Source organism: Staurois parvus, unplaced genomic scaffold, assembly GCF_062004578.1.
Source record: "Staurois parvus isolate SC_StPar_1 unplaced genomic scaffold, SC_StPar_1.0 ptg000412l, whole genome shotgun sequence".
In the NCBI taxonomy this organism is placed as follows: domain Eukaryota; kingdom Metazoa; phylum Chordata; class Amphibia; order Anura; family Ranidae; genus Staurois; species Staurois parvus.
In genome coordinates, this window is record NW_028318208.1 from 144,681 (window position 1) to 433,038 (window position 288,358).

The 288,358-nt window shown below is 44.4% G+C and overlaps 2 protein-coding genes and 1 pseudogene across 3 annotated transcripts; 1 reads left to right on the top strand and 2 right to left on the bottom strand.

Moving 5' to 3' along the window:
• The first annotated feature begins 27,746 nt into the window (after positions 1-27,746).
• On the top strand, positions 27,747-187,062 carry CACNG3 (calcium voltage-gated channel auxiliary subunit gamma 3). Its single transcript, XM_089686777.1, has 4 exons — positions 27,747-30,702; positions 173,562-173,645; positions 182,059-182,199; positions 185,110-187,062. Exons 1-4 carry the CDS (start codon positions 30,492-30,494, stop codon positions 185,625-185,627), a joined length of 954 nt encoding a protein of 317 aa, XP_089542903.1. The 5' UTR covers positions 27,747-30,491; the 3' UTR covers positions 185,628-187,062.
• A 41,423-nt stretch (positions 187,063-228,485) lies between these two features.
• LOC149454981 (galectin-1 pseudogene) lies at positions 228,486-228,821 on the bottom strand (annotated as a pseudogene).
• Positions 228,822-239,182: 10,361 nt separating this feature from the next.
• On the bottom strand, positions 239,183-282,154 carry SLC5A11 (solute carrier family 5 member 11). 2 transcript variants are annotated; one of them, XM_089686779.1, is made up of 16 exons: positions 281,928-282,154; positions 275,748-275,886; positions 269,372-269,443; positions 267,652-267,756; positions 263,205-263,264; positions 263,024-263,128; positions 260,098-260,203; positions 256,688-256,768; positions 253,774-253,979; positions 251,269-251,404; positions 249,964-250,071; positions 244,886-245,036; positions 243,416-243,584; positions 242,922-243,137; positions 241,839-241,998; positions 239,183-239,700 (listed from the first exon to the last, which is right to left on the bottom strand). In XM_089686779.1, the coding sequence occupies exons 2-16, from the start codon at positions 275,844-275,846 to the stop codon at positions 239,489-239,491; spliced, it is 1,986 nt and encodes a 661-aa protein (XP_089542905.1). In that variant the 5' UTR covers positions 275,847-275,886; positions 281,928-282,154; the 3' UTR covers positions 239,183-239,488. The 2 variants fall into 2 exon arrangements, with proteins under 2 accessions (XP_089542905.1, XP_089542904.1); XM_089686778.1 differs by lacking the exon at positions 281,928-282,154 and having other exon boundaries at positions 275,748-275,897.
• Positions 282,155-288,358: the final 6,204 nt, after the last annotated feature.

Genomic DNA, 288,358 nt, shown 5'->3' on the forward strand with positions numbered 1-288,358 from the left:
TAGGAAGCTCATCCTTGTACATAACATGCTTGTTCTTCTCCCGAGGATTCACTCCATCTGCTGTGACTTCCAGGCTGGGTCCCTAGGACACCCTTTGCTGTGATGTCAGTCCTATATTGGGGAACTGATCCCTAGGGAAAGGGCCTAAGCATACAAGCTCCTTCACTACTGGGGCCCTCCATCTTCTTTGCCAAGTCGCACCACTTCCCAACTAGCTGTCTGCCTATGCACTCGGCACTAGTAGTAAAGTCATTTGCAACACAATATAGCCTTCTCCTAAGATCTTCACTGCATGTTAGATATTGGTACTCCATCTTCTCCATCTCAACTCGTCCCTAGATAACCCTGTTCTGTGATACGCCATGCATGCACCCACCCCTTTAAGATTGTCCCCAAGCAAGACCAGGCCATGTTAAATAACAACAAAAATTATTTTACTGAAGTTAAGCATAAAGCATGAACAGTTCAACCCAATCCTGTACATAATCTTCTAAGTACCCCTTAGTTATTCTCCTGGTTCCCCCTGCCCATGTGGTAGTCATACTTTGAATAGGTGTGAAAAAGTCCTTGAGTGGAAAGCATGAAATATACCCATGGAACCCAGCTGTGCCCCTAGAGGGGGTGGGTAGGTGCATATAGTGGATCACACCCTTAGCAGCATACTTGCTATTTGGATGGGGAGACCTGGAACTGAATCTTGTTGTGCAATGTAATAGTTACATAGTTAATCTGGCTGAAAAAAAGACAAAAGTACATCCAGTTCAACCATTAAAAAAAAAGTTGTAATCCTACACCCACAGTTGATCCAGAGGAAGGTAAAAAAAACCCCAGCAAAGCACGATCCAATGTGCTCCTGCAGGGAACAAAATTCCTTTCTGATCCCCAGAGAGGCAATCGGATATTCCCTGGATCAACTTTATCTATAAATGTTAGTATCCAGTCAGGGGCGGACTGACCATTTGGAAACTCAGGCACTGCCCAAGGGCCCTGGGTAGTAGGGGGCCCCATGAGATGCCCCTGGTACCTTTTTCATAGGCTTTTTTGAGTTTGTCCATATCCATATCAGTATAGATATCCAGCAGGAGATTTTTCCCCATTGAGATCTGATGTGTTTTCAAAGTGTTCTTTTAATTTCTTTGAGCCGTGTAGTATAAATGAATAAAGGTGTTTTAATCCTGCGGTTCTAATCGATTCAGTGAGAGTGTCTCTGGGGTTGTCAGTATCACAGGATGAAAAAAAAAACATTTAAGCTTTTCACCATTCGCCATGGCATGCAAAGCACACCGCATCATGCTCTACTTGCAGTACCCCGGGTCTTTCATAATCCTAGCAACGGCCCCTCTGCCATGATGAACCTTGCTCAGGAATTTCCTGTTATGGGGTGACAACGCTCTTACCTCACATCTTTCCTGTGTTAAGATACTCTCCCAATGAGAACTATTAGAATCTCTGCTGACTTGTCCACTGTTATCACCAGGGGCGGACTGACCATTTGGAAACTCGACACTGCCCGAGGGCCCGGGGTCAGTAGGGGGCCCCATGAGATGCCCCTGGTATCTTTTTCATAGGTTTTTTTTTAGTTTGGGCAAGGACACAGGGGCCCCATGATCCCCTATTGCCCGGGGCCCCATGAGTTGTCAGTCCGCCCCTGTATCCAGTTATTTTCTGTATATTTAAGAAAGAATCCAAGGCCTTCTTACTAACAGTGGTGGTTCCCTCCTTTTTATGTGTTTTCCCCAGCAGAGGGCAGTACTTCCTCAAAAAGCCCAGGAAAACCATGCTGTAAGAGTTAACCCTTACCTGTACCTCAGCAAGCCAAACATAACTAAACAGTGCAGCATACTTACACTTCCATACAGAAATCTAACCATGTACCTCAACTGGGAAACAGATAAAAACATCTTCAACATATCATAAAACATTTGACATCCATTTGACACATGACATACTATTTCCATATAGCAGGGCTTGAAATTTCCACTCGCCTGCTCGCATTTGGCAAGTGAAAATAACATGGAGGTGAGTGTGTCCCAGGCGTCACATTGGAGGGTGGGGGGCGGGTGCTACCAGCAGCACCAACCTGCCCTGAGCACTGTGTTGAGGGGAGTGCACTGCTGGTGCCGCTCCTCAGTACCCGGAGTGATCGCAGTTTCACTCCTGTCACAGGGAGCTGCTGCTGACACTTGCTGGAGGGAGGACTAGGCTTTCTCCTCCCTCCTGCCTGCAGGGGGCAATAGACAGCCGGCACTAAGGAGTGAAGGCAGAGTGTCCTGCCTCTCTCCCCTTGTCATGTGACTTATCACATGACCGGAGGAGGGAAAGAAGGAGAAGCTGCATTCACAAGAAGATCTATGAGTACAAGGGGGAAGGGCGAGGTTATGCTTATGGGAACACCTGATGTAAAGGAGGGCTCTGATGAGAACTCCTTATATAAAGGGGGAGTCTGATGGGGACACCTGATGTAAAGGGGAACTCTGATGGGAACACCTTATATAAAGGGGGACTCTGATGTGGACACCTGATGTAAAGGGGGACTCTGATGGGAACACCTTATATAAAGGGGGAATCTGATGGGGACACCTGATGTAAAGGGGGACTCTGATGGGGACACCTGATGTAAAGGGGGACTCTGATGGGAACACATTATATAAAGAGGGACTCTGATGGGGACACCTGATGTAAAGGGGGACTCTGATGGGAACATCTGATGTAAAGGGGGACTCTGATGGGAACACCTTATATAAAGGGGGACTCTGATGGGGACACCTGATGTAAAGGGGGACTCTGATGGGGACATATGATGTAAAGGGGGACTCTGATGGGGACAACTGATGTAAAGGGGGACTCTGATGGGAACACCTTATAAAAAGGGGGACTATGATGGGGACAGCTGATGTAAAGGGGGACTCTGATGGGGACACTTATTTTCATTTTATGTTTACATTGTTTTAAGTTAACCACTTGACCTCTAGACTCTATTAAGCTATTGCTGTTATGTTTAAATTGACATAATAAAGCTATGTTATAATTGCTGTTTTTTATATTTTGGACTCTTTATTGTAAAGAAAAATGTAATTTCATAAGCTTTAAGGGGGCATGGTAGGGTTGGGGGCGTAGTTGTGGGGGGGTCAGGGCTTGGGGTGGGGTTGTGGTTTGGTCCTGGGGTGGGGTTGGAGGCGGACCTGGGCAAGGTTTGGTGGTGCAACTGGTGGAGGGTACGGTTTTTGCCTGGCTAGTAGGTCTAGACTTGAAATTTATAGGACAACATGGTGGCTTTTTGGTAAAGGCGAACTTACACTTCATCCATGAGGTTGGTTCAGTGCATCTAATATCACACCAAAGTTAGGGCCAAAGGATAACTGAGACTTTATATCTAGACATTCCTCATTATACCTGCATGACTCAACGCCTTTCATTTTTTTTCTGGAGTGCCCCTTTTAACTGTTACCCAATTATTTCAGCATTTTCCTGTATAGAGATAAAGCCGGCTCTGTTTACGGACTCAAATATATCATCGGCTATAGATGTAGTGCAGCTCATAAAGTGCAGTCACTTTCATGGTCCATCCACTTTTACAAGGAACTTATTATAACTGTCTGTTATACAGATACTGATTGCTTTGTTCAGGTACAAAACTCAAATCTTGGATGGACAATAGAGCTGAGGATTTGTTTCAATACTCACCAGCTGAAGGTCATAGTGAAATGCTGTGATGGAAGGAGCCGACAGAAGGAGAGAGAACTAGACTTCAGCTCTCCAGCCTTGCGGAACTGCAGCACATTTCCCTATGATGCTTCACAAAGGGCGTCCGGCGCTGTAGATAATCAGGAGAAACTGACTTTTTTAGAAGAACCACCTGTCTAGTGCATCAGTGTTCAATGAGTCCATATTGAAGAGGTATAAAAGATACCAGCATTTCAACAAAAATGATGCTGGGCTGTGATAGGCAGTTAATATGCTGCCAAACTGTAATGTGAATTTATACCAGTTATGAAAATAGAAAATTCTTGCAGTTTTCTGTCCTATACAAGGCAGAGCAGTATAGACAATTCAAATAGCACTTTATGCATTGACACACCTCCTTGGACCTTGTGTGTCTGGACAATATGGTCACCTGCTGACCTGGCACTATCCACAGGCAGTTTAACTCTTCACAGAAAAGTTAAGAGGCATAGAAGTTAACTCCAACACAATCTTAGTTCAGCTAATTGCAGTACGTGGCCTTCACAAGAAAATAGAGGGAAATAATCACATTATGATTTCAGTTCTACTCATTGGAATTTACAAGGGAACATGTTTTCTGATAGGACTACCAGATATTTTTCTGTACTTGCAGAAAATGTACATAGACTGAAAAAAAAATCGAATGAAGCCACCACATCTAAGGACTTGTAAACTGCAGTATATTCAATTGTTGTTCTTGGGTTTAGATATACTACAAAAGGTAATGCCACTTTTGTGGGAAGAAATAGCAAATAAAAAAAAATAAAACATCAACAGAAGTTATATTGTAATTGAATGTTATAAAAAAAATGACCTTTCCTTTTCAATCTGCAGTTCTGTAATTTTTTGTAGGAAGGGGAGGTTGTTAGACACAAAGCGTGGTATTCCCTTTGATGAAATGTCGGCTAACTTATATACTAAAAATATATACTTAAAATATATACGATTTTTTAAAAAAAGTCTATAAAAGTCCATCACTTGGGCAGGCTGATTCAGGAACTGAAGCAAGCTCTATGGCACAAAGGAAATACAGAGAAAAGGAAAAGCCCCTCTAGGTGTATACTGATGAGCCTGTCTTTTTACTGTAAAAATGTGATTGGCCTTATATTGGGTTTAATAAAAGTATCAGTCCTACTACACTTACCCTTTCTTTGTATTTCATGTGTACTTTTCTGTAAAATTCAATTTGACAACCTGGAGGTGTTCTGTACTCAGATGCTGTACAGAAGGACCCACTTATAAAACAGGGGAAAAAGGGATTTATATATATATATATATATATATATATATATGGCTGTCCACAAGGTTTAGGAGGGTGTCTGTGGGAAGGTTTGACCATTCTTCCAGAAGCACATTTGTGAGGTCAGGCACTGATGTCGGATGAGAAGGCCTGGCTCACAGTCTCCGCTCTAATTCATCCCAAAGGTGTTCTATGGGGTTGAGGTCAGGACTCTGTGCAGGCCAGTCAAGTTCCTCCACCCCAAACTGGCTCATCCATGTCTTTATGGACCTTGCTTTGTGCACTGGTGTGCAGTCATGTTGGAACAGGAAGGGGCCATCCCCAAACTGTTCCCACAAAGTTGGGAGCATGAAATTGTCCAAAATGTCTTGGGATGCTGACGCCTTAAGTGTTCCTTTCACTGGAACTAGGGGGCCAAGCCCAACCCCTGAAAAACAACCCCACACTATAATCCCCCCTCCACTAAACTTTACACTTGGTACAATGCAGTCAGGCAAGTACCGTTCTCCTGGCAACCGCCAAACCCAGACACGTCTATCGGATTGCCAGACAGAGAAGTGTGATTGGTCACTCCAGAGAACACGTCTCTACTACTCTAGAGTCCAGTGGTGGTGTGCTTTACACCACTGCATCCGACACTTTGCATTGCACTTGGTGATGTAAGGCTTGGATGCAGCTGCTCAGCCATGGAAACCCATTCTCTGAAGCTTTCTATGCACATGCGCTGACCCCGCTCTGTCATTTTACGTGGCCTACCACTTGGTGGCTGAGTTGCTGTTCCCAGTTGCTTCCACTTTGTTATAATCCCACTAACAGTTGACTGTGGAATATTTAGTAACAAGGATGGACTTATGGCACAGGTGACAACCTATTACAGTACCACGCTTGGAGTCACTGAGCTCCTGAGAGCGACTTATTCTTTCACAAATGTTTGTAGAAGCAGTCTGCATGCCAAAGGGCTTGATTGATTTTATACACCTGTGGCTGTGGAGGTGATTGGAGCACCTGAATCCAGTGATTTGTAGGGGTGTCCCAATACTTATGGCAATATAGTGTGTATATATATATATATATATATACATATATATATATATATATATATATATATATATATATATATATGCATTTCAAAGATCACACAGCTTGTATGGTACCTTAATGTACTTTTTAGACCAATCTGCATATTGCAATCTTTTTATTATTATATTTAGATATGCTATATGAATAGGAACACACAACAAGTATAAAGTGTTTGCGTTTCTCAAATTGACCTCAAAGGAGGAAATACCATTTAAGTGTATTCCTCCCCCGTAGGGTTGCTTGATAATGCTTTTCCCCAGTGGTTGTACTGACCTTGCAGGTCTCCCGACACCGCTGACATTCCGGGTTCAGACATATTTCAACAGTGTAGAATAATAATACAAACGCCACAATTCTTTAGTAACAACTCTATATTAGGCTTGTTTAAAAGGGTAGACCACAGAAATAATAGGTTTAGGATATACAACCCCAGTTAACACATAAAAATAGCACACTAGTAAAATCTGAATATTTGGCTAGCAACGTTTAACAAACTAAACAGTCATGAGTAGTAAACTGCAACAGCAGCAATGAGAGGGGAAGAAAACACTTATCAGCTCCCTCTAGGCCACCGGGTGCCGCAATGGTGGATGCAGAGAATTATGTAAATGTATACTCTGACATAAATAGATATAAGTATCCTAATGTGGATAATAGTGACCTTATAAGAGAAGAGGTGCCTTTAACTAGAGATGGCAACTTGAGTCCTGTGATGTTTATGACATGATGGTATCTGATGTCTTCTGCTAGCAATGGTGGGGCCCATGATCAGGAGTGAATACTGGTAATTCATTGAAGTTAAACAGATAGGATGTGATACTGCTCAAAGCAAAGATCTCCTGGTACTGGGGTGTAAAGGTGTCTGCGTGCAGTGTCTCTAGAATGATGACAAAAAGAGGTTGGGCATCCGCCCGCTCACCAATCCCATAAACAGCATGGCCTCCTAGGAACAAGTTCTTGCACAGGCTCTTGGCTGATTGCAGGGATGTTCAGAGTTGCCGCCTGATAACCTATCAGCGCAGTGTGCAGAGATGTCTGTGTGAAGACCGGATAGTGACAGTCCCGATGCAGAGAAGCTGATGCGATTCCAGTGTGGTGATCAACATCACTGCTTTGCTGAACTGATGTGCAGAGATGTACAGAGTCCCGCAGCAGTAAGCAAACAATTTATCTCTGGAGGAGACCAGCAGCCCCCTTGTGTTCAGCTCTGAATCCCACACCAGGAGAGCCAGCCAGTTACTTGCTGTTGAATACATCTGCTCTCCCAGCTACCTTCTGGTTCCCCAGCTATCTGGTAGTTGTAGGTCAATAGGAACTCAAAAATACAGTATGTGTTGGCTATAGGACTACAGGTCCTAAGATCTTCTGCTGTCAGAAGAACTGGATCCACTCAGCTAACAGGAGCAGTCCCAGTATTGGGCACTAGGGGGAAAAGGATAATTCATAGTCTCATTTGTAAATGTATTTGAAAGACATAATGTTATATCCAGCACCAGGGGCAGACTGACCATTTGGAAACTCGGGCACTGGGTCAGTAGGGGGCCCCATGAGATGCCCCTGGTACCTTTTTCATAGGCTTTTTTGAGTTTGGGCAAGGACACAGGGGCCCCATGATCCCCTATTGCCCGGGGGCCCCATGAGTTGTCAGTCCGCCTCTGTCCAGCACCTGGCTACATTGGATTAGGAGAGGTTGAGTGGAAACAGGGTTAGGACACGGAGGGGCAGCTGCCCCGGATGCAGCACTGTAAGTCAATTCTACTGCAAGCATTAGCAGCAGGGAAGGGCAAGCAGTTTGGCATTTGACAGTTTGGCCTCCTTGCCCCGGATGATAGATGACCCCGAAATGGAAGAGTGCTTGATGGAAGGTTGTCCTATATTCAGTCTTTTGTTGTTTTTTTTTTAATACAGCTCAGATAACACAGTGTAAATAATAAATCTGTGAAAATGGGAAGATAAGTCAGCCAGTTATTAAACCTCTCAGGTTTGTGGAAAGATGATGACGATTTCTTGGTGCGTGGCCTTTGTGTTTTACGGTAGAGATACTTCAGAAAATCAAATGTGAACTCTACGCGCTTTACAGCGCAGCTTTATAACACAAATTATCACAGTTCAAAGTAACACTTCTCATATCTCCGGGGATGGAGAAGCTGAGAATGCAGTGTTGCTTCTGGACAGTCAGATAAAGAGGATCTGTCAAAAAGCAAAAGGCCTGAGCCAAACACCTTTGATGGAAGCTGAAAATAAAGTGCAACTAAAGTAAAAAAAAAAAGAAAACAGAAAATAAAAAGGACATAAATGTCTAAACTTCCAGTCCTCAATTATTTCATCCAGTTTCTTTTGAATTCTCTGTGCATTTAATTTCCACAGATACCTTAGGTACTGGTTCCCTAGATCCCCAGCTGCATTCATTTCCTTTTTCCCTTTGTCTACAGTTAATTATGCTTTCTCATTGTCTCCCTTTGTGGCATCCAATCCAGATGTACTGAGAGCAGAGAGTGTAAGTGATAGCAAGTGATGAGCCCAAGTGAAAGAACACATCCATGGTATCCATTTAGATAAGCATGCTCCTCCCTTCTGGCCATTGGATGGTGCACACTTTAGCTGCGCTGATCAGTTGCTTGATTCCTGTTCCAGTAGCAGATCTGGTCGGATGTTATCAAGCAACTGATTGGGCAGACTGCATAGCTACACATGTGGCATGTGTATAGTCCTGAGGAGCTGCATACTGTTGTTCAGGTGCATAGTCAGGAGGGTGGTAAAACCGCAACTCAACCACCTGCTTTTACCATCCTCTCCCTGGCCTCACATCTGAACGCCCCCCCTAATGATCACACTGCAACTCTCAAAAGACAGCAAGAGAAAGAAAAAAGGCAATGTGCTTGATTTGCATTCATATAGTAAAGGAACTAAGGTTTTATTTTACTTTACAAAGAAGGCAAAGCCCACTAGAGAAATCTTGTACCCTCAAGTCTTAAAGCAGCCATTCTCAAACAGGGTTCAGTGGAACCCTAAGGTTCCTCCATGGGTTTCTGTGGGTTCCTTGAACTATGGAAGCTTCCCATTTGATGATGCCAGCTTAGTTCTGGGGTCGATACCACTTGACAGAGCCAGCTGCATGCAGTGGTGTATTTAGATTTCGTGCTGCCCTAGGCAACACAAAAATTGGCTCCCCTCCCCCACTCACACACGGAGAGACCCTGATACTGACCAACACCCCCCTTGCCCATGAACAGAGCCTGACATTGACCAACAACACCACAGTCCCCCACCCCCCTCCCCACCCAAGAGAGCCTTCTACTACCACCACCCCCCACCCCACCCGATATAGCCTTCTACTACCACCACCCCACCCGATAGAGCCTTCTACTACCACCACCCCCCACCCCACCCGATATAGCCTTCTACAACCACCACCCCCCACCCCACCCGAGAAAGCCTTCTACTACCACCACCCACCATACATTAGCCACCCCCCCACCCCAGCGAGAGAGAAGACACTCACCTTCACAGCTCCAGACATACCAGGAACAAGGGTCGGGCTCCACATACACCATCAAGTAGCCCCAGCCTCTCTTGGATCCCACCTTGTCCCCATGCTGCACATTTCCCTTCTTCCTTCCCTTCTTCCAGGAGGCGGTGCTGCCCCCCTGAAAAATGCTGCTGCCCCCATGAAAATTGCCGCCCTAGGCAAATGCCTTGTTTGCCTTGTGGTAAATACGCCCCTGGCTGCATGACACCAATGATCTTTTCAGCTGTCTGTGGCATTCTGATCACCATTGTAGAAAGCACTGTGTAAATTGATGGTGCTGTATAAGTACCTGAAATATATAAATCTCTATGATGGCTGGGATGACATTCCTGACAATTGGATTTCAGCACGGGTTCCCTGAGACCTAAACATTATTTTACGGGTTCCTCTGGCGTAGAAAGGTTGAGAAAGTCTGTCTTAAAGTGTCCATGCAATGGTGACTGAAGATACAGGTGTATTAACCTTGATCTCAATCCCGGCAACAGAAGTAGAAGATCTTTCATGGTAAAGAATTCCACTAGGTAGAAAAAATAGGTTAATGTGGCACGCTTCCACATGCGATCACATGTTTAATATTCATTAAGTTAAAGTGCCGCAAACACGTCTTGTTTGTTTTTCATTATAACGCTCGGTTTCATTCCTAATTATAGGACGGCTTTTAAAACCTATTGATGTTTAATTCATTATCATTGGTAAACAATATACAGTACACTGCCAGTAATGGAAGGGAACAGTGGTCTGGTCACAGTACGCCTTGTGTAATGTATGAGTGCTAATAAATACAATGACTTTAGATGTGAAGTACCATCTTCCCTACAAAGGTAACCTAAACACAATTAACAGAAGAAAACATTCCCCGAGATTTCCCAGGAGCTCAACCCTTCCAGCAGATAACATCAAGACATTTGGAGTAAGCTGGCTATACACTAGCAGATTTTCGAAAATGTTTTGTACATTCAACGAGCGGGTGAATGTCATCCAAAAAGTATTTTAATCGCTTCAATTCAGGGCACTTTCACCCCCTTCCTGCCCAGGCCAATTTTCAGCTTTTTGAGCTGATGCACGTTGAATAACAGAGCATTGTGAGCACAAATGGGGTGAGATTCCTGACAATCGGATTTCCCCAAACCATCTGCTAACAGCACAGAGCTTTGGGGGCAAGCTGCACATGCTCAGTTTGCTGTGTATTACTAGAGAGGTTTTTTTTTCTTCGGAGAGTGCATGTGATCAGCACAGGGCCAATCAGCACTGTCCAGACAGAGGGTCAGGGGTTATGGAGCCTTATTGGACAATCAGGGGAGAATGAAAACTCCTCCTACAAGCTTTAACCAGTGCTCTGCTGGACACTGATAGAAGTCACAAGACTGTTCTAACCAGGGGCGGACTGACAACTCATGGGGCCCCCGGGCAATAGGGGATCATGGGGCCCCTGTGTCCTTGCTCAAACTCAAAAAAGTCTATGAAAAAGGTACCAGGGGCATCTCATGGGGCCCTCTACTGACCCCGGGCCCTCGGGCAGTGCCCGAGTTTCTGAATGGTCAGTCTGCCCCTGGATCTAACTGCTAATGAGAAAAGGTATTTAGCAGTTTATATTTATAAAAATAATTGCATTTCCATGTTCTGTGTACTGTGGAGGATCAGATATTGTGAATGCAGGGTCCGGGGAGACCAGATATAGTGAATGCAGCATCCGGGGAGACCAGATATAGTGAATGCGGGGTCCGGGGAGACCAGATATACTGAATGCAGGGTGCGGGGAGATCAGATATAGTGAATGCAGGGTCCGGGGAGAGCAGGTATAGTGAATGCAGGGTCCGGGGAGAGCAGGTATAGTGAATGCAGGGTCCGGGGAGATCAGATATTGTGAATGCAGGGTCCGGGGAGACCAGATATTGTGAATGCAGGGTCCGGGGAGATCAGATATAGTGAATGAGAGGTCTGAGGAGACCAGATATAGTGAATGCAGGGTGCGGGGAGATCAGATATAGTGAATGCAGGGTCCGGGGAGATCAGATTTTGTAAATGCAGGGTCATGGGTTTAGCAACACTAAGTTTGTGGAGCAAGGGTTCCCTGAGACCTAAAAACACTGTACCCAAATTAAGTTTGTATTTTTTTTTCACACAAATAGAGTTTTCTTTTGGTGGTATTTAATCACCACTGGATTTTCAATTTTTTGCTAAAAAAACAAAAAAAGCCTAAACATTGGAAAATAAACCCTGCTTTTTTCTTTGTTTCTGTTATAAAATTTTGCAAATAAATAATTGTTCTTTATAAATTTAGGCGAAAATGTATTTATTCGGTGAAAAACACCAAATCAATGTTTGTTATTTAGTCTGTAGGAAAGTTATAGAGTCCACAAACTATGGGATATATCTGAAAATGTATCAATCCTGATATGTTGATGGTCTTAAGGTCTAAAAATGCCAGCACAGTACAAATATCCCCAAAATTAAATTTTTATCTTTTTTTTCACACAAATAAAGCTTTCTTTTGGTGGTATTTAATCACCGCTGGATTTTCTATTTTTTGCTAAATACACAAAAAAAGCCAGAAAATAAAAAAAAAAACCCTGCATTATTCTTTGTTTCTGCAAATAAATAATTGTGTTTTAAATAAATTTAGGGCAAAATGTATTCTGCTACATTTCTTTGGTGAAAATAACCCAAATCAATGTTTGTTATTTAGTTTGTAGGAAAGTTATAGAGTCCACAAACTATGGGATATATCTGAAAATTGATCAATCCTGATGTGTTGACGGTCTTAAGGTCTAAAAATGCCAGCACAGTACAAATATCCCCCAAATGACCCCTTTTTGGAAAGTAGGCAGTCCAAGGTATTTAATAAGAGACGTGGTGAGTTTTTTGAAGTTGTAATTTTGTGTCATAATTTTTTGGAAAATGAACAAATAAGAATAAATAAATAACAATTTTATTTATTTTTTAACGTACTGTCACCAGAGTCATCAAATAACTGGTGTGGCGAAGATCAGAGACACTGACTGGTGACATAATTATAATTATTATTATTATTCAGGATTTATATAGCGGCAACAGTTTGTTTTCAGGTTTTTTTTATTACATTTTTTTTAAAGATTCTTTTTATTTAACAAACTGTGACTAGAACCAACCAATGTTACCATAGTAACATTGTACTTCTCTAGCGAAGTGATCAGGATTTTTTTATTTTTTTTACACATTATGGTTGCTCTTAGCAGTAAATTTCATTGCTATAAGCAAGCATTTTACTGAATGAAATTAGTTCATTCAGTAAGTATTGTTATGATTAGCTGTGATTGGCCACAGCTAATCACATGGTACAGATGGGCTTTGATTGGGCCTGTTTGTACTATGTGATCACTGTGACCAATCACACCTGGCAACACAATTGTACACAATGAATGGCATGAAAGGAACCCATTCACCGTTTACAATTGTCCTGTGATCTGATGTGATTGGTCGCAGCGATCACATGGTGCCAGCATCGGGTCAGCACAGTGATCTGCCATTGGCTGTGTCCGGTGTACACATATCGCGCCCATGCAAGGTGTGTTCCGGGAAGGAGTCATATGACATCCACCCGTAACCAGGAAATTGGTTAAAACTTTGTTTGCCTCAAACAAAAGCCACATTCACTGTTAGAAATCAGCCAGCACATCTAAAGACTGGAATATATTGCATTTTTGTTCTTCGATATAGTTATCCTTTAATGTCTTAATAAGGGCAACCTACCTTTGTCATATTTACCTGAAGCCTCAGATTAGATTAGCATTTTCCTTCACTGGAAGTATGTATCCAGGGCAAGAAGAAGGTTGTCTTCTACTGGAAGCTTGAGATGATGGATCCATATTTAGGTTAGGCTATGGCCATTCTATTTTATTATTCGATTGATGGTCAAAATTTTATACAGAACCATGAAAATCCTAGAAAGGCTTTCACAATCTTCAGTGCAGGTGCTGCTGTAGCTTTCAAAGAAGAAAAAACTGCAGGTGCATGTAGCGCTCCATTACTGGCGATTTTTATCCTGACTCTCTCTAGGTAATCTATAATATATTTTGGGGAGCACATATTTTGAATTCATTTTTATGTAAACTCAATAGTGACCCACATCACTCCAAGCACTCTCTACTCCAGGAGCTTGGGATAGCAGTAAAAACCCAACAAAGGTTCTAACCCTTCCCCCCTCCCTCTATTCAATGCTAAGGAAACAAGTTTTGACTTGACATTACACTTTAAAACGGTAAAGTTAACTCTAATTAATAGGCTTACTGAAAATGCACTATATTTTCCTTTCTATTAACATATAAAAGACAAAGGGATTAAAAAATGAGAAGAGAGGAATAGGTAATACAAATGTCAGAGATAAGTAGAAGCAGATAATGATGAGGGAAATAAAGATGGAGATGGTGGCCAGGATGATGTGTTAGACTATAACAAGGAGGACGATGCTAATGAAGGTAAAACTGGATGTGAGAGGAGGACGGGGGCAATCGAGATGTGAATTAAAATGTCAAATCGTCCAGATGTATGAACCCATACAGAGACTCCAGTGTTGTCTCCACTGTTACCTTAAAAGTAGTTTGGTGGTCTTCAAGTAGTGCTAAATATACGCTCAATATTGTACCCCTCACTCACCACCAATCGGTCTCTTAAAGTGATATCAAAGGCACAGAGCAACCTCGGTCCTCCTCTTCTTGGGTTCCCCACTGGTGCTCCTGGCTGCTCCCTCCTGCCTAGTGCCATCATAGCAAGTGGTGTGCTATGGGGGCACCCGAGCAGGCTTCCTCCTGAGCCACTGCTCTGTGTGTCCATGCATCAATGCATGAAGGTAAAAAACCTTGAGCCTCTACAACCACTTTAACCGGTAATATTTAAAGCTGAATTCCAGGTATGGATTTTTTTTTTTTTTGCATGGTCACATTCTCCACTTCCACAGGGGATCCCACAGGTCTGGCATGCTGTACTTACATTGGACAGCTGGACCAATGTGACTATGCAAAAAAAATCCATACTTGGAGTTCTGCTTTAATATCAGCTGCAGTGGGGGGTCATATGGATTATTGTAACCCCTTCCCGCTCAGCTCTGCCATGCCTTTAACCGGGATATTAAACCTGGGGAGGTGGGAAGGTCTGCCCGATCATGTAAACCACTGTGATTGGCTGTCACAGTGATCACATGATTCGGAGCCTGTCCTGCCAGATCCTGATTGTTGCTAGAGACAGTTCAGTCACTGTGCTGGGACGGCACACTGAGCACACTCGGTACACCCATGGACTCGTGGGTGTTAAAGTCCACCTTTTTTTGTGGCCACAATTAGGGGTGGACTGATCATTCCGGTGCTTGGGCACTGCCCGAGGGCCTGGGGTCAGTAGGGGGCGCCATGAGATGCCCCTGGTACCTTTCATAGGCTGTTTTGGGTGTGGTTTGAGTGTGGGCAAGAACACAGGGGCCCTATGATCCCCTATTGCACACTCAGTACTCAGTACAGAAATCTCTGCCACCCATGGACGTATGGTTGTTAAAGTCCACCTTTTTTTGTGGCTGCAAGCAGGGGCAGACTGACCATTCCGGCGCTCGGGCACTGCCTGGGGTCAGTAGGGGGCGCCATGAGATGCCCCTGGTACATTTCATAGGCTGTTTTGGGTATGGTTTGAGTGTGGGCGAGGACACAGGGACCCCATGATCCCATATTGCACACTCAGTACTCAGTACAGAAATCTCTGCCACCCATGGACGTGTGGGTGTTAAAGTCCACCTTTTTTTTCGTGGCCGCAAGCAGGGGCGGACTGACCATTCCGGCATTCGGGCACTGCCCGAGGGCCCAGGGTCAGTAGGGCCCCTATGAGATGCCCCTAGTACCTTTCATAGGCTGTTTTGGGTGTGGTTTGAGTGTGGGCAGAGATACAGGGGCCCCACGATCCCCTATTGCATGGGGGGACCATGAGTTGCCAGTCCGCTCCTGGCCGCAAATGTGTTATGTGGTCGGGAAGAGGCTAAACAGTGACATCCAGGTACAACCAACCAAACAGTGACTAGTCCCCAATATGGGAGCTGTCAATGCAGGCACCCACACGGTGCTGAACATAACTTCTTACCCTCATTACTACAGTTTACAATAATAGATCTAATAGGGAGCTTACTTGTATCCATCATCACTCTGTATTGTACAGACACCAGCATATATACCCTCAAAAAATGGGACTTTAGGGCAACAAAAAACAGAAATGTGAACAATATCATAAAAAAAATACAATCTTAGTACAGAAAACATATAAACATAGTAATAAGCAATGTAAATGATACATTTAGAAATTACATGACCAGTGTGAATTACATCACATTATTCCTACATTTGTTGTCAGCGATTAGATGTATGCCATGGCAGAAACACCCAATAGGCCATTTATCATTTACATTGCTTTTAAATATGTTTTCATTTTTCTGTACTAATAGAGATTGTAATAGTTTTTTATGATATTGCTTGAATTTCTCTTTTTGTTGCCCTTAAAGTCACATTTTTTGAGGGTATACCAGGGGCGGACTGACCATTCGAGCACTCGGGCACTGCCCGAGGGCCTGGGGTCAGTAGGGGGCCCCATAAAATGCTCCTGGTACCTTTTATAGGCTTTTGTTGGGTGTGCTTTGAGTGTGGTCAAGGACATGATCCCCTATTGCTCGGGGGCCACATGAGTTGTTAGTCCGCCCCTGGGGTATACTGTATATGCTTGTGATTATGACCAGTTTCCACTGATCCACCATCAGTTTTCCATCCCTGATGAAAGGGGAGTGTTTAAGCCTCCAAAATGTACTGGATATCTATGTGGAACAATCTTTGAAAAATGATAGACTACTGATATTGATGCAATACTCTGTTGTAGTATTCCCAAATACAGATCCCACTCATTCATTTGCATGTACTGTACATTACACACTCCTGACCCCTGCACTGTTACTTAGCTACATAGTTAGTCTGGCTGGAAAAAGACAAAAGTCCATCCAGTTCAACCATAGAAAAAAAGAAAGTTAGAATCCTACACCCACAGTTGATCCAGAGGAAGGCAAAAAAAACCCAGCAAAGCATGATCCAATTTGCTCCTGCTGGGAAAAAAATTCCTTCCTGATCCCCCGAGAGGCATGACATATCACTGGCTGCCAGCAACTGAAGGGAGACCAGAGCAGTAGGTAGGTGAGTATCGCCTAATGTTTAAATAAAGTATATCCTCAAGTGCTACCATACCCTAACCAAGAAATGTGAGTTGCTGCAGACACCTAATTGTCTTCCCACAAACCAAATAAATAAACTCAGAGTTGATGCTGCACTACTCCCTTAATGGTAAATGATGGTAATAAAAAAATATTGATAAGTAAACACCCGGCTGAGGACCTAAATAATAATACTGAAAAATGTGCCTCCAATATCTATTACACACTCAGCTAAATACCCTACACATAATAATCATAAAGGTAAAAAAGTAAACCCCAGCTGAGCACCGCGGTGTAAATGATGAAGTGCAGATAATGGCAAAAAATTATTTATAAATGTATAGTGACAACAAACACATAAAAGTGATATTGATAGTAGACACCCGGCTCAGCGCTTCACTAATAACACATAAAAACTAATAACAAAGGTGCAAAAAAAAATTTTTTTATATATATATATACATTTTGTACAGTCTCGTTGAAAAACACTCTTCAAACTCAATTCTGTCCACCAGTGATCTTCAACTTTAAGATAAACAGCAATTGTGCTCCTCCACCAGCTGGCGTGCACACTCACCTCAAGATTAGCAAGAAAAAAGAGAAAAACAATCAGTGCAAAAACTACCACCATTGCAAATTAGTTAAAAAAGTCCATGAAGTCCAATGAATAGGGCTGCAGAAAGGTCCATGGGGCACTAGGGCAAGCTTCCTATAGTATTATAGCAGAACTCTGTGAAAATCGAAAAGAAAAGAAGCGCCTCTAAGTGCAGTAGAACCATTGTGGTTCTGCTGCACTTAGAGGCGCTTCTTTTCTTTTTCACATTACACATTACATTACATAGGTCTCATGTGCTTTTAAATAAATGAATCTCCAAAGAGATCTCTAAAGTATCACCTCATCTGTGGCTCCCCTAAATCTCCTTCCAGTCAGCTCAACACTCAAGACATAAGCAACAAGGGACTTCCCATAGTGTAATACATTCATATTTATTAAATAAAAGCAGATTGAAACCTACTCACATCTTCAAATCGGGTCTGCAGACCCATGCAAACATGTACAATGGTAAGTATAGGGCAGGGTGTAACAAGATGGCCTCTGCCAATAGTAACCGGAAATGACGTCACTGCCAGGGGCGGACTGACAACTCATGGGACCCCGGGCAATAGGGGATCATGGGGCCCCTGTGTCCTTGCCCAAACTCAAAAAAGCCTATGAAAAAGGTACCAGGGGCATCTCATGGGGCCCCCTACTGACCCCGGGCCCTCGGGCAATGACCAAGTTTCCAAATGGTCAGTCCGCCCCTGGTCACTGCGCTTCTGTCTGACACGTTGCGTCACGAATCACATATGTCACGTACCTGACCCGAGGCTGGAATAGAGAGGGCTCCCCTTATGGCTAAGTGCAGTGCACCCCTGGAGGTGGTAACAGGAGGTGCAGTTCCCAAAGAAGCACGGGTTGCAGGGGTGTTGCTGCTTGGTGATGCCTGATGAGACGGAACCCATGGGTGCTCCAGATGCAGGAGGAGTTTTCCCAGAGGTCACGTGGATCCTGGAGGATGAGTAGAGTAGTCAGTAGCCACAGCCAGGGTCAATACGGAACAGCAGACAGGAGCAAGGTCAAGATCAAGCCGGGATAATTCACAGGGCAGCAGACAGGAGCAAGGTCAGGATCAAGCCAGGGTAGAGAGCCAGGAAGAGAGCCAAAGCAAGGTCAGGGTCAAGCCGGGTCGGTAACGGGTAATCAGCAGTATACACAGGAACGAGGGGCTGACGATAATCCAGCAATTATTGAGCAGAGCTGCAGTCCTTATAAAGGCCACTGAGCATCAGTACTTATAGTGCACTGCGTGTGCCAGTGGGCTTTCGCGCACAGGAATGCGCAATTATGTGCCACCCGCCTATGTGTGAATTGGCGTGGCCATATTGAGCATTGGCGCATTTGCCAGTGCTTCCTCATCTTTTCTTCTGACAACGTGACTTCCTCAGGGATTTATTCTCAGATTGGGTATTAAGCCATGAAGTTGGGTTGAGTCACTCGCCAACTGCTAATATAGCATGATACACCACTGGCTCTTATCCTTACTCAGGGGATGTTTCAAAGCCAAACATGGAAGTCCTAATGTAGATGTAAACCCTAATTGGATATTTGGTTTGCCAAAGCAATGTGTATCCTAAATAATGGCAATTTTATTTAGAAAATACTGTTTTTGCCTTTTCTTTTTACTGCTATATCCCAATGCTTCTCACCTGCAGCCTTGTTGCAGCGATTTCATGTGTTCATTCACTCCAGCGTTGGCTGCATGGCATTTCTCAGGGCAGCTTCCTTGATGGTGACAACAGTGGACAATGTTGGGGTAATGAGTGTTGAAATGGGCACATGTAGTCTCCACTGGATACCCATGTGATAGGGTGACAACAGAAGAACACAGTCGGGAGCGCAGAGATAGAGCGTCATGTCTTGATGAGGGGTCCTGAATGGCCTTGAAATGTTGCACCTTATGGAGGGGGACCCTGAAGGTGGAAGTGCCTTAAAAGAGATGTAGGGCCAAAACTCTTTTGTTCCTACCTCTCCTTGTGGGTCACACAGTGCATAGCTGAGTTGCTTAGACTTATATCCATGTCCTATGAACACATAGGAACTGGGGTGCAGAAAAATGTCAGCAGGTGCTCTGGACTGATGAGTCAAAATCTGAAATATCATGAGACAAAGGGCTGGAGAGCGGTCTGAATAGAATGTCTGCAGAGAACAGTGAAGCATGGTGGAGGTTTCCTACAAAGTTTGGGGCTTCATTTCTGCAAAGTTGGAGAGTTGGTCAGGATCAATGGCGTCCTTAATGCTGAGAGATACAGGCAGATACTTATCCATCATGTCATACCATCAGGGAGGCGTGTGATTGGCTCCAAATTTATTCCCCAAAAGGTCAACAACCCCAAATATACAGCCAATGTCTTTAAGAACTATCTTCAGAAGTGATGGTTTGGCCCCCACAGAGCCTTGATCTCATCATCATGGAGTCTATCTGGGATTACATAAAGAGACAGAATTATCTGGGGCACCCTACAGAGACAGAATATCTGTGGTTAGTTTTCCAAGATGTTTGGAACAACCTGCCTGCCTTCAAAAACTGTGTGCAAGCGTAACTACAAAAAATGAAGAATTGATGCTGTTTTAATGGAAAGGCTGGTCACACCAAATATTTGTTTGATATAGATTTCTCTTCTGTTCATTTCCATTTTGTGAATTGATAAAAATAAACTATTAACATTTCTATTTCTGAAATCATTCTCCATTCACAGAATTTTTTTCACCCCTGCCTAAAACTTTTGCACAGTACTGTACGTACGTGTAATATTCAGTAGTGGTGTCATCTCCATCTAGAGCAGTGGTTCTCAACCTGTGGGTCGCGACCCCTTTGGGGGTCGAACGACCCTTTCACAGGGGTTGCCTAAGACCATCGGAAAACACATATTTCTGATGCGTAAAGAGCAGCTACTGTGTAGAAAGCAGCTGCTGTGTTGAAAGCAGCTACTCTGTTAAAAGCAGCTACTGTGTTGAAAGCAGCAGTATTGGAGGTAAAACGACACTTCATGAATTATAATTACTGGGTAAATAATGTTATGGTTGGGGGTCACCACAACATGAGGAACTATATTAAAGGGTCACGGCATTAGGAAGGTTGAGAATCACTGATCTAGAGCAAGGGTGTCAAACTGGTGGCCCTCCAGCTGTTCTGAAACTAGTCCCATCATGCCTCTGCCTTTGGGAGTCATGCTTGTCAATCTTGCAATGCTTCATGGGACTTGTAGTTTGGCAACAGCTGGAGGGCCGCCATTTTGGCACCTGTGATCTAGAGGATGCCTTGCACACTACTTGGTTCAATGTTATCCCACTGGAGTGTGTGCTGGAGAAACCTCCAGAAACCTGCAATGGGGCCCCCAAGGTTTCCAATGCCTAGGGAGTTTCTTTTGGCACTGTGCACACAGATGTACAGTATATAGACATCAACTATACCTAGCATAAAAAACTCAGAATTTTCCCGTGAGCTGCTGGGATGTACATCCTGTTGCTGAATGAACTGTGTTGCATTCAGGAAAATACACCATATGCTCCTGCAAGGGTTGATGCCGATGCAATGAAACATAGCGTTTATACGGGTACAGGGGCGTCCATCCATTCATTTCTGAGATATGCCGCACCTGCAGCTCTCCAGGCGCAAAAAAACTGAGTTTTAATGCCTAAATACTGTATGGCCGTGTGCTAAATCTGAGGACTTGGAATGACTTGACTTCTTTGTGGCATGGTTTAAGCCAGTTTCTGGAACTGTTTCTTGGGAATTGGCTAAATTTGTAACATGACACAGTTCCTGCAAATTTGTTGGCCACATTCATACCGTGAACCACCAGTTCCAACTCATCCCCAAGGACTCAAGCTGTGTATGCCAAATCCTGACCCTACCATCTGCAGGACATAGCAGAAAGTTGTATTTATAACTGATAAGTGTTTTCCTAATTTTTAAAACCCATCTTGTTTGAACCCACTCTTCCTCAGTGCCCCCAAAATGAAACAAAAAAAAACCCCATGTTATATCCATGGATGTGGTCATGTGAAGTCCTCTTCCACTTCCTTCTGCAGTGGGCGCTCCGGAGTAGTAGTGACCTAACTATTCACCCTATCTCTGGGGCTGTCCCCAGGAGACTCACGCCTCTTCCTATGTGAGCCCAGGGTGTCAAGGACCCACCCATCATCAAGTCGTCCTAGGCTCACAGAAGAATACTGCAAGCAACAATAGTTAGGTCATGAAAAAAAATCTTACTCAAGCTCAACTGCTGTATTCACCACATGGAGACAGGACTGAGGCGTCCACTCCATACAGCAAATATCCACATTACAAGAAGCCTGCAACTCAGAAAGCTTCTTAATGGAAATCTTTATTGGTTACATAAATACAGGATCCATAAAGCTGACGCGTTTCGGCTTCACAAAGGTATGCTATGAAGAAGGCTTTGTGAAGCCGAAACACGTCAGCTTTATGGATCCTGTATTTATGTAACCAATAAAGATTTCTATTAAGAAGCTTTCCGTAATGTGGATATTTGCTGTATGGAGTGGATGCCTCAGCCCTGTCTCTATGTGGTGAACAGAGCAGGTGAGCTTGGGTAAGATTTTTTGACCTAACTATTGTTCCTTGCAGCATTCTTCTGTGAGCCTAGGATGACTTGATGATGCATGCCTCCAGTGGGCGGGTCCTTGACACCCTGGGCTCACACAGGAAGAGGCGTGAGCCTCCTGGGGACAGCCCCAGAGATAGGATGAGTATTCCAGTGTATGTCTTCACAGAGCTGGGCAATGGATTTTATAATAAATATAAAGCAGGAACTGAATTTTAATTGACTATTTTTGGTCATTGTGACCCTTTTGCCTAATTTTTCCAATCTTAGCTGACAGAAGTGGATCCCTGCACGGATCTCTGATGCCATAGCCGCCACACTTCCAGGTTCAACACGTGCATTTGCAGATGCCATACTGCTTTACAGCAATATTAAACCCAAAAACAAAAATGTAATATACTGCAGCTTACTATTAAGTGTGGTGGTTGCATTAGTTTTTTTTCTCTTTCTCTTTTCACCTAGTGATCTGAGCAGTAACACACTTTTTGTATTAGAGTGCCCCTGGATGAAGGAGCCGAGGGGGTACCCTTGGATAGCAGCATTGTTAATCTGGTGGGTGGGGAGTTTTAGATGTACTAGCAGATTTAGATACACTAACAAATTGATGCCAAATTCCAGCTCATACTTTATACATAGTAACAGCAAACAGTTTTTTTTTCCTTTTAGGATAAACGTTTTGCATACAAAACTAAAAGCTGATCATTGTAAGTTCCCCTATCAATGGTAAATGGTTAGTCTCATCTCTGTAACTGCTACATCTGCAAGAGAGCTTGTTCTATTGAAAAAAAACAGACTTACTGGCCAGATCACCGGATGAACGTAAGGGAAATAAAACCTAAAAAAGAAAACTAATGCAGCCGACACATTTAAGAACTGGTAAGCGGCAACATAGTAAATGTTTGCTTTTAGGTATCTTTACCGGTGAGCAATGACAGATTGATCTCTGCTTACAATGACTACCAATGTAAGGGGGTATTTTCCCGATCACACGCAATGTAAGGGGTCACGTTTACACTTATCATCTGAGCAAGGGGGCATCTCTCCACTAACCACCAATGAAAAGAGGCCTTTCTTCACTGACCACTAATGTAGAAGGACACTACATTTGACATAGTTTTTGACTCATTTCTGGCCATTATTACTCACTTTCATGATTATTATTGATATATAAAGCAAAGGAGTGTTGCAAAATAGTCAGCCCTGGGTGTCAAATGTTCTAGGTAATCTATATTCCACTTACTGATCATGTTATTTACCAATAAATTGCAGACATTATCATTTCTAGCAGAGGTTCCCTGGGACCTGAAAGCTATTTTAACAGCTTCCTGACTTCCCTATAGCAGAACTACTGCTACAGGGTGGCAGGACTGTGCAAAATCACGTATGTATGTGTATATATATATATATACAGTATATATGTGTGATTTTGTATTTCTGGGTAGGGGGCACGCATGCACTGCCCTAACCTTGCTACCATTGGTGACTTCCGCTGTCGATCACTGGGTCCCGGCCGGAGATTCCCCGCCAGCACTCAGCGACCGCCGATGAACAGTAACAGAGGAGAGGTCTGTATGTAAACAATACAGATCTCTCCCCTGTCAGCTCCAGCATGCTGCTTTGTATTGCTCTGCATAGCAGAGAAATATAAAGCAGAGTATTTACACAGTGAAACACACACAGACTACACAGTAAAACAGCACACAGTTAACCCTTTGATCGCCCCAGATGTTAACCCCTTCCTGCTCAGTGCCATTAGTACAGTTAGAGAAACAGAAAAAAGGCGCACCGACCTAGTGCATTATCGTTTAAAATAATTTATTAAAGAAACAAAAATAGGTATCATACTCACAATGGACATAATAACACAGGCATGTCAAACTGAACAAGATGTATGATCCAAACAACATCTGAGTCCATACGATGGAACCCTGGATGACCAGCTGGCTAATGCGTTTCGAGGACACAACCTCTTCCTCAGAGCCTAGCGCAGGAGTAAAGTGTTTGTTGTGTTGGATTTGCCATTAGTACAGTGTCATTGCTTTTTCTCAGTATCAGTGCCGGTGGGGAATCTCCGGCCAGGACCCAGCGATCGACAGTTGAAGCCACCAACGGCAGCAAGGGTAGAGCAGTGTGCCCCTACCCAGAAATACAAAATCACGTATATATATATATGCGTGATTTTGCGCAGCCCTGCCGCGATCAAAGGGTTAACTGTGTGCTGTGTGTGCGCTGCACACTGCTTTGTATGGCTCTGCTATGCAGAGCCATACAGAGCAGTGTGCAGGGGCTGACAGGGAAGAGATCTGTGTTGTTTATACACAGGTCTCTCCGCTGTTCGAGATACTCGGCAATCATTGGGTGCTGGTGATTGAAAGCCAAGGCAAAATCACATACAGTATATATTCATGATTTCGCGCACCCGTGCCACCCTGTAGCAATATTTCTGCTATAGGGCGTCGCGGAAGTTGCGGAAGCGGTTGAAGTCATGGATATCGCATACCTTTCACAAATTATTGTTTGTTTAAAACAAATGAAAATCTTTCTGTGTCTGCATGCTCTCAAGATTCATTGCTTGGCTTTTTGCATGGACATGGAGGCATGCCTAATAAACTACTTAAAGTATGAACCCTTCCGTGCTGATGAATATAATAAATTGTGAGAAAATTATATTGCAAAACTGTGAACCAAATAACGCATTCTTCTACTAATAACCAGCAGCTATAAATATATATAAACCACTAAGTGCTATCACAAAATAATAATTACAGCGCTGATTCTGCACTGTGAGCTGGGGAGGATTGGAGTGGCTGGCGGTTCCTTTGTATATCTTTGCCAACACATCTACAATATATGATTGATTTTACCTCTTCATGCCTACGGGTAAAAGGAGGTGCCAATAATGATAACAGACTTCAATGCAAAATCATGTCCCATTTACTTCAATGCACAATCGCATCCCATTGCCTGCAATGCAAAATGCCCCCCCTATTGACTTCAATTCAAAATCACGTCCCATTTACTTCAATGCAAAATTGCGTCCCATTGCCTGCAATGCAAAATGCCCCCCCCCCCCCATTGACTTCAATTCAAAATCACATCCCATTTACTTCAATGCAAAATTGTGTCCCATTGCCTGCAATGCAAAATGCCCCCCCTATTGACTTCAATTCAAAATCACGTCTCATTTACTTCAATGCAAAATCGCACCCCGTTAACTGCAATGCAAAATCGCGTCCCATTGACTTCAGTGTAAAATTGTGTCCCATTGACTTCAGTGCAAAAACGTCCTGTATTGATTTCAATGCAAAAACACCTCTAGTTAAATTGTTACTAAACCCACAACAGTACAATCAGTCTGTATACGCAGTAAAGCATGCTTGTTATACTCACTGTGGAACCTCAGGGGTTAATCCTCTGCATTGTGTAAAAAGGCTGTTTGATCCTGTCTTCTCTGCCCCTCCTCTTGTTGAAATGACCACCTGATACAAACTAAAATCGTAGTCACATGCACATGCTCAGTTTAGTGTGTATTGCTAGAGAGGTTTTCTTTTTTTCTTATCTTTGGAGAGTGCATGTGGACAGCACAGGGCCAATCAGCACTGTCCAGAGGGTCAGGGGGTTTCACATCCTCCTAGAACAGAAAGAAAACTCCTCCTACAAGTTTTAACCAGTGCTCTGCTGAAGTCACAAGACTGTTATATATTGCTGATGGTGGATGCAGGGTCCCGGGTTTATATAGCAAATGCAGGCTCCTGGGTTACATAGCGAATGCAGAGTCCTGGGTTACGTAGCGAATGCAGGGTCCTGGGTTTATATAGTGAATGCAAGGTCCTGGGTTTATATAGCAAATGCAGGGTCCTGGGTTTATATAGTGAATGCAGGGTCCCGGGTTTATATAGTGAATGCAGGTTCCTGGGCTTATATAGTGAATGCAGGGTCCTGGGTTTATATAGTGAATGCAGGGTCTCGGGTTTATATAGTGAATGCAAGGTTTTCAGTTTATATAGTGAATGCAGGGTCCAGGGTTTATATAGTGAATGCAGGGTCCCAGGTTTATATAGTGAATGCAGGGTCCTGAGTTTATATAATGAATGCAGGGTCCTGGGTTTATATAATGAATGCAGGATCCTGGGTTTATATAGTGAATGCAGGGTCTTGGTTTTATATAGTGAATGCAGGGTCCTGGGTTTATATAGTGAATGCAGGGTCTTGGTTTTATATAGTGAATGCAGGGTCCAGGGTTTATATAGTGAATGCAGGGTCCCAGGTTTATATAGTGAATGCAGGGTCCCGGGTATATATAGTGAATGCAGGGTCCGGGGTTTATATAGTGAATGCAGGGTCCTGAGTTTATATAATGAATGCAGGGTCCTGGGTTTATATAATGAATGCAGGATCCTGGGTTTATATAGTGAATGCAGGGTCTTGGTTTTATATAGTGAATGCAGGGTCCTGGGTTTATATAGTGAATCCAGGATCCTGGGTTTACATAGTGAATGTAGGGTCCTGGGTTTATATAGTGAATCCAGGATCCTGGGTTTATATAGTGAATGCAGGGTCCTGGGTTTAGGTGTAAATAGCGAATCCAGGGTCCTGGGTTTATATAGTGAATGCAGGATCCGGGGTTTATATAGTGAATGCAGGATCCGGGGTTTATATAGTGAATGCAGGGGCCCGGGTTTATATAGTGAATGCAGGATCCGGGGTTTATATAGTGAATGCAGGATCCCGGGTTTATATAGTGAATGCAGGGGCCCGGGTTTATATAATGAATGCAGGGTCCTGGGTTTATATAGTGAATGCAGGGTCCTGGGTTTATATAGTGAATCCAGGGTCCCGGGTTTATATAGTGAATGCAGGGGCCCGGGTTTATATAATGAATGCAGGGTCCTGGGTTTATATAGTGAATGCAGGGTCCTGGGTTTATATAGTGAATGCAGGGTCCTGGGTTTATATAGTGAATGCAGGGTCCCGGGTTTATATAGTGAATGCAGGGTCCTGGGTTTAGTAACACTTTAATTTTTAAATTTATATACATATATCATTTTATTTTCTTTCCAATTTTTGTGTGATACATTCAATCAAAGTTATTTTACGTTACTGGATTGTATTTTTTAAATTCATATTTATTTAAATGCATTATATTAATTAAAAAGTCAAATATAATGCAATTATATATTTTTAAAAAACTGTCCATTCCGGCTTCGGATTTCAGCCAAGTACATCCTAAATGTTTGGTTTCGTTCCATAATTTTCATTTTTTGGTGCACCATTAACACTTAGTGCTCTGGACTAAGACCAGTACGCTCTATAGAGGGATATGCTTTGTTCCTATTTCATGTCTAAAGTTTACAACCACTTTAGATCTAGAACCTGTGAGAAGCACTGTCAGATCATACAGAAGGATGGACAGACATGACAATTTCATTTGCATTCAATCATCCTCGCTATTTGCAAACACTTTGTGGCATAATCTCTGTTATTTGGACATCATCTTCGCTTAGTGACACACACTCAGCCAGCTGAAGATTCTCTGACATTATGCAACAGCCAAGCTCTACAACTGACATTTCAGCAGTCGTCACAGGCGAGGAGAAGGCAGGCACTGCTCTGGAATGTGATGAGGGCAATTCTTATTATACATTGGATGGGTGTGTGCTGCTCCTCTGATCACTGAGCTGCCCAATCAGAAGGGGCATGCTGGCCCTTTAAGAAAGATTAAAAAAAAAAATATTTGTGTGTGCCTTCTCTCGGGTCTCATTCTCTCTGCATCAGTAGACTTCAGTTTTTTTTTTTTTTTGCATAATGAAAGTCTGAGTGGCATAGGAAGGAGCTGGAGGAGAGGAGTGCAATACCAAATGATAGAGGGAGGTGAGGACAGACAGGGTCAGGGGATGGGAGGCTGAGAGAGAACAGGGGGTGAAAGGCAGACAGGAGGCTGAGATTGGAGAAACTGTATGCAGGATGAACACAGAAGGATGCCTGCACATCAGGAGAGGCAATGGCAGAGAACTGGAGGAATAGGCAATAGACTTTTAGGACAGTGAGAAGCTCTAGGAGGTCTACAGTGACGTTTGGAGGTCAGGAGAAGCTTGCCCAAGAGGAACAAGGTGTCCTCCAGAAACATCTAAACTTTCCTGCTGATATGGGCGCTGGGACTCAGCCTGATTTCGGATTTCACCGGGAGCTCTTGACACCTGTCTTTGTCACGTCTGCCTAGGAGCATCCACCAGTCTAGACTGAAGCGTGCTCCGGAGGATGAGGTTGCCTCCTGCCTCTCAGTTTGGGATGATGCCCCTGAATGGATGGATGGATGGCTTCTGCACGGATTGAACTTGGAGGTAATTAGAAGGTGCCACCTGTCAGTGTCATTTTCATCTTTTACCTGGCTGAAGGACCTCACCTTGAGCTTGCCGTCCCATCCATCCACTTGGTGCCTACACGATGACCCAGGAACATGTGTTCAGCGGCAGTTGGGAACTTATTGCAGTGAAGGTCGTTTTATAGGGACTGTTGGTTGTGTTGGATCCGCACAAGGACACAGCGATCAGAAGAGGTTTGTGTAGCCTGAGATCCAGACCTTCATCCTGTCCATGCTTTTTTGAGGGGAGCACTGAGGCTGTTCCCTCACCTAGAATCTAGAGTTTGGGAGGCAGCTGACCACTCTAGGTACTCACTTAGATTTTAGAGGTTGGGAAGGAGCTGACCCTTCAGGACCACTCTAGATACTCACTTAGATTCTAGAGGTTGGGCAGGAGCTGGCCCTTCAGGACCACTCCAGGTCGTCACTTAGATTCTAGAGGTTGGGAAGGAGCTTCCCTTCAGGACCACTCTAGGTACTCACTTAGATTCTAGAGGTTGGGCAGGAGCTGGCCCTTCAGGACCACTCCAGGTCGTCACTTAGATTCTAGAGGTTGGGAAGGAGCTTGCCCTTCAGGACCACTCTAGGTACTCACTTAGATTCTAGAGGTTGGGAAGGAGCTGGCCCTTCAGGACCACTCTAGGTACTCACTTAGATTCTAGAGGTTGGGAAGGAGCTGGCCCTTCAGTACCACACTTAGATTCGAGAGGTTGAGAAGGAACTGGCCCTTCAGGAACACTCCAGGTCCTCATCTAGATTCTAGAGTTTGGGAGGCAGCTGACCACAGTAGGTACTCAGATTCTAGAGGTTGGGAAGGAGCTGGCCCTTCAGGACCACTCTAGGTCGTCACTTAGATTCTAGAGGTTGGGAAGGAGCTGGCCCTTCAGGCTCACTCTAGGTACTCACTTAGATTCTAGAGGTTGGGAAGGAGCTGGCCCTTCAGGACCACTGTAGGTCGTCACTTAGATTCTAGAGGCTGGGATGGAGCTGGCCCTTCAGGACCACTCCAGGTCATCACCTAGATTCTAGAGGTTAGGAAATAGCTGGCCCCTCAGGACCACTCCGGGTCTTCACATAGATTCCAGAGGTTGGGAAGGAGCTGTCCCTTCACAACTGGGTCCTGGTCTGATTCTAGGATCTAGGACGGACCTGTCCCTTAAGTATCACTCTTGGTCCTGGTCTGATTCTAGGATCAAGTTAGGAGCTGTTCCTTCAAAGCTACTGCGGGTCCTGATCGGATTCCCAGGATCTGGAAAGAAGCTGTCCCCTCAGCACCACTCCAGGTCCTCATCGGATTCCTAGGATCTAGGAAGGAGTTGTCCCTTCAGCACCACTCGGGGGTCCTGGTCGTATTCCTGGGATAAATAGCTGTCCCTTCAGCACCACTCCGGGGTCCTGGTCTCATTCCTGGGATAAATAGCTGTCCCTTCAGCACCACTCCGGGTCCTGATCGGATTCCTTCTATCTGCAAAGGAGCTGTCCCTTCAGCACCACTCCAGGTCTTGGTCTGATTGCCAGGAGCTGTCCGTTCAGCATCTCTCGGAGTCCTTCCTTAGTCCCAGTCCCCAGGTCAGAGCTGTTCCTTCAGCACCGCGCTGGGTTCCTTGGCTGTCCTCAGATGCAGAGGGGTAGCTGTCCCTCCAGCACACGTTGGGTCGTTAGGCAGGGCTCATAGACTGGATGGGGGCTGTACCAGGCTGGATTCTCAGCTGAGAACAAGAGCTGACCCTTCAGAGCAACACTGGGTGTTTAGCTGAGCTCAGTGGCTGGATATGATCTGCTCCTTCAGGACCACATTCTCACCCCCAGCAAGGAGAAGGCAAGCAGAATCTCTGCACGCAGCAATGTGGCATCTACTTTTAAGCACAAAAGGAATTTAAAGTCTGCTGACTTATATTGGCTGATTAGAAAGTGTATCAATTTGGATTCACTCCTTTTTTTTGTTTTTTTCAAGGCTTTCAAGCACTAGCCTGGAAAATTAAACAGACTTTGTCAAGGTCATGGAAAGTTTGGTTCAGGATACAATTTGGGAGAATCTTCATGTCTATCAAAACACCATATTGATCTGATACAGAAACATCCTAGACTAGGACTTTTTCCATTCTATACCTGTAGTATCTGTTGAGTCTTCTGCCATATTGTCAGTTACCAATCTAAAGAAAAAGAGGCCCAACTATCATGACCAAGTATGAGGATGTGTGACAGAGGTGTTCAGATGCTCATTACCACAGTGGGGGCCTTCGCAGCTTTCAGTCTGATGACCATCGCGGTGGGCACGGATTACTGGCTTTATTCCAGAGGGGTCTGCAAGGCTAAATCCACCAATGACAATGAAACCAGTAAGAAGAACGAAGAGGTGATGACCCATTCAGGATTATGGAGAACCTGCTGCCTTGAAGGTATGCTACCTGCTCTACAAACATCTGGCATCCTTGACCTATGAACCCTATAGGTTGATGCATAATTTGATGTATTGTTAAGTTTTCTTACAGAAAAACCTGGATTCATAGTATTCTTTTATGGTTAGGGCATGCTGTTACTTGTAGTCCTGCTGCAGGTTGTCTTTGTATGGCCAAATGTGTATCTCAGATGACAGCAAAAAAAAATAAGATTTAGAACATCTAATTTCAGTGTTCAGGCTTATTTAAGCAACCAGAATCCAATTTCCACTGGTGTGAGCTAAACCAGAATCTTATCAGTTGATTTGGTTACTGCTCATTTTACATTCCCATTCATTGCCTCGATTTAACCCTTGAGTGTTTATTGAGAACCAAGCCTGTTTGAGACATCTTCTGGCAGCTGTTGTGGGACTACAAGCACATAGAGAATCATCTAACAGGGCAGATCTAAATCAAAGGCTTCCTACCTATCCTTGTTAATGGAAAAGAAAAAAATCAGCCTTCAGACACCTTGTTTGTCTCTAACTGCAGAAGGACTACAAGTCCCAGCATATTCATACACACCATGTATGGTTTTTCTCTGGTTCCACTGTTGCTGGCTTGCAACCTAAGCCTGTTATAAAGGTTAATTTAGCTGGATTAGTAAACCCGTAGGTCTCCAGCTGTTGTGGAAGCCTAAGTATCAGCTTGTAATGCCAGTCCCAGGCTGGCAGTGGAAGTCCTGAGTCCTGACTTCTATTTCCACAAGAGTCGAATACCTACAGTTGCTTAATTTGTATTTCCATACTCCATTTCCTAAGTTCCACATATGTTTTAAAATACTCAAAATATGTATAATTCTTAGTGGAGGACTGCAGCTGTGGAAACTCAGTATCAGAGTTCTTGGATCTTGGACATGGAGTATCAATCATCTTGTTGCAGTAGGCTGACACTCAATGCCCCTGGTGCATTGTACATCATTTAAATATTTAAAAATCCGTTTAAAAATGGAGTGAGACTCCATTCAAAATAATCCCAGATGGCGAGAGATGCTGAGCTTGAATTATATTTGAATTATTTTATTCTTGCCATTTGAGTGTTTAGAGTAAATTAGAAGCAAGTGGATGACTGAACAGCGGACATTTAGATGAAATTTCACTTTTGGATAGAGAAGCCCTTCATGCTCCTGTCTGTTTTTTTTCATCCATTTAGTGCTGCAATATTATTCCTCTCATTGCTTCTTACCATTCCTTATCTCCAGATCTCATCTAGTTGTAGCTGAAGTCTGAGTTACACAATAACTAACTCTTGTTTCTATGTTGATTTTTTTTTTTCAATATGGGATACTTTCTAATATTAACTTGTGTGTGGGAGATACCTAGCAGAAAATTGCCAAGAAGTTCTGTCTAACTAAAAGGGTTACTGCTTCAGTATCAGCGTGTCCAGCTAGGCAGTGGTCAGTTGTGACATTTGTATTTCTTATGGAGGTTTTGTGCCTATATTAGATTTTTGAAATGACAACTGATAACTGTGATTAGATACTTCATATTACTCTTTTGTAGGGTGGTGCAGCCTAGGTTCTTTAAAAGTAGAGAAATGTCAAGTCCCAGGATACCCTGAGAGTCATTCTCCATCTGTGATGGAAACCAAAAGCCCGTCATAATCCAAACTATCCTAAATGTTATCCACTAGCTGTGGAGGAGGTACCAGCATTCTCTTTGAGACTATTCTTTATATCATTGCAGCAGCAACTTGTTACAGTGTACACAGCAAGCTGTATCTCCACCTGTGGAAAGGCTAAAAATCACAGAACAACCTGTGAACCTGGCACCTTACTTTGTTGCTGCATAGCTGGAAAGCTCTTTTTTCAGCTGTGGAGGGATGAGGGCCAGGCTTCCAAAACCACAGGAACCTTTAGCTCAAAATAGACCATGAAAGCCTGTCCTCCAGCTTTGGAGGAACTTCAATAAACAACATCCTCTATGAGCCTGTCTTATAGCCTTGTAGGAACTTCATTACCCTACATACCCTCTGAATCTGTCCTCCAGCTTTGGAGGAACTTCACTACCCCACTTGCCCTACAGACCTGTGATATGGCTTTGGAGGAACTTCATTACTGTACATACCCTATGATCCTGGCTTCCAGCTTTGGAGGAACCCCACTTACACTACAGACCTGTGCTATAGCTTTGGAGGAACTTCATTACTGTACATACCCTATGATCCTGGCTTCCAGCTTTGGAGGAACCCCACTTACACTACAGACCTGTGCTATAGCTTTGGAGGAACTTCATTTCCCAACATATCCTATGAACCTGTCCTCCAGCTTTGGAGGAACTTCTCTACCCCACTTTCCCTTTGGACCTGTGCTATAGCTTTGGAGGACCTTCATTATCCAACATACCCTATGAGCTTGGGCTCCATCTTTGGAGTAGCTACGTGTCCCTGCAGACCCTGGGAGCTTCTTCCCACCTGCAGAGGACCTTTAGGTCCCGGACCCAGAAAAGGGTGATCATGCAAGATACTATAGTCACAAATGATGGAATCAAAATAGCCATCACTACCAATGGCAAAGTTATTATTGAACTGTTCAGGGAGTTTACTAGACAGCAATAACAATCATTTCTGAACATCAGATGTGCTGGTTATTGCTAATACAGATTTTCCAAGATGCAGAAAATTTACTGTGTGAGCTGAAGCCAAAAGTTAATTTTTTTCTGCATGGAGTAGGGAATGAATCTTTTACCATTTATGTGCAGCATCTACGTGTCTACTTAACAACCCCTAGCTGTGATAAACTCTGGTGAAATACCTGCCCATCCAACCCTAGACATAGTATAGCAACAAGTCTACTGCTTTGGTGAAATTATGATTCCTAGCACTGTGCCCCGCAAAATGTCATAAACTGCAAGTCCTCTGATTTCCAAGCTGCTAGGATTCGAGCTGTGGAGAAACGTGTTCTGCTAGTCAGGCCACTAGATCCACAATCCGACAAGAAATACAAGCATCTCAAGATTTTTTTAGATTCTTGATCAATACTGACAGTAAAATGTCCTGGTAACATTCTAGCTGTTAGCTTTGTGACTTCAGTTTTCACTATGTCGGAATTCACTAGATTGATCATTTAGGTGCATGCCTAGGGGGCATATATTTGATGAACATTCTTGATATTTGATGATTCCCTTATAGCCACCAATTGTACCTTAGTATTATTTTCTAAATATTCCTTCCCTAAAATGGTTGACTCCTTAAGAAAATTCATCAGGTCCATTCACTGACTGGTAAACTGTAGATCCAAGGTGAACATCCACTTCTCACACATCACTGCACTCATCTATATTCATAATGGTATTTCCTAAACACATCTGTACACTAGAAAGTGCAATCAGCCCCCTAATAAATACCCGATGCAAGAAAATCAAATACAGGATAAGCCACGTATAAGACATATAGTTTTCACTAAAAGTCCATTAACCTAGCTCTGGCCCCAGATTTTTCACTGACATTGGGGTAAGCTGATTAAAGTCATCTACAGTATATAAAACACTATGGGGGTGACTTTTAATGGGTGGCCAGCTGGAAGGGTAGTATGTACATATGTGTGTATACAGCACCAAATTTCATCAAACAATGCAAAACGATATGAAGTCAAATATGATGAACGATAATGGAACTAAACAAACCCATTGCAACTGAATATATAATGGGTGCCCTACCCACATTCAGCTCTGAGTCAGGCAGGGCTGGGAAGGGTTAACAGGACGCTAAAACTACTTGTGTTGCTTAAGTCACAGATTCCCCTGTATTTAATCTTCTTTTCAGTGCACAGATTAATCAAGCTTTCTCCAATCTCCCTGTGTTTTGACTTCTGGATCCGTTCACCTTATACATACCAAATGAGATACAATGTAACTACAAAAGAGATATTGCTTTTCCATGTTCAGGACACAGTGCAGGATGTTTAATAGCAGAATTTAATGCTCACATGGGGAATAAATTGCAAGTAATACAGTTATACCGCCAAAATGAAAAAAAAATGACTGTTTTCATTTTTTTTACTTTTTTTGCGCAATAATCTTTTTTTTTTTGTACCGTTATTATCCCATCTACATTGGGAGAAAAAAGCTGCAACAGAATCACTTATCAAATTTTCAAAGATCCCAAAGACAAAAATGTATTTAAATTTTTGTAGACAGTAGATTGTGTTGTGAAAGTAGATTATTTTTTACATGCTACCTTTATTGTTACACTATAACATTTTAAAGGGTAGAAGTTTTTCATGTTGCAAAAGCAAATTTGTTGCAATCATAAAAAGTAAAAGAACTGCACATGTGTATCTAGCATAGAAACCTGGTCACATGATAATGTTTTCCATTTAAAAGTAAGTTATAATGCCCGCATGCCTGTCTAGATGCATGGGTGCATATGCATACGTCTGGATTCAGGACCCTGTGAATGATCACCCAGAAATATAAAACAGTGATACAATAGGACTTTCCCCTGCTCTGATCTTGCATGTGCTCATGTTGTCAATGTAGTGATGTGTGTGGACAGGTACTTTGTTTTCATGTTAGCTACCCCATCATTTCAAGAAAAGAAAGTCAGCTGTTCTTTCCATGTTGTTGATGATTAAACAGCTCTTCCTTGGCTTGCATACTAGCTCACCATAAATATCTGTTTCAATAGTTTTTATTGAAGAAGTCTGCAGGCAGGGCTGGTGCCAGCATAAGGCTGCTTAGGCAGCCACCTTAGGGCATCAGGATGGGGCGGTAAAACCCAAATCCCCAGCCAGTCTTCCGTTCCCTAATGCTGCGCCCTCTCTTCCACAGCATGGAAGTTTTAGTTTGTCTCACCTGCCAGCTGCCCACAGCAAGTAAGTAGGATGCCATCGGCTCCTCATCAAAAAAGTGTATGCCACATGAGGGTGGGGGACTGTATTGTGGAAGGGAGGGGAGGGGGTGATGGGAGGGGCAGTAAAATGCACCTTCACTCGTGTAGACAAAAATCCTTGCACCATCCACATCTACAAGCCTAAATAACAAACATTGAAGTTTGGAGGTTTAGTACAGTATAGAATGGAAGTTATTGGTGTATGCTGCACACATGTTGTCCAGTAGTACACTGGTGGCAATGGCACAAAGATAGTCATGAGAAATGAAACTTCTTCCTCCGAACTCACTCTGGTGTCTACATACCGATGATGACACTGTAATACAAGTTTATTATACAGGCAGCCACAGTATTGACCCTTGCCTAAGGACCACCCGTTCTAACATGTTTCACTCAATAAGGCTTAGTTATTCTCTACGATTAATTAATCCTTATTGGGCAAAATGCGTTAGCTGGTGGTCCTTAGGTGTGGACGTCTACTATGGCTGTCTGTGCAATAAACTTGACATTGATGTGCAGCAGCCTTTTTTTCTCTTCAGGAAATGGAAGTTTTATGGCCCCATCCACTCGTCCATGAGTACAAAGTGGAGTGGAAGGGTAAGGAGAATTGGTAGGTACCCCATTCTTGGAATATTTAGCCTAGAACAGTCTTTCTCAACCAAAGCTCAGTGGAACCCTAGCCACGGTATCTGTCCCCGCCTAAGGACCACCCCCTCTAATATGTTTTATCCAGTAGGGCTTAGTTATAAATTATCTACGACTAATCCTTATTGGGTAAAATGCATTAGAGGGTTGTCCTTAGGCAGGGACTACTACTATGGCTATTCATACAATAAACTTGGATTATAGTGATGTCATCGGTATGCAGCGACCTTTCTTTCTCTCCAGGGAATGGAAATTGTACGGTCCCATCTATTTGTCCATTAATACAAAGTGGAGTGAAAGGGAAAGGGCAATTGGTAGGTACCCCATTCTTGGGATATATAGCCTAGAGCAGCCTTTCTCAACCAAGGCTTCTTGGAACCCGAGGGTTATTTCAGGGGTTGCTAGGGGTTATTTGAGCAATGAACAATTTCAGCCTCTCAAATGAGTAATCACTATCAACAATGTTCTTTTTTAGCTATCTGTAAGAGGATGATTCTTCCCAATGACCACCAATGTAAGGAACATTCTTCCTACTGATCCTCACACTAATGTACAATGAGATGTACACTCACCGGCCACTTTATTAGGTAGACCTGTTCAATTTCTTGGTAACACAAATTGCCAAGAATCACATGGCAGCAACTCAATGCATTTAGGCATCTAGACATGGTGAAAACGACTTGCTGATGTTCAAACTGAGTATCAGAATGGGGAAGAAAGATGATTTAAGTGACTTGGCATGGTTGTTGGTGGCAGACGGGCTGGTCTGAGTATTTCAAAAACTGCTGATCAACTGGGATTTCACGCACAACCTTCTCCAGGGCAATTGAGACTCATCAGACCAGGCAACGTTTTTCCAATCTTCTAGTATCCAATTTTGGTCTGGCTGTGCGAATTGTAGCCTCCTTTTCCTGTTCTTAACTGACAGGAGCGGCACCCGGTGTGGTTTTCTGCTGCTGTAGCCCATCTGCTTCAAGGTTGGATGTGTTGTGTGTACAGAGATGGTATTCTGCATACCTTAGTTGTAATGAGTGGTTATTTGAGTTACTGCTGCCTTTTTATCATCTCTAACCAGCCTTCCCATTCTCCTCTGACCTCTGGCATCAACAAGGCATTTTCCTCCACACAACTGCAGCTCATTGGATATTTTCTCTTTTTTGGACCATTCTCTGTAAACCCTAGAGATGGTTGTACATGGAAATCCCAGTAGATCAGCAGTGTTTGAAATACTCAGACCAACCCGTCTGGCACCAACAACCATGCCACGTTAAAAGTCACTTAACCTCCCTAGCGTTATGATTATTTCAGATTTTTGGTGCAGAAAGCGGTACCATTTTTTTGCATTGAAATATGTATTTTTTGTATTGTAGGCCTGTAATTTAGGAATAACTCACTGAAATCTGTACGAACAAGAGTCTAGTAAACATCCCGGATATGATAAAACTTGAAACGCAAAATCATAAATTATAATTTAATAAATAATTATAAAAAATAATAATATAATTATAATACATTTAAATAAATAATATAATCAAACAAAAAACACTGAAATTTGAAATATAGCGCCAAGTTCGCACATCGCTGAGCAAAGTCGCAGAATCGTTTTCAGTGCTGATGACGAATTTCCCCCACGAATCATTATCACTCAATTCTGCAAGTGGTTCTGATTTACTATCGCTGTTCTCTAGCTGGTCTAAAACCGCTTTTGAAATAAAGGGACGCTTTTTGGACGCCATGGACTTTTCTAAGTTTCCAGGCAGAAAGAACAGTAAAAATGCAGACACCGGTTCTGGCGCCCATACGTCCCGACATCACAGAGACCGGAACACGGAAGCCGGATGCCGGCATCAGCCGGAGGAGATGGCCGGGGACACTGCAGGGGGGACATCGCAGGAGTGAAGGACAAGGTAAGCGCTGCAGGGACTCCCTATGCATGGTAAGCCCGAGTGTAGCTCGGGGTTACCGCTTTTGGAACTGAAACTTTACCCCGAGCTACACTCAGGAATACCGCCAGGGAGGTTAAATCCCCTTTCCTCCCCATTCTGGTGCTAGGTTTAAACTTCAGCAAGTCGTCTTCATCACATAAATGCATTGAGATGCTGCCTTGTGATTGGCTGTTTAGCAATTTGTGTTACCAAGCAACTGAACAGGTGTACCTAATAAAGTGGCCAGTGAGTGTAGATATAGTAATTATTAGCAGTGGTTACCTGAGCCCAGAGAGTTGTTTCAAGGGTTCCTCCATGTTAAAAGGTCCAGGAAGGCTTGTCTAAACAATGATATAAGATAGGGCATGCTCAAAAAAATACCTTGGCAATGTTATTCAAACCAGGGCAAATCTTGGAGTTGGAACCCCCTGTAATACCACCAATGGCATGGATAGATATTAAAACTGATTGAAGAGAAGTACATTTCAATGCTAGAATATAAACTGTTCTTTCAGTATCTTTATTGATTGAGCAAGCTCCTCGCTTTTAAATAATCCCCTGCTTTGTCATTTGACCATACATCTGTGCTTCCCAGATTGCATGGGCCTCTTTATCACAGATAAAAATGGCAGTGGTATAGATATTGGATTAAAGCCACTTTATCTTTCAGGCCTGTCAGGCAGAAGCTTGACAGATCAATACGACACACAACAATGTGGCATCTAGTGCAGATGACAGGGATATTGCAAGTCACCCCAGCCTTCCATGTCCTGAATTAAATGGTGGTTGGTGGTGTCTCATCTTTACATGGTCGAACAACTCCTTAGTGGCTTGTTATTCCTTCGTTACACTCATCAGAGGATATAGCACACAATGCAATGTTTGATACAGTACATAAAATCCTGCGTGTTATATAAGCAAAATACATCAGTATAGCAAGGAATCATCGTTACTGACAGCCTCCCTAGATCCTACTATATAACAGGTTTTAAACTGTATTTAATTTTTACGCTTATTACAGGGCCACTAAACATAAATTACAAGCTGCTTTATAGAGCAACTGAGAAATTCAATCTGTAGGCTGCCAAGGCAATCCTGGAAATTTGACCTGATTTACTAAAGTCCTAATCTTATTCAACAATGCAGCAAGGCTCCCTTGGGGCTATTGTATGTGGACATTGAACATACAATTGAAAGTGCATTTAATATTATTATTATACAGGATTTATATAGCATCAACAGTTTGCGCAGCACTTTACAATATAAGGGAGACAGTACAATTACAATACATTTCAGTACAGAAGGAATAGGAGGGCCCGGCTCGTGGAGCTTACAATCTAAAGGAAGGGGGAGGTGATACAAAAGGTGATAGCTGCGGGGGATGATCTGGCGGAGGTGATTCAAGTACAGTTCTTAGGTGGAGGTGGGGTAGGCTTCCCTGAAGAAGTGAGTTTTCAAAGATCGCCTAAAGACAGACAGGGTGGGGGCTGACCGGACATGCTGTGGTAGGGAATTCCAGAGGATGGGAGAGGCTCTGAAGAAGTCCTGGAGGCGAGCGTGGGAGGAGATGATGAGGGAGCTAGAGAGGAGGATATCATGGGAGGAGCGGAGTGGGCGATTTGGGCGGTATCTGTGGATGAGGTTGGTGATGTCGCTGGGGGCAGTGTTGTGGATGGCTTTTTAAGCTGTGGTTAGTATTTTGAATTTTTTTACGTTGGGTTAGTGGAAGTCAGTGGAGGGATTGGCAGAGAGGGGCAGCAGTCGCTGATCGGTTGGTAAGGTGTATGAGTCTAGCAGCAGCATTCATAATAGACTGAAGGGGGGATAGCCTGTGTAACAGTAGATCAGTGAGGAGGTAATTGCAGTAATCATGGCGGGATATAACCAAGGCGTGGATGAGTTGTTTTGTGGTGTCATTGGTCAGGAAGGGGCGGATTTTGGAAATGTTCCGGAGGTTGAGGCGGCAGGATTTAGCGTTTGCCATGTTTTTGTCTTGTCATTGCCATATGTCTTATTGACTTATATGGGGGGGGTTAAAAAAGAAACATAGTTACACAGTTAGTCTGGCTGAAAAAAGACAAAAGTCCATCCAGTTCAACCATTAAAAAAAAAAAAAAAGTTATCATCTTACTGTATACCCACAGAGGAAGGCAAAAAAAACCAGCAAAGCACGATCCAATTTGCTCCTGCTGGGAAAAAAATTCCTTCCTGATCCCCCGAGAGGCAATCAGATATTCCCTGGATCAACTTTACCTATAAATGTTATATCCAGTTATATTCTGTGTATCTATTGTTCACATTTTACTTGATGGACAATATTTTCATGACCATGAGAGCAGGGGGCATCCCTAGGGTTGGTGTCACCCGGTCCGATCCATTATGCTCCCCAATCCGCAGATCCGATTCATCTGGCGGGGATCATCGGCTTACAACCTGTACGGGATTAACTGATCTTGCAACACCGGTCTGGGGGGTGCAACGGGGACACACAGGGAGGGGAAGAGCCAGGCAGTGTGTGCACGACAGGGACAGCCCACCATCCTATACCCACAGTTGATCCAGAGGAAGTAAAAAAACCCCAGCAAACCATGATACAATTTGCTCCTGCATGGGGAAAAAATTCCTTCCTGATCCCCCGAGAGGCAATCGGATATTCCCTGGATCAACTTTACCTATAAATGTTATATCCAGTTATATTCTGTATCCAGACCTATTTTGAAGCAATCCACTGAGCTGGCCAGAACCAACTCTTGAGGGACTCTATTCCACATTTTCACAGCTCTCACTGACTTATCTCAAACTGACTGTAAAGGGATACTTGTATCTGCCCATTCGGTGTCTTCTGATAGCCCGCCATCTTCAGCAAGGTATACTTACTGATCCATGCTCCCTTGCCACCTCCCTGCTGCAGGAGTTCATCCCCCATGTCAAATGGTGTTAACACTTTCCAAGATTGATGGTGTCACTCCCCATTCACATGACGATTGGCTGCTCAGGCTTATGCACTTAGAGATAAAAAAGTTAATACGAGCGCTATCTGAGAAATGAGGTATAGCTGCTAGGACACCAAAAAGGCAACCAAATCGAACCTTCCAAATAACATACAAATATAAGGTGCAGCGCTAAGTGAAAGACATATAAATAATATACAATAAAAACCATAACTTATACGATAAAAACCATAAATTAAATAGTGGTAGATAAATCCGTATAAAGTGCAATGTCACATGTCCTCAATGGTGACTAGTAATGGATAAATTGTCCCAAGATGTATAGAGCCCACGTGAGGATCTAATGTGATCCTTGAATAGGTTGCTGGAGGACTTGAAGGTGGCAGATGATAAGAGGTGAAATAAATAGATTGCGCACTCACCAGAAGTGTGTAAATAATACGCCTTTGAGATATGCCTGTCTCACCAGGTATAAATCAGGTCATCTGCATCCTCGTAACGGTCAGGATCCTGTACACCTTCTGGTCACGTCTAGGATAGGGTGCTCAGATACGTATCACCTTCAGGGGTTCCCTATGGTGCAGGCTCTGCGGATGAAGGCTCTCAATAAAGAGAGCCCAATAAGGGACACCACATAGTGTGATACCGTAGGCTAGTTTATTGTCAAAACAGGTGTAAACAGGTACAAGCAATAGAAAAGATATCACTGACCACATAAGATTCAGGATGGCCACCAGCAGTGGTTAAACGTCCAGTAACTGTAACTCACTGACGCGTTTCGTGCTATGCACATCATCATAGGGTGCTGGGCTAAGTATTCCAGGCTATCCATATGTACTCTGCTAAACAAAAAAAAGTGCTTGCTGTCTACAAAGCTCAATAGCTCAGACTAAAATTTACACACTCTCTCTCCCCTCCCTGCCTGCCTACAGAAAGCTTGGTACTGAGCTCCAATCAAACAAAGAGAGTCTAAAAGCAAGCAGGTTCTGCTGTACTCTTATTATAGAAAATGCAACGTGATTCCAGAATTATGAGTGCACCCTGCATTAATTGTTTGTTTGCAAAACAAAGATTTTATATAAATAGTAACAATTATATTAATTTATAACATTTTAACATAAATAAGATAAAGCCTGCTTTCCCTTTAATTATCCTCAGGCACCCATGTATACTAGCTCTAGTTCTGTTTTTCTAAAATGAAATGTAGTGCACACACATGAGCGCACAAATTTACTATGCCCTAGTACACATGTCAGTATTTGGGTGAGAAGGGATTTTAGAATTGAATACAATTATTTTTATACTGTTTTTAACATTGCAGTTTTAATGTTTGGCATTCATTTTAATTAAAACATTAGCATTGACATCTCATGTGTCATTTATCAATCTACTATATTAAAAAATTACATTTATGATAATTACTGCAGCACTTAATGATGCTCAAAACCTGTTTTTAATTGTACACTTCTGAAACCTGCCAATTGTGTCATGTCACTTAAAGAGGACCTGTACTATAAAGGTCTGCCCAAAAAAAGGCAAGCAGAAAGCCAAAAAGACTAGTTTCTGTAGTTCCTGCTGGTAAGTAGTTACCAATATTGCCCATATGCTTTCTGCAGATTATTTTTTCCCCATTATCATGTTTTGTACTGTTTTCTGGGCAGAGTAGCCCATCTTGGTAGAGCCAGGGCTTGGTTCCTCATGTCAGAGCTGCTCCTGATGCCTGGTGAGGGAACAATCAAGAAGCAGCAGGTGAGCTGGAGGAAGCACAGATCCTAAGAATTAATGAATCAGAAGCAAGGGAATCAATGCACTGTAGGTCCTCAGGTACAGCTTGCTCTCCAGCAATCAGAACAATGAGCAGCACAGAAGTGATATCACCAAATTTGTCAGGAGTAGCAGTCAGGGGCAGAATTGCCTCAGATGATCTTGCGCTGCAGATATACAGAGACTCAAGGTACAGGAAGTTAACTGCTGCTTTTCAGGTGGAAATCAAGATGAAAGGTTGATTTTTTTTCAGGGCACTGCTTAGGTACAATCAAGGCTTTTTTCTCAGAGAATAAGTGCAGGTACCCCCCCCCCTTCCCCGTCACCCCTTGTCTACCTCTGAGCACCATCTTTGGTTCCACTCAGGGGCGTAAAGGCAAAAAAGGCATTTGCCTAGGGTGGCATTTTTCAGGGAGGCAGCACTGCCCCCCCTGGAAGAAGGGACACATGTGTTTTGGGGTTCAGGTGGGATCTGAGAGAGTCTGCAGGCTGTTTGACTCTTGTTCCTGGGGATGTCCAGAGCTGTGAAGGTGAGTGTCTCTCTCTCTCTCGCTGGGAGGGGAGTGGCCAGTGCATGGGGTGATGGCAATGGAAGGCTCTCTTCAGGGGTGTTGTTGGTCAATGTCAGGATCTCTCTGGGGGGGGGGGGGGTGAATTTTGTGTTGCCTAGGGCAGCACAAAGCCTAAATACTCCACTGGTTCCACTGTCTACCCACCTACCAGTAAGGCCCCTTTTAGAGAAAACAGAACCAAAAATCATTGTGTGGTGCTTAGTAATTTGTATGGAATTTGTTAATTATAACAAGAAAATCATTAAAATAGATCACAGGGACACAGATGACAAATAAAAACTGCAAGGAGATTTAACTATTTCCTATTCTATCCAAAATGGCAGGAAAACATTCTAGTTCAGATACACTATTCTAGATACAGCTCTTCAAAAACTGAGATGCAAGCTCATTGCTTCTTCCAGTCTCCGCAATAGAAGTCTATGTCAGCCTTTCTCAACCAGGGTGCCCAGGCACCCTGGGGTGCCCTGAGGTTTCTTCAGGGGTGCCTTGGCAAAATGTCTAAAATTTGCGTGGATACAAGCCAGCGGGTGGAACAAGTCTGCCTTTTAGTTACACAAAGCCACAGGTTTTCATTGTGCGCCATTACAACCTCCTAACCGCCGGCATCCTGACAACCAATGACATCACCAGTTGATAAGAAGGATGTCAGCTGCCTGCACACCATCCTTGTTTGACCCTCCCCCACCCCTCTCCATCAGTGCCGGGGTCACATTAGCTCAGTGATGGAGAAAAACTGAGGGAGAAGAGAAACATTGGAATACTAGTCAGTACCAGTGTGCAAAAGTGTATTTGCTTTGCAAGAATAAATCACCTCTAATGTTGGGTGTCCTACATGTGTGTTGCGTTATATGAGACTAGTAGAATCATTTTTCACAATTTAGAATGGGGTGCCCTTTTAAAATTATGGACAGTCTAGAAGCACCCTATTTTAGAATGGGGTGCCTCAAGACTGTCCATAATTTTAAAGGGTGTCTCGGGACTGTCCATAATTTTAAAGGGTGCCTCGGGACTATCCTTAATTTTAAAGGGTGCCTCTGGACTATCCTAAATTTTAAAGGGTGCCTTGACTGAAAAAAGGTTGAAAACACTGATCTATGTATCCATCATCGCGGCTACTAATTCTATTCAAATAAGTAGAATAATTATACTAGAACTCAGGGGCGGACTGACCATTTGGAAACTCGGGCACTGCCCGAGGGCCCAGGGTCAGTAGGGGGCCCCATGAGATGCCCCTGGTACCTTTTTCATAGGCTTTTGTGAGTTTGAGCAAGGACACAGGGGCCCCATGATCCCCTATTGCCCCGGAGGCCCCATGAGTTGTCAGTCCACCCCTGCTAGAACTATAAGTGATTCCCTTCTTCTGCACATTATCTGAAATTTCATATTAGGCAAATTTTGTCCTCAGCATTTGGCTGCAATAAGGAACCGGCGGGTACGATTAGCACAATACTATTTCTTCAGTCTCTCCGTTCTGCAGCTCTGGCAGTGTCATGTTGCACTCCATAATGAATAAACCATCATGAGAAAAAGTTTTATTGTTTTAGACCAGAAACCTCTGTAAATTATAACAAGCAAATCTTTTTTTTTTGTCTTTTGGACAGAGTGGAGAAGGATTAGATAAAAAACACAAACGTGGGAAAACTCCACTAATCGCAGCAAAACGGCGCTAAAGTCTAATGCAAAAAATGCTAAAAAAAGCTGAAAAACAAATATACGGAATATACCCAAGTGCGGTCGTGTACCGGTTCCGTTACAGTATGGCCAGCCTTAGGCACCCGCCAGCATCTGATCCAATCCTGTACGCTAAAAACAGATGGATTGGGATCCATCCCCCATCCGTCCGGCAGATCGGATGAAAGTCTGGCGGAAATGGACAGATGGTCCGTTTTCATCCAACCGCCCCATAGAAAACAGTGGGCTGTATCTGCAGCAGCAGAGCGGACACAGACCTGACATCCACTTGCTCAGCGGGGATCAGTGGTGGGATCCACTGACTGGTCCGCAACGTCTGAAAGGGGACTTACTCTGTCCAAAATGAAAAAGAAACACAAGTTATGCCTTTAGTCCTACTTTAATGCCAAACCATTTTTCTGGTGTAATAACAGTGATAAAATATTTATTTATTTCAGGTACTTATATAGCGCCATCAATTTACGTAGCGCTTTACATATATATTGTACATTCACATCAGTCCCTAACCCTCAAGGGGCGTACAATCTAAAATATAGGGTCAGTCCATGCCAGGATCACATTGGAAACATTCCCATGTGATTCCTGCATGGTGCGATTTTGCAGCCCATTCATTTGAATGGGCTGCAAATCACAATGGAATGCAGACAAGTAGCGCATGCCCTACTTTTAAAGACGTGCTGGGGTGCCATGCGGTTTGGTGCCCACAAACGCACTGCATTTGGGATCTGCTTTTGGGGTGCTGTTAACAACACATTGGCACCCGTATGCAGATCGCAAGGGCAGTGCATCTGAGCATGGTTGCGAGAAACACGCACAGAAGGCGTATTTCCTGCATTGTGTTCTGGTGTGAACCAGCCCTTAGGCACACTGAATATAAAATACATCTCAAAATACTTCAATTTTTCTTTTCTTTACAAAGTAGGGTGAACAAACACATTTTTTATTCGAATATTTTCAACACTCTTGAATATTTCTATAACAAGATACATGCCTAAAGGAAAGAAAGAAAAATGTCTATATTGTTGCCTATTGGAGAAAAACTGATAAAAGCTGTAGAGAGACAAACAGGATTGATGGATATCATACGCAAATTATATGGCAGATTAAAAATGAAAAAAAAAATCCTCAGTGAAGCCTTGATAAAGAATCCGCTGTGAAAAATGATGTTTGTGTCTACAGGGCAGAACAAAAAGTCTCGGGATGCCAGCCATCGTCTTTGGTGTTTAGATATGACATTATCAGTAAACTGGAGCAAAGAAAATATAATGACAGTGCTCTGTGCTCGCTTTTACTGTGCGGCAGAAAATCATCTATGAACAATTACGGAATTGCTTGTGATATTGCTTGTGATAACCAAGGAGTATATAGGCACAGGAAATACGGTGCCTTAAAGTGACCCTGTTGTTAGTGCTTTATTGCATAAAACTTGAAGACCGCCCTATAGCAGTTTTACTGCTACAGGGTGGTACTTCTGTGCAAAATCATGTATATAAAGGTGATTTTGCACTTCCGCCATAGGGGGCGCACACTGGCGGTGGCTCACTTCTGCTGTGAAAACTGACAGCGGAAACCAATCCACGAGTCCCGGTGAACCGATGTTCAACAAACAAGGCAGAGCTCTGTTCTGACAGGTGGGGAAGTAAAGGATTGTGTGTCCCTGCAAAGCTGGGAACATGATCCTTCACTTCCCCTAGTACAAGCACCACCTAGTGTACACCAAATAGTTAAAGCGGAGTTCCACTCACGCTGTCAAAAAATAAAAGTCAGGAGCTACAAAAACTGTAGCTGCTGACTTTTAAAAAATAGCCACTTACCTGTTCCTCGGTCCCGTGGTGTGTCCTCCATGAAACACGTTTCACTGGCCGTCCTGTATTCCAGGAGGCCAGCATCTTCAGTGTGGGCACCTGGCTGTGACTGCTTGCGGCTTCACAGCCGGGTACCCCCTGCACATGTGCGAGTAGCGCTGCGCTTCATGAATGGTCATATAGTCTTCTGGGACCTGTCACGTGTCCCAAAAGACTACAGGGAGGGAGGGGGTGGACACCTTCTGCTTCCGATCGTCTAAGCGATCGGACCAGAAGTGGAAGCGGGTACCTGTCACATTTGGGTACCTGCTCCCCCCCGCCCCCCAAAGGTGCCAATCCTTAATGGGGAGCGGGGGAGCAGTCCTTAAAGCGGAACTTCCCCTTTTGGGTGGGGCTCCACTTTAAGCACACATTTAACCCTTTGATAGCCCTAGATGTTAACCCCTTCCTAACCAGTGTCATTAGAACAGTGATCAGTGCATATTTTTAGCTCTGATCACTGTATTAGTGTCACTGGTTCCCACAAAGTGTTAGTTAGTGCAGTCCTGCTAAACGTCGGTGATCGTCGCCATTACTTGTATAAAAAAAAAGTTTTTAAATTCCACTATATGTCCCAAAGATATTAAGCAGAATACATTTTGACTTAAATTTATGAAGAAATTTGATTTTTATATTTTTTATTGGCCATGTTTTATAGTAGAAATTAAATATGCGGGGTCCGGTCTCCCCGGACCCCGCATTTACTATATCTGCTCTCCCCGGACCCTGCATTCACTATATCTGGTCTCCCCGTACCCCGCATTCACTATATCTGGTCTCCCCGGACCCTGCATTCACTATATCTGGTCTCCCCGGACCCTGCATTCACTATATCCGGTCTCCCCGGACCCTGCATTCACTATATCCGGTCTCCCCGGACCCTGCATTCACTATATCTGGTCTCCCCGGACCCTGCATTCAGTATATCCAGTCTCCCTGGACCCTGCATTCAGTATATCTGTTATATATCCTACACCCACAGTTGATCCAGAGGAAGGCAAAAAAAACCAGCAAAGCATGATCCAATTTGCTTCTGCAGGGAAAAAAATTCCTTCCTGATCCCCCGAGAGGTAATCGGATATTCCCTGGATCAACTTTACCTATAAATATTAGTATCCAGTTATATTCTGTGTGTGTAAGGCTACGTTCTACGTTCACACTAGCTTTGTCAGCAGGCATCAGACAGGCATTTAGGAAGCTTTTTTAACACGTCTCAAGCTGTTCACACTGAAGCGATAGCATTGCGTTGCGTCGTGGCAAAACTGGTGCCTCATGTCGAGTCAGGAGGAGTTGAAGTCTCCCATTCAAGGCTATGGTGCCGCTCCTCAAATGCCTAGCAGGCGTTTTTAATGCAAATGTTCACACTGAAGCGTTAGCGTTGCGTTGCGTCGCGGCAAAACTGATGCCTCATGTCAAGTCAGGAGGGGTTGAAGCCTCCCATTCAAGTCTATGGTGCAGTTGTGATGCGGTTGCGAGGCGTTTTTTGGAGCGTTAATACCATTAAACTTCATTATAGGCGCTTGTGGTGCGGTTTTAACGCTTGGCAAACGCCTATCAACTGCCTTAAAACTGCGTGTGTAAGGCTACGTTCTACGTTCACACTAGCTTTGTCAGCAGGCATCAGACAGGCATTTAGGAAGCTTTTTTAACACGTCTCAAGCTGTTCACACTGAAGCGATAGCATTGCGTTGCGTCGCGGCAAAACTGGTGCCTCATGTCGAGTCAGGAGGAGTTGAAGTCTCCCATTCAAGGCTATGGTGCCGCTCCTCAAATGCCTAGCAGGCGTTTTTAATGCAAATGTTCACACTGAAGCGTTAGCGTTGCGTTGCGTCGCGGCAAAACTGATGCCTCATGTCAAGTCAGGAGGGGTTGAAGCCTCCCATTCAAGTCTATGGTGCAGTTGTGATGCGGTTGCGAGGCGTTTTTTGGAGCGTTAATACCATTAAACTTCATTATAGGCGCTTGTGGTGCGGTTTTAACGCTTGGCAAACGCCTATCAACTGCCTTAAAACTGCGCATAGGGCGTTTGGGGAGCATTTGGGGAGCGTTTGGGGAGCGTTAAAAACGCTTCCCAAATGCCTGTCTAATGCCTGTCAAATGCTATAGGGGTGTTTGGCAAGAGTTAGAAATAAAGGCAAGTGTGAACGAGCCCCTATGCCCCATACACACTATAAGAAAATCGTACGAAAATTTTCGTACGAGGACCGATCGTCCGATAATCAGATCGTTAGTACACAGCTTTCGAGAGCCAATCGCGACAATTCGTACGACAATATCCGAAGGGACAAGCACAAAAATGTTTCTCGTACGATACCAGATCGGACGATTTTCGTTTAATCAGTACAGTAGTCGTCTGAAAATACAATACAAATACAACGCAATATATGACATCACTTTTGAAATTCTTTTCTTTCATAGCAGAATTTTCATATCTTTAGCAACCTTTTCACTTTCAATGTGAGACTAGCAGGTGAAAAAAAACAGCCGATCGTTCGTCCGATATTCTCATTGTGTGTACGGGGCATTAATGTGCTTCACTTCATACAGCTTCAGACAGCTTCTGTTTAAATGAGTTCTTGATTGAACAGGTCTGGCAGTAATCAGACCAGGGTGTGGCATGTTCCTTCCTGATTTACCCTAGGTTAACATCTGTGAGGGTGGTGCCGCCGCGGATCCGCACAAAAATCCGTGCAGTCACACCACCCGCACAGAGAAATGCAGACCCGTGAGTGGGTGCCATTAGTTCTAATGGCACGCCGCCCACACTAGAGAACGCAACCGTACTGGGGACCGAGCTTTTCGTGCGGGCTGCGTTTTCCAAAGAAGTCCAAAAGAGATCAAATCACAGAAATCTGTAGATTCTCATTCTCTGACTTTACAGTTAAAGTCCATGCAGATATAAAAGATATAATTTATTGTATTAAAACATCATTACAAATATTTATAAACGCAAGCAGTGAAAGCACCTGAATATTACTTGGTATCGCTCTCTGGCAATCCTCATAAGGCAGATCTCAGACTCAGTGGGAGAAGCAACCAATCACTAGTGCTGCGGTGCTCATATCTTAACAAGGAGCATGCCGATAAGAATATACAATAGAACAGAGGTCTCCAAACTATGGCCCAGGGGCCGGATATGGCCCTTTGCCTGCTTTTATCCAGGACTTGGGGCACTATTTCATTCACTGACACCAATAATGGGGCAGAGTTCCTCCCAATTAAACCAATAATGGGCCATAGTTCCCCCCTATGACACCAACAATGGGACACAGTTCCTGCCAATGACACCAACGATGGGGCACAGTTCCTCCTAATGATACCAACAAGGAGGCCCAATGACACTAATGATGGGGCACAATTCCTACAAATGACACCAATGACTGGGCACAATTCCTCCAAATGACACCAGTGATGGGGCACAATTCCTCATGACGACACCAATGATGGGGCACAATTCCCCCCAATGAAGCTAGTGATGGGGCACAGTTCCTTCCAATTACATCAGTGATGGGGCACAACTCCTCCCAATTACATCAACGATGGGGCACTATTCCTCCTAATTACACCAATGATGGAACACTATTCCTACCAATGACACCAGTAATGGGGCACAACTCCTCCCAATGACAGCAAAGATGGGACATTGTTTACTCCAACTGATGCTGGGACATTTTTTTACTCTCAATGGTCACAGTGCGGCCCCTCTAAAGTCTTAAGGACAGTAAACTGGCCTTTTGTTTAAGAAGTTTGGAGAGCCCTGCAATAGAATGACAGATGAGCTCATCAGTCTGCCACTTCTCCTTTCACTGTCCAGTCTCAGGCTGGGAGAGGGACCACACCTGTAAGTATTACTTAACCTCCCTAGCGGTATTCCCGAGTGTAGCTCGGGGTAAAATGTCAGTACCAAAAGCGGTAACCCCGAGCTACACTCGGGCTTACCATGCGGCGCTGCATAGGGATTCCCTGCAGAGCTTACCTTGCCCTGCGCTCCCGCGATGTGTCCCCTGCAGCGTCCCCAGCCATCTCCTCCGGCCGATGCTGGCATCCGGCTTCTGTGTTCCGGTCCCTGTGACATCGGGACGTACGGGCGCCGTGGCCGCCGCCGCCGGCGGCGGGAAATATGAAAATTTTAAAAAATTTTATTTTTTTCCAAACAAATATTACATAGTAAAACATTGCTGTTTCAACCCATTTCACATACATTTTGTCCCGAGTGCTTTGTCCTGTGCCCTGCCTGCATTTTGTCTGTTCTTTCTGCCTGTCCATGGCGTCCAAAAAGCGTCCCTTTAGGTCAAAAGCGGGTTTAGACCGGCTAGAGAACAGCGATAGTAAATCAGAACCACTTGCAGAATTGAGTGATAATGATTCGTGGGGGAAATTCATCATCAGACACTGAAAACAATTTTGCGACTTTGCTCAGCGATGTACGAACTTGGCGCTATATTTCAAATTTCAGTGTTTTTGGTTTGATTATATTATTGAATTAAATTTATTATTATTATATTATTATTTTTTTGATTATTTATTAAATTATAATTTATGATTTTGTGTTTCAAATTTTATCATACCCGGGATGTTCACTAGACTCTTGTTCGGACAGATTTCAATGAGTTATTCCTAAAATTACAGGCCTACAATAAAAAAAATACATATTTCCATGCAAAATAATGGTACCGCTTTCAGCACCAAAAATCTGAAATAATCATACGGCCAGGGAGGTTAAAAGTAGAACTTCACTCTCTCACCCTAGGTTCACATCTGTGTGGGTGGTGCCGCTGCGGATCCACACGAAAATCAGTGTACCCGCACAGAGGAATGCAGACCCACGGGCGGGTGCTATTAGTTCTAATGACACGCCGCCTGCACTGGAAAACGCAACCATACTGCGAATCGAAATTTCCGTGCGGGATGCGTTTTCCAAAGAAGTTCAGGGACTTCTTCCCTGCGTGTCACGGGCACGGGAGTCCATTCAAATGAATGAGTTCTCCTGCCCGTGCAAAACGCGGCCGCATATATGTGAACCGGGGGTTAGCAAGGTGGAAGGGGGGGGAGATTACTTTTTCACATAGCACCAGGCAGGGTTGAACATCTTTTTTCCCATAATAAATGAAATCATCATTTAAAAACTGCATTTTGTATTTACTCGGGTTATCTTTTTGTAATATTAAAATTTGTTGGAATCAGTTAGGTGTGACAAATACACAAAAAAAATTAGAAATACTTATTCACAGCACTGTAGATGAAGGTGTAAACAGGTCCTTGCTGTGTAGAACCGCTTCCTCGGGATATACTCATCACTGGATGTGGTTGAACTATAAATCAAAGATTTCAATAATTGGTGGTCATAAAAGCATGGCATAACCTACAATAAATCACATACATAGGTACTTATGCATGTGATTTATTGTAGGTTATGCCAAGCGTTTACAACCACCAATTATTGAAATCGTTTCTATAACATTCAGCTAGGTTCAGCGAAGAGTGGATCCTACATCAAGAAACATTTAGACCCCTGGACATACACTGTTCTATTGCTGTAATGTACATGGACTAGGCATATTCTTTGGTGGTTGCCTTATAATATACACAAATAAAAGATTGTAGTTTTATTCTTACGTGTAAGATAAATGATGACATTTTATATTTAAAATTCATGTGATGTTGTAAGACACTTTCCTTGTGAGTGCTGGAAGTCCAATTTCTTTGAACATCTTTAGTGTCCGCATATTTGGGGACGCTGGCACATACAAAATAGCAAAATCAAAAGAGAATCCACCGATTCTCAGTGAGCAAATTGTAGTTACATATGACGTTATTTCAAAAACATAATTTCATTTAATAAGCAGTTTAAAAAAAAAGAGAGATTAGACTTACCTGGATGGTACCCCATTTCTCTCCATGTTATATATAAAAGGGAAATCCAGTTTAAAAAAGGAAGCAGAAGATTTCTAATGTGTTTGCTTCAAAGACAACAGCAACAAAAAATTGTAAGTGGAAACCTGAATTACTGACATTTAAAGATCTATTTATCAATTATTTCACCCAAGATTCTCACAAGTTTTACACAATTTCCCTATAAGATTTCATTAGAAAAACATTTGATAAATAAATATTTTAAAAATGGACCGCACTAAGGTCACAAATTGCCTAAATAAACTGTGCAATCTTTAACCTCCCTGGCGGTATTCCCGAGTGTAGCTCGGGGTAAAGTTTCAGCACCACAAGCGGTAACCCCGAACTACACTCTGGAATACCTTGCAGTGTTGCTCCGGGATCCCTTCTGCACTTACCTTGTCCTGCGCCCCCGCGATGTCCCTCCTGCAGTGTCCCCGGCAATGTCCTCCGGCCGATGCCGGCATCTGTCTTCTGGGTTCCGTTCCCTGCGAGCATCGAGACGTACGGGAGAAGGAACCGGCGGGAAATTTGAAAATGACAAAAAGTGACATTCACTAAATACACTAATTATAACATTACTGTATCAAACCATTTCACATACATTTTGTCCCGAGTGCTTTGTCCCGCTTAGGAAAAAAAATTAATTTATAGTGGAAATAAACTCCCACTGGACACTTGTACCTACAGGTAAGCATATAATAAAACTTACGTGTAGGTACAGGGATATCTCCTAACCATGCACCGTTTAGGAGATATTCAGTGTCTCTGCAGCCGGTAACATTGGCGGCGCATGTGCTCTGAAGGAACGGCATACCGGCATGCCGTTCCTTCAGAGCCCTGTGCCATGGTCGAGATTCCCGTGCGCATGTATGTGACGTTATTGTAGCATGTTCAATCAAGCGGGATACCAGAAGGAAGGCCAGCTGACGATGGAAGCGCTATCAGTGGTGGCAGGGTTTCGTTGTAAGGTAAGTATTTCATAATGTGCTTGTATGCATCGCATAGTAGCACAGTATGCTGTTATTTTGCATGGCACATTTTTTTGGGGGCGGTTTACTACCCCTTTAAAGTTGGTGGATGACAGGAGACAAGTTCCTTTGTGGATATGTGTTGCCAGAACAAAGCTCTTTAACTACTGTGACATTATTGGTTGTGTAGCCCTTAACTTCCATCCAGCTGCTTTGCTGAAGAACATGGATCTGCTCTGGGGGGGCAACTAATGCAGACAGGATAACCGAACAGGGTGTCTGAATCAAAATAAACCTCTTAGTTTGTTAAAGCATTGTGCATCATAAACAATTGCCAAATACTGTTTTACACTCATATCCTCTGTTGCATCCTTGTTGAACTTCCTGTCAGGGGCGGACTGACAACTCATGGGGCCCCCAGGAAATAGGGGATCATGGGGCCCCTGTGTCCTTGCCCAAACTAAAAAAAAACTATGAAAAAGGTACCAGGGGCATCTCATGGGGCCCCCGACTGACCCCGGGCCCTCGGGCAGTTCCTGAGTTTCCAAATGGTCAGTCCACCCCTGGTGATAACAGTGGACAAGTCAGCAGAGATTCTAATAGTTCTCATTGGGAGAGTATCTTAACACAGGAAAGATGTGAGGTAAGAGCGTTGTCACCCCATAACAGGAAACTCCTGAGCAAGGTTGGTCATGGCAGAGGGGCCGTTGCTAGGATTATGAAAGACTCGGGGTACTGCAAGTAGAGCATGATGCGGTGTGCTTTGCATGCCATGGAGAATGGTGCATGAGGCAGAACGGTGAAAAACTTAAATGTTTTTTTTTCATCCTGCGATCCCGACAACCCCAGAGACACTCTCACTGAATCAATTAGAACCGCAGGATTAAAACACCTTTATTCATTTATACTACACTGCTCAAAGAAATTAAAGGAACACTTTGAGAACACATCAGATCTCAATGGGGAAAAATCTCCTGCTGGATATCTATACTGATATGGACTGGGTAATGTGTTAGGAACGTAAGGATGCCCCAGGGGCGGACTGACAACTCCTGGGGCCCCCGGGCAGTAGGGGATCATGGGGCCCCTGTGTCCTTGCCCAAACTCAAAAAAGCCTATGAAAAAGGTACCAGGGGCATCTCATGGGGCCCCCTACTGACCCCGGGCCCTCGGGCAGTGCCTGAATTTCCAAATGGTCAGTCCGCCACTGGGATGCCCCATCGTTTGATGGAAATGAAAGTGATGGACCTACAGAGGACTGATTTCAAAGACATCCCAAAAATCAAAGTGAAAAAATCATGCAGCAGGCTAGTCCATTTAACTGAAATTTCATTGCAGCAAATCAAAGTGGTCCTCAGTAGTTTGTATGGCCCCCATGTGCTTGTATGCATGCCTGACAATGGCCATAAGTATGTAACATTCCACATTAAGAGGTGTGTGTACTGCAAATCACAGTCTACAGAGTATGGCAATCAGCAAAATGTAATGTACACAGTATGGTACAAAATCCTGACTACTGCATTCTGTATGCTGTGCCATTTGTTGCACACTTCTGACTGCTACACCCCCAGCATACAGAGTGCAGGGGTCAGCAGTACTTAATACAGCACAAAGTACTGGTACTCAGGAAAAGCTAAATTCCCATCAAGCTAAAATCTTTCCCCAATAAAGCCCCAACCTCAAGCCAACCTCACCAGCAAAAACTCCCCTCTGAAGTAAAGTCTCCACAGCATGCGAAAATTGCCCACCCGCAGCATAGTTCATTTGTAAATCAACCTCACCTAAAGACATAACGCAATAGCATGCACACATGTATGACACCCAACATTAGAGAGCATTTATTCTAATCATTTTACATAATGCTTTAACATCCACACACATAGTACACCCAATGTTTAAGGTGATTTATTCTTCCAAATCAAATACACTTTTTGCACACTCGTACTGACTAGTATTCCAGTGTTTCTCTTCTCCCTAAGTTTCTCTCTATCACTTCTCTATGACCCCAGCACTGACAGAGAGAGGCAGAGGAGGGTATTGCAGGTGCCCTCTGTCCTCTTTATCAACTGATGATGTCATTGGCTTTTGGGATACCGGCGACTAGAAGGTCGTAATGGTGCAAAATGAAAACCTGTGGCTTTGTGTAACTAAAAGGAAGGGTTGATTCGCCTCTGGCTTGTATACAATTTTTGGGCAAATTTTAGGCATTTTGTCAAGGCACCACTGAAAAAACCTCAAGGCACGCCAAAGTGCCTAGGCACCCTGGTTACAAAAGGCTGCCATAGACAACTACTTGCCTCTGTACCTCTTTATCCGCTATTGACCTCTGCACTTCCTCTTCCACTGATTGCCTCTGTATCCAATTGTCCACTGCTCACCTCTGTACCTCCTCTACCAACGCTCACCTCTAGACTTCCTCTTTCACTGATTGTCTCTGCATCCAATCGTCCACTGCTCACCTCTGCACCTCCTCTACCAGCGCTCACCTCTGCACTTCCTCTTCCACTGATTGCCTCTGCATTCCCTTGTCCACGGCTCACCTCTGTACCTCCTCTACCAACGCTTACCTCTAGACTTCCTCTTCCACTGATTGCCTCTGCATCCAATTGTCCAGTGCTCACCTCTGTACCTCCTCTACCAACGCTCACCTCTAGACTTCCTCTTTCAGTGATTGTCTCTGCATCCAATTGTCCACGGCTCACCTCTGCACCTCCTTTACCAACGCTCACTTCTAGACTTCCTCTTTCACTGATTGTCTCTGCATCCAATTGTCCACTGCTCACCTCTGCACCTCCTCTACCAGCGCTCACCTCTGAAAAAACCTCAAGGCATTCCAAAGTGCCTGGGCACCCTGGTTGAAAAAGGCTGCCATAGACAACTACTTGCCTCTGTACCTCTTCATCCGCTATTCACCTCTGCACTTCCTCTTCCACTGATTGCCTCTGTATCCAATTGTCCACGGCTCACCTCTGCACCTCCTCTACCAACCCTCACCTCTAGACTTCTTCTTCGACTGATTGCCTCTGCATCCCCTTGTCCAGTGCTCACCTCTGTACCTCCTCTACCAACGCTCACCTCTAGACTTCCTCTTCCACTGATTGCCTCTGCATCCAATTGTCCACTGCTCACCTCTGCACCTCCTCTACCACTGCTCACCTCTGCACTTCCTCTTCCACTGATTGCCTCTGCATCCCCTTGTCCACGGCTCACCTCTCTGCCTCCTCTACCACCACTCACCTCTGCACTTCCTCTACCACTGATTGCCTCTGCATTCCCTTGTCCATTGCTCACCTATATAACTCCTTGTGCTCCATTCACCGCTCACCTCTGCACCCCTTAATCCACCACTCTGCACCTCCGTGTCCACCGCTCATTTCTGCATTTCCTTATCCACCACTCAACCTCTGCATCTTGTCAACTTGCAACTTCCACTCCCCGTGCAATGATACAATGCAATCCCCCAATGCACATAATGCAGCCACCTGCAACCCTTCCCCACACACACACCTCCTTCCACACGCATCTAAGCAATATGCAGCCCCCCTCCCTCATTACACCTATACAATGAAGGTGCAGTCGCAGGTGGTTGAGGCCACATGGTGAGCATGAACAGTATAGTTCTCCAGCCAGAAGGGAAGGACAGCTGTGGGCAAAATAACATGATTGGCCGGGGAGGGGCTGTCATTACGGTGGCAGTTGAGCTTAGTTTCTTTTAAAAAAGAGGGCAGTCATTGTGTTGGGATCAGGGGCACCCAGCAAGAGATGTAGGACATGTCCTTGGTTCACATTTCAAGTGTACAATCCCAACGCACGCGTTCCTGTCCCGTTCATGCCCGATGAAGGGGTCCTACGAGACTCTGAAACGTTGCCTTGCTGTAACAATGTGATCGTTCATTAAAACTTTTGGACCCATATTAGTGATCCTCGGTGTGCTGGTGACATTCTCCCTTGCTGGTTCACATCCCTAGCGACTCCCATGCATAGCTTAACCACTTCCCATCCTGCCCATGTATATAAACGGCTGCACGGGAGCAGTGCAGGAGCAGGTGGCCGTTTATAAACGTTCTCCCCGCTTCCTGCTTGTTCGAGGTCCCGATCATGTGATCCCTGATTGGCCAATCAGTGATCACATGAAGAGTAGTAAGGAAGATGTCCCTTCTGACAGCATTGCTTACTACGTGTGAAATCTGTGAATGATCACAGAGATCACATGGTACAAGGTTATTCACAACAGCCTTGTACCATGTGACAAGCTGTGACCAATCAAAGCTCACACAGTATTTCTCAATGACTGCAAGAATGCAGCCAGAGAGAAGGAAAAATTATTGCATTTACAGCCTTTATGAGTGTAAAAGCAATCAGTGTAAAAAAAAATAAAAAATCGTCATCACCCCCCACACGTAGTACAGTGTCCCTATGGGGACACTGTACTGCTAGGGTGACAGTATGTTTTAAAAAAAACCTAAATAATAATATTAAAAAAAAATAGAAATGAAAAAAAAATGTTTTTAAAATTATAATTTTTGGTTATAAACTAATGTGGGTTATGTTTTTTTTTTACTAAAAAGATAACTGAATACATTTTGGCCAAGATTTATGAAGACAGATTATTTATTTGAAAAATTTTATAAGAAAAACACTTTTTTCAAAACTTTTGAACTTTTTCATTTATATAGCAAAAAAAATAAAAATGACAGTGATGAATAAATACCACCCAAATAATGTTTTATCTGTCTCAAAAAAAAGCTAAAAAATTCATATGGGTACAGTGTTGCATGACCGCGCAATTGTCCTTCAAAGTGTAATAGCACTGAAAGCTGAAAATTGGCCTGGACTAGAAGGGGGTAAAAGTGTCTGGACTAGAAGTGGTTAATCACGAGAAAATATTTTAATGAAGGCTGCGGATAAACCACCTGCCTGGAGTTTGCATGTTCTCCCTGTGCCTGCGTGGGTTTCCTCTGGGTACTCCGGTTTCCTCCCACACTACAAAGACATGCTGGTAGGTGAATTGGCTCCTGTCTAAATTGTCCCTAGTATATGTATGTATGAATGTAAGTTAGGGACCTTGGATTGTACACCCCTTGAGGGTTAGGGACCTTAGATTGTACGCCCCTTGAGGGTTAGGGACCTTAGATTGTACGCCCCTTGAGGGTTAGGGACCTTAGATTGTACACCCCTTGAGGGTTAGGGACCTTAGATTGTATGCCCCTTGAGGGTTAGGGACCTTAGATTGTACTCCCCTTGACGGTCAGGGACTGATGTGAATGTACAATATATATGTAAAGTGCTGCGTAAAATTGACAGTGCTATATAAGTACCTGAAATAATAATAAAGCATTTAAAATGACTTTTGAAATGAAATTTCCAGTCTAAATCTCATAGTAAAGTTTATTTATTGGGGTTACCTACACTTTAAACTGGAATGGGTGGTGGTGCACATGGGGAGGGGTAATTTATTAAATGGACAATGCAATACAAAACGTCCCAGAAATACCTTTCAAATTATTTTTTATATGTTAACATCAACTATCACAAACTCTCCTGATGAAATGTTTTTTTTTTTAAATATCTTTTTTATTGGCCTGTACTAAACAAAACATACAACCCTATAAAACAAACCAAAAACAAAGCACCTATTATAATTCAACCAAGATAAATATACTTGTACAGCTGATCTTGACAAATAAAGACATTGCGATATAAATACAATATAAAACAACACAAATGTAAATGTCCCGGGAACTTAGTTATACTTGCACCTAGAGATGAGCGAATCGAACTTGGCGAAGTGGAATTCGTTTCGAATATTAGAAAAAAATCGATTTTTTTTTCCAAAAATGGCGGCGACATGTGTGGCGACGGAGCGGGGATCTCTGGGAAGGCGCGCAGACAAGGCGCGCTGACCCATAATGCATTCATTCATGACATGTGATCGCATTAGCCAATCAGCAGCCAGCCAGCCAGCACTGTGTAATGGTGGAGCTATAAATTGCGGCCATCTTACAATTCTCCATTTGCCTCCGGTCATTCAAGAGAGACAGACCTCTCTGTATTAGGGACAGAGTTAGGGCCACAGATACTTTAGGGACACAGAATCGTTACTTAGGGACACAGAATTGTTACTCAGGGACACAGGACTGTTACTCAGGGACACAGAACTGTTACTCAGGGACAGACACAGAATTGTTACTGAGGGACACAGAATTGTTACTGAGGGACACAGAATTGTTACTGAGGGACACAGAATTGTTACTCAGGGACAGACACAGAATTGTTACTGAGGGACACAGAACTGTTACTGAGGGACACAGAATTGATACTCAGGGACACAGAACTGTTACTCAGGGACACAGAACTGTTACTCAGGGACAGACACAGAATTGTTACTGAGGGACACAGAATTGTTACTGAGGGACACAGAATTGTTACTGAGGGACACAGAACTGTTACTCAGGGACACAGAACTGTTACTCAGGGACACAGAACTGTTACTGAGGGACACAGAATTGATACTCAGGGACACAGAACTGTTACTCAGGGACACAGAACTGTTACTCAGGGACAGACACAGAATTGTTACTGAGGGACACAGAATTGTTACTGAGGGACACAGAATTGTTACTCAGGGACAGACACAGAATTGTTACTGAGGGACACAGAACTGTTACTCAGGGACACAGAACTGTTACTCAGGGACACAGAACTGTTACTCAGGGACACAGAATTGTTACTCAGGGACAGACACAGAATTGTTACTGAGGGACACAGAATTGTTACTGAGGGACACAGAATTGTTACTGAGGGACACAGAATTGTTACTGAGGGACACAGAATTGTTACTCAGGGACACAGAATTGTTACTCAGGGACACAGAACTGTTACTCAGGGACACAGAATTGTTACTCAGGGACACAGAACTGTTACTCAGGGACACAGAATTGTTACTCAGGGACAGACACAGAATTGTTACTGAGGGACACAGAATTGTTACTGAGGGACACAGAATTGTTACTCAGGGACACAAAATTGTTACTCAGGGACACAGAACTGTTACTCAGGGACACAGAATTGTTACTCAGGGACACAGAACTGTTACTCAGGGACACAGAATTGTTACTCAGGGACAGACACAGAATTGTTACTGAGGGACACAGAATTGTTACTGAGGGACACAGAATTGTTACTGAGGGACACAGAATTGTTACTCAGGGACAGACACAGAATTGTTACTGAGGGACACAGAATTGTTACTGAGAGACACAGAATTGTTACTGAGGGACACAGAAATGTTACTCAGGGACACAGAATTGTTACTCAGGGACACAGAACTGTTACTCAGGGACACAGAATTGTTACTCAGGGACACAGAACTGTTACTCAGGGACACAGAATTGTTACTCAGGGACAGACACAGAATTGTTACTGAGGGACACAGAATTGTTACTGAGGGACACAGAATTGTTACTGAGGGACACAGAATTGTTACTCAGGGACAGACACAGAATTGTTACTGAGGGACACAGAATTGTTACTGAGGGACACAGAATTGTTACTGAGGGACAGACACAGAATTGTTACTGAGGGACACAGAATTGTTACTGAGGGACACAGAATTGTTACTGAGGGACACAGAATTGTTACTGAGGGACACAGAATTGTTACTCAGGGACACAGAATTGTTACTCAGGGACACAGAACTGTTACTCAGGGACAGACACAGAATTGTTACTCAGGGACAGACACAGAATTGTTACTGAGGGACACAGAATTGTTACTGAGGGACACAGAATTGTTACTCAGGGACACAGAATTGTTACTCAGGGACACAGAACTGTTACTCAGGGACACAGAATTGTTACTGAGGGACACAGAATTGTTACTGAGGGACACAGAATTGTTACTCAGGGACAGACACAGAATTGTTACTCAGGGACAGACACAGAATTGTTACTGAGGGACACAGAATTGTTACTGAGGGACACAGAATTGTTACTGAGGGACACAGAATTGTTACTCAGGGACACAGAATTGTTACTCAGGGACACAGAACTGTTACTCAGGGACACAGAATTGTTACTCAGGGACACAAAATTGTTACTCAGGGACAGACACAGAATTGTTACTGAGGGACACAGAATTGTTACTGAGGGACACAGAATTGTTACTCAGGGACAGACACAGAATTGTTACTGAGGGACACAGAATTGTTACTGAGGGACACAGAATTGTTACTCAGGGACACAGAATTGTTACTCAGGGACACAGAATTGTTACTCAGGGACAGACACAGAATTGTTACTCAGGGACACAGAATTGTTACTCAGGGACACAGAATTCTTACTGAGGGAAACAGAATCGTTACTGAGGGACACAGAATTGTTACTCAGGGTCACATAATTGTTACTCAGGGACACAGAATTGTTACTCAGGGACAGACACAGAATTGTTACTCAGGGACACAGAATTGTTACTGAGGGACACAGAATTGTTACTGAGGGACACAGAATCGTTACTCAGGGACACAGAATTGTTACTCAGGGACACAGAATTGTTACTGAGGGACACAGAATCGTTACTGAGGGACACAGAATTGTTACTCAGGGACAGACACAGAATTGTTACTGAGGGACACAGAATTGTTACTGAGGGACACAGAATTGTTTTTCAGGGACACAGAACTGTTACTCAGGGACACAGAACTGTTACTCAGGGACACAGAATTGTTACTCAGGGACACAGAACTGTTACTCAGGGACACAGAATTGTTACTCAGGGACAGACACAGAATTGTTACTGAGGGACACAGAATTGTTACTGAGGGACACAGAATTGTTACTCAGGGACAGACACAGAATTGTTACTGAGGGACACAGAATTGTTACTCAGGGACACAGAATTGTTACTCAGGGACACAGAATCGTTACTGAGGGACACAGAATCGTTACTCAGGGACACAGAATTGTTACTCAGGGACACAGAATCATTACTCAGGGACACAGAATTGTTACTCAGGGACACAGAATTGTTACTCAGGGACACAGAATCGTTACTCAGGGACACAGAATCGTTGAATTAAAGAGTATGTCAGACAACACGCAGAGGAGTGGCAGAGGAGGCAATGTTTCAGGAGCGAGCAGACGTGGCAGCAGAGGAAGGGGTCGAGGCAGCACTAGTTGCAGCCAGAGGCCAGTGCTCCCGGTGTCATCCAGCGGTCGTGTCTCCACCGACAACCCTGCCGTCATCGATTGGTTGGCTCGGTCGTCTTCCTCTTCCCAGGTCACCTCTGACACCTACAGCCAACGGTCGGTGGGTACATCAGACACAACCGTTAGTTGGCATGGCCCGGGAGCAAGCCCACTGAAATCACGTGTCCTCTACCTGCCCCTGTCCTTTGGTGTTCCCTCACCAAGCGAAGTATCGCATGCTGTGGGCTCAGCCCCACTGTACAGTGAGGAAGAGCTAACAGAGGGCGGTCAGGAACGGGGGGAGACATCCGCCTCTTCAGCAGCCAGGCGAAGAAGTACTGGCGAGGAGAGTGGCTCGGTAGCCGGTCTAGAGACAGGTCTGTCTCCTGACCCACACGCAGCCGAGGGGGCTAGTAGTGAGGCGGAGACCCTAATTGATGATGATGAGGCTGATCGCACTTGGCAGCCTCGTCGTCATCAGGCTATTGCTTCCGCATCATCAGGAGAAGAGGGTGCCAGCTTGGCAGCGAGCAAAACAGTCGGTGGGTTGCCCAGGAGGCAGTAGGGTCGCAGCAGTGTCAGTGGAGGCAAATGGCCACGGAGTAGAGCACCAGCTCCACTGCAGCCTACCACCACGGCCAGTAGTGGTGCCGGTGTGCACGGAGGAAGTAGCAGTCAGCCAGTGAGGAGTAGCGGGGGCAAAGTTTCCTACTCGGCGGTGTGGCAATTTTTCGTCAAGCCGCCCGAGGAAGTAAACGTAGCCGTATGTCGACTATGTGGCCAGAAAGTCAAGCGTGGCCAGGGGGCCCATGTCTCCATCGCCACACTCTGCCATGTGCCACTTTCAGGTATCCTCACACTGCTGGTGGGTTCCATTTTGTCATAGGGTGCTGGCAGATTACGGGCCTCCCATTGCTGCTGCCAGGCCCGTAATCTGTCATGGGCCCCTGTACCGCCTCCTCATGCTGCTGCCAGGCCCGTAATCTGTCATGAGTCCCTGTACGGCCTCCCATTGCTGCTGTCTCCATCGCCACACTCTGCCATGTGCCACTTTCAGGTCTCCTCACACTGCTGGTGGGTTCCATTTTGTCATAGGGTGCTGGCAGATTACGGGCCTCCCATTGCTGCTGCCAGGCCCGTAATCTGCCATGGGCCCCTGTACCGCCTCTTCATGCTGCTGCCAGGTCCAGAGTCTCTCATGGGTCCCTGTACGGCCTCCCATTGCTGCTGTCTCCATCGCCACACTCTGCCATGTGCCACTTTCAGGTCTCCTCACACTGCTGGTGGGTTCCATTTTGTCATAGGGTGCTGGCAGATTACGGGCCTCCCATTGCTGCTGCCAGGCCCGTAATCTGTCATGGGCCCCTGTACCGCCTCCTCATGCTGCTGCCAGGCCCGTAATCTGTCATGGGTCCCTGTACGGCCTCCCATTGCTGCTGTCTCCATCGCCACACTCTGCCATGTGCCACTTTCAGGTCTCCTCACACTGCTGGTGGGTTCCATTTTGTCATAGGGTGCTGGCAGATTACGGGCCTCCCATTGCTGCTGCCAGGCCCGTAATCTGCCATGGGCCCCTGTACCGCCTCCTCATGCTGCTGCCAGGTCCAGAGTCTCTCATGGGTCCCTGTACGGCCTCCCATTGCTGCTGTCTCTATCGCCACACTCTGCCATGTGCCACTTTCAGGTCTCCTCACACTGCTGGTGGGTTCCATTTTGTCATAGGGTGCTGGCAGATTACGGGCCTCCCATTGCTGCTGCCAGGCCCGTAATCTGTCATGGGCCACTGTACCGCCTCCTCATGCTGCTGCCAGGCCCGTAATCTGTCATGGGTCCCTGTACGGCCTCCCATTGCTGCTGTGTCCATCGCCACACTCTGCCATGTGCCACTTTCAGGTCTCCTCACACTGCTGGTGGGTTCCATTTTGTCATAGGGTGCTGGCAGATTACGGGCCTCCCATTGCTGCTGCCAGGCCCGTAATCTGCCATGGGCCCCTGTACCGCCTCCTCATGCTGCTGCCAGGTCCAGAGTGTCTCATGGGTCCCTGTACGGCCTCCCATTGCTGCTGTTTTCATCGCCACACTCTGCCATGTGCCACTTTCAGGTCTCCTCACACTGCTGGTGGGTTCCATTTTGTCATAGGGTGCTGGCAGATTATGGGCCTCCCATTGCTGCTGCCAGGCCCGTAATCTGCCATGGGCCCCTGTACCGCCTCCTCATGCTGCTGCCAGGTCCAGAGTGTCTCATGGGTCCCTGTACGGCCTCCCATTGCTGCTGTCTCCATCGCCACACTCTGCCATGTGCCACTTTCAGGTCTCCTCACACTGCTGTTGGTTTCCATTTTGTCATAGGGTGCTGGCAGATTACGGGCCTCCCATTGCTGCTGCCAGGCCCGTAATCTGCCATGGGCCCCCGTACCGCCTCCTCATGCTGCTGCCAGGTCCAGAGTCTCTCATGGGTCCCTGTACGGCCTCCCATTGCTGCTGTCTCCATCGCCACACTCTGCCATGTGCCACTTTCAGGTCTCCTCACACTGCTGGTGGGTTCCATTTTGTCATAGGGTGCTGGCAGATTACGGGCCTCCCATTGCTGCTGCCAGGCCCGTAATCTGCCATGGGCCCCCGTACCGCCTCCTCATGCTGCTGCCAGGTCCAGAGTGTCTCATGGGTCCCTGTACGGCCTCCCATTGCTGCTGTCTCCATCGCCACACTCTGCCATGTGCCACTTTCAGGTCTCCTCACACTGCTGTTGGTTTTCATTTTGTCATAGGGTGCTGGCAGATTACGGGCCTCCCATTGCTGCTGCCAGGCCCGTAATCTGCCATGGGCCCCTGTACCGCCTCCTCATGCTGCTGCCAGGTCCAGAGTGTCTCATGGGTCCCTGTACGGCCTCCCATTGCTGCTGTCTCCATCGCCACACTCTGCCATGTGCCACTTTCAGGTCTCCTCACACTGCTGTTGGTTTCCATTTTGTCATAGGTTGCTGGCAGATTACGGGCCTCCCATTGCTGCTGCCAGGCCCGTAATCTGCCATGGGCCCCCATACCGCCTCCTCATGCTGCTGCCAGGCCCGTAATCTGTCATGGGTCCCTGTACGGCCTCCCATTGCAGCTGTCTCCATCGCCACACTCTGTCATGTGCCACTTTCAGGTTTCCTCACACTGCTGGTGGGTTCCATTTTGTCATAGGGTGCTGGCAGATTACGGGCCTCCCATTGCTGCTGCCAGGCCCGTAATCTGCCATGGGCCCCCGTACCGCCTCCTCATGCTGCTGCCAGGCTCGTAATCTGTCATGGGTCCCTGTACGGCCTCCCATTGCTGCTGTCTCCATCGCCACACTCTGCCATGTGCCACTTTCAGGTCTCCTCACACTGCTGGTGGGTTCCATTTTGTCATAGGGTGCTGGCAGATTACGGGCCTCCCATTGCTGCTGCCAGGCCCGTAATCTGCCATGGGCCCTCGTACCGCCTCCTCACGCTGCTGCCAGGTCCAGAGTGTCTCATGGGTCCCTGTATGGCCTCCCATTGCTGCTGTCTCCATCGCCACACTCTGCCATGTGCCACTTTCAGGTCTCCTCACACTGCTGGTGGGTTCCATTTTGTCATAGGGTGCTGGCAGATTACGGGCCTCCCATTGCTGCTGCCAGGCCTGTAATCTGCCATGGGCCCCCGTACCGCCTCCTCATGCTGCTGCCAGGCCCGTAATCTGTCATGGGTCCCTGTACGGCCTCCCATTGCTGCTGTCTCCATCGCCACACTCTGCCATGTGCCACTTTCAGGTCTCCTCACACTGCTGGTGGGTTCCATTTTGTCATAGGGTGCTGGCAGATTACGGACCTCCCATTGCTGCTGCCAGGCCCGTAATCTGCCATGGGCCCCCGTACCGCCTCCTCATGCTGCTGCCAGGCCCGTAATCTGTCATGGGTCCCTGTACGGCCTCCCATTGCTGCTGTGTCCATCGCCACACTCTGCCATGTGCCACTTTCAGGTCTCCTCACACTGCTGTTGGTTTCCATTTTGTCATAGGGTGCTGGCAGATTACGAGCCTCCCATTGCTGCTGCCAGGCCCGTAATCTGCCATGGGCCCCCGTACCGCCTCCTCATGCTGCTGCCAGGCCCGTAATCTGTCATGGGTCCCTGTACGGCCTCCCATTGCTGCTGTCTCCATCGCCACACTCTGCCATGTGCCACTTTCAGGTCTCCTCACACTGCTGGTGGGTTCCATTTTGTCATAGGGTGCTGGCAGATTACGGGCCTCCCATTGCTGCTGCCAGGCCCGTAATCTGCCATGGGCCCCCGTACCGCCTCCTCATGCTGCTGCCAGGTCCAGAATGTCTCATGGGTCCCTGTACGGCCTCTCATTGCTGCTGTCTCCATCGCCACACTCTGCCATGTGCCACTTTCAGGTCTCCTCACACTGCTGTTGGTTTCCATTTTGTCATAGGGTGCTGGCAGATTACGGGCCTCCCATTGCTGCTGCCAGGCCCGTAATCTGCCATGGGCCCCTGTACCGCCTCCTCATGCTGCTGCCAGGCCCGTAATCTGTCATGGGTCCCTGTATGGCCTCCCATTGCTGCTGTCTCCATCGCCACACTCTGCCATGTGCCACTTTCAGGTCTCCTCACACTGCTGGTGGGTTACATTTTGTCATAGGGTGCTGGCAGATTACGGGCCTCCCATTGCTGCTGCCAGGCCCGTAATCTGCCATGGGCCCCCGTACCGCCTCCTCATGCTGCTGCCAGGCCCGTAATCTGTCATGGGTCCCTGTACGGCCTCCCATTGCTGCTGTCTCCATCGCCACACTCTGCCATGTGCCACTTTCAGGTCTCCTCACACTGCTGGTGGGTTCCATTTTGTCATAGGGTGCTGGCAGATTATGGGCCTCCCATTACTGCTGCCAGGCCCGTAATCTGCCATGGGCCCCCGTACCGACTCCTCATGCTGTGACGTTGCAACAAGGTGGAATTCAACCCTACATATGTTAACCGCCTTTACGAACAGCGAAAGGCCATCACCGATTTCCTGATGTTACAAGCGGATAAAGGTACTCCCCTGTGTAACTTAGATGTCAGCCATTGGCAGCTCATGCGTGACACCTGCCGCTTGCTCAGGCCCTTTGAGGATGCCACGCTATTCGTGAGTCGGCAGGACTATGGGATGAACAACGTCATTCCTCTGTTGCACGTCCTGGAACAAATGCTGTTAACAATGGCTGGTCAGGGTGCGGTAGACGTGGCGCACAGATCTCAACGCCACATGACCCCTGTGGGGGCAGGACAGGAAGAAGAGGAGGAGGTAGAGGAGGACATTGGTGCTCAGGAATTATTGAGTGAAATGGGTGGTTTTTCCACTCAGCGGACAGGAGTGGAGGAGCAGGAGCATCTGGTAGAGGAGGAGGAGGAGGAGACAGAGGACCCAGGCGCACCGTGGCAGTATGCTGTGGAGATGGAGGCAGGGAGTCCCTCGCATTCCTTGGCACAAATGGCCCATAGCATGCTCGGTTGCTTGCGTAGCGACAGCCGAATAATAACCATCAGACAGAGGGATGACTTTTGGCTGTCCACCTTGTTGGACCCTCGCTACCGTTCAAAAATGGTGGCCTTTTTCACACCTGCTGAGAGGGAGGCCAAAATAACGTACTATAAAAATCACCTATGTAGTCAGTTGGTCTCTGCCTTTCTGCGCCAACGTCCATCCTCAGACACTGTGGGCCCTGTGCGCTCGCGTTCCGTTGCCATGGCAGCAGGGGAGGGGTGCGGTGGTAGGAGCAGTGGCAGCTCCACCAGCAGCGGCAGCCTCAGTCTGCAGTCGATGATGAGTAGCTTTCTTCACCAGCGCAGTGAGGAAACTACTAACCAGCCGCAGCAGCAGCAGCATCAGGTGGACCTGGAGCAGGACCTCAAACAACAGGCTTGGGCCTACTTGGACAGCACCCTGCCAACCGAGGTAGACAATCCCCTTGACTACTGGGCAACGAAACTTGACCTTTGGCCCCAACTAGCTGAATTTGCCCTTGAAAGGCTGTCATGCCCGGCCAGTAGCGTGGCATCGGAGCACGTGTTTAGTGCGGCAGGAGGTATTGTAACTCCGCGGAGGACACGACTGTCCACCCAAAGTGTGGAGAGACTCACGTTTGTGAAAATGAATCAGGCGTGGATTAGTCTGGATTTCAAACCACCAGTTCCTGACACAACTGACTAAATCCGCCATGAATCATGCCCCAAACATGTTATTATTTTTAACATAGGCCTCTGTATGGCCTTCAATTTAAGCTGCTTACGCTTCGCCACTCTGCCATGGGCCCCTGTACCGCCTCCTCTTGCTGCTGCCAGGTCCAGAGTGTGTCATGGGTCCCTGTACGGCCTCCCATTGCTGCTGTCTCCATCGCCACACTCTGCCATGTGCCACTTTCAGGTCTCCTCACACTGCTGGTGGGTTCCATTTTGTCATAGGGTGCTGGCAGATTACGGGCCTCCCATTGCTGCTGCCAGGCCCGTAATCTGCCATGGGCCCCTGTACCGCCTCCTCATGCTGCTGCCAGGTCCAGAGTGTGTCATGGGTCCCTGTACGGCCTCCCATTGCTGCTGTCTCCATCGCCACACTCTGCCATGTGCCACTTTCAGGTCTCCTCACACTGCTGGTGGGTTCCATTTTGTCATAGGGTGCTGGCAGATTACGGGCCTCCCATTGCTGCTGCCAGGCCCGTAATCTGCCATGGGCCCCCGTACCGACTCCTCATGCTGCTGCCAGGCCCGTAATCTGTCATGGGCCCCTGTACCGCCTCCTCATGCTACTGCCAGGTCCAGAGTGTCTCATGGGTCCCTGTACGGCCTCCCATTGCTGCTGTCTCCATCGCCACACTCTGCCATGTGCCACTTTCAGGTCTCCTCACACTGCTGGTGGGTTCCATTTTGTCATAGGGTGCTGGCAGATTACGGGCCTCCCATTGCTGCTGCCAGGCCCGTAATCTGCCATGGGCCCCCGTACCGACTCCTCATGCTGCTGCCAGGCCCGTAATCTGTCATGGGCCCCTGTACCGCCTCCTCATGCTGCTCCCAGGTCCAGAGTGTCTCATGGGTCCCTGTACGGCCTCCCATTGCTGCTGTCTCCATCACCACACTCTGCCATGTGCCACTTTCAGGTCTCCTCACACTGCTGGTGGGTTCCATTTTGTCATAGGGTGCTGGCAGATTACGGGCCTCCCATTGCTGCTGCCAGGCCCGTAATCTGCCATGGGCCCCCGTACCGACTCCTCATGCTGCTGCCAGGCCCGTAATCTGTCATGGGCCCCTGTACCGCCTCCTCATGCTGCTCCCAGGTCCAGAGTGTCTCATGGGTCCCTGTACGGCCTCCCATTGCTGCTGTCTCCATCGCCACACTCTGCCATGTGCCACATTCAGGTCTCCTCACACTGCTGGTGGGTTCCATTTTGTCATAAGGTGCTGGCAGATTACGGGCCTCCCATTGCTGCTGCCAGGCCCGTAATCTGCCATGGGCCCCCGTACCGACTCCTCATGCTGCTGCCAGGCCCGTAATCTGTCATGGGCCCCTGTACCGCCTCCTCATGCTGCTGCCAGGTCCAGAGTGTCTCATGGGTCCCTGTACGGCCTCCCATTGCTGCTGTCTCCATCGCCACACTCTGCCATGTGCCACTTTCAGGTCTCCTCACACTGCTGTTGGTTTCCATTTTGTCATAGGGTGCTGGCAGATTACGGGCCTCCCATTGCTGCTGCCAGGCCCATAATCTGCCATGGGATCTCGTACCGACTCCTCATGCTGCTGCCAGGCCCGTAATCTGTCATGGGCCCCTGTACCGCCTCCTCATGCTGCTGCCAGGTCCAGAGTGTCTCATGGGTCCCTGTACGGCCTCCCATTGCTGCTGTCTCCATCGCCACACTCTGCCATGTGCCACTTTCAGGTCTCCTCACACTGCTGGTGGGTTCCATTTTGTCATAGGGTGCTGTATGGCCTCCCATTGCTGCTGCCTCCACCGCCACACTGTGGCTCCACACTCTGGTTTTGGCCTCGTGACTGCCCAAATGAGTGAAGTGTGCGGTGATTCTAAGATCGACGGCACTTATCTGCATGTCATACTGACTGACAGTATTATTTCTCTTCCCCAGCAGACTCCAAGGGCATTTAAATTAAAGGTACAGTGTTCTGCACTAGTATAAAGGCTCTCTGAAGCCTAGAAACACCCTTTTTAAAGTTAAATTCGCAGCGAATATATTCGCCTCGAATCGAATTTATTCCTCGAATTCGCCAAATCAGCCGAATCGAATTTTTGAATACTTCGCTCATCTCTACTTGCACCCTATCATTTTCCAGCCAAGTGGTAATCTATGATATTTTATGACCGTTGTTGTGAATCATTTCTTTTTAGAAACAAGTGCCAAAGGTTTTAAAACTGCTGTGTGTACAAACAAACATAAATAAAATGGGATACAGAATTTCCGGGCATAAAGTATTCAATATATTTACGTGAATATTTAACCACTTGCCGTCTGCCTGCTGTTTATAAACGGCCGGACGGTGGCACTCCAGGGGCGGGTTGCCGTTCATAAACGGCACCTGCCTTTTCTAGCTGTGCGCACTCCCTGGGAGCGCGCAGCACCGCGATCCGGTGCCCGCTGTGTCCTCCGGACACAGTGAAACACCGATCGTCGGACGGGACCTCTGTACGAGGTCCCGATCATGTGATCTCTGATTGGCCAATCAGTGATCACATGCAAAGTAGTAAGCAAGATGTCACTTGTGACATCATTGCTTACTACGTGTGAAATCTGTGAATGATCACAGAGGTCACATGGTACAAGGCTATTCACAACAGCCTTGTAGCATGTGACAAGCTGTGACCAATCACAGCTCACTCAGTACTTCTCAATGACTGCAAGAATGCAGACAGAGAGAAAGAGAAATTATTGCTTTTACATCCTATATGGGTGTATGGGTCTTCATCACCCCCCACAAGTAGTACAGTGTCACCATGGTGACACTGTACTGCTAGGGTGACAGTTTGTAAAAAAAAAACTAAATAAATAAAAAATAATAATATAAAAAAAAAAATAAAAATGTAAAAAAAAATGTTTAAAAATTATAATTTTTGGTTATAAACTAATTTGGATTTTTTTTTTTTTACTAAAAAAATAACGGAATACATTTTGGCCAAGATTTATGATGAAATATTATTTATTTGCAAAATTTTATAAAAAAAACACTTTTTTCAAAATGTTTAGACATTTTCATTTACATAGTAAAAAAAATAAAAATCCCAGCGGTGAATAAATACCACCAAAATAAAGCTTTATCTGTCTCAAAAAAATGGTAAAAAATTCATATGGGTACAGTATTGCATGACCGCGCAATTGTCATTCAAAGTGTGATAGCGCTGAAAGCTGAAAATTGCCCTGGACAGGAAGGGGGTAAAAGTGTCCGGTCTGGAAGTGGTTAAGTGGATTTAGGGCTAGATATCCTTAAAGAGTAGGAATATTGAAGTTGCCATTGCTGACCTTTCATTCTGAACATACAGGTTGCTGGGCTGTCATGCTGATCCAATGCCCTCACTCAATTCAATAGGCATAATCAATCTTCGTTTGCAAACAAATGTTTAATACATGACAAATGATTCCCAAAGCACTAGGGGTTTTCTAAAGGAAGAGAAGAGTAGCACTTGCTTGCTTTCTCTGATGAAAATCTGCAGTGTACATAAGCTGGTGATCCTGTCATGAAGGTAATTGTTCAGTCGCTTCCTGCTATAGGGTGACAACCAGGGGCGGACTGAGGAGGGCACAGCCTGTGATTGACAGCCTCAGCTTTGTTCCTGTGAGCTGTGTGAAGGGGGGCTGTGTCTCTTCCCTCCAAGCAGCTCCTAGAGCTCTCCTCACTGATGTAACTTCAGTTTCCTACCCCCTGCTTTTCAGAGCTGAGAGATCCTGTGTAAATTCTGCACTTTGATCCCTGGTTCAGAGCAGGGGTGCCTGACCATTTGGAAACTCGGGCACTGCCCGAGGGCCCGGGGTCAGTAGGGGGCCCCATGAGATGCCCCTGGTACCTTTTTCATAGGCTTTTTTGAGTTTGGGCAAGGACACAGGGGCCCCATGATCCCCTATTGCCCGGGTGACCCATGAGTTGTCAGTCCGCCCCTGGTGACAACACTCTATCCCTTTCTCCCAATTATGCTCCTGAGTGGTTACCTTGTCACATGTACCCCTGGTGGAGACTACAATATAGTGCATCGCTAAGAAGTAGAATCAAAATGCAGCAAAAGACAGAGAAGGATGCCTACCACCTGGTCTTTGACGGATCTAACATCTAGGAAGATTATTCCTACATGCGCATAATCCATGCGTTTCTGGTGAGTGCGCATTTCTATCATTTGAGGCAGAAAAGCTCTGGATATTTTCACCATTCTAGAGAGCACCGTGGATACTTAATTGACTTTTATTTGCTGCTTTTTGCTGTCTATATATATATTTATTGAAATATATTTTGAAATATATTGAATAAGGCCAAAATTGTAGTATTTCAAATATACGTCAATATATTTGGGAAGAATATTTTTAAAATATATTTCAAAAATATGCTCCAGCCTGGGTTCTAGTAGGTAAATGTTGGTATATATCTTTTACACTATCTTGTTTATTTCTATGCTGTACATTCCTTTTCTCTTTTTTAGCTTTTTTTTTCCTTTGATCTTTTACGTTGGATCTTACAGAGAGAAATATCTAATGTGACACAATTCATTTTTAAGGGGTCTGTGGGGAGCACAATTGTGAAAACTTTATATGGCAAAGGGGCTGTACTAGCAATAATCTGTAGCACTCAGATGTAGGGCCCATGCACATGGGGTGTATGATTTTACATAGGATCTTGCTTGCAAAAATATTGTTCATACTCTGTCTGCATAATGTGTGATAAAGTTTACATGGATATAGTGCAAATGCACCCTATCGACCCTGTCGGATGCTAGGACGCGGGCGGCTCTTGCCGCCTAGTGTGCCACCTGGACACAAGTAGATATTATCTCTAAGCATCAATCATTGCTGGGATTCAGTCAGCTTTGGTCACCTAGTGTTCTTAGTTGCCTGGACACAGGAGGCACTTCCAGCCTAATGCCCTTCATCACTAGGATGCAGGCAACTCATCCTGCCTAATGTCCTTTGTTGCTAGGATGCAGGTGGCTTTTTCAGCCTAATGTCTTTCATCGGTAGGATGTAGGCGATTCTTCCTTCCTAGCATCCTTTGTCATTGCTAGGACACAGGCAGCTCTTCCAGCCAAACATCCTTCATTGATAGGACGAGGGTGGCTCTTCTAGCCTAACATACTTCATTGCTAGGATGCAGGTGACTCTTTTTGCCTAGCATTCTTTGTTGCTAGGACGCAGTCTGCTCCAACACACCATTTCTTGTAGTTTAAAGTCCCTGACCATTTCTTGTATCCTGGAATCTCTTACCATCTCTTGTAGTTTATAGTCTTTGATCATCTCTTGTAGCCTATAATCTCTGGACTTTTTTTGTAGCCTGTAGTCTCTGTCCATTTCTCTGTCTCTGACAGAGGTGACTCTTTTTGCCTAGCATTCTTCGTTGCTAGGATGCAGTCTGCTCCAACACACCATTTCTTGTAGTTTAAATTCCCTGACCATTTCTTGTATCCTGGAATCTCTTACCATCTCTCGTAGTTTATAGTCTCTGATCATCTCTTGTAGCCTATAATCTCTGGACTTTTTTTGTAGCCTGTAGTCTCTGTCCATTTCTCTGTCTCTGACAGAGGTGACTCTTTTTGCCTAGCATTCTTCGTTGCTAGGATGCAGTCTGCTTCAACACACCATTTCTTGTAGTTTAAAGTCCCTGACCATTTCTTGTATCCTGGAATCTCTTACCATCTCTTGTAGTTTATAGTCTCTGATCATCTCTTGTAGCCTATAATCTCTGGACTTTTTTCGTAGCCTGTAGTCTCTGTCCATTTATTGGTCTCTGACATCACTACAGAATGTACGCCCCCCTACATTGATGTCATGCGCCATATTGTATTAATTACAATATTCTGAAAACAAATATAATCTGATTCCCTGACTATGGATCTTCCAACGGGTCATTGTCAGAGAAGGATACCAGGAAGTGAAGGGACAGATACTTATCTGCTCCTACTACAAATGGCAACCAGGACATGACCAGGGAATATGAAAAGTACAAAAGTACGCGTGAAAACGACAGCTTGCATCTAACAGGAGCCGTATGTTCGGCAAAATGCCGTATTTACCTGTAACTACCTATTTTTACATTTGGCATTTTACGGCATTTTTAATGGTGTCTTTATTTGAATTCTCACAATTCTGTGATATTCGTCATTTGAAGACGCAGGTAAGGTACATATAGGCGCTATTCTTTCACAGGCTGAGCTTCTTTTACAAGTGCAGACTTTGACATTCTCCATGAAAATACATTTATCTGATCAGCAAAATGTCGCTTGTTACGGCGCCCTTCTCCTGTATTCCCTTTCAACGATCGTGTTGTCACCCGAGCTTCCAATATTTCTTTTTGTTTGTAATTCGCGAAAGGAGGACAGATCTTCCGCCGCCGACTTCTGTCTATATCCTGGCAGCTGGTCTATTACACTTAGCTAATCCCGCTGAAGACTCATTTCATCTGCGCAGTTCCAGAGATTAATACAAATCTTATTTGAGGTGTATTTGCTGCGGCATTATGTCATATCGCGGGGGAAAAATATTCAGGTGGCTTCGAGTGTTTGACGGAGGCTCTGTCTGCATCAGTCTTCTCTGGATGTGTTCAAGAAGGTGAAGAGCTGGAGACGAATGATTCCTCCCCTGGCGTCTTATGTGAATGACGAAGGGTAATCTATGCCTGATGCCAGGACGGCACCCCCCCACATCGAAGGACAACCCCAGACAAATGGACAAACACTGGAGGATCCCTTCAATAGCTAAACGTAAACTTCAACTGAATTCCATTAAAGCTGAACACTGGGCAGTGAAATGTTCATTGAAATATATTCCTCAATAGCCACAAGGGTATAAATCCACCATGCCTTTGCAAACCCACATATTACCTTGTAAAAGTGGCCATGACTTCATCACTGTGCTGTATGTAGCCTGAGCAGAGCTGTGTGAGGGACTGAGTAGGCACCACTCACTACAGGCTGCCTGCAGAAAACTACAGGAGGGGGTGGAGACAAGACCAGTCACCCTGCACAAGGAGAGAGAGCAGAGCTGTAGGAGGTTTCACAGCAAGCTCCACCCACTACAGGCTGCCTGCAGAAAATTACAGGAGGTGCGGAGACAAGACCAGTCACCCTGCACAAGGAGAGAGAGCCAGAGCCAAGGGAGGGGCCCAGCAGGCTCCACCCACTACAGGCTGCCTGCAGAAAATTACAGGAGGGGGCGGAGACAAGACCAGTCAGCTTGCACCAGGAGAGAGAGCCAGAGCCAAGGGAGGGGCCCAGCAGGCTCCACCTACTACAGGCTGCCTACAGAAAACTACAGGAGGGGGCGGAGACAAGACCAGTCAGCCTGCACCAGGAGAGAGAGCAGAGCCGAGAGAGGGGCTCAGCAGGCTCCACCCACTACATGCTGCCTACAGAAAACTACAGGAGGGGGCGGAGACAAGACCAGTCAGCCTGCACCAGGAGAGAGAGCAGAGCCGAGGGAGGGGCCCAGCAGGCTCCACCCACTACGGGCTGCCTGCAGGAAGGGGCAGAGACAAGACCAGTCAACATGCACAAGGAGAGAGAGCAGCAGGGACCGGTCTTTATTACAGGAAAAGTGTTGCAGTGGATTACTGCACAGATCTGGAAGAAATACACAAAGCACACCAACAAGTCATGTTACATATGCCTCTTGAATTTATGTATTTCCTATACATATTTCCTCACCCTGGAGTTTAGCTTGAGGTTTGCTAAAGCAGTGTATCATAAACAACTGCCATTTGTTCTCAGTAAAATCCTTTGTTGCTTCTCAGTGCTGCTGATCTCTTTCAGCCTCTTTGCAGCCACGTCCCATCTATATGCGGTCTACTACCGACTGCATGGTATTTTTCCAGGGTGGGTTATCTAATGATGAACTCAGGCTGGAGAATATTTTTCCTTCCCATATGGAAGAAAAATATATTTGGAATATATTTTAAAAATATTCTTTCCAAATATAATGACATATATTTGAAATGCTACTATTTTGGCCACATTCAATATATTTCAATATATAAAAGTAAAATGTTGTAGCGAGCACTAAATATATATATTATTATTATACAGTATTTATATAGCGCCAAAGGTTTGCTCAGCGCTGTACAATAGCGAGGGGGACAGAACATGAGACAAGACAGTAACAATACAATACACGAGGGGTTCAAGGGCCCTACTCTTTCGAGCTTACAATCTAGGAATATATATATATCTATATATATATATATATATATATATATATAGATATATATCTATATATATAAAAAAGCAGCTGAAAACTACTATTTTGGTCATATTCAATATATTTCAATATATATATATATATATATATATATTTATATATACACTGCATGTTGAAATGCGTTTTTATTACAAAATATATGAAAAATATTTTTAAAAATACGTTTCAAATGTACTGTATGTCTTTAAATATACAAATCTACATTTTTGGAATGCATTTACAAATATATGTAAAAATATGTGTGAAAATGACTTTTTGATATGTTAAAAAAAAATCTGAAGAATACATTTAAAAAATATATATTTAAAAAATATATTTTTTAAATACATTCTTCAGAACCTGGCACCAAAAAATTCACATAGAGGACTTTTAAAAGGGGGGATCGGGGACCTTTAAAAAAAGAGTAAAAATTTTAAGTTACTCCCAAGCTCTTAAAATCCTCCCCCTCGCCCCAAAGAAATGTTAAGCTTCACTCGCCCCCACATATATGCACATACGAATGCAACTGCATGCGTCGGGGGCGTCTATGCCTGAACACATGAATTGCACTGCACACGTTACATATCATGGCACTTGCACAATAATTCTAGGCCCATTATTCATGGTTAAATCTAAACTGCTGACCTGTAGAAGCTTTTAAAAAGTCGCCTATGGAAAATATAGGGTACTGGGATTTGTTGCCATTTCACAGACACACAGGTTTGACATGTTGGGTATCGATTTATGCAGCGTATCCTCACCTTTTATACTGTACCAATAATGTGATCATTTATTGCTTTTTCTGCTCTAAAATTATTGTTAGTGTGTTTTTTTTAACTATAATTTTGTGCTTCCTAAACCACTACGCTAATATTGTACGACAGAAAAAATTGGAACTACCACAATTTTATTTTCTAATTTTGCTTTCAGAAAATATCATATTTGGGGGTTTATGTCATCTTCAGGACTAAAGTGATTTTTTTAAACCATGTGCGCAAAAAAATTAGCAAAATGTCTCTGGTGGCGAAAGGGTTAATATATCCCCAAGGTACTTTCTTTTCACCACTAGATGTCCTCGGTCTTGCAGGTTGAATAGTAGCCAGCATCATTCCACCCACTTCTTCTGTCCAGGCTGGCATTACCTTGCCCAAGGCTGAAGTATAAAAGCAGCTGGGAGGTCATCACTCTGTCACTTTGCCTTTTTCTCCTATCAGCATGCTTTTTGTCGGTACATGGACTGCTTGGCTCTCCCTCTCCCTTTCTGAGCTCTGCTGTATAGTAGTGGTGCACAGAAATGAAAATTTTGGTGCTGAAACCGAAAATTCAGGATGCACTTGGCTGAAAACTGAAACGGACAGTTTTTAAAAAATGTGTATATTTTTCAATTGCTATTTTTTTTGGAAAAAAATACACTTTTATGATTAAAAACCGCATCCAATCTGCATATATGTGAATGGGCGCTTAAAGTGTGACTAAACTCAGGCACCTGCATTCACTATATCTGGTCTCTCAGGACCCTGCATTCACTATATCCAGTCTCCCTGGACCCTGCATTCACTATATCCGGTCTCTCAGGACCCTGCATTCACTATATCCAGTCTCCCCGGACCCCGCATTCACTGTATCCGGTCTCCCCGGACCCCGCATTCACTATATCCTGTCTCCCCGGACCCCGCATTCACTATATCCGGTCTCCCCGGACCCCGCATTCACTATATCCGGTCTCCCCGGACCCCGCATTCATTATATCCGCTCTCCCCGGACCCCGCATTCACTATATCCGCTCTCCCCGGACCCCGCATTCACTGTATCCGGTCTCCCCGGACCCTGCATTCACTGTATCCGGTCTCCCAGGACCCTGCATTCACTATATCCGGTCTCCCTGGACCCTGCATTCACTATATCCGGTCTCCCTGGACCCTGCATTCAGCACATCCGGTCTCCCCGGACCCTGCATTCACTATATCCGCTCTCCCCGGACCCTGCATTCACTATATCCGCTCTCCCCGGACCCTGCATTCACTATATCCGCTCTCCCCGGACCCTGCATTCACTATATCTGGTCTCCCCAGACCCTGCATTCACTATATCTGAAATTGAAGAAAAAGAGAGAGAAAAAAATGAACTGGAATGCATAAAAAACTCACTGGAACGGGTCAAAAATTAATCAGAAATGCACTGGAACACTTCCAAAACGTGCACGCGGAAACACGTCTGGAGCGCATTTGGACTGTATTTCTATAGAGTTTCTATAGCGTTCCGGTTGAAGAAAAATAAGTAGAACAGGCTGCATTTTTCCTGCACAGAACTGTACTGGAATGTACCAAAACCCACCAAAAATGCATTGGTATGCACATGTCCCTATTGAAATTGAAGAAAAAGAGACAGGAAAAATTAACTTGAATGCATAAAAAACGTACTGGAACACGTCAAAAACACACCTGAATGCTTCCAAAACACACATACGGAAACATGTTTTGGAAGCGTTTCCATATAGTGTGAACCAGCCCTCACTGTTGCGGGTTTAGTAACACTTTAACCCCCCGGTTCACATCTGTGCGGATGGTGCCACTGCGGATCTGCACGAAAATCTGTGCAGTCGCACCACCCGCACAGAGGAATGTGGACCCTCGGATGGGTGCCATTACTTCTAATGGCACGCCACCCACACTGGAAAACGCAACCATACTGGGAACCAAGGTTCCCGTGTGGGCTGCGTTTTCCAAAGAAGAGCAGGGACTTCTTCCCTGCGTGTCACGGGCACGGGAGTCCATTCAAACAAATGGGCTCTCATGCCTGTGCAAAACGTGGCCCGCACGGCCATAGAGATGTGAACCGGGGGTAATTATACATGCTGTGCAATCAATGAGGCTGCAGGTGGTCCTGATTAGACTGACCTCTCCAAACTGCACAATGGAACAGAGAAGGGGTAACTGACACGAATGGCTCCAACCTGCAGCTCTGGTAGTGGCGTATTGCAGGCACTGGAGCAGGGGCGGACTGACCATTTGGAAACTCAGGCACTGCCCGAGGGCTGGGGTCAGTAGGGGGCCCCATGAGATGCCCCTGGTACCTTTTTCATAGGCTTTTTTGAGTTTGGGCAAGGACACAGGGGCCCCATGATCCCCTATTTTCCGGGGGCCCCATGAGTTGTCAGTCCACACCTGCACTGGTGCTACCTGGGAATAATGTTTAGAGAGCAAAAGTTAAAGAGTTCAGAGATGATGGGTAATAAAGCAGAGCTAAATTTAGTGTGTAATACAAACCTTCTTCTGAATGGATGTATGAATCCAGGAAAGGATCCCGGAGCAGACAGATCGGTGACATGGTCACACGTTACATCTCACCACCTTATGCTCATTTTGTTATTTTAGCAAACTGTACATTACACCTTGTGGATGCCACTGTTGTCTCATGGCTTTAATAACGAGAATATGAAGTACGGAGCAGACAGCAAGATGAAAGGAAAGAGGATTTTCACAAGTGGCTTTAAAGTGGAACTTCACCCTCTCAATCAACATTTGTAATCTTTATGCTGCTAGCATTAATAAAAAGATAGGAAAGTAGATCATATTTACTAGTGTTAAACTTTTTTTGTACATTTCTTCAATGACTTCCTGGTTTCCTGCCTAGGCCAATGATGTCATACAGTTGCAAGCAAAAGTATGTGAACCCCTTGGGATTACGTGGAGTTTTGCATGAATTGGGCATAAAATGTGCTCTGAACGTCATCTAAGTCACAACAATAGAACACAGTCTGCTGAACATAATACTACACAAACATTAGATGTTGCCATGGTTTAATTGCACTTAACATGTAAACATTCACAGTGCAGGGAGGAAAAAGTATGTGAACATTTAGACTTAATAACTGGTTGACCCTCCTTTGGCAGCAATAACCTCAACCAAACGTTTCCTGTAGTTGCAGATCAGACCTGCACAACGATCTGGAGTCATTTTGGACCACTCCTCTTCACAAAACTGTTTCAGTGTAGCAATATTCTTGGAATGTCTGGTGTGAATCGCTCTCATAATGTCATGCAACAGCATTTCAATCGGGTTGAGGTCAGGACTCTGACTGGGCCACTCCAGAAGGCGTATTCTGTGCTGTTGCAGCCATTGTTTTGTTGAATTACTTGTATGCTTTGGGTCATTGTCCTGTTGCATCACCCATCCTCTGCGGAGCTTCAGTTGGCGGACAGATGGTCGTACGTTTTCCTGCAAAATGTCTTGATAAACTCTGGAATTCATTTTCCCATCAATGACAACAATCCGTCTAGGCCCTGAGGCGGCAAAGCAGCCCCAAACCATGATGCTCCCTCCGCCATGTTTTACAGTGGGGATGAGGTTTTGATGTTGGTGTGCTGTGACTTTTTTTCTCCACACATAGTGTTGTGTGTTCTTCCCAAACAACTCAATTGTCAGGAATGGTGCGGACTGACACAGGGAAACGCAGGTTTCAGGTATAGTATAATACAGGTTATTAGCCACCCAGATATATATATATATATAAACGCACAGTGAGCAAACTAACCTTCCACTAATCTTAGGAGGTGCAGGAACACAGGCGTAGTCAGGGCTGGAGAGGTGGAATGGTCAGGCCGGCCGTAGGGTTCTGTAACGACTGCCTGGTGGTACCTCTAGCGGTCCTCAGGGCAGGATTCCCCAGGGCGCGGAGTCTAAGTCCCAGTCTGCTATTCACCAGGGCCCCTGATGGTGGGGATGGACTTGGAGCAGACAGGAACCAGGTCGCGGCCCCTGAGTACACCTGCTAGTGATAGAGGGATCCGCCAGAGGTATGTGCAGGTACGGCTGGATCCGTGCAGGATGGATGGATGGCAGAGTAGTTAGCGTGGTCAGACGGGCCAAGTCAGCAACGTGCGGGCAGCAAGGTATCAAAGGAGCAGGCAGAGAATGGTCAAGGTCACAAGCTGGGTTCAGTAACTCACGGACAGCGCAGTACAGAGGATCAGGCAGAAGAATAGTCAGGGATGAGCCAGTAGTCAGAGCAGGAGACGGTCAACAGGAATCAGGATCAGACAGGGTCGGCAACAAGGTATCTTCTCACAGGAAATAGGAACAGGATACAGGGGCACATGGGGAGACATACACCAAGGCACAGAGCACAGGCCCGGTCATGCCTTATATACACCTTTCTGTAATCAGCCCCAGGTTTGGCTGATTGTGAGCTTCTGGCTGCTAAGAGCACCCGCTGGTCAGCTCTGGTACTGCAGCCCACACGGCAGGAGAGTCCCACCACCAGTGCTAAGAGCACCCGCTGGTCAGCTCTGGTACTGCAGCCCACACGGCAGGAGAGTCCCACCACCAGTGCTGAGAGCACCCGCTGGTCAGCTCTGGTACTGCAGCCCACACGGCAGGAGAGTCCCACCACCAGTGCTGAATCCATTCCTGACAGAACCCCCCCCTCAAGGAGCGGCCTCAGGACGCTCCAAACAGTCCTTAGTGGGCGAAATGTTCCACCGCCCGGGTCCGGTAACTGGCTGAATATCCTACTGCCGGAGTAAACCGGCTGGCTTGGTTTCCTGCTGGTAGACTTCTCTTTGTGTAGGAGAATCAAGGAAGGCAGATCACTGGGCCCAGGATTTCCAGGAGCAGGCTGGGTATCAGTTATCGGCCAGTTTAACTGGACGTCAGGGGCTGGCATGTCGGGCTGTGTAGCGGGCAGAGGCACGTCAGCGGGCACCGAGTCATCTGGCACGACAGCGGGCACAGAGTCACCGGGCACGTCAGCGGGCACCAAGCCTTCTAGCAGAACCGCGGGTACCGGGTCACCAAGCTCGACAGCAGGCACCAAATTAACTGGCACGACAGCGGGCACTGAGTCAACTGGCATCGAGTCATCTGGCTCGACAGCGGGCACCAAGTCATCAAGCATCAAGTCATCCGGCTCAACAGCGGGCACTGCGTCAACTGGCACCGAGTCAACTGGTACGACAGCGGGCATCAAGTCAACTGGCACCGAATCATCAGGCATCAAGTCATCTGGCTCGACAGCGGGCACCGAGTCAACTGGCACCGAGTCAACTGGTACGACAGCGGGCACCGAGTCAACTGGCACCGAGTCAACTGGTACGACAGCGGGCACCGAGTCAACTGGCACCGAGTCAACTGGTACGACAGCGGGCACCGAGTCAACTGGCACCGAGTCAACTGGTATGACAGCGGGCACCGAGTCAACTGGCACCGAGTCAACTGGTATGACAGCGGGCACCGAGTCAACTGGCACCGAGTCATCCGGCTCAACAGCGGGCACTGAGTCATCAAGCATCAAGTCATCCGGCTCAACAGCGGGCACTGAGTCAACTGGCACCGAGTCAACTGGTACGACAGCGGGCACCAAGTCAACTGGCACCGAATCATCAGGCATCAAGTCATCTGGCTCGACAGCGGGCACCGAGTCAACTGGTACGACAGCGGGCACCGAGTCAACTGGCACGACAGCAGGCACCGAGTCAACCGGCATCAAGTCATCCAGCTCAACAGCGGGCACTGAGTCAACTGGCACCAAGTCAACCTGTACGACAGCAGGCACCAAGTCAACTGGCACCGAATCATCAGGCACCAAGTCAACTGGCTCGACAGCGGGTACCGAGTCAACTGGCACCAAGTCAACTGGTACGACAACGGGCACCGAGTCATCAGGCATCAAGTCATCTGGCTCAACAGCGGGCACTGAGTCAACTGGCACCGAGTCAACTGGTACAACAGCGGGCACCAAGTCAACTGGCACCGAATCATCAGGCATCAAGTCATCTGGCTCGACAGCGGGCACCAAGTCAACTGGTAGGATGGTACAGTGAGTGGGAGCAGGGTACCGACATGTGGCAGATTGCTCGGTATACTGGGCTGTCACTGGGGGGGCTGTCACTGGGGGTGCTGTCGGGAATGCAGGAAAAGAGCTTTGAGCAGAGGAATGATGAGAAACAGGACTGGTTCGTTGCAAGCTGACTGAGGCTGGGTGTAACAAGTCTGTCCATGTCTGCAGTAAGGGTTGGACAACGCTCAGCTTACACAAGGCCTGTCTGGTCAAAGTTTGCACTGCGTTTATACACTTCTTTAGCACCTGTGGTGAATATGCTGAATAATGCTCCAAGAAGCAATCCGGATCATCCTCCAACAACCATACCAGTGATATTATTTGACTCGCCCTGAATGGAGGAAGAAATTCATCCCTGCTTTCAGGGGTACTAGATGAAGCCAACTCAATACAAGCCTGAATCAATGGCTGCACCTCAGAGAGCTCTAGGTCCTGACCTACTAGGGAATGAGCGACCCGTATGCACTCTAGCAGCTGATACCGGGTATACTCCCGCAGAGTCTTATAGGCATATTCCCTGTCATCAAAGACTAGCATAGACAAATATACAACCTCATCAGGATGCATCCTTCACGACAAGTCAAGATGGCTTCCCTGTGCAGCCACTTCTGGTCAGGAAAGGGCCTTGGTGTGATGTCAGGAATCAAGGAATGACCAGAAAGGTGCGGACTGACACAGGGAAACGCAGGTTTCAGGTATAGTATAATACAGGTTATTAGCCACCCAGATATATATATAAACGCACAGTGAGCAAACTAACCTTCCACTAATCTTAGGAGGTGCAGGAACACAGGCGTAGTCAGGGCTGGAGAGGTGGAATGGTCAGGCCGGCCGTAGGGTTCTGTAACGACTGCCTGGTGGTACCTCTAGCGGTCCTCAGGGCAGGATTCCCCAGGGCGCGGAGTCTAAGTCCCAGTCTGCTATTCACCAGGGCCCCTGATGGTGGGGATGGACTTGGAGCAGACAGGAACCAGGTCGCGGCCCCTGAGTACACCTGCTAGTGATAGAGGGATCCGCCAGAGGTATGTGCAGGTACGGCTGGATCCGTGCAGGATGGATGGATGGCAGAGTAGTTAGCGTGGTCAGACGGGCCAAGTCAGCAACGTGCGGGCAGCAAGGTATCAAAGGAGCAGGCAGAGAATGGTCAAGGTCACAAGCTGGGTTCAGTAACTCACGGACAGCGCAGTACAGAGGATCAGGCAGAAGAATAGTCAGGGATGAGCCAGTAGTCAGAGCAGGAGACGGTCAACAGGAATCAGGATCAGACAGGGTCGGCAACAAGGTATCTTCTCACAGGAAATAGGAACAGGATACAGGGGCACATGGGGAGACATACACCAAGGCACAGAGCACAGGCCCGGTCATGCCTTATATACACCTTTCTGTAATCAGCCCCAGGTTTGGCTGATTGTGAGCTTCTGGCTGCTAAGAGCACCCGCTGGTCAGCTCTGGTACTGCAGCCCACACGGCAGGAGAGTCCCACCACCAGTGCTAAGAGCACCCGCTGGTCAGCTCTGGTACTGCAGCCCACACGGCAGGAGAGTCCCACCACCAGTGCTGAGAGCACCCGCTGGTCAGCTCTGGTACTGCAGCCCACACGGCAGGAGAGTCCCACCACCAGTGCTGAATCCATTCCTGACATCAATCTTGGTTTCATCTGTCCACAGTATATTTTGCCAGTAGTGCTGTGGAACATCCAGGTGCTCTTTTGCAAACTTCAAACGTGCTGCAATATTCTTTTTGGACAGCAATGGCTTCCTCCGTGGTGTCCTCCCATGTACTCCATTCTTGTTTAATGTTTTCCTTATTGTAGATGTGTCAACAAAAATGTTAGCATGTGCCAGAGATTTCTGTAGGTCTTTAGCTGACACTCTGGGATTCTTCTTTACCTCATGCAGCATTCTGCGCTGTGCTCTTGCAGTCATTTTTACAGGACGACCATGCCTAGGGAGAGTAGCAACAGTGCTAAACTTTCTCCATTTGTAGACAGTCTGTCTTACCGTGGACACATGAACATCAAGACTTTTGGAGATACTTTTGTAACCCTTTCCAGCTTCATGCAAGTAAACAATTCTTGATCGTAGGTCTTCTGAGAGCTCTTTTCTGCGAGGCATGGTTCACATCAGACAGTGCTTCTTGAAACCAGTAAACCCAAAACAGGTGTGTATTTTTTAAGGGCAGGACAGCTGTCAGCAACACATCCAATATCATCACACTGATTGGAGTCAAGGTTGGCTCACTCCTGGCTCCAATTAGCTCTGGGAGAAGTCATTAAGCTAGGGCCTCACATACTTTTTCCTCCCTGCACTGTGAATGTTTACATGTTATGTGCAATTAAACCATGGCAACATCTAATGTTTGTGTAGTATTATGTTCAGCAGACTGTGTTCTTCTATTGTTGTGACTTAGATGACGTTCAGAGCACATTTTATGCCCAATTCATGCAAAACTCCACGTAATCCCAAGGGGTTCACATACTTTTTCTTGCAACTGTACATCCCAGCATTGAATATAAATGGCCCAAAACGGTGCCACATCCCTATTAAGCCCAGGTTCACAGTGATGCGGTGCAGAATTCGTAGCATTTTCTGTGCAAATTCCGCACCGCATCAGAATCGCACCCCGCTTATGCAAACTGCTGTGGGTGTGTATGTTAAGTTAATAACACCCCCAAATCGGTCCGCAAAATGCGGTGTGATGTGCAGAATTGGATCGCATAGGTGTGAATACCCATGTGATCTGATTCTAGTGCGGACCAAAAAAAGGGTCCTGCATCTGTTTGGTTTGGGTGCAGTGTGATTAGAGCCATACAAAATGTATGGGTCCAATGGCACTGCATACAAATCGTATGTGATTTGCACAGGGGCGGACTGACAACTCATGGGGCCCCCAGGCAATAGAGGGTCATGGGGCCCCTATGTCCTTGCCCAAACTCAAAAAAGCCTATGAAAAAGGTACCAGGGGCATCTCATGGGGCCCCCCTACTGACTCTGGGCCCTCGGGCAGTGCCGTCCCTGGATTTTTTCAGGAATGAGGTGCGGTTCCTGTGCGATTCACATGCGATGTACCGAGCCGCATATATGTGAACCTGGGCTCAAGCACAACCAGGGGCGTCCTTAGGGTTGGTGTCACCAGGAGCGATAACACTTGGTGGCACCCCCTCCGGCGATCCCCGCAGAACAGATCGGATTGGATTAGACTCCGATCCATTATGCTCCCCAATCCGCAGATCCTATCCATCCTGCGGGGACCGTCGGCATGCAACCTATACGGGGTGACACCGGATCCGCTCCACGAAAAGGTAAGTTTTAAAGAAAGCCGATGATCCCAGCAGGATGGATCGGATCCATCCTGCGGGGATCGTCGGTTTGCTTTACAGCTTACCTTTTCGTGGAGCGGGTCCGGTGTCACCCTGTGCGGTAGGTGTCACCAAGTGCGGACCTCACCCCCCGCACCTGCCACGGGGGCACAACTCAATTCAACATTTGACATGATGGGGGGTTTTTTAGGCACAAAATATCTATTTTTGTCTTTTTTAAAACAACACAGTTTATTCATGCAACATTCAATTAACCACTTGCCCTCCAGAGGAGTTACCTCCCTTCCTGACCAGGCCGTTTTTCACCATACGGCGCTGTGTTACTTTAACTGACAATTGCGCAGTCATGCAACGCTGCACCCAAAAGAAATTACTGTCCTTTTTTCCCCACAAATAGAGCTTTCTTTTGGTGGTATTTGATCGCCTGTGCATTTTTAACTTTTTGCACTATAAACAAAAAAGTTCGACAATTGAGAAAAAAATATTTTGGACTTTTTGCTATTAAACATGTCCAGTAAAAAAAATTTAAAATCAAATTTAGCCATAAATTTAGGCCAAAATGTATTCTGCTCCATGTTTTTGCTAATAAAAATCCCAATACGTGTAAATTTATTGGTTTGCGTGAAAGTTATAGTGTTTACAAATGGCGGTGTATATACTGGGATTTTTTTTATAGTATTGGCGGTGATCAGTGATTTATTTCAGGACTACAGTATTGCGGTGGGCATTCTGACACCGGGGGGAACTAACTGTCACTGACAACCCCAGTGATCAGTGCTAATAAAAAGCACTGACACTGTACTAATGACAATGGGCAGGAAGGGGTTAACATGGGACGATCAAAGGGTTAACTGTTTGCAGGGGCAGACTGACAACTCATGGGGCCCCCGGGCAATAGGGGATCATGGGGCCCCTGTGTCCTTGCCCAAACTCAAAAAAGCCTATGAAAAAGGTACCAGGGGCATCTCATGGGGCCCCCTACTGACCCCGGGCCCTCGGGCAGTGCCCGCGTTTCCAAATGGTCAGTCCGCCCCTGACTGTGTGCTGTTTTACTAGGGGGCGGTGTGCTTTATTGTACTGTACTGCTATGCAGAGCCATGCAAAGCAGTGTCCAGGACAGGGGAGAGATCTGTATTGTTTTTGTTTACAAATGTTTTTATTTTTTAAGAAATAGGCAACAGGTAGAATATATAAACCAAAACAAGGCACATCTGTAATATACATTCCAAAAGGTACAATCACGTAAGGTAAAAAAAAACAGAGAAAAGAAATTAAGTACATGAGCGAGATGTGTATAGTTTACATACAGGTCTCTCCCCCCCATCAGCGATACTCGGCGATCGCCGGGTGCCGGCGGGAAATCACCGGCCGGGACCCAGTGATCGACAGCTGAGGCCGCTCATGGCGGTGCTGGTAGGCGCACACGCCCCCTACCTGGAAATGCAAAATCACATATATATATACGTGGTTTTGCACAGCCCTGCCGCCCTGTAGCAGTATTTCTACTATAAGGCGGCAGGGAAGCGGATAAAACATAACATATTCATCGACCTAATGTTTAAAATCACAGTCAATTACATTCTGTCTCAAACTGAATTCTGCAAAGCTCCTAAATTCTGCAAAGCTCGACGTGTTTCTTGGAAAATATGACCAATTTCTGAGGATTAAAAGAAATTGCTCTAATGATGAAGAATTACGTAAAGAGGCCGTAGCATTTAGAGATAGACTTCTATAGTCGTAAAATGCCTGAAAAAAGCTTATCAAAAAACAATTGGACCATCTACATCGGATATTCTTTACAATTACAAGCAAAAAAAAAAATCATTCTGATGCAGTGACGTTTATAACTAGGTATACCTATCATCATAAACAGATGCGGTCAGTTTTGGATCAGTTTTGGTACCTTTTGAGTAATGACGAGATAGTGGGTCTGGATCAGGGGCGGACTGACCATTTGGAAACCGCCCGAGGGCCCGGGGTCAGTAGGGGGCCCCGTGAGATGCCCCTGGTACCTTTTTGCATAGGCTTTTTTGAGTTTGGGCAAGGACACAGGGGTCCCATGATCCCCTATTGCCCGGGGACCCCATGAGTTGTCAAGTCTGCCCCTGTTTATACTGTATATATTCCTCAATAGCCGCATAGGTAATAAATCCAACTGGTACGCACTAGATATGTACAGTTCGTTTTGTTCCAAATCAAAATGTTGATAAAATTTTCAATATTCTGAGATTCGGATGTATCTGAATTTCCGAATTACAATAGTGATGATTTTAAATCTGAAATAATGAAACGAAATTTAATCTGAAATAACAACTGAATTCGAATCGAAAACAAATTCAATTCAAGTGATATTTAATTAATGTATAATATTCAAAGCAAACTCACCCACCCATCCATGTCTTCAAGCTTTATTTTGCTGAGAAATCACTTTGAAAACACCCCCCACCCAGCATTTCTGGTTCATGTAGCATTGACTTCCTGGAATCCATCTGCCCTTAGCTCAGACATGCAGGCAGGATGGTGTTCTTAGCTGAGAAAACCCCTCCTCCCTTCCTGAAGACTCCTGGGATTTATGACATCATTTGCCTAGGCATGGAAACCAGGGAGTAATTGGAAAAAATGTAAAAAAAAGTTTAAAACAAGTAAATATAACATACTTTTTTTTATCTATTTACTGATGCTGGTAGTATTAGTCAATGTTGACTAAGGGTCAATTCACACCAGTGCGCTTTAGCGCAGCTGTAAAATGCAGATCAGCGGAAGGACATCTGAAAAAAAAATATTTGCAATGTGTCCTATTCACACCACAACATTGCATGGCGTTGCCTAAAATGCAAAATGTATGTTGAAGGATGCCAGCGCGCGCTAAAACGCGATGGAAGAATACATGTATTTTAAGGCAAGTCACTGTGAATTTAGATAAAAATTATCCTGCTATGGGACTTTAATGCAGCAAACATATCATTACACAGGTACCAGGGGCGGACTGACCATTTGGAAACTCGGGCGCTGCCCGAAGGCCCGGGGTCAGTAGGGGGCCCCATGAGATGCCCCTGGTGCCTTTTTCATAGGCTTTTTTGAGTTTGGGCAAGGACACAGGGGCCCCATGATCCCCTATTGCCCGGGGGCCCCATGAGTTGTCAGACCGCCCCTGTGCAAATCACATGCGATTTGTATGCGGTGCCATTGGAGCCATACATTTTGTATGGCTCTAATCACACCGCACCCAAACCAAACAGATGCAGGATCTTTTTTTTGGTCCGCTACTAGAATCGGATCGCATGGGTGTTCACACCTATGCGATCCAATTCTGCACATCGCACCGCGTTTTGCAGACCGATTTCGGGGTGTTATTAACTTAACATACACACCCGCAGCGGTTCGCATAAGTGGGTGCGATTCTGATGCGGTGCGGAATTTGCACAGAAAATGCTACGAATTCTGCACCGCATCACTGTGAACCAGGGCTTAATAGGGATGTGGCACCGTTTTGGGCCATTTATATTCAATGCTGGGATGTATGACATCATTGGCCTAGGCAGGAAAAAAGGAAGTCATTGAAGAAATGTACAAAAAAAGTTTAAAACTAGTAAATATGATCTACTTTCCTATCTATTTATTAATGCTAGCAGCATAAAGATTACAAATGTTGATTGAGAGAGTGAAGTTCCACTTTAAAGCCACTTGTGAAAATCCTCTTTCCTTTCATCTTGCTGTCTGCTCCGTACTTCATATTCTCATTATTAAAGCCATGAGACAACAGTGGCATCCACAAGGTGTAATGTACAGTTTGCTAAAATAACAAAATGAGCATAAGGTGGTGAGATGTAACGTGTGACCATGTCACCGATCCGTCTGCTGCGGGATCCTTTCCTGGATTCATACATCCATTCAGAAGAAGGTTTGTATGACACACTAAATTTAGCTCTGCTTTATTACCCATCATCTCTGAACTCTTTAACTTTTGCCCTCTAAACATTATTCCCAGGTAGCACCAGTGCAGGTGCGGACTGACAATTCATGGGGCCCCCAGGCAATAGGAGATCATGGGGCCCCTGAGTCCAGGCACTGGTGCAGGGGCGGACTGACCATTTGGAAACTCGGGCGCTGCCTGAAGGCCCGGGGTCAGTAGGGGGCCCCATGAGATGCCCCTGGTACCTTTTTCATAGGCTTTTTTGAGTTTGGGCAAGGACACAGGGGTCACATGATCCCCTATTGCCCGGGGGCCCCATGAGTTGTCAGTCCGCCCCTGACAGGTACTCAAAAGGAATTCTTTAAATCATATACTTTGTTACATAGAATTGTCAAGAAGTGGCGAGTGAGTGACAAAATATATAAATCACACCTCATCCCTGGAAATTGAAAATGTTGAACTAGATAGTGTGGGATTTTCTGGGTGCAAATTTACAATGATAAACAGATTTAAAAAACACAATATATATATTTTTTTTTTTCTTATTCTTTTTGTTCCCCTTTTTTTTGTAAGATTAAATAAAATTTATTGTGTTTTTTAAATCTGTTTATCATTGTAAATTTTGCACCCTGAAAATCCCACACTTTTAGTTCAACTTTTTATTACGTAAAAGTATTGGTGAGAAATACATTATCTTTAAAAACATTAGCGCTGATAACTATTGAGAGGATATTTTACTTCAGATTATAACAAGACAACATTCCCAACAATTATCCGACGCGTTTCGATCATTTTACTTTCTGATCTTTCTGATCTTTCTGATCTTTTTCAGGGGGAATAAATACAAGAAGAATTTAAAGCGGAGTTCCACTCAACCTGTCAAAAAAAAAAGCCAGCAGCTCCAAAAACTGTAGCTGCTGACTTTTAAAAAAGAGCCACTTACCTGTCCCTCAGTCCCGTGGTGTGTCCCCCGCAGCCCGTTTCACCGGCCGTCCTGTATTCCACTGCATCTTCAGTGTGGGCACCTGGCTGTGATAACTTGCGGCTTCAGAGCCGGGTACCCCTGCGCATGCGCGAGTAGCGCTGCGCTTTCGTGAATGGTCCTGTAGTCTTCTGGGACCTGTCACGTGTCCCAAAAGACTACAGGAAGGGAGGGGGGAGGACACCTTCCGTTTCCGATCGCCTAGGCCAGGTGTATGTAACCTGTGGCTCTCTAGCTGTTGTGGAACTACATTTCCCATGAGGCATTGCAACATTACAAAACTGACAGTTACAGCTATGACTTGCAGAGGCGTAATGGAACTTGTAGTCCTGCAACAGCTGGAGAGCCGCAGGTTGCCTACCCCTGGCCTAGGTGCCAATCCTTAATAGGGAGAGGGGGAGCAGTCCTTAACCACCTCCCGTCCGGCCGTTGTATATAAACGGCCGGACGGTGGCACTGCAGGGTCGGGTGGCCGTCTATAAACGGCCTCCCCGCACCCTGCTTGTGCGTGCTCCCTGGGAGTGCGCAGCACCGCAATCCGGTGCCCGCTGTGTCCTCCGGACACAGTGAAACACCGATCGTCGGACTGGACCTCTGTACGAGGTCCCGATCATGTGATCACTGATTGGCCAATCAGTGATCACATGCAAAGTAGTAAGCAAGATGTCACTTCTGACATCATTGCTTACTACGTGTGAAATCTGTGAATGATCACAGAGGTCACATGGTACAAGGCTATTCACAAAAGCCTTGTACCATGTGACAAGCTGTGACCAATCACAGCTCACTCAGTACTTCTCAATGAGTGCAAGAATGCACACAGAGAGAAAGAGAAATGATTGCTTTTACATCCTATATGGGTGTAGAAGCAATCAGTGTAAGAAAAAAAAAAAAATCTTTATCACCCCCCACAAGTAGTACAGTGTCACCATGGTGACACTGTACTGCTAGGGTGACAGTATGTAAAAAAAAAAAAAATAATAATAATATAAAAAAATAAAATAAAAATGTAAAAAAAAATGTTTAAAAATTATAATTTTTGCTTATAAACTTATTTGGATTTTTTTTTTTTACTAAAAAGATAACGGAATAAATTTTGGCTAAGATTTATGATGAAATATTATTTATTTGCAAAATTTTATAAAAAAAACACTTTTTTTCAAAATTTTTGGACATTTCATTTACATAGCAAAAAAAAATATAAATCCCAGTGGTGAATAAATACCACCAAAATAAAGCTTTATCTGTCTCAAAAAAATGGTAAAAAATTCATTTGGGTACAGTGTTGCATGACTGCGCAATTGTCATTCAAAGTGTGATAGCGCTAAAAGCTGAAAATTGATCTGGTCAGGAAGGGGGTAAAAGTGTCCGGACTGGAAGTGGTTAAAGCGGAACTTCCCCTTTTAGGTGGAGCTCTGCTTTAAGGGAATTAAGCAATCAATATTAATCAGAGCAATCATAAAATACTGATATCCAAGATGAGGCTGCATGGTCCAAGATTAAACGGTGTGAACCATTGGAAGGGAAATGGTGGTCAAAAATCCATCTCATAGTGCTGACGGCAAAAGGAGAACACCGAATCACCCTCCATATTCCTCGTATATAGGGCAAAGCCAATGAACAAAGTAAACTGAGATATTCCTCATTCTATGGTGAAGATGTCACAAGTCTCAATAGACCAAAGGTTATGTCCAATTGTTTTGTCAAACTATAAAGATGTAAGGATGTCATAGACCCCAATGGACCAAAAGCACCTCCAAGCAAGAAAGCCAACCTTTGGTCCATTGGGACTTGTGACATCTTCACCATAGAACGAGGAGTATCTGAGTTTACTGTGTTCATTGGCGTTGCCCTATATACGAGGAATATGAAGGGTGATTCGGTGATCTCCTTTTGCCGTCAGCACTATGAGATGGATATTTGACTACCCTTGCCTTTCCAATGGTTCACACCTTTAATCTTGAATCATGCAGCCTCATTTTGGATATGAGTATTTTATAATTGCTCTGATTAATATTGATTGCTTAATTCCCTCAAATTCTTCTTGTATTTATGCCCCTGAAGATCAAAAAGTTAAATGATTCGAAACGCGTTGGGGTAATTGTTGGGAATGTTGTCTTGTTGTAATGTGAAGGAAAATATCCTCTCAATAGTTGCCAGAGCTAATATTTTTAAAGATAATGTACTTCTCACCAATACTTGTATGTAATAAAGTATATGATTTAAAGAGTTCCTTTTGAGTACCTGTGTAATGATATATTTGCTGCATTAAAGTCCCATAGCGGGATATTTTTTATCTATATTCATGTTGGGGACAAGCAGCTAAATACTCAACCTTTTGTTATGGGTCAGTGTGAATCGACCCTAAAACAGGCCATACATGGGTCGAATTCCGAACGATTTTTCGATCGAGAATCAAAAACATTGTTCGTTCTGTAATCCAATGGTGCCACCAATGATTTGGAAAATTAGCCGCTTTTCACGAATTATGCAACATGCCCGATAAACGAAATGGGGAGGAACCACGAAAATAGGCCGGTGCCATTGCCCCACTAACAGAGGGAAAATTGGCCAATTATTCTTAGGTCCAATTTTCGAACGAAAAATCGTTTGAAAATCGACCCATGTATGGCCGGCCTATGAGAGTGAAGTTCCGCTTTAACACTGGCTACTCTATGTTCCGCAATGGAAGTTTCCTACCGCAGCCGTACCTCCAATCAGGCACTAATATCCTTTCCTTGTCAGTGTTGCAGACTGGGCTACATACAGTATATACCAGGGGCGGACTGACCATTCGGGCATTTGGGCACTGCCTGAGGGCCCGGGGTTAGTAGGGGGCCCCATAAAATGCCCCTGGTACCTTTTTTATAGGCTTTTTTGGGTGTGCTTTGAGTGTGGGCAAGGACACAAGAGCCCCATGATCCCTTATTGTCCAGGGGCCCCATGAGCTGTCAGTCCACCCCTGGTACAGGGGCAGACTGACAACTCATGGGGCCCCCGGGCAATAGGGGATCATGGGGCCCCTGTGTCCTTGCCCAAACTCAAAAAAGCCTATGAAAAAGGTACCAGGGGCATCTCATGGGGCCCCCTACTGACCCCGGGCCCTCGGGCAGTGCCCGAGTTTCCAAATGGTCAGTCCGCCCCTGCCCTGGTATATACTGTATATGTTTGTACGTGAATAGGGGGCTAGGGTGAATTCATAGCTTTATATAAGTGATGCAGAAATGACACCGGAAGGCCAGACATCTCCACCATACCCAGATGGAAGACTTGAACAAAAAGATGACTCTGAGTTTTGTCTAGGAGTTAAGCTCTCAGGTCTGCCATGTAATCAGACCATTTCTGGTATGACGGCTTCATGTCTATAGGGATTGGCAGACACCCACCGGCCAATCAGGAGGGGCATCGACAAGTTAGAAATCATGCTACTATACCCCCCCTGAGAAAAGTGTCATTGGCAGTGTGCGCCTGCACCGCTCTCTTCCTCCCTCTTCCTCCTTCAGAGCAATAAACTAAGCCGAGCACTTGTGTTTATGGCAGCGGCAGCTGTCAGGGGTGCCAGATGGTGGCTAGATGGAGTCTGAACAGCTGAATGTCCTACTACGTCCAGGGGCACCTTTAGTAGAAGACGCAATGTCCTCTGGAAACAGCATGTCGGTTCTAATATTAGAAAAGACAGATTATACTAATAATGCATTATTATTGTTTCGTTGTGATTAGCTGTGCATTGCTTCTCTGCCTAAATTCCACTTGTATGACGTCCCCACCCTTTCCTTCTATCACTACTTTACTCTGATATAGTAAGCATTACCACTTTATATTTTATATACCTGCCACAATTATCTTCCCTCCCTGCTTCTGTCTCCCCCCTTTCCTCTTCTTCCCCATCACCTTCTCCCCCCCCCCACCTTCTCTCCTCTCCCTTCTCCTCCTGCTTCTTCATCGCCTACTCCTTTCACTATCCTCTCCCTCCCTCCTTTCCCCATTCTCTCCTCCACTCTCCTGTGTGTCTCCCTTCTTCTTCTCTATCTTCCCCTCTCCATTTTTCCCCTCTCATCCTTTCCCTTTTCTCTACTGCACCCCACCCCATCTCCTCCCCTCCCCTGTATTCTCATTTCCTCTCCTCTAGGTTTCTCCTCTCCCTTCTCCTCCTTTCCCTCTCCTCTCCTTCTCTCTTTCTTTCCTTCTCTCTTTTCTTTTCTCTCCTCTCTCCTTCTCTCTCTTCTTTTCCTGCTTTCTATTCTCCTCCTTTTCTCTCTTCTCCTCCCCTCTATTCTCCTCCTTTTCTCTTTTTTCCACCTTTTCTCTCCTCTCCTCTCCTCCTTTTTTTGTATTCTCCTCTCCTCCTTTTCTCTCTTCTTCTTTCTTATCCTCCCATCTATTCTCCCACCTTTTCTCTCTTCTCTCCTCTCCTCCCCTCTGTTCTCATTTGCTCTTGTTGTATCCCCTTTAGTCTCCTCTTTTTCTCCCTTCTCCTCCCCTCCATTCTCCTCCCTTTTCTCCCTTCTCCTCCCCCCTCCATTGTCCTAATTTTCCCTCTTCTCCTCTCCTCCCCTCCCCTCCCCTCCCCTCTATTCTTCTAATTTTCTCTCTTGTCCTGTCTATTCTCCTCCTTTCCTCTGTTCTTCTTCTCTCTATTCTCCTCCTTTTCTCTCTGTTCCACCTTTTCTCTCATCGCCTCTCCTCCTTTTTCTGTCTTCCCCTCTCCTCCATTTCTCTCTATTCTACTCGTTTTCTCTCTTCTCATATCCTCCCCTCTGTGGTTCTCCTTTTCTCTCTTCTTCTTTCTTCTATTCTCCTACCTTTTCTCTCTTCTCCTCCTCTCCCCTCTGTACTCCTCATTTTCACTTGCCGTGTCCCCTTTATTCTCCTCCTTTTCTCTCTTCTCCTCTCTTTTCTCCCCCCCCCCCCCCACCATTCTCCTAATTTTCCCTCTTTTCCTCTCATTCCCTCTGTTCTTCTCATTTTATCTCTTCTTCTCTCTTCTCCTCCCATCTATTCTCCTCCTTTTCTCTCCCCCCCCCCCATTCTCCTTCTTTTCTCTCTTCTCTACCTTTCCTTTCCTCTCTTCTCCTCCTCTTTCTCTTCTCTTGTATCTCTTCTCCTTCCCCCTATTCTCCTCTTCTCTGTTATCCCCTTTTCTCTCTTCTTATCTCTCCCCCCTCCTTTATTCTCCTAATTTTCTCTCTTCTTCCCTCCTCTCCTCTATTTTCCTCCTTTTCTTGCTTCTCCACTCCTCTATTCCCTTCCCCCCCCCCCTTCTCTCTGCCCCACCTCTCTCCTCCCCTTCTGACCTTTCCTCTCCTCTCCTACCTTTCCTCCTCTGTTTCCTTCCCTCCCTTCCCCACTCTTTCCCTGTCCTTTCCTTTCCTCCGCTCTTCTCCTTTCCTCCCCTCTGTTTGCCTCCTTTTCCATCATCACCTCTTCTCTCCTCTCCGCCTTTCTCCTCCCCTCTCCGTTCTCCTCCACTCCTCTCCTCACCTTCCCTCCTTTCTCTGCCCGTGACCTTTCCTCCGCTCCCTTCTGCTTCCTCCCTTCCCTTCCCCACTCCTTTCCTGTCCTTGCCTTTCATAGATGAGACTTTTCTAACTATTGGTTTGAACATAAGTAGGTTTCTCTTGATGTTTGTAAAGTTCTTCCTGTCCCTCTGAAGAATCTCATGCCTTACAGGTAATCAGTCCAGATGCTTCTGGTAACAGTGATATATGTGTGTGTGAAATAGTACATCACACCACGTCTTCATTCTTCCGGGGCAATCCTGGTGTTTCATTGTACAGATGATGTAAGGTATAATTCACTCCCCATCAACACTGGAACTAGGCCATGGGGCGGACAGGGCTTCCCAATAACTTGTAACTGCCCGCGTTAACTTGTGTAATGCGGCACATCTAAACTCTGCGCAATCACATTTCTGGGAATGTCAGACTGCTCATTAAAGGTACAATTCCGGGCAGACAGCCAAAACCTCCTTGTAAATAATTAAAAAAATAAATCTAATTGGTTTCTTTAAACTCCAAACATATGTTGATGTGAATTGGAGAGAAGCTCTGGCAGAAAAAGGCAGAGGAGACGGATAGCGTTGGGCGCTGCAGAACGCTTTCATGAATAATCAAAGGAAGCAGAAAGTGAGATTTGTGTACTAATGGACCATGAACTGCAAAAGTTATAAGAAAAGTTCTCGAGAGACAATCCGATGGTGTGAGCCGATCTGCATGGCAAGTCTCAGATCTGCAGAGAGGCAATATGGTCCCGTCTAGTGTTTGATTCTAAGAGATTTCAGCGCAGGTTTTAAAGTGCTGATAATCTGAGACATTAATGTTAGGTGCCAAAGATTGCGTTACATCACATTATCTACATCAGAATACTATTGCCGCTAGTACTGCCATGATCGCAAAGTATGATGGTGGCAACTTGGACTATTATTCAGGGATAATGTTTATTCATTTGCATTGCATTGCTGTGCCATACATTCTGTATACACTAAGCCAGGGGTCTCCAAACTGTCTTGACAAAGGGCCAGTTTACTGTCCTTTAGGCTTTAGGGGGGCTGGACTGTGGCCTTTGGGAGTAGAAAGATCTGGATGTCAGTGGGGACACCATTTGTAGGGGTTAGTGGGAGGAATTGTGCCCCATCGTTGGTGTCAGTGAGAGGAATAGTGCCCCATCATTGGTATCATATGGAGGAATATTGCCCCATCATTGGTGTCATATGGAGGAATATTGCCCCATCATTGGTGTTATATGGAGGAATATTGCCCCATCATTGGTGTTATATGGAGGAATAGTGCCCCATCATTGGTGTTATATGGAGGAATATTGTCCCATCATTGGTGTTATATGGAGGAATATTGCCCCATCATTGGTGTTATATGGAGGAATATTGCCCCATCATTGGTGTTATATGGAGGAATATTGTCCCATCATTGGTGTTATATGGAGGAATATTGCCCCATCATTGGTGTCATATGGAGGCATATTGCCCCATCATTGGAGTTATGAGGAGGAATAGTGCCCCATCATCGGTGTCATATGAAAGAATATTGCCCCATCATTGGTGTTATATGGAGGAATATTGCCCCATCATTGGTGTTATATGGAGGAATATTGCCCCATCATTGGTGTCATATGGAGGAATATTGCCCCATCATTGGTGTCATATGGAGGAATATTGCCCCATCATTGGTGTCATATGGAGGAATATTGCCCCATCATTGGTGTCATATGGAGGAATATTGCCCCATCATTGGTGTTATATGGAGGAATATTGCCCCATCATCGGTGTCATATGGAGGAATATTGCCCCATCATTGGTGTTATATGGAGGAATAGTGCCCCATCATTGGTGTTATATGGAGGAATATTGCCCCATCATTGGTGCCAGTGGGCCCCATCGTTGGTGTCATAGGATGCAATTGTGCCCCATCATTGGTGTCAGTGGGGAGAATTATGCCTCATTGTTGGTATCAGTGGATGAAATAGTGCCCCAAGGGCCGCATAAAAGCAAGCAAAGAGCCGCAGTTTGGAGACCACTGCAAAGCACATGCATTACAGTGCATTACAATGCAAGGTAACTCACTGCTGTGTTGCCTAAAAAAACATCCTGTGATTAGACACTAAAGTAGCAGCTTTTTTCCAGTTATATAAGTATGCAGGTAAGCAACACAGTTAGGTCTCCTCCCTCCCAGACTGTTGAAGTCATCTCTCTGTTCTTATTGTTCCCAAGTCCTGTGCCTCCTTTTTAGTTTTATAAAATGTGTGTATATATATATATATATATACACAGGGCTGGGACAAGGGGTGGGCAGGAGGGGTGGCTGGGCCCTGGGCACAGAGGTTTACTGTATGGATGGGGGCACCAGTGAGCTCATTCTGATACACAGCATTTTGACAAGTGGATGACTGTTAGGGATAGCATCCCCCAAGCTAGCATATAATGAAGGAAGGGGAGTGCAGTTTGGCTTCTTTGCCGTGGGCACTGGATGACCTTATCCCAGCACTCTCTCTCTCTGTCTCTCTCTCTATATATATACCGTATATATATATACTATATAATTATATACACAGGATTACCTAGGAAGAATTGGGCCAACCCTCTTCAGGTGTTCCAATCACCTCCATGGCCACAGGTGTATAAAATCAAGCCCCTAGGCATGCAGACTGCTTCTACAAACATTTGTGAAAGAATGGATCGCTTTGAGGAGCTCAGTGACTCCAAGCATGGTACCGTAATAGGTGGCCACCTGTGCAATAAGTCCATCCGTGACATTTCCTTGCTACTAAATATTCCACGGTCAACTGTTAGCGGCAATATAACAAAGTGGAAGCAACTGGGAACAACAGCAACTCAGCCACCAAGTGGTAGGCCACGTAAAATGACAGAGCAGGGTCAGCGCATGCTGAAGCGCACAGTGCACAGAAGTCGCCAACTGTCTGCAGAGTCAATAGCTAAAGACCTCCAAACTTGGTGTGACCTTCATATTAGCACAACAACCGTGTTTAGAGAGCTTCATAGAATGGGTTTCCATGGCCGAGCAGCTGCATCCAAGCCTTACATCACCAAGTGCAATACAAAGCGTCAGATACAGTGGTGCAGAGTCCACTACTGGACTCTAGAGCAGTGGAGACATGTTCTCTGGAGTGACTAATCATGCTTCTCTGTCTGGCAATCCGATGGGTGTGCCTGGGTTTGGTAATTGCCAGGAGAACGGTACTTGCTGGACTGCATTGTGCCAAGTGTAAAGTTTGGTGGAGGGGGGATTATGGTGTGGGGCTGTTTTTCAGGGGTTGGGCTTGGCCCCCTTAGTTCCAGTGAAGGTAACTCTTAAGGCATCAGCATACCATAATATTTTGGACAATTTAATGCTCCCAACTTTGTGGGAACAGTCTGGGTATGGCCCCTTCCTGTTCCAACATGACTGCACACCAGTGCACAAAGCAAGGACCATAAAGACATGGAGGAGCCAGTTTGGGTTGGAGGAACTTGAATGGCCTGCACAGGGTCCTGACCTCAACCCCATAGAACACCTTTGGGATGAATTAGAGTGGAGACTGCGAGCCAGGCCTTCTCGTCCAACATCAGTGCTGGACCTCACAGCTTCGAAAAGAATGGTCAAACCTTCCCATAGACACCCTCCTAAACCTTGTGGACGGCCTTCCCAGAAGAGTTGAAGCTGTTATAGCTGCAAAATACTGAACCCTACGGACTAAGACTGGGATGCCATTAAAGTTCATGTGCGTGTAAAGGCAGGCAGCCCAATACTTTTGGCAATATAGTGTATATATATATATATATATATATATATACAGTCATGGCCGAAATTGTTGGCACCCTTGATATTTTTCCTGAAAATCAAGTATTTCACACAAAAAAGGTATTGCATTAACACATGTTTTGCTATACACATGTTTATTCCCTTTGTATGTATTGGAACAAATATAAAACAGAGGCAGAAAAGCAAATATGACATAATGTCACACAAAACCCCAAAAATGGGCTGGACAAAAGTATTGGCACCCTTAACTTAATATTTGGTTGCACACCCTTTGGAAAACATAACTGAAATCAGTCGCTTCCTATAACCATCAATAAGCTTCTGACACCTCTCACCCGGAATTTTGGACCACTCTTCCTTTGCAAACAGCTCCAGGTCTCTCTTATTGGAAGGACACCTTTTCCCAACAGCAATTTTAAGATCTCTCCACAGGTGTTCAATGGGATTTAGATCTGGGCTCATTGCTGGCCACTTCAGAACTCTCCAGCGCTTCTTTGCCATCCATTTCTGAGTGCTTTTTGACGTATGTTTGGGGTCATTGTCCTGCTGGAAGACCCAGGATCTTGGACGCAAACCCAGCTTTCTGACACTGGGCCCTACAGTGCGACCCAAAATCCTTTGGTAATCCTCAGATTTCATGATGCCTTGCACACAGTCAAGGCACCCAGTGCCAGAGGCAGCAAAACAACCCCAAAACATCATTGAACCTCCACCATATTTTACCGTAGGTACTGTGTTTTGTTCTTTGTAGGCCTCATTCCGTTTTCGGTAAACAGTAGAATGATGTGCTTTACCGAAAAGCTCTATCTTGGTCTCATCTGTCCACAAGACGTTTTCCCAGAAGGCTTTTGGCTTACTCAAGTACATTTTGGCAAACTGTAGTCTTGCTTTTTTATGTCTCTGTGTCAGCAGTGGGGTCCTCCTGGGTCTCCTGCCATAGCGTTTCATTTCATTTAAATGTCGACGGATAGTTCGCGCTGACACTGATGCTCCCTGAGCCTGCAGGACAGCTTGAATGTCTTTGGAACATGTTTGGGGCTGCTTATCCACCATCCGGACTATTCTGCGTTGCAATCTTTCATCAATTTTCCTCATCCGTCCACGACCAGGGAGATTAGCTACAGTGCCATGGGTTGCAAACTTCTTGATAATGTTGCGCACTGTGGACAAAGGCAAATCTAGTTCTCTGGAGATGGACTTGTAACCTTGAGATTGTTGATATTTTGCCACAATTTTGGTTCTCAGGTCCTCAGACAGTTCTCGTCTCCTCTTTCTGTTGTCCATGCTTAGTGTGGCACAGACAGACACACAATGCAAAGGTTAAGTGAACGTCTCTCCTTTTTATCTGCTTTCAGGTGTGATTTCTATATTGCCCACACCTGTTACTTGCCCCAGGTGAGTTTACAGGAGCATCACATGCTTGTAACATTCTTATTTATCCGCAGTTGTGAAAGGGTGCCAATACTTTTGTCCAGCCCATTTTTGGAGGTTTGTGTGACATTATGTCGAATTTGCTTTCTTTCCTCCCTTTTTTTGTTTTGTCCCAATACACACAAAGGGAATAAACATGTGTATAGCAAAACATGTGTTAATGCAATACGTTTCGTGAGAAATACATGATTTCCTGGAGAAATATCAAGGGTGCCAACAATTTCGGCCATGACTGTATATACATATGGTGTGACAATTTAATTCTGGGAATGGACTGTAAAAGAATGTTTGCTTACCTACACATTAGCAGCTGTTGGTACTTTCAAAGTAGTCCCCTTGTGAAGTGAAACACATTTCTAGGCAACTGTGCCACTGCCAGAAACAGTCCCGGATTTTTTTTCCTGTAACACTACACAGGATCTTTGTTCTGGCGCGCTGGATGTCCAGAATTTCATCTGTGTCCTTTTAAGGCATGCAGGAGAAAAAGATGTAAACAATCAAAAGTGTATAAAAAAATAATAAAGGTTTGCTCTAGGTTAAGGTCAAAGGTCAAATGTCAAGGTCAGCATATTTTTGGTAGCATTTTTACCTATAAAGACGTTTTATAACTAGTATCAGTGTCAGTTAGTGTCAGTGTGTTTTAGGTAGGATAAAAAAAGCAAAATGCGTAATATAATTTCCGGGCTCTACTACGGCTACAAACAACAAATAACATACATATATGTGCTATTGCTGCGAGTCAGGAGCTGGAGAATTTTTTCTGGGTTTTTCTTTGGTTGTAAGTTATGGTAATAGCAAAAAATATACAGCTACATTTTAAAAAAAATTATATTTTTAAACCATTTTAGGCAAGTATTCCTTCAGAAGTAAAAATCATTTATCACCAAAAGAAAGCCCAATTTGTCCTGAAAAAAAAAATTTACCTGGATATACTAATAGGTATTGCTCATATGTACAGTTTTACAAAAACGTCAACATTGCAAAATTGGGTCTGTGTGGTAAGGTTTGTTTTACCCTCAGACATGAAGGGGTTAAAAACAACTGTTCCATAAAATAGACCCAAAACCTTATACTAAAAACATCCAAATGGAAAAATCCCATTAAACCTCTGTGCAGATAGTAAGTTGAATGACGGATGCAGAATGCTCATTTCAGGATGACACATAATTTATCTGCTGATGTGCGTTAGATTGAACAAATGGAGACGCCAGGGATCGATCAGAGGAAGGTGTTTGAGTTGTACATATTTCAGTTACCGACTTTACCTTAGAGTGACACCAAACTCTGGTTTAAAAATAAAGAATTCTATTCAACTATGTATTCTTAAAGTGGTTATAAACCCCTGAAATGAAAAATGAACAAAGCATTTCCTTCTATAGTGTGTTCTTGCCTCAACCCAAAGCACCCAGTGTGATTTCTGTCTCCACTCTCATTTCTCTGCCATGGTGGTCAGCGTAGAAGGTACCCCTTATGCTGGTGGTCAGTGTGGACGTGAGCCCTATATTCATGGTCAGTGTAGAAGTGACCCCCTATATTGGTGGTCAGTGTAGAAGTTACCCCTTATGTTGGTGGTCAGTGTGGACGTGAGTACTATATTCATGGTCAGTGTAGAAGTGACCATTTCCATTGGTGGGTAATGCAGAAGTGACCCCTTTATGTTGGTGGTCAGTGTGGACGTGAGCCCTGTATTCATGGTCAGTGTAGAAGTGACCTCCTATATTGGTGGTCAGCGTAGAAGTTACCCCGTATGTTGGTGGTCAGTGTGGACATGAACCCTATATTCATGGTCAGTGTAGAAGTGACAACTTCCATTGGTGGTTAGTGCAGAAGTGACTCCTTTATGTTGGTGGTCAGTGTAAAAATGAGCCTTATATCAGGGGTCTTGAAATTAAAATTCACTCGGGTCCAGTTGGTAAAATGTTCTTCTGGCAGAGGTCCGAATCTCATGTTTGCACTTTAACACATCGTGGCCCCCTTTTACATCACAGTCCCCCTTTACATCATTGTCCTCAGCCCCCTTTCACATCACAGTCCCCCCTTTAAAGCAGTCCAACAGTGTCCTCAGTTTCCCCTCACATCACAATGCCCCCTTTACACATCATAGTGCCCCCTTTACACATCACATTGCCCTCTTTACATAGTCCCCCTTTACATGACAGTCCCCTTTTTAAAGTAGTCATACAGTGTGCTCAGTTTCCCTTCACATCACAATGCCCCTTTCCACATCACAGTGACCCCTTTCCACAATATAGTTCCCTATTTACACAGTGCCCCTTGCAGTCATAGCCCCCTCTCCTTTACATCATAGTGCCCCGTTCATCATTCGGCCTCCCCTGCACAGTCCTACCAGGGCAGAGGCACATAGCAGCCAGGTATTCTCCCTCTCTGGTCTCCCGTCTGGTCGCTGCTATCATTCTCACAGCAGACTGGGGCGGGAGGTGCTTCATATTGGGACAGAGGGCTACAGCTGCCCAACCTATGACATTAACAAGCTGGTGATTACTGGCTTATTAATATGAAAAGAATCCCTCCCTCTGTCCTGATGTGCAGCGCCCCCTGCGAGGATGATAGCTGTGGCCGAGCGGGAGACCAGATAGAGAGAACACTCAGGCTGACAAGTGGCACGCCTATAGTCCAGACAGGACTGTCGCTCGGTCCAGATCCAAATCACAGTCCGCCATTTTGTGAACCCTGCCTCATATTGATGGTCAATGTAGAAGTTCCCTCATTATATTGGTGGTCAGTGTAGAAATAACCCCCTTATATTGGTGGTCAGTGTAGAAGTAAACCCTTACATTGATAATCAGAGTAGACGTATAGTAATCCCTATGTTGATGGTAAATGTAAAGTGACCCCCTTATATTGGTGGTCAGTGTAGAAGTGATCCCTTACATTGCTGGTCAGTTTAGAATTGACATCATGTAGGTCAGTGTAAGAGTGACCCCTTACACTGGTGGTCATTATAGAGAAGACCCCTTATATTGGTGGTCAGTGTAGAAATTATCCCGTACATTGATGGTCAGTATAGAAGTAAGCACTACGTTGATCGTCAATCTAAAATGACCCCATTATATTGGTAGTCAGTGTAAAAGTGACCTCTTACATTGATGGTCAGTGTAGAAGTGATACCTTACATTGATGGTCAGTGTAGAAGTGATCCCTTACATTGGTGGTCAGTGTAGAAATGAGACTTTGCACTGGAGGTCAGTGTAGAAATGTCCCCTTACATTTGTAGTCATCGTAAAAGTAACCTCTAAAATTGGTGGTTAGTGTAGAAGGAAGCCCTTGTGATGATGGCCAATATAGAAGTGGCCCCTTACATTCATGGTCAGTTTAGAAGCAAGATCTTACATTGGTGGTCAATATAGAAATGATCCCTTACATTTGTAGTCATTGTAGAAGTAACCTCTAACATTGGTGGTTAGTATAGGAAGCCCTGATATTGATGGCCAATGGCCCTTACATTGGTGGTCAGCAAAGAAGTAAGCCTTTACTGTTGGTGGCAATTGTAGATGTACCTCTTATACTGATGGTCAGTGTAGAAGTGACCCCCTACATTGATGGTCAGTGTAGAAGCGACCCCCTACATTGATAATCGGTGTAAAAGTGACCCCCTACATTGATGGTCAGTGTAGAAGCGACCCCCCTACATTGATGGTCAGTGTAGAAGTGACCTCCTTACATTGATGGTCAGTGTAGAAGCGACCCCCCTACATTGATGATCGGTGTAGAAGTGACCTGCTTACATTGACGGTCACTGTAGAAGTGACCTCCTTACATTGATGGTCAGTGTAAAAATGACCCCCTACATTGATGGTCAGTGTAGAAGCAACCCCCCTACATTGATGGTCAGTGTAGAAGTGACCTCCTTACATTGATGGTCAGTGTAGAAGCGACCCCCCTACATTGATGGTCAGTGTAGAAGTGACCTCCTTACATTGATGGTCAGTGTAGAAGCAACCCCCCTACATTGATGATCGGTGTAGAAGTGACCTCCTTACATTGATGGTCACTGAAGAAGCAACCCCCCTACATTGATGGTCAGTGTAGAAGTGACCTCCTTACATTGATGGTCACTGTAGAAGCAATCCCCTACATTGATGATCGGTGTAGAAGTGACCCCTTACATTGATGGTCAGTGTAGAAGCGACCCACTACATTGATGATCGGTGTAGAAGTGACCCCTTACATTGATGGTCGGTGTAGAAGCGATCCCCTACATTGATGGTCGGTGTAGAAGTGATCCCCTACATTGATGGTCGGTGTAGAAGTGACCCCTTACATTGATGGTGTAGAAGCGATCCCCTACATTGATGGTCGGTGTAGAAGCAATCCCCTACATTGATGGTCAGTGTAAGCACAGAGACTAATCTCTTTTCTCGAGGAACCCCTAGTAACTTCTGAAGGAACTCCAGGCTTCCACAGAACCATGGTTGAGAAAGGAGTGAAAGTTAATGCCAAAGCCAGATGATTGGAGTATTTTTTGAGTTCAGGGGACACTTTTTTAAGATGAACATTGTCAGAAATGTTCCCCTTTTCTTCAATAAAAGTACCAAAATCCCCCCAACCACGTTCCCTGCTCACACAAGCATGTTATTATTGGGTGACAGACATGTTGCCATTCAGCGTTTACACAAGGGTGGCATGTGATCTGCAAAATGTTGCATGTGGCCCTGGCAGGCAGCCAGATCGAAGGAGGGAGGACATGGCTGCTTCTTGCCCTTCATAAATACTGGCAACACGATTTCTTCATTCTTTGGACCTCCATCCCCGTCTATCTTGTTCCACAGCGATGCTTCCTTTCTGCCATATTAACCTCAGTCTGGTTCTGCCTTTTTTGCAGCTCTGCACTGAGGCTTCCAAGACTCACCGCGTGATGATTAAATTCGGTATTTGCATAAAAAAAGATCAGATTGTTTATGGATTCATGGTACAGAAGAGCAGCAGACATGACTCGAGTCATGATCAAATACCGAACAGCTCTGCTGCTGTTTTCTGTCGCAGGGAAAATCTTTTATCTGTCTGGCAGTTGTTTATCAACCTCGTCCATGTCCTGCCGGGCAAGCCAAGACAGTGACAGGCTTCTCCAGTAAACCAATGTGCAACAACCCATAGCAACCAGAAAATATTTAGTAACCTATGACTGGGAGCTTAATAGACCTTTCTGGTCACATCATTTCTTGTTCGTTGGTTTCTTTGATCTAACGTTTTTGATCTCACAGCCTTGCTTTGCTACATTTACAGTGATATTTTTTAGAAAATATATGGCTTGGTAGGAAATTGAATACATTTTATACTCAGGCTCTTAAAGTGGTTATGAAGGCTCAAAGTTTTTTTCTATGGATGAAGGTAAAAGACCTTCTGTGTGCAACAGCCCCCCTCCAATACTTACCTGAGCCCCATTGTGATACAACGATGTGCATGAGAGCCCCGGCTCTCCAGGTACTCTCCTTCTCATTTGCTCAGATAGCAGCGGGAGCCATTGGCCCATCCTTCCTGCAGAGTGCCCCCAGAGCAAGCAGCTTGCTATGGGGTGCACCTAAGCAGGAGGTGCTGAGAGCCTGGGCCAGCCTCTCCCGCCCCCCCCCCCACAGCCCAGCACGGCAGTGAGTGCTGGGGGGGGGGAGCAGACAGCAGTGACTGACAGTCACCTCTCTCTGCTCAGAGGGGCAGGGAGAACTAAGCGAACAGCAGTGTTTGATCGCTCACTTCTCACCCTTAAAGCCAGCAGGGGACAGATGCATCATTGGATCGATGCCATTCCAGGTACATCAGCACAAAAGGTGTTCAGAATCCCACAGTTTTTCCTGCAGCCTGAGTAGAAAAGCCCATCCCCTGCCAGCATGCTGCAGAGAAGGACCCTTACTCTCTGTGTAGAAGCAATGATCTCCCTGCAGAGGTCAGAGACACCCTGTGCTGAGTCAAAGCTACAGTTGCAAGAAAAAGTATGTGAACCCCTTGTGATTACGTGGAGTTTTGCATGAATTGGGCATAAAATGTGCTCTGAACGTCATCTAAGTCACAACAATAAAAGAACACAGTCTGCTGAACATAATACTACACAAACATTAGATGTTGCCATGGTTTAATTGCACATAACATGTAAACATTCACAGTGCAGGGAGGAAAAAGTATGTGAACCTTTGGACTTAATAACTGGTTGACCCTCCTTTGGCAGCAATAACCTCAACCAAACGTTTCCTGTAGTTGCAGATCAGACCTGCACAACGATCTGGAGTAATTTTGGACCACTCCTCTTCACAAAACTGTTTCAGTGTAGCAATATTCTTGGGATGTCTGGTGTGAATCGTTCTCTTAAGGTCCTGCCACAGCATTTCAATCGGGTTGAGGTCAGGACTCTTGACTGGGCCACTCCAGAAGGCGTATTCTGTGCTGTTGCAGCCATTGTTTTGTTGAATTACTTGTATGCTTTGGGTCATTGTCCTGTTGCATCACCCATCCTCTGCGGAGCTTCAGTTGGCGGACAGATGGTCGTACGTTTTCCTGCAAAATGTCTTGATAAACTCTGGAATTCATTTTCCCATCAATGACAACAATCCGTCCAGGCCCTAAGGCAGCAAAGCAGCCCCAAACCATGATGCTCCCTCCGCCATGTTTTACAGTGGGGATGAGGTTTTGATGTTGGTGTGCTGTGCCTTTTTTTTCTCCACACATAGTGTTGTGTGTTCTTCCCAAACAACTCAATCTTGGTTTCATCTGTCCACAGTATATTTTGCCAGTAGTGCTGTGGAACATCCAGGTGCTCTTTTGCAAACTTCAAACGTGCTGCAATATTATTTTTGGACAGCAATGGCTTCCTCCGTGGTGTCCCCCTATGTACTCCATTCTTGTTTAATGTTTTCCTTATTGTAGATGTGTCAACAAAAATGTTAGCATGTGCCAGAGATTTCTGTAGGTCTTTAGCGGACACTCTGGGATTCTTCTTTACCTCATGCAGCATTCTGCGCTGTGCTCTTGCAGTCATTTTTACAGGACGACCACGACTAGGGAGAGTAGCAACAGTGCTAAACTTTCTCCATTTGTAGACAGTCTGTCTTACCGTGGACACGTGAACATCAAGGCTTTTGGAGATACTTTTGTAACCCTTTCCAGCTTCATGCAAGTCAACAATTCTTGATCGTAGGTCTTCTGAGAGCTCTTTTCTGCGTGAGGCATGGTTCACATCAGACAGTGCTTCTTGAAACCAGTAAACCCAAAACAGGTGTGTGTTTTTTAAGGGCAGGGCAGCTGTCAGCAACACATCCAATATCATCACACTGATTGGAGTCAAGGTTGGCTCCCTTCTGGCTCCAATTAGCTCTGGGAGAAGTCATTAAGCTAGGGCCTCACATTCTTTTTCCTCCCTGCACTGTGAATGTTTACATGTTATGTGCAATTAAACCATGGCAACATCTAATGTTTGTGTAGTATTATGTTCAGCAGACTGTGTTCTTCTATTGTTGTGACTTAGAGGACGTTCAGAGCACATTTTATGCCCAATTCATGCAAAACTCCACGTAATCCCAAGGGGTTCACATACTTTTTCTTGCAACTGTATAGCTCTCCAATCAATAAGGAGTATATACACTATATTGCCAAAAGTATTGATCGGCCTGCCTTTACACGCACATGAACTTTAATGGCATCCCAGTCTTAGTCCGTAGGGTTCAATATTGAGTTGGCCCCGCCCTTTGCAGCTATAACAGCTTCAACTCTTCTGGGAAGGCTGTCCACAAGGTTTAGGAGGGTGTCTATGGGAAGGTTTGACCATTCTTCCAGAAGCGCATTTGTGAGGTCAGGCACTGATGTCGAATGAGAAGGCCTGGCTCACAGTCTCTGCTCTAATTCATCCCAAAGGTGTTCTGTCAGGTTGAGGTCAGGACTCTGTGCAGGCCAGTCAAGTTCCTCCACCCCAAACTGGCTCATCCATGTCTTTATGGACCTTGCTTTGTGCACTGGTGCGCAGTCATGTTGGAACAGGAAGGGGCCATCCCCAAACTGTTCCCACAAAGTTGGGAGCATGAAATTGCCCAAAATGTCTTGGTATGCTGACACCTTCACTGGAACTAGGGGGCCAAGCCCAACACCTGAAAAACAACCCCACACTATAATCCCCCCTCCACCAAACTTTACACTTGGCACAATGCAGTCAGGCAAGTACCGTTCTCCTGGCAACCCCCAAACCCAGACAGGTCCATTCAATTGCCAGATAGAAAAGCGTGATTGATCACTCCAGAGAACATGTCTCCACTGCTCTAGAGTCCCTTGGCGGCGTGCTTTACACCACGGCATCCGATGCTTTGCATTGCACCTGGTGATGTAAGGCTTGGATGCAGCTGCTTGGCCATGGAAACCCATTCTATGAAGCTCTCTACACATCGTTGTTGTGCTAATCTGAAGGCCAAGTTTGGAGGTCTTTAGCTATTGACTCTGCAGACAGTTGGCGACTTCTGTGCACTGTGCACTTCAGCATGCGCTGACCCCGCTCTGTCATTTTACGGCTGAGTTGCTGTTGTTCCCAGTTGCTTCCACTTTGTTATAATCCCACTAACAGTTGAGCGTGGAATATTTAGTAGACAGGAAATGTCACGGATGGACTTATTGCACAGGTGGCAACCTATCATGGTACCATACTTGAATCCACTGAGCTCCTGAGAGCGACCCATTCTTTCACCAATGTTTGTAGAAGCAGTCTGCATGCCTAGGTGATGATTTTATACACCTGTGGCCATGGAGGTGATTGGAACACCTGAATCCAATGATTTGGAGGGCTGGCCCAATACTTTTGGCAATATAGTGTATGTTTTGATGCACTTGGACTGGAACAGAGTTCAGTTATAATTTAACACTTATTTATGTCACTCCTGACGCTCTTCCTCTCTCCTAATCTAGCTGTGAAATTAACCTTTAACACTAAACCTGCCCTAACACTTGATATTATCCAACCCTGCCACATATATCTTAACTGCTCCGTTATTAGATTTTACATCCAACCTACATCTTTCGGGTGCCAGGACACTGGAACTAGCATTGCTACAGGTTCTAGCTGTCCTGTACTATCCATAAAATATCATTTTAAGGCTTGTTCAAGCCAGGTGGGTTGAGCTTCATTGATCAGCATTAATCAATGCAAGGACAATTGTTTTCTATGTACCATGTTCACACTATACAGGTGCATTGGTCTGTCTGCATTTTTATGCAGAGCACTGCATTACAACGCATTACAATGCACATCAGAGTATCAGCAAATTTTACAATTTTACAATCCCTTGCCTAGTAGCCTAAAAAATGATTATTATTGTTTCAGCTCCCATTGACTTCAACTGGGTTCAGATTCACCACCCAAACTTTTGTCATGTTCTGAGACTGTGCCTCAAACCGACCCAGAAATGTTCGACCCACCCTTGCTCAGCAGGGACCAGATGAAGTTCCATCCATATATTGGCAGGCTAGTTGTGCTGAAGTCAATCTAGTGATCAACTTCAGTACGATCACTGCCAGTGGCTACAGCCGGCAGCAGTGATCCTTGTATTCTGATGTTGGGGAAACCTGCCTCTGTCAGAATACAATAGCTCTGTGGGAGGGATTCCCCCAACAACACTGACTGAGTTGATGGGGAAATCAAGGAATTTTCTTTCCTTTAACCCATAGTTGAAGGAAAGAAGGTTAATGTATGGCCTGCCTCAGTCCTTGTTGCAATACTGAAGGGTGTTCACGTTATGACAGCGCGGCGATACCATGAGCCCAGGCTGTTGTGATGATGCATCCCCAGGAGGCGTGTCCATGACAACCTAGACTCACAGGAAGAGATTAAATGATGCAGGTTGGGTGACAACGAGCTGGCAGGGGAGAACATGGACGGCAGTGATGAAGCCTGTAGAGAGTGAATACTACAATCATTTTATATTTTTTGAAGACCCAGAGGAAGGGAGAATTGAAAAGAAAAACCAAAAACTAATAAAGTGGAGTTCTGCTTTAAAGGACCAACTGTGAGGTGGAGGGAGGTGATTGAGTCAAGTTTGGCTTTTTCAGGGAAAGTGCAGATTTTCATATACTTCAGCTCTATCTTGGAATCTGCTTAAGTATTTTTTCATCATAGGCTCAGTTGGAATTGCCCAGATTTGTGATAGGCTTAGGAAAGCTTTTGTAGTCTAAACAGAAGAGTCAGAAATATCATACAGCTCTATCTCTACAACGTGTTTCAAGCTCAATGAAAAAATTGTGGGTGTTCTCCGGGATAAACAAACTATCTTTGAAAAGGTGTGGAACCCTTGGCTCTCTTATCTACAGGTTCAGAACGCCTAGAGGTGGCTCCAAGACCTGTTATCGTTGGCTAATCCATACAGGATGGATGTATCTTTATACTTTTGTTATCTTCCTCTTTCTTTTTCTCAACTTTTCTTCATCTCCATTCCCTACTAATTTTTTTCTATGTTTAAAGTATGCTGGTTTCCAATCCTACTTAAAAATCCTTCACCAATGGTATCTAACTCCTTTTAGACTATCTATTTACTACCCAAAACACCCCTCTTCTTGCTGGCGACATTGCGGTGAAACAGGCACAACATTACATATACTATGGTCCTGTAAATCAATTAGATCCTTTTGGAACAGTGTCTAACCCCAAATTCCTCACTTGCACTCCTACACATTGGGATTGAAAAATTTCCCCATAACTCTCGTACTATTACCCTCCATACACTCTCTGCGGCCAAAATCAATATCACCAGATTATGGAACACTACCAATGCTCCTTTCCTCACATCACTGATTACGGATCTTAACTTCCAATGTGAAATGGAAAAAAGATCCGCCCTTACCAACTCCACCCAACACAAATTCAAACCCCAATGGTCTCGCTGGCTACAAAATCCAAATTGCTCTGTACAAGACTGATAATCTAAATTCAATCTAAATTGTCAACCAAACCTTGACTGGTATTCCTTTTTCCACCCCGTTACACTTACCCTTTCCCTTTCTACCCTCCCTACCTGTTTAATACCCCAGCACCCCATACACCTCACCACGGTTCACCACATATCCAAGAATACCTCTAATGTTAATGCTTTGCACACCATTATCAACCCCAGCCAAATGGTGGGATAAATACTCGATATTATATTGTATTATTATATCTACTGATGAACCATACATCCTTACCTTGTTATGTTACTAAAAAAACTTCAATAAAAATTATTGAAACATGAAGTATGCTGGTTTCCATTGTTGAGACTTTGGTCTCTTCTGCCGTTCACACATTGGTTCAACACAAGTGATACCATTATGCCGTGAGGATGGGGTGATCCCCCGATCTTATGGATATCATTGAGTCGGATAGTTGTATCTATGTAGGCACACAGTGGCTAACCCTGGCTCATCTAATGGAGCTTAGAATTATACACTTGGGTTAACCCGCCATGTTGTCTATGCTTACCTCATGGCTAATGTCTTGGGGTCTTCCAGCTAATGTTATCAGCAACTGTAACTGCTGTTTATTTCTTTAGTATTGCATGTACTGTAATACATATTCTCCTATAGCTATGTATCACGTTCTTCACTGGTCAACCAAATTAAAAAAATGATTGAAACAGCTCTATCTCTATGAAGATATAAAGACACAAAAATCACCTTCTGACCAGATCTGCAAAAGCAGCACAAAAGTTGTTGGGTCATAGACCATCTCATCCTGCTCTGTTGTAGTGGGGATCGTACCAAACCGACCAAATCTGACTGAACATCCAGCCATTCTTCTTTATTTTGGTCTAAGCAACATTTCACGGTTTCAGAAATGGTAAATCTCTGACCTTTCACAGTTCATAAATCTGGAGCCTCAGTACCGTTCCAGCAGCTAATCATGAGATTTTAGATTAAATATGATATCTGGGATTTTCACTAATGCCCGCTGAGTGACACTGCACCCAGTTATGTTATGTTCTATAGAGTTGTGGAAACCTTTCACGAGAGCAGTAAGTATGAAGGCTGTCATTGCTGACCTCTCCCTCTGAAGATGCTGGTTACCTGACTGTCACTTTGCACTTCTGGATTCAACGCAAAGGCAAAGGCTGATGAATTCTCTGACTTTTCTGGATCTGTGTACTTATTCAGTGCGTAATGAAAGCAGCCAGGAAAGCAGCATTTTCAGAAGGCAAAGTTGTAATAGAAGCCCCTGTATTTCTCTCGGGATGGACCTTTTTTAAAGCTGAAGTTCAGGCAAACTGCTAAACACACACATAAAATACATGTTTTACCTGCCAAAGAATTTGTATTTCTCTCCATCCACTCCTAAGATTTACACAGTTCTGCCACACAGCACAACCCTGTCTGGGCAGGAGCAGGGGCGTCCTTAGGGTTGGTGTCACCCAGTGCAGGGGCGGACTGACAACTCATGGGGCCCCCGGGCAATAGGGGATCATGGGGCCCCTGTGTCCTTGCCCAAACTCAAAAAAGCCTATGAAAAAGGTACCAGGGGAATCTCATGGGGCCCCCTACTGACCCCGGGCCCTCGGGTAGTGCCCGAGTTTCCAAATGGTCAGTCCGCCCCTGACCCAGTGCATTAACACTTGGTGACACCCCCTCCGACGATCCCTGCAGAATAGATCAGATCTGCAGATTGGGCATGATGGATCGGACTCCGATCCATTATGCTCCCCAATCCGCAGATCCGATCCATTCTGCAGGGATCGCCGGAGGGGGTGTCACCAAGTGTGCAGGGATCGTCGGCTTTCTTTACAACTTACCTTTTCGTGGAGCGGGTCCGGTGTCACCCTGTATAGGTTGCATGCCGACGATCCCCGCAGGATGGTTCGGATCTGCGGATTGAGCATAATGGATCGGAGTCCGATCCGTTATGCTCCCCAATCCGCAGCTCTGATCCATCTTGCGGGGATCGTCGGCATGCAACCTATACCTCCTCCATATCTCTTCTCCCACTCCCCCCACTCTTCTCTACTCTCTATATTTCCTTCTAATTTGCTGCCAGTCCTCTTTTCCCATAGCCCATATCTCTCCTTCTTCTTCTTCCCATCCAGGTATCTCCATTCTCTGAAGTTCAAGTTTGTTATAAAAATCTCTCATATCTTCAGGAAATCTCAAAATTGCTGTAACTCCATTTTTCCATCCGATTAAACACACCGAGAAGCCCCATCTATATTGCACATTTTGTTTTTTCATCTTTTCTAATAATGGCATCAAAGATCTCCTTCTCAGTATTTTCCCAACCGCTAAATCTGCAAAAATCTGAATGTTTATTTCTCCATACTTAGTGCTCGTTCTTCCTTTGATTTTCTTCCGTATCTCTTCTTTGTCCCCATAATTATGGAATTGCACAATTATATCTCTCATTTTTTCTTTACCCCTTTCTTGTTGGAATTTTCCTATTCTGCAAACACCATCCAATTTAAAAATCTCTGAGGCAGATCTATCCATTATAGTATTTAATATTTTACATGTTGGTCCCCTTAGGTCTTCCCCTTGTGAAATCTCTGGTACTCCTCGTATCCTTAGATTACATCTCTTATCCCTATTTTCTTGATCCTCTATCTTATATAGCAGCTTTCTTTGTTCTTTCCTCATTTCTATTGTCCATTTTTCTAATTTCAAAATAATTTGGGTGTGATTTTTAACTTTTTCCTCCGTTTCTTCCACTCTAGATAACAAATGCCCCAGATCTTTCTGTATTATCCCGATCTCTTGCTTTATTGATTTTTCCAAATTTTTGAACATCTGCCATTTCTTTTTTATTTGGCATTTGTAGTTCTTCTTATGTTCTCTCTGCTCCATTCTCTCTATCGTTTGTTGGCTGCTATTAACCATTCCCAGGGATAGTCTAGGACTGTTTACCATACTGATTTCCATTTCACTCCTTTCACTTGCTCCCTGCGATCTTTCTGGGGTCACATTCCCCCGTGAAGTATATTTTTTAATCGTAAGTGTTTGGGACCCCTTAGGCCCACTTCCTTTAACACTTATTTTTCATGTCGCTGGTGAGACTTGCTTCTCTTATTTAAACACTGGAATACTTTAATAATTTTTTATTGACCCACTGCTCCTTTTAAATGTCCTGTTTCCCAATTTTTATGTCTTCTAGGGCCAGATGCTCCACTCTTTATCTTCTGCACCTTCAGACCTCCTAAGAATCTCCCCCATCTACTTTACATGCTTTACTATGTACCATAGACCACAGTCCAGCCCAGCCGCTCTCACTCACCTTCCCCTCTTCTTATCTCTTCTCAGAGGCAGGCTTCAGGCTTTTCCTTCTGGGTCCGAGCTTCTCCTTATTATGTCCGCTCTATGGGGAGATTCCTTTGGGTCTCTCTCCGTGTCCCGCACCTCCGCGTCCACCGGGAGCGAGCCGAGCACAAACCAGCGGCTCTCTCTCCCCTTAGGATGCCAGCCGGCTTCTCCTTCTCCCAGCGCTCCTCCGCGGCTGATTACATGGTTGTAGCCACGTCCCTCTGCCTCCCGGCAACCCGGCACTCCGTCCAGGGATCGCAGCCGTCAGACCACGGCCAAAAGCTGGAAGCCTCGCCACCTCTTTACCCCACTCGGGCCATATAAAAAATCTGGTATATGGTATTATTTGAATGCAGCAAAGGGTTTGATACCCAGGTTTTGGCGGAGATGGGAGGTGCCGAAAGTAGAGGATTGGGTTGATCGGGTGGACCAAATATGTAAGATGGAGAAGCTTTACCATATGAATGAAGATAAGATGGAGAGATATTATGTAAGATGGAACAGATGGGAAGAATTTAAAAAGTTAAAGTTAAATGAGGAATGTATGGGGGTATAATGTAAAATAAAAGGAGTATGCCTCTCTCTTCTCTTTGGAGGATGTGAGGTCCCAGGAAAATTAGGAAAATGCAGAGTGGGGGGGGGGTGGGTGGGAAGGAGAGGGGGGAGGATGTGTGGGAGGTGGTAGATAGGAGGTATGGGGGGGGGGGGAGGGGGTTGGGAAAATAATTGGAACGATATTTGTATTTTAAAAGTGTTAATGTTTTTTAAAAGAATAAGTTTGTATAATTTGTACGGTTGAAAATCAATAAATATTTAAATAGTAAAAAAAAATAAAGTCTGGCTCTGCTATCCAGGGGGTACCAGCAGTCCTCCTGTATGGGGCCCAGGCCAGCAGGGGGGGGCAAGCAGCTTGGTGAATCAGATGTGGGCAGGGAGGGTGATCAGCATGGCGGGGGGGGGGCAATTACTTGAACCAATCCCCTGTATGGCTTTCTCTACAGCCGTTGAAAACCAATGGGAGGGAGAGGAGAAGAAGCCTTAAAATCTAATCAGCAGTTTCTCATGAGCAATAAATGCGTTATATCAATATGCTAAAACTATAGAAAGTGGCTCACACTAACCACATGCTCATAACATGTGCATGAATTCAAAATATAACATACAGTGCAGCGCTTCCTTAACCGCTTCCCATCCGCCCTATAGCAGAAATACTGCTACAGGGCGGCACGGGTGCGCAAAATCGCATATATATATATGTCCTTTTGTATTTCTGGCTAAGGGGTGCGCCATTTGCGGCCACGGCTGTCAATCACTAGGTCCTGTCTGGTGATTACTCGCCGGCGCCCGGTGATTACCGAGGATCTCCGATGGGAAAGAGAGCTGTTGTGGGGGGATGTCAGTGACAGAAATCAATTCCCCCCAGTGTCAGAATGTCCCGCATTCCCGCTGATCGCTGCCATTACTAGTAAAAATTTAAAAAAATTAAAAATCCCATTATATGTACCACCATTTGTAAATACTATAACTTTGACATAAACCAATGAATTTACACGTATTGGGATTTTTTTTTTCAGCAAAGACATGAAGCAGAATACATTTTGGCCTAAATTCAGGACGAAATTTGATTTTTAAATTTTTTTACTGAACATGTTTAATAGCAAAACGTCAAAAATATAGCTTTTTTCTCAGAATCCACCATAAACATCTGGTACATCTGGTAGTTTACGGTGGAGGATTAAGGTGTATGAAGACATAAAGTTTTTTTGAGATTTATTCAAGTTGAAGAAATCACTATTCAGAGACTTCTTAAAATGTACGCATGTTCGCTTGTATTGACATATTTTCACTACATATTTTGAATTTCTGTTTTGGTTTTCATTTTCTTTAAGGAAGCGCTGCACTGTATGTTTATATTTAGATGAAGCCATCCCCCTCCCTTTGCACCCCTGTGTGCCCCCACAGTGCTGTAGGCTTATCTCCTCTCCTTCCTATTGGTAGCTGCAAGCACACAGTAGGATCCTTCAGGATGGAGAGTGGGGGGTCTGGTAAATATGTCACATTTACCAGCCCCTCTCTTTCCTAAATGAGCACAATGAGCAAGCGGTACCAATCACTCACTGTGTTCATTCATAAGTGAAGCATAGTAAACTGTGTTTTTTTTTTTCGGGGGGTCCAGTAAAACTGTCACATTTATCAGCCGCTTTCTTTCCTGAATGAACACAATGAGTGATCGGTGCCGATTAATTATTTATTTCAGGTACCTATATAGTGCCCAGGGGCGGACTGACCATTTGGAAACTCAGGCACTGCCCGAGGGCCCGGGGTCAGTAGGGGGCCCCATGAGATGCCCCTGGTACCTTTTTAATAGGCTTTTTTGAGTTTGGGCAAAGACACAGGGGCCCCATGATCCCCTATTGCCCAGGGGCCCCATGAGTTGTCAGTGAATCCCTGATAGCGCCATCAATTTACACAGTGCTTTACACATATATATATTGTACATTCACATCAGTCCCTAACCCTCAAGGGGAGTACAATCTGAGGTCCCTAACCCTCAAGGGGAGTACAATCTAAGGTCCCTAACTCACATTCATACATACACATACTAGGGCCAATTTTGACAGGATCCAATTACCCTACCAGGATTTCTTTGGAGTGTTGGAGGAAACCGGAGTACCCGGAGGAAACCCACACAGGCAGAATGTGCAAACTCTAGGCAGGTGGTGCCGTGGCTGGAATTCAAACCAATGACCCTATTACTGCCAGGTGGAAATGCTAACCATTTAGCCACTGTGCTGCCATTCTGTGTTCATTCATAACTGAAGCATACGAAACTGTTTTTTTGAGGGGAGACCTGTCAGGTTGGCTGTATGGGGCCCCAATGTTTCTAACAGCATGCCTGCTAATATTAGGGCATGTCTTAATTCTTTTATAAACTGACTTTATACCAGGGGCAGACTGACAACTCATGGGGCCCCCCATAACAGTTTTGTTCTGTCTCTCCAATCTAAGCATTGATAGTGTGATCTCTGTAACAGGGGCGGACTGACAACTCATGGGGACCCCGGGCAATAGGGGATCATGGGACCCCTGTGTCCTCGCCCACACTCAAACCACACCCAAAAAATCCTATGAAAGGTACCAGGGGCACCTCATGGGGCCCCTTACTAACCCCGGGCCTTCGAGCAGTGCCCGAGTTTCCGAATGGTCAGTCTGCCCCTGCTTTATAATAATCAGGACAAGTTTCAGGAGCAATAAGAAAGTTACAGATACAAAATCTCCATTGATGAAGTAACAGATATAAATCAGGTATGTGGTATAATCAACTGTATTATCATTGTTTTTTTTTTAAATGACTATGTATGCCGGAGGAGCAGTAACCCGGATCTCAGATCCTGTACAGTTTATAGAACAGAGCGAAGGAAAAAGAGCTATACAGAAAATAAATGTATGAACCAGGGGCGGACTGACAACTCATGGGGCCCCCGGGCAATAGGGGATCATGGGGCCCCTGTGTCCTTGCACACACTCAAAAAATGCCTATAAAAGGTACCAGGGGCATTTCATGGGGCCCCCTACTGACCCCGGGCCCTCCGGCAGTGCCCAAGTGCTCGAATGGTCAGTCCACCCCTGGTATGAACCAGGGGCGGGCTGACCAGTTGGAAACTAGGGCACTGCCGAGGGCCCGGGGTCAGTAGGGGGCCCCATGAGATGCCCCTGGTACCTTTTTCATAGGCTTATTTGAGTTTGGGCAAGGACACAGGGGCCCAATGATCCCCTATTGCCCGGGGGCCCCATGAGTTGTCAGTCCGCCCCTGGTATGAACACAACATAGGGGAGCTAGGAAAAAAAAAGGAAGAGAACATTTCTGTGTTTGGTAGATGACAGTCTCTTTTATCTCTCCAGGACATTGTTGGTGAGATCTCTGTGCTATACATTTGCTGTACCCATTATGAGGGGTCCCAGCTCTCCTTGTATTTTTATTTAATCTCTATATCTATTGTATCTCCCCTGTATAGTATTATTAATAATATTATTATACAGGATTTATATAGCACCAACAGTTTTCGCAGCTCTTCAATATAAAGGGAGACAATACAATTACAATACAGTTCAATACAGGAGGAATAGGAGGGCCCTGCTTGAGGAGCTTACAATCTAAACGGAGGTACTTTGTTTTATAAAGAATGTAATAGGAGGCGCTAGAATACAAAAAGTTGGATAGAAACACCCAAAACTTCTACATCTCACTGCTGAAGTCAGGGCTGTGGATAAGGGGGTAGCACCATTCTTCCTGTACGGGGCCTAGGCCAGCAAAGGGGCCCAGGCAGCTGGGTGAATTGGATGTGGGCAGGAAGGGCGATCAAATATCTTAGGAACCGGTAACCTTTTAGCTAACACAGTATGTGTATATCCCTAGACGTAAAGATATCACTTTCCCCCCAGAAAGTCCAAAACAAAGTAAAAGTCTCTCTCAGAGTCCGTACATGTCTCTGCTATCATGCGAAAAATTCTCCTCCTTCTTATTCAGTGTTCAACCATACATGATTCTTATTCCATCTTCTACATGATGTCCTCAAAAAAAATTATAGAAACACACATAGTGCATTATCCTCAGTATAAACACAGCTATATAGAAAGAATCGCACTCACAAAATGTGTAACAAATCCGTGTTTAATCACTCCACCATGTGATCACTTCTGTACGCCTGTAATTCCTACCCTTACCCTCTGTATATACAGGCGTACCTCGGTTTACGAACGCCTCAGTTAACGGAATTTTCGGTTTACGAATGAAAATCCATTGAAAATAATGGCTCGGTTTACGAATTTTTTTCGCAATACGAACGGATTAATTGGTTTTCAATGCATATATGATTTTTTTTAAATCATATCCCTGTACAGTACTATGCTTTTAACCGCAAGCCTACCGGGCACTTATACCCCCTTCCTGCCCCTTCCTCTCCTCTGTCAGAGTGACAGCTCGTAAGGAGAGAAATGCCGATAACCCGCATTTCCCTATGTACATGTGATCAGCTGTGATTGGACCAGGGGCGGACTGACCATTTGGAAACTCGGGCACTGTCCGAGGGCCCGGGGTCAGTAGGGGGCCCCATGAGATGCCCCTGGTACCTTTTTCATAGGCTTTTTTGAGTTTGGGCAAGGACACAAGGGCCCCATGATCCCCTATTGCCCGGGGGCCCCATGAGTTGTCAGTCCGCCCCTGGATTGGACACAGCTGATCACATGACCGAGCCAACATCTTTGGCTCTTTCCGTGGATCGGTGATCCACTGTGTCCAGGGGACACAGCACACCGCCGATTGCCGTGCTGCGCGCTCCCAGAGCCACGCATGCGCGGTGAGAATGGGAGGACGTCATATGACGTCCTCCCAGAACGAGAGAACCACCTTGCACCCGTCATTGGACTATATGGCGGGCGGGAGGCGGTTAAAGTGTACTTTATAAAGAGGTTTGGACAGATAAGACTTTTTTTTTTACTTTTTTCTGACTTCCGGAACAGATTAATTGGTTTTCAATGCATTTACGATTTTTTTTTTGATCACGTTCCTTTATGCCTTTAAAGTGCACTTTATAAAGAGTTTTGAACAGATAATACTTACTTTTTTCTGACCTACAGAACGGATTAATTGGTTTTCAATGCATTTACAAATGTTTTTTTAATCATGCCCCTGTACAGTATTTACGCCTTTAAAGTGCACTTTATAAAGAGGTTTGGACAGATAAGACTTATTTTTACTTTTTTCTGACCTCCGGAACGGATTAATTGGTTTTCAATGCATTTACTATTTTTTTTTATTCATGTCCCTTTATGCCTTTAAAGTGCACTTTATAAAGAGTTTTGAACAGATAAAACTTTTTTTGACTTTTTTCTGACCTCTGGAACGGATTCATTGTTTTTCAATGCATTTACAAATTCATTTTTAATTATGTCCCTGTACGGTATTTATGCCTTTAAAGTGCACTTTATAAAGAGTTTTGAACAGATAAAAGACTCTTGTTTTACTTTTTTCTAACCTCCAGAACGGATTAATTGGTTTTCAATGCATTCCTATGGGAAACCGCGTTTCGGTTTCTGAATTTTTCGCAATACGAAAAGTCCCCCAGAACGAATTAAATTCATAAACCGAGGTACACCTGTATATATATAGACGCCTTATAACAGGTACCACCAATAGAGCTCTCCCAATCACAACTTCTTTTCCATCCTCCCTTCCATAAGAGAAAAATTAAATACAGTGTAATAACTCAAAACGTGTCCTCTTGTGCTCCACTCTTAAATCAATGGTGACCACCAGTGACACGTGATAAATCACTCCACACCTCACAGACCATGCACCTTACGTCAGCCAAAAAGCATAGAGTAGAAACCGCACATCCCGATCCACAGTATTCCCAGTCTGCTGCAGAAACAAATGTGAATGTATGTTTTATAGCAACCACATAGAATGGGGTTGTGACACAGATGACCTGGTCCGGTAAGGTGCATGGTCTGTGAGGTGTGGAGTGAATTATCACGTGTCACTGGTGGTCACCATTGATTTCAGAGTGGAGCACGAGGACACGTTTTGAGTTATTGATGGCATTACACCATATTTAATTTTTCCGGAGGATATATCTCCATTGGAAGGGATGGAAAAAAAGAAGTTGTGATTGGGAGAGCTCTATTGGTGCTGCTATAAGGCGTGTGTATATATATATATATATATATATATATATATATACAGTATCTCACAGAAGTGAGTACACCCCCCACATTTTTGTAAATATATGATTCTATCTTCTCATGTGACAACACTGAAGAAATGACACTTTGCTACAATGTAAAGTAGTCAGTGTACAGCTTGTATAACATGTAAATTTGCTGTCCCCTAAAAATAACTCAACACAGCCATTCATGTCTAAACCGCTGGCAACAAAAGTGAGTAAACCCCTAAGTGACAAGGTCCAAATTGGGCCCAAAGTGTCAATATTTTGTGTGGCCACCATTATTTTCCAGCACTGCCTTAACCCTCTTGGGCATGGAGGTCACCAGAGCTTCACAGGTTGCCACTGGAGTCCTTTTCCACTCCTCCATGATGACATCACGGAGCTATTGGATGTTAGAGACCTTGTGCTACTCCACCTTCACCTTGAGGATGCCCCACAGATGCTCAATAGGGTTTAGGTCTGGAGACAGGCTTGGCCAGTCCATCACCTTTACCTTCAGCTTCTTTAGCAACAATAGGATCCTTCAGGATGGAAAGTGGTCCCAGCCAATAATTCATGACCGGGACTTGCTGATCAGCTGTGTCTGATCACAGTCCAGAGCCCTGTGTTATTTGTCAACACAGGGCTCTGTACAGAGGGAACAATCACTTTGTTTCTTCTCCCTGCAAATTTTTAAGTACATCGCAGCACATATTACACACATTAACACTTGTTAAGCATACACTTAAAGCGGAGTCCCACTCACCCTGTCAAAAAATAAAAGTCAGGAACTACAAATGGTCCTGTAGTCTTCTGGGACCTGTCACGTGTCCCAAAAAACTACAGGGAGGGAGGGAGGACACTTTCCGTTTCCGATCGCCTAGGTGATCGGACTGGAAAGGGGAGTGGGTACCTGTCATATTCGGGTATCGGCTCCGCCCCCCGCCCCCCAAAGGTGCCAATCCTTAATGGGGAGCGGGGGAGCAGTCCTTAAAGTGGAACTTTCTCTTTTGGGTGGAGCTCAGCTTTAAGCCTTTGATTACCCCAAGATGTTCACCACTTCCCAGCCAGTGTCATTAGTACAGTAACAGTGTATAGTATTATCACTGATCACTGTATTAGTGTCATAAGTGATGTTAGTGTCAGTTAGTCAGTTACCACCCAGTGTCAGGGTCAGATCGCCTGCCACACTATCACAGTCCCACTATAAGCTGTTGACCACTGCCATTACTAGTATAAAAAATAAATACAAATTCAAGTATATATACCATCATCTGTGGATAACTTTCAAAGAAACCAATTAATATACACTTATTGCTATTTTTGTTTTACCAAAGACATGTAGCAGAATACTTTTTGGCCTAAATTTTAGGTTTAGGAGTGTGTCTATGGAAATGTATGGGAAGTCAGGCACTGATGTCGGACGAGAAGGTCTGACTCGCAGTCTCAGCTCTAATTCATCCCAAAGGTGTTCTATGGGGTCGAGGTGCAGGCCAGTCACGTTTCTCCACCCCAAACTCACTCATCCATGTCTTTATAAGCTTTGCTTTATGCAATGGTGCGCAGTAATGTTGGAACATGAAGGGGCCATCCCCAAACTCTTCCTACAAAATTGGGAGCATGAAATTGTCCAAAATGTCTTGGTATGCTGACGCCTTAAGAGTTCCCTTCACTGGAACTAGGGGGCCAAGCCCAACCCCTGAAAAACAACCCCACACCATAATCCCCCCTCCACCAAACATTACACTTGGCACAATGCAGTCAAGCAAGTGCCGTTCTCTTGGCAACCGCCAAACCCAGACATGTCCATCAGATTGCCAGACAGTGAAGTGTGATTGGTCACTCCAGAGAACACGTCTCCACTGCTCTAGAGTCCAGTGGCGGCGTGCTTTACACCACTGCATCCAACGCTTTGCATTGCACTTGGTTATGTAGTAAGGCTTGGGTGCAGCTGCTCGGCCATGGAAACCCATTCCATGAAGCTCTCTACTCACTGTTGTGCTTATCTGAAGGCCACACCAAGTTTAGAGGTCTTTAGCTACTGACTCTGCAGACAGTTGATGATTTCTGCACACTGTGCGCTTCAGCATGCACTGACCCCGCTCTGTCATTTTACGTGGCCTACCACATGGTGGCTGAGCTTCTGTTGTTCCCAGTTGGTCCCGCTTTGTAATAATACCACTACCATACCACCACAATACCACATGGACTTATTGCACAGGTGACAACCTATCACAGGACCACGCTTGGAGTCACTGAGCTCCTGAGAGCGATCCATTCTTTCACCAATGTTTGTAGAAGCAGTCTGCATGCCTAGGGGCTTGATTTTATACACCTGTGGCCATGGAGGTGATTGGAACACCTGAATCCAATGATTTGGAGGGCTGGCCCAATACTTTTGGCAATACAGTGTATATTTTCTGGGCTAAACAGCCTATCTATTCTTTTAGTACATAAAGCCTAGTTCTTTTCAGTACAGTTTGTGTTCATTTTCTATGCAGTGTTGTTGTGACCTTTTGTTGCTCATTTTATGAGTACTGGATTTATCTGGCTTTTCTAGAACATTTCCTGTTTATTTGAATTGGAAATCCATGATCTGTACACATAGCTGCTGGTCCCAAATTGTGAATGCACCAACGCTCCTTGTATATTTGGTGTGTTCAATATTCAGGACTGCAGCAGCATATACCCATTTCTTGTTGACACAATTAGGACGCAAAATAATTGATGCATTTCACACGCCTCAAGTGCGTAGCATGCCTGCCTGATAGCTGCTATCAGCAAGTACACAGAGGACAGAATATTTGCAATAAATGGTTGGAAACCATAAGGAGGCTCCCACTGCTGAGCAGGGGCGGACTGACCATTGCAGCACTCGGGCACTGCCCGGGGGCCCGGGGTCAATAAGGGGCCCCATGAGATGCCCCTGGTACCTTTCATAGGCTATTTTGGGTGTGGTTTGAGTGTGAGCAACGACCCATGATCCCCTATTGCCCGGGGGCCCCATGAGTTGTCAGTCCCGGGCACTGCCCGAGAGCCCGGGGTCAGTAGGGGGCCCCATGAGATGACCCTGGTACCTTTTTCATAGGCTTTTTTGAGTTTGGGCAAGGACACAGGGGCCCCATTATCTCTTATTGCCCGGGGGCCCCATAAGTTGTCAGTCCGCCCCTGCTGCTGAGCACTCCTTCCAAAAATGCTAATTGTCTGGCTCTCATGATTTCTCTTGGTGGGTTCTCTTTTCTCCTTGCTCAGAAGAAGTATACAGATCAGGATTATCCTGCTGTTGCCATATGCCCGCACGATTTACGAGTATTATAATAGTTATAGACATCTTGTACAGAGAAGGCTGCATTTGACCTGCTTTGTCTGCAGTTCAGGCATACCTAAAGAGGACCTGTCGCTTTCCGCAGAAATGTATCTCAAAGCAAGTCAGCTGCAGCCTCTGAACTGTCATCTACTCCACTCCATTGAAGTAAATGGGAATTTGCTAACCTATGTTTATGTGCGTAACGCATGTCAAAACAATGCCCATCCACGTGTGCCCTAAAGCAAACCTGTTCTTTGCAGAGCAAAGCAGCAGCTCCACTTTAATTCTCCCTCCCCAGTTGCAAATAATCACTTCTCCAGTCAGTCATCAGAAATAAAAAGAAACTGAGCAAACTCGAATCAAAGCGTCCACGGAGGTAAGGTTTTTCTCACCACCCCAACATGATCGAGCACCACCTGAAAATTGGCCACATGGGCTCCTAGCACTGCATCATGGAAGTGAGGGGAGTGAGCTATTTGATCTTAAAAGGCCATTTAGCGTTCACACACGATGCGTTTTTGACAGCCTATTCATTTCAGAGGGCTTTCATACGCTTAAAGACACAGATAGTGCTAAAAACATAAAATAACAAAAATCAAACGTATTTATAAAAATAAAGTCCAAAGTTCTATATATGTGACTCCCACCAAGTGAATGAAAATTAAAGTGCCAAAAAAAGGAAGCAATCCTCCCCTTGAATTCAATATTGTGTGCATCCATAACACCCCATGTGCTCCACCAACCACCATGAGGCTTACCAGAGAGACTGTGACCCTTGCATGAGAAGTCAGAAAATGCTTGTATGTTACCCTAAAGATCAGTCACCACCAGGGGCGGACTGACCATTTGGGAACTCGGGCACTGCCCAAGGGCCCGGGGTTAGTAGGGGGCCCCATGAGATGCCCCTGGTTCCTTTCATAGGGTATGATTTGAGTGTGGGCGAGGACACAGGGGCCCCATGATCCCCTATTGCCCGGGTGCCCCATGAGTTGTCAGTCCACCCCTGGTCACCACCAAGCTTAACACCTTTCTAGGAGCTCATCTCTCATTCACATAAACAGGATTGATGCATTATGCATACAAAAGGCAAAAAGACAGCTCCAATAGTGTAAATCTGACATATATTTAACTTAAATACAGTTAGAAACACTCACATAGATGCTGTGCATAAAGACATAAAAAAAAATACAAATACCAGAATTTCTCGACATACGTTCACATGCTTGATGATGTCACAGTCTCTGGCTCCACCCAACATGTTTCGTCGTAAATGACATCATCAGGGGCACAGTACATGAATGCCCAACAAGTGGTGTTAAAGGGTCCTAAGGGCTCATGCATACAGCTGAAAGGGGGCCATATGGTGTACATAAATGCCAAGAACCTCTGTATAAAACTTCCCCAGAACCCATAGCTGCTGCATTCAGCCACCCATAGACAGCAATTTAAGATGTGGCTGTACGCTGGTATGTGCCAGTACATGCGTATACCATGCGCACATATATAGATGTATACCTGAATGCAGAGAGTCTACATTTGAGGCATACGTCATTGTGCACATATGTTTTATGTACATACTGAGATACCCAGATGTAAACAGTGTTTGGTCAGTGGTGCAGATGCAGAATAATTGGGACCTCCAATCATTCTGAATGAATTAAGGCTGTGGTCATAAATGACTTATTCAGGGAGGAATGTAAACACAACCAGTCTTTGGCGACCCATACTTAGAACCAGGGGTGGACTGACAACTCATGGGGCCCCCGGGCAATAGGGGATCATGGGACCCCTGTGTCCTTGCCCAAACTCAAAAAAGCCTATGAAAAAGGTATCAGGGGCATCTCATGGGGCCCCCTACTGACCCCGGGCCCTCGGGCAGTGCCCGAGTTTCCAAATGGTCAGTCCGCCCTTGCTCAGAACAACCATGGTCTTCAGCCATTTAGAATGAATGGAAGCTGAGATCATTGTACGCCTGCACCACTGACTACACAATGTCTACATCTGAGCCCTGAGTTCACTAGGTGCAGGAAGACATTACATAGTACGCATCTCCACACATATGGACCTAAGCATGTATATGTCTGTATGAATCGAAATGCAGTGCGCACCACCTTTTACGCATGATCTTGCTGCCTGTTCCTCAGAAAGTCCTCAATCACAGGGTTGCAGAGGCCCGTAGAGGGTGGATGAGGCATTTGTTTACATGTCTGGACCTGAGTACAGGCAACCTATGCTAGTAAATGGAGATGTGGATTTATGAACATCACTGCTTGCTTTTGGGGCCGCACTCATGTCTGTCTAACTGAAATTCGCGGGTGTTTTCACACACACCCAGTATCTCCATGAACTAACACAGACGTAGCTCCAGAGGTATAAACAAACGCCTCATTCGTGCTGTAAATCTGGCAATAGATTCAATAAAATTCGACCAGTTCAGCAGGGACTGGCCAAATTTCAATCCAATATGGCTGTTCCCACTCCTGCTGGAAAATTCAAATTTGATCAGCTGCTGCAGAGCTGATCAGTGTATATTGACAGCAGAGGGGTTCCCGCTGTCAGAAAAAAACAGCACAATGGAGAGGATTCCTCCATTCAACCTGCTTACGTGGATGGGAGAATCCATTTAGGTTTCTTTTTATCAGCCCGCTGACTGATTGAAAAAAAAAAAAAAAAACTGCCTACACCCGCCTAAAGGCCTCTGTGCCTGTGTGAATGAGGCCAATATTATTATTTTTATTATTATTATACAGGATTTATATGTTATTATTATACAGGATTTATATATTATTATTATACAGGATTTATATAGCACCAACAGTTTGCTCAGTGCTTTACAATATAACGGGAGACAATACAGCAACAATACAGTTCAATACAAGAGGGTTAGGAGGGCCTGATCCTGGGAGCTTACAATCTAAGAAGGAGGGGCTAGTGGTACAAAAGATAATAACTGTGGGGCATGGACTGGTAGGAGGAGTAGAAGATTCCATTATTAGCTGAGGGCAGGATAGGCTTCCCTGAAGAGATAGGTTTTCAGAGATCGCCTAAAAGTGAGCAGAGTAGGCGATAGTCTAATAAATTGGGATAGAGAGTTCCAGAGGACGGGGCAAGCTCTGGAGAAGTCCTGAAGACAAGCATGGGAGGAGGAGACAAGTTGTTTGTTTTGTTTTTTTGCAATTTCAGTTTGTCATGTTAATTTAAATTAGAACTCAGGTAGGTTGTGTTTAACAAAGCAGTGCAAGATCTAGTGTTCAAATAATCTAAATCAGTTAATCAGAACGATCAATAATAGATGGCTGCTGACCAGTTCCCATGGGTTACCCAACTCCATATTTTGCTCCTTGGCAATGACCCTGCTAGACCGATATTTCAGCTGTTCCTTTGAAATTTCCCCATTAGTGTCCTCGCATCAAGCCGCCCACAGACGTCCCAGAGCTACCTTCCTCTGCCCCGATGTCTCATCCACAAGAGCACATTAGAGCCTCTTTGGGGACCCAGAGCTCTGTGCTCGGCATTTGTGAGATGCATGTGACCTCCTGTCACATCGGGGTGAGATTCCTGCAGAGCCGCCGTATTAAAGCAAAGCTCCTTCTTTCAGAATGGTGACCTTTAAATGATTCAGCCACATTAGAGGATTTAAAATAAAATAACCCTGGGGCGAGCCGTGCTGTAGATTCGTGCCGTATCGCTGCCGAGGGAGAGCCGGGTGATGGAGAGCAGGCGAGAGATATATTGCTAACCCTGCAGTAGAAGAGATGCCGGTAGCAAAGAAGCACAAGAGAACCGTACATTTATTTCATGGAGAATTTAATGGCACACTCAGACATGGAAATTTCGCATTAAACCGACGCACAGAACTCAGCCTTCCTCTTCATCGGTTCTAGATTTCGATCTGGGTTTTATCTGCTGTACCTGGCTGCCCTAATCACTTAATCCCAACAGTCATCAGGATCCTCACCTTCTGAATATCCCCAAATATATAAAAACTGACCAATGGGGTTGATTTACTAAAAGGCAAATAGACTGTTCACTTTACAAGGGAAGTTGCACATTGCAAGGTTATTTTCCCCAGAGCTTAGGGAATGAGGCAAAGCTCTGATGACTTCCATCATCCAATCATGTTTAAGAAAAAATGGTCTTTTGTTATTTTCCCTGCACGTGATTGGGTGTTCTCTACAGAGTGAAATTTCACCAGCTGTGGGTAAAATTACAATGCACAGTGCAATTTCCCTTACAAAGTGAACAGTCTGCTTGATTTTAGTAAATCAACCACCATGTGTTCACGGGTTTAAGGAACTCTGTCTATGGGGTAGATTTACAAAAGGCTAATAGGCTGTTTACTTTGTAAAGGATCTAGTGCAGGGGTCTCCAAGCTTGCTAAACAAAGGGCTGGTTTATTGTCCTTCAGACTTTAGGAGGGCCGGAGTGGTCAGTGGGAGTAGAAAATGTCCCAGTGTCAGTAGGAGTAAAAAAAAATTACATAGTGCTTGTAGTCAGTGGAAGGTGGGGAATAGGAGGAATAGTGTCTAGTCATTGGTATTAGTTGGAGGAACAGTGCCCCATCATTGGTGACAGTGGCATGAATAGTGCCCCATCATTGGTGAAAGTGGGAGGAATAGTGCCCCATCATTGGTGACAGTGGCATGAATAGTGCCCCATCATTGGTGACAGTGGCATGAATAGTGCCCCATCATTGGTGACAGTGGGAGGAATAGTGCCCCATCATTGGTGACAGTGGAAGGAATAGTGCCCCATCATTGTTGACAGTGGGTGAACAATGCCCCATCATTGGTGTCAGTGGGAGAAATAGTGCCCCATCATTGGTGTCAGTGGAAGGAATAGTGCCCCATCATTGGTGTCAGTGGAAGGAATAGTGCCCCATCATTGGTGACAGTGGGTGGACAATGCCCCATCATTGGTGTCAGTGGGAGAAATAGTGCCCCATCATTGGTGTGAAGCAGAGAAATAGTTCCCCATCATTGGTATCAGATGAAAGAATAGTGCCCCATCCTTGGTAATAGTTAGAGGAATAGTGCCCCATCATTGGTATCAGAGGAAGGAATAGTGCCCCATCCTTGGTATTAGTTGAAGGAACAGTACCTGATTGTTTATATCAGTGGGAGGAATTGTGCCCAATCATTGGTGTCAGTGGAAGAAAAAATGCCCCATAGTTGGTGCCAGTGGAAGAAATGGTGCCTCCTCGTTGGTGTCAGTGGGAGGGATAGTACCCTAAGGGCCGAATAGAGGCAGGAAAAGGGCCGCATTCAACCCACGGGCCACAGTTTGGAGACCACTGATATAGTGAATATGTAACATTTCTGTTTGAAAATACCCAATCACATGCAAGGCAAACAAAACAAATGCATTTATGCCTGCTCATGTGTAGCACCCCCCTAGATGAGTGCTAGGATTAGTTAGATTTAGTGCTGGCTAAAGTGGAGCTGGCTAAAGTGGAGCTGGCTAAAGTGAAGCTGTATTTTTGTTTGCTAGGTAAATTGAGCTTGTCTCACTGTAACCAGTATGGCTGCAATTGTTGAGTAAGGCTCCATTCATACTTGCACGAGTTCAAAATCATGCAATTTTGATTGCGACTTTACAGTCTATGGCCCTCAAGTTGCATGAAAGTCAGAACAAGGTAGTGCAAGTCGCACAGTCGCAAGACGCACAGATATGAATGGTACTCATTGGGAAACATGCGGTGTGACTTGTCATGCAACTTTGGACCCCAAAGTCGCATGACAAGTCGCACAAGTGTGATTGGGCTCTTAGGTAAATTTAGTTGTGTTCACTGTAATCAGTGCAGCTATATGTAATTAGTTAGGTCTACTTAGTGTTTCAGCTGCTGCTGGTTTGATTGTTTCCTCTGTTTTCCAGTAAGCAGTAGAATCCTCTGGAACAGCCTTTTTCAACCAGGATGCCTTCTGAGTTCGCCAGGGGGACCTGGACAAAATTCCTAATAATTGCCACAAATTGCAAAAAAAGAAATCTGTACAATTCAGCTGGAGGATATAACCTGCCTTTTTGTTACGCAAAGCCATAGGTTTTCATTGTGCAACTTTACAGCCTTGGGTACTATATGGGCCAGCTACCAGCGTCTTAACAAATGCTGACGTCAGTACCTGTGTGCAAAAGTGTATTTGCTTTGCAAGTATAAATCATCTCTAATGTTGGGTGTCTTACATGTGGATGCTGTAATATATACAACTATTAGGGGTGACTCGACATTTTGCAAAATTTTTGAGGGTGCCTTGACTTGAAAAAGGTTGAGAAACAATGCTCTGGAACATAGGTGTGAGACCATGCAAATAGCAGTATGAATATTTTTACAGCCGTGACCAATCTCAGGGAAGGTGGCCCTGATGACTGCTGGGAGTGTGCATAAGTACTCTGAGACACAGAGTTTCTTGGTCTTTGCCTGCAGAAGGTTAGTCCAGACAGTGCTGCCAGGTGTTTGCTGTTCTTGAGTCCTCAGGTTGGTGACCTGAGGGCCTGGATTCTGAAGCTACAGAGAGCTGACTGATCTTAAGATCTAGTCTGATATCACAGCAGAAAGGTGTTGCATGGATGTTGGAAGGAGGCAACCACCTTTTCCTGGACATTTGTGAGTACAGACTGCTGTGAGAGATCTTAGAGACCCCTCTTGTGCTGGTGCTGTTGTTGTCAATCTTTTTAACCCAGAGGAACCCTTGAAATAATGTTCAGGTTTTGGGGAACCGCTAGCGAGATTAGTCTATTGGAGGTCATTGGGAAAATCCCTCTTACATTAGTGATGGTAAGTAGATAGAATGCCCCCTTACGGGAAAAGCCATTTTGACAGCCTTGCAGTATTGCCACTGGCTCTGCCAAGTGGTGCTGGACCTGGGACAAAGCAGGCACCGTCAGATGGGAAGTCAGTTAGCCACAGTTTAAGGAACCCCTAGCCACCCTTGGAGGAACCCTGGTTGAGAGTGGGTGTGCTAGAAAGTCAGCTGTGTGTTTGGCTAAAGGAGACATTGCCTGGTGTCCTGGACAGCTCAGTCTATTTAGTTCTTTGTGAAGGGACTCTGATTGCTCCAAACAAAGAAGCCTACTTTTAACTGCATCTACTACAAAGCCAAGTCCACAGTTTGCTGTTGCAAGGAATTCTGCTTCAGCTTTTTAGAAAGGGGTTTACTGTCCTCAACCTGTACATAGTTCTCTTTTTGGCATATCCCACTCAATTCCATCAACCCTATCCTAATTACTCAAAAAAAAAAACCAACAAAAAGAACACTTCCTAGACTTGTTATCAAGCCAAAGAGTGACTGTGATTGTGTGCCTGGCTGCAAGGAAATCTACTGGGAAAAGAACCTGGGCAATTGCTAGCGGCTCCTTTTGGGGGTAGAGCTACACATGATTGGATGATGGAAGACAGCAGAGCTTCTCCTCATTCAGTAAGCTCTGGGTGAAATTCTTTTGCAAAGTGCAATTTCCAATGCAAAATGAACAGCTTGTTTTCCTTTAGTAAATCAACCTCTCTGTGACCACTGCAGCTTCATTTGAACACATTGGGGTTGGTATACTAAAGGCAAATAGACTGTTCACTTTGGAAAAGAATCTGCACTTTGTAGGAGAACTTCCCTTCAAAGCTTAGCAAATGAGGTGAAGCGGTGCTGACTTCCATTATCCAATCATGTGTTTGTAAAAATGCTGTTTTTTTATTTTCCTTGCTTATGATTGGACATTCTTTTCAAAGTGAAAGTTCTGGGAAAATTCCCCTCCAAAGTGCAACTTCCCTTGAACAGTGAACATCCTATTTGCCTATTATATCAAACCTATTGGAAAAATGTATATATATATATATATATATATATATATGGTAAGAACCATGTAACAGGATGCAACAGCCCCTAGAAAGTTATTTTGGAAAGTCCTTTCTAATCAATACAATTATACATATATATATATATAATAAATAAAAGCATTGGGTGTCCAGATTGTGACCCACCATGTGCTGGACTGGGCACCAGAAGGCAGCAGGGTGGCAGTGGGGTGCTCTGAAATGCCCTCCATTTACCAGTACTCAAATAAAGACTGTACTGTATAGTGGAGTACAAGCAGAGCTTTCTTCAGCGGGAATGAGGGGGAACGCAGTCCTGGCACCTCCAGCACTGAATGGGGTGCTGGAGGGTCTATTGATGCTGGCTACTGTGGGATGTATTGTAACTGGGGGATCATATGTTGCTGGAGAGGCCTATTGTTGCTGGTAAGGTATCTATTTTTGCTGGAGGAATCGTATGTTGCTAGGGGGTCAATAGTTGCTGGGAGGGATCTACTGTTGAGGGAGTGGTCTATTATAGCTGGCAGCTGGAGTGTCTATTTATGCTGGCTGCTGGGAGTATTGCTACATGAGGGGTTTAATGTTGCTGGGGGATCTATTGGTGCTGGGAATCTATTGTTGCTGGAGGGGGTCTATTGTTGCTGGGGGATCTATTGTTGCTGGAATTGGTCTATTATTGTTGGGGAATCTATATTTGCTGGGGTCCATTGTTGCTGGGGGAGACATATTGTTGCTGGGGGGGTCTTTTGTAGCTGGGGTGTCTATTAATTCTGGCTGTATAGATATTGCTTGAAGGTGTGTAGGGGATGGAGACAAGGGGTTACTCAGAAGGAGGCAGTACCTGCACCTATTCTCTGAGAATAGAAGTCCTAGCCTCTTTGGGGAGTGAGCAGCACAGGAGAGTGTGATCAAATAAGTAACCTCCCTGTTGGAAGGGTTAATATTCACAGCCACTAACGAGGGGGTAATAAAGCCACTGACCCTGTGATGGGAATTTTAAATAGTGTGTGGTATTTAATAGTACTGGCATTAATGCTGGGGGTTATTATTGCAGTCACTTACCACCAATGTGGGGTTTATTATTAAGATCTCTGACATGAATTCTGGGAGTTATTATTGTGGCCATTGACACCAAAGCTGGGTTATTATTAAGGCCACTGACCAATGCTAGAGGTTTTTACTGAAGCCACTGACCAATGCTAGAGGTTATTACTGAAGCCACTGACCAATGCTAGGGGTTATTACTGAAGTCACTGACCAATGATAGGGGTTATTACTGAAGCCACTGACAGCAATGCTAGAGGTTACATTTATAGCAGGACCAAAATTTTGGGACATGATGTTCATTTTGAATGGGCTGTCTAACTTGAAGCTATGCTCCTGCAGGCAAAAATGATAAGGGTTATTATTGAGGCCACTGACCAATGCTGGGGGTTACAGTATTAATGAGACCACTGTTACCAATACTGGGGGCTATTATTGAGGTCACTGACACCAGTGCTGGAAGCCATGCTCCTGCAGGCAAAAAACCATGTTTCTATTGTGCAATAGAAGACACAGTGTACTGTGAGGATGGAACCATAGCATGTGGGTTGGGGGGACCTAGGCATCACACCTGGATGTGTGTCAGATGATGATGATTCTTCAACCAACATAACTCCAGGCATGGGTGGCTGGACAGGTAAATATTATAAATCTTTTATGGAGATTTTTTTTTCTTGGCAGAAGTGCTTTAACTGCAGTAGAAGTCTAGGACCCGGATAATCTGTCCGGCAGGGGTGCCTAAACTACAAGACTGGCTGCAGAGAATTTAAAATTTTACGGACGTTTTGCCCATAATCCATTTATAAACAAAGGAAGAGTGAAATTACAGAACAGGTTTTTATGTACAAGTAACATTTCACCGTGAACAACTTGACTAGTTGTGGCAATGACCACATGATCAGGAGATACACTCTGGATCCTAGCTATTGTAATAGGAATAGATATGCCAATTTCCACTGACACCATCAACAAAGATGACGAGTATACAGCTTGGAAGCCCTAACCTAGAATATATATGCAGTACATGCTGTACATATATATTTATATATACTGTATATAAAATTGAAAATGCCAACCACAACTTACAAAGCCATCCGCAACTCTACCCAAGTGACATCACTAGTCTCATCTCAAAATATCTCCCAAACCATCCTCTTCACTTCTTCCAGGGCCTTTTGATCTCTTGCTCCTTCGTCACCTCCTCCCATGCTCATCTCTAAGAATTCTCCAGAATGTCTCCCTTCCTCTGAAACTCCCTACCCCAATCCATCCAGCTATTTCTTACTCTGTCTGTCTCCAGGTGATACTGGAAAACTCTTCTTTTTAGGGAACACCATCTCCATGAGCTTATCCCACCACCATTATTACCTTTTGAATCAGTTGCTTCTCCATTTACTATGTAAGGTCTCACAAGATTGTAAGCTCTCAATGGTGCCCCTACACCTATTGAATCATATTGGAACTGTACTGCCCCCTTTATTTTGCAAGGCACTGTGCAAACTGTTATCGCTATATGAATCCTATATAATACTAATAATAATAATTTATAGTGGGGGTGTCAAGTATAAATCTCGGTCAGGGCACTATCTGCTCGGGGTTTGCATGTTCTTCTGTGCTTCGGTTGGTTTCCTCTGGATATTCTGTTTTCCTCCCACATTCCAAAGACAAGCTGGTAGGTTGATTAGCGCCTGTCTAAGTTTAGCATATGTGTGCATCATGTATGTATGTGAGATAGGGACCTTAGATTGTAAGCTCCTTTACCACTTCCCACCGGCCTCTCAGTGGGTAGGAATACAAACAAAACACCCTACATGCTTTTCTGCAGTGTCTCCATTGAGGTCTAATGAATTGAAAACAGACCGTTTTGCATTTTAAAAAGTCCCTGACCTTTTCCAAAAATGCTGAAAAACGCATGGATGTGAACATGTCTTATTGGAAGCTACACTATATTGGCAAAAGTATTGGGACAATCCTCCAAATCACTGGATTCAGATGTTCCAATCACCTCCATGGTCACAGGTATATAAAATCAAGCACCTAGGCATGCAGACTGCTTCTACAAACATTTGTGAAAGAATGGGTCGCTCTCAGGAGCTCAGTGACTCCAAGCGTGGTACCGTGATAGGTTGTCACCTGGGCAATAAATCCATCCGTGACATTTCCTTGCTACTTAATATTCTATGGTCAACTGTTAGTGGTATTATAACAAAGTGGAAGCAACTGGGAACAACAGCAACCCAGCCACCAGGTGGTAGGCCGCGTAAAATGACAAAGCGGAGTCAGCGCACGCTGAAGCACACAGTGCACAGAAGTCACCAACTGTCTGCAGAGTCAATAGCTAAAGACCTCCAAACTTCAAGTGGCCTTCAGATTAGCACAACAGTGTGTAGAGAGCTTCATGGAATGGGTTTCCATGGCTGAGCAGCTGCATCCAAGCCTTCCATCACCAAGTGCAGTGCAAAGCTTTGGATGCACTGGACTCTACAGCAGTAGAGACGTGTTCTCTGGAGTGACCAATCACGCTTTTCTGTTTGACAATCCGATGGACATGTCTGGATTAGGTGGTGGCCAGGAGAACGGTACTGTGCCAAGTGTAAAGTTTGGTGGAGGGGGGATTATGGTGTGGGGGTTGGGCTTTGTCCCCTAGTTCCAGTGAAGGGAAGGCGTCAGCATACCAGGACATTTTGGACAATTTCATGCTCCCAACTTTGTGGGAAGAGTTTGGGGATGACCCCTTCCTGTTCCAACATGACTGTGCACCAGTGCACAAAGCAAGGTTCATAAAGACATGGATGAGTGAATTTGAGGTGGAGGAACTTGACTGGCCTGCACCTCAACCTGATAGAACACCTTTGGGATGAATTAGAGCTGAGACTATGAGCCAGGCCTTCTCATCTGACATCAGTGCCTGACCTCACAAATGTGCTTCTGGAAGAATGGTCAAACCTTCCCATAGCCACCCTCCTAAACCTTGTGGACGGCTTCCCAGAAAAGTTGAAGCTGTTATAGCTGCAAAGGGCGGGGCCAACTCAATATTGAACCCTACGGACTAAGACTGGGATGCCATTAAAGCCCATGTGCGTGTAAAGGCAGGAGGCCCAATACTTTTGGCAATATAGTGTATGTTAAATGGAGTGTAGTTCCTTTCTGCAAAAAGCACTAAAAAATGCATTGGCATGAACCCGGCCCTAATGGGGCTGGAAGGGGTACAGGCAAGGACTGATGTGAATATGTAAAGCATTTCGTCAACCGTCGGTGCAACAGCAATACCTGTAATAATAAATAAATAATAAATACAAGCATGGTTTTAGCACTTCTATCTCCCATGAACAGTTGTAAAAGGCTCATGCATTTTTAACCCGAGCCCATAATTTGGATGCCGCCGGTTTCTGGCCCATTACAAGGCCGCGTCCTCATTAAAATTCCAAGACTCTAGAAAATGGTTTGACGGACGCTCTTTGGGTCGAATGTGTTTTCTCTTCCCGTGTTTATAACTGTCACTGTCTGTTTACAGTTTGCATGTAAGAAAGATGCACATGAGTGTGCCCTAATACATGGTGCCACGGTTACCATGGCAACTGGCAGTCATTACGGATGCAGCGTTAACTCCCACCTTGCTGACAGACTCAGCATATTTTAATTAATATTGCGATCTCTCCTCTCCGAGAGCTTGTTACCTGTCTGCTTTTAAATACTCACCCGCTCGCACTTTCAGGTTGAATTTGCTGCTTTGTGTGACTGGGAGACGGAGGAGGACCCCGGGCTTTGTTTTTTTTAACAGAAGGAGACACACTTTTCTCGCCGCAGTTGCATACATGTTGAACTCAATTATATACAAAAGAATACCCCTTAACCACCGTCTGTACCATCGCTGTCAAACACGACTTAAAGCGATATCAAACCCAAAAACACATTTATTTTATTATATTGCAGCTTACCACTTCTTAGATCAGCGGTTCTCAACCTGTGGGTCGTGACCCCTTTGGGGGTCAAATGACCCTTTCACAGGGGTCGCCTAGGACCATCGGAAAACACATATTTCCGATGGTCTTAGGAACTGAGACACCGCTCCTCTATCCGTCTCCAGGCGGGTCCGCCCACATGCAGATACGCCCACATACGAGTACCCTGCGTGATGACATCATCGCGACAACTCCATCACATACACCCCATACAAATACAGGTGTATGTGACAAGGTTGGCGCCATAATGTACTTATGTGGACCAGTCACATGTGTAAAGAGCAGCTGCTGTGTAGAAAGCAGCTACTGTGTTGAAAGCAGCTACTGTGTTGAAAGCAGCTTCTGTGTTGAAAGCAGCTACTGTGTTGAAAGCAGCTGCTGTGTTGAAAGCAGCTGCTGTGTAGAAAGCAGCTGCTAAGTTGAAAGCAGCTGCTGTCTTGAAAGCAGCAGTATTGGAGGTAAAACAACACTTCATGAATTATAATTACTGGGTAAATGTAAAGTCATGTACTGTAAAATGATCAACTACTGCAAAAAAATTAATTAATCACTATGCTTTAATTATGTTCAATTTGTAACAATGAAAATACATCCTGCATATCAGATATTTACATTACGATTCATAATAGTAGCAAAATTACAGTTATGAAGTAGCAACAAAAATAATGTTATGGTTGGGGGTCACCACAACATGAGGAACTGTATTAAAGGGTCACGGCATTAGGAAGGTTGAGAACCACTGTCTTAGATGTAGTGGCTGCATTGGTTTTCTTTTGTTTAGTCTTTTTTCCTCTGTTGATCCTGCTAGTAATTCTGTTATTTTTTTAACTTTCTGTAACAGATTAAGCTGTCCAACAAGAGTGGCAGGGGGGGGGTTGCGACAAATCATTTAAAGTGGAACTTTATCCATAACAGTTTTGTTCTGTCTCTCCAATCTAAGCATTGATAGTGTGATCTCTGTAACATGGGTGGACTAACAACTCATGGGGCCCCCGGGCAATAGGGGATCATGGGGCCCCTGTGTCCTTGCCCAAACTCAAAAAAGCCTATGAAAAAGGTACCAGGGGCATCTCATGGGGCCCCCTACTGACCCAGTGCCCAAGTTTCCAAATGGTCAGTCCGCCCCTGCTCTGTAACTTACAGTTGTGATGAGATAGCGATAACTTCAACCTCAGTTGGATACCACAGTCAGTGACTCAATGAGAATGACATGTTGTAGATCTTGTAAAGTTTATTCCATAAACTGAGAGAATCTTACAACAATGAACATTCCATAGGTCAAAAGATCATAATGTTTCTGCTCCATGCCATGAGGCTAGCTGCAATGCATTCCTGGGAAAGGGGGTGGGATATCTATACAACAGTAACTAAACCAAAGGAAAGGAAGCGGCAGAGACAAGATATAGAAAACTCTTAAAGGCATATGACAGTCATGTGAAACATGACAAGTTTGATAAGAAAAGAACATACATTCCACATTGATAATTATGCTACCATAATGAGTATGCGCTGTAAATTGCCTCCAACATTGCTCCAGCATTGATTCTTCTTGCTGGAGGCCGCCATTTTGTTGAAGCCCAGAACAGTCACTTCCTTAGTGCCTTTACACATATATGTGGATTGGATGTGGTTTCAATTGCATCCAATCTGCATGACATGTGAAAAAACATTGCTGCCTATGGTGTCTGTTCACGTATGTCCGGTGCACTGGCGGTGAAGATTCAGTGTAGTTTTAGAAAGAGTCCTGTCCAATTTCTGAGCAGTGCGGTCTGGTTCAGGTGCGGATTACAGGCTAGACAAGATAAAATCCTTACCTAATCCTGTCCTGAACCTGACATGAACCACTGGACAGCTACCTTATCAATTAGCTGTGAAACCTGAGCTTCAATCCGCACCGCACAGGTGTGAATCAGCTCTTATTGAAAGCTTTCCCCCTCCTCCCTCAAATCCTATATGTCACTTTTTGTATTTAAAATATGTAGACTTCCAGCCGTGATTGTATGCCTTGGCTCAGTTAGACAGGAAGGCTGACAGAAGCTTACAATGCTGAAGTTTAAAGGCTGCAATGAGGGAGAAAGGATAAAATAACGGAGATAAGATGTAGGTTTAACTCTTTTGTGTCTCCCTGGCAGCAGAGTTTGTCCTGTCACCTCTCCTGATGTAAGTTTAACTCTTTTGTGTCTCACTGGCAGCAGAGTTTGTCCTGTCATCTCTCCTGATGTAATTTTAACTCTTTTGTGTGTCCCTAGCAGCAGAGTTTGTCCTGTCCCCTCTCCTGATGTAAGTTTAACTATTTTGTGTCTCCCTGGCAGCAGAGTTTGTCCTGTCACCTCTCCTGATGTAATCATAACTCTTTTGTGTCACCCTGGCAGCAGAGTTTGTCCTGTCACCTCTCCTGATGTAATTTTAACTCTTTTGTGTCTCCCTGGCAGCAGAGTTTGTCCTGTCCCCTCTCCTGATGTAAGTTTAACTATTTTGTGTCTCCCTGGCAGCAGAGTTTGTCCTGTCACCTCTCCTGATGTAAGTTTAACTATTTTGTGTCTCCCTGGCAGCAGAGTTTGTCCTGTCACCTCTCCTGATGTAATCATAACTCTTTTGTGTCACCCTGGCAGCAGAGTTTGTCCTGTCACCTCTCCTGATGTAATTTTAACTCTTTTGTGTCTCCCTGGCAGCAGAGTTTGTCCTGTCACCTCTCCTGATGTAAGTGTAACTCTTTTGTGTCTCCCTGGCAGCAGAGTTTGTCCTGTCTCCTCTCCTGATGTAATTTTAACTCTTTTGTGTCTCCCTGGCACCAGAGTTTGTCCTGTCACCTCTCCTGATGTAAGTGTAACTTTTTTGTGTCTCACTGGCAGCAGAGTTTGTCCTGTCACCTCTCCTGATGTAAGTTTAACTCTTTTGTGTCTCCCTGGCAGCAGAGTTTGTCCTGTCACCTCTCCTGATGTAATCTTAACTCTTTTGTGTCATCCTGGCAGCAGAGTTTGTCCCGTCACCTCTCCTGATGTAATTTTAACTCTTTTGTGTCTCCCTGGCAGCAGAGTTTGTCCTATCACCTCTCCTGATGTAAGTTTAACTCTTTTGTGTCTCCCTGGCAGCAGAGTTTGTCCTGTCACCTCTCCTGATGTACCACATGTACCACACAGCCAGTACTTGCCAGATATTCCTGGAGCTCCTTTAATGTTGCTGTAGGCCTCTTGGCAGCCTCCCAGACCAGTTTGCTTCTCGCCTTTTCATCAATTTTAGAGCAACGTCCAATTCTTGGTAATTTCACTGTTATGCCATATTTTCTCCACTGGATGATGACTGTCTTCACTGTGTTCCATGGTATATCTGATGCCTTGGAAATTTTTTTGTACCCTTCTCCTGACTTAAAATGTCAGGAAAAACCTATTAGAACAGCTGAACTTTATTTGGGGTCAATCAGAGGCACTTTAAATGATGGCAGGTGTGTACTGACTCCTATTTAACATGATTTTTAATGTGATTGCTTAATTCTGAACACTGCTACATCCCCAGTTATAAGAGGGTGTGCACACTTATGCAACCACATTATTTTAGTTTTTTATGTTTACTTCCCCCCCCCCCCCCCAAAAGATTTCAGTTTATTTTTCAATTGAGTTGTACAGTTTATAGGTCACATTAAAGGTGGAAAAAGTTCTGAAATGATTTATCCTTATCTCATTGTTTTACATCACAGAAACCTGACATTTTAACAGGGGGTTGTAGACTTTTTATATCCACTGTACACACTATTAGATAGTGATGTATATTTCCTTCCACATTATCTTTTTGCATTTTGGACATTAAGTTTGCCACCCCTTCTCCTGCCCAGCAACCTCCTGTGACAAGTCACATGTCCCAGGAGGCAGCGGGACCATTTAGAAACACATCTCATGCATGCGCAATGGGAAGCTGGCTATGAAACACCAAAAAGTCATAGCCTGCTTTCCACAAGCAACATGGCAGCACCAGAAACCCAAAGACTGGCGAACAACTGGCCTGGGTGATGACAGCGCTGGATCCCTGGACTGATAAGTGTCTGTACATTAAAAGTACAGTATTTGTAGCTGCTGGCATTTAATGATCGGAGCTCCGCTTTGTTTCTGGGCTAGACTCCCCCTGTTCTTCCATGTTCCCTCAGTCAGTTGTAGTGCTTCCAGAGACAGGGCTTTTGGAGAGTCATTGTCTTTTTTTTTTTACTTCAAAAGACTGGAAAAACCTCCTCCACACTGGAAGTAAAATTATGCTGGATAAAATGTCTTTGTCCTATTAAAGAGTTAAGCTGCATGTGGATGGTTTCAAGTCAGCAGGTGACCATACTGTCCAAACAAACTGGGTCTAATGAGGTATGTCAGAGCATTTGAGACCGAACCATTTACATTAGATTACCTCCGATCCATCACATTTAGCTCCAAAAATACAGAAAATCGTTTTTTTTTCAGATCTGGGTATATTCTGATGCAAACAGATGCAAGTCCATTTACCTCTGGCCTCCCATTGACTTATATAAAGCTTTTAATGAGGTCTATCTGAAAAACTGACCCATGGACCCAATCGGACCATCTGTGTGAAAGGGGGCGAAGAGTAAATTGGATGTGCTTTGCGTTGCTTTGCACCCTCTGATCACATTTTATTCACCAACTAGCAGAAAACAACATCGCCTAATTTTATTCCAAATCTTTCTATGAAATGCAAATTTAATCAACATTTAGTAAAAGAATGTACTGTGTCTATTAATATGCCCACGCTGCATCCTTGGTCTTGTTGACCTGTATTTGCGTTGATTACCCATGTACTCCTTTTCGATTGGATCGTCACAGACCGTTGATTTTTTGTGTGCTGTGCGAGGCAATGCGCCAGAATTATCCAAAGGTTTCTGCGGCTAATCCTGTTAGATGAGTGGTCAGGCTGTGATTGTTCCAATGTAATTTAGGCCAATATAGAATAGGTCACATGTTCAGCATGGAAGGTTTGCTGAGCCCCCGGGCATACAGTGCAGCCAGAATGTCTGTTATAGAAGAGAAGGCTTTACTGAACGCTGACAACAGCCGAGGAGGGAGAAGATTATTGAGACTTATTACATCATGGGCTGTAACCCAGAGTTTGCTCTACTTTTCTAAAAGGGGAACTCCAACCTTTTATTTAAAATTGGTTTAGAATTCAGTGGGGAAGGGTAAAAATGTGCTCCACCTAAATCTCTAAAAAGGGGAACTCCAACCTTTTTTTATTTGGTTGAGGATGGAACGGGGAAGGGTAAAAACTCCTACATGGAAGAAAAATATATTTTAAAAATATTCTTCCCAAATATATAGACAGATATTTGAAATACTACAATTTTGGCTGTATTCAAAGTATTTCAAATATATATATATATATTATTTTTATACAGTATTTATATAGCGCCAACGGTTTGCTCAGTGCTGTACATTATAATGGGAGACAGTACACGAGACAGTACAGTAACAATACAATACACAAGGGGTTCAAGGGCCCTACTCCTTGGAGCTTACAATCTAGGAGGGAGGGGAGAGTGGTACAGTAGGAAATAGCTGTGGGGGATGGAGTGGTGGGAAGAGCGGAGGAGATCAGCAAATTAGGTGAGGGCGGGGTAGGCTTCTCTAAAGAGATGGATTTTCAGGGTGCACCTGAAGGTGAGGATGGAAGGTGACAGTCTGATGGATTGGGGTAGTGAGTTTCAGAGGATGGGGGAAGCCCTGGAGAAGTCCTGGAGACGGGCATGGGAGGAGGAGACCAGGGAACTGGAGAGAAGGAGGTCTTGTGAGGAGCGGAGAGTGCGTTTAGGGTGGTCGATGGATATCAGGTCGGTGATGTAGTTTGGGGCAGTGTTATGAACAGCTTTGTACATTAATGCTAATATTTTGAATTGTATGCGTTATATATATATATTATGTTGAAATGCGTATTTTTATATATTAGAAAATATATGAAAAATATTTTTAAAAATACATTTTCAAATATACTGTATGTCTTTAAAAATACATTTAATCTACATTTTAGGAATGCATTTTACGAATATATGTAAAAATATATATTAAAATGACTTTTTTATATGTTAAAAAAATATGAAGAATATGTTTAAAAAATATATATTTTAAAAAAGATTTTTTCATATACTTTGTAATATATACAAAATGCATTTCAACATACAGTATATATATATATATATATATATATATATATATATATATAAAATGAAATATATTAAATGCGGCCAAAATTGTAGTATTTCAAATATATGTCAATGTATTTGGGAAGAATATTTAAAAAATATACTTAAAATATATTTTTCTTCCATGTGGGCTGCTGGTGGGTTTTTTATTACTGTCTAAGGGCCCATTCACACCAGAACGCGGTGCAAGAATCCTGTGTCCTGTGTGAGTTTCTATCACCTTGTTCAAAACGTACTGGGTGTTCGATCTGCCGCGGGTGTCAATGTAATCTTAACGACTAGTTGCAGATCTCAAATGCAGTGTGTTTGCCTGCACCAGATTGCATGGTACCACAGTGCATGCAATTTGTTAGTGTGTTTTTAAAAGTAGTGCATTGCTTTTGGTGCAATCCAGTGCAATAAAATAAATGGGCTGAAAATCGCAATTGCACCAAATTGCAGAGGAATCGCAAGCAAACCGGCACTAAATCCACATTGACACTGGTTCCCTGGTCCGATTAAAAAAGCTTCTACTATGGTGGAACAAGATCTTGCCACCATAGATCTCCGAGCTCTCACATGGGGATATATTAAGAACCTTTCTAGACTTCAGAATGCATCACCCTTAACTTTAGCTACCCTCAATCTCTGGTATGGTTCCAAATTTATAAATACTCTCTCCTCTGATCCATCGCCTCTCACCTCGTTTGATATTATCTCAAGGAGTGGGCAGTTCTCAACTCGGCCCGTTTCTCCGTTCTTCATGGCCTGTGGCACACACTTTCATTCACCCACAGTCAGGCCTTCCAGTGACTCCTAATGTGCCTTGGACCTCACAAGGGGACTGATTAACTAGAACTCATCTGATCTCCTCGTGTAAGAAAATCTTTGACATCTCTCGTACCCCCAGGCCCCTTACTGAAGTCGAGAAGCTGTGCTCCCTTTCCGAGACCCCAAGACACGTGCTTTCCACAATATTCAAGTTGTCCCTATCCATCCTCCATGAAACATTGACAACTTACACCAAGTCCTGGTCAACGGAGTTGGGATCTGAGGTCTCTACCGCAAATTGGCATACTGCCAAAAAATTGAAAATTATTTCTCACTGGTATAGGGACCCTGTCACTCTCCATAGAGCTTTTCCTTCTACCTCTAGCGTGTGCTGGCGCTGTGAGCAAAAGACGGGTGCCTATGTACACATATGATGGGAGTGCTCCAAGATATGTCAAGGCCTTCCCTGGAAATTGCTTTACTCTCTATTTTGCCTGGTTAGGTAGCCTCTCAAAAAAAAACCTTTTACGCATTTTTCCTTTCAGCAGCCAGACTAACCATCCCCTGATTCTGGAAATCATCAGATTCCCTCCTTCTCACTCACTGGGTGGCTACTCTAAATGACGTAATGCGCATAGAAGGCAATAGATACGGATAATTTTTCCAAATTCACATCACTCTGATATAATGGATGCACTTTTCATCATCAGATGCTTTTACGCATTATGTTTCTCTTCCAGGGTCATTAGATCCTGTTCCTACTTCCCTGGAAGTTGGGTAACCATACATCAAGGAGTTGTTATTGATTCCCCTATCTTCTCACGAGACGGGTTCTCCTCTTGTAGGGGTCATGTCTCTCCTCACCTCCTTTTCATTCCAGGTCTGGGTTCCCCCAGAATTCCATGCCTCTTTTCCTTGCCCCACCAGTACTAGGTGACTAGATGATTGGTCCTGATGAAGCTGAGTAAGATACGCCCATTGACGAAATGTGTTGACGTCACACGTCAGTGACGTCACTACCGGCTGGCGCATCGGCGCCATACACTTAGTCCTAGTGGGGACACAGAAATACACGCCGGTGCTGGACGTTCATCAATCCACATGTGTACCCAGAGGGAAGAGGAGCCTGTCTGTTAAGGGTCCCGATGCTGGCGGCTGCCTGCAGGACTCCAGGCTTCAATCAAACAAAAGGAGGAACAGTGCATTGTCTCTCTTTGACTGAGCAGGTGGTGAGTGACCTTCTTCTTACACAGAACCGGACTTACGGCCCTAGGACCTTTACTACTTGAAGCCTCTATAGTAACTATTATATTGACTTTCCCTTTGTCACTCTCTCTACCACAGGATGGGGACACAATGTCATACTTCATAGACGGTGCGCAGCACCCTACTCCCACTGTCCTGTGTGGACTTCCTTATTGTCTTTACGTCAACTATAAGTTTTTTTTTTGTTTTAGGTTGTTTTTTCTGACATTGTCTCATTTTGTGGTGACAGTGGTCTTTACCTAAGTGTCTAATTACGTGCAATTTTGTAATAAAAACATAATTTTTTTATGCTTCTTGGATATTGCATTTTGTCCATAATGTAACTGCTTTTTATCTGTGAATTCTTATTCACTGTTCTTTTTGCTGTTTGGTCTTGGTTACTGGACAATTCGTGTATGTCCAGCGATATCAATTATTTTAAATGGCCTCTATTTTTTGTGGTTATTCTATTATCACTTAGTCTGTCTTATAGTCCTCATATACATTTTGAGAGAAGTAGGCCTACCACTTAGTCTGCCTATACATTTGAAGAGAAGCGGGCCTACTACTTAATCTCCCTATACATTTCGAGAGAAGTAGGCCTACAACTTAGTCTGCCTATACATTGGAAGAGAAGTAGGCCTACTACTTAGTCTTCCTATACATTTCGAGAGAAGTAGGCCTACAACTTAGTCTGCCTATACATTTGAAGAGAAGCGGGCCTACTACTTAGTCTTCCTATACATTTGAAGAGAAGTAGGCCTACAACTTAGTCTGCCGATACATTTGAAGACAAGTAGACCTACTACTTAGTCTTCCTATACATTTTGAGAGGAGTAGGCCTACCACTTAGTCTGCCTATACATTTGAAGAGCAGTATGCCTCCTACTTAGTCTCTCTATACATTTCAAGAGAAATAGGCCTACCACTTAGTCTGCCTATACATTTGAAGAGAAGTAGGCCTCCTACTTAGTCTGTCTATACATTTAGAGAGAAGTAGGCCTCCTACTTAGTCTCTCCATACATTTCAAGAGAAATAGGCCTACCACTTAGTCTGCCTATACATTTGAAGAGAAGTAGGCCTCCTACTTAGTCTGTCTATACATTTAGAGAGAAGTAGGCCTACCACTTAGTCTGCCTATACATTTGAAGAGCAGTAGGCCTACTACTTAATCTCCCTATACATTTGAAGAGAAGTAGGCCTACAACTTAGTCTGCCTATACATTTGAAGACAAGTAGGCCTACTACTTAGTCTTCCTATACATTTTGAGAGAAGTACGCCTACAACTTAGTCTGCCTATACATTTAAAGAGCAGTATGCCTCCTACTTAGTCTCACTATACATTTCAAGAGAAATAAGCCTACCACTTAGTCTGCCTATACATTTGAAGAGAAGTAGGCCTCCTACTTAGTCTCTCTATACATTTCAAGAGAAATAGATCTACCACTTAGTCTGCCTATACATTTGAAGAGATGTAGGCTTACTACTTAAGCTCCCTATACATTTCGAGAGAATTAGGCCTACTACTTAATCTCCCTAGGCCTACTACCTATGCAGGCCATAGATGGGGAGAAAAACGGCAGATTTTTCTTTTAAAAAACGAAAATTCGGTCGTTCAAGCGGCCGACGTTGCCATCAATGGTAAAAAAAAATCGGCCGATTTTCATCCCTTCTACAGCCAGCAAAAAGTGTCCCTGAAGAGAGCTCTGCTATTTCTGACAGTTCCTTGACATTTACAGCGGTTGAAACATTGTATCTATTTATTTCCATTTAGGATACAGATGTTTTTATTCGGAAACAAATAGATACAATGTTTCAACCGCTGTAAATGTCAAGGAACTGTCAGAGAACTGTCAGAAATAGCGGAGCTCTCTGCAGAGACACTTTTTGCTGGACTGGAATTATTCTTATTTTCATCCTACTTCTTCTTCTTCTTCTTCTTCTTCTTCATCCTCATCCTCTTCTTCTTCTTCATCCTCATCCTCTTCTTCTTCTTCTTCATCCTCATCCTCTTCTTCTTCTTCTTCATCCTCATCCTCTTCTTCTTCATCCTCATCCTCTTCTTCTTCATCCTCATCCTCTTCTTCTTCATCCTCTTCTTCTTCTTTTTTTCATCCTCATCCTCTTCTTCATCCTCATCCTCTTCTTCTTCTTCCTCATCATCATCATCCTCTTCTTCTTCATCATCCTCTTCTTCTTCTTCTTCATCCTCATCCTCTTCTTCTTCTTCCTCATCCTCATCCTCTTCTTCTTCATCATCATCCTCTTCTTCTTCTTCTTCTTCATCATCCTCATCCTCCTCCTCTTCTTCTTCTTCTTCATCCTCATCCTCTTCTTCATCCTCATCCTCTTCTTCATCCTCATCCTCTTCTTCTTCATCATCATCATCATCCTCATCCTCTTCTTCTTCATCCTCTTCTTCTTCATCATCCTCATCCTCTTCTTCTTCTTCATTCTCATCCTCTTCTTCTTCATCCTCATCCTCTTCTTCATCCTCTTCTTCTTCCTCTTCTTCATCCTCTTCTTCATCCTCTTCTTCTTTTTCTTCTTTTTGTCTTCCTCTTGCAGGTCACTGCTCATGCGCAGTTTTTTTATCGGTAAAAAATCGGCCGATTCGCCCGCTAATTGCCGCGAAAATCGGCCGATCGGCAAAATCGGCCGATTTTTTTCCAACTTTACCGAAAAAAAAAACGGCCAAAATACCGAAAATCGGCCGACCAAATCGCCCACTAACGATCCGAAAATCGGCCGATTTTATTTTCGGCCGAAAAATCGGCCGATTTTCGACCCATCTATGGCCTGCATTAGTCTTCCTATACATTTCGAGAGAAGTAGGCCTACAACTTAGTCTGCCTATACATTTGAAGAGAAGTAGGCCTACTACTTAGTCTTCCTATACATTTTCAGAGGAGTAGGCCTACAACTTAGTCTGCCTATACATTTAAGCAGAAGTAAGCCTACCAATTCAGTGAAAAGACAAGCATTAGCAATTCAGTAGATGTACTATGGTTACAGTATGTCACTGGAAGTGGTGACCACTTTCTTTTTAAGAAAACAAACAAGAAGTCAAGACAGATATCAACAGAGAATAGGGAAGATGAGGGGACAGGGTCATACAAGGGGGTGAATGGGTAGAAGGTGAAAAAGGGTCACTCAGGCAACAATTTCCTTTAATGTCCTGCAGCTGCTTTCTGTCTACATAATTGGAATTGGTAGTCTAGTGCTGGGCTTGCTCTGTAAGTTTGTATTCAGACTAGTTCATTTGAACTGTGCTATATCGCTCAGTGCTGTATCTTCTCCCATACGCAGAATTTTGAATTACCGAGCAGTTACATGGAGACCTGTTCATTCTCCTCTCTACCTCTCTGCACTCAGGGCACAATTAGAGGGAAGATGAGAGGCAACGATCCTTGGTGACATGTCTCTCAGAACAGCTAGAGCATCTGCGGTGCCTGTAATGGGAATGAGAAATGTGAAGAAGCCTTATCCCCTGACATATGCCATTTCTACAGGTTTGTGCAGTCAGTGGATATATGCAGCAGTAATCTTTAAAGGGAAAATTATAGTGTGTATACCTATTGAGATATTACTGCAACTTTTACCCGGAGGTAGTTTATAACAAGCACATTTTTTTTTGATCAGGTACTTTTAATAAAAGATTTTGCATCACATAAAATATAAAAGTAAAACGGGGTACATAAATCAGCACTTATACCCCAGACATCTGAGCTGATGTTTTTATAAAAAACAATTACATAAGACAATTATCAAGCATTGTAGCAGAGATACATAGCAGATATGGCTCCATGTACTGTAAATATAACTTTGGTTACTTTGGTTGATGAGTAGTCTGCAGATAAGAGGGGGAGAAAAGGGGGAGAGGGGACAATAAAAAAATACGGTCAGGGGTGTGTGTGTGGGAGGCGGGTGAGGGGGCTAAATCTGGAGCCACAAAAGGCCATTATGGAACATATTGATATTTTAGGGGCTACTTGTGAAATATCCCAAACACGAGTCTACAGGAGCTATGTACATCAAGATAGATAGAAATTGTCAGTCTCTACACATCAATCCAAATTGCCCATAGTTTATCATATATTTAGGTCAGTTTTGACTGGAGTAGGTAAGTTTATATAGAACCCTGTTAAAAAAAACACCCTCCATGTGTGTACTGTATGTGGAATAGTTATTTTCCATTTTAGCAAGATCTCTAGTCTAGCATAGTAAGCTTTATGGAAAAGAAATAATTTTAGGAGGTGGCTAGCCTCAATATTATGTATTATTCCCAGTAGCAGATTTAATGGGGTAGATTTACTAAAACTGGTGCAGTAAGAATCTGGTGCAGCTGTGTATGGTAGCCAATTGGCATCCTACTTCAGTTTGTTCAACTAAGCTTTGACAATAAAACCTGGAAGCTGATTGGTTTCTATGCAGAGTTGCACCAGATTTTGCACCCTCCAGCTTTAGTAAATAACCCCCCAATGAGTCTAGTCCCAATGTGATAAACTGTTTATGGTATCTATCACCTCCTTTCAGAAGGTCTGGAGATGAGGACATGTCCATATGAGCGAATGTTCCCACCTTGGTGCTATACCTATGACTTGTTGCCCCAATGGATAGGTAAATCGTAGAAAGTTTTGTGTATGGTAGACTTAGAAACAAGACATAGAAAACATGTGCCTGGCTTAAATAATACACTGCAGATATTGTTTCAAACATTCACTCCAAAATTTCCTCCATCAGGACAGGAATATCTCCTCTCCACTTCTGAAAAAGTCAAAAGGGGTATTGGTATAACAAGCACATTTTGATTGTCTCAATGTTTCACCTTCTCACTATTTCAGTGCATGGTACATTAGCTACAGCCCAAAGTAAGACTAACAGTAAAGTGACCCCCAAACCTCAATTGGATCCTAACACTTAAAATGCAACTATATCTAAAAATAAAAAAAATTGTGTAAAACCTCCATGCCAAATATTGTTTCCTTTTAAAGGATATTTTCACTTAAATGCACATTTTTTGCAGGAAAAAAAAAAGGGGAATTTATTGTTTATTTTCCTAGGAGCATGTAGAGCATTGCACCCACATCATTGGTGTAATGTCAGGCTCCTGCAGACGCTCAGCATAGCTGTCTGCCAGTATCTTCTGTATGGGCAGACAGTTACTGCAGTGCAGGAAGAATCAATGAACTATGAGGGCGCTCACTAGCACCTTTGAAGTTCATTGAGAACTGACAACCTGTCTGCCATGATGGAAGCTGGTACTTGTAGTTCATTCACAGAACTCTGTGAATGAATGATGTGGCTGTGTGGGCAGACCTATAATATTTTTGAATTGTGACAGCGGGTGCAGGGAGAAGATCCCCCACATGCTGTCACAATGGGGATCACAATAGGGTGCGAGCAGGTGCATTTTATATGCTACACCCTGAATATGTGTGTAACATATTACTAAAAGTGAACTTATCCTTTAAAAGGTAAACATTGCCACCTTGCCCATACATGCCTTTCCTCTGATCCCCTTACAATTACCTTAAAAATGCTCCCCCACCCTCCCTTCTTTCATAATCAGCCCTGAAAAGACTGAGGTTGGCAACCTGGGGTAGTGGTGTTGTCTCTCCTTCATGACTATTGCACCAGAGATAGGCTCGTCCACTTCCCCATTATCACTATTACCGTTCCGCGCCAACCCCCTTCCCCTTAACCAATTATACTAACAAAAGACATAACACCAATTTTGGAGTAAATGGCCAACATGGCCTTTTAATAACAACTCAAGTTACAATACACCAACCATTCCTTATAACAGAAACCCACAGAATTGTTGTTGGTCTTCGAGGCACCCCAAAACAATCCGAAATGCACCTGCGAACAGCCATATACACTAGGCCTCCAGCCACAACCAACCAGCTCGGAGACAACCATACCGTCCGCAGTGCAGCACCACCACCTTCCAGTTAAACCTCGGTTAACTGGGAATGTCCCCGGGCATCCCATACCACGGATGGGTCCCACACCATTGTTGTTTACCGTTCAAATAAGAACCGCCTCCAAAGACCAACAACCGTCCATGAACCAACATAATCCCCCCCTTCTACCTGGAGGGACCCAAAACTCACCCAAACAGGGAGGGCGGGAGGGAAGCTCACACTCTTGCCGTCCAGCTAACTGACGCCCCCTCACAGAACCTCCCACCCTAAGGTGCAGCAAAACCTCACCTACACCAACCTCTACCAATCAGCTACCCCCCACTAACAATAACAAATCCCCCTGGAACTACCTTAACCCTTTCTGCTCTTCCTTCCCCCACTCTGGGCCTAGTCATGTATGCCCTGCGCTATTTCTTCTTTATTTCGCTACGGGCATTTCTTGACTATTGCACCAGAGATAGGCTCGTCCACTTCCCCATTATCACCATTACCGTTCCGCGCCAACCCCCTTCCCCTTAACCAATTATACTAACAAAAGACATAACACCAATTTTGGAGTAAATGGCCAACATGGCCTTTTAATAACAACTCAAGTTACAATACACCAACCATTCCTTATAACAGAAACCCACAGAATTGTTGTTGGTCTTCGAAGGCACCCCAAAATGATCCGAAATGCACCTGCGGACAACCATATACACTAGGCCTCCAGCCGCTACCAACCAGCTCGGAGACAACCATACCGTCCGCAGTGCAGCACCACCACCTTCCAGTTAAACCTTGGTTAACTGGGAATGTCCCCGGGCATCCCATACCACGGATGGGTCCCACACCATTGTTGTTTACCTTCCAAATAAGAACCGCCTCCAAAGACCAACAACCGCCACAGCACGCTGGGTAAGCCCTTACCCATGCGTGCCACGCCACAAACGAACAGCCCGCTGTATGCCATCCTGCAGATCCAGGGACCATAAATCCGTCCCAACCGCAGTCAAAATGCACCCCATCGCACCTGAGATACCGCCAAGTATCCGCCTCCAACTCCAAGTGCCGGACCACCAACCCCCCATGGTGACTAAAGAAACGCCCCACCTCCCTGTTAACCATGATCTGAGCCTTGTTGAACCTCTCCACCGACCGCGCCCAACGCCAAGAGGTACGGGCGACAATGTCGGACCACACCACCACCATCCCCGGATAAGCCCGCCGTAACTGAAGAAAGTCCAGCTTGACATCTCGCACCAGCTCCCGCTCAGCGTGCCTGAAAAAACACCCCTGCCCCACTGGACGACGGGACAAAAATTCCTGAACCGCCCGCACTGGGCACACCAGCGAAGCCGGAAGAACGAAAAAACGCACCCGACCACCACGTCCCAATTGGTTCGTCTTAGACCGACGTACCAGCACCTCCACCCATTCACCGGAGCACCTTACCTCAGCCACCAATAACCCCCCAAGAACCGAATTGGACGGACTAACAAGCTCCCCAATACGCAACGCCCCAAAAAAGGCCACCGCAAAAGCCGCCCGAAATAAGCACACCTCAAAGTCCGAAGAACACACAGACCACAAATGCACAAACAAAGACCCCAACAACTCAAAAGACACCGGACGACGAGAATCCTTACACCGATGAGCGCTCTGGTAACCCCGGAGAGCCTGCCGAACCCAAAAATCTTCAGTGAAATCCAGACACCCTTGCAACTTAAAGAAGAATGCCAAACCCGCCAGTCGGCGATCCACCGCAGCAGCCGACACCCCCCCGCTCAAAATTCCGTCACAAAGTACAATACCGCCAAAACCACCTCCGGCCCCCAGGGATCAATCTACAACCCGCTGTAGCAGATCCAGCCACTCCCGCCAGACCCTAGAGTATGCAGACCAAGTCGCCTCGCCTCACTCACCGAACGCCGGATCCAGCCCGCAAGGACTCCAAGGCAATCTCCCACAGCCCGGCGGGACAAGGAACCCCGTGTTGCTCCGCGCCACCTCTCGGAATTTGTCCCACCGAAAGCGAGACAAAGCGTCAGCCACGGTATTATCAACCCCACGGAGATGCAGCGCATGGAGAAAAAAACATTCAGACGCAGACAACACAACCCTAAATGGCGAAGCAAGGCCACCACCGGTCGTGAAGAAGCTGAGACCCGATTGAAGACCTGAACCACCCCCAAATTGTCACAGTGACAACGCACGATTAGATTTCGAAAAATTCTCTCCCCAAACCTCAACCGCCAACACCACCGGAAAAAAGTCCAACAACACCAAGTTGTGAAGAAAAACCCGCCTCCCGCCAGGAAGCAGGCCACAAGGCCGCACCCCATCGACCCTGGAAAAAAGCCCCATAGCCCGCCGACGACGCCGCGTCCGTGAACCATTCCAAGTCAAAATAGCTAACAGGGCCAGACATCCAGAGAGCCCGCCCATTAAACGAATCCAAAAAGGTGTGCCACAAATGCAAGTCCTCCCGATGATCCCGAGTCAACCGAATAAAATGTAAAGGGGAGGTAATCCCTGCCGTCGCCGCCCCCAACCGCCAGCAGAACACCCGACCCTTGGCAGAAACCGACAAGCGAAGTTAAGCTTCGCCCAACAACGACTGTAAGGCCCGCAGCTGAATTTCTCGCTTGCCCCAGCACCCCACGGAGTTCCCCCTGTAGAGCCACCAGCTGAACCTCAGGCAAGCGGCACTCCATCGTGCCGGAATCCAAAACAATGCCCAAGAAAGTCATCACCGTAGCCGGGCCCACAGTTCTATCCACCGCCATAGGAATCCCGAAACGTACCGCAACGTGTGGCAAAGTGGCCAGCAAAACTGCACATACTCCGGAATCCGGCAGACCCACGCAAAGAAAATCATCCAAATATTGGAAGACCGAATTCACCCGAGACATCCCGCACCACCCACTCCACGCATGAACTGAACTTCTCGAACAAAGCGCAAGATATAGAACACCCCATAGGAAGGCACTTATCAACGCAAAATTAGCCCAGCCAATGACAACCCAAAAAAAAACGAAAACTGTCCGGATGGAATGGCAACAGCCGAAACGCCGACTCAACGTCCGATTTCGCCATGAGCGCACCGCGCCCATACCGACGGACCCAGAAAACAGCCGCATCAAAAGACGCGTAAGACACCGAACACGACTCCGAATCAATAGCAGCATTCACCGACCCCCCCTTAGGGAAGGACAGGTGGGGAATTAAACTAAACGCATGCGGCTCCTTCTGGGGCACAACCCCCAAGGGAGAAACAACCAAATCCGAAAACGGAGCGCAAGCAAACAGACCCCCCCATGCGTCCCAACCCCACTTCCTTACGCAACTCAGCCGAAACCCCCTCCTCATGCCGCAAGGCCGACCGCAAATTCCGTGCTAAGGGAGGAATCAAAGTCCAAGTACACGGGATGCGGAAACCCTCCGAAAAACCCGCCGTCAGCAGCACTGCAGCTGCCCGATCAGGAAACCTCTTTAAGAAAGGCCCCATCCTTTTCACTCGCACCGGAGTCGTCCCTCTTACCAGCATGCTCTCCGGGAAGGCCTCGACCCTGCTGGAAACAGCGCGACAAGGGATGGGAGCCCCCGCACCTGGAACATTCGTGCCGAAAACTGCAAGACCCACCAAATCGACACGTCCCCTCTTGGAACTGCCCGCAGAACCCCCGACGCCTGGAGGCCGACTGTCCCGGGGAGAACGAACTGCCGGCCCCCGCTCTGAAAAAACGAACCAGGGGCCTGCGCCGGTGTCAGGAGTCGCATCCAGAGGCCAATGTCCTTATGATCCCAACACAACGACTGGCGAACCGCCCTCCGCTGCCTAAACTGCCATCGTACCGAAGCCTCGCAGAACCCCCATAAACCCTGTGAGCCTCACCAATGGCATCAAGATAACAGACCAGTGCCGAGCAACGTTCAGGAGCCTTCTCCCCAATCACACTAGCCAAGATCGCGAACGCCTGCAACCAATTTGCAAAGGCACGTGGGATAAAACGAAAACGCCGCTGCCCCGCTTCCACCCGCCAACTCTCGTCAACCCGGGACCCTTCAAAAAAGGAAAACGCTCCCAAGGCAAGAGTGAGAATATATCAACGTACTCCCCACTCCAAATCTTCTCCCGTACCTCCGACTGTAAGTGCGCACCCAAAGGGCCCACAAAACACCCGAACACTTTGCCCCTGGCCGAGTCCGCCAAGCCGACAGGCCCGGACACCCTCGAAACCGCACCCAACACCGCGGAGGGGGCCGCAGAACCCCGATCACCTGTCGTGGCCGGAACAACCCCTAGCCCAGACCCCGGAGGAGAAGAGACCCCTGGACGCTGCACGTCCCCGCAGTCCCGTACAAGAACCCCGAAACCTTCCCTACCATCCGGCGGGAGCCACGCAGAAGCAGGCCCAAGCGCCCCACCACCGCCCCACTCAAGACGCCGCAACAGGTCCCGCAAACCGGAAATACACATCACCGAGACCCCCACCCATACCTGACGGGGGAACGCCGACAGCGCACGCCGCAGAGGCCGCGCCCACCGTAGCGTCCCTACCACCCCCCAGCAGGTCCCGGAACGCAGAAGAAAAAGAGATAGACCCCAGAACAGGTAACTCACCAGGCTGCCCAGGAGATGCCCCTTCAGCCGCACGCGCACGATCCACCGGTGTAGAGCGGGCCAGCCGTCGCCCCCGCATCGGGTCCCGACAGCTCGCCCTCCGACCTCTCGTCCTCCGCACGCTGTTCAGATGGCCTCCTGGTCCCAGGAGCCACGGGTCCTGCTGGTCTGTGCCACTCACGACTCCGCCTCCCGGCACCAGACACGCTCACCGCCGTCCCTGGGCTCCGACCTGCAGCACTTCCAGCTGCCCTCCGCCCAGCTCCAGTCTTCCGCTGATGCTGCTGTGGAGCCAGAGCACCAGACCGTCCAGGGGGCTCGCCGGCCACAGCAGTAGACAGCCCAGCAGCTGCAGAACTCCCAGCAGCACTCCGTCCAGTGCTGATCCCACGCTGCCGCCTCACCGGAGCCAGAGCCCCAGACTTCTCAGGGGGCCTGCCGGCCGCAGCAGGAGACAGCCCGGCAGCCGCAGCTGTGCGCCTCCCACGCAGGGCTCCCTCCCCGACCGGCACCTTGTCAGTGGAGGAGCCGCAGATTCCTCTTCTGCCTCCATGCTGTGCGGGCGGGGGGAGGGGCTACCCCCGCGTGAGGCCCCGCCCACCGAGCTCCGCCGATGGCGGGGATTCCTCCCGGCTTCCCTGCTAGCAGAGGCAAAGGAGTGCCCTGCAAGCGGAGCCGGAGGGGCCCGAGCGGGGCTCCCATGGTTGAGCAGAGCTCTGGCAGAAGCGGGGGGGAGGGGCTACCCCCGCGCGAGGCCCCACCCACCGAGCTCCGCCGATGGCAGGGATTCCTCCCGGCTTCCCCGCTAGCAGAGGCAAAGAAGTGCCCTGCAAGCGGAGCCGGAGGGGGTCATCCATGGTTGTGCAGAGCTCTGGGAGGGGGGGGGGAGCCCGGGCTAAAGCGCTCCGGAGGCCTAGACCTCCGAGCACGTGGGCGCTCCCGCCCCCCTGCTGCAGGTGATGAGCCCGGATCCTGCAAGAGATCTGAGACACGGCTCTGCAGCCAGTCCATCCCCCTGTCCTCCGCTGCCTCCCGCATCCGAACCAAAAGGCCGTCCGTGGCAGGGCTAAAGGTGGCCTGAAGCAAGGTGAGCGAAACGGACACCAAGCTCACACTCTTGCCGTCCAGCTAACTGACGCCCCCTCACAGAACCTCCCACCCTAAGGTGCAGCAAAACCCCACCTACACCAACCTCTACCAATCAGCTACCCCCCACTAACAATAACAAATCCCCCTGGAGCTACCTTAACCCTTTCTGCTCTTCCTTCCCCCACTCTGGGCCTAGTCATGTATGCCCTGCGCTATTTCTTCTTTATTTCGCTACGGGCATTTCTGTAATATGACAGTGATCATGCGTAGTGATTGGTTGCTAAACCATAGCAATGTCACAGGGGAGGAGGTCACATGCTCCTTCGTACCCAGAAGTACTGGGGATTGTAGATGGTTGTGGGAAAGAGCAGTGCATCAAGGGAGCACAAGGGCCAGGGGTGCTAGGCTCTTTCCTGAGACAGTGTCACAGTGTTCTGCATGAGCAAGTCAACAAATGTCTCTTTTACTTAAAGAAATACCTGTCTTTTGGAGAATAGATACCTCTTGATACTGTCAGTCTACAGAACATCCTCTTGCAGGGTGTCAATGCTATTTTTCCTGCAGTGAATTCACTAAAGCGTAGTCACCCTGTACAGTAGTGTCCTGACATACATATATTTGTAAATGCATTACAAAAATGTAGATTTGTATTTTTAAAGACATACAGTATATGTGAAATTTAATTTTTTAAATATTTTTCATGTACTGTATAATAAAAACACATTTCAACATGTAATATATATATATATATATATATATATATAAATATATATATATTGAAATATATTTTTATATATATTGAATATGGCCAAAATTGTAGCATTTCAAATATATGTCAATATATTTGGAAAGAATATTTTTAAATTATATTTCAAATATATTTTTCTTCTATATGGGAAATACACCTTTGCACACTGGTCCTGACTAGTATTCCAATGTCTCTCTCTTTTTCTCTCCCCAGTGCTGACAGAGAGGGGCAAGCAAGGATGGTGCGCATGCACCCCATGCCCTCCTTAACAACTGATTATGTCATTGGCTGTTAGGATGCTGGCAGCTAGAAGATCATAAAAGTGTACAATGAAAACGTGTGGCTTTGTGTACTAAAAGGCAGGATTGATTCACCTGCTGGCTTGTATACAATTTGTGGGCATTTTGCCAAGACACCCCTGAAGAAGCCTGAAGGCACCCTGGTTGAGAAAGGCTGGTATAGAACAGTAATTGCAGAAAGCTGATGACTGTTTTAATATGAATAATTCTAGCTACGATCTTTTGACATCATTATCAAGGTGTTTTGCCCTTAGAACTGCACTTAATTATTATAGTTTTTCTGCACCATTCTCTGTGAACGTTAAAGACTGTAACCAATTAAATTCTCAGGAGATCAGCGGTTGCTGCAATGCTGCATCCAACACTTCAGGCATCAACAATCATTCCACAGTCAGAGTTGTGTATCCCACATTGCCCCCATTCTAAACAGCAGCTGAACCTCTTGACTATAAACCTGTTAACGTTTGACAATGCCTGCATGCTTAATGCCAAAGTGCAACTAAAACAAAAGGTACAGAAATCAGCACAAGGGACAAAACCTACAGTCAATAGGAAGTATGCCTTATACTGATGCATCTTCTGTTAGAAGAAATCCTCCTCTGTTAGGCATCAGCACAAGGCACACAGCTTATTGACTTTATAAGAGAAGTATAGGATTATCTTTTTTTTTTTAAATCATACCTAGGTGGGTGCAGCATTGATATGAAGCTGCATCTGTTCCCCGATGGCTTAAGGCTGCATTAACACCTGAGCGATTTTATGCTTATCCACTTCCAGTCCGGACACTCTCACCCCCTTTCTGTCCAGGCCAATTTTCAGCTTGCAGCGCTATCACACTTTGAATAACGATTGCGCATGCAACACTGTACCCATATGAATTTTTTAGCATTTTGTGAGACAGATAAAACTTTATTTTGGTGGTATTTATTCACCGCTGGGATTTTAATTTTTTTTGCTATGTAAATGAAAAAGTCCAAAAATTTTTAAATTTTTATTTTATTTTTTTATATATATATATATATATATATATATTTTTTTTTTTTTTTTTTTACATACTGTCACCCTAGCAGTACAGTGTCACCATGGTGACACTGTACTACTTGTGGGGGGTGATGAAGATTTTTTTTTTTTTTTTTTTTTTTTACACTGATTGCTTTTACACCCATATAGGATGTAAAAGCAATCATTTCTCTTTCTCTCTGTCTGCATTCTTGCACTCATTGAGAAGTTAAGGAAAAATTAATAATAGCGCCTATGGTCAAAATTATATAACTTAGTTATAGTGTACCAGCTGCAAAAAAACCACCATATATAAAGTGTAACAATTAATGCAATAAATAATTTGCGCTAGTAAATATATATAAATATATAAAAAAATCATCAAATCATAAGTCCAAAAAAAATATATATATGCCAATACCACAAAAAAGTGCAAAAAAACTTTTAAAGTGCAAAAAACTTTTGTGCAAAAAAATGTCTAAATATGAAAAATTTCACCAAAAGTACCTTGATAATATGATGGCAGATCATCCATAGATATATTTTCAGAAACGAAACTCTGCAACACACCAATCCTCATAGATCAAATAACAGGATGAAAGAAACTTTGCAATTAATCGGAAATCCACTTCTCCAAAAGAAAGAGACCACCTTCAATCGTATCCATGGGGGGAAATGCCAGACACTCGAGAGAAACAGAAAGACTTCATGGTGCAATATTATAAAAGCCAATTCCTTTATTAGGTACTCATTGCACTTACTCAAGAGGTGTCCCAGCCGACACCAGCATCAACAGCATGACAGCAATCACATAAAACGAGCCTAGCTACTCAGCACATGCGCAATAGCTGACAGCCAAAAACGTAATGACGTCACATCAATCAAGCTCCGCCCTACGCGTTTCGTCATCGACGTCCTCACGGAGTGGATGACGAAATTGAGAAGTACTGAGTGAGCTGTGATTGGTCACAGCTTGTCAAATGGTAAAAGGCTGTTGTGAATAGCCTTGTACCATGTGACCTCTGTGATCATTCACAGATTTCACACATAGTAAGCAATGATGTCACAATGACATCTTGCTTACTACTTTGCATGTGATCACTGATTGGCCAATCAGTGATCACATGATCTGGACCTCGTACAGAGGTCCCGTCCGACGATTGATGTTTCACTGTGTCCGGAGGACACAGCGGGCACCGGATCGCGGTGCCCAGGGAGTGCGCACAAGCATGGTGCGGGGAAGTCGTTTATAAACGGCCACCCGACTCTGCACTGCCACCATCCGGCTGTTTATATGCAACGGGCGGTCAGGAAGTGGTTAACTCAAAAGAGCCCCTTCTATTAGCCTTCGCCTCCTCCTAATCTCCAAATTCCTATTTTTTGCTGCTGTGATCTGATTTCCTGTGGGTGCTCAACCTGTGGCCCTCCAGGTGTTGCAGAACTACAAGTTCCATGAAGCATTGCAAGACTGACAGTTACAGTGAAGGAAATAAGTATTTGATCCCCTGCTGATTTTGAATGTTTGCTCACTCACAAAGCAACAAAAAATTCAAAAGAAATGCATGTCTAACAAATGATGCACTGATTTGCATGTTCATGAGGGAAATAAGTATTTGATCCCCTATCATTCAGCAGGATTTCTGGCTGCCAGGTGTATACTTATTACTACTTATTTCCCTCATGAACATGCAGATCAGTGCATCATTTGTTAGACATGCATTTCTGCTGAATTTTTTGTTGCTATTCTGTCTCTCAGTGTTACAATACACCTACCATTCGATTTTTAGACTGATCATTTCTTTGTGAGTGGGCAAACATTCAAAATCAGCAGGGGATCAAATACTTATTTCCCTCACTGTACAAGCATGGCTTCCAAAGGCAGAGGCATGATGGGACTTGTAGTTCCACATCAGCTGGAGGGCCATTATGAAGAACCTTAAAATGAAGCCCTCCAGTCACCACTGCAGAGGCGTCCATCTTCCTTCCAGGTTCACAAGCTACAGCCATCTGACTGATCGAGCCACGATGACGTCACTCCCACGCATGCGTATGGTAGTCCCAGACCACAGCACAGTGCTCTGAAGGAATGGCACGGGTATGCTGTTCCTTCAGAGTGCATGTACCAGCTCTCAAAAAGACCCAATATCTCCTAAACGGTGCACGTTTAGGGGATATTCATTTTACCTACAGGTATTATACGCTTACTTGTAGGCAGGGGCGGACTGACAACTCATGGGGCCCCCGGGCAATAGGGGATCATGGGGCCCCTGTGTCCTTGCCCAAACTCAAAAAAGCCTATGAAAAAGGTACCAGGGCATCTCATGGGGCCCCCTGCTAACCCCGGGCCCTCGGGCAGTGCCCCAGTTTCCAAATGGTCAGTCCGCCCCTGCTTGTAGGTAAAAGTATTTACAACAACTTTAAATAGTGGATGTGTACATTTGATTTTGGAGAATGAGGATAATGTTTAGTGTCACTTAGAGTCCTATGTGTAGCAAAAATTTAAAAAAAACAGCACAAGGGACATACCTTACATTCAGTAGGATGTGTCCCTTTTGATGATTCCCCTTTTTTAGTTAGAAACAATTGAGTACTGACGTGATACTTTTTTTATTTGCATAACCATACAATTTTGAGGACAAGCTTTCGGGGTATGTCCCCTTCTTCAAGGTCCAAGCAGTACTTTTTTCTTCTCTGACCATGCTCCCCTCTACTCCACTGCCGCAAACTTCCAGTGTGTCGGGGGTTAATACAACTAAGGGGCTGCCACGGGTTCCCACCGGTATACCAGCACTTTTTCAATTCTGGTCAAAGAGTTGAGCTTTTCGCAAAAAAAGAAGGCCGAGGATTTGTCACATTTCTTTCTAGAAACAGCTACAGTGTGTTTAAACAGAATAATTTTACTATACGGAATTAGTGAGCTGGTCTTATTTTACATTTCTTGATTTGAACGTTGCCTTTAGGTATTCCTTATGGTCTTGGGTCAGTAAATGTATGTGTTCCTCTGTATGAGAGGCATTGATTTAGGGGCTTTGATTGCAAATTTTCTAGACAGGATTTTTGTTTTACAATGGACTGCTATGGTATCCGGAAGCAATGGTTCTGTAATAGCTCCTTAGAGAGGTTCTTCGCCCTGTTTGGAAAAAATTGTAAGTCAGCACCTATGAATACTGTAGCTGCTGACTTTTAATAAAAGGACACTTACTTGTCCAGGGATCTAGCACTGTCCTTACCTAATCTGGTTGTTTGTCTGTCTTCGGGTCCTCAATGCGCAGATATTTCAAGTATGGATATTTTTACATAGTTACATTGGGCCAGCTTGGACCAGTGTAACTATGTATATTCCATACCTGTGGTATTCTCCTGGAAGCTGGAAAACAGGGAAGTAGGAACCTCTTTTCCAGTAATCTCCACCAGCTTCTGGGTCCCATGCCGTGCGGCTGCCCTGCTGCTTACTGAACACAGGAGGTCACCTGCTCAGCATGTGCGCCCTTAAGAGATCAGTTTGCAGTTACTTAATGAATAGAAACCGTTCTCTGATTGGATGAAGTGGAGCTGTGATGCCACAATCATCCATTCAGAGAATGCTTAGCATTTATTCGGAAAATACAAAGCATTCTGAATAGCTCCCATGCTGAGCAGGCAACGTACTGTTCGGTAAGCAGAGGTCCCAGAAGCTGGTGCAGATCTCTGTAGAAGTGATGTCTACTACAGTGGTTTGCATCTTCAAGGGATCCCACAGATATGGTACATACATAGTTACATTGGTCCAGATTGTAACTATGTAAAAATATCCATACTTGGAATTCTATAAAGTGTAAGTTGGTGATGATCTCTTGGAATATTATAATGTTTAATGCTTTTTGTTGAGCTGTCAATGGATTGAAAAACTGGATGATGTGGTGATCTGGTGTCTCAGTGTACCTTTAGCAGTGATATTATATTCATGCATCTAGTAAAGCAATGTTTTAAAGATATTTTCTTTGACTTTCTATGGCCAAATCTGTGCCAAAGCAACTTCATGCAGAGATAGATTCAGGGAGGAGGTGGTGCCAAGCATGGCAGCAGCTTTGGCTCTCCATGACTTTATTTGATGTTGCTAAGGATTGTATTAGACACAAAGAAGCTGCCCCCATTGTCTGTACTAACTTAAACCCATCAGGCGCCAACTACCTATAAGTACATCCCCCTAATGAAGAGAAAGGCAGATGCACAGTTTTGACCAATTACATTATCTCCATGGTTTAATGAAGGAGCATGAAGGTTGTAGATGGGCCTACTGGACATCCACTAAGCCCCGGGTACTGAATTAAATTTTTTGGAGCTCCAATCAGTAAATTTTTCTTCCAGCAGAGGTTTGAATCGCCTGTTTGTGTGATGACTCAGATCGTTCACATCACAGCCCCCTCCTCTTAAATAACAATCCCATTCTTACATCAGATCTTATGTCCCCCTGCATTTTACAGTTTCCGCTTCATAGCAGTATCCTCAGTCCCCCTTTACATCTCCCCCCTCTTTCCCCACAGCAGTGCCCTCTGTGGTATCCTCTGCCCTGTCTTCACCTCACTGCCCCCACAGCAGTATCCTCTGCCCCTCTTCACATCACCCCCCAGGATGTCCTCAGCCCCCCCCCCCACATCACTGACCCCACAGCATTGTCCTCTGCTCCCTCCTCTATATCACTTCCTCCACAATGGTGTTCTCTATTCCCCCTCACATTAATCCCCTCCCCCTGCAGTGTTGTCCGCTTGGCCTAGGGGGAAATCCGGAATCTACATGGCAGGACCACGGCGGTCTGGCTATCACAGTAACTCGGTCTGGGACAGGACCGCGGTCCGCCATTTATTATGCCTGCACTAAGCCCTTGGCTCCTGCCTAGGTTGCCTTGTGTATGATGTGGCTCTGTTCTTGGGCAACAATGTGTAGTATGTATGGCCATACCCTAAGAAGAGCTGTTTGGAAAGTATTTATTGTGTTGCCATTTCATTCTTCATTTATATTGGATAATGTTTAGCTCAGTCCAGATGGCCCAGCGTGTCATATTTTAAGAACTGGCCGGTATCTTGTCTTCAGACAATACCAGTGAGATTGGATATAGCTGCTGACGTCGTTGTAAACAACATACAAATAGGAGGAATGAGGAAGGAAAACCATCCCACTGCAACAAAAATGTGGGCACTTCAGAACTCTGTCCGGTTCATTACATTTGTCCTTCCCTCCAGCACAGAATTGATTTTCCTCTCTCTCTCTCTTCACACACAATGGAAGGTACCCAAGCACATGATGATGTTGGAGTATTCCACTGGATTAACCATTCCCCTTCTCCAATAATAAATGCATTGCAAAAGCTACAGTATGACTGCAAATCTATTTTAACAAGGCAAAAAAGGACATTTCTCCTGGACCCACTGGAAGCGGAAACTCAAGCCTATACTTTGATGTTTTCAGACATGGCCATACTCTACATATGTAAATACTGCAGGCTGTCAAGCTATTATACGAAATAGGATGAAATAGATAACCAGGATATTTTTTGTTATTTTTTGCCTTCTGCATGCCACTGCGTGAGATGTTTACACCTTGAACAGTGAAGCATTCACTTACAGTATTGATTTATTGTTGGTCTGTGAGAGATGACATCACAATCTGTGTTACTTCTACTGTTTGGTGGACATCTGAAAATACAAATGGGACACGCTCTATTCAAAGTAGAACTAAGGCCTCCCATTTATAGAAATATATGCTGCAGTGCTTAAAGATAAACTTTACTCCCCCACCCTCCCTTCCCCCCATTACCTATTTTGCTAGATAATCCACAAAAACCTACTCACTTGCCCAACAATCCAGGGGTGCTCTGTAAGGATCCCCTGCACTCCGCGCTGCCATTCTTCACCTTCACCTTTGATGTCATCAGGACGGTTGTCTCTTTTGGGTTCTTGCAGCCAGCTACTGTCATCAAGGGGCCAGCTGCATGTAGCAGGAAGAGTCATTCAGCCTTCTGATGACATACCATGGCACATGAGCAGTAGCAGTACACCCAGCGGCCTCCTATGATGCATGGGTATCTCAGGAAGCTGCAGACAAGTGGCACATCCTTCACCTAGACAAGAACCTAGGAAGTGTAGGGAGAATTCCCCAATAAAGTAAGTTAACAACAAAATCAACAATATTGAGTGAGGAGGGGCTAAGGATGAGATGGTGGAAAATGGCTGGGGAGGATTAAGGTGTGCCTTAGTAAGAGGTGCATCTGCACTTACAGCTTCTGCAAAATCCCACAAATACCTCTTGAGCTTGGCAGGAAAGTCCAGCTTATACGGTTTCCTATGATAGTGTGGCAACAATGCTGCACTGCTTCTGAATTCAGAGCAGAGTTGCCACTGTCATGTAGGCTGTTACTGCTTGCACTACAGTGGGATAATAAGATGCTTCAGGGGGGTGTGACTCTTAGCATTGTCACCAGGCAAGGGGTGGGCAGAATGGGCAGCTGCCCTTGGCACAGCAGAGCATGTATTAGCAGTAAGGGAGGGGGGACAGTTCTACATCCTTGCCCTGAATGCTGGATGAACCTGTCCTGGTACTGATTGTCACTGCTGTTAAACCTGTATTTTGTCAATTAGCACCTGGTCAAATTTAGTCCTGCCCACTGCTTTTTGGATTGACAGCATGGCCTCTGTTTCTGAACCTCCCCCCATGATCTACAGTGCCTGGGAGGGGGAGCGTGTGAGACACAAATGAAGGAAGGAAGAATGTCACCAGCACACCGAGGATCACCAATATGGGTCCAAAAGTTTTAATGAACGATCACATAGTTACAGCAAGGCAACGTTTCGGAGTCTCGCAGGATCCCTTCATCAGGCATGTGACACAAATGAAAGAGGACTAGGCTCAGTCAGGGAAGATAAAGGATTTTTTTGTTCACTTTATGAGGCTTGTGTTATCACATAATAGCTAGATTTGGTGCTCGCTAAGATTGTCATACGCAAGGCTTTAGTTGTACTTTAAAGAGAAATGATTATGATAGAAGTGTGAAAGAAGCCACTGTTGACTTGTTTTTGAAAATTCAAGAGCTGAAATTGTCATCCTTATTCTTGCTTTTTCACTTAGTAAGTCAAGAACAAGTGTAGATGACATGTCTTGATGCTTTATGAGTAAAAAAGAAAGAAGAGCATAGATTTTGTGCAATTAAATATTGTATTTATTGGTTTCAAAAGAAAATGACAATTTACGACCTCTTTCTGGGGAACAGCGAATCTTAGGCCAGAAGAAGGAGGTCAGTTATAGCCTGCACGTCGTGGCCAATGGCAGGGCTTGAGTACAGTTCTTTGTGGCTGTCAATTATTCCAACAGTACCTCCACCAAGGATCCAAGGTGGACAGAAATCTCTGCCTTCTGTTTGTACCTCTACAAAGAAAAAGGCCCTTTTTAAGGCTTGAAAAAGAGCAATACATCGTTCAAGAGAAAGAGATCGCAAGTCACCCGTAGATTCTTGGAGCAGGTATGGATGGAGGAACTGACAGCAACCAAAAACTGTACCCTACCCCACCACTGGCCATGGTGTATGGGCTATAACTGATTGCCTTCTTATGGCCTGAGATGTGCTTTTCCTCTCTAAGTGAAGGTATGTTGCTAATTTGTTTTAAAACCAAGAAATGTACCATTTTTATTGAACGGGATACATGCACTGTTCTCTCATTTCCTGATTGTTTAAGTATGTGAATACTGTCCATTTTTTTAGAGCTGCTGAATTCAGTGTACCCCCTTCCTATGGGACTGTGTCCCTCTCTGTTTGTACAGTCATGGCCAAAAATATTACCCCCCCCCCCACCCCTGCATTTCTGACAGATAATGCACCACTTTGCCAATAAAATTGTTGCGATTACAAATGTTTTGGCATTCTCAGGTTTGTTTATTTTGTTTGCATTGGTATGACATAAAAAAATGAAGAAACAAAAAGCCAAATTGGACACATTCCATGCAAAACCCTAAAGCCTCATGTACACAGGATGTTAAGAAAACTCTCCTAGAAGCTGTCCTCTTGGCACCAGCGTTTTTGCAAAAAAATGCCTGACACTTGTATAAGTATCTAACGCTTTTACAAGCGTTTATGCGAATCTACCAGCGTCAAGCACTTGGACGTTAATTAATTTCATTGGCCAGAATGATAATTTTTTCTGGCCATTGAAATGAATTAATGCTCAAGCGCTAAACACATCTAGCGTTTAGGCGCGTATAGTGTTTTTTTCTGCTCCTGGACGCACTGACCCTGGGTTTTTTTTCCTTCTGGTAAAAGGTACTTCTACTAAAAGCTTCTAAAAGGCTATGTATGCATGGACACATAGGATAACATAGAGGGCCATTTGGAAGCATTAAAAAAAACTCCTGACGTCCCTAAAAGTGGCTGCAAAAATGCAATATGTGCATGAGGCCTAAAAATGGAGTGGACAAAATTACTGGCACCCTCAATTTAATATTTGGTAGCACACCCCTTGGAAAAAATAACTGAAATCAATGGCTTCCTGTAACCATCAATCAGTTTCTTACATCTCTCTACTGGAATTTTGGAGAACCCTTCTTTTACCAACTGTTCCAGGTTTCTCAGATTGGAAGGGTTCCTTTTCCTAACTGTTGTTTTGAGACCTCTCCACAGGTGCTCTATGGAATTGAGATTTGGACTCATTGCTGGCCAGTTCAGTACTCTCCAGCAATTTGTCGTACATCATTTCTGGGTGCTTTTTGATGTGTGCTTTGGGTAATTTTCCTGCTGTAATACCCATGACCTCTGACAAATACCCAACTTTCTGACACTGGGCCCTACATTTCACTCCAGAATTCTTTGGTAGTCTTCAGATTTCATAATGCCATGCACACGGTCAAGACATCCAGTGCCTGAAACAGCAAAGCAACCCCAAAACATCAGTGACCCCTCTCACCATGTTTGACTGTAGAGACATTGTTAAAGTTGACTTGAACTCAAAAAGTAAATTTTTGCTATGCTAGGAAAGTCTTGAAGTGCTACATCTAGGTAGGATCCTGAAAAATATACAAGAAATACAAAAATGCACTTCCAGGTATGTGAGTGTGCCAGGGCACTCCTGGCCTACAGCCTCATAGCTGTATATGTTCAATGTGAGATCTAAAGTATCTCTGCCTAGACTCACCCAAACAAGGCACAGTGAGTCAGAAAAGATCAGCTGCAGGGAGACAACAGGCAATACTGGCAACTACATATAATATATAAGACTTTGTAAAACTGAAACGCGTCAGCTTTATGGACTACTGCCAACCATAAATAATACATAAGGCTTTGTGAAGCTGAAACATGTCAGTTTATAGATCCTGTATTTATGTAACCAATAGTGATGATCTGAACACCCCTCTGTTCGGTTACCAGTAGAACATTCGAACATAACAAAAGTTCTACCGCGAACATCGAACATAATGCAAGTCTATGGGACTAAAACTTGTAAATTCAAAAGTGCCCATTTTGAAGATTTACATACAAGTTGTTGGTCATTTTTCATTGCTTAAAGTGAAAAAATTTTTTTTTTAAATATCATGCCTGGGGGGGGGTCCCCTTAAACTACCTGCAAAGTTGCACATCTGTACATTGTATAGACCCTGCTACAGCTGGACTGACATTTAAAAAAAAATACATTTTTATAAAAAAAAACAGCAAGGGATTTTCCTCCCTAATCTGTACCAGACCCTTTAGGTCTGTTAGGAAGGTTAGGAGGGACCCCACAGTAAAAAAAAAAAAAAAAATTAAAGTGTGTGAGGTACCCCCTAAAAGCCCTACCAGACCCTTTTAGCCTGGTAGGACGTTTAAGGGAAACCCCACCCCCCAACAATGGGAGGGAAGTGTGGGGTCCCCCTAAATTCCTTCCAGACCCTTGATCTGAGCACAGCCCTAGCAGGCCAGGAAAGGGGGGGCATGAACGAGCGCTCCCTTCCTGGGCCTTACCAGGCCATGTGCCCTTGGCATGGGGACAGTGTTCCTATGCCAACGAGGACAAGGGCCTCTTCCCCACAACCCTGGCTTGGTGGTTGTGGGGGTCTGCGGATAGGGGGGCTCATTAGCGTCAGGGTACCCCTTTAAATAAGGGGGCACCCTGATGCTGCCCCCCTTGTGAATGAGTAAGGGGTACTTGTACCACCTGCCCATTCACTAAAGGGTTAAAAGTGTGAAAAAAAAAGAGACCAGAATTTTGAAAAAAAATCCTTTATTGAACAAAAAACGAAAAAAGCAGTCCTTTATTAAAAAAACAACCCAAAAAAATGGTTCCAGTGTTGTAATCCATCATCAATCATGACGTTCAGCATTGTCACGATGATGCCGATTCGCCAAAATAAAAATAAAAAAACCCAACACCTGCTGATACGTCCGCACCCACTGAGCACTCCCTGCAATCTGACATTTGCGAGTTAGATGTATTCAATTGGGCAGAGTTAGTGGTGAAGTCACTGCTAGCTCCAGCCAATTGTGTATGTCTGACCGGCAACTGTCATTAAGATTTGGGCAAAGCTAGGGATTGACGTTCCCTGCTAGTTCCGCCAATTTGCCATGAGCCATGATTGGCCAAAGTCACTTAGACTTTGGCCAATCATGGCTCTTATTGTGAACTTGTGGTCAGATGCAATACTTTGGCCAATTACAATGCGCCGCCAGAGCGCATTGCATTGTGGGGCACGCAGGAGAACGGCCTGCTACATGCCCCAGATGTCTGTGTGTTCAGCAAACATATAGTCCATCCTTATTAACCAATAAAGAGTTCCATTAAGAAATTTTCCGAGTTGCCAGCTATTTATATTGTGGATATTTGCTGTGAAGAGTAGATGCCAGGGGCGGATTGACAACTCATGGGGCCCCCGGGCAATAGGGGATCATGGGGCCCCTGTGTCCTCGCCCACACTCAAACCACACCCACAAAAGCCTATGAAAGATACCAGGGACATCTCATGGGGCCCCCTACTGACCCCGGGCCCTCGGGCAATGCCCGAGTTCCCCAATGGTCAGTCCACCCCTGGTGGACGCCTTGGCCAGTGCACTGGTCTCCTGTCTCCATGCGGTGAATAGAGCAGTTGAGCTTGGGTAAGATTTGTTTTCAATACTGGCAACTAGTCCTTTACCCTTTGCTTGCCCTTTCCTGGACACAACCTAAAGAGTTGAGTTCCTCTTTAAATGAAAGTGAATATTGAAATCTAATTGGATACTGTAGGACAGCGTAGACTCCCCAAGACAGTTCTTGCCAGAGACATTAAGATCAACAAGGCCCACTAGCATCTTCGGTCCTACGTCCGAACCTGATAAAATGAAGAAGTACTGTTAGTATAGAAGGGTTAAACCGGAGATTACTTCTGCTTTGTGTTTGTCTGCGTTAATGCCTCACAGGACACATCATCTCTCAAGAGAGAGTTTTAAGTCCCGGTGTGATTTTGGCCCAGTTGCTGCTTTTGTGTAACTAGTTATCTCTTTCCCGCAGGAGCCTTCCGAGGAATGTGCAAGAAAATTGACCATTTTCCTGAGGATGCCGATTATGAACAGGACACGGCGGAGTACTTACTGCGTAAGGACTTTACTTTGCATGATCATGCTGTTTGCTGTTCAACCCTTAATGCAGTCTGTAGAGTGAAAAGCACCACACAATTTCTGTTTGAATGAAAAGGAGCGAATGGGAAGGAGTGGGGTTGTGACACAGGCAGACCCAAACATCCTTATCTACTCATAATAACAAAGGAAACTGCTCTCTGAGTCAAGAGTAAAAGATTGACTAAGAATTCTATTACGCATTTTTTAACTGTCGGTGAAAATAGACGTTGAAAAGTAATTTAGGTTTTAATTAACAGCTATTTTTTTATTTCATAGGTTTGTACATTTTTCTAAATCCCTGGTCAGGGGCGGACTGACAACTCATGGGGCCCCTGGGCAATAGGGGATCATGGGGCCCCTGTGGCCTTGCCCAAACTCAAAAAAGCCTATGAAAAAGGTACCAGGGGCATCTCATGGGGCCCCCTACTGACCCCGGGCCCTCGGCACTGCCCGAGTTTCCAAATGGTCAGTCCGCCCCTGTCCCTGGTTTTGCTATCTATATTAAATCATTGTTTTATCGATAAATGTTTTATACCTCTTAGATTGTAAGCTCCAAAGAGCAGGGCCCTCCTAACCAGAGGCAGACTTACCATTCGAGCACTTGGGCACTGCCCGAGGGCCCAAGGTCAGTAGGGGGCCCCATGAAATGCCCCTGGTACTTTTTATAGGCTTTTTTGGGTGTGCTTTGAGTGTGGGCAAGGACACAGGGGCCCCATGATCCCCTATTGCCCGGGGGCCCCATGAGTTGTCAGTCTGCCCCTGCTCCTAACCCTCTTGTATTGAACTGTATTGTTGCTGTATTGTCTCCCGTTATATTGGAAAGCGCTGAGCAAACTGTTATAATATATATAAATCCTGTATAATAATAATAATACATGTCAAAGGATTTCTAGAGCTCCGTGGGATAGCTAAAGAAACAGCACAGTAGAATTGCTAAAATTAGATTGCTTTGCTGATCCCTTTCTCCAAATAAAAACTTCAAATTTAGTCGTCTGAGAAAGGAGGATTCATTTGAATTCTATAAATAAAATAAAATTATTTCAGAACACTTGAAATATTATTAAGTACATTTTTTAAAAAGGGAACTTTTAGGAGACAACATAATAACAATAATAATAATAATAATTAATATAATTAATATTACTAATGAAGAAGCCATGTAAACAATCTCTTTAAAGTGCCTCCTGCCATAAAAGAATGTCTGTAGGCACTCCACGATCCTGGCTGATGTCCCTTGGCTGAGCCTATCCGAGGCAGATTTGATCTGGGTGAATTGATTTTCTGAGCCAATTACTATTGTTCTCTTGAAACCGGCCAATGCTGGCCAAATCAACAGGTTTACTTAACTGCCACTCTCCCCAACAAACAGGAGTTCTTAGTAGTTTTGGGTTTACATGCCACTTCCTCCCAAGTGATGATTCTGGTGGTTGGTCATTGGCTGCTTGTACTCTCACATGGGGTTGGGGAGAAAGCCATTACCACTGTGTAAGCTCCCTAGTTGCAACTTGAAACCCAAATGTGGCTTCCTGTCTTCACTCTCAGCATTGAACAGAGCAGTAGAGGAGTGAAAAGAATGTGGGTAATGCAGTTACAGAGTAATCCCACTTTTGTTGAGAAAAAAAACAATTCCCTCTGGGTGGTAAATGTACCAGAAAGAAGAGTTACTCTTTAAGTAGATCAAAACACTAACTGGATGACAAATAACATGGTAAAGCACTGTGTATAATAAACAATTCAATTTTTTTTCTCAAAAATTACTTTTATTATCATTCTTTCAATCCTTTTTTGGATCTCAGGGCTGCCTGTCTCCTACAGCCTCTTCCTCTCTACATGTACTCTTGCCTCTCCCTTTAACCTGCACATCATTGTTTGGATCGGCTTTCTGATAATGTGGGCCATGTCCGTGTAATCTGCAATGACATGGCTGCTTGTAGTTGGAAACCCAGGACGCAATGCAAGAGTAAGGCAGGCCATACGTGAAGCGATTTATATATACAGTGCTCAGCATAAATCCCCTTTTAAATAGTAAGATTTTAACCAATATCTCAATGAACACAAGAACAATTTCCAACATTTTGACAAAACTACGTTTTATAGAACATTTGTTTAGTTCATTACATGAAAGCAAGGTAATAATATAACTTAGATTACAAAATCTTCAGTTTTACTCAAAGTTGATGCAAAAATAAATACACCCAACATCAAAAACTACTACATCTAGTAGTTTGTATGACCACCATGATTTATAAGGGCAGCACCAAGTCTTCTAGGCATGGGATGAATAAGTTGACGACATATTGCAACATCTATATTTTTCCATTCTTTAAGAGTGACCTCTTTTAGAGCCTGGATGCCGGATGGAGAGTGATGGTCAACTTGTCTCTTCAGAATTCCTCATAGGTGTTGGATTGGGTTCAGATCAGGAGACATACTTGGCCACTGAATCACTTTCACCCGGTTCTTCTTTAGAAATGCAACAGTTGCTTTAGGTGTGTGTTTTGGATCATTGTCATGTTGGAAAAGTGCACAACAACCAAGGGCACGGAGTGATGGTAGTATCTTCTCTTTCAATATAGAGTAGTACATCAGTGAATTCATGATACAATCAATAAAATGCAGCTCTTCAAACACCAGAAGCACTCATGTAGCCCTGCAGAAGGAGACTGCCACGATCATGTATCACTGTATGCACCTTGCATTTTTCTTTGTGCTCCTCACCTTTGTGGCGCCATACAGTTTTGAAGCCAACATTTATCTTGTTCTCATCACTCCTGAGTACAGAATCCCAGTAGTCTTCTTCTTTTTTCAACATGGGTCCTGGAAAATTATAGGCAGGCTTTTTTGTGCATGGGCTTTAGGAGAGGCTCCCTTCGTGGATGACACCCATGCATGCCATTCCTCTGCAGTGTACGCCATATTGTGTCACGGAAAACAATCACCCCAGTTTGGCTTTCTACTTCTTTAGCTAACTTCAGTGAACTTACATGACAATTTTCTTCAGCTCTTCTCATCAGAAGATGCTCCTGTCGAGGTGTCAACTTCCATGGACTGCCTGGATGTCTCTGTGATATGGTTGCAGTTCCATTTTGTTAAATTTTTGTATCACTTTTACTACAGTATTCTGACTGATAAGTAAAGCTTTGCTGATCTTCTTGTAGCAATCCACCAGTAGAGGAAAGTGGTCAGATACCGCTCTGGGAAGATATCTAATCACATCACAATCATTAAGCTAAGTCATTCCTGGGAGAGCATAAATCAATACAGGACAAGGTACCATAAGTGGGGTTACAGCATTGCCAGCCTATAACCGGAAGTGCTTGTACCTTCAAGGTTTAAACTTGAAAACTAGATTAAACTTATGACATTACTTTAAAGCTTATATTGAATTTTAGTGATTGGGTTTAGATTATTATTATAATACAGGATTTATATCGCGCCAACAGTTTTCACAGCGCTTTACAATATAAAGGGAGACAATACAATTACAGTACATTTCAGTACAGAAGGAATATGAAGGCCCTGCTGGTTACAATCTATAGAGAGGGGGAGGTGATACAAAAGGTGATAGCTGTGGGGGATGATCTGGTGGACATGATTTAAAGCGGAGTTCCACTCACTCTGTAAAAAAACAAAAGTCAGCAGCTACAAAAACTGTAGCTTCTGACTTTTAAAAAACAGCCACTTACCTGTCCCACAATCCTGCGTTGCCCCCGCCGCAGCTGTTTCACCGGCCGTCCTGTATTCCGGATGCCGGCATCTTCAGTGTGGGCACCCGGCTGTGACAGCTTGCGACTTCACAGCCAGGTGCCCACTGCGCATGCGTGAGTAGTGCTGTGCTTCCTGAATGGCCCCGTCGTCTTCTGGGACCTGTCACGTGTCCCTCAAGACTTCAGGGGTGGGAGGGTAGGAGGACAACCTCCACTTCCAATCGCCTAGGCGATTGCAGCAGAAGTGGGAGCAGGTACATGTCAAATTCAGGTACCCATTCCCCCCCACTCCCCAAAGGTGCCAATCCTTAATGGGGAGCGGGAGACCAATCTTTAAAGCGGACCTTCCCCTTTTGGGTGGAACTCCAATTTAAGTAAAGTTCTTAGGTGGAGGTGGGGTAGGCGTCCCTGAATAAGTGAGTTTTCAAAGATCACCTAAAGGCAGACAGGGTGGGGGCTGACCGGACATACTGTGGTAGGGAGTTCCAGAGAATGGGAGAGGCTCTGGAGAAGTCCTGGCGGCGAGATCTACTTTAGATCTACTTCAACTGAACCTGTGGCTTTGTAATCAACAAAATAAAAGGTTCATTTTAAGAATACGGTGACTTTAGCATCATCTTTGATGGACATACATAAAATAAATGTTAGAAAGAAAAAAAGCGACAGAAGGTGTCATTATAACACAATGCCTCGCAGTGAAGACATGGTTCATCGAATCACCAAATCAATGGTTCTGTATATTGCTATTGAGCTGATTTCATTTAAATAATAGCCAGAACACAGAGAACAAGCTCTAAAGCTCAGCCACTCAACAGTCAATAATCAATGACATCCTTGCCTATGCAGTTTGCCAGTTCTGAGCCAATCATATGCAGCGCACAGAGCTGCCCCGAGCAACCTGGCTGATAAGAGCGAGATGCTCATCAGGATTCTGGATAAATAAAGATATTCTCTAACAGGTTTCTTGCAACGCCAGAGCCCCTGGCATTTCTAGAGAGATTCTGTTTATGGAGAGACAGATGTCTATTTTTCTTTGTGTCTTTTCATAACCTGGAAACTCTAAAATCCTTTTTCTTCTGCATCAGTGATAGGATAGAGGTAGACACAGCACTGAGAATAGATTGCCCGCAGGCAATGCTTTCACAGCTGGAAAATATACATCAAAGGAGCCCTGGTCCTATGTCATCCAGGTGAAAAATGTAACCTACAATTGGATTGTCAAAGGGATACTCCAGGCAGAATGCAAATTCAGTCGCACAAATGCAAAGTCAAAAGCTGTTTACCTGTGACATTACATACAGATTGCAGAGATTTGCAGGACAATCATACTAGGTGCTACAGTCAGCGGACTGCACTTACAAAAGACCAGCATTGCCCTATTTTTTTCAAACCCGAACCTTTCATGGAAACAACAGAATTGTTTGGATAAAACTAAAAATCGATTGGGCAATGATTTTGCATAATTTACAAGAGGTGTTCAAGTCAAGCCAGGACCAGGGGTGGACTGACCATTTGGAAACTCGGGCACTGCCCGAGGGCCCGGGGTCAGTAGGGGGCCCCATGAGATGCCCCTGGTACCTTTTTCATAAGCTTTTTTGAGTTTGAGCAAGGACACAGGGGCCCCATGATCCCCTATTGCCCGGGGGCCCCATGAGTTGTCAATCCGCCCCTGACCAGGACTTTTCATTTTAGAGGTATAAAAATGGATGCTAGCGAGGCGGTACTACGTGCAGTAGTAAGTGGTAAGTGTGTCCTATTTCTGATAGGTGGCGCACATGTCGCGGGCCAGTCCAGAGACCACTAATCAAGATAGTTACATAGTTAGTCTGGCTGAAAAAAGTCCATCCAGTTCAACTATTAAAAAAAAAAAGTTATAATCCTATACCCACAATTGATCCAGAAGAAGGCAAAAAAAACCCCAGCAAAGCATGATCCAATTTGCTACTGCAGGGAAAAAAAATTCCTTCCTGATCCAAGATGGCAGACAATAGTGTTAGTGCATGCATGGAACAGCGTTTGGTGATGAAGTTTCTTGTTAATGACGGCTGAAAACCCATGGATATCTACAGAAGACATCAAGCACAGTATGGAGATGAGACGCTCAGCCGTAGTAAGACATTTGAATGGTGTAAACGCTTCAAAGATAGCTGCACGTCCGTCAGTGACGATCCCGGTTGTGGTGGTTCCCAGCCCATAGCAGTCATTCCTGTGAACATTCAGCGCCTGGAACCTTAGGAGCCAGTGGGAGTAGAGAACATCCAGGCTTAGTGGTCATTTTTAGGGTTGTTGAGCAATAGGTGTAAAAAATGGCTTAGCACCTGTGGTTAGTGGGTTAGTGGAAGTTGGAATAATACCCTTATGCTTATATTAGTGGAAGGAATATGGCCCCATTGTTGGTATCAGCAGAAGGAATAGTGCTCCATCATTAGCGTGATTGAGTGAGAGGAGTAGTGCCCCATTATTGATATCAGTGGAAGGAATCAGGTTTCATTGTTGGTGTAAATGGCAGAATTATTGCCCTATTTTTGTATCAGTGAGAGGAATATTGCCCATTCATTAATGTCAATGGCTAGACTATTGCCCTTTCATTAGTATCACTGGAAGAAATAGTGCCCTACCATTGGTATCAATGGAAGGAATAGTAGCCCTTCATTAGTATCACTGGAAGAAATAGTGCCCTACAATTGGTATCAGTGGGAGGAATAGTGCCCTATTATTGGTATCAGTTCCAGGAATAGTGCCCTATTATTGGTATCAGTTCGAGGAATAGTGCCCTACCATTGGTATCAGTGGGAGGAATAGTGCCCCATCATTGGTATCAGTTCGAGGAATAGTGCCCTACCATTGGTATCAGTGGGAGGAATAGTGCCCTATCATTGGTATCAGTGAGAGGAATAGTGCCCTACCATTGGCATCAGTGGGAGGAATAGTGCCCTATCATTGGTATCAGTGGAAGGAATAGTGCCCCATTATTGGTATCAGTGGAAGGAATAGTGCTCCATCATTGGTATCAGTGGGAGGAATAGTGCCCTATCATTGGTATCAGTGGAAGGAATAGTGCCCCATTATTGGTATCAGTGGAAGGAATAGTGCTCCATCATTGGTATCAGTGGGAGGAATAGTGCCCCATCATTAGTGTCAGTGGAAGGAATGGTGCCCCATTATTGGTGTCAGTGGGAGGAATAGTGCCCCATCATTGGTATCAGTGGAAGGAATAGTGCCCCATTATTGGTATCAGTGGGAGGAATAGTGCTCCATCATTGGTATCAGTGGGAGGAATAGTGCCCCATCATTGGTATCAGTGGAAGGAATAATGCCCCATCATTAGTGTCAGTGGAAGGAATGGTGCTCCATCATTGGTGTCAGTGGGAGGAATAGTGCCCCATCATTGGTATCAGTGGAAGGAATAGTGCCCCATCATTAGTGTCAGTGGAAGGAATAGTTCACTATCATTGGTGTCAATGGAAGGAAAAGTGCCACATTGTATCTGACAGTGGGAGGAAGCACCCCATTGTTCGTGTTGGTGAGAGGCACAATGCCCCAAGGACCAGTTAACTACAAGCAAAGAGACACAGTTTGGGGAACACCTCTCTTATGAATGAGGACTCTTAGTAATGGAACATATGACAGTGCTCAGTTCTGGGGGGTGGGAGGTGAAGTGATATAATTGACCTGGGCAAGTTCCAAAACCATCAGAGACTGCACCCTTGGTGAAGTTTACATGCAGTTATACCAATACACATTGTACAGACATAATCAGCCACTGTCACCATCAGGAAGCCAAAGCAATAATGTGCAACTATTGCTGTAGAGAGTGCTTGTAGACATGAAGTGGCTGAAAGAGGCTGGAGAACATCGACATCTCATTTAATCATGAGATTTAAAAAAAATGAAAATTGTATTTCAGTATTTGGTGTTTTATGAACACAATAGCAATCTCCTCCAGCTAATAATCACATTATAAAATGTATATTATATAGGGCGCGCTTGTTGGAACCCAACCTCTGTAGCTGTAAGATAAACGTGCCAGATGGATATCAGGGATGGATGGATGGGAGCAGTAACACTGAGGCAGCTCTTCTTATAGTGGAAGCAAGTTTCCAATGCAGTAACAAGAAAAAGAGAAGAAGGCACCTCTAAGTGCAGTATTGACAATTTATTTAGTAAACAATGGATGAATTGCACTTACAAGATAAACGGTTAAAAAGACTCATCGTATGGTAATTAGATCCAAGTGGGACATCCAGCCGTCCAGCAGCAAACTATGTCTATAGGATCAGGAAGTAGAGTCCAGTGCCTGCATCAAAAATGAAGCTTGGAGAGCAGAGTCAGATGTAGGAGGTGAAGGGGGCGGTAATGCATTTTGGAGCATGCTCAATAGGCTCCTTCTTCAGACCTGATCCTATAGACATAGTTTGCTGCTGGACGGCTGGATGTCCCACCTGGATCTAATTACCACAAGATGAGTCTTTTTAACCGTTTATCTTGTAAGTTCAATTTATCCATTGTTTACTAAATATGTTGTCAATACTGCACTTAGAGGCGCCTTCCTCTCTTTTTCTTAATAATCACATCATAGTGATGCTGGTGCAATGAGGAGGAAAGAGATAAATGTTTCTAAATTAGACTCCAAGCTGCTTCTTTTTTACTAGGTTAATAACGCATATCTTCCTCTCTGTTCAGGTGCTGTACGTGCTTCCAGTATCTTCCCTATCCTTAGTGTGGGTCTTCTCTTTTTTGGAGGTCTGTGTGTAGCTGCCAGTGAGTTTTACAAGAATAAGCACAATGTGATCCTGAGTGCAGGAATCTTCTTCGTCTCAGCAGGTAAGTTCCAGCACTGCATCATAAAAGTGAGGGACCAACCCATCGCATATGCGCAAATAATAGATAATTTGAATTTGTATGTGATGTGGAAAAATAAGCCTTTTTAGGTTCTATTTACTGTAAGCTAAGCAGTAATATGGCAAAAATATTATTTAGACAAATGTGTGCTTCCTACCTTGAGGCAACAGTATGGGGAAGGAGCTTTTGTAATTGTGTGCCTGTGCACAAAGCCTCTCCATAAAGTCATGGTTTGATGGGTTCGGTGTGGAGGAAATTGAGTAACCTGCACAGAGCCCTGGCCTCAACCCTACTGAACACTACTGAGATGAAGTAGAATTGTTGTTCATTATTATTACAGGTACTTATATAGTGCTGTCAATTTATGCAGTGCTTTACATATATTTATATTGTACTTTCACATCAGTCCCTAACCCTCAAGGGGTGTACAATCTAAGGCCCCTAACTTGCATTCATACATACACATACTAGGGCCAATTACCTACCAGCATGTCTTTGGACTGTGGGAGGAAACCGGAGTACCTGGAGGAAACTCACGCAGGCACAGGGAGAACATGCAAACTCCAGGCAGGTGATGCCGTGGTTGGGATTTGAACCAATAACCCTAGTATTGCCAGGTGGAAGTGCTAACCATTTAGCCACTGTGCTGCCCCCCTTTCATCATTTAGCTTCTTTCCCGGTCACAATAGCCAAAACCAGAAGTGATGCGTGATACTGTTCCTTACTAGCTAGGAAGATCAGTAAGTGGATGCTTGTTGATCTCTCTCCTCTCTATCTGGCGACACACACTGTGCAGGTCTTAGGCCCACAGATGAGATAGCAGAGCCCAGGAATCATGGTGCTGGGGGAGAGTGAAGAGAGCATCCATTAAGGGGAGTTTGTGGAAGTGATGGAAGTGTACAGCGACCAGATTGCTTCCATCTGGAAGCCGACAGTTGGCTTTTCAGATTTACACACATTCCTGGCTGCTGTAGTGCCAGGGGTGTATAATAAACCCCCTGCTGCCAACTTAAGACATTCTGTACATCAGTGGCAGCCAGGGGCAGACTGACCATTTGGAAACTCGGGCAATGCCCAAGGGCCCGGGGTCAGTAGGGGGCCCAATGAGATGCCCGTGGGAACCTTTTTCATAGGCTTTTTTGAGTTTGGGCAAGGACACAGGGGCCCCATGATCCCCTATTGCCCGGGGGCCCCATTAGTTGTCAGTCTGCCCCTGGTGGCAGCGAAAGGGTTAATGCCTATGGTTTTGGAATGGGATGACCAATAAGCTCAAATAAGTGTGATGATCCCGTGTGCTCAAACTTTTGACTATATTGATTATATCCTGCAACAAAGATGTCAGCTAAGGAGAAAACGTTTTTTAAGGCCAGAACATTGCATGTGATGGCAAGAAGTGGGCTTGGCCAAATACTCTTAACTGCAAGTCAGAGTTGGATCTCCTGCCATGTTCAATTGAGAAATACATTGCATAATTAACACATTAAAGACAAGGAAGTGCCATCTGACATATATGAGAAGAGTCATCTACGAGATGAGATGATATTCCATGTTTTGGAGACAGGTTTTAAAACGTTATCGTGGTAAACAAACTTTATGTTTTTTAACTAGTTTGATAACTCGGCCGGGGCATGAATAGTAAATTATATTACTATTCATGCTGCCAATTGCTATACTTTTGTGGTATATCCTGTGATGTAGTGATGAGGTTACATATATGTGCTGACAAAATATTAAGGCATAAGAACCATGATTAGAAGTGAACAACAGAAATGCAAGGGGCAGAATTTATGTAGCAGTGTATAATTCTTACTTGGACAGGGGTGGACTGACCATAAGGAAACTGGGGCACTGCCCGAGGGCCTGGGGTCAGTAGGGGGCCCCATGAGATGCCCCTGGTACCTTTTTCATAGGCTTTTTTGAGTTTGGGCAAGGACACAGGGGCCCCATGATCCCCTATTGCCCGGGGCCCCATGAGTTGTCAGTCTGCCCCTGTACTTGGGCAAAAGAGGGGACCATGGGCCTAGATTCCCAGGAGCTCCACAGGTGCACATGGATCAATTTTAAGACTAATAACTGTACTCGCAGGCAACACAAGGTACCTATACTTCAGTGTTGGGGTTTTTTTTTACCTCATCTTAGGTCAGGTCAGATCCCTTTGAATAGCACACCAATGAAGGCCTGAAAATGCAGTTAGATAAATATTTTATATATATATTTTAAACTCTGGCTTAAAATATATATATTCTATTCAAGTATGTATTCTTAACTTAAAAAAAGCATTTGCTATTGCTACCATCCTCCTTGAGGTTTGCTGTGTTCATTTTCCATGGTCCTATTGTATGGAGCAGAGTTTCTCAACCAGGGTTCCTCCAGAGGTTGCTAGTGGTTCCTTGAGCAATGAGCAATTGACACCATTGATCTTTTTACCTATCTGTAAGGGGGTAATTCTTCCCAATGACCACAAGTGTGAGGAGCATTCTTACCGCCGACCATCTCACTAATGTATCATGAGCTGTAGATATAGTCATTTTTAGCAGAGGTTCCCTGGGACCAGAAAGGTATTTCAAGGGTTCCTCTGTGTTGAAAAGGTTGAGAAAGGATGGTATGGAGGAATGAAGCCACATTTTCTTGCTCACTCCTGAGATGTACTATGGACTATGGGATTCATAGTGTGTATAGAGAATTTCACATGGTTGAAACTAACATGCACTCCTCATTCCAAAGAGGGATAAAAAGGGAAGATTGGTAGCTCACAGAAGACATTACAAGGAGGCAAAAAAAAAACCACGAGAAACATTTTAATGAAAAATAGATTACAGGGCCATTGAGTAGTCGATGTGTATGGATTAGTTTTGGAGAATAAGCCACTTTAATATATTTTCTCTTTTTCAGGGCTAAGCAACATCATTGGAATAATTGTCTACATTTCAGCCAATGCTGGTGATCCCGGTCAAAGTGACTCCAAGAAAAGCAACTATTCCTATGGCTGGTCCTTTTATTTTGGGGCACTTTCCTTTATTATTGCAGAGATGGTTGGCGTACTAGCAGTACATATGTTCATTGAAAAGCATCGGCAAATAAGAGCCAAATCCCACTCTGACCTCTTCAAGAAATCTGCCTTTACCCGAATACCCAGCTACCGATATCGCTTCCGCCGGCGCTCCAGCTCTCGCTCGACTGAGCCCCGTTCTAGAGACCCTTCTCCTGTTGGCAAAAGTTTCAATCCCATTCCCACCAGTGACATCTCCCTCTATACATTAACAGCCCGGGATCCCACCAAGATGACTGTTGGTTCTTTATTAAACTCTGAAAGAGAGCACAACTTTCTCCAAGTTCACAATTCAATTCCTAAAGACTACAAGGAGTCTCTACATAACAATCCTTCCAATAGGCGCACAACACCAGTTTGAGGCTCGTGACCAAGGAATTATGGGGCCTGCAGCACAGTTAAACATGGAGTGTATCTCAGATAAACACGGAGGTGCTCTAACGCACAACCTATCAATAGAAACCACAAACCATGGAGACGAAAGATGTACAAAAACACACAAATCACATCACTTCCTCTTTGGAACAATACAATGCCAAAATCGACACGCGATCCTGGCTTAATGACTTGTAATGTTATGTTCCAAGAAGCAACCTTTAGAAAGATGGAAAGATTGTATATGTTATTTAAGTGCTTGTGTTTTAGGATGAAATAGAAAGCCTTTTCTAGTTACGTCTTGAAGGTTCACCGTAAAAGTACTAGGAGGCATATAATTTTACCGGGCGGTTAGGCTGTGTACTTTTTAGAACTGTTAAGTGCAGTTTAGCACAAGCATTGTAGCTTTGACAACCATTCCAACCAAGCAGCAAATGCAATACAAATCGGGTGTGTTATTTGCCATTGTTTTGTGAAGTTCTGAAAAAAAGTCCTATTGGATTAGCACAAATGAGAAAATTATAATGCTTTATAAACCAAATATATATATTTTTTTTTTCCGGTTGATTTTTCCAAAGGTGGCTGTAGGACTATAATTAAGCCAATGATTGTATTGCTAAATATAGCCCTTAATATTTTAGACGACTTTATTGAGAAGTGGGTAAAAGAGTAAAAATCGTGCAAAAGTGGTAGTATATGCAAAGATTATGTTGCGTTTGGGGGGGTGGGGGATTAATAAACGCAGTCAAGATTCACTTATGGCAAGTCTCATGACTTGTGCTATTAGCATTCATATTTCTTTTATTTTCAAAAAACAACAACTGTAGGACGAAAGTTGTGTGCTCGGAATATTAATGCCAGGTGCTCTCCCCCACGCAAGTTTGGAGAGGAATTTAAAGTGCTGTTTTGACAGTTGTGGAGGAGGTGACAAGTATACTGTATCCATGAAGACTGTCTTAGCCAATCAGAGAACTCAGAATGAATGGCTCTGTGTTACCTTTTTTTTGCAGAAGGTGGGCAGAAAGAAGCATTTTGATTGGATAGCACACAACTATCCTTTGTAATAACTGCAAAACCAAGACTGCCAGAAGAGGGACGAAGTGTGTTCCTCAATCATCAGTTATTAGATCAAAAAACAATATAGTTAGTGCATTTTAAATAATTAGATAAGAATTTATTGACATTGAGAAGCTTGTGTTACGGATGAGCAACGGTTAATCCAAGACTGTTCAGTTGCAAAATAAGCTTCTATTTAAATTCAAGGGGTATGAGTAAGATTTTCGGAGAAGATTTAAAAGGATGAAGCAGATCCCTACTGGAATATTGGACTGAAACGTCTCTGAACTGGGAGAAAATCATTCAAAACAACAAGCTAATATTTTTTTGGTTATATAACTAATTATAATAAATAATAGCAACCATGTCTGTCTCATTCCTTAACCTCTTCACGCCTAAGGGTAAAACAAATCTAAATGTCTAAGCACAATTTTGCAACGTTGACGTGTGTTAGTAAAATCGTACAGATCATCACAACTACTTTGTACATCCAGGTGAATTATACCGCGTTTTTTTTCAGGACAAATTGGGCTTTCATTTGGTGGTTAATGGTAATGGATATCTCCAGATTGTTTTTTGATTATCAAAAGAAAACTGGCCCAAAATAGTAAAATAAAATAATTTTTTTTTTTAGCTGTGTGTTTCTTGTTACTACCATAATCTACCACCAAAGAACTACCCAAAATAAACTCTCCAGCTCTTGACGATCGCAGCGATACCATATATGTGTATGTTATTTGTTGTTTGTACCCGTAGTACAGCCCAGAAACAATAGCGCGCATTTTGTTTTTGTCTTTTTCTTCCTAAAACACATTGACACTAACTGACACTATAATTTTTTTTAAATCCTGACCTTTGACCCTGACTTTTTGATCTTGACCCTTGAACCTGACCTTGACCCGAACACTAACCCTGGCACTGAACCTGAACTAGATCTAAACCTTGATCTAGGTATTTTTTCTTTATTTTTTAATATTTATTTATCTTTTTCTTTTTTCTTTTTTTTTTTTTTTACACACATTTTTTTCCCCTATGCCAGGAGTTAGAGAGCTACAATGTATATTTCTCCTCCATTCATAGAGAGAGAAAAAAAACAAGGGGGCGGGCTGTACAGTGACTGATCACTGTGATAACCAATCAGAGGCTATCACAGCCTCATGTGACCCGGAATCGGGAGTCTCGGGTCCCGATTGTTAGAATGGGACCCGGGGCTCTCAGTGACACCACGGTCTTTGTGCTGGGAGTAAGCTGAGAGGTGCGCTCCCAGCACAAAGACAGGTATGCAAATATGCGGCCCCACAGAAAAAAGCCCAGTTCTGTGAGGGGTCAGTAGGGGGCCCCATGAAATGCACCTGGTACCTTTTATAGGCTTTTTTGAGTGTGGGCAAGGACGCAGGGGCCCCATGATCACCTATTGCCCAGGGGCCCCATGAGTTGTCAGTCCGCCCCTGGGCTTGGGTAAGTATAAGGAGGGGCTAGGGGGAGCTGCACGCAGAAGATTTTACTACCTTAAAGTGATAGTAAACTCATTTTTTTTTTTTTTTCCTACAAGTCAACTTATAATAAAGCTTACCTATAGGTAAAATGAATATCTCCTAAATGTGCACCGTTTAGGAAAGGGGTGGGCAACTGTGGCCCTCCAGCTGTTGGTGAACTACAAGTTCCATCATACCACTGCCTTTGGGAGTCATGCTTGTAACTGTCAGTTTTGCAATGCCTCATGGGACTGGTAGTTCTACAATAGCTGGAGGGCCACAGTTGCCCATCCCTGGTTTAGGAGATATTCTCTCTTTTTGTAAGCTGCCTCATGCGCTCTGAAGGAACATCATACCTGTGCCGTTCCTTCAGAACTGTGTGCCGTGGCCCAGGACTCTGGCACTCATGTGTGGGAGTGACGTCATCACGGCCTGGCCTGCCGGATGACCGGAGCTCGTCCCAACCAGACAACTGGAGGGCTTTGTTGTAGTCAAAGGAAACAAGGATAATACAAATGGACTTTATAGGCACAGAAACTACATACATGTGTTAGTAAAATCAGTATTGCTTTATTTGACATTACATCACACATATACACCATATTACGTAATATCCCCACAATGAATGTCCCAAAGCCCACCATGTAATAGAAGGAACACAACCAGTGATGAAGCATAGAAGTAACCACCAGGATGATCCTATAGGGGGGTGAGGGACATTCTAGCGCTGGAGAGTTTGCCCGACATGTTTCACAACAGCATTCGCTTCCTCAGGGGCTAAATGTATATCTTGCCACAGCGCTGTTCTATACAGGGTGGTCCCTTGCATCAAGGAGATTAGAAATAATAATCATCACCTAGACTGCGATCAGACAGGGAGATGGCCTATGTTAGATAAGAGATACCAGGCTTCTGCAACATTGAAGAACGATACAGCTATCGATTAGGTCATAGATTTACAGCTATAGATTATAGATTAGTGTGAGTAATCCTTAGTCACAATAGTGTGGTTATAGAGGCATCCAAGGCTGAACTGTGGAAAATACACAGAAAATATAGCCCAATCCCACTGGTGGTGGTAGACCACCTCCTTGCAAAAAATTGGCCGGTAGGCCGGGAATTGAGTACAACAGCGCTGAGTCATGGAGAGCTAATGACAGGAATGTCCTCCAAGGCAGACGTCCTAGCAAGAATGGCAAAGCTTGACTAGCATAAATTAGGACTTGGTACTAGTGCAGGGGCGGACTGACCATTTGGAAACTCAGGCACTGCCCAAGGGCCCGGGGTCAGGAGGGGGCCCCATGAGGTGCCCCTGGTACCTTTTTCATAGGCTTTTTTGAGTTTGGGCAAGGACACAGGGGCCTCATGATCCCCTATTGCCCGGGGGCCCCATGAGTTGTCAGTCCGCCCCTGCACTAGTGTATATATTGGGAGTGACTCCAGCCTCCTTTCATCAATTTGTTTTAGCCCCCCTGGTGGTATTCGCGAGTGTAGCTCGGGGTTAACTTTCAGTACCAAAAAGTGGTAACCCCGAGCTACACTCAAAAATACACAGCAGCGCTTCTCCAGTGATCCCTGCAGCACATACCTTGTCCTTCACTCCCGCGCTGTCCCCCCTGCAATGTCCCTGGCCGATGCCGGCATCCGTCTTCCGGGTTCCGTTCCCTGCAAGCGTCAGGACGTACGGGACGCACGGGGGATGGAACCGGCAGGAAAATCAAAAATGTCAAAATTTGACATTCACTAAATACACTAACATCTGATAGTATACCATTACTGTATCAAACCCAGGGGCGGACTGACCATTTGGAAACTCGGGCACTGCCCGAGGGCCTGGGGTCAGCAGGGGGCCCCATGAGGTGTCCCTGGTACCTTTTTCATAGGCTTTTTTGAGTTTGGGCAAGGACACAGGGGCCCCATGATCCCCTATTGCCAGGGGGCCCCATGAGTTGTCAGTCCACCCCCGATCAAACTATTTCACATACATTTTGTCTCGAGTGCTTTGTCCGGCGCCCTGCCTGCATTTTTACTGTTCTTTCTGCCTGGAAACTGAGAAGCGTCCAAAAAGCGTCCCTTTAGGTCAAAAGCGGTTTTAGACCGGCTAGAGAACAGCGATAGTAAATTAGAACCACTTGCAGAATTGAGTGATAATGATTCGTGGGGGAAATTTGTCATCAGACACTGAAAACGATTTTGCGACTGAACTCAGTGATGTGCGAACTTGGCGCTATATTTCAAATTTCAGTGTTTTTGGTTTGATTATTATTATTATACAGGATTTATATTATTATACAGGATTTATATTATTATTATTATACAGGATTTATATAGTGGCAACAGTTTGCTCAGCACTTTACAATATAAAGGGAGACAATACAGCAACAATACAGTTCAATACAAGAGGGATAGGAGGGCCTGATCCTGGGAGCTTACAATCTAGGAGATTATATTATTGAATTAAATTTATTATTATTATATTATTATTTTTTATGATTATTTATTATATTATAATTTATGATTTCATGTTTCACATTTTATCATACCCGGGATGTTTGCTAGACTCTCGTTCGGACAGATTTCAGTGAGTTATTCCTAAGAATTACAGGCCTATAATAAAAAAACAACATATTTCCACTGAAAATAATGTACCGCTTTGAGCACAGAAATACTGACATAATCAAACTAGGGAGGTTAAGGTAAGTTTTACATAATGTGCTAGTATGCGATACATACAGGAACCGGCCGAGATTCAAACCATGTACGGGCAGGCTGAATGTACCCAAGTTAATCAATCGATCAATTTGGGTACAACCAGCCTGCTAGATTTTACATACGATTATCGCTAGCGGGTGGTATAGCCACCAACAATAATCGCTGTCTTCTCTAAGCAGAGGCGGCTTCCCCCACCCCTGCCGAAATAACACAAAGGCTCCACAGGAGGGATTCCCCTGCCAACACTGACAGTGTTGATGGGGGAATTGAACAAATTTCTTTCTTTGCATGGTTGCAGGAAAGAAAATCTGTGTACGGCCTTAATATTTTCAAGTAAACGAAGCAACTTTGCAAAATACAATCTCCTACTTCTACCTTTTCTTTCTCAGTGCAGTGAGAGCTGTCATCACAGGCTCAGCCAATGTAAACAATGCCATGTTTACATTAGGCTTGTTTGCTTCCATGCAACAATGCACTCATGTAATCCCTGGAGATCATAAATTGCTAGAAGCCAACATCTCCTGCAGAAGGTGACTTCTGTGACTCATTTGCTTGTGTGTGTAATGTGAGCTTTCATTTAAAGGGAGATAGTCTCAAAGGAAGGATACTGTGGTGTTATTTCCCTAGAAAAACCAATCATGTTCGCTGAGTCTGGCATCTTTGTTGCTCGCTGTATTAAAAGGGTCAGAACCTCTGTCAGTTGTGTCCTCGTTTGAGCGATTTCCTTACTTCTTATCCCCATGTGAAAGTGCCTGTGGATTTTATGTGAAATCTCTCCATAGGGGGAAGAGACAAGCAGGAAACTTTCTATTTTTTAGGAGCTCACTTATAATGGAGAGTGGATATCACTGTCGGCTCGCCTTTATATTCTGCAAGCTTCATTTTTATTGCACTCCGACAGCTTTAGTCCTCATGCACACGGGACGTTTTTACAGCAGCTGTTTTTGGCTTTTGACGTTTTTTTTCTACAGGCATTAAACTCCCAGCCAGGGGCGGACTGACCATTTGGAAACTCTGTACTGCCTGAGGGCCCGGGGTCAGTAGGGGGCGCCATGAGATGCCCCTGGTACCTTTTTCATAGGCTTTTTTGAGTTTGGGCAAGGACACAGGGGCCCCATGATCTCCTATTGCCCGGGGGCCCCATGAGTTGTCAGTCTGCCCCTGCTCCCAGCATGTTATCCTATGTGTCCATGCACACAGACTGTAATTAGCATTTTTTGGCAGGGACGTTTTTTGGCTGGAAAAAAACCCAGGACTAGTGGGTTTCTAGAGGAGTTTTTTTTAGCTGTAAAAATGCTCTAACGCTGAAAAACGCGGTAAAACGCCACAAACTGGCGTTTTTGGACTTTTTTTTTCTTAGGAAAAAAAAAGCTAGAAACCACTAAAACACAAACAAAAAGACGTGGGAAAAACGCGGCAAACCGCTAATGCAAAAACACTAAAAAAAAACCTGAAAACTCACTTTTTTAACGTGACTTTACACAGCTAACATTACTAGCGTTATCAAAATGTCAAGTGTGCATGAGGTCTAAGTCCTCATGCACATTTGACATTTTTACAGCGCCTGTTTTGGCTTTTGCCATTTTTTTCCTACAGCCAGTAAACCCCCCATCATGTTATCCTATGTGTCCATACACACCTAGACTGGAATCCAACGTTTTTTGGTTGGAAAAAAAGACCCAGGACTAGTGGGTTTCTAGAGGAGTTTTTTAGCTGTAAAAATGCTCTAATGCTGAAAAACGCGGTAAAACGCAGTAAACTGCCACAAACCAAACTAGCGTTTTTGGACTCTTTTTGACCAGAAAAAAATATTTTTTTAGGTAAAAAAAAAGCTAGAAAACGCAAACAAAAAAAAATAGGAAAACACCACTAAATGCAGCAAAACACTAATGCAAAAACCCTAAAAAAAAGCTGAAAACTCACTTTTTAACGTGACTTTACAGCTAACGTTACCAGCGTTATCAAAACATCCCATGTGCATGAGGACTAAAAGTCCTCATGCACACGGGACGTTTTTACAGCAGTTGTTTTTCGCTTTTGAAATTCTTTTTCTACAGCCAGTAAACCCCCCAGCATGTTATCCTATGTGTCCATCCCCAGCGTGTTATCCTATGTGTCCATCCCCAGCGTGTTATCCTATGTGTCCATCCCCGGCGTGTTATCCTATGTGTCCATCCCCGGCATTTATCCTATGTGTCCATCCCCGGCATGTTATCCTATGTGTCCATCCCCAGCATGTTATCCTATGTGTCCATCCCCGGCATGTTATCCTATGTGTCCATCTCCAGCATGTTATCCTATGTGTCCATCCCCGGCATGTTATCCTATGTGTCCATCCCCGGCATGTTATCCTATGTGTCCATCCCCAGCATGTTATCCTATGTGTCCATCTCCGGCATGTTATCCTATGTGTCCATCCCCGGCATGTTATCCTATGTGTCCATCCCCGGCATGTTATCCTATGTGTCCATCCCCGGCATGTTATCCTATGTGTCCATCCCCGGCATGTTATCCTATGTGTCCATCCCCGGCATGTTATCCTATGTGTCCATCCCCGGCATGTTATCCTATGTGTCCATCTCCGGCATGTTATCCTATGTGTCCATCCCCAGCGTGTTATCCTATGTGTCCATCCCCGGCATGTTATCCTATGTGTCCATCTCCAGCATGTTATCCTATGTGTCCATCCCCGGCATGTTATCCTATGTGTCCATCTCCGGCATGTTATCCTATGTGTCCATCCCCAGCATGTTATCCTATGTGTCCATCCCCAGCGTGTTATCCTGTGTGTCCATCCCCGGCGTGTTATCCTATGTGTCCATCCCCGGCGTGTTGTCCTATGTGTCCATCCGCGGCGTGTTATCCTGTGTGTCCATCCCCGGCGTGTTATCCTGTGTGTCCATCTACAGCGTGTTATCCTGTGTGTCCATCCCCGGCATGTTATCCTATGTGTCCATCCCCGGCGTGTTATCCTGTGTGTCCATCCCCGGCGTGTTATCCTATGTGTCCATCCCCGGCGTGTTATCCTATGTGTCCATCTCCAGCATGTTATCCTATGTGTCCATCCCCGGCGTGTTATCCTGTGTGTCCATCCGCGGCGTGTTATCCTATGTGTCCATCCCCGGCGTGTTATCCTGTGTGTCCATCCTCGGCGTGTTATCCTATGTGTCCATCCCCGGCATGTTATCCTGTGTGTCCATCCCCGGCATGTTATCCTGTGTGTCCATCCCCGGCATGTTATCCTATGTGTCCATCCCCAGCATGTTATCCTACGTGTCCATCCCCGGCATGTTATCCTATGTGTCCATCCCCGGCATGTTATCCTGTGTGTCCATCCCCGGCATGTTATCCTACGTGTCCATCCCCGGCATGTTATCTTGTGTGTCCATCTCCGGCATGTTATCCTATGTGTCCATCCCCGGCATGTTATCCTGTGTGTCCATCCCCGGCGTGTTATCCTATGTGTCCATCCCCGGCATGTTATCCTATGTGTCCATCCCCGGCATGTTATCCTATGTGTCCATCCCCGGCATGTTATCCTACGTGTCCATCCCCGGCATGTTATCTTGTGTGTCCATCCCCAGCATGTTATCCTATGTGTCCATCCCCGGCATGTTATCTTGTGTGTCCATCTCCGGCATGTTATCCTATGTGTCCATCCCCGGCATGTTATCCTATGTGTCCATCCCCGGCATGTTATCCTATGTGTCCATCCCCGGCATGTTATCCTATGTGTCCATCCCCAGCATGTTATCCTATGTGTCCATCCCCGGCATGTTATCCTATGTGTCCATCCCCGGCATGTTATCCTATGTGTCCATCCCCAGCATGTTATCCTATGTGTCCATCTCCGGCATGTTATCCTACACATAGACTGGAATCAACGTTTTTGGCTGGAAAAAAAGCCAGGACTAGTGGGTTTCTAGAGGAGTTTTTTAGGTATAAAATGCTCTAACGCTGAAAAATGCTGAAAAACTTGGAAAACGCCGCAAACCAATGTTTTTGGATTTTTTTTTGACCCAAAGAATATATTTTTCTTTTGGTACAAAAAAACCGCTAAAAACTGCAAACGCTGAAAAACGTCACTAAACGCGGTAAAACACAGCTAAATGCCAATGCAAAAACCCTAAAAAAAAGCTGAAAAACTCAGGTTTTTAACGTGACTTTACACAGCTAACATTACCAGCGTTATCAAAACGTCCCGTGTGCATGAGGGCTCGGATTTCTGAAGCACAATACACATTGTACACTGCTGTGCTTTACACTGTATATGTGCACTATTTTGTTTATCAGCAATATAGCCGTGGCACAGCCATATGGCCACTTTTTAAATGGACCCCTTAGTAGAGTAGGGGATGGTTGGGTTTTTATTGCTGTCCATGTCCCATTGTGTGACCCTTGCTCCCCTCTTGTCCTGGTGTCACCAGAATGAAAAGTGAAGGTAAATCTCTCCAATAGGGTCACAAACACAAACAGAAGCTGGCAGAAGTTCTAACCCTTTCTCACTCCATCTGAAAAAAAAAAGTTTTGGCCGAAGTTGTTCTGCAGTTCTTCCTAATCCTGAACATGTTCTGCTCCTGAGCCTCACACTTATCTTTCTAATACAGTTACCTAATTAGAATGAATTGTTGACAAGGATTTTTAAACATCAATTAATTCATTCTGTGCAGGTTACTGCAGTAGTTAGATAAGTGGCACATTCAAGAACATTTACTTCCAAGTGGAAGATGTCATGTTGAAAAAATCACAACAGACTGTTATATAATGTTGAAAATTACTTTTGAAAGTGAATATTGTGGCAGGTAGTACAGTTTAAAAAACTATATATATATTTATACTGTATATATATATATACACTATATTGCCAAAAGTATTGGTCGGCCTGCCTTTACACGCACGTGAACTTTAATGGCATCGCATTCTTGGTCCGTAGGGTTCAATATTGAGTTGGCCCGCCCTTTGCAGCTATAACAGCTTCAACTCTTTGAGGTCAGGCACTGATGTCAGACGAGAAGGCCTGGCTCGTAGTCTTCGCTCTAATTCATCCCAAAGGTGTTCTATCAGGTTGAGGTCAGGCCAATCAAGTTCCTCAACCCCAAACTGGCTCATCCATATATTTATGGACCTTGCTTTGTGCACTGGTGGGCAGTACAAAATGTCTTGGTATGCTGATGACTTAAGATTTTTCCTTCACTGGAACTAGGGGGCCAAGCCCAACCCCTGAAAAACAACCCCACACCATAATCCCCCCTCCAGCAAACGTTACACTTGGCACAATGCAGTCAGGCAAGTACCGTTCTCCTGGCAAGCGCCAAACCCAGACACATCCATCAGATTACCAGACAGAGAAGCATGATTGGTCACTCCAGAGAACACATCTCCACTGCTCTAGAGTCCACTGGCGGCGTGCTTTACGCAACTGCATCTGACCCTTTGCATTGCAGTTGGTGATGTCAGGCTTGGATGCAGCTGCTCGGCCATGGAAACCCATTCCATGAAGCTCTCTACTCGCTGTTGTTGTCCTCATCTGACACGAAGTTTGGAGGTCTTTAGCCAGTGTCTCTGCAGACAGTTGGCGACTTCTGCGCATTGTGTGCTTCAGCATGCGCTGACCCCACTCTGTCATTTTACGTGGCCTACCACTTGGTGGCTGAGTTGCTATAATACCACTAACAGTTGACCGTGGAATATTTAGTAGGAAGGAAATGTCACGGATGGACTTATTGCACAGGTGGCAACCTACCACAGTACTACACTTGAATTCACTGAGCTCAAAGCAGCAAGTCCCCGCTGACAGGAGAGAAATCTGTGTTGTTTACACTCACATATCTCTCCCCTGTCAGCTGATCCGCTGATCACTATCGCTGGCCTGGACCCACTGATTGACATTTCTGGGAGCCAATGACAGCGCGGGTTGGGCAGCACACGTGCAACTCCCCTACCCGGAAATGCAAAATCACAGTTGGTTGTGTATGTGTAGCCATGTCCACAGCCAAAAGCGCTTACAATGGGCACATGAGAATCAGAACTGGACCACGGAGCAATGGAAGAATTATTATTATTAGGCAGGAAAACATTAGCAAGCGTAAGGATTTCAGGGGGTGAACCCATAGGCAGGTTAGTATCTGACAGCAGCAGGATTCTCTTCTCAGGCAGCAAGGCATGTAGAGCATCTGATCATCCTTTCCGGGTCCGGATGCTATATACACCCCTTATCAGTACATCCACCAATCCCTTGAGGGTACCTTGTGCAGGGGCCAGTCAGGATGCAGGCATGTTTAATCATGCTCATTATTGCTGGGGAAGCCTGGACAAATTCCAACTAGCTAACTAATGCTGTGATCCCTTTAGAGGTGGTCTTCTGGAGTATGCAGTAGGTGTAGCCCCACGTTGGGCACCAAAATGTCAGCCACTGGGGTACAGTAGGTGGGTGGTACTTCATCCATGTTCCCCTCCTCGTTAAGTGCCAAATGTGGGTCACATGAGGGCCCTGATGATCAGTGTATATGTGACCTCCGAGGAATGCTGATTGTCGGCTCTCCTCTTCTTGGAAAGTGGAAAGTGGCCAGTGAGTGTATATTTACATGGTGCCAAACTGGACCAATGTAACTATGCAATTAAATCCATACCTGGAAGTGGCTAAGTGGTTAGAGCTTCTGCCTGGCAGCACTAGGTTCATTGGTTTGAATCCCAATCATGGCACTACCTGCCTGGAGTTTGCATGTTCTCCTTGTGCCTGCGTGGGTTTCCTCTTTTATACTGGTAGGTTAATTGGCCCTAGCATGTGACTTAGGGACCTTAGAATGTATGTTCTTTGAGGGCAGGGACTGATGTGAATATGCAATATTTATGTAAGGCTTGGTTCACATCTATAGAGTTTGCTTTTGATCTGTTTTATAATGATTTTTGCATTTTTAAATGCGCTTTTTACTGCATTTTTTCAGATTTTTTTTTGTTAAAATGGAAATTTTTTTGTTGCTAAGCAGGAATAAAAACGCAAAACGGATCAAAAACGCACTGCGTGCGTTTCAGCAGCTTCTCCATTGAAGCAAAAACCGTGCTTTTTGCGTTTTAAAAAGTCACTGACCCTTTCCAAAAACGCAGCAGCTCAAAAAAAGCATAGATGTGAAAATGTTCCATAGGAAACCATGTTAAATGGACTAAAAAAAAGCACTAAAAAACCACATTGGTGTGAACCAGGCCTAAAGCACTATGTAAGCTGACCGTGCTGTGCCTGTAATAAATAATGGAATTTCAATGTAAGAATGGATTGCCATAAAATTATGTTATAACTAGGGATGCACTAAAATTTTGGTGGCCGAAACATTTCGGCCGAAAACACCCCTTTTGGACCTCGGCCGATATGAAAGAAAGCACCAGGTGCTGAAAAAACCCCGCCCTTCGGTAGTTCTCAGCCTTACCTGAGAAACCATCAAACGATCCCGGCGCTGGGCATAGAGATGAGTGAAGGAAAGATGGCCTCCACTCATCTCTATGCCCTTGGAGGACCGGAGCGATGTCACTTCCTATTCGGGCCATTTTTTTTTATCCAATGCTTTGTCACTAATTATCTCTATCACAAGGGATGCATGCATTTCTTGTGATAAGAATAAAAGTGAATTTTTTTTTTTAAAAGGGACAGTGCAAAAAAAACAAAACATTAAATAAATTTAAAAAAAGTATAAAGTGCCCCCCTCCCCCGCGCTCGCATGTACTGATGAACGCATACGTAGGCCATGCCCACATATGTAAATGTATTCAAACCACACATGTGAGGTATCGCCACGAACGTCAGAGCAAGAGCAATAATTCTCGCACTAGACCTCCTCTGTAACTTTACATTGCTAACCTGTAGAAATTTTTAAAGCATCACCCATGAAGATTTTTAAGTACCGCAGTTTCACGCTATTCCACGAGCGTGCGCAATTTTAAAGCATGACATGTTGGGTATCTATTTATTCGTCGTAACATCCTCTTTCATATTTTACAAAACAATTGGGGTATATATATATATTTTTTTTAATCAAAGTGTATTTTTTTCCATAAAATATATATTTATAAAAAAAAACCTGCACATTTCGGTTTCGGTTTTCGACCAAGTGCATTTTGAATTTTCGGTTTCGGCACCAGAATTTTCATTCCACTAGTTGTAACCTTCATTGCTATTAGTAGTAATAATATAACCATTAAAAACATTTAGTGGTACCTTTAAGAGGTGCTTGTGCCTCTCATTTTTTTTTCCCCTTCTGCTTGTGAAATAATTTTCCGCACCGCGTTTTTGCTGCTCCCCGTCATGCATTTACGTTTGCCGTCAGCTGCAAACATGTCATTGTGCAAGATAACAATAGCGTGATTTTTATTTATCAGTGGTGTCGTTTTGCTGTCCCAGCTTTATTTGTTTATGAAAGCTGCGCAGATTTTCTTTTTTTTTTTCTTTTTTTATGTGTCTTGTGATCAGAGCAGCTCTCTCCCCACAGCCTCTGTCTCCGGATTGTTTTGGGGGGCCAGCTGTTTATCTCCAGCTCCTACCCCTGAGATCTCGCTCTCAATCATCGCCGAAACACCGGCTCAGCTGAGATTTCCCTTCCAAGTCCTTCTTAATTGCTCTGAGCTATTTGATTTTTCGTGCCGGCAGCCTGTGAACTGCACGCTTCGCAGCAAAATTCTATCAGTCTGAGAGCAAGGAGAAGAATTTTTACAATAGAGAGTCGGCTAATTTTGAGGATAATGTGTTATTTAAGGTGGAATACCGAAATGAGGAAAAAAAATCCCTTTTGCTGGCTTCAACCACTTGCCCTCCAGAGGATTTATCCCCCTTTCTGACCAGGCCATTTTTTGCCATACGGCGCTGTGTTACTTTAACTGACAATTACGCGGTCATGCAACGCTGTCCATAAATGAAATGTATGTCCTTTTTTCCCCTAGAGATAGAGATTTCTTACGGTGGTATTTGATCTCCTCTGCATTTTTAATTTTTTGCACTATAACAAAATAAGACCAACAGTTTTAAAAAAAATAATATTTTTGACTTTTTGCTATAAAACATATCCAGTAAAAAAAATTTAAAAATCAGATTTCTTCATAAATTTCAGCCAAAATGTATTCTGCTACATGTCTTTGCTAAAAAAAAAAATCCCAATACGTGTAAATTAATTGGTTTATGCGAAAGTTATAGCGTCTACAAATGGCAGTATACATACTGGAATTTTTTTTTCTTCTTATACTAGTAATGGCGGCGATCAGCGACCTATGACCTATGATCAGCGATCAGCGGGACTGCAGCGGCATTCTGACACTGGCGGGGAACTGACTAACTGTCACTGACATCCCCAGTGACACTAATATGGTGATCTATACTAATAAAAAGCACTGACACTATACTAATGACACTGGGCAGGAAGGGGTTAACATCTGGGGTGATCAAAGGGTTAACTGTGTGCTGTGTTTTACAACCTGCTGTGTGAGTTTTACTAGAGAAACATGCTGCTGTGCAGAGAAATACAAAGCAGCATGTCCTTGCTGACAGGAGAGAGACCTGTGTTGTTTACACACAGATCTCTCCCCTGTCAGTTTTACATGGCGAATGCTGGCAGGGAATCTCTGGACAGGACCCAGTGATTGACATCCCTAGCAGCCAATGGCAGACCGGGTAGAGCGGCGCGCACGCACGCGTTCCCTACCCAGAAATGCAAATCATGAATATATACATGATTTTGTGCAGCCCTGCCTTCCTGTAGCAGCAGTAGGAAAGTGGTTAATAGTTACTCATCAATATTTAAAGCAGAACTACACTGTACCTGAGCAACAAAAAACAAAAACTCTATCTGAATTATTTTTAATATTCAAAGCAAACTCCCCTAGCCAACACCATTTATTTTGCTGAGAAATCACTTAAAAAAACAACCCTCTAGCATTTCTGTCCATAGCCATTTTGAGTAAGGGCAGATGATTCAAGTAGCATTTACTCCCTGGAATCCATTTGCCCTTGGCTCAGGCAGGCAGGACGAAGTGCTTAGAAAACTCCTCCCTGCTGAAGACTTCTGAAATGTAGGACATCATATTGGCCTAGGCTTGGAACCAGGAAGTAACTGAAGAAATTAAAAAAAAAAATTTTAAACAAGTAAATACAATATAGTTTCCTATCTATTAACTAATGCTAGCAGCATAAGGATTACAAATGGTCAATGTTGATTGAAAGAGTGAAGTTCTGCTTTAAAGAAGAATTCCAGGTATGGCGTATTTAAAAAGTTATATTGTTCCAGCTTGGGCCAATGTGACTATACCATAGTTGCCTACAGTCCCGATTTGCCCGGGACACTCACGAATTTTGAACAGCTGCCGCGATATGATGTTGTCCCGGACTGAGTCCCGGAAATCAATGTCTGTCACGGACAGTCAGACAGTGCCGCAGCTGCCTGCAAACATCACAGAAAGTGTTTAAAATCAGGCCACGCATGAGGAGATCTATGCTGCTGAGCGAGGGTCACAGTGCTCGCTCTCACAACAATATACGTGTCAGGGACACTGTTCCCCCTTCCTTCTTCCCCCGCAGCTTATCAGGGGACTCACTCCTATTAATAAATCTGCTGTGCGGCTCGGATTTTGATTGGGTGAGACTCAGGTAGGAGGTGATTGCACCCAGCCAATCTTTTCAGGTGCACTCGGTGAGGCTGTGAAAAAGCAATCGGGGAGTGATCGGGGGGGGAGCTAGAGGAGGTAGACAGTACCTAGCATGGGAGGCAGGGTCGCACAAGCTAGGGAAAATAGAGTGCAGGGGTGGGCTGACAACTCATGGGGCCCCCGGGCAATAGGGGATCATGGGGCCCCTGTGTCCTTGCCCAAACTCAAAAAAGCCTATGAAAAAGGTACCAGGGGCATCTCCTGGGCCCCCTACTGACCCCAGGCCCTCGGGCAGTGCCCGAGTTTCCAAATGGTCATTTCGCCCCTGCCAGAGTGGGTGGGCGGGGCAAGGAGTGTGGCCACCTCCTCCCATCGTAGCACAGGTGGCTGCTTCATACATATGCCATACCTGTGCAATTCTAACAACTGGGCGGGGCAAGGAGTGTGGCCACCTCCTCCCATCGTAGCACAGGTGGCTGCTTCATACATATGCCATACCTGTGCGATCCTTAAAACTGGGCCGGGCAAGGAGTGTGGCCACCTCCTCCGTTCATAGCACAGGTGGCTGCTTTATACATATGCCATACCTGTGCGATCTCTCTAAAAACTGGGAAAACATGGCTACTCCAATGATCTCCACATGCTTCTGGGTCCCATGCCGAGTGGCTGTCCTGCTGCATTCTGAACACAAGAGGTCTGCTGCTCAGCATGAGCACCATTCATAGATAGCGGTGCATTTTCTCAATGCATGCAAACCACTCCCCGATTGGACGGGGTGGAAAGTGTAACATCACCTCCTCACCTCTCCATCTCGTCCAATCAGAGAATAGTTTGCATCCACTAAGAAAATGCACAGTTCACTTCAGTATAACTGGTTCCCTCATCCGATGATAGCACTACGCATGCCCTATGCCCACCTATAACCCCAATTCCAAGAAAGTTGGGACGCTGTGTAAAATCTACCTAAAAACAAAATGCAATGATTTGATAATCTCATACACCCGGATTTTATTCACAATAGAAAATAGAAAACATATCAAATGTTTAAACTGAGAAAATGTACCATTTTAAGCAAAAAATAAGGTCATTTTGAAATTGATGGCAGCAACATGTCTCAAAAAAGTTGGGACAGAGCCATGTCTACTCTGTAAATGTCTGGGAACTGAGGAGACCAGCTGCTGGAGTTTTGGGAGAGGAATGTTGTCCCATTCTTGGCTGAGCATATGCTGCTCTAAAACCTGGATACATCTTTCACCATTGATGGTGCCTATCCAGATGTGTAGGCTGCCCTAGGTATGGAAAAAAGGAGTAATATTTATCTTATTCCTTGCTCCAGCAGGGTCCCTCCAGTGGTGCAACCAGTCCTGCCAAACTTCCTCTCCAAGGCACTCTTGGCCGTGGTTGCACTCCTGCTTCCTCTATGTACAACAGTTATAGAAGGCCAAGGGACCACCCAGTGCCCAGAGTGCTGGAGGAGAAAAGAAGAACACTGGGATGGGGTAAGGTAAGCAATGCAACCTCCTTTCCATCATCAACCCCAAGACATAACGAGCATTCAACCCTTGCCGTGGGGGGCTTGCCACCATATTTTTTTTTTCGGGCCCAGGGTTGGGTTTCAAAACCGAACTCCAGCCTTCCTCTCAGTCTTAAAACACAACCAGTAATAAAACCCTTGCGCTGGATGCATGTTCAAATATAACATATGAATAAATGATCCCACTAAAGCGTTAATGAACAAATATTGAACACTGCTGCCACCTCAAATAAAATACGTATAAATAAATAAACACCAATTGTCTAGTGGCGCTGTGGCCAGCTAATAAATGAAACACATTCTATAGTGACAATCGAAAAAAGTGAAACAAAAGTACACAATCATGAAATATAAATCAATCCACTACTGTGAAAATGAAGTCCATTGTAACATGTGGATGTCACTTCCAGTGCTTTAATCTTCCTATTTGCTCTGTATCCTCAAACCAAAATCACCACGTGCTCATGAAATAGCCTTCCCTTTTGGGTATGCACTCACCAGACCAGGGGCGGACTGACAACTCATGGGGCCCCCGGGCAATAGTGGATCATGGGGCCCCTGTGTCCTTGCCCAAACTCAAAAAAGCCTATGAAAAAGGTACCAGGGGCATCTCATGGGGCCCCCTACTGACCCCAGGCCCTCAGGCAGTGCCCGAGTTTCCAAATGGTCAGTCCACCCCTGCCCCGGACCCACATGCCTTCCGCTCTCATGGTTGGCATGTTCCACTTGGTAAATCTCCAATTGTGGTATCGCCATGTAAACTTCAAAGACTTCATAGACCTCCTTACTCCTTTCCACCAGATGTCATAATCATGAAAAAGTTAGAGATACTCCAATGGTACAGTAACCAATAATCTCTTAATTTAAATACGTTTAAAAAGCCACTCACATAGTGAGATAGAAAAAATACTCATTAAATTCCAATGACATTAGATGTGAGTAGCATGCTTTCACCACCGCCGGGCCTCACAAAATAGCACTCCCACGTCACTTTCAGTTCCGGTTCCTAATGCCACTTCTGGTCGCCGCACAGCCTCCTCCTGACGCGTTTCGTCACTTCCGACTTAGTCATAGGGTTCCCGCATTACTGTATCATTGGAGTATATCTCCCCTACTAGTGATTGTTCACCTATTTAAAGGGACAGGAACCAGATTTCCTACTCAGGGATACCTCCACATTGCTGGGTGAAAAGGAGACATTCATCTAGGGTCTAGGGTGGTACATCAAGGCGATGCTGGCTAGCACTCCAACAGGGACTGTGTTGCAGAAGAGAAGCTTGTGAATAGTTCCAGGAAGTTTGTCCTCAGTTGTTGGTTCCCTTGGGCATCCTCTTACCCTATCCCAGTTGTAATCCCCCTTATTATATTCATTTAATAGCGCAGCACCAAATAATTTCTAGTCATGTGATCAGACCGAAAATAAAGCAATAATCCCCCTGCTCTATATACGGACCTATAAAATTTAAGAAGCTGCTAACACCCAATCCTCTACCTATAGGTGCATGAACATAAAATAATTAAATAAATTGGTGCGCTAAAAAAACCAACATAAACTTTTGAACAAATATATAAATATATAATCATACTGTATAGATGATTAATAAAATTGTGATTAGATCCTCCAGGGATCTAGAGCATAATAATATGTGCCACAAAAATTGTGAATGTTTGTGAATCCGTCAACTTGGTCCTAAATTTGGACCCAATCAGGGGCGGACTGACCATTTGGAAACTCGGGCACTGCCCCAGGGCCCAGGGTCAGTAAGGGGCCCCATGACATGCCCCTTGTACCTTTTTCATAGGCTTTTTTGAGTTTGGGCAAGGATACAGGGGCCTCATGATCCCCTATTGCCCGGGGGCCCCATGAGTTGTCAGTCTGCCCCTGGACCCAATATATGGTGAATGTAAAAAGAAAGCCCCCCAATCCCAGAAAACGGGATTATGAATATACACCGAGTGTCATACACAGTGAATCCAAAATGCGGGATAATCCTATAACAAAGTGACAAGTGCTTGAACCCCAAAACACAATAAGCACATAAAAACTGTACAAATCTCAACAATTAACATGTGAAAGAAACTTTAAAAAATACGAAAATAGTGAAAATAAAATATATATATAAAAAAAATATATATATAAAAAAAAATATATATATTCCTGCCCCCTCAAGTGTAATAACACAGTTGAAAAGACGCAGGGGCTAGGGATTACATTGGGAACAGGCAGGGGGATCTCACTGTTTGAGTATGCAGGGCATAAATAAAGACCAGGGGTGGATACCAGGGGCGGACTGACCATTTGGAAACTCGGGTACTGCCCGAGGGCCCGGGGTCAGTAGGGGGCCCCATGAGATGCCCCTGGTACCTTTTTCATAGGCTTTTTTGAGTTTGGGCAAGGACATAGGGGCCCCATGATCCCCTATTGCCTGGGGGCCCCATGAGTTGTCAGTCCGTCCCTGGTCCGTCCCTGGTGGATACAAGCCGCCAGAATTCACCAATAACACAGATAATTTTTTTAGCGCACTGGCCCTTTATGAATAATCTGATTGGCTGATCTGGGAAAAGTTAAACATCTGAGTTATAGCTTCCCTCAGACACATTGACAAACGTGTTAATTTTTGACACTGCTGCTTGTCTCCCTGGCTTCCATTTTGGCATAGTCCTTGGCACACCACATCAAGCCGGCTGACAATACAGCAATGAACATGTCTCTCTCCTGCAGCTGCTGTGATTAGAAAGGAAATCTACTTTGACAAGCGATATTCAGCATCTTGTTTCCCCCAGCCAATAACACGAGGCAGCCAAGATCCTGAAACACGTCGTAATAGCAGGAACTCATCAAGAGACGTTCAAAGAGGAAGCCGGTCTCCTTGCCATTCAGGAAGATAAATGCATCATTTGCCTCGTACAAAACAAGATTTTTTTTTTTCCGCTCCGTGTTTGGATTCAGCTGCTTTCCGAGCTGTGTGCCGGATTCTATTATTTCAATAAAAGAGCACTATGCACCTAGGTACTTCCTTTCTTGAATTCAGAGCAGAAGCAGAGTACGGAGCCAAAGGTGAATCCAAATGCAGCATTCACTGTATTCTGTAATGTATTTAGTAGTATCCATACCTCCGATGTTTAGGTGGAGGCGCAAGGGCAAAGGTGCACCATCCACAGGAGCGGACTGACCATTTAGAAACTCAGGCACTGCCCGAGGGCCCGAGGTCAGTAGGGGGCCCCATGAGATGCCCCTGGTACCTTTTTCATAGGCTTTTTTGAGTTTGGGCAAGGACACAGGGGCCCCATGATCCCCTATTGCCCAGGGGCCCCATGAGTTCTCAGTCCGCCCCTGACCATCCAGCCCCATTGCCGGCAGCCTGTAGCCTCCCTAGTGGTCTGATTATGTCCATATTTCTGTGCTCAAAGAGGTACATTTTTTTTGCATGGAAATATGTTGTTTTTTTATTGTAGGCCTGTAATTTTTAGGAATATCTCACTGAAATCTGTCCGAACAAGAGTCTAGTAAACATCCCGGGGATGTTAAAATTTGAAACACGAAATCATAAATTATAATATAATAAATAATCATAAAAAATAATAATATAATAATAGTAAATTTAATTCAATAATGTAATCAAACCTAAAACATTGAAATTTGAACTATAGCGCCAAGTTCGCACATCACTGAGTTCAGTCGCAGAATTGTTTTCAGTGTCTGATGAGGAATTTCCCCCATGAATCATTATCACTCAATTCTGCAAGTGGTTCTGATTTACTGTCGCTGTTCTCTAGCCGGTCTAAAACCGCTTTTGACCTAAAGGGACGCTTTTTGGACGCCATGGACGTGTCTCAGTTTCCAGGCAGAAAGAACAGTAAAAATGCAGGCAGGGCGCCGGACAAAGCACTCGGGAAAAAATGTATGTGAAATGGGTTGATACAGGAATGTTATACTATGTGATTTTAGTGTATTGAGTGAATGTCACTTTTAAAAAATTTTTATTTCCGCCAGTTCCGTCCCCCGTATGCCCCAACGCTCGCAGGGGACGGAACCCAGAAGACTGATGCCGGCATCGGCCGAAAGAGATGGCCGGGGACACTGCAGGGGGGACATCGCGGGAGCGCAGGATAAGGTAAGTGCTGGAAGGAATCCCTGAGCAACGCCGCAGTGTATTCCCAAGTGTAGCTCGGGGTTACTGCTTTTGGTACTGAAAGTTAACCCCCGGGCTACACTCGGGAATACCGCCATGGGGGTTAATATATGGTGGCGGCACAGCTGCTTTATTGGAGATACATGGTGTCTACAATTTCACACACACAAGGACTTTGGGACTGTATTTACAAATTCTTTCTGATTTGGACTTTATTTGGGATTTGGCTTTGATGGTGTTTTCTGTTTTATTGTTTTTACTTTTGTTTATATATGCACATCTGTATTTAGCGATGTTTTAGCGCGGCAATTTATTTATGTAAATTAACATTAATGGACTCAATGCCAGAATAAATAGGTGCTGCCAGCATTTTTTTTTTTACGAAACATACATGACGTTATGTGCAAGTTATATAGTAACCAACAAAGCTTTCAGTGTGCCACGTCCCAATAAATATAATAGAAAAAGAGAAACTGCTAGGATAACCTACGCGGTACATTGTAGACTTTACGGGCACCACATGAGACCACACATATTATTATAAAAACATATATACTTTATCTGTACAAACAGTAAAATGGAAACATCAGAGGATAATGTCCTATTAAAAAGACAGCAGGGGATTTCCCATAAGTACCCAGCCTACACAAGATATAAACATAAAATATAGAACGTTAGATGTGTTCCCACTTTATTTAACTTCAACGGTCGATGCATTTCACATAGAGCTTCTTCAGGACTATACATCTGAGGAGGTGACACTAATAGCATAAAATAATACATCACAAATTAGATATACAATATAGTAATAATGATATAGACAAAAACCAAAGAAAGAAATAGCTCACTTGGGTGGGGCAGACCAGGGGCGGACTGACCATTTGGAAACTCGGGCACTGCCCGAGGGCCCGTGGTCAGTAGGGTGCCCCATGAGATACCCCTGGTACCTTTTTCATAGACTTTTTTTAGTTTGGGCAAGGACACAGGGGCCCCATGATCCCCTGTTGCCCGGGGGCCCCATGAGTTGTCAGTCCGCCCCTGCTCCTGGCTCCTCCCTCCTGTTGGGTGCCCCCCACAGCAAGCAGCTTGCTATTGGGGCACCCTCTGCTCCGTGTGTCCATTCACACATAGAGCCTTGGCTCGGCCCTGCCCCCTCTCTCTTCATTGGCTCACTGGCTGTGATTGACAGCCAATGAGAAGAGGGAGTCCCGGGATAGCTGAGACTCCAGTGCACATCATTGGATTGAGAGGGGGCTTGGGTAAGTATTAGGGGGGGGCTGGGGGAGGATGCTGCACAGAGAAGGTTTTTTACCTTCATGTATAGAATGCACGAAGGTAGAAAACCGTGAGCCTTTAGAACCACTTTAACACATGGGTGTGCCCCTGAGGACGTGTTGGTACACGAAATGCGTTGGGTGGAGCCCTATTGCTGTTGCCACACCGCTGCCATTGAGGAGCAGTGGCCATCTTGGTACTCACTTTGCTAATATTTGTATTACTCCATGTGGATATTTTAAATTGTTACTCGTGACCATTATAATAAAGTACTAAAGGCCCCATGAGTTGTCAGTCCGCCCCTGGGGCAGTCTATGGGACCCAGCTACTCAGTCTTGGGGGCAAACAGAGGGGAATCAGACAGGTTGGTTAGTCCTCCGATGTTTACATTTTATTGTTTGTACTAATAAAGTATATTTGTTTTTATACTAATATGCGGTGCCCATAAAGTTTGCAATATACCGTGTAGGTTATCCTAGCGGTTTCTCTTTTTCTATGTGCAAGTCATATTGATGCAATTGTGGAGGCGGGCACAGACGCTTGTGACCCGCCGTCATCATAAAGCTCCATGCACACGGGGTGTTTTGATAACGCTGGTAACGTTAGCTGTGTAAAGTCACGTTAAAAATGTGCGTTTTTTGGCTTTTTTTTGTGTTTTTGCATTAGCATTTTTAGGGGCGTTTTCCGACGTTTGCGGTTTTTAATGTTTTTTTTGGTCAAAAACGCCATTTTGTAGCATTTACCCCTGGTAGCCTGCACGGGAAACTTGGTTCCCAGTACGGTTATGTTTTACAGTGCGAGCGGCGTGCCATTAGAATTAATGGCACCCGCCCGCGGGTCCGCATTCTTCTGTGCGGGTGGTGCGGCTGCACAGATTTTCGCGAGGATTCGCAGCGGCACCACCCGCACAGATGTGAACCTAGCCTTACCGCATTTTGCCATGTTTTTCAGTGCTAGAGTGTTTTTCCAGCCAAAAAAGATCCCTGCCAAAAAACGTGGATTCCAGTCTATGTGTCTATGGACACATAGGATAACATGCCGGGGATGGACACATAGGATGACATGCCGGGGATGGACACATAGGATGACATGCCGGGGATGGACACATAGGATGACATGCCGGGGATGGACACATAGGATGACATGCCGGGGATGGACACATAGGATGACATGCCGGGGATGGACACATAGGATGACATGCCGGGGATGGACACATAGGATGACATGCCGGAGATGGACACATAGGATGACATGCCGGGGATGGACACATAGGATGACATGCCGGGGATGGACACATAGGATGACATGCCGGGGATGGACACATAGGATGACATGCCGGGGATGGACACATAGGATGACATGCCGGGGATGGACACATAGGATGACATGCCGGAGATGGACACATAGGATGACATGCCGGAGATGGACACATAGGATGACATGCCGGAGATGGACACATAGGATGACATGCCGGAGATGGACACATAGGATGACATGCCGGAGATGGACACATAGGATGACATGCCGGAGATGGACACATAGGATGACATGCCGGGGATGGACACACAGGATGACATGCCGGGGATGGACACACAGGATAACATGCCGGGGATGGACACACAGGATAACATGCCGGGGATGGACACACAGGATAACATGCCGGGGATGGACACACAGGATAACATGCCGGAGATGGACACATAGGATAACATGCCGGGGATGGACACATAGGATAACATGCCGGGGATGGACACACAGGATAACATGCCGGAGATGGACACATAGGATAACATGCCGGGGATGGACACATAGGATAACATGCCGGGGATGGACACATAGGATAACATGCTGGAGATGGACACATAGGATAACATGCCGGAGATGGACACATAGGATAACATGCCGGGGATGGACACACAGGATAACATGCCGGGGATGGACACATAGGATAACATGCCGGGGATGGACACATAGGTTACCATGCCGGGGATGGACACATAGGATAACATGCCGGGGATAGACACAGAATAACACGCTGGAGATGGACACATAGGATAACATGCTGGAGATGGACACATAGGATAACATGCTGGAGATGGACACATAGGATAACATGCTGGAGATGGACACATAGGATAACATGCTGGAGATGGACACATAGGATAACATTCCGGGGATGGACACATAGGATAACATGCTGGAGATGGACACATAGGATAACATGCCGGGGATGGACACACAGGATAACATGCCGGGGATGGACACATAGGATAACATGCCGGGGATGGACACATAGGATAACATGCCGGAGATGGACACATAGGATAACATGCCGGGGATGGACACATAGGATAACATGCCGGAGATGGACACATAGGATAACATGCCGGGGATGGACACATAGGATAACATGCCGGGGATGGACACATAGGATAACATGCCGGAGATGGACACACAGGATAACATGCCGGAGATGGACACACAGGATAACATGCCGGGGATGGACACATAGGATAACATGCCGGGGATGGACACATAGGATAACACGCCGGGGATGGACACATAGGATAACACACCGGGGATGGACACATAGGATAACATGATGGGGGGTTTACTGGCTGTAGAAAAAAGCGTCAAAAGCCCAAAACAGCCCCTGTAAAAGCATCCAGTGTGCATGAGGACTTACCTGGGAAGAGCAAAGATATTGAGGGTAGATGTACTAATAGCCCAGCTTTCCAAAATGAAATAAAAAAAGTAATATGCTAAAAAGTAAAGATTTTATAGACGGGTCATCATAATTGCTTGAATATATTTATTCGCTTTTTGACAGAGGTTGTCCTTTCATTTTTCTTTTTTTATTGGTGTCCAGTTGTTTGTTAATATATCAAACTACCAACTTTGTTATAGCTTTATATTTGTCACTAGAAATGACAAGAGTATCACAGCAGACAACAAGAGTATTTTATTGTTCACCTGGAAGCAATTAGCAGATAGTGTGATGGATGAGGTGCGGCCACTTGCCAAATATTCTTTATTATACTCACAGCTGTCTCTCTCTTCTCCTCATTAGGCCCAGCTTAGGGTGATCTTATATGCTGTGTGTTTCTTAAAGTGGAACTATATTCACCTCCCATCCAGCCAGGGCTGCTGTTAGAAACGACAGGGCCCCATACAGCCAACCTGACAGGGCCCCCAAAGAAAATAAAGTTTACTATGCTTCAGTTATGAATGAACACAGTGAGTGATCGCTACCGGGGGCGGACTGACCATTTGGAAACTTGGGCACTGTCCGAGGGCCCGGGGTCAGTAGGGGGCCCCATGAGATGCCCCTGGTACCTTTTTCATAGGCTTTTTTGAGTTTGGGCAAGGACACAGGGGCCCCATGATCCCCTATTGCCCGGGGGCCCCATGAGTTGTCAGTCCGCCCCTGATCACTACCGATCACTCACAGTGTTCATTCAGGAAAGAAAGGGCCTGGCAAATGTGACATGTTTCCTGGAACCTTCCCCCACTCATCATCCTGAAGGATCCTATTGTGTGCTTGCAGCTGCTGGTGGGAAGGAGAGGGGGGAAGCCGTTAGCACTGCGAGGGTGGGGGCACACAGGGGGGAAAAACGTATGGTGTACAGGGAGGGTGATGGGTGTGGTGGGGGAGAAATTTCTGGAAATGATCCCTCTCTCTGCAGCAGCTGACAGCCAGCAGGAGGGAGAGGAGAAGAAGCCAGCTTTCAGCTGCAGCAGAAAGAGCCATTCAGAGGAGTGGTTCCATTAACTGCCCCCCCCCCCGCCATGCTGATCACCCTCCCTGCACACATCCAATTCACCCGCCTGTCTGGGCCCCCCTGCTTGCCTGGGCCCCATACAGGAGGACTGGTGGTACCCCCTTATCCATGGCCCTGCGTCCAGCAATGCAATGTCTCCTGGCTCTCTCACTGGTTCCAATAATTTCCCCCATTCTTCTGGGTTCAGGACCATTGGCCATCTTGATTGGCTGTGTCAGAATGATGTAACTCCCACACATAAATGGGAAGCTCCTTCATCCCAGCATATGCCAAAATTATACACTGCACCAGGGGCGGACTGACCATTTGGAAACTCGGGCACTGCCCGAGGGCCCGGGGTCAGTAGGGGCCCCATGAGATGCCCCTGGTACCTTTTTCATAGGCTTTTTTGAGTTTGGGCAAGGACACAGGGGCCCCATGATCCCCTATTGCCCGGGGCCCCATGAGTTGTCAGTCCGCCCCTGCACTGCACTGCACATCAGTGTTTCTCAACCAGGGTTCCTCCAGACGTTGCTAGGTGTTCCTTGAACAATGAGAAATTTGTGCCACTGACACCACTGATCTTTTTAGCTGGAAGGGGGTCATTCTTCCCAAGGACCACAAATGTAAGGAGCATTCTTCCCACGGACCATCACACTAATGCGTTATGAGTTGTAGATAGTCATTTTTATCAGGGGTTCCCTGAGACGCAGGGGCGGACTGACAACTCATAGGGCCCCCGGGCAACAGGGGATCATGGGGCCCCTGTGTCCTTGACCAAACTCAAAAAAGCCTATGAAAAAGGTATCAGGGGCATCTCAGGGGGCCCCCTACTGACCTTGGGCCCTCGGGAAGTGCCCGAGTTTCCAAATGGTCAGTCCGCCCCTGCTGACACCAGAAAGTTATTTTATGGGTTCCTCTGTGTTGAAAAGGTTGAGAAAGGCTGATGTACATTGTCAATAGAAGACCAACAGGCAGACAGGAGTCCTTTATTGCAGAAGAGACACAGTAAACCTCTTCTGCAATCCTGCCTGGTTGCCCTTTTTTCATTTTTACTTAACGTTCAACTTTAAAGTGGACCTGCTCAAATGTTACAGAGATATTGACAGTTTGCAGAATTATAGTATAGTATGCTGAGATAAAGTTAAAATGACCAATTGGTGCTAGAAGTCCCTATAGAGGGTTCAAACCCATAAACCCAATCGGAAACATACTGTGTAAGAAAACCAGGAATTGCCCACCATAAGATGTACTTTATGAAAATTGGATGTACATCAGACTGTTTGGCAAGCAACATCTAAGGTATAACCAGGGGCGGACTGACAATTCATGGGGCCCCCGGGCAATAGGAATTATGGGGCCCCTGTGTCCTTGCCCAAACTCAAAAAAGCCACCAGGGGCATCTCATGGGGCCCCCTACTGACCCCGGGCCCTCGGGCAGTGCCCGAGTTTCCAAATGGTCAGTCCGCCCCTGGGTATAACTGAAGGCATTGGACAAAGATTAGAACACATGTTAGGTGTTTATTGTTGTCTGTGCCCCCGTTAGGGAGATTCACCTTATTTATTTCAGGTACTTATATAGCGCCGTCAATTTACGCAGCACTTTACATATATATTGTACATTCACATCAGTCCCTAACCCTCAAGGGGCGTACAATCTAAGGTCCCTAACTTACATTTATACACACATACTGGGGTCAATTTAGACAGGAGCCAATGAACCTACCAGCATGTCTTTGGAGTGTGGGAGGAAACCCATGCAGGCACAGGGAGAACATGCAAACTCCAGGCAGGTGGAGCCATGGCTGGGATTTGAACCAGCAACCCTAGTACTGCCAGGCGGAAGTGCTAACCATTTAGCGACTGTGCTGCCCAATCTTCTCTACTTGACCTGTTTACCATTACCATCAAAAGGGAAAGTAAAAGAAACCTCAAATTTTGGGTTGTCCCTGTAGCACTGCTCCCTTGGAGGTTGCTAAGGATTTGGGTTCCCCTATAGTCCTGCACAGCCAGGCAATCTGCATTCTCCACACAAGATTGCATCCAGAGTCAGAAATCAATCCTTAAGCTTTGTTTTATTTAAGGTTTATTAAGGGGATTTAGAACTGGGATAGGGTAAGGGGGGGTGTAGGGTGCCCAAGGGAACCGAAAACTGAGGACAAACCTGGAACTATTCACAAGGTTTCTCTGAAACACAGTCTCTGTTGGAGAGCTAGCCATCATCGCCTTGATGTACCCCCCTAGACCCTAGATGAACGGCTCCTTTTCACCCATCAATGTGGAGGTATCCCTGAGCAGAGGATCCGGTTCCTGTCCCTTTAAATAGGTGATCAGTTACTAGTAGGGGGCTAATCTGGTTTCCCACCAGAGTGCTCTTTCCCCTATCTGCCCAGGTGGTGTAGATATACATACTCAGATCCTCTCCTGTACCGCTTGTGGGATGGCTGCTGCTACCAGTCCTATCAGGTGGGCTACTCCTTCCCTGCCATACAGGTGGTCCTCGCTTAGGGGGCCAGTGAGTTCCCAGTTTTCCTCCTTTCCAGCTCCAGGATCGCAGGCAGGCCCCATCCAAGTAGGCCTCCTTCCTCACAGCCTCACATTTTCCTTTCTTCTTCTTCCACCAAATTCCTCTCCCACACTCCATACTCCTGCCACTGAGCAAGCTCCAACACTTTTTAAGGGTGTACAGCCTCTAGCCAGCCTCTTGTTGGGGATTGGCTAGGACCTCGCAAGAGTACAGCCAGCCACTCCTCAGATCCACCCACTGCCTCTCATGCCTTCCTCCTAAAGCTCTAGAGCAGGGGGAAATTCTAGAGGGGCTGACCTGCAGAGCCTCTCAGCCCTAACCACAATTTGACCCCTCTCTGGCTATTGCACCTGGGCTGCTGCTCAGCCCCTGTCTAACCATTGAAGTCTAGCTCCCCTTAACTAAACTAGGAGAGTGCTACAACCCCATAAAAGTAATAGAAGGAATATTTTCCAATTGAGACACTAGTCCTGGTGACCTGAGGGACCCAGGAAATTTCCTTAATTTGCCTGGGTTTTCTCTTACATCCTGTTTTGGCTATGAGACAAGAAGTGAAGGCAAATTTCCCCAATGGGACACAGATGGCAAAAAATATTAAACCGACAGGGGTTTTAACTCGGCGAAGGCTCCCGCTGAATGACAGCTCAGTCACATCCTGCCGCTAAATAAAACAAGGAGCGGAGCCACCCGATGATGTCCCAGTGTGACCCCGCCCCTTATGGGGTGCGAAAATATGCAAGACGCACCCGGAAAACGCATCAACCGCAATCTGCATAGATGTGAACAGAGGGGAAGGTATGCTGGTTGTCATTCATCCAGAGAGATAGCCCTGGAGATCAGGTGGACTGGAGTAGCTGAAGCTGCTTTTTCAGTTTCAGAAGCTGCCAGGGACAGATAATAATAAATCTTCGCTCAAGCTGGAGTTGGGCTATAACTGATCTGACTACAGAATACAAACATCGAACGGCTTGCTATAATGTACATTGCATGACCTTATTGCTCCTTACACATTCCTTCTGATCTCCTAGATTGTAAGCTCCCAGGATCAGGCCCTCCTAACCCTCTTGTATTGAACTGTATTGTTGCTGTATTGTCTCCCGTTATATTGTAAAGTGCTGAGCAAACTGTTGGCGTTATATAAATCCTGTATAATAATATATAAATCCTGTATAATAATAATAATTAAGGCTGCAAATGAGAAATAGGAAAAAAATTCTCTTTCAATGGTAAGCCTTGTAAAAAGACAAGGTAAAAATAGAAAACAATGTAGAGAACGAGCAGGATTCCCCCTGGCCAATATTTAGTATGCCTTGCAGTTCAGGGGAAGATTGAAGTGCCAAGAGAATACCATATGCTCTGCTATGGCCAGCTCTCCCCGCTGCAAGCCATATATTCACTTCACATCAGTGTCTATGCTGGGTGCGTGCAGCTTCTTGCCTGGTCACTGAAGGGTGTACTTATAATAAACCGGATGAATGAGCCGCACTGAATTTACTGGGCTCCCTTTCATGACATCAACAGGAGGTCATCATTCCCTGATTTTTGGGCAGGTGGTGAGAGATCAGCAAAATATTTTAATTGTAATTTGGTCAATTCCCCAACACAAAGTATTTTAACTTGCAAATTCTTTTTCCTGTGGGATAATTGACCTAAATATACATGAGTGGCCGGGAGTCCCTACAATTCCATGTGCTTGCATTTAAAGGGTTAGTTCGTCTTTACTGATGTTTGCCAAAAAGCCTCCATATGCATTACAGCGTCCTCAGGATATTAACATGCAATGCTCTGTTTAGTAAAAGTAGGCTTACTTTTCCAGCTGCTCATTCCATTGCCTTTCCCTTTCCATCCCGTAGATGGCAGGATGGACTGAGCGTTGGATTCACAGCCTCAGGAACTCAAGAACAAGTACTTGGCTTTGTTTCCTACCCGAGCATGCGTAGTCTGTTCTCTATCACTCTCACAGAATGCTGAGCAGACTGCACATGCGTGATTAGTGAACACAAGCAGACTGCTCTGGTTTGTGAGTTTCTGGGGCTGTGCATACTTGGTATGTCCTTCCATCTGTTGGACAGAGAGGGGGGGACAATGGAAGAAACAACTGAAAAGTAAGCATACTTTCACTAAACAGAGCACAAACAGTGCAAAAAGCCAAAGGGGAAGTGACACCATTGGAGAACAGCTACAGACATTGATATATATATACACTGTATTGCCAAAAGTATTGGGCCACCTGCCTTTACACACACATGAACTTTAATGGCCCCCCAGTCTTAGTCCGTAGGGTTTAATATTGAGTTGGCCCACCCTTTGCAGCTATGACAGCTTCAACTCTTCTGGGAAGGCTGTTCACAAGGTTTAGGAGGGTGTCTATGGGAAGGTGGACCATTCTTCCAGAAATGCATTAGTGAGGTCAGGCACTGATGTCGGCTGAGAAGGCCTGGCTTGCGGTCTCCGCTCTAATTCATCCCAAAGATGTTTCATCGGGTTAAAGTCAGGACTCTATGCAGGCCAGTCAAGTTCCTCCACCCCAAACTGGCTCCTCCATGTCTTTATGGACCTTGCTTTGTGCACTGATGTGCAGTCATGTTTGAACAGGAAGGGGCCATCCCCAAACTGTTCCCACAAAGGTGGAAGCATGAAATTGTCCAAAATGTCTTGTTATGCTGACACCTTAAGAGCTCCCTTCGCTGGAACTAAGGGGCCAAGCCCACCCCCTGAAAGACAACCCCACACCATAATCCCCCCTTCACCAAACTTTACACTTGGCAAAATGTAGTCAGGCAAGTACCGTTCTCCTGGCAACCACCAAACCCAGACACGTCCAGGCATTTTGGACAATTTCATGCTCCCAACTTTGTGGGAACAGTTTGGGGATGGCCCCTTCCTTTTCCAACATAACTGTGCACAGTCCAGTCCACAAAGCAAAGTCCATAAAGACATGGATGAGCGAGTTTGGGGTGGAGGAACATGACTCGCCTGCACAGAGTCCTGACCTCAACCAGATAGAACACCTTTGGGATGAATTAGAGCGGAGACTTGGAGCCTGGTCTTCTCATTCGATATCAGTGCCTGACCTCACAAATGCACTTCTGGAAGAATGGTCAAACCTTCCCATAGACAACTCCTAAACTTTGTGGACGGCCTTCCCAGAAGAGTTGAAGCTGTTATAGCTGCAAAGGGTGGGGCCAACTCAATATTGAATGCCATTAAATATTGGGATGCCATTAAAAGTTCATGTGCGTGAAAAGGCAGGCCGACCAATACTTTTTGGCAATATAGTGTATACATTGTACATTCACATCAGTCCCTAACCCTCAAGGGGTGTACAATCTAAGGTCCCTAACTCACATTCATACATACACATACTAGGGACAATTTAGACAGGATCCAATTAAACTACCAGCATGTCTTTGGAGTGTGGGAGGAAATTGAAGTACCTGGAAGAAACTCACACACACAGAACATACAAACTCCAGGCAGGTTGGTGCTGTGGTTGGGATTTGAACCAACGACCCTAGTGCTGCCAGGCTGAAGTGCTAAACATTGTGACTGGGCTGCCTGGTACAGACTGTACGTCTTTTAGTTTAGAGCAGTGGTCTCCAAACTGTGGCCCTGGAGCCGGATGTGGCCCTTTGCTTGCCTTTATCTGGCCCTTGAGGCATTATTCGTGTCACTAACACCAACAATGGGGCATAATTCTTGCTACTGACACCAACAATGGGGCGCTAATCCTTCCGCTGACACCAACGATGGGGCATAATTCCTTCCACTGACAACAAAAATGGGGCCCTACTTCTCCCACTGACACCAACTTTTTCGCCCCCTAATACCAAGGAGGGGGCTTTGTTTACTCCCACTGGGCACAGTCCAGCCCCCCTAAAGTTTGAAGGACAGTAAATTGGCCCTTTCTTTAGAAAGTCTGGAGAAACCGTGGCTTAGAGAAAAGAGAGGGGTAGAGGAGGGAGGCGCAGGGAAATACCTTACCATCCTATGGGGCTGTATGATGCAGTCCTAGTCCTTGCATGCAAGGGTGATTCCAGCCAATGCTGAGTGCATATAGAAACAAAGTAGCTGAAAGAAGCTGGTAGAGATCAGCAGTAGGATGCAACAAAGGATGAAAATGTCTTTTTTTTTTAAATATCATAATAATGTATTGAATATACATTGGGTTTTAACAAACAAAAAATGGCATTCAGTTAGAGTGGGGTAACCTCTGTTTTGCACTGAATACTAAATTAAGGTGGGCCGACTTGTGTTACTCTGTGGCTGACCTAAGATTAGGACCCTCACCTCCACCCTGCATCCAATACACTCACTCGGATTATTTATTAGTATCATATGGTGTTTTGCTGCCCTCTAGTGATTATCTGTTGCTTTGGCAGATAAGTGGCTTTATCTGACTGATGGCTTTCCTAAATTTTCTTCTTTTTTTTTTTAAGCAGAACTAAAAGCAAATGAATGCAGCTTTGTGATCCTGAACGCATCATTACATTTATTTTTTAAATGCAAGTAGTGTAAATACCTGAATTTCACCTGGTAACAGTCTCTTTCAGTTCCTGTACAGCAGGGCTGCAGTGTGAGAGAAAGAAGCAGCACATGGAGCCAATCAGTGCATGCGCTGACAAGAAGCCTGCTGATAGGAGGGGAGAGGAGAAGGACACTCCAAGCAGAGCTTGACCTGGGTTGAATGGTGCTGGCCATCAGGTTGATAACATTTAGTCATAGGAAAAGGACTGTGGAGGGAAATCTCTGGATTGACAGTGAATTTTTCAACAAAAGCTGTTTTTATTGTCTTTTAATTGATTGATTTATTTCAGGTACTTATATAGCGCCGTCAATTTACGCAGCACTTTATATATATATGTATTCAAACCAGTGAGCCTGATACTGCCAGGCGGAGGTGCTAACCATTTAGCCACTGTGCTGCCCATATAACAAGTGATTTCCCCTGGGGTGCTCCCCAAGGTCCCTGGTGTTCATCAGCTACCATATTTTATTTATTTCAGGTACTTATACAGCACCATCCATTTTTGCACAGCACTTTATATATATATATATAGTGTATTCACATCAGTCCCTAACCCCCAAGGGGTGTACAATCTAAGGCCCCTAACTCACATTCATACATACACATACTAGGGACAATTTAGACAGGAGCCAATTCACCTACCAGCATGTCTTTGGAGTTGGGCTATTTATTTTTTTTATCTTGTCTGCTTTGAGATTTTGGGAAATATTGAATATATAATGTAACAGGTAAAAAAAAAAATTATTAAATGCAAAAGTACAGTTAAAGAAGAAACTGGAATAGGCCAAAAAAAAAAAAAATCACCCATTAGTAGACCCACACAAAACACTAAACAGTTCATAACATTTTGAAAGTCCTTCTCATTTAGGAGAAAAGTCTAATTGATTTTTCATGACCTCATCTCTGTAATTCAAAAGATAAGGATGAGGTGTAACAGAAAGGATTACATCATATCCTTTCCTCTTTCTCTCTGCATTAACAGGAAACTACAGTTCCCATCAACCACAGCGAATTGTAGTGAATGTGGGCAGGTACATGTGCTGAATAGGTGACACAGACACATTCAGCATGTACACGGGTGCCTGTACATGTTGAATGTGCCTGAGAATCTCTGTCTGCCCACCACTGCAAGTGTGGCTGAATTACATCTCTGCTTCCTGAAGAAAGAACTACAGAAGGGATGTGCCAAGACCAGTGGCTGGTGGAATAGGATAAATAGTAGCCACCGGTCTTACAAACAGGAAACCAAAGAGAATTAACGGTTTGATTTGAAAGTGAATAGGCTATTTCAGGGCAACTACTGAGGGAACCAGAAGAGGAATGACATATTCAATGAAGGTAGGAAATCCGCAACACAGACATGGGCAGCACAGTGGCTAAATGTTTAGCACTTCTGCCTGGCAGTACTAGGGTCGTTGGTTCGAATCCCAACCACAGCACCACCTGCTTGGAGTTTGCGTGTTCTCCCTGTGCCTGTGTGGGTTTCCTTCGAGTACTCCAGTTTCCTCCCACACTCCAAAGACATGCTGGTAGGTTAATTGGATCCTGTCTAAATTGTCCCTAGTATGTGTATGTATGAATGTGAGTTAGGGACCTTAGATTGTACGCCCCTTGAGGGTTAGGGACTGATGTGAATGTACTATGTATACAAAGTGCTGTGCAAAAATGGATGGTGCTGTATAAGTACCTGAAATAAATAAAATATGGTAGCTGATGAACACCAGGGACCTTGGAGACCCCCACAGGAAATCACTTGTTATATGGGCAGCACAGTGGCTAAATGGTTAGCACCTCTGACTGGCAGTACCAGGCTCACTGGTTTGAATCTCAACCATGGCACCACCTGCCTGGAGTTTGCATGTCCTCCCTGTGCCTGTGTGGGTTTCCTCCCACACTCCAAAGACATGTTGGTAGGTTAATTGGCTCCTGTCTAAATTGTCCCTAGTATGTGTATGTATGAATGTAAGTTAGGGACCTTAGATTGTACGCCCCTTGAGGGTTAGGGACTGATGTGAATGTACAATATATATGTAAAGCGCTGTGTAAATTGACAATGCTATATAAGTACCTGAAATAAATCTAAAGACGTTTTTGCCCGGAGTTCTGCTTTAACCACTTGCCTTCCAGAAGATTTACTCCCCTTCATGACCAGGCCGTTTTTTGCTGTTCGGCACTGCACTTTTTCAACTGGTAATTGCGCGATCGTGCAATGCTGTACCCAAACAAAATTTATGTCCTTTTTTTCACACGAATGGAGCTTTCTTTTGGTAATATTTGATCACCTCCGCGGTTTTTACTTTTTGTGCTATAAACAAAAAAAGAAAAAAACGATATTTTTCAATTTCGGTTATAAAAAATATCCAATAAACTCAAAGTTAGTTATACATTTAGGCCAAAATATATTCTGCTACATGTCTTTGGTAAAAAAAATCTCAACACATGTATATTAATTGGTTCGTGTAAAAGTTGTAGAGTCTACAATCTATGGTATATATATTGGAATTCACGTAGCTTTTACTTTTTGACTGCCTATCACATTTCTTGAGGTGCTAAAATGCCAGGGCAGTACAAACCCCCCCCCCCCCCCCCAAATGACCCCTTTTTGGAAAGTAGACACCCCAAGGATTTTGCAGAGTGGCATGTTGAGTCCATGGAACATTTTATTCTTTGCCACAAATTTTTTGAATATGGCAATTTGTTTGCGGTGCAGAATTCGCAGCGTTTTCTGTGCGAATTCTGCACCGCATCAGAATCGCACCCCATTCATGCAAACTGATGCGGGTGTGTATGTTAAGTTAACAACACCCTGAAATCGGTTTGCAAAATGCGGTGCGATGTGCAGAATCGGATTGCATAGGTGTGAATACCCATGCGATCCGATTCTAGTGCGGGCCCAAAAAAGGGTCACCTCTACTCTATGTTTTTGGGGACACTATACAAAGGAAGCACTAGCATAGTTCTGTTCATGATCATTATATTAATCCGTACAAACACTATACCAGTAATGGGGGGCAATCAACGACCTGTAGCGTGAGTGCGATAGTGTGCGGGCAATCTAACGCTAGCTGATCCTGGCTGGGAGGGGCGCTTACTAATCCTGATGCTATCTGATGTTGCTAGTGGCAGGAATACTGTGATCAGTGAAAAATTCTATATACTGACACTGTACCAATGGCACTGATTGGGTGACTGGGCGATCAAAGGGTTAATAAGGGCAATCAAAGGGTTAAATGTGCTAATCTAACGTGTGTATGTAAAATGTAGTGCTCTTACTCTGTGCCGTGTTCTCTCTTCTCTCCCTGGACCGACCGGGGGGGCAGCAGGGGGGCGCGTTCACAACCCAAAATAGGATTTAATTTTTTTAACTTTTTTTTTCTTTTTGAATACTTTTATCAGAATAGTAAAATTGTACCATAGTAACAGTATACTACTGTGTGTGTGGGGGGGATCAGGGATTTTTTTTTTTTTTTACACTTTGCTTTGCAGGAGAAATAAAGAAAATTTCTCCTGCAATGCAAAGCTTGCTGTCATGAATCTAACTCATTCATGAACTGTCATGAATGAGTTAAGTTTTTAGAAGATCAAGATAGTGATCTGTGATTGGCTGGAGCTGGTCACATGGTACAGGGTTTGCCCTCTTTGAAGCTCAGTAAGCTCTGACATAACCCCATGTTACCAGCAGCGCATGCAGTGAATGACAAAAATGAGACTTACCACCTGTTAGCTAGGTGTCTCATCACACAGCGGAACCAAAAGAATGTTACACCACTTCTGCTTTCAACTCAAAATGTTGTAACTTTCCATCTGCAAATCGTGTAGTGTTTACATATTTTTGTCCAACTCCTATATTTTAACCACCATTTTCTCACAATTTGTATACAACAGAGGTCTCCAAACTGCGGCCCAGGGGCAGATGTGGCCCTCTGCTCGCCTTTATCTAGCCTTTGGGACACTTCTTCTCCCACAGATACAAGAAACTATTCCTCCCACTGACACCAACAATGGAGCATAATTCCTGCTACTGACATCAACAATGAGGCATTATTTCACCTATTGACACCAATGATGAGTTACTATTCCTCCCACTGACACCAATGATGGGGCACTATTCCACCCACTGATACCAATGATGGGGAACTATTCCTCCAACTAATACCAATGATGGGGCACTATTCCTCCCACTGTCACCAATGATGAGTTACTATTCCTCAAATTGACACCAACGATGGGACACTATTCCTCCCACTATTACCAAGCATAGGACACTATTTCTCCCACTGACACCAATGATGGGACAGTATTCCTCCCACTGACACCAATAATAGGACACAATTCCTCCCACTGATACCAATGATGGAGCACTATTCATCCCACTGACACCAATGATTGGACAGTATTCCTCCCACTGACACTAATGATATGACACAATTCCTCCCACTGATACCAATGATGGGGCACTATTCCTCCCACTGACACCAATGATAGGACACAATTCCTGCCACTGACACCAATGATGGGACACTATTTCTTTCACTGGTACCAATGATGGGGCACTATTCCTCCCACTGACACCAATGATGGGGAACTATTGTTCTCACTGACACCAACAATGGAGCACTATTGCTTCCACTGTTGCCAAGGTTAGGACACTATTTCTCCCACTGACACCAATGATGGGACAGTATTCCTCCCACTGACACCAATGATGGGACAGTATTCCTCCCACTGACACCAATGATAGGACACAATTCCTCCCACTGATATCAATGATATCAATGATGGGGCAGTGTTCCTCTACTGACACCAATGATAGGACATAATTCCTCCCACTGACACCAATTATGGGGCACTATTTCTTCCACTGGTACCAATGATGGGGCACTATTCCTCCTACTGACACCAATGATGGGGAACTAGTCTTCTCACTGACACCAATGATGGAGCACTATTGCTTCCACTATCAACAAGCATAGGACACTATTCCTGCCACTGACACCAACAACAGGGTGCCTTTCCTCCCCCTAATATCAAAGAAGCACTGTTTACTCCCAGTGACACCAGGGCAATTTCTACTTCCACTGGCCACAGTCCAGCCCCCCCTAAAGTCTGAAGGACAGCAAACTGGCCCTTTGCTTAGAAAGTTTGGAGACCCCAGGTATACAAGTTGAAATAAATACATGCAGGGGGCCTCTGGGGAAGAAGAGGAGTAGAATTGAGTTTAAATAGATTTGGAAGGCTAGTCTATTGATGGAGACACAAGTTCTTCCTTTTCATTCTGCTGTTGCGGAGTTGCAGCAACACAATTTCTTGCAATGATATTCAAAACAACCTTCCTTGTCCTAGAGCTAAATAGCCGTTCTGTATACAGAATAATTCCCCCATAACCTCTATACTGCCATTATCCGCCATAATCTGAACTGTCAGCCACTTAAGTGAAATCTATTTTCAGTGGTTTCATCCATGCGGGTTTTTCATTACACTTCGACTAGTGCTAGCTAGAAAAGACAGATAAAATGGCATTTCAGTATTATCTCATATAAAGAAGTGATTGAACGCCGAGGTCTGTGAATAAACACATCTCCCCTGTAAGTGTCTCTGATATTTTCTACAGAATTTTAGTATAGTGTTCAATACGAGTTCATTACGAAACACTAAGGAGATATACGTTTATTTCACAACTTTCCCTCCAGAAGACTTACCCCCCCCCCCCGGCTCCCCTTTCATAACCAGGCCATTATTTGCTATTCGGTGCTGCACTATTTTAACTGGTAATTGCGCGGTCCTGCAACACTGTATACAGATGACATTTATATCATTTTTTTTTTACACAAATAGAGCTTTTTTTGGTGGCATTTGATCATCACTGTGGTTTTCTTTTTTTGCACTATGAAAAAAGACCGAAAATTTAAAAAAAATTATATTTTTTACTTTTTGCTATAATACATATCCAGTGAAAAAAAATACAATTTCTTCATAAATGTAAGCCAAAATGTATTTTGCTATACGTCTTTGGTAAAAAGAAAAAATCCCTATAAGTGCATATCAATTGGTTTGTGTGAAAGTTATAGCATCTACAAATGGCGGTATATATACTGGAATTTTTATTTATTAAACATTTTTTTACACTAGTAATGGTGGCAAGCAGTGACTTCTAGCGGGACTGAGATATAACGGAGGGCAATCTGACACTAATTGACACTGGAAGGGAACTGATTAACTGCCATTGACATCTCCAGTGACACTAATACAGTGATCAGTGCTAATAAAAAGTACAATGACACTGTACTAATGACACTGGGCAGGAAGGGGTGGTATTTGATCATCACTGTGGTTTTCATTTTTTTGCACTATGAAAAAAGACCGAAAATGTAAAAAAAATTATATTTTTTACTTTTTGCTATAATACATATCCAATAAAAAAAATAAAATTTCTTCATAAATGTAAGCCAAAATGTATTCTGCTATACGTCTTTGGTATAAAAAAAAAAATCCCTATAAGTGCATATCAATTGGTTTGTGTGAAAGTTATAGCATCTACAAATGGCGGTATATATACTGGAATTTTTATTTATTAAAATTTTTTTATACTAGTAATTGTGGCAAGCAGTGACTTCTAGCGGGACTGCGATAGTACAGGGGGCAATCTGACACTAACTGACACTGGAAGGGAACTGATTAACTGCCATTGACATCTCCAGTGACACTAATACAGTGATCAGTGCTAATAAAAAGCACTGACACTGTACTAATGACACTGGGCAGGAAGTGGTTAACATCTGGGGCAATCAAAGGGTTAACTGTGTTGGGGCGTAATGACACTGTGTGCTGTGTATTGTTTTTCTGGGGGATGTGCTGTTGTTTACACTCTCAGATCTTTCTCCTGTCTGTTGCTCCACTGATCGCTGGGTCCCGGCCATGAATCGCTGGCCGCACCTGGTGATTGACACCTACAGGAGCCAATGACAGCATGGGTAGGATAGCGTGCACACCCCGTACCCGGAAATGCAGAATCATATATATATATATATATATATATATATATATATACGTGATTCTGCGAAGAACGGCCGCCCTGTAAATAGCATTGTTTCCAATGGTGGTCGTTCACATCAATGCAATGCAACTGCAATGCGTGTTTGGGGAAGGGTCCTGTGCTACTTTGATGTGATGCAGTGGGATTTTTTGACCCATATATTTAAATGGAGATGCATCAAAAACTCAGGTACATGCATTTGTTATGTGATTTTAATGTGTTTTTTATTAGAGGTACTAATATATTGCTGTCACTTTATGCAGTGCTTTACAGATACATTGTATATTCACATCAGTCTCAAGGGGTGTACAATCTAAGGTCCCTAATTCACATTCATACATACACATACTAGGGCCAACTTAGACAGGAGCCAATTAACCTACCAGCAGGTCTTTTGGAGTGTGGGAGGAAACCCACGCAGGCACAGGAAGAACATGCAAACTCCAGGCAGGTGGTGCTGTGGTTGGATTTGAAATAATGACCCTAGTACTGCCAGGTGGAAGTGCTAACCATTTAGCCACTGTGCTGCCCAATGTTTCTCTGTTCCAGGAAGCAGTAGTAATGAAGGAAGTTGCAGTATAGGCATAGTGGTCCCATAAAATCACGTCCAAAAATGGACAGCAGTAAAATCGCATCAAAATTGCAATCCACCCGCACTGCATATTCACACCCCAAATCGCTTTCATAACTCTTAGCCCTTTTGTGGGATAGGCATTAAGCAGAAAAAATAAATGTTGAGGGGTGAAGGCCAAAGTGGGGTTGAGCAGCCCTACAGAGGAGTTCCATCCTAACAGTAATTAGCCCCCCGCTATCTATCCTGTCTAACCTGTTTAAAAAAATATATGTGTACTTACCATTTTTTAGTTCCTCCAGTCTGGTCACGTGATCCCACAGCTCTGGCTCATGTTTAGTACAGTTGGGTGGTTGTTTATCTAAGAGAGTTTCCAAAGGTTCATCACAAGGGACTGGTGGAGGATAATAATACTTACTGGGGAGGTCCATCAAATGGGGCATGTGCCAACAATGTGTACTTATGTGTACTTACCATTTTTCAGTTCCTCCAGTCTGGTCACGTGGTCCCACAGCTCTGGCTCATGTTTACTACAGTTGAGTGGTTGTTTGTCTAAGAGAGCTTACCAAGGGTTCATCACAAGGGACTGGTGGAGGATAATAATACTTACTGGAGAGGTCCATCAAATGGCAGTATGTGCCATAGTTCAGACTCTATATACTGCTATATTTGCATCGGCATGCATGTGACTGAGCTGGTAGCTCAACCACATAGGTGTCTCCATTGCCTTCCTGCCTTCATTCTAAAGAATTTATCAGCAAACAAACTCACAGGCCATGGTGAGCATGTAGCAAACATGCTAACAGTCCCTGTTGTGTAATTCATTTTTATCTGACTACGGCTTTAGTTGCTCCGTAACATTTATTACAAAGTGGTAATGTTTAAATAATGAATGAGCCACTCAACAAAAAAAACAATTATGCCTTGACGAGCTTGCACAAGAACAAAAAAAACCAAAACCAAAAAAAAAGGTGATTGGCTTATCTGGGTTACCTAGCTGGTTTAACTTTTTACTATTTATTCCCCAAAACTGAGCCTCACAGCCACCCCTCCCCTACCTCTGTGGATGAAAGGATATTTACATATATTTCAGGTACTTACATAGCGCCATCAATTTACGCAGCACTTTATTTGTTTTTTATTTTTTTTTAGAGCAGATTGAATTTTTTTTTAAATGTGGATGACATTCATTTATAGCAAAAAATCTGAGCAAAAACACGTCTGTCTGTCTACATGAGCAGCAAGGATGCAAACTGGAGAGGGGGGGGGGTTACAAAACGAAAAACCATTTCATCCACTATGGCCATTTCACAGAGTCTGGATATGGACACATGAGACAAGTGGATCCTCCATTGCTGCATTCTTCATTTCAGTGTGATGGACTTGAGCTGGAGGCCGTAGCGGACTGACAACTCATGGGGCCCCCGGGCAATAGGGGATCATGGGGCCCCTGTGTCCTTGCCCAAACTCAAAAAAGCCTATGAAAAAGGTACCAGGGGCATCTCATGGGGCCCCCTACTGACCCCGGGCCCTCGGGCAGTGCCCGAGTTTCCAAATGGTCAGTCCACCCCTGACTGGAGGTTTCTTATGATCAAGTATGAGATCTCCTGTATGGTAAATCAGTCTGGAAATGAGAAAGGATTTCCGGTAGGTAACTGTATGGTGATCTTGTCTAGCGCAAACTGGAAGCAAACCATGATGTCTGATCCCTCCATGAAGGGGAAGAAACTTTCCCTCTGCTCTTCTCCAACATTGTTCACCTTCGAGTTCAAGATTAACTTGTGCTTGACTCCGTTAAGGTCAAATCGAGGATTAAAGTGTAGCACAAAATTCTCCTCATCTGTTCCCAAGTTTATGGCAAAATCTGTACAGTCCTCTGGAATGAAGCCCTCCACCACCATGGAGCGACCAGGTTTGAGGCCGAGGTTATAAAAGGAAAAAGTATTATCTGCCATCTTGCTTTCTTATCAGAGACACTTGTTACGCAGTACTTTATATACATTATACAGTTATAGCAAAAAATACTGGCACCCCTTAATTTCTGTCAGATACAGGGGCAGACTGACAACTCATGGGGCCCCCGGGCAATAGGGGATCATGGGGCCCCTGTGTCCTTGCCCAAACTCAAAAAAGCCTATGAAAAAGGTACCAGGGGCATCTCATGGGGCCCCCTACTTACCCCGGGCCCTCGGACAGTTTCCAAATGGTCAGTCCGCCCCTGGTCAGATAACATACCACTTCACCCAGAAAAGTTCTGCAATTACAAATGTTTAGGCATTATCATATTTCTTTCTTTTGTTTGTAGTGGTATGACACAAAAAAGTGGAAAAACAAAAAGCCAAATCTGGCACATTCCACGCACAACGCCCAAAAATGGACTGGACAAAATTATTGGCACCTTCTCAGTTTGTGATGCTCCTGTAATTTGTAATTAAACTCATCTGTATCAATTAACAGGTGCTGACAATATAGAAATCACACCGGCAACCAGTTAAAATGGTGAAAAAATTACTCAACCTTTCTGTTGTGTGTCTCTGTGTGCCACATGGAGAAGAGAAAGAGCAGCAAAGAATTGTCAGTGGATTTGAGAACAAAAATTGTGCAAAAGCATGGACAATCTCAAGGTCACAAGTCCATCTCCAGAGATCTTAATGCTCCTGTGTCCACCATGCGCAACATTGTCAAGATGTTTACAGCCCATGGCACTGTAACTAATCTGCCTGGACGTGGACAAAAGAGAAAAATTGATCAAAGATTGCAATGAAAAGGGACACTATGGTAGGAAACCCAGGAGGAACTCACTGCTGTCACAGAAACATAAAAAATCCAGATTGGAGTTTGCCCAAACTTACCTGAGGAAATGGGGAACAGACAAAACAAAATTACAGCTTTTCGATAAAGCCCATCATTCTACTGTTTTCAGAAAAATCAATGACGCCTTTTAAAGAAAAGAATACAGTCCTACAGTCAAACGTGGTGGGGGGGTCACTGATATTTTGGGGGTTGTTTTGCTTCTTCAGGCACTAGATGTCTTGAATGTGTGCATGGCATTATGAAATCTGAAGACTACCAAAGAATTCTGGGGTGCAATGTAGGGCCCAGTGTCAGAAAGTTGGGTCTCTGTCAGAGGTCATGGGTCGTGCAGGACAATGACCCAAAGCACACATCAAAAAGCACCCAGAAATGGTTTCAGACAAAGCGCTGGAGAGTACTGAACTGGCCAGCAATGGGTCCAGATCTCAATCCCATAGAGCACATGTGGAGAGATCTCCAAACAGCAGTTGGGAAAAGGAACCATTCCAATCTGAGAGCAGTTGGCAAAAGAAGAGTGCTCCAAAATTCCAGAAGAGAGGTATAAGGGACTTATTGATGGTTACAGGAAGCCATTGATTTTAGTTATTTTTTCCAAGAGGTGTGCACCAGATATTAAACTGAGGGTGCCAATAATTTTGTCCAGTCCATTTTTGGGGCTTTGCATGGAATGCATCAGATTTGACTTTTTTTTTCTCCATTGTTTTGTGTCATACCAACACAAACAAAAGAAATAAACATGAGAATGCCTGAACATTTGTAATTGCAACAATTTTCTGGGCAAAAAGGTGCATTATCTGACAGAAATTCAGGGGTGCCAATATTTTTGTCCATGACAGTATAAAATTTGATTGGGCTCCCTCCCTGCAGCCAGTCCGACAAGATACCTAGGAAGGAGAGAGCTGACTCATAATGGGTGCTTGTCAGTTTCCCTAAACAAATGGCAGCAAGAGGAAAGCAGAGGGAGAGCGGGTGTGCCGATCAGGGCCATGGATAAGGGGGTACCACAAGTCCTCCTGTATGGGGCCCAGACCAGCAGGGGGGCCCAGGTAGCTGGGTAAATAGGATGTGGACAGGGAGGGTGATGGGTGTGGCAGGGGGGAAATTACTGGAACTGATCCCCTACATGGCTGTCTCTGCAGCATCTGAAAGCTGGTTTCTTCTCCTCTCTTCTCCTCTCCAGGTTCCAGTAAATGCCGATCACCCTCCCTATGCACATCTGATTCACCCAGCTGTCTGGTCCCCCACAGTGCCGACTTACCTCTGTGAGATGGGGAAACAGCTCTCATGGTTTGAACACTGATTGTGTGGAAGTAAATTAATGTTTTGACTGACATTCTGTGGTTTAGCCACAAGATGTCACTGTTTTTCTAACACAGCCTCAGATTGCATAGATATTTGTATATTCAAGAAGAGGTGGAGTTTTCACACAGAGTTGGAGTGAACAGGAAGAGGAGACTGCAGCCATGTTTTCAACGATGCTGAATGAAGGGGCCGTGTGAGCTGAGAATCCAATGACATCCAGGTGTGGGGGCTTCCCTTGGTAACCAGAGCTGAAGCTAAGTGAAGCTGATCGTGTCCAAGACCCTGATCCTGTTAAGAGAAAGGAAGATTGCTGCTAGTAATGCTGATGAGAGCAGAGGAACAATGCAGCATACACTGCAATATCGCAAGCTTGTTGGAGAGACATTTGTTCTGTTCAGAGTCACCAGCGGATGCAAAGCAGACCCGGGTCGGTAAGATCGTGCACGCACCTCATTTCAGTGTTGGCGCCTTGAGACTGAGTCCAGGCCTATAGTTAGTTAGTTAGGGTCTCTGTTTGTGTCAGGCCACAAGTGTTGTTACCGATTATTGGAAGGACTCCACAACTTAATGTGACATTTCACATTGGAGAGCTGATAAAATCCTACAAACTCAAGCCAGACTGGCGTTTTGCTCAGAAGGAATACTCAGGCACGTGCTACAGGACCAGTTATGGGAGGGGGAATACTGTAGATTTGTGTAAGATTGTAAGCTGTTGTGCTGCACTGCAGGCTAGCCCATACCATACACCCATACACTGATTCCTGCTCTCTTAGGGTAATAACAGGTAAGGTATGGCAGCTTCGTTGTGCCCGCCAGTAAGTAAATTACTACACTTTCTACCTTCATTCAGCAGGAGGCGCCGTGCTGTGCAGCAGAAGGGTCTCAGCCTTTGGGCTGGGTGTATGTAAATTTATTGTATGTTTCCAGCATTTGTGGTTGTGTTTATTTGCCACATCTAAGTAAAATTCTGTTGTGGCAAAAGCTGGTGTTGGGGTTGCTTTCCTCGTTCGTGACTTCACTGTATCCTGGGGAGACCACCCCGGTACACCTCTGAAAATAAAATTTTAATGTGTGGAATTTTCTGCCAAATAATTTTAAGTCAATGAAAGCACTTGGGATTGCTTTTCTTACTTTGTTTGGATCATCTTATGCTTGTGAGCAGCTGTTTTCAGCTTTGAATGATATCAAATCTGATACAAGAAACAAACTAACAGATGACTCAATTGCTGCATGTGTTGCTCTCAAATTAATGAAGTATGAGCCACAATTTGACCATGAATACAACAGCAAAGATCACATTATTTGTGCAAAAGCACACCAAATGTAAACTTTCACTTTTCAATAAAAAACTGTTTGTATCATTGAAAGCTCTGTTATTTGTGTTTTTCTTTTTAAATCAATAGATGTTAATGTACGAGTTGTTTTTTCTAAACTAAAACCTCAGTATTCAGGTTTAATTGCAGTGTTGGCACTTTGTGATATATAAGTGGGTTTTGGGTCGCAGTTTTGGCACTTGGGCTCCAAAAGGTTCGCCATCACTGGTGTAGCCTGTAGAGGTTTGTGCATCCCTCCATGGATCTGCCTCCCCAGACCATCACTGACCTACCACCAAAACGGTCATGCTGAACCATGTTACAGGCAGCAGAACTTTCTCCATGGCTTCTCCAGACCCTTTCACGTCTGCCACATGTGCTCAGGGTGAACCTGCTCTCATCTGTGAAAAGCACAGGGTGCCAGTGGTGGACCTGCCAATTCTGGTGTTCAATAGAAAATGCCAATCCAACTCTATGGTGCCGGGCAGTGAGCACAGGACCCACTAGAGGACGTCAGGCCCTCAGGCCACCCTCATGACATCTGTTTCTGATTGTTTGGTCAGAGACATTCACACCAGCGGCCTACTGGAGGTCATTTTGTAGGGCTCTGGCAGTGCTCATCCTGTTCCTCCTTGCACAAAGGAGCAGATACCGGTCCTGCTGATGGGTTAAGGACCTTCCATGGCCCTGTCCAGATCTCCTAGAGCAACTGTCTGTCTCCTGGAATCTCCTCCATGCTCTTGAGACTGTGTTGGGAGACACAGCAAACCTTCTGGCAATGGCACATATGCCATCCTGGAAGAGTTGGACTGCCTGTGCAACCTCTGTAGGGTCCAGGTATCGCCTCATGCTACCAGTAATGACACTGACCCTAGCCAAATGCAAAAGTAGTGAAAAACAGTCAGAAAAGATGAGTAGGGAAAAAATGTTAGTGACCTCCACCTGTAAAACCATTCCTGTTTTGGGGGTAATCTCATTGTTGCCCATCTAGTGCACCTGTTGTTAATTTCATTACCACCAAAGCAGCTGAAACTGATTAACAACCCCCTCTGCTACTTACCTGACCAGATCAATATTCCAGGAGTTTTTTTGACTTGATGCTATACCCTGATTAAAAAGTGTTCCTTTAATTTTTTTTGAGCAGTGTACATATTAAAAGATGGAGTAGAATTTTTTTTTTTTTATGGTAAAAGATTAATTGGAAAATAATTTATATTAGTGGTTGGCATGTGCTGTCTTGATGCCAGAACGGGCAGCTTTTTTAGAAGTCTGCACTTTGAGTTTATATTTTTTTGTTGTAGTAAAGAACAATTTGACTATAGTTGACATTCCTGTCAGTTTTTGCAGAACGGAAATAGACAGAGCCCGCTGTGCTCTATGGGTGGCCAGGAGTAAACAGAATCTGCTTTTTGTTTTATATCTGACTACCTCCTATCTACCCAGACAGAAGAGGATGGATCCCTTTCCATTTTTTGGGGGGTAGGTGGGTGTAAACTGACACAAGTCCTCCTGTCTAGGAATGTATTACCTTCCAATCATGGCTGCCTGGAAAACTGACAAGTGGGCCTGATCAGATCACCAATGAGAAAGGAGTCTTAAGGTATTAAAAAATAGTCTAATAACAAAAAGTGCAATGCCACCAAAATAATAATGTGATGACAAAACTGATCAAAGAAAACCAACAATATGTAAATAGTGATATAATCAACAAAATATAAAGTCCACATGAAATAATAAAATGTTATTATGATAATGTCCTATTGGACGAAACACGTCCAACACGAGGTGGTGGACCCTTGAGCACAATAACTGAAGAGTAATCACATCAGTCAAGGTGGTGGAATCATCACTTCAGGATTTTTATTGGGACTTTTTTTACTATAACATTTTATTATTTCATGTGGACTTTATATATTTTATTGGGACTTTTACCACTATAACATTTTATTATTTCATGTGAACTTTATATATTTTATTGGGACTTTTATTACTATAACATTTTATTATTTCATGTGGACTTTATTTTATTGGGATTTTTATCACTATAACATTTTATTATTTCATGTGGACTTTATTTTATTGGGACTTTTATCACTATAACATTTTATTATTTCATGTGAACTTTCTATATTTTACTTGGACTTTTATCACTATAACATTTTATTATTTCATGTGAACTTTCTATATTTTATTTGGACTTTTATCACTATAACATTTTATTATTTCATGTGAACTTTATCCTGCGGGGATCGTCGGCTTGCTTTACAACTTACCTTTCCGTGGAGCGGGTCCGTATCAACCCGTGCAGTCAGTGTCACCCCCTCGCACCCGCCTCGGGACCAGGGGCGGACTGACAAATCATGGGGTCCCCGGGCAATAGGGGATCATTAGGCTCCTGTATTAGGGGATCATTAGGCTCCAAACTCAAAAAAGCCGATGAAAAAGGTACCAGGGGCATCTCATGGGGTCCTCTACTGACCCTGGGCCCTCGGGCAGTGCCTGAGTTTCCAAATGGTCAGTCCACCCCTGCTCGGGATGCCACTGGGCATTGCTCCTGCAGTACAACTATTCCCTCCATTCCCACCCAGATGCTATTAAGGTGGATTCCTTAAGTACTTTATATTGGGTGCATATACTTGGATAGTGGAGTTTCTCCTGGAATCCGGAGAGTAGCAGTGGATGATCAGCTGTGGTGCAGACGTATACCAGATGATCCCTGCGGTTACCCCAGGATGATGATGACCAGGAGTGGTCTATGTTACTCAAAAGCACTTTTTATTGCGCTATCTGGTTAGTGCAATTTATTCTCATTCCCACATGCACTGGAAGCACGGATTTTTTCGCCTATCTGGACAATTAGCTGTCACCTACACTCCACTTGCGCCATATCCAGACGCAATCTGCATTTTACTGTTGCGCTACTTAGCGCATTTATATTGATATTTGTATTGATCTTTATTTGGACTATGCACAATAATTTTGTCTTATGTGCGTTTAGTTAGACGCAGTTTGTGTGAATCACATGTGTTTTATATTTATATCTTATACGGTTATATGAGGTGGTTAGTTTTTTAGCGCTACATTTTTATATTTTATTATCATATGAGGGTTGGAGGTTTTACCTTTCATGCCAGCTGCTCATTATGTTTGGATGTTTTTCTAGCGCTCGTTTACCCATTTTACCTAATAGGCAGGGGTGTATTTACCACAAGGCAAACAAGGCATTTGCCTAGGGCGGCATTTTTCAGAGGGGGCAGCACTGCCCCTTGGAAGAAGGGATGGAAGAAGGGACACACGCGGCATGGGGACCTGGTAGGTTCTGAGAGATGCTGTGGGTTTCATGACAGTGGATGCACAGCCCGACTCTCGTTCCTGGGGATGTCCGAACCTGTGAAGGTGAGTGTCTTTCTCTCTCTCGCCATGGGGGATGGTGGCTGGTGTATGGGGGCAGTGGTATTGGAAGGCTCGGGTGGAGGGCAGGGGTGCTCTTGCTCAATGTCAGGCTCTTACTGCAGGGAGGGGGGCACCAATTTTTGTGTTGCCTATGGCAGCACAACACCTAAATACACCACTGGGTACAGGCCCTGCCTCCAGGAGAAGTACAAGTGCACAAGGGAATTGCTGTTTTTGACCTCCCCCTGCAAGTAAATTGTCGGGAACTGAACTTTCTATGCAATGCCCAATGTAATCCATCATTACAAAACAACTGCACACCAAACTTCCCATTGAGAAGGCATTAAAAAGGATGTTCATGTTTTACCTGTCCTGGGTGTCACTAGACTTAACCAAATCCAGAAGAGATTGCAAAAACTGATCAATACAGCACATCCCCAAAGCTATAAAAATGTCATGTAAAGAATGATTGGACATGTCATTTCAGTATACACCAATAGGTGGTACCATTTCTCTTTCAAACTGTGTATAAAGGACTTTTTTTTATTATTTATTTATGTATTCATTTGTTCTTTCATTTTCTTTATATGCACTGTGTGTTACATTTAATTTGTGTAATTTTTTATTTTTTTATTTATCTTTGAACTATCTTTTGATCAGGTTATCTCACGCTTCAGCCAAATTCTGTTATAAAGAGCAAGTAACCAAAACTATTATCCTTTCCAATTATAATTAGCCCATTAGGAATCTATGTTTAGCCACAGAAAAAGTGGCGGTGTAATGTGTTATGTTAAAGTAATAGTGCAGCGCTATAAATGCATGTTATCAATCATAAACGCATGTAAAGTCAACAAAGTGCAAATAAGTGTAATAATGATGTAAACTGGTAAATGGTGCTAAATAAAGCATTCATATAATCATTCCTGAATAATGAAATGTCCTTCGTGTGAGAGTACCAACTCAGAGAGTGCCTATGACTGGCACGTGTGGTTTAATCGTGACGGACAGTAGTGCATGGACTTGTGAAAGGTAATCCACCCTTGGGACGGGTGTACACTCATCAGAACAAAAGTATTAATGCGCATGGGTTATACACATCACACATCTGGGGATGCAGCGGTATGCTGGCAGCTATGGGTTAGTCATCCAGCTCCATCCATCCATCAGGGTGGGTGCCAAAATGGTCCTGGGGAGGAATTAGCTCAGCCACAGGAGCCAAAAAGGTGCTTAATAGTGTAGTACTTTATTATAATGGTCACAAGTAACAATTGAAAATATCCACGTGGAGTAATAAAAATAATAGCAAAGTGAGTACCAAGATGGCCACCGCTCCTCAATGGCGGCGGCGTGGCTTCAGCAGTAGGGCTCCACCCAAGGCATTTCATGTACTAACACGTCCTCAGGGGCACACCCATGTGTTAAAGTGGTTCTAAAGGTTCACGGTTTTCTACCTGTATGCATGAAGGTAAAAAACCTCTGTGCAGCATATCCCCAGCCCCCCCAGTACTTACCCAAACCCCCCTCTCAATCCAGCGATATGCACTGGATTCTAAGCTATCCTGGGGCTCCCTCTTCACATTGGCTGAGACAGAAGTGGGGGCCATTGGCTCCCACTGCTGTCAATCACAGCCAGTGAGCCAATGAGAAGAGAGAGGGGGCGGGGCCGAGCCACGGCTCTTTGTGTGAATGGACACACGGAGCAGAGGGTGTGTCAGGGATCCTGTCCGATGGATCCGACGGATCCCCTCGAGACACGACGGTGCGAGTGCACTGGCACGGGAGCATGTGGGCACGCATTCGCAGGAGCGCAGAAAACTTGCTCATGCGCAGTAAGTGCACACGTCACGTCAGGCGAGCTATTTAAACCTGCTTAGTAGTAAAATCATTGCCTTCTTGTCTACTACGTTCCTGCACATATTCCTGATCCTGATACCTATATTCTGCATTACCTGACAAAAGAAAGAACTCCGCCTGCACTGACCTCGGCTATCCCTGACCATTAGCTTGCCTGCTCCTTCTGTACTTCATCTGCCCGCTTGATACTGACCCGACTTGTCTGACTCTGCTACATTATCCTGCCTGCACCTGGCCTGCATTTTGTCGGCTACCATACTCACCTGCCGCTGCACCCACGGTTCTGCATCTGGCCTGCTTCCTCCATACCTGTCTGCTACTGTATCCACATACCGGTGCCCGGTCCCAATCCGCATTCTGACTGCCACCACACCTGCTTGCTGCTGCACCTACGTTCCTGCACCCGCACCTGGCTTGCATCTGGATCTCCTGGGTCCCCAGCTACCTGTCGTCAGCTTCAGTTCTACATGGCACTCCTGCCACTACTGGCTCTGTGCCCTCTGTTCCCACTAACAGGGGCTCCGAGCAGGAGTTGTAAGAGGACGCCCTTTCTCCACGTCAGGTTCCCCAACCAGGTACGTGACAGGGTGCCCCAATAGCAAGCTGCTTGGTGTGGGGGGCACCCAACAGGAGGGGGGGCCAGGAGAACCTGTGGGGGACCTGAGAAGAGGAGGATCCAGGCTGCTCTGTGCAAAACCACTACACACAGTAGGTAAGTATAGACATGTTTTTATTTTTTCTTTAAAACAAATAAGCCTTTAGAATTGCTTTAAATTGTTACTAAACCCACAACAGTAAAATCAGTCTGTATATGCAGTCAAGCATGCTTGTAATACTCACCGAACCTAAGGGGTTAATCCTCAGCATTGTGTAAAAAGGCTGTATGATCCTGACTTCTCTGATCCTCCCCTTCTTCTACTGTCCCCAATACATATTGCTAGAGAGTTTTTGTTCAGGCGGGTGCATGTGACCAGCACAGGGCAAATCAGACCCGTCCAGATTGAGGGTCAGGGGTTATGCAGCCTCATAGGACAGTCAGAGGCTCAGAGCAGAATGAAAACTCCTCCTACAAGCTTTAGCCAGTGCCCAGCTGAACACTAATAGAAGTCATAAGACCGCTATATACTGCTGATGTGAAAAAGTATTTAGCAGTTCATATTTACTAAAATAGTTGCATGTCCATGTTCTGTGTACTGTGAGAGACCAGATATTGTGAATGTAGGGTCTGGGGAGACCAGATATAGTGAATGCAGGGTCCGGGGAGACTGGATATAGTGAATGCAGGGTCCGGGGAGACTGGATATAGTGAATGCAGGGTCCGGGGAGACCGGATATAGTGAATGCAGGATCCGGGAGACCAGTTATAGTAAATACCGGGTCCTGGGTTTAGTAACACTTTAAGTGTTGGTTGCTAAAGTAGTCCTGACTTGTCCTAATATCTTTATAAGATTACAGTACTGCAGAAACCTTAAGGGCCAATAACAAAGTAAACTTGAGATAATTGGTTCCGATGCATTTTGCAGATGTGGACACTCATACTTTTTATCTTGGTCTAGGTTCTCTGAAATTTTAAATACATGTGATAAGTGTGCTAAGTTTATAGTTTGTACTTCAAAATAAGATTTATCAGGTCTTTAGGGTCACTTTTATCTTTTGTTTTTTTTTTATTTCACATTCTGAAAAAGGAAACATAGTTTTTATAAATCCATTAAAAAGTAATTGTACATGGACTTGGCATGCCCTGCTGTTTTATGATGGATACGATCTCCTAGGTCACCCTGAGGAATCATCACTACTTCTTCAAGTCATTCAGAAGGAATCCCATTGGGAGATCATCGTCCTAGCTTTACCTTGTAGAAGACTACAGGTTGCACGCAGTTTTCTGTGCAGAACTGATGTTCAAATCATCCCGTCTACAATATTTTAGCACTTGTGATGTCCTTTGTCTAGCCAAAGTAACCCCAAAGGAAGATGGCTCCACTCATACACAAGATGAGGTTGATGTTCAGGACATGTGTAATTAATGGTCGCTCAGACAACAAAACTTTTGGTGACTCTAGAGGAGAAGCAGGGGCTTGTTCTTCTTGGACATCCTTCTGTTCCATCCCACAAAGCCAGAAGATGGCTTTTTTCAGACGGGAAACACATGATTGATCATCTACAAGAGAGGGATTGTCAGGAAGGCTAGCTTACCAGTTTCAAGTAATGAGAACAGTCAAATACGGGGTTCCTAAAACATTGTCATCTTGTACCTGGTGGCCTAAAAAAATCTCCACATTGAAATTCTAGCTCACAGCTATGCCTAATGTGACAGACGTTCCTCAGCTGTGTTGTTCCCCACTACAAATATCTGCTAATGTAGACAAGATGTAAAGTGAGCATGTCATTGTGACCATACTATATTTACAGTATAAAACTATGAACTTGGGCCTTGTGCTGGAAAAACACACTATATAGACACATCTTCTGGACACCTGCCCATCACACCTACTGTATATGGGCATGCTGGACATCCAATTATAATGTTGGTTTACAATTTTCCTTCCAATTTATGTCAAAGGTGTTCAGCAGGGTTGAGATCATGGCTCTTTGCTGATCAACTTAAATTTTTTCAAACCTGTCAAACATATCTTCACAGAGCTGGCTTTGTGCATGGGGGAAAAGTCATGCTGGAACAGAAAAGGGCCTTCCCCAAATTTGCTGCAAAGTTAAAATGCACAATTATCCAAAATGCCTTTGCTTGCTTTAACATTAACAGTATCCTTCACTGAAAACACCTGAACATAATTGGAAGGGTGTTCACGTAATTTTGACCATTTAGTTAATGACATGGTGATCAGGTATCCACACACCTTTGGTCAAACAGTTTACCTACATACATTTTCCAGATTTTAACTAGCATTCTTTGGGTGAGGTGCTTAGCATGTGACTGGCCATACATGACCCAATAAAAGTTTACCTTTTACTTGATCTTCTTTAACAGTGATCTCCAAACTGTGGCCCTGGGGCCATATGTGTCCCTTAGCTTGCCTCTATCCAGACCTTGGGGCAATATTCCATGCACAACTCACACCAATGATGGGGCACCATTCCTCCTACTTACACCAGTGGTGGGGCACTATTCCTCCCACAGACTCCAATGATGGGGCACTATTCCTCCCACTGATACCAACAATGAGGCACTATTATTCCCACTGATACCAATAATATGGCACTATTATTCCCACTGATACCAACAAAGGGGCACTATTATTCCCACCAAAACCAATGATGGGGCATTTTCTTCTCCCACTGGCCACAGTCTGGCCCTTCTAAAGTCTGAAGGACAATAAACTGGCCCCTTGTTTGGAAAGTTTGGAGACCCCTGATCTAGAATAATATAAAGCCTATAGTGCATTTACCCTGTGCTGATCACTTTATTTTCCCTGCACCATGAAGTAAAGATGAGTAAATGATTCTCTCTATGCAAAATACACCACAGATGTGACCAATTTGCCATCATTAATTTGCACAATGTGCCCAGTCATAACTTTCATCCTTAGAAAATATTCCTGTGAGTTAAGAAGTGATGCCAACCTATAGAACAGGGGTCTCCAACCCTTGTAAACAAAGGGCCAGATTACTGCTCTTCAAACTTCAGGAGGCCGCACTGCAGCCAGTACCAGCAATAGTGTCCCATTGTTGGTGTCAGTGTAAGGAACAGTGCCCCATCATTGGTATCAATGTGAGGAATTGGTGTCAGTGGGAAGAATAGTCCTCATCTTTGGTGTCAATGGCAGGAATAGTGCCCCATCAAGGGTATCAGTGAGGGGGAATTGTGCCCCATCATTGGTGTTAATGGGAGGAAAAATCCCCCATCATTGGTGTCAGTGGGGGAACAATGATCGAAGGGCCAGACAAAAGCAAGCAAAGTTTGGAAACCACTGTATTAGAGCAAAGGGGGATAGGGGGATACAGCTGCCCAGACCATGCAGAGATGACTTCGCTGTTTCTCTTTTGAGCTTTGACAATGAATTGCTCCACCTGCACCTGCAACTATAGAGGTCAGTGAAGGCTTGTTTTAAAAAATTATTTACTGTTTGTTAGGAATGTCAAAATAATTGTCTGTACATGGCCTGGCTACAGGTCCACTGTGAGTTTCAGTTTGAGATACACTTATAGTTGGTAGTGGATGATTAAACCTGCCAGCTTTCACCCAACATAAAACAGGTTTGGGATGGACAGACTCCTAACGTAGCAGCTGTATTTATAGTAGAAATGCGTATCCTTTGGAAATTCTAATTCCCTTAGACGTACCTGCTGAATCATCAATGATTCCATCGGAAGAATTTAAATCAACTTTATCCACATTGTTCTCCACCACACTGTCTCTTTTCTGGGAAGAGGTCTCAATGGATGTCACCTCAGGGAAATTTTCTGCCTCATCCCAACGTGTGAACCAGGTAAGACGACTGATCTGAGAGGAAGCAAGAAGGTTTGATGAACCTTGAAAATGTCACAAGTCGCTCTGGTCTGCCTGCTCTAATCACTTGCTTTAATTAATGTAGCATGGCATTCCAGCAACCCTGCCTATGTACAGCATGTTCAAATTATCACCAAAGACGAAAGGTTCATAGCAGCTAACCTATGGACAAAATTATATTTCCTTTAATAAGTGGCAGTTTGCGTGTTCTTCTGTGAATTTATAGGACCAGCAAAATGTATTGAAACACTTTGGTCTCTACATCACCATATATTCTTTTCTCATCAATCCCAGAAAAGCTTACAAATGTGTACCAGCTTGTATATTTTACATTTAGATTTATGAGAAGGATTCAGAGGTTTGCCTTTATGCTAGCTGCTTAATAACTTTTACCTAGCGCTCGTTTATATTTTTTGTGTTGTACACCATATAGCCAAAGGTTTGTGGACACCTGACCATCACACCTATATGAGCTTGCTGGACATCCCAATTTGGAGCCTTGAGCATTCATAGGGAGTTCCTCTATATTGGTGGTTATGCCAGCCTGAACTCTTCTGTATGCCCATTCAGCCAAAACAGCACCAGTGAGGTCAGGTACTGATGTTGGACAAGAAGACCTGGAGCAAAAACAGCCTTCCAATTCATCCAAAAGGTGTTAAATTGGGTTGAGAGGTGCTCATTGTCTAAAATGTCTTTGATGATGCAGCATTAACAGCACCCTTCACTGGAAACAACTCAATCATTTGGAAGGATGTCCATATACTTTTAGCCATATAGGTACGTGTGATGGTCAGGTGACCATAAACTTTAGACCATATAGTGTATGATTAGTTGCTATTTAAGAGATACTCTTTCTATCTGCAAAAAGGACTAACAGATGGGACAATAGAGGATAGCTCCTAAATATAACTTCTTACCATTTCTTTAGGAGGAGGCTCTGTGTATAGGCTGACAACCACCACCACGATGAATGTCAGCAGTGCCAATATCATGGACAGGTAGAGATAGTGGACGTATTTCACCACTCCTGGTCTCACATCAGGCTGGTCACACTGTGGAGCTGGGTAGACGAAATCCAACACCATACGGATGAGGCCAACAACTAAACCTATGGTCAACCCCCAAAATGCACCCTGGGTAGAACACAAAAACAGCTTATCAAAATTTCTGATGGCACGTAGATACAGACAATGTGGACACAACAGACAATGTGGACACAAATATTTTTGTTTAAAGAAAATTGCAACATCCTGCAACACAAATGCTATGTTTTTAGCATTTGTAATCAAACCTGCATGCGCAAGTTTTATCAAGCTGAACCTTTCCCTTTTCTTTTGATTTTTGTAGTAGTGGAAGATAGCTGTCTAATTTCACCTCAATCCAGTTTAATTTTTTTTAGATGTGAGGTTACCTTCTCATTGGTACGTTTCCAAAAGCAGCCAGCCATGAAGACCACAGCAACAGGAGGCTGCAGGTAGCTGCTGATGGACTGGATATATATGAAGAGTTGGCCACCTTGGCTGGCCTGGACCAGAGGGATCCATAGAATGGACACAACCACCAACACCAGCACAAACACTCTGGAAATTAATAACACAAACATGGAAAACAACTTTAGAAACATTTATAAAACACATAGGGCAGTAGCTTACAGCATGTAGGGGTATGCATTTTAAAATAGATCTAATCGACTTTTTTTCCTGCTAGCATTGTGTATAATAAGTAATTTTCACTTTTTTCCTTTAAAAATACTGTTTTCCCCGTTCTTTTCTTCTTTTTAATTTTTTGGTGCTGCTAATCTCCTCCAGCCACTTCCTGTCTATATGTGCTCGGTCCAATGCTGGCAGCACATCACTGGTCTGGACAGACTTCCTGGGGGTGACAACCGTGGATCATGCCTGCCCAATGTGTGTCAGTATGTCTGCTTGTATCCTCCAACAGAAGTATAGGTGGCAGGGTAACAATGCAGAAGCAAAAGTGGCAGACGTATGATACTCTATAACAGCAGCAGCATGACCAGGTATCTCTTTAATCAAAATCCAACATTTAAAAACTTTGAAAATAAAGATAGGATTTGAATGTTAAAGGTTATATGAGAGCCTAATGATTGGGTTCAAATCCACTTTAAAGCACGCCTGTCATGGCAAACCTTTGCAGGCTGGCTGGTATCCTTCTTGAAATGACACACTCTATGGCCAATTGTCGTGGCCACCTGGCCATCACACCTATATGAGCTTGTTTTACATAAAAAATCACTGGTATTAATGTGGATTTGGTCCCACTTTGCAACCATAACAACCTCCTGGGAAGGCTTTCCACAGAATTTTGGAATGTGTTTGTGGGAATTTGTGCCCATGAGGTTGAAATAGCATCTGCGAGGTTAGGTACTGATGTTGAATTAGAAGACCTGCCTCACAGCATTCCAAGTCATTGAAAATGTGTTCAATAGGTCACCACAAGGTTGGGAGAGCACCAGAGGCATAACTAGAACCTTCAGGGCCCTGTACAAGAAACATTACCAGCACCCTTCACTGGAAAGCCAATTATTTGGAGGGGTGTCCACATACATTTGGCAATGCTGGTAGGTGTGAGGGCCAGGTGACCACATACCATACGTTTTGTTGTCTGTGAATTAATAAACCTGGAAAAATGAAGACTCCCTTGCTGTGTGCTTGTTATATACCTTGCTGTTCCAGAACTTGTTCCATAACTCAGAAAACCCTGAAACCAGAAACAGCCAGGGAGCTAGCATTTTCAAAAGGGAGTCAGCAATGACAGCCCTAGCATTTTTCTTATGACCGATTTACTTTAATACTATATTGGTCAGACAGATGGAGTTACTCTTTAGTAATGAACAAATAGCTATATAGCAGGACCCTACCTTCCCACAATCATGAGCTCAAACTCGGTAGAGCGCGGGCGGATGTGGCGCCACAGATCCATGGTAAAAATGGTGCTGGCACTATTAAAAATGGAAGTCAGTGAAGACATGAGAGCAGCAATCATAACTGACATCATTAGACCTCTTAACCCTAAAAGTGAAGGCAGATGGAGAGTCGGACAGTTAGACATCTTCACAGTCACCCAATGAAAGGTCTCCTCACTTCTCTGCTGATGACAAATGTGTTATGAATCAAAATATAGGCTATGATAAATGTGTACACGTCCATCAATTCATACACGTCTCTGTATGTCAGTTCACTTCCAGCATCCAGTTTTTCCTTTAACGATTGTATTCTGTAAACAATAACACATTAGAAAATCTTTCTATGGTGCCCACGTTTCAATGTGATCATCTGAAATGGGATATGCCGATTGTAGCTAAAAAGCACATATGGGCATTCTGTTGATCCCCCCTTAATTATTTTCAAAGAGATGCTGTCGCCTTGCCCATGTAGGAAAAATGATGTCTCTGCAGAGCATTCTTCTGACCACCCTCCTCTCCCGTTGCTGAAATCAGTGATGTTGGCGCACTGGGGGAAGTATTTATCATACTGGTTACCCATATGAAGAATAATATATTTGAAATATATTTTAAAAATATTATTCCCAAATATATTGACATATATTTGAAATGCTACAATTTTTGCCATATTCAATATATTTCAATAAATTATTTATATATATATATATATATATATATATATATATATATAAAATATATATATATATATATATATATATACTGCATGTTGAAATGCGTTTATATTACAAAATATATGAAAAATATTTTAAAAATACATTTCAAATATATTGTCTTTAGTATAATGTCTTTAAGAATACAAATCTACATTTTTTGAATGCATTTACAAATATATGTAAAAATATTTGTTAAAATTACTTTTTTATATGTTAAAAAAAATTCTGAAGAATGTATTTTAAAAAAATATATTTTTAAAAATATTTTTCATATATTCTGTAAAATACAAATCTACATTTTTGGAATGCATTTCCAAAAATATGTATAAATATATAATGTTAAAAGAAATCTGAAAAAAAAGTATATAATGTTAAAAAAAATATATTGAATATGGCCAAAATTGTAGCATTTCAAATATATGTCAATATATTTTGGAAGAATATTTTAAAAATGTTTTTCAAATATATGTTTCTTCCTTGTGGGTGTGCGATTGTGATTGGACCTTGTTATTGACTGCTAGGCCCCAGCACTGTCACAGGGACTAGGGGGCACCAGGTAGTGTCTATAGAGGAAGAAGCAGTGAGGTTGCGCAGACAAGGTGATGATAAGGGACACGGGGGCGGGGAGAAGAGGACTTTGCATGGGCAAAGTATAAATGTCTCTTTAAAGTGTACTTTTTTGCCCCTCAGTTTTGGATGGAGTGGGGAGGGGTTAATACTGCTGTCATTTTTATACTGCTATCTGGGATTCTATTAGAATCATTTCCTGTCCTGTTGGCAACATTTTACCAGTCAGGAAGTGAAGGTAACACTCAAACAGGAAAAAAGACAACAATAAAATGTATTTTCTATAGTAGAGTAGAGGAAGATTAGAACTTGGGTTAGATTTGATTTTTGTATGTCCCCGTTTCAGATTTTCTTTTACTTCCTGTCTGGTGAGACCGCTGTCAGCATAACAGAAAGTGAGGGTAATCAGAGTCCCGTATATCTGTAAAAGCCCAACAGGAGTGCTAATCCTTCCCCACTCGGTTCAAAACTAGAAAAATGTTTTTTGGCTGGACTGACACTATGAGGTCTAATATTTTAATATTTGTTGCAAGAATGTCAGAAGCATTTGTACAAGTTGAACAAAATGTCATGTAACTTTTATAAATTTTAGTTTTCTGAAATACCTCAATGAGAAAACTATACTGCATTTTGGCCACTAGATGTGTAGGCAGGTTGCCTACAGGTATGCAAGTTCAGTCAGTGGCTGGCCCAGGCTGGGAGGAAAGAGTTAATTTGTGTTCTGCGGTTCCTGGGCTTTTTGATCCAGCCTCCCCACCTGTGAGATAAAAAGGGATTAGGCTGGGGCCCGTGAGTGAAGCAGGTTTTTTGGCTCTTAGCTAACATGCTGTGATTAGCATGGAGGGGGATTGCTGTCCATCCGAGGCACCAGGAATCCGGAGAACAGCCAGGACCTGGAGAACACCAGCAATGAATTATCACCTGTAAAGGTATGCCTGGGCAGCCAAGCAGAGATAGAAAAAAACAGGGCGCACTCTCCTCGTGTATTACCGTGATGTATAAGAATTTATTATAAAATCACAAGTGCATACTCACAAACCAAAAAGGTCATAAAAACAGAGACAAAGATGATGGTCCCATATTACGGGGGTCCTTTGGTGGAAAATGCTAACATTTTTCGGGAGTCGAACTCCCTTCCTCAGAGCTGAAAAATCTTATGCATGTTGATGGTTCATATATAAGGGACCAAATGATAAGGGAAACCAAACCTCACTCTTTCTGTGCAAAAGATAGGGGTGGAGTCTACCAGGTCACGCCCAAATAAGGAGTCATCTTAGGGTCATATTGATGTGTTATAATTAGTGTCGCTGAAGGTAATCAAATCAAATCCCCATCACAGAATGAAACACTGTTAGTGAAGGTATTGTTGAAGTACATGCATATTATGTGAAAATAAAAAGTCACTGTACAGGTAGATTACACTCCCGCCGAGCAGTTGCAGGGACAAAGGATGATGGCAATGGGCCGGACATAATGGCGTCCTCTATGTGTGTAAGGATGCTGCAGATGTATTGTCTCCCGTTGCTCTGGAAGGATGTGTACTGATCATTTGATACTGCGCATGCGTGCTGTTAGGGAGTGTCAAGAGTGCCTGCGCCAAGGCCTTCACCACTCGCCAGCCGCTCGTCGGAAGAGGATCACACTGAAGTTGGAAGTGTGCAAAGTTGGAGGCCCGGACCTGGCAAGTACAACAATCTCTTAAAAAATGGATGGTGTAGAACAAAAATGTGGAGGACTGGAAAAACATGAATTTCCAATTGGGAATAATGGAGGGGATGAGGAAGAGTCTCTCATATTGACATGCAAAACCAAAAGATAAAAAATAACAACAACCGCCCATTTTGTAAGAGACTGCTGCACTTGCCAGCTCCGGGCCTCCATCTTTGCACACTTCCGCCCTCAGTGTGAACCCCTTCTTTTTTTCCTAGTATCAAGATTCCCCGATCTATTGAGGGCTGTACCTCAGCGAATAACGGATTCCGTGTTTACTGTGTAACATGAAGATTTTTGGTATATTTTGGAGTTTAGCCAAGCAGAGATAGCTAGTGTCATGTTATGGATGTTGTTCACGTTGAACTGTCATGCTTAAGACTTTAAGTGATCAACTGTTCTAAGCCTGGTCTGAAGTTATTCAAAAGAGTACATGTTGGTTCTAGCATATCAAAAGATCTTGGGCTAGTAAAGCACACACGGGGCATGAAGCAATGCGCTACAGCTGGTCTACTCAGCACGTCAAGCAAAAGGAGTGATGCTCTGGGTAACCAAGCACTAGTGTAACAGAACCAGACCCCGTCTGCATTTGGGTACTTCCGTTGTAATACCGCTTCCCCGTCCGAACACCGACCACAGACACCACAGCTGACCAAACAAGACTAGACGACACCAGTCTTGGAAGTAAACCAGGAAGTAGACTAGTTTATTTTAACACAGATACAAGATATATACATTCAAGGGAACAACCCCCCCTCCCTGCATAATGACACAGGGCGGGGCAATCTACCTTTAGTAACAAGAGACACACCAGCAGGCAGTCCCATCAGGAGGGAGAGCTGTTGGAAACACCCCTCACCAAGCCAATACCCATAAACACATACATCCCATAATAGTTTGCTCCCAAGCAAGACACACAATATAACAATGGGATGCAACCACATGGCATTAAACAATCAACAACCCCCCACCCCAATATTGGGACATATCACCCTGTACCCCTAACAGGCACAGGGTGACTTACACATAATAGGGATATGGGGAGATGAGACAGGGGTCTCCTCACCTCTCCAAAGTGAGCTGTGTTCCATGGGCCCCCCACCCAAAGTGACTCCCGTCACAACTAGAACGTATTACAACACAGCCATTCGTGAAGCGTGGTACCTGGAACAGGTGATGGGATCTCCAGAAGCAAGGGAGTAGGTGATCTTGCTCCCTCCCCAGTGGTCGGTCTCCCATAGCAAATATAGACGAACCCACTTTACGGAGACCCACAGCCTGGTCACATGGTACAGGAAGGAAGGAGGTAATCAGTGCACTCATGAGGGCCATGCTAGGTGCACAATGGGACCCCATTCTGTTACTGGGAGTAAGGTAACAGAGGTACGTTGGAATGGTGGAGAGGACTCAGGCTCAGTGATGTCCCTGCTGAATGCAAACCTACATCAAGTTAAGGTGTGTAGTGACACGGGACAGCATGTTTGATGTTCACATGACCGCAGTCCCCACCTGGTCCCAGGCATTGATGCGCACATTCACGGCAAAAAGTACCCCCACGTGCAGGGCGAGTGGTCCCCGCCCAAAGATTGAGCTGATGATACAGGAATTATTTTTTTAGAAAGAAATACGGGCCACTTCTTGTTTTTCAAATTGCATAAATGTTTCTGAAATTCTTGCAACAAATGTTTTATACATAGACCCCTATAAGTCAAACTGAGGACATGTAACAGCGCCATGACAATTTCAGCGTAGTTGCAGCATATGTGGTATAATTAAACAATTTTTTTTTTAGAACGTGAAAACATTCAACCAACTCAGGGATTTAGATGCGCAAAGTGAAGCAAATACTTTAGTATTGCTAGTTTGTAAATAATTGGGCTATATGGTGCTGTACCTCTTCAACCTTGGCGTCAAAAGCAGTTTAAATTCTAACTGGTGCTTGTGAGGAAATATTGACCATTTTATGTCATGATTACTTCACAAATCTTCAATCACTGTACGTATTTGAAAGATAAAATGTGTGTATTGACAACTTTTTGTTACCTGTTGGCAGTAATTCAATAACAAGTCTGGGGTATGCGATATCCGAGCATCCGGAAGGGTTGCCGCAGATTGACCTGCAGATTTCGGGATCTGCACAAGCTACATCATCTGTAAGGAGTTGCATGAAGCTATAATTCACATAGCCAGTAGAGTAAACTACACTGATCACACATGATTACACACTAGTACCACCCATGGATCTCCAGCTACCAGCATGTCCTGTCAGCCATAATTCGAACTTGTCCCAATTTTGTTCTACAACATTAAACTAGCCAAAATAATAGTAGTCAGATTTGATGGCAGTGGCACCTTATTAATGACATTTTAGCCATGATTTTGCATTAACATGAAATCCCTGTTATTGATTAATACACAAATATAGGAAACAACCAATACTCCCTAAAGTACATATTTTATTGGATTGTACAGAGAACGTTAAAGTGCATTTCTGGGCAATATTCCAAATAGTCAAATATTCAGTACATTTCTGCCTTATATGCATATTTCCCTATGATTTGTCTCTGTAAAAAAGATGCAATTACAGAAAAATACCTGTTGATCTGCCTGACATCCAATGAGCTCCTAATTTCTTGTTTGGACTGACAACACAATGTCTCTGTTATACTGAAATTCAAAGCAGAATTGTCAGCCCTGCCCAGTTCTCCCCTGCTGGACTGCAAATATTTTTTAAATAGTTAAGTGAAATATTTATTTCACAAATAAATGTTTCATACAGAGTGCACGCATGACACAGGATTTCAGAAGCGTTATGTCTTTCTTTCTCTCTCTTTCTCTTTGATTGATACTCTGTACAGAACCACATAAGGCAAGGCATGAAGAAGAAAGAAGGAATCACTGCCTTGACTTTTTCAGCTGAGTATGTAATCTGAACTTCAGCTACTGAGCTCTGTAAATAGGCTTTTTCAAGCAAAGCTCATCTTGCTGTCTGTAATTATTAAATGTTTATATGCAATTATTGCTGTATATGGGGCAAAATTGTTTCTCCCTGTCTCGATAGATAGATAGATAGATAGATAGATAGATAGATAGATAGATAGATAGATCTCTCTCTCTCTCTCTCTCTCTCTCTCTCTCTCTCTCTCTCTCTCTCTCTATATATATATATATATATATATATATAGCAACATCTAATTCCTTTTGCCAGGCCAATAGATGCTAGTTAAAAATGACTGATTATTATTATTATTATTACTTTCTGTATGTTTCTGTCCCATTTTCCTTTTCTCATTTTCTGTTTTATTTCCATATTAAAATAGAGTTTTTTAACCAGTACAAAAAATATACCTGTGAAGAGGACTCTGCTGATCATCCCAGGAAGAACCATCAAAAAGAATGGCAACACCTTGAGGTAAGCTGCAAGAAGAGAGCCGCCCTTAGCATGAGAGAGGTTCTTGGCAGACAAAGATCTCTGGACAATCACCTGTGGATAGCAGAGAGATGGATTATGAACACCTGATCATCACACCTATAAGAGCTTGTTGGACATCCCAATCCAAAACCATAGGTATTACATGGAGGTGACTCTCACTTTGTGGCTATACCAAATTGAGGTTTTTTGAGATAGACTCCCACAAGTATTTTAGATGTGTCTGTGGGAATTTGTGCCTATTCAGCCAAAGGAGCATTTGTAAGTTCAGGTACGAATGTTGGACATACTAGCTTGCAATTAGTGTTACAATTCATCCCAAGGGTGTTCAATAGAGTTGAGGTATAGGCAGGGGCGGACTGACAACTCATGGGGCCCCTGGGCAATAGGGGATCATGGGGCCCCTGTGTCCTTGCCCAAACTCAATAAAGCCTATGAAAAAGGTTCCAGGGGCATCTCATGGGGCCCGAGTTTCCAAATGGTCAGTCCGCCCCTGGGTATAGGCCACTCAGGTTCCTGCACTCCAGACTTATCAAACACCATCTTTATGGAGCTGGCTTTGCACACAGGGGGTAGAGGCACAGTCATACTGGAAAAGGAAAATGTCTTCTCCAAATGCAACTACAAGGTTGGAAGCACACAACCATCTAAAATATCTATGCATGATGTATTTAACAGTACCCTTCACAGACAGCACCTACATTCAATAATTTTGGCCAAATAGTGTAAGTGAATTAGCATTTCACAGACAGTAATGACTACAATATACAGTTCATGCTACAAAGATAAGTTCAATGAGTTCTAGGAAAAGTGCTCTCCCTACAAAGATATATGTCAAGTCCGTGAAAACATGTCCAGTCTCTATCAGATATGAGTGTAGCAAATAACAATGCAGTATACAAAGACCTTTTCAGAGGACCAGGAAATTCAACTGCAGATCACTTTCTAAAAATGCTAGTTCCCCAGCTTTCTCGGGCTTCAGTATCTTCTTAGTCAATGACTGAGACAAGCATGAAGATTAGAGAGTCTGTTCTGTACATTTGTTCCAGTCAATGCATTGGAAGGTACTGAAGCCATTGGATCACCATTACAGTCAATCTGGTCCAGTAGTGCAGTATTCTCCCATGAGCCCTTCTGCAGGGGTTGTTTCTGTGCCCGATTCCTTTCCTTCATCAACATCCCAAGTACACTAAACGTTACTTTGGCAAGCAACCCCCAAGTGCCATCATATTCATTTTGAAATGTACACTGCACTCTTACCTGTTAAATAACAGTTGTGTTAGCCAATCGGAGGGCAGAAGTGCATAGTATATCTCACACCTCTAGAGGGAAGCTGTACACATCTGTACCTGTTGACTAACCACAACAGTGGGGACGGCATTTAGGTATGGTAAATGTGGCCTACAGCCAGAGTTGGTTTCTGTAACCATTGTTGCTATGTCTTTTGGACTGATCTGTAGCTTGTCCCATATTCAGCCTTATCCATTAAAGAATTAAAAACTGTAATGATCTATTCTAAAGCAACTGATTATATGTCATTTTACCATAGTCAGATCTACTATGAGATGTTTCTGACTGGTTGTTTTGAATCACTGCTTTTTCCATGTCATCCCAGTCCAGCCCACTTGCAATTTACTATTGTAGATGAGTAACAGGTACACTTTGACACCCATTAACAGGAACCCCTTGTAACGGCACTGCACTTGGGAATTTCCATTAGACTACCGCTTCCCCGTCCGAACACCGACCACAGACACCACAGCTGACCATACAAGAATAGACACCACTCTTGAAGTAAAACCAGGAAATAGACTACTTTATTTTAACACAGATACAAGATATATACATTCAAGGGAAAACCCCCCTTTCCCTGCATAATGACACAGGGCGGGGCAATCTACCTATAGTAACAAGAGACACACCAGCAGACAGTCCCATCAGGAGGGCTGCTGGAGACACCCCCCACCAAGCCAATACACATAAACACATACAGTACATCCCATAATAGTTTACTCCCAAGCAAGACACACAATATAACAATGGGATGCAACCACATCGCATTAAACAATCAACAACCCCCTCCCCAATATGAGGAAAGATCACCCTGTACCCCTAACAGGCACAGGGTGACTTACACATAATAGGGATATGGGGAGCTGAGACAGGGGTCTCCCCACCTCTCCAAAGTGAGCTGTGTTCCATGGGCCCCCCACCCACAGTGACTCCTGTCACACCCCTAGAAAAGAAAAACAAAGGAAATGAGATGTTGCTTAGAATACCTTTGAATACTTGTTTCATTTTTCTAAAGAACAAAATTAAACTTAAATGGACACTATGAACAACACCTTCACATTTATTTGTTTTATCTTCTACTGACTTAAAAAAAAGAGAAGCACCTTCACTGTCATGTGAATTGTATTTACCTGGTCAGTGCACCAATACCAGATAGATGGGATGGTCATTCCCACCAACACACCAGGCCATGGAAGGTCAGAGGTCACAGGGTCTCGGAATAAATGGAAAGCATCTTCTCTAGGAATACCGCAGCTGCTGTTGCTTGTACGGTTGGATGGAATCGCAGCAAAATACCTTTCCTCCAAAGCATTGAATCCACCAATTTTTATGAAACCTACATACAAAAGAATTAAATATAAATAAATGGCCTATTCACTGTAACAAGCCTGTAGTAACATAATTAAATCAGCAAACATATGTCCCAACTTTCAGATATAAAAGAGGGACAACTTTAAACACAAATACAGTGGGGATCGAAAGTTTGGGCACCCCAGCTAAAAATTTGTATTAATGTGCATAAAGAAGCCAAGGAAAGATGGAAAAATCTCCAAAAGGCATCAAATTACAGATTAGACATTCTTATAATATGTCAACAAAAGTTAGATTTTATTTCCATCATTTACACTTTCAAAAAAACAGAAAACGAAAAAATTGCATCTGCAAAAGTTTGGGCACCCTGCAGAGTTAATATCTTGTACTGCCCCCGTTGGCAAGTATCACAGCTTGTAAACGCTTTTTGTAGCCAGCCAAGAGTCTTTCAATTCTTGTTTGAGGTATCTTTGCCCATTCTTCCTTACAAAAGTCTTCCAGTTCTTTGAGATTTCTGGGCTGTCTGTCACGCACTGCTCTTTTAAGGTCTATCCATAGATTTTCAATTATGTTGAGGTCAGGAGATTGTGAAGGCCATGGCAAAACCTTCAGTTTATGCCTCTTGATGTAATCCCCCGTGGATTTCGAGGTGTGTTTAGGATCATTATCCATTTGTAGAAGCCATCCTCTCTTTAACTTCAGCTTTTTCACAGATGGCATCAAGTTACCATCCAAAATTTGCTGAAATTTTATTGAATCCATTTTTCCTTCTACTCGTGAGATGTTCCCTGTGCCACTGGCTGCAACACAACCCCAAAGCATGATTGATCCAACCCCATGCTTAACAGTTGGACAGAGGTTCTTTTCATTAAATTCTGTGCCCCTTCTTCTCCAAACGTACCTTTGCTCATTCCAGCCAAAAAGTTCAATTTTAACCTCATCGGTCCTCAGAACTTGTTTCCAAAATGCATCAGGCTTGTCTATATGTTCATTTGCAAAGTTCAAACGATGATTTTTGTGGTGAGGACGTAGAAGAGGTTTTCTTCTGATGACTCTTCCATGAAGACCATATTTGTACAAGTATCTCTTTATAGTGGAATAGTGTACCACAACTCCAGTGTCTGCCGGATCTTTCTGGAGGGATCGTGCAGTCAAACGTGGGTTTTGAATTGGTTTTCTCACAATCCTGCGAGCTGTTCTGTCTGATATTTTTCTTGGTCTTCCAGATCTTGCTTTAACTTCCACTGTTCCTGATGACTGCCATTTCTTAATTACATTCCGAACAGAGGATATTGACATCTGAAAACGCTTTGCTATCTTCTTATAGCCTTCTCCAGCTTTGTGAGCGACAACTATTTTCAGTTTCAGTTTTCTAGACAACTGCTTAGAAGAACCCATGGTGCTGATTGTTGGGGCAAGGTCAGATGAGTCTGGGCATTTAAAACCTTTGAGATTGACATCACCTGGTCTTCCCAGACGATGATTGAGAACAATCCATGACACTGGCAGGTCTCAGCTTGGCAAAGGGGGCAGTGCATGCTATAAATTCTGCAGGGTGCCCAAACTTTTGCAGATGCAATTTTTTTGATTTCTGTTATTTTGAAAGTGTAAATGATGGAAATAAAATCTAACTTTTGTTGACATATTATAAGAATGTCTAATCTGTAATTTGATGCCTTTTGGAGATGTTTCCATCTTTCCTTGGCTTCTTTATGCACATTAATACAAATTTTTAGCTGGGGTGCCCAAACTTTCGATCCCCACTGTATATCTGCTCAGGTGTATCTGACTCGCAATCATTCTATGGGCCAGCTGTCTGGGAACCATGTCTGATATTCTTGACTCTTTTCCATAGAATTTTCCTGGCAATGTATTTAGAAGGTCACCACCAGGTGTTTTCTCATCCCCCCCCCCCATAGCTTGGGCCCAGCATAGCCAATTTAGACAGGAATCAATTAACTGATCGCATGTTTTTGGAGACTGGGAGGAAACCCAAGCAAGCTCAGTGACAACAGACCAAAGAGAAGAAAACCAAAGAGGAAAGAGGGATAGGGGGATACTTAGTCAATGTGAGCAAAGGAGCAATGCTGTGCAGTAAGCCAGAATACAGACTCCTATAAAAGAAGGCTGGACTCAGGTTAGGAAACTATCAACTGAAGATCTTGGCCCTTCCCTTCCTCACAGTGTTAAGACCAATGCTAGCAATTCTGTTGCTGGAGGCAATTTGCCAGGACAGAATAGGAAATTTTTCAAAAAAGAACACTTAGAAAACGTGCAAAGGCTTAGCGTTTCCTCACCAAAGTAGCCATAAAAGGGAACGATGCTGAAGTAGAAGGTATGTGGTTTCATTGCTGGAGAATGCCAAGCAGCCATATTCCCATTAGATGGGGCTAAGGCAAACTAAGGGAGTTCACCGGAAGGGTAGTGATGTCACCCTCTTCTAGTCACCATGAGGATACAGTAATTACTGATATTATCTATTTTTTTTTAATTTTTGTGCAGTGAATTAAGATTGGGTTGAGTGACTTCACTAAATAAGCGAACCATACTGTTCAGCTGCATGGCATGCCAGAATTTAACAGACTACATGCCATTCAATGCAGACCTACTAAATAGACAGTGTTGAATGAGCCTGCAAATTCATCACCACCACTAAATGAAGGTTTTTGTGTTGTTTAACATCAGACAGGGTGAGGGAAAGAACAAAAAAACATATTGGTAACAAATACTCACTGAAGACCATGAGAATCGTGGCTCCTATGATCATTATGATTGTCTGCAGTGTGTCAGTGTAGATAACTGCTGCCAGACCACCTGAAACACAAACATACCCAGGTGTATAAATGTAGAAATGCAAAAATCTGACTATACTGTATGGGAACTAACAGCAGATCAATATGTTATCGGAACATACTTCTAGTCTCTCTATGTCTTATTTCACCAATCACAGACAAACAAGCGGCTGTGAGCAGTAATGTACAGTACCTAGCCTAGCTGATACCCCTGGTGGATTATTTCTGAACACTCCCAATGCTCTCCTATACATCAGAATTATTTCCAGAAGAAATCATGAAATTAAATAAATACTAAAAAAGGGCAGAATAAAAATGGAAGCAGTGAATATTTTATTTATCTGAATGTTTTATATAAAAAATTAGGTTTTATTATTTATAAATCGTTTGCAGGCTTGAAAAAAAGGGGGGAAATGATCTGCGGGATAAACAAAATAAAATTCGAGTCTCCCTCACTCCCTCCCCCCCTTTTTTTCTCTTTCTTTCTTTCTTTCCTTTCTCTTTCTTTCTTTCTTTCTTTCTCTCTCTTGTTTATTTATTTCTCCCTCTCCTTTCTCTCTCTCTCTCTTTCTCTCTCTCTCTATCCCTTTCTTACCTTTTCTTTCTTTCTTTCTTTCTTTCTTTCTTTCTTTCTTTCTTTCTCTCTTTCTCTCTTTCTTTCTCTCTTTCTTTCTCTCTTTCTTTCTCTCTTTCTTTCTCTCTTTCTTTCTCTCTCTCTTTCTCTCTCTCTTTCTTTCTCTCTTTCTTTCTCTCTTTCTTTCTCTCTTTCTTTCTCTCTTTCTTCCCCTCTTTATCTGGATTCCAAATCTCAGTTTCCTGCTTATTTGTTTCTTAGGCTGTCTGTGTGACATCTGAAAGTTGTAATTCCTATATAGCCATGATGTCCAGTTTCTCTTTTAAATTTCTAGCCCAAGATCCTTTGGGTTGCTCCCTGATAGCAGTTTACTGTATAATTTTGCATTCTCAACCCATGGGCCTTTGTGTATTCCTTTGTAATGTCTCAAACGCAACCATCCTGGATCTTCTGGACAAATGTTTTATGTCATATAGTTGCGTGCAGGCTTACACTGAACAAGACTGCTGGAAAAATGAACCTGTCTATTCACTTTGCTTAATAATTCTTGTATTTTGTTCTATTTCGATAAAACTATTTTTGGGGAAAAAAAATAAAATCCAATAATGCACATAATTTTCCTTCTGAATGGGGACAATAAACAAGCAACCTTAACAATACAGGGCAACAAAATGGAGATTGAGACAATATGAGAAAACAAAACAGCAACAAAAAAAAACATCCTCAATACAAATCCTCCTTCTCCACAAAGAAAATCTTCCCTAACAAACCCCCTTCTTCCACTAAAACACCTATCAGACCCCAGATACCCAGATAAAGTGGCACCAGAAAAAGCAAGAGAAGTCCTCCTCAACTTTTCTTTGTGACACATCAGAGCCTAGAAGGAGCTTAGGTACTGCAGAGGGCATGTAATGTGGCAATGTGCATCCAGTTGGGAATGTGGTCCTAAAGCACCCCCAACATGGCTGTACTTGGAGTAGACCATCACCTCCTACCCACCTAGGTACACCACTGGCTATGAGAAGCTTCCGACCATTGGGAACATAGTGATGCGTATTTATGCCTTCTGTAGTTGACAGACATAAGGGATCCTGTACAGGATGTGTTTGGAAGTTGCTCTCCTGCATCACAACCAGGAGTTCTCAGATCACCAGATTACAGTAAAAAGGGAGTGGAATGAACTCAAGAACACTACAGATATACCTAGATGAAAATCTGAAGCCATAAGGTAGGCTGGACTATTACTGTACATCCTGGAGGTCTCACAGAAGAGAAACCTCTACAAGTACCAGAACAATATGGGATGTTCTCTGGCAGATATCATAAAATCAGTGGTCCTGTGTGCAAGATCAAAAGTGGACCCTAGGCATTGAGAAAAATAAAAACACAGTCCACCCTTCTTCTTCAGCAGTGCGGTGCTGAGACCGAGGACCGTTCTCTGTCTCAGTATCGGCTCTTTTACACCCCATGCAGGCTGGAGAGAGGAAAGAGACGAATCCTTCCTACAGCTGCAGCTATTGGTCGCTGCTCCTTCTGACAGGAGTGACACTGCAGTCACTGCAGTCAGTAGAAGGGAAGGCCAACTCGGCAGCACCCCTCCCCCAGTCCTGGCCCTGCTTGTATCACCTGAAGCCAGCGGGAGGGGAGAGGACGAGCATCTGGCAGGTGCAAGAGAGCCACAGAAGATCCATGTGGCGTAGGAGGGATGAGGGGAGAAGGGACAACCCTTCACGCACTAATAACGTATTATCTATTGTGCGGTGTGTGACAGGGCACAGTGGGCCACCCTTCCTTCGGAGCCCATGTGCACTGCACACCCTTGCACAATGGATGATACGCCACTGGTCTCTGGACTCCCTTTCACAGCATAGGGTGCTATTAAACCACATGGACCCATTAAAGACCTACTCCAGACAAAACCTTTTTGTTTATAATAGCATGGGGCAGGGTTAGAATCACTCTCTGGAGTTTCCCCCTCATTTTCTGTCCCAGTAACAGGAGGACAGTAGGACAGGCAGCAATATGAAACATCTTCAATGAACACATTTTCTAGTACAACGGAAAAAGTGGAAAACTTCTGTATAGTTGTTATAGCTGTCTGTGCCTTCTTTTCCCTGTGACACCCAAACTCAATTTGTATTGCCCTGGTGCCACAGGGGCACAAAGGCAAGAGAGGACTCTCAAAAGTAGTTACGGACAAAAACAAATTGACAGAAGTTCTAACCCTTAAAGTGGCTGTAAACCCTTACATATTCCCAGTGAAGTGACTGGCCTCAGGTGATACACAGAGATGAAACAAATCCTCCAAAAAAGTTGTACCTGTTTATCTGAAGCCATCTTTCCCCTACATTCATTCAAAGTGCACAATTGACACAGGATCTCTCAGCTCTGAAAAGCAGGGGGAGGGGAGCTGAAGTTACATCAGTGAGGAGAGCTCTGAGAGCTGATTGGAGGGAAGAGATGCACCCCCCTTCACACAGTTCACAGGAACAAAGCTGAGGATGTCAATCACAGGCTGTGCCTTCCCCTATCACCATTTTTCTCTTGGCATCAGGAAAACTCATCAGAAGTTGAGTCATCAGAAGTGACTCAACGAGGCAGTGGAGAGAAATTACACTTAGTGCTCTGGATTGAGAAAAGTACACACTATAGAGGGATATGCTTTGTTCATATTTCATGTCAGAGGTTTACAATCACTTTAACACTCTATCCAAAGAAACAAAAAGGCTTTCAACAATTTTACCCCTTCCTCCAGCAGTCACAGATGTAGAACTCACCAGCTACTGTATAGACTGCAGTGATTGCCAGTAATCCAATCACAGCTATATAGAGATCCCAGTGTAGTGCCTGCTGGATAAAAAGTGCCCCGGCATATATATCCACCTGTAGGAGGGAGATAATAGTGTTTTATATCTGTCCCTGGTGACATATTAGTGCTCACTACATTCAAGTAAGTTCACGAAGACCTATGGTCCTATGATCTCCATACAGGGCTGTTGTTAGAAACCACGGGGCCTCATACAACCAACCTGACAGGGCCTCCAAAGAAAATAAAGCTTACTATGCTTCAGTTATGCATGAACACAATGAGTGATCGCCACCGATCACTCATGGTGTTCATTCAGGAAAGAAAGGATCTGGCTAATGTGACATGTTTCCTGGACCCTTCCCCCACTCTCCATCCCGAAGGATCCTATTGTGTGCTTGCAGCTGCTGGTGGGAAGGAGAGGGGGGAAGCCAGTAGCACTGTGATGGTGGGAGCAAACGGGGGGACCTGGGCACCAGGGAGAAATGTATGGTGTACAGGGAGGCTGATGGGTGTGGTGGGGGAGAAATTACTGGAAATTATCCCTCTCTTTGCAGCAGCTGGCAGCCAGCAGGAGGGAGAGGAGAAGAAGCCAGCTTTCAGCTGCGGCAGAAAGAGCCATTCACAGGAGTGGTTCCAGTAACTGCCCCCCCCCCCGCCATGCTGATCACCCTCCCTGCCCACATCCAATTCACCCAGCTGTCTGGGCCCCTGTGCTGGCCTGGGCCCCATACAGGAGGACTGGTGGTATGCCCTTATCCACGGCCCTGCGTCCATAACATGTGAGATGTTTATATATATTGTATGTTAACGTTTGTTGTTTAATTATTTTCATGAGTTACACATTTTAAGTTATTATATTAATGTTTAACTGGAAGTAAGTTTTACTATAACCCTAATCCTATTTTGATTACAGTATTCAATATACAGATGTGTTAATGTTCCCTCTAGAAGTCGTCAAAGAATTTGATTACGAACCCACTTAAAGTGTATGATATGGGAAAAATTTGTGTGGCACATTCCTGGAATACGTAGACTTTTCCCCAAGCTTACACAATTTAACCATGGATTCCAAACAGCCCTTGAGACTCTGTTATCCCTAGTGCAACTTGTCATGCGACTTTGGACACATAAAGTCACATAAGTCACAGCCCTTTGATTTCAATGGCACCCATTCCAATCTATGCAACTTAAAGTCACAGCAACTTTGAAAAGGTTCCTGCACTACTTTTATGGGACTTTCTTGTGACTTGTATGCCAGAGAGTATAAAGTTGCATTAAAGCTACACTTGAAATTATGCAACTTTGGAGTTGCACTAGTGTGAACAGAGCCTTAAGAGCCTGCGGAGGCTGGAAGGAGGGCTCCTGATCATGTGATCACTGTGACTGGATGTCACAGTAGTTGTGTGATTGGGATCCCATCCTGGACATTTGTCCATGAACATACAGAGCCCTATGTGCCAATACCATTTGGTAGTGTTCAGCCCCATCCAACCACAGCCTCCCATAGACTCTGATAGGCTGCCTGCAGTGGGGCTGGATGCTGCATCTGTTGCTCCCAGGTGCACTAAAACGAGTGGGGGGGGGGGAACGCACTGCAGTTAGATGGCCCTGTGTGCAAGGGGCCTGAAAGTCAAACAGTTTTGGGGAAAAAAAACATAAATAAGGTAGGTTAATTGGCTCCTGTCTAAACTGACCTTAGAGTGTGTATGTATGAATGTGAGTTGGGGACTTTGGAATGTACACCCCTTGAGGGTTAGGGACTGATGTGAATGTATAATGGATTTGTAAAGAGCTGAGTAAATTGAGGGCGCTATATAAGTACCTGTAATAAATAAATATATAAATAAAATATCTAAGTTAACATAAAGATAATGGGCAGCATAGGATATCAGAATTTGTTGATACATAAGGTTTCAGCTCTGGGAGAGAGGCGTGAATTGATAGTGGCATAGAGTTCCTGGCACTGAGAGTCCTCACACTAACCCTCCTGTAGCCCCAACCATCACACTAATCATCCCCAATGTAAACTTGCCTCTTATTTGCATACTCATCACTTCTGTGTCAGGCTCCTCTGTGCCAAGTTCCAATTCTAGAATATACCATTCTAATGTCTTTTGTGTTTCCTTTAGGGAGAGTAGGTGCACCCCTCACCTTACATTGCTTGACGTCTCAACTGTCAGCAGTCAGAGCATGGTTATGCAAATTGCTGACTTTGCTGATAGATTTACAGTATTTGCAGAGGAACATTTCTAGTTTCTCAAGCTACTATGAGAAGGATTATCGCTCTCTACCCACAAGCACAGGAAGGGAGCTGTACATGTAGCTCAGGTGAAATCAGTCACAAGCACAGGAAGGGAGCTGTGCACAGCTAGCTCAGGTGAAATCAGTCACAAGCACAGGAAGGGAGCTGTGCACAGGTAGCTCAGGTGAAATCAGTCACAAGCACAGGAAGGGAGCTGTGCACAGGTAGCTCAGGTGAAATCAGTCACAAGCACAGGAAGGGAGCTGTGCACAGGTAGCTCAGGTGAAATCAGTCACACTTAGACAAGGGATTCTAACCTGGATAATCACTTTGTTCCCTGAAAACACTTATTTGGGTCTTTTATATACCACCACACAGACAATTCAGATCCCTTTAGGTCTACTGTCTCATGCCAGATGAAAGAACCTTAAGCCTCAACAAAATATGAGGCTTCTGGCCAAGCAGAGGGCATTGCCGCTCTAGGCTAGTGGTGTATACCCAACCCTAGCACCATAGCATGCCGCTGCCATAAGTCTAGGAACTACTATTGTGGTGACATAGAGACACTTTAAATACAGCGACATGCAATTTGTGTTTGGTGGTCCCTTAATAAACCTCTGGAAATGCACTCAGAATGTGCCTTAAACCTTACGGAGATCTTGGTAAATATGTAGATGAACAAGTACAGGATGGCAAGATAGATCTGGATCCTCTTTCCTCCAAAACGTTTGCGTAGGTATTCAGGCATGGTGGTGACCTGTACAGAACAGAAGGATGTCATTGTGCTTCCTCAGATAATGGGCAGGTTGTATACATGATGCCTTTTGTCTTACCCCACCGGTTAGGTAGATCGGGAGAAATAACCAGGCGAGGACCAGCACACAGAACAGGCCCTGCAGGAAATAATAATAATTATATCTCCACAAACATTGACAAAAGGATTTTCCTCCTTAACCACTTGCCCTCCAGAAGACTTACCCCCCACTTCATGACCAGGCCATATTTTGCTACATGGCTCTGAGCTACTTTAAATGACAATTGCGCAGTCATACAACAATGGACACAAATTAAAATTATATAAATTTTTTCACACAAATAGAGCTTTCTTTTGCTGGTATTAAATCACCGCTATAAATTAAAAAAGACCAAGAATTTTGAAAAGAAACAGTATTTTTTACTTTTTGCTATAAAACTTATCCAATAAAAAGTTACAAAATACAATTTCTTCATAAATTTAGGCCAAAATGTATTCTACTACATGCCTTTGGTGAAAAAAAATCTCAATAAGTGTATATTAATTGGTTTGAATGAAAATGATAGTGTCTATAAATGATGGTATACATACTGGAATTTTTTTTTATATACTAGTAATGGTGGCGATCAGCGACTTATAGCGGGACTGCGATAGAACAGCAGACATTCTGACACTGGCTGACACTGACATCAACAATGACACTAATACAGTGATCAGTGCTAATAAAATGCACTCACAATGTACTAATGACACTGAGCAGTAATGAGTTACCATCTGGGGCAATCAAAGGGTTAACTGTGTGCCTAATTTTATGTAATGTGTTGACTATATGGTGTTTTACTATAGGATGTGACAGTTTTTGTCTCCCTACTTTGCAGGGAGAAATAAACTGGCACATCCCCGCTGTCAGTAGAGAGATCTATGTTGTTTACCAACACAAATCTCTCTCCTATCACTAACTCCAACAATTGGCAGGTCCCAGTCATGAATCATTGGCCGGAACCCTCTGAGCGGCATGTCAGGGAGCCAATGACAGTGCGGGTAGGCGAGCACGTGCACACGCACCCTACCCATAAAAGCAAAGTCATCTATATATATGTAATTTTGCAGAGCTGGCCCACTCTGTAGCAGTAAAGCTACAGTGTGCAGTCAGCAAGTGGTTACACAAGAAGAGCCCCTTTTCCAACATATTTTTGTAGTTATATAAAGCCCCCCTCTGTAATCAGCAATAGATTTTCATTTATAGCATTTATGTCATAGTGGAGTAGATTTACTAAAATTGGAGCATTCAGGATCTGGTAGCCAATCAGCTTCTAACTTCAGCTTGTTCAATTAAGCTTTGATAATAAAACCTGGTAGCTGATTGGTTTCTATGCAGAGCTGTACCAGATTGTGCACTCTCCAGTTTTAGTAAATAACCCCCATTAATTCAATCAATTTAAAGAAAAAGTGTCCGGTGATCCAAAAACAAATCTCTTCTGTTCTCTAGTGCAAAATTCTATTCTAGGGATTAATAAACATGTTCCCAGTGATCCACATGAATGGTGATCCTCCACCTTCACATCAGAGAACTCACCAAAATCCCATGATCCTTTGCTTACCAATTGGCCTTTTCTGAAACTGTCACTGTCAGAATACTTGAACAGTGACCACAACTGATTGGATACAGTCACTGTTCAGCCAACAATTTTCCACCTGGCTACTTCAACAAAAGTCGATTGAAAAATCCCCCCCTTCACACAGCTCACAGGAACAGAGCTCAGGCTGTCAATCTGCTGGAGGTCCCTCCCCTGCCACCTTTTTCTCTTGGTGTCAGGAAAACTCATCAGAAGTAATTCATACAGACAGCAGAGGAACCAGGCAGCAGACAGAAATGACACTTAGTGCTCTGGATTGAGACAAGTACACAACATAGAGGGGTATGCTTTGTTTGTTTGTTTGTTTCATGTCTGCTGGAGGTCCCTCCCCTGCCATCTTTTTCTCTTGGTGTCAGGAAAACTCATCAGAAGTGATTCATACAGACAGCAGATGAACCAGGCAGCAGATAGAAATGACACTTAGTGCTCTGGATTGAGGCAAGTACACACCATAGAGGGATATGCTTTGTTTGTTTGTTTGTTTCATGTCTGCTGGAGGTCCCTCCCCTGCACCTTTTTCTCTTGATGTCAGGAAAGATCGTCAGAAGGGATTCATACAGACAGCAGAGGAACCAGGCAGCAGATAGAAATGACACTTAGTGCTCTGGATTGAGACAAGTACACACCATAGAGGGATAGGCTTTGTTTGTTTGTTTCATGTCTGAGGTTTACAGCCACTTTAGAGCTAAACATTCAATCAACATTAACTATTTTTAATCCTTATGTTGCTAGCATTAGTAAATAGAAGGTATATTATATGTTCTTGTTCTAAACTTTTTTTTTTACATTTCTTCAATTGCTTCCTGGTTTATGGCCTAGGCCAAAATGATGTCATGCATCCAGGGAGTCTTCTTGGTGTTTTTTTTTCTTTCATCTGGAGGAGGTGCTTTCTCAGCTAAGCACGCCTGCATGCCTGAGCTAAGAGCAGATGGATTCCAGTAAGTAAATGCTACACAAATCTTCTGCCTTTATTCAAGATGGCTGTGGCTAGAAATGCTATAGAGGTGTTTTTCAATAGTGCTATCTCAACAAAATAAAACATGGAGGCATGGATAGATGGGTGAGTTTGCTTTGGACAATAAAAATATATTAAATATTGTTTTAAGTTTGGTGTGATCAGATCCACTTATATTCTGCGTTAGTCCTCATGCACACGGGACGTTTTTACAGCGGCTGTTTTTGGCTTTTGATGTTTTTACAGCCAGTAAACCCCCCAGCATGTTATCTTATGTGTCCATCCCCAGCATGTTATCTTATGTGTCCATCCCCAGCATGTTATCCTACGTGTCCATCCCCGGCATGTTATCCTACGTGTCCATCCCCGGCATGTTATCCTATGTGTCCATCCCCGGCATGTTATCCTACGTGTCCATCCCCAGCGTGTTATCCTACGTGTCCATCCCCAGCGTGTTATCCTACGTGTCCATCCCCAGCGTGTTATCCTATGTGTCCATCCCCAGCGTGTTATCCTATGTGTCCATCCCCAGCATGTTATCCTACGTGTCCATCCCCAGCATGTTATCCTATGTGTCCATCCCCAGCATGTTATCCTATGTGTCCATCCCCAGCATGTTATCCTATGTGTCCATCTCCGGCGTGTTATCCTACGTGTCCATCCCCGGCGTGTTATCCTATGTGTCCATCTCCGGCATGTTATCCTATGTGTCCATCCCCGACATGTTATCCTATGTGTCCATCTCCAGCATGTTATCCTATGTGTCCATCTCCAGCATGTTATCCTATGTGTCCATCTCCAGCATGTTATCCTATGTGTCCATCTCCAGCATGTTATCCTATGTGTCCATCCCCGGCATGTTATCCTATGTGTCCATCCCCAGCATGTTCTCCTATGTGTCCATCCCCAGCATGTTATCCTATGTGTCCATCCCCGGCGTGTTATCCTATGTGTCCATCCCCAGCATGTTATCCTATGTGTCCATCCCCGGCGTGTTATCCTATGTGTCCATCCCCAGCATGTTATCCTATGTGTCCATCCCCGGCGTGTTATCCTATGTGTCCATCCCCAGCATGTTATCCTATGTGTCCATCCCCAGCATGTTATCCTATGTGTCCATCCCCGGCATGTTATCCTACGTGTCCATCCCCAGCATGTTATCCTATGTGTCCATCCCCGGCATGTTATCCTATGTGTCCATCCCCAGCATGTTATCCTACGTGTCCATCCCCAGCATGTTATCCTATGTGTCCATCCCCAGCATGTTATCCTATGTGTCCATCCCCGGCATGTTATCCTACGTGTCCATCCCCAGCATGTTATCCTATGTGTCCATGCACACACAGACTGTAATCAATGTTTTTTGGCTGGAATGTTTTTTGGCTGGAAAAAAACCCAGGACTAGTGGAGTTTTTTAGCTGTAAAAATGCTCTAATGCTGAAAAACGCTGAAAAACATGGTAAACCGCTGCAAACCGACCTTTTTGGACTTTTTTTGACATAAAAAACCCTAATAAACGCAAATGATGATAAACGCGTGAAAATGCAGCAAAACTCCGCTAAACGCTAATGGAAAAATGCCCAAAAAAAGCTGAAAAACACAGGTTTTTAACGTGACTTTACACAGCTAACGTTATCAGCGTTATCAGAACGCCCCGTGTGCATGGAGCCTTATGGCGTATTTGCAAGCTTTGCACTTTTGAAACTGAATGCCTGTACATAGATTTCCTAAAATCATAGGCATACAGCCAGCCTTTTGTTTACTTAGAGTGAAGGCCAAGATAAGGGAGGAATGTGGAACTCATTGTAAGCCTCTTTATGTTGTAATTCTGGATTTTTGCCATTATCTCCTGGGCGCAATTGATCAGCTGAGCTGAGCAGCAACAATGCCAATGGTCCTGGCATAGGGACGGGCAGAGAGCGCACTCTACTTACATTCCACTCATAGGCAGTCACAGCTATCCCCGAGGCTGCCCCGGATCCTGCCAAGCCAATGAAGTGACCACTGCCCACATTGCTGGAAAACAAAGAGGCTCCAACCTGCAGATAGACACAACACAGGAACAGATGAAGCTGATTGAAGGGGCCACTAACATTAAAAAACAGTTTTAGGGTCATGTTACTGCTGGTGTGCTCAACCTATATGTTGAGAAACCCTGGTTCATCTACTCTTGGTACCAGGGGCGGACTGACCATTTGGAAACTTGGGCACTGCCCGAGGGCCCGGGGTCAGTAGGGGGCCCCATGAGATGCCGCTGGCACCTTTTCCATAGGCTTTTTTGAGTTTGGGCAAGGACACAGGGACCCCATGATCCCCTATTTCCCGGGGCCCCATGAGTTGTCAGTCCGCCCCTGCTTGGTACTGCCTTGAATTGACATCGCAGTCTGCAACTCAGTGATAACATTAACTAAACTAAAGTGGGCTTAGCTTCCAGAAATGATTGGGCTGCTGTGTCTGCACAAACGTGGGCCAAACGGCCCGAACTAGTGTGAACCGGGCCCGTGATAAAGCATTCATTGGATCAGTCCAATATGGACTTCTGGCTAGTGGTTTCCCCACTTCATTTGTTGCGGTAAACCAGGGTGCTAGGTGTAATCCTAGACTCTGACCTCTCCTTCAGGCCCCATATCCAATCACTGACTAAATCCTTCCGTCTCAACCTCCGCAACATTTCCAAAATCCGCCCCTTTCTGACCAATGACACCACAAAACAACTTATCTACGTCTTGGTTATATCCCGCCTTAATTACTGCAACTCCCTCCTCACTGATCTACCGTTACACAGGCTATCCCCCCTTCAGTCTATTATGAATGCCGCTGCTAGACTCATACACCTTACCAACCAATCAGCGACTACTGCCCCTCTCTGCCAATCCCTTCACTGGCTTCCACTAACCCAACGTATAAAATTCAAAATACTAACCGCAACTTACAAAGCCATCCACAACACTGCCCTTAGCTACATCACCAACCTCATCCACAGATATCGTCCAAATCGCCCACTCCGCTGCTCCCAAGACATCCTGCTCTCTATCTCCTTCGGCACCTCCTCCCACACTCACCTCCAAGACTTCTCCAGAGCCTCTCCAATCCTCTGAAACTCCCTAAGCCAATATGTCCGGTCAGCCCCCACCCTGTCTGCCTTTAGGCGATCTTTGAAAACTCACTTATTCAGGGAAGCCTACCCCACCTCCACCTAAGAACTGTACTTGAGCCACATCCATCAGATCCTCTTAGATTGTCCCTCTTAGATTGTAAGCCCCAAGTAGCAGGGCCCTTCTAACCCTCTTGTATTGAACTGTATTGTTGCTGTATTGTCTCCCTTTATATTGTAAAGCGCTGAGCAAACTGTTGGCGTGATATAAATCCTGTATAATAATAATAATAATATTCCCCCGCAGCTATCACCTTTTGTACCACCTCCCCCTTCCTTTAGATTGTAAGCTCCCAGGATCAGGGCCCTCCTATCCCTCTTGTATTGAACTGTATCGTTGCTGTATTGTCTCCCATTATATTGTAAAGCGCGGAGCAAACTATTGGCGCTATATAAATCCTGTATAATAATAATTGTGTCAGTAACCAGTATAATGAGGTATACATCTTTACTAATATTTCAAGAACAAGATGTTACCTGTTCAAAATTCTGATACTTACAGGCCACCATACCATGTTCCTTCCTGCCAGGAAATAGCCCTTTACTGTGTTCCTTTTTGTGCGCCACATAGACTGTCAGGAGGAAAACAGATGTTAAAAGGTATCTACAGTTACCAGCCACTTTATCAGGTTCACCTTACTAGTGCCAAGAAAGAAAATCTCCCCCCACACCATGACACCACCAGCCTGAACTGTTGATACAAGGCAGGATGGATCCATGCTTTCATGTTGTTACACCCAATTCCAACCCAACCATCTGAATGTGGCAGCAACCAGTCTGCCCATTCTCCTCTGACATCAACAAGGCATTTTCCTTCACACAACTGCCGCTCACTGGATATTTTCTCTTTTTCGGACCATTCTCTGTAAACCCTAGAGATGGTTGTGCGTTAAAATCCCAGTAGATCAGCAGTTTGATCACTCAGACCGGCTTCTCTGACACCAACAACCATGCTACTTTCCAAGTCACTTAAATCTTCTTTCTTTCCCATTCTGATGCTCAGTTTGAACTTCAGTAAAGTCGTCTTCACCACGTCTACATGCCTAAGAGCATTGAGTTGCTACCATGTGATTGGCTGATTAGAAATTTGTGTTACCAAGCAAATGAACCTAATAAAGTGGCCAGTGAGTGTATAGTCAAAATGTAAAATCATATGTTCATTTTCATATTGTATTTCACTTATTTCTAGCCTACTCCTATTAATACTTACTTTCTGGAGATCCCCACACATTTACTGGGGACAGCATAAGAAGAGGAGTATCACAGGAGACAGGATCAAACAGCCATAGGTTCCACGGTGAATATAACAAGCAAGCTATACTGCATATACAGACTGATTTTACTGTTGTGAGTTTAATAACACTTTAACTGAATGGCGCATCACCCAGATGGACCATAACTACTCCCAAACACCGTTGGGTTTTATAATATCTAAACTGGTTGAGTCCGCATAACACATTAGAATTAAATCCTTTACTCAACAGCAGAGGCGTATTAACCACAAGACAAACAAGGCATTTGCCTAGGGCGGCATTTTTTAGGGGGGCAGCACCACCCCCCCTTAAAGAAGGGATATACAGTATGCAGCATGGGGACCTGGTGGGATCTGAGAGAGGCTACGGGCTGCTTGATGGTGTATGAAGAGCCTGATTGTCGTTCCCAAGGATGTCCAGAGCTGTAAAGGTCTTTCAAAAAATGTGTATGTACTTGTGAGCTACTATGTGATATTTAAATTAATTGATTAATTAACAGTAATTAATGCTAATACCCAGGGGCGGACTGACCATTTGGAAACTCGGGTACTGCCCGAGGGCCCGGGGTCAGTAGGGGGCCCCATGAGATGCCCCAGGTACCTTTTTCATAGGCTTTTTTGAGTTTGGGCAAGGACACAGGGGCCCCATGATCCCCTATTGCCCGGGGGCCCCATGAGTTGTCAGTCCGCCTCTGCTAATACCTATTATTATGGTGCACCAGCACTAATACACATACCCATAAAATGTGCAAAATTGATTAATAATTAATTTAATATGTGTCGCGCTCCACCAAATTTAACTAATCATTAAATATAATTAATTACCACCTTGAAATATGTGATAAAATTAATAAAATACCGATACCAATCTATATATAAATATAATCAATCTGTGCTAAAAATATAATCAATCTGTGCTAAAAAATTTTAATGCTCAAAAAATCTTCATATATTAATAAATACCTAAATCAATCTAGAAATATATATAAATTTAATCTAATCAAGCTGTGCTAAAAAATTATTGTGCTCAAAAACTCTTCAGATATGTACACCAATATGCCAAATGATCAATATTCAATATAAAAAAATCAATTCAAGCGTGCAATACTAGCAATTATAAAAAAAAAATTACGCCGGGGAGGAGAGGCGTCTGATTTTTGTATTACCTAGGGCAGCACAAAACCTAAATACACCACTGCTCAACAGTAACACATAAATCACATAAAGTCGGTCATAGAAATCACATACATTTATACAAAGTAGCTATTTTTGGATAAATTAGTCCCGCAACAGTAAAGCTAGTTAGTTTGGTACACTTCGATGTCTTAGATAACTCAAATTAAACACAGTCAAGTCGATTGTATCCTTAATTGCCACTTCCAAAGACAAATACTTGATTGTATACACCTGTGGCCATGGAGGTGATTGGAACACCTGAATCCAATGATTGGGAGGGCTGGCCCAATACTTTTGGCAATATAGTGTATTTTCGAGTTGATGTAATTCACCTTAAATATTGCTTAACAACGTATTACAATAGATCCATACTCCTCTTCCAAACTTTCTGAATCTAAAACCTGGAACAAGTATAAAGACCAGGAATTCAAAAGTCAATGAAGGCACATGCTTCCTTTACCATGGCTACCCTAATGATTTCTTTGGTACGGGATCTACCTAGAGAGGGTATTGGATTGAAGGATGAATGAAACTTCAACTTTACACAATATAAAAAAAAATGAAGCGCTTGCAAAAGTGTCAAAGTGGAATATAAACACCTCAACTGTGCCCAGGAAAATGAACGTAAATATACTTGAATATAGGTCATCCACACTGTGAGTACACAGAACCACTTACCAGAGCGTATTAAACGTCAAATTATAAAGTGGTCAAACAATGCTGAAGTATACACCTAGGATTACACAGCTTTCACCAAGAATAATCCCCCCCCCAGTCTGGACTGCTCACTTGCGATCTCAGCATTCACTCTTCGGGGGGAGGAGAAACAACAAAGCTGCGGAGCCGGCAGAAACTGTCAGTAAGCTGGAGTGAGGAACGAGGAACCGTAGAACAGAGCTGTCTCAGCTTGGTGTTGAGGGACTGCAATACACAGAAGGTAGCAGAAGAAGCTAATATAAAGTCACCATACTTCTTCGAGGGTCTGTTACGAGTGACAATTTGCTGGGGCTACGTTTTTGACAAATTGTGAATTAGCTGGATGCCCCAGTGATATACATGGAAGGTGGACATACTTTTGGGATCATGGGGTGTGAATCCTGAGATCGCAAGTGAGCAGTCCAGATGAGTCTGTGGGGCAGTGGTCTCCAAGCTGCAGTCCTTTGCTTGCTTTTATCTGGCCCGTGCGGCAATTTTACATCCACTCACACCAGCAATGGCAAATAATTCCTCCTTGACACCATGATGGGGCAAAATTCCTCCTAATGACACCAACAATGGAACACAGTTCATCCCAAAGACATCAACAACGGGGCCCAATGACATCAATAATGGGGCACAATTCCACACAATGACACCAACAATGGTGCACAATTCCTCTCACTGACACCAATGATGGACATTGTTTACTCTGTCTGGCCTCCATAAAGTCTGAAAAATAGTAAACTGGCCCTTTGTTCAGAAAGTTTGGAGACCCCTGTTGTGGGGGATTATTTCTGGTGGAAGTTGTGTAATCCGGTGTGTATACTTCAGTGTTGTCTGACCCCTCTATAGTTTTAGGGTCACTATGCTCTAGTAAGAGGCTCTGTGAACTCATGGTTGACCTATATTCACATTCATTGGACACAGTTGAGGTGTTTATTATACACTTTGGACTCTTTCTTTTGGATTTTCTATACTTTGGTTGTTCACTTTTACCATTATTATTTTGCAAGTGCTTTGCTTTATGTTAATTATAGGTACTTATATAGCACCCTATATTTCACAGCAGGGGCAAACTGACAACTCATGGGGCCCCCGGGCAATAGGGGATCATGGGGCCCCTGTGTCCTTGCCCAAACTCAGAAAAGCCTATGAAAAAGGTACCAGGGGCATCTCATGGGGCCCTCTACTGACTCCAGGCCCTCGGGCAGTGCCCGAGTTTCCAAATGGTCAGTCCGCCCGTTATGTACAATCTAGGCTCCCTAACTTGCATTCCTACATACACATACTAGGGACAATTTAGACAGGAGCCAATTATCCTACCAGCATGTCTTTGGAGTGTGGGAGGAAACCAGAGTACCCAGAGGAAACACACACAGGCACAGGGAGAACATGCAAACTCCAGGCAGGTGGTGCTGTGGCTGGGATATGAACCAACGACCCAACTGCTGCTAGGTGGAAGCGCTAACCACTTAGCCACTGTGCTGCCCCAGTTATTTGAATTTTTTTTTGTCAAACACCTTGTGTGAGCTGCTGTTTTTGTAGTATCCAGGCATGGGTGTATTATGAACAATTCTTTGTAACTTTGCACAATAGTCTACATTAATTTATGAATGGCCAAAATCCAGAACTCTTTCAGCACCTGTATTGGGCCATAGCAGCCACTCCCAACCTAGTATGCTGGGCTCAGCGAATAGCTGGGATTCAAGCCAAGAATTGTTCTTTAATTTAAAGTGAACCTAAACCCAAAAACAAAAATGTATTATATGGCAGCTTACCAGTCCTTGGATGTGATGGCTGCATTAGATGTTTTTTTTTCTAATCAGTTTTTCCTTTAAATTTACCTGGTGATTCTGTCAATAACATAGTTCTGGTCCTAGGGTGACAACACTCACTAACTATACTGTATTAGTACAGGAGAACCAGGACAGGACTACTGGGAACCCCCCCCCCCCCTCTCCTCTTGTCCATAACATAAATGGGAGGGGGCTGTAGTCCTCAGAACAAAATAACTGATAACAGAGCAGTACAGGTGGAGAGTTATGGGCTGACAAGATTTCTGACAAAATCAATGAGTATTGGTATGGGCACTTATCAAATAGATATAACAAAACACTTTTGATGGTTTATTTTACCAACCAAAAGGGGAAAAAATAAGAAAAGTTCATTGTTAGGGTTTACATAGGCTTTAACCACTTCCAGTCCGGACACTTTTACCCCCTTCCTGTCCAGGCCAATTTTCAGCTTTGAGTGCTATCATATTTTGAATGACAATTGTGCAGTCATGCAACACTGTACCCATATGAATCTTTTAGCATTTTTTTGAAACAGATAAAACTTTATTTTGGTGGTATTTATTCACCACTGGGATTTTTATTTTTTTTGCTATATAAATGAAAAAGTCCAACAATTTCTAAAAAAAAGTGTTATTCTTATAAAATTTTTCAAATAAATAATCTTTCTTCATAAATCTTGGACAAATATTATTCAGTTATCTTTGTAGTAAAAAAAATAACCCAAATTAGGTTATAACCAAAAACTGTAATTTAAAAAAAAAAAAGTTTACATTTTTATTTTTTTTTAAATTATGTTTTTTTTTTAACATACTGTCACCCTAGCGATACAGTGTCACCATAGTGACACTGTACTACTTGTGGGGAATGATGATTTTTTTTTTTGTTTTACACCGATTGCGCTTACACCCATAAAGGCTGTAAAAGCAATCATTCCTCCTTCACTCTGGCTCCATTCTTGCAGCCATTGAGAAATACTGTGTGAGCTGTGATTGGTCACAGCTTGTCACATGGTACAAGGCTGTTGTGAATATCCCTGTACCATGTGACCTCTGTGATCATTCACAGATTTCACATGTAGTAAGCAATGATGTCAGAAGTGACATCTTGCTTACTACTCTTCATGTGATTACTGATTGGCCAATCAGTGATCACATGATCGGGACCTCACACAGAGGTCCCGTACAGTGATCGGTGTTCCGCTGTGGACACAGCGGGCACCGGATCGCGGTGCTGCGCGCTCCCAGGGAGCGCACACAAGCCACCTAACCTGAACCAGTGAGCTCTTCAGTATGCAGTAAAAGAAAAAGAAAATCACTCGACGTCTCAGCAACTCTTGTATGTATCCCTCTTAATTCTTGTAGTATGGCAGCTCTGAAGTAAGATAGTGATCCAGAAGGGACAGTAGGTGTAAGCTAAGCAGGAACTGAGTATTAGCACATGCTGTGATCATCTACATCAGTGGTCTTCAAACTGTGGCCCAGGGGCTGGACGTGGCCCTTTGCTTGCCTTTATCTGGCCCTTGGGGCACTATTCCACCAACCTACACCAATGATGGAGCACCATTCCCCCTACTGACACCATCAATGGGGAACTATTCTTTTCACTAATATCAACAATGGGCCACTATTCCTCCCATTAAAACCAATGATGTGGTACTGATGCCAGGGCATTTTTTACTCCCAATGGCTACAGTATTGCCCCTCTAAAGCCTAAAGGGAAGTAAATTGGCCCTTTGCTTAGAAAGTTTGGAGATCCCTGATCTAAATTATCAATATATCAGGAAAAACAAATATGGTGAAGCAATCCTTCTCCTACATATTCAATTTCATGTATTGTCATTATGATAGTAGTACCACTGCAAAATAGGATCTGCAATCTGAATGCAGTGGGAATTCTCCTTTTATGTAAATATCTGTTCTATACGGAGACATCCTGCAACTGCCCTGTCCTTACCCATAGTCCAACTGCCATGACAAACACAAAGTAGAGGACCAGGACCACAATGTCTGCCACCTCTAGAGATGCCTTTGCGGAGTCCTTATTGCTGCTCATTTTTGTCTTTCTGCTTTTCCAAGGTGCAAGATAGCCGACTCTGCAAGACATGTGAATGGAGACAGTTAATGATTGCTCTCAGCGGGTACAGACTGATGGTGACAATTTAAAATAATAATTTATTATGGTGAAGCAATACAAGGTGAAAGTAGGTGGTTAGGTGTGACTAATTCCACACATCATGAGCTGATCGCTGTTTATAAATGAAGCTGGACTAATGTTCTGAAAATGATTCACTGTGTTTTATGACAGCAGCTTTATAGAGAGATATAAAGTTCACTGTATGGGGCCGAATATTCAAAATACTCTATTTTATTGGGTTTAATAAACCACTTCACATCTGGAGGAATTTTTAAATGCCTCACACACGTTACAAACTGCATTTTTGTTTTGCTAAAAAATTGATTAGAACCCTCGAACATTATGGGGTTGATTTCCCATATGAAAGAAAAAAAATCTGAAGATTATATTTAAAAAATATATATTTTTAAAAATATTTTTTAAAAATATATTCTTCAGATTTTTTTTAACATATAAAAATGTCATTTTAACAAATATTTTTACATAGATTTGTAAATGCATTCCAAAAATGTAGATTTGTATTTTTAAAGACATGCAGTATATTTGCAATTTATTTTTTAAAATATTTTTCATATATTGTGTAATAAAAATGTAGATTTGTTTTCTTAAAGACATTATACTAAAGACAATATTTTTGAAATGTATTTTTAAAAATATTTTTCATATATTGTGTAATAAAAACACATTTCAACATGCAATATATATATATATATATATATATATATATATATATAGAAATATATTTTGAAATATATTGAATATGGCCAAAATTATAGCATTTCAAATATATGGCAATATATTTGGGAAGAATATTTTTTAAATATATTTCAAATATATTTTTCTTCCATATGGGCTTGGGGTGACTCTTAAAGGATATGGAGGACTCTGATGTTTTCTCTTTCTCTAAATCAGTGGTCTCCAAACTGTGGCCCGGGGGCCAGATGTGGCCTTTTGCCTGCCTTTATCCGGACCTTGGGGCATTATTCATCCCACTGAAGAGACACTATTCTGCCCACTGTGAACAATAAAACATAATTCCTCCCACTGACACCAACAATGGAGCACCATTCTTTCCCCTAATATAAAGATGGGACATTGTTTACTCTCACTAATGCCAAGAACATTTCTACTTCCGCTGGCTACAGTCTGGCCCCCCCTAGACTGGCCCTTTGTTTCGAAAGTTTGGAGACCCCTGCTCTAAATCATGCTGTATAGAAAATAATTCCAAATGTATTCATTTGTTCAAATTTGATTTGTTCATTTATAAAACTGATTTTTTTTTTGGCCCATGAATACTGGTTAAATATATGAAATGGCCTTCAGACTGAAACACTTTAATCCTCATAGCTAGGAGGGAATTGTGCAGTTCTCCCAGCAACCAAGCACAACCAAGACAATTTCAATCCAAATGATTCAGCATTTTTCATGTCTGTGTGTCAGGATCGCAGAGCTTCCCATAGTGACAATGTGATGACAGCTGTTACAGTTCACATATATTGCTTCCTATTAAACTCAAGTTCTGCACAGCCAGGCAAACGCTAGTTCTGCATAGCCAAGCAATCTGCATTTTCTTCAGACCTTGCACACTGGAGACAGTAAACAGCTCTTGAGCTTGCTTTTTTTTAGGTATATTAGGGGTATTGAACTTGGATAGGGCTGCGGGGTGTATAGGATGCCCAAGGAAACTGCAACTGAAGACAACTTCTTAGCAACTATGTCTTTACACAGAGGATCTCTTCTTGTAGAGCTCTCCAGCCTCTCCTGGTGTATCACCCCAGACCCCAGATGAATCCTCTTCTTCACCCAGCTGCCTGAGGGAATCCCTGGGCAAGGGGGTCCAGTGGCTGTCACTTTAAAGTTTAACAGTCCCGGGTAAGGAGCTATGCATGTTTCCCACCAGAACGCTTTCAGGCCTTCCTTGGCTCCACAGGTGGTCCTCTCTCTGGAGACCAGTGAGGTTAAGTGATCTTCCTTTCTAGATCCCAGCCTGGAGGTAGACCCCTTCCCACATGGCCTCCTCCCAGGTTCCTGCATCTCAGCCTCTCACTCCATCTTCCACCTGAACTTTCCTGCAACTGAGCAGGCTCAGTCGCACATAAGGGCTGTCTTGGCCCCATGCCAAGCCTCCTGCTTGGGGATTGGCCAAAGTCACTTAACCTCCCTAACAGTATTCCCGAGTGTAGCTCGGGGTAAAATGTCTATACCAAAAGCGGTAACCCCGAGCTACACTCGGGCTAACCATGCAGCGCTGCATAGAGAGTCCCTGCAGAGCTTACCTTGTCCTTGGCTCCCGCGATGTGTCCCCTGCAGCGTCCCTGGCCATCTCCTCCGGCGGATGCCGGCATCCGCCTCCTGTGTTCCGGTCCCTGTGACGTCGGGACATACGGGCGCCGGCGGCGGCGGCGGCGGGAAATTTGAAAATTTAAAAAAAATGTCATTTTTTTCAAAACGATTTTACATAGTAAAACATTGCTGTTTCAACCCATTTCACATACATTTTGTCCCTACTGCTTTGTCCGGCGCCCTGTCTGCATTTTGATAGTTCTTTCTGCCTGGAAACGTAGAAAAGTCCATGGCGTCCAAAAAGTGTCCCTTTAGGTCAAAAGCGGGTTTAGACCGGCTAGAGAACAGCGATAGTAAATCAGAACCACTTGCAGAATTGAGTGATAATGATTCGTGGAGAAATTTGTCATCAGACACTGAAAACGATTTTGCGACTTTGCTCAGCGATGTGCGAACTTGGCGCTATATTTCAAATTTCAGTGTTTTTGGTTTGATTATATTATTGAATTAAATGTATGATTTAGAATCTTGTTCAGACAGATTTCAGTGAGTTATTCCTAAAAATTACAGCCTACAATAAAAAAACTACATATTTCCATGCAAAATAATGGTACCGCTTTCAGCACCAAAAATATGAAATAATCATACCGCTAGGGAGGTTAAGCATGCAGACCAGACCCTCCTCACCCCCCACGCACTGAGTTCTAGGGATTTCTCCAAGTCTCTAGATCAGGGGGAGGTATCAGAGAACTGATTTGCAGAGCCCTCAGCCCTGGCCAAGGTGACCTGGCTGACTCACGTCCAGGCTGCTACTTAGCCTTCTCTAGAAAACCAAGCTAACTCCCCTAGCTAACTAGAGGGGTGTCTAGAATCTCATAGCTGTATATCCACAGTGTGAGACCATCCAAGGCACTGTTGCCAGTGGCTGCCAGTCTCAAATTTGGAGGTGGTGTCATTACTATGCTACTCATTGTTCTCTTTGCTGGAGAGGAAGCTGCACCTGAGGACCTGCAGTGCAAGGATTTTCCTGCTTCTGCTTAATTCTGTGGCTATGGATCTGTTCGTCTTTCCACGCCCAGCTGCTTATTGAATATCCCCCCACCAGTCATCAGGTCAACAGTCATCAAGGCAGCAACCCTGACATGAGAAAGCAAAGCCCTGCCTCTACCAAGATGGCCAACTTCACACAGAGACAAAGTGCAGAACAAAACACGGTAAGTCAGTAACAGGGAAAGATCAGTTATGGGGAGATCAGTGGCAGTACTGGAGACTAGTCATTTGCCTTCCGCTTGTGTTTCTTGGGCACACCTTCCACGGTTCTTCTTTAAAGGAAACCAGGGCTGAGAAAGACAAGGGACTAGGGAAGGTATGAAAGCCATCATATCAGCATCGTAGCCATCCAACCAGCATTTTCTGAAGATGATTTACGTATTGCAGCCAGGGGCGGACTGACCATTTGGAAACTCGGGCACTGCCTGAGGGCCCGGGGTCAGTAAGGGGCCCCATGAGATGCCCCTGGTACCTTTTTCATAGGCTTTTTTGAGTTTGGGCAAGGACACAGGGGCCCCATGATCCCCTATTGCCCCATGAGTTGTCAGTCCTCCCCTGATTGCAGCCATATTGCAAAAGGCTCTACTTGACATTTACATTATTCATGGATACCACTGGATATCACAAGAAGATTATGGAAAGCTCTTTGTTTACGTGCACAGCTGATAATGCACATAGACAGCATGGAGTGAACCTGCTGATATAGTGTCATTTGTAATAACGTCATAGTACTACTTCAGTGCCAACAGTGCATATTTTTCAGACTTCTAGGTGTCAGCACACCTTTATTAAAAAACAAACATTTTTAAGAGGTCTAGAAAACATGCACTTTTGGTGGACACCAGGACTGGCATTAAAAAAAAACAAAAATCAAAAGTGACCTAAACGTGATAAGCCAAATCTGGCATGTACAGGTGACAATCTCATGTCTGGGGGTGTTCACAGATGCTGTTAGATTACATGCATGTCCCCTGCCCCTCTTTGGCTGAACCAAGAGCTCATATTTGTGCCAACATCTAAAGAGAGCCAGATCCTGATTGCAGGTACAACAGATCTTTAATATAACCATCCAGCTTCTTACTGCAAACATGGGTCTGCACAGCCTCGCAGTAATGTGGCCCTTGGTCTGAATCCTGCCAGGACACCTGCATGGAGTATGTGAGATAGAGAGCTTGGACTGTAAGCTCCTTGAGGTCAGGGAATGAAGTAAATGTACAATACAAAGTTCTGTGTAACTGAACAGCTCTATATAAATATGAATGCTGCTGCCAGGCTCATTCAGCTTACCAACCGTTCACTGTCTGCTACTCCTCTCTGCCAATCCCTCCACTGGCCTCCATTCAGTGTCTGCTACTCCTCTCTGCCAATCCCTCCACTGGCCTCCATTCAGTGTCTGCTACTCCTCTCTGCCAATCCCTCCACTGGCCTCCATTCAGTGTCCTCCACCCCTCTCTGCCAATCCCTCCACTGGCCTCCATTCAGTGTCTGCTACTCCTCTCTGCCAATCCCTCCACTGGCCTCCATTCAGTGTCCTCCACCCCTCTCTGCCAATCCCTCCACTGGCCTCCATTCAGTGTCGTCCACCCCTCTCTGCCAATCCCTCCACTGGCCTCCATTCAGTGTCCTCCACCCCTCTCTGCCAATCCCTCCACTGGCCTCCATTCAGTGTCCTCCACCCCTCTCTGCCAATCCCTCCACTGGCTTCCAGTCGCCCAACAAATAAAATTCAAAATACTAACAAAAATTTACAAAGCCATCCACAACTCTGCCCCCAGCTACATCACCAACCTGGTCTCAAAATATCAACCAAACCGCTCTCTTTGATCCTGCCAAGACCTTCTGCTCTCTAGGTCCCATGTCACCTCCTCCCATGCTCACCTCCAGGACTTCTCCCGAGCTTCTCCCATCCTATGGAACTCCCTACCCCAATCTGTCTGGCTGTCTCCTAATCTATCCACCTTTAGACGATCCCTGAAAACCTTTCTCTTTAAAGATGCCTATCCTGCTTCTACCTAGTAAACCGCCATTTATTTCCTCCATCAGCTCATCCCCCCCCACAGCTATTACCTTTTGTATCACTCAACCCTTCCTCCTAGATTGTAAGCTCTAACGAGCCGGGCCCTCTGTTTCCTCTTGTACCAAATTGTATGGTAACTGGAATGTCTACCTTCATTTTGTAAAGTGCTGCGCAAACTGTTGGCGCTATATAACTCCCATATAATAATAATAATAAAAAATATCTATAAATAATAAATACACATTTAAATAGGTTTCCCATGATGTGTGGGCCCCTACAAGGGTCAACCACATGACCACAGCAAAAGGAAAGGATTACTGTTCATTCAGAGCTTTTGATTGGCTTACTCAGTCCCTCGAGCCTCTTGAACAGAGACCATCTCAGCAATGCCATGGCACAGGTCACATGCAAAGCCAACAGGAGGAAGAATAGGAGTGTCACTGCTTCCTTTAGCATATATGTATAAAATGGAGCAAAGGTGTCACAATATGTTTTTTTTTTAAATTATGCATCAGCTTAAAGTTTTGACCTGGCATCTTCTTGTTCTAGGGGCACTACAAGTCCCAGCCCCAAGTGACCTGTGTTTCACATACCCGTATCTTTTTTGCGCAGTTATGATTGGCGTATTTGCGTGCTCAGGTTCAGCTTACCCAGCTCCAGAGGGCTGTGTCTTCCCACTGACAAGTGAGGCGGATAAAGAGGCTTGAAGGAGAATTCCCTTGGCTTAGAGACGTCCAGCATCTGGGGGTCAAACTCCAAAGTGTGAGTTCCTGGTTAAACTGTAAGAATGGAAGAGTGCAATCTCTGCTCCACTGTCCATTGGCAGCTGCTCTGCATTTCTGCAGGTCAATGAACAAGTGGAACACGGAGCCCTGAGTCTCACCCTCTGCTGCCAGCAAAACCGACCGGCCAGGTGACATAGGAAAGGGGCGGTGACTTATTCACACCTTAATTATTAGAATAATACGGCTTGATGTTGCAACTGCCTGTTATACAGTTGCCTTATTGGAGGAGCAGAGAGTAGGTGCAACCTGCCAAAATTCAATCATAAGAAAGCAAACAGAATAGTTTAACCCTTTTGCTGCCAGAGCCATTTTTTTGGGGGGGGGGGTTGCACACATTTAAAAACTCATTTTAGGACTGGTGGCCTGGTGGTATCTCCAGATTTTTTTTATGTCGCAATGGTTTATCAAATGCAAATGCACTAAAGCTAAAAAAGGGGGCCTTTTTTTTTTTTTTACAATACTTTACAAAAAGACCCTCTTTTAGCTTTAGTGCAATATATTCCTCTGTTTTTTGGTAAAATTGAAATGATGAGGCTATTCTGAGTAAATAGATACCCAACATGACAAGATTTAGAATTGTGCGTTCCCATAAGACCACGACGAACTTCAGCAGGTTATATTCTTCATCAGCAATGCTTTAAAAGCCCCTACAATGGTTTAGCAAATGCAAATGCCCTAAAGCTAAAAAGGGGGCCTTTTTTTTTTTTTTACAATACATTATACAATATATTCCTCTGTTTTTTGGTAAAATTTAAATGATGATGCTATTCTGAGTAAATAGATACCCAACATGAAAAGATTTAGAATTGTACGTTCCCATAAGACCACAACGAACTTCAGCACCTTATATTTTTCAGAAGCAATGCTTCAAAAGCCCCTACAATGGTTTATCAAATGCAAATGCCCTAAATCTAAAAAGAGGGCCTTTTTTTTTGTTATAATACATTATACAATATATTCCTCTGTTTTTTGGTATAAAATTTAAATGATGAGGCTATTCTGAGTAAATAGATACCCAACATGACAAGATTTAGAATTGTGCGTTCCCATAAGACCACGACGAACTTCAGCACCTTATATTCTTCATCAGCAATGCTTTAAAAGACCCTACAATGGTTTATCAAATGCAAATGCACTAAAGCTAAAAAAGGGGGCCTTTTTTTTTTTTTTACAATACTTTACAAAAAGACCCTCTTTTAGCTTTAGTGCAATATATTCCTCTGTTTTTTGGTAAAATTGAAATGATGAGGCTATTCTGAGTAAATAGATACCCAACATGACAAGATTTAAAATTGTGTGTTCCCATAAAACCACAAAGAAATTCAGCACCTTATATTCTTCATCAGCAATGCTTTAAAAGCCCTTACAATGGTTTATCAAATGCAAATGCACTAAAGCTAAAAAGGGGGTCTTTTTTTTTTTAACAATACATTATACAATATATTCCTCTGTTTTTGGTCAAATTTAAATGATGAGGCTATTTAAAATTGACAAGATTTAAAATTGTGCGTTCCCATAAGACCACGACGAACTTCAGCAGATTATATTTTTCATAAGCAATGCTTTAAGCCCCTATTTGTCATCAGTTACCCTGATCAGGTAACCGTGAATAACGGGCCTACAATTATTGCTCTCACTGATGCCTTTAAATCTAATGGAGTGCAGATCGTTGCTTCATTGGCTTTCTCTCTGCCCACAATGGCTGGGAAAAGTGAGAGCAGAAACTGGAAGCTGTCGCTTTTGGGCTCTTACTAGGTATACATTCACTGGTCTCCCTCTCCTTACTGGGCAGCCCCCACCATGTGCCATGTCGTTTCTAAGGTTCACTGATTGGAGGAGGTGGGTGGGGGGCGATCGCATACATTTAACAGCCGACAGACGGCTTGCTAGATTTACACACACTGTATATGTACAAAAAATCTCTATGCTGCTGACATTTGCCATATGTTGATGGCAGTGAAAGGGTTAAGTCCAGATTGAATAGCGTCTCTAGTTTGTGGGTGGGTAGCTAGCAAGCCATTGCAAACAACATAGTAGAATCCAAAGGTAAATTGTCCTTCCATCAGTGGCTGAGCATATGCAGCCTTAGTGCCCGACTTGCAGTCCTTTGGTACTTGTTGTGTGGCCTTCTGACCCCAGCAGTCAGCAGAAGGAGCTATATTTTGTAAAAACTATCCAGCAGTCTCTTGTAATATGTTCCCAGTCTTTGTCTCCTGCAGCATGTCTCCAGTCTCCAATCACATGTAAACCAGTATCCCTTCAGGCTGGGACCTTATTTTCCTGGACCTTCTCTTCCTGGACCTTCTCTTCCTGGACCTTATCATCCTGGACCTTCTCTTCCTGGACCTTCTCTTCCTGGACCTTATCATCCTGGACCTTCTCTTCCTGGACCTTCTCTTCCTGGACCTTATCATCCTGGACCTTATCTTCCTGGACCTTCTCTTCCTGGACCTTCTCTTCCTGGACCTTCTCTTCTGGACCTTATCATCCTGGACCTTCTCTTCCTGGACCTTCTCTTCCTGGACCTCTCTACTGTAGCCCTGAAACTAATGATGCACTCTCCCAACAATCTCTGACCATCTCCTGTAGTATATCCACAGACTAAATTCTGTTGCATTACATAGTTGAGGCCCCCTATACCTCTTTAGCTGGCCACCACTTATCTAAAGTAAAAGGAAACTGCCACTCTGTCCATTCAGGCATCTGTCTGACACAGATCAGCCCCTGCTGCAGCCTCTCACCTTGTGACGTGTGCTGCCCAGAACAGTATTAGCCCTTCCTGCTGGGACCTTCTCCTCCTGGACCTCTCTACTGTAGCCCTGAAACTAATGATGCACTCTCCCAGCCAGCTACTGGGCATCCTGTTCCAGGGATTGGCTGAGAACTACAACACAAGGGACCCCTTGCAGAGGTATAACCTGAGTCAGAACTGTAGTGAGCTCTCCCATAGGTGGTAAGGACTGTCCCTAGAGTACTTAAGGCTAGTACTCACTGTGCCCTGGGTTCTATCATACTTCTTGCAGTACCAGCCAGCTGCTGTACTGATCCTCTGCTTGGATCCTCTGCAAACTTCTTGCACTACTTCAGGGGGCTCTGGGAATATGTCTCTGAGATCTAGCTGGAGCTGGGACCCAAAAAAGGATTTCTTCTGTTCTGTAGCTAGCAGCCCAGAAGGCCTTAACCCTCAATCCCATTGGGAAAAGCCCTGATGTACTAGGCCCCAGACCATTTATACACCTCTCAAATTTGCCTCAACTATGGAAACCTAGCTAAGAGGGTGCTACATTTACCTAAACCTAGCACCTTTCTAGAGTGCTACACATGCTACAAAGCTACAGTATTTCAGTCTCATCAGTGAGGTAGGGGAGACTTAAAAAATGTTTCCTCTTGCTGCAACGAGGGATGACATCATTCCAGGCAAAAAAAAAAACACTGACTGAAGCTCAAGGAAGACTTTTTACTGCAAAAAATTTGTTAAAAAAATACTATTTCTAAATATTGTGACGTGGCATCCATGTTAAATATGCGCTGGGGATTACACCAAAGACCAAGAACGGATCTGAACTTTGGAGTCTGGACAATTGGCATCTTTGACTTCTCAGACATAGGCCAAGTAAAAGCTACAATGAATAACCATAAATAAAGCAATCTGCAGGAAGTCCCAAGATAAAGATAATATTTTCTATGTAAATGATCTGGGTTCAGAGAAAACCAGGGGATTCCTTTTGTGTCTTCTTCCAGCTGTGCCCCATGGCGGCCAAATACTTAGCCAATTGATAGCCATCCTCACTGAGAAACAATAATCCTTCCTTGACAAATATGCAAATTGCTACATGAAAAAACAAACTAGCAGCCATGTGTTGGGTCCAGGGCCGTGGATAAGGGGGTACCACTTGTCCTCCTGTACAGGGCCCAGGACAGCAGGGGGGCCCAGACAACTGGGTGAATCGGATGTAATCGTCCAGGTCGTGTCAGTCACTGCACTCTGCTCTGCCCCCCCCCCCAGCGCTCACTGGAGTGCTGAAATGTGGAGGGGGAGGGAACGGCTGGCTCAGGTTCTCGCTTCTCCTGCGTCACTTTTGGTAAATGCATCACCCGGCTCCACCGCCCCCCCCCCCCCCACACACACACACACACACACACAAGCTCTAATGGTCCCTACATCAGAAAGACCAATTCAGGGTCTATACATTGAACAAGATGATGCAGAGGGACAGTCCACTGCTGGAGCATGGGAGAGCACCGTCTGCTGGGGGAACAGAGGATCAGGTAAGTAAAAAAAATGCTTTTACTCTCCCCTAGACTAAACACTACAAATGTTAATTTTCAAGTTTCCCTTAGTTGGGCTTTAACATTTATTTGAACTATAACGATGAACCAGAGATGACAAAGAAGACACATACAACATTTCAAATGTAATAAATACCCATAATTCTCTTTATTTGAGCAGTTAAATTCTGCAGCTTACAAGAAAGCATTGAAGATTTCTGTGTAAAATTACACAATATATTCATATTATTTATATGTAGATTCCTTGGGAGTAGCCATGTTAGAGGGGCTTTTAGCATTTGAGGTTTTGCCGTGTCTAAAGCTAGGAGTGGGTCCAGTTTGCTCATTGAAATGACAGGAATGCTCTTTAGTGTGTATGTGTTAGAAATGATATTAAACTTTTCTCTAGAACTATACTCTGCTAGCAAATCTTTTCACAAAATCTTTAGACAGATAAGCGTCTCCCCATTTGCAAAATCTATCCATACTTAGGCAATATCACCAAAAAATCATCCCCAGAGGGGCCCTAAATCTAAGGCTCGACATATATATATATATATAGATTTCTCTTGTTCAGCCTGTGGATGGAGGAGTCCACACTACCGGCTATGGTATTAAATCAACCGCAACACTTGTGGCTGCATGATTACCCCAAACGTGACTGCATCTGAGAGGATCCAGTCACTGTTCAGCTGACAATTTTTCACTGGCTACTTCAATATTTAAGTCAAATTGTGCAGTCCTGACAGGGCCATGCGTGACTCAATTATCAGCCATTTCAGCCGGAATTTGAGCTGTGCATTGACAGCTGAAAATGGAAGTCCAGTCAAATCTTAACTATACTTAAACCTGCTCCCACCCCTATTCTAAGCCTATTCTAACTACCAGTAACTATACAGAAAAGAGGTCTATACCTAATTATGCTGGGGACGCTCCAGTCCAATCACATGATCTCCCAGTGCTGGCTACAGGGGAGAGGAAGGACACCCAACAATAGATGCCCGATAGTAAGCCTATGGGTGACATCACTGCATAGGCTTTGCAACCATTATTGGAGATCTCTCAGCATCTTTCCTTTACAAGATAGATAGAATAGGCTTAGAATGGGGGTGGGAGCAGGTTTAAGTATAGTTAAAATTTGACAGGACTTCTACTTTAAGATTGCCCTGACATAATTGCATACGAGGTGTACAAAAGAATAACTGGAGAACATTTAGATAAACTCCTTCAAAAACTGCTATGTTGGCAGGAAAGGACATCTGTATGGATATCTTTTTTTGGCTTCTACCACAGTAATCTGCCACACAAGGTTTAAAGAGGCTGAATGGGCAGAGTGGTCTATTATTTCCCTAGCCCACCCCCAACCCACCACCATGTTCTTCTGTTGGAATCAGGAGTTAAACCTTGTGCAAGCTCTGTGTTGGATGGTGTTGGGACCTACACAGTGTTGATGATGTCCTCCTCCTCCTCACATGGCAATATTTAGGCCTTGTGATTGGCTGCATCATGGGAGGAGGTTGCATGACTGCATCAAGACCCTGAATGAGAAAGTAACAATGTCCTTTTTCTCTTGGTTTTATAACTCCAAATGATAAATATGGTGGTGGAAATCAATGAACCCTTATGCAGTGCCACATCACTCAATCAATTTTCAGGCCAAATACTCTGATGTTGGTCGAGAATTGCCCTATGTTTGGTTCTTGTTGTGATTTAAAGCTGGTTTAAATGTTGAATTTCTCTAATGTGAGACCAGAACATCTGAGTTTGTTAAGTTCTAGACTGGCTTAATGAAAAATATTTACCAATGGCATTGCATTGTGTGGTCCTTAAGGTGGAAAGATAATTTTTTTTCCCCCAACGTACAATGTCTAAGAAGTTCCAGCTAGCCACAAAAAATACAGCTGGAGCATATATGTAGACAATGCTTTGCTTGCCAAAACATTTGTAAAGAAATGAAGTTACTCTTCCTATTCACCCCACGCAAGAAAGGTGAAGACAGTTCTGCAGGCTCTGTGACCCTGCCTGGC

Bases quoted from the DNA above. Each gene is read 5' to 3' on its own strand.
- CACNG3 (XM_089686777.1), top strand. From the start codon at position 30,492: ATGAGGATGTGTGACAGAGGTGTTCAGATGCTCATTACCACAGTGGGG. The intron at 173,646-182,058 runs GTAAGGACTTTA...CTCTCTGTTCAG, and splicing joins CACGGCGGAGTACTTACTGC to GTGCTGTACGTGCTTCCAGT. The intron at 182,200-185,109 runs GTAAGTTCCAGC...TCTCTTTTTCAG, and splicing joins AATCTTCTTCGTCTCAGCAG to GGCTAAGCAACATCATTGGA.
- SLC5A11 (XM_089686778.1), bottom strand. From the start codon at position 275,897: ATGTCTTGCAGAGTCGGCTATCTTGCACCTTGGAAAAGCAGAAAGACA. The intron at 260,204-263,023 runs GTAAGGTTTAAG...TCCCTCCTACAG, and splicing joins ACATATTTACCAAGATCTCC to GTGGATATATATGCCGGGGC. The intron at 245,037-249,963 runs GTAACAAAAAGT...CTTCACTTTTAG, and splicing joins TATTGAATTACTGCCAACAG to GGTTAAGAGGTCTAATGATG.